The sequence below is a fragment of the Procambarus clarkii genome, chromosome 8 (assembly GCF_040958095.1).
Source record: "Procambarus clarkii isolate CNS0578487 chromosome 8, FALCON_Pclarkii_2.0, whole genome shotgun sequence".
NCBI classification, from domain to species: domain Eukaryota; kingdom Metazoa; phylum Arthropoda; class Malacostraca; order Decapoda; family Cambaridae; genus Procambarus; species Procambarus clarkii.
In genome coordinates this window covers 6,094,139-6,382,496 of record NC_091157.1, presented here as the reverse complement: position 1 = coordinate 6,382,496, position 288,358 = coordinate 6,094,139, and the positions used below count along the sequence as shown (strand labels likewise).

Sequence of the window (288,358 nt, the reverse complement as noted above, 5' to 3'; positions counted from 1 at the left end):
AATTGGCAGGTGTCCACGCATTAAGGCAGTGTGTGGGATGCTCTCGGACGCAGGTTCGAATCCTCGTCACGGCCCTTGTGGATTTGTGATGGCCTGAACACCACCTAGGTCATTACTCCCTGTATCTACACACACTACATAATGTGCTTTATCCTCACGTGGATTATGCTATAATAGTCAAATGAACAAATCCACAAGGGCCGTGATGAGGGTTCGAACCTACGTCCGAGAGGATCCCGGACGCGTCTTAATCGACTATACCACGCCGCAGGCATCACGCTATTGTGATTTCTGTATGGGAGGGGGGGCGGTGTGCAGGACAAACATATCAATTGTGACACTAGCTCTCCACATATGTCAGTTGCTTAATTTAGAAACTGTACTTTGAACTGGCCGACCCCTCACAGTGTTCAAGAGAGAACTGGATAAGCACCTCCAAAGGATACCTGATCAACCAGGCTGTGACTCATACGTCAGGCTGCGAGCAGCCGCGTCCAACAGCTTGGTTGATCAGTCCGGCAACCAGGAGGCCTGGTCGACGACCGGGCCGCGGGGACGCTAAGCCCCGGAAGCACCTCAAGGTAACCTCAAGGTAAGGTGGTCGATCTCGAACCCATTGTTGATGTGACGACTTATACGAAATTTCGTAACTAGCTCATCAAGATTGTAACATGCTTAGCTAAATGAATTGTGGGGTTCAGTCCCTGAGCCCATTATGTGCCTCTGTAACCCTTTCCACTACCACCCACAAGATGGGTATGGGGTGCATAATAAATGAACTAAACTAAAAAAAACTTTGTTCTATAATAGTCAATTCAATTGAACTTGAACACTCCTCGCACAATGTCCTATAACCGTGTGGAACTTGTTCCTGCCTGTCTCCATATATAAATATTGTTCATTCTTATTATTTATTATTATTATTTATGCATGTACAAGAATGTACATTGGGAATGTGAGGATACATAATATGGTAATTACAGTCTTGTAAAGCCACTAGTACGCGCAGCGTTTCGGGCAGGTATTCTGTTCCTGATTGAAGTATATTATCGTTCGTATATATTATCGTATATACCAGCGTTCTCTGTTCCTGATTGAAGTATATTATCGTTCGTATATATTATCGTATATACCAGCGTTCTCTGTTCCTGATTGAAGTAAATTATCTTCTAGAGGGAATAGACTCCTTCCGCTAAATTTTTGCTGATGTTGCAGAAATTATAATGAGGAGTATAGCGAGAAACTCCAAGAAGAAAGTATAGCAAGTATACTTGCTATATACTTGCTATATATGCTAGAAAGTATGTACAAGTATAGCAAGAAACTCCAAACTCTGGACAAACTGGAAGATAGGTCCAGCAAATTGCTACTAGAGTTTACCTTAAGTGCTAAGGAATGAAAGTAGATGTAGGCAACAGGAGGCCGGAGCACAAAATACTAAATGGGAGATAACATCCTCTAAGAATCAGGAAGAGATAAAGACCTAGAAGTTGATATCACACTGAACCCGTTTTCTGAAGCACAAGTCAAACAGATATCATCAGCAGCATATGACAACATTAGAGCTGCATTTTAAAATCCGAATAAGAAATCATTCAGGAACTTGTATATCATGTTAGACCAATCCTGGAACATGTGGCGCCTGAATGGAATCTTTACCTTAAACTAAGCAATCTTCACCTTAAACTAAGCAATCTTTACCTTAAACTAAGCAATCTTCACCTTAAACTAAGCAATCTTTACCTTAAACTAAGCAATCTTCACCTTAAACTAAGCAATCTTTACCTTAAACTAAGCAATCTTCACCTTAAACTAAGCAATCTTCACCTTAAACTAAGCAATCTTCACCTTAAACTAAGCAATCTTCACCTTAAACTAAGCAATCTTCACCTTAAACTAAGCAATCTTCACCTTAAACTAAGCAATCTTCACCTTAAACTAAGCAATCTTTACCTTAAACTAAGCAATCTTCACCTTAAACTAAGCAATCTTTACCTTAAACTAAGCAATCTTTACCTTAAACTAAGCAATCTTCACCTTAAACTAAGCAATCTTCACCTTAAACTAAGCAATCTTCACCTTAAACTAAGCAATCTTTACCTTAAACTAAGCAATCTTCACCTTAAACTAAGCAATCTTTACCTTAAACTAAGCAATCTTCACCTTAAACTAAGCAATCTTTACCTTAAACTAAGCAATCTTTACCTTAAACTAAGCAATCTTCACCTTAAACTAAGCAATCTTCACCTTAAACTAAGCAATCTTCACCTTAAACTAAGCAATCTTCACCTTAAACTAAGCAATCTTCACCTTAAACTAAGCAATCTTCACCTTAAACTAAGCAATCTTTACCTTAAACTAAGCAATCTTTACCTTAAGCTAAGCAATCTTCACCTTAAACTAAGCAATCTTTACCTTAAACTAAGCAATCTTTACCTTAAACTAAGCAATCTTCACCTTAAACTAAGCAATCTTCACCTTAAACTAAGCAATCTTCACCTTAAACTAAGCAATCTTCACCTTAAACTAAGCAATCTTTACCTTAAACTAAGCAATCTTTACCTTAAACTAAGCAATCTTTACCTTAAACTAAGCAATCTTTACCTTAAACTAAGGTGAAGAAAGTACTGATGTATAACACTAGGCTAGTCACAGAACTGAGAGGCCTGTGTTGTTGTTGTTGTTGTTGTGATTCAGCTACTCGGAACAAGAGTTCCAGGTAGCACGGGCTATGGTGACCCCGTAGTGGACGTTGGAGGCCTGTGTTGGAATGAAAGACTAATGAAACTAAACCTCACATGAACTGAAAGACAAAATGATTGCGGGAAACATCACTACATACAAAGTTCTCAGGGGAATGTGTATGGCAGAGGACAGATTATTTAGCATGACAAGACCACACACTAGAAGGTAAAGGGACGACGACGACGTTTCGGTCCGTCCTGGACCATTCTCAAGACAATCGACTTGAGAATGGTCCAGGACGGACCGAAACGTCGTCGTCCCTTCACCTTCTAGTGTGTGGTCTGGTCAAACTACTTCAGCCACGTTATTGTGACTCATCGCCTGCATTATTTAGCATGTGTGTGTGTGTGTGCTCCAACAAGGTGGTAACTAATCACTCAAATGAACCACATGCGCATTGTAAACATTTTGTTCAGTTTCATAGTAAGGAGATGGAATTAACTTAGAAGTGAAGCATTAAGTTTTAGTCTTTAGTGTTTTTCCTGCCCGAAACGCTTTGTGTAATAGTGGCTTTAGGCATTGTATGTACTAGCTCTATCTATAAATTCATCAATTTTTGTATCACCCCTTGTATGTATGTATTTTACCTAAATAAACATTTGAATTTGAAGTGGTTGGGGTTTACACCATACACAGTGTGAACTGTAAATGTAATACAACTCAATAGATTTGATTCTGTGTACAACAGTTGATCAGAGTTTAAAAAGCGGGACCAAAGAGCCAAAGCTCATACCCCGCAATCACAATTAGGTTAGTAAAGATAGGTAAATTGGTATTACCATATTCCATGGTGAAAAAAAGCCCTTATTCTATAAAATTACCCGATGGCAGCGGTGGGATTCGAACCCACGCCTCCTGAGAGACTGGAGCCTAAATCCAGCGCCTTAGACCACTCGGCCACGCTACCATATAATTCCCTGAATGTATACAATAACTACTTTGGAAAGTTGTTATATATTTACATCTATAGAAGGGAGGAACTATCAGCGGAAAGCGCCAAGCTATTACGACTAGATAGCCCTTGGAAGGGATCAGGATAAGGATTTGGGATGGGACGGGGGGGAAAAATTGGTGCCTAGCCACTTGAACGGTCAGGAATTGAACGCCGACCTGTAGAAAGCGAGACCGTCGCTCTACCGTCCAGCCCAAGTGGTTGGACTACATATATAGAAGAGAATGTTCAAGGTCCGAGGACAGGCATTTGGGGCTAGCCTCACCCAACTCTGCAGGGTGACTGGTGGTTATGCTGGAATGGTCATAGGCGGACCGGGATTGACCCCATCCCTCTATTTTATTCCTTGAAGTGGCAAATTATACCAACTATCAATCTCGCTATATAACAGATTCCTTCATAATAATGATATACTGGATGACTCCTGCAGAATAGTATTATTTACTTGAATTTACCTGAGGGCCATAAAGACTAGTGACCTCGTCGAGGACAGTAAGCCGACGGTTTGTTGACGGTTGTCCCCATTTGCCTTGATGACTTTTTCCAGTTATACTTTAAAATTTAACAGTTTTTTGGCATTTACGGCTTCGGCGGGTAGGCGGTTCCATAAATTTTTAACCCTGTGGGTGAAACAACCCTTCGAGCGGGTAGCTGATTCTATGAGTTTTATCTCCCATGAGTGAAACAAGATTTATTGTCTGGACTACATTGTGGGTTGAGGATTTCATTGTTTACCTGTGATGTGAGTTGCAGTGGAGCTTGTAAAGTGATCTGGAGTAGTGGTGTCTTGCTGTAGGCTCCCACTTTCGTCACCCACTTTTTCAACCAATGAGAGAGAGGTGTAATGGTGATGTGTCAACACCATCGTCACACAGTGTATTCACCTAGTTGTGCTTGCGGGGGTAGAGCTCTGCCCTTTCGGCCCGCCTCTCAACTATCAATCAACTGTTACTACTATATTTTTCCCACACCACACACACACACACCAGGAAGCAGCCCGTGACAGCTGACTAACTACCAGGTACCTACTTACTCCTAGGTAACAGGGGCATTAGGGTGAAAGAAACTCTGCCCATTGCTTCTCGCCGGCGCCCGGGATCGAACCCGGGACCACAGGATCACGTGTCCAGCGTGCTGTTCGCTGCCGGTGGCCCCCTTAGTGCACGACCACAGTGTAATTACCTAAGTGTAGTTACAGGATGAGAGCTACGCTCGTGGTGTCCCGTCTCCCCAGCACTCTTTGTCATATAACGCTTTGAAATTACTGAAGGTTTTGGCCCCCACCACCCTCTCACTTAAGTTGTTTGGTAGTGTAGTGGTGATGGCATCAACACCAGTGCACCTAACTGTAACTGGTTGCATACCACAGTGACCAACGTATTAGAAATAAGAACCAACCCGATTTCCCGTGCCATAATTGACTAATTTCCAAGCCAGCTGACCACGTTCGGCTTTATTTAACAATTACATGATTTCATTAAGAAGTTCCCTTGATACCGCTCTTCGTGTCTCTGGATTGAGGTTGTGACTGTTGGGAGCTCGAACACAGGACCTCACGTACACCCTCAGGTGGCAACGAGGGCGTGGGAAGGTTACTTCTTCACAATGGCGAGGCGTGGGCGGTGTGGGCGTGAGTCAGTCCGCGGCACGTCCTGACCCCTAGGGCGCCTCCGGCCCCTCCCTCCTCAATGATTCCTCGACCGCTTCCCTAGCAGCATGCTGGACGTGCCTGTGGTCATCTCGTCCACCTGAAGGAATCCGGAAGGTGGAACCACGTTCAGTATCTCAACCGGGATCCCATCACCAGCACCTAGTGATGTCCCATCACCAGCACCTGGTGATGTCCCATCACCAGGTGCTGGTGGTGGGACATCACCAGGTGCTGGTGGTGGGACATCACCAGCACCTGGTGATGTCCCATCACCAGCACCTGGTGATGTCCCATCACCAGCACCTGGTGATGTCCCATCATCAGCACCTGGTGATGTCCCATCACCAGCACCTGGTGATGTCCCATCACCAGCACCTGGTGATGTCCCACCACCAGCACCTGGTGATGTCCCACCACCAGCACCTGGTGATGTCCCACCACCAGCACCTGGTGATGTCCCACCACCAGCACCTGGTGATGTCCCACCACCAGCACCTGGTGATGTCCCACCACCAGCACCTGGTGATGTCCCACCACCAGCACCTGGTGATGTCCCACCACCAGCACCTGGTGATGTCCCATCACCAGCACCTGGTGATGTCCCACCACCAGCACCTGGTGATGTCCCACCACCAGCACCTGGTGATGTCCCACCGCCAGCACCTGGTGATGTCCCACCACCAGCACCTGGTGATGTCCCACCACCAGCACCTGGTGATGTCCCATCACCAGCACCTGGTGATGTCCCACCACCAGCACCTGGTGATGTCCCACCACCAGCACCTGGTGATGTCCCACCACCAGCACCTGGTGATGTCCCACCACCAGCGCCTGGTGATGTCCCACCGCCGGGGTTTGGTTGGTTATCAAGACCACAGTAACTGCAGCCAACACTACACAAACTGTCTCAACTGTGAAAATTCCTCTACATGAATGTCTTTTCAACGTGCCACAAGACGGGGTAAAAAGTCCTGATGGACAGCGGCCATGGTCCCTGCCAACTACAAGAGTTCGAAAATCACAGAGTCCTGAAGAACTCTGCTGACACTAAACGAAAGACACATTGAGAAACATGAATGTCGTCGATTGATTGATTGATGAAGATTAAGTCACCCAAGAGGTGGCACGGGCATGAATATCCCGTAAGTGGTGGCCCTTTTGAGCCATTACCAGTATCAAGAGCTGATACTGGAGATCTGTGGAGGTGCGACTGCACCCTGCGTGACGGGAGATGTCTCCCGTGAATGTGCGAATGTCGTCTGTGTGTCTACATAGATATAGTCTTCACTTGCCCACTTGGGAAGACTGGAGCTTAAGACCACTATATGCTGCCTTGCGGATGCCTGTATCACCTCGCCTTACTGCAAGTGTCGCTTGATCCCATTGACACTTCCAGGAAAAGGTTTAATATTTTCGTGGATACTGCTTTCGGGAGTATAATGACTTCACTATATTTGCAGACGAGGAGCCACAATAACTTTACGGGCTATTCATGTCCGTGCCACCTCTTGGGTGGCTTAATCTTTATCAATCAATCACAATAACGTGGCTGAAAAATGTTGACCAAATCACACACTAGAAAGTAAAGGGACGACGACGTTTCGGTCCGTCCTGGACCATTCTCATGTCGATTCACTATATTTCTTATGTTCGTTATTTGAGAAGGAAGTTAAAACAAAAATTAACTCCACAAATTTAATTTTACCATTTTTATGTTACCTGACGCTGAGATGCGCTTTGTTGAGTGTGTCAACATTTTCAAAGGCAGAGGTGAAGGTAAGGTAAGGTAATTATCAGGAGGAAAGCACTAGTAGTAGGCTTCCTGCAGGCTCGTGAGACTATGGGGGTTACGCTCTGGTTGTCGAGGCTGGCGTGTCCTCTCCAGGGCGCAAAGCCTGGGTAGGTCGATATGGAGGAGAAGCTGTTACCCATGCAGCAGGTCCCCCCCCCCTCTCCACGTTCCTAAAATTTTCCAATGGAAATGCAAACGCCAGTACGCATGGTTCCAGCGCCGTCGCAGGAGCTGCCAGAACGAGATTGAAGTCAACATCGAACTACCTTAGGGTTAGCATTGCTTTAGGGGGTTAGCATTGTCACTGTTAACGGCAATGGAGCTCCATCCTTGGACGCCCTCACGCGGCTGAAGAAAACTGCTGGGTTTATCCTTGGCCGCACCTCACCTGAATCTATTTACACATTCTTGCTAATTATATCCGCAACCCAGCCATATGAACCTCCGGTGTGTGGCAGTGTTTGTTCTCCCCGTGTACCATCCCCACTCCAGTTACTGGCCCAACTACACTCCTCCTCCAGATATATAGTCAGAAATTGAGTGTGTACAATGGGAGAAATAAAGTAGATGTTATTAGTGAGTTTGGATCTGTAGAATTGGCCAGGAAAATAAACACATTAATTGTTACATTTATAAATTAGTGGGAAATTTAGTAGTTGTCCATGGGTTAAGGCGCGTGTCTGAGGCGACCGGGGACGTTGGTTCTGTTCCCGTCCATATATACTGTACATGCCATTATTTTCATCCATATTAAAGATAAGGTGTAATACACTGGATTATAAAGTGTGAAACCGTCCATTGTATTGTCCAATTTGTAAAATATTTACGTTGATAAATTATCTGTTCAAAATTGTTGATTTTTAGTTTAAAGGAATCTTAAATTGTGATATTTTGACTGTTTTTAAATTAAGTTGAGGACAACTGTGGTATTAAATTGCTCATTTGAGGTTGCAAGAGCAACGGTGTACAGGAATTTATGAAAGCAACAGTAGTAGACAAATGGAATGCATTAGGAAGTGATGTGGTGGAGGCTGACTCCATACACAGCTTCAAGTGTAGATATGATAGAGCCCAGTAGGCTCGAGAACCTGTACATTAGTTGAGTTGGCGGTTGAGAGGCGGGACCAAAGAGCCAGAGCTCAACCCCCGCAAGCACAACTAGGAAAGTACACGACACAGTCCTCACAGACACACGACACAGTCCTCACAGACACACGGCACAGTCCTCACAGACACACGACACAGTCCTCACAGACACACGACACAGTCCTCACAGACACACGACAGTCCTCACAGACACACGACACAGTCCTCACAGACACACGACACAGTCCTCACAGACACACGACACAGTCCTCACAGACACACGACACAGTCCTCACAGACACACGACACAGTCCTCACAGACACACGACAGTCCTCACAGACACACGACACAGTCCTCACAGACAGAGCAGCAACAGTGAGTCACATACCAGCTCAGACCACACCGCCAGATTTAGCCACACTAAGCACCTTACAGACTGCTAATGGAGACACAAATGTGGTTGTGGTAACAAACACATACATCTTGTGAGTCAACTCCGGGAGACATCTCACCAGCCTTATCGGTGTGGCCATCTTGTGTATCTTGACTGCCTCCATGGATTCATTACTGACTCCATCATGGATTCATTACTGGCTCCGTGGATTCATTACTGACTCCATGGATTCATTACTGACTTCATGGATTCATTACTGGCTCCATGGATTCATTACTGACTCCATGGATTCATTACTGACTTCATGGATTCATTACTGGCTCCATGGATTCATTACCGACTCCATGGATTCATTACTGACTTCATGGATTCATTACTGGCTCCATGGATTCATTACTGGCTCCGTGGATTCATTACTGACTCCATGGATTCATTACTGACTCCATGGATTCATTACTGGCTCCATGGATTCATTACTGGCTCCATGGATTCATTACTGACTCCATGGATTCATTACTGGCTTCATGGATTCATTACTGGCTCCATGGATTCATTACTGGCTCCATGGATTCATTACTGACTTCATGGATTCATTACTGGCTCCATGGATTCATTACTGGCTCCATGGATTCATTACTGACTTCATGGATTCATTACTGGCTCCATGGATTCATTACTGACTTCATGGATTCATTACTGGCTCCATGGATTCATTACTGACTTCATGGATTCATTACTGGCTCCATGGATTCATTACTGACTTCATGGATTCATTACTGACTCCATGGATTCATTACTGGCTCCATGGATTCATAACTGACTCCATGGATTCATTACTGACTCCATGGATTCATAACTGACTCCATGGATTCATTACTGACTCCATGGATTCATTACTGGCTCCATGGATTCATTACTGGCTTCATGGATTCATTACTGGCTCCATGGATTCATTAAGGCCTTCAGTTTTTCTCTCATTTTGCTGCTCAAGGGAAGGCCGAAATGACTAACTTGGTCCTTGTTAATAGACCCAACAGATGTACTTTGCACTTTAATGTTCATGCTCTCTAGCAATCACAGTCGACACAGTACGTTAATAGTACAAATAGTACGCTTTGTACAACGCGTCCTCGGAGTATGTTCATTCCATCCAGAGGCCGACCCCATGAGACTCATTAATCAATTTCAACATGCTGTTCATTCAGGAATTTTCTCTAATATAAATTAGTAATATATATTCATATTGTGCATAATTAGGCGCAGGTTGTGTGGTTTAGGTTTTGTTGGCAATTATTTGTATTTCAACCTGTCTTCAGGCGAGGCTCGTTATAGCGGCGTCCAGGACACATTCATCAGTTATAACATACTTTATAATAAAATATGTGTTCTCATATGCAAGTTAATATTAGTATATATTAAAGTTCTAGGTGTAGTTAGGTATAAATTTTTAGGTTCTGTTGGCGATTATTTGTATTTGAAGTATAAGGGTTAAGCACTCATTGCAACCTGTCCTCGACGCAAGTTCATTCCATCCAGTGATCGACCCCACAGAAAATATATAAATTTTTACATGCTCTTCATTCAAAACAGGAATTGTCTCAAATATAAATTAATATTATATTATATTAGCATATTGTGCATATATACCCGGGCCCTTTCTGGGCCTGTACCCGGGCCCTTTCTGAGCCTGTACCCCGGCCCTTTCTGGGCCTGTACCCGGGCCCTTTCTGGGCCTGTACCCGGGCCCTTTCTGGGCCTGTACCCGGGCCCTTTCTGGGCCTGTACCCGCGCCCTTTCTCGGCCTGTACCCGGGCCCTTTCTGGGCCTGTACCCGGGCCCTTTCTGGGCCTGTACCCGGGCCCTTTCTGGGCCTGTACCCGGGCCCTTTCTGGGCCTGTACCCGGGCCCTTTCTGGGCCTGTACCCGGGCCCTTTCTGGGCCTGTACCCAGGCCATTTCCGGGCCTGTACCTGGGCCATTTCTGGGCCTGTACCCGGGCCCTTTCTGGGCCTGTACCCGGGCCCTTTCTGGGCCTGTACCCGGGCCCTTTCTGGGCATGTACCCGGGCCCTTTCTGGGCCTGTACCCGGGCCTTTTCTGGGCCTGTACCCGGGCCCTTTCTGGGCCTGTACCCGGGCCCTTTCTGGGCCTGTACCCTGGCCCTTTCTGGGCCTGTACCCTGGCCCTTTCTGGGCCTGTACCCGGGCCCTTTCTGGGCCTGTACCCTGGCCCTTTCTGGGCCTGTACCCGGGCCCTTTCTGGCCCTGTACCCGGGCCCTGCTAACATAGGCATAGGTTAGGTGTTTAGGTTCTGTTGGCGATTATTTGTATTTGTAGTACGTGGGTGACGCATTTATAGCATTGTGGTTCGAACAAAATTCGTCAGTCAAGCACTTGTTCCGGAAGTGTTCGAACGAAATCAGTTGTGAGTCGTGTGTAACCCGTTTTGAAATCATAAACAGGGGGTTTGGCGGGTGCATGGAATCACTTTTAGGTCTATGTTACCGAAGACGGGCTGTTACACACTACTCATAACTGACGTTCGAAAATTTCTCGAACAGTGCTTCGCTGACGACCTGTGTTCGAATAATATTTTTGCAAGTGCTTCACCCACGTAATACAAATACAAATAATTGCCAACAGACCCTAAACACCTAACCTAACTACTCTTAAAAATGCACAAAATCTTAATCTTTATATATATATATATGATAATAATAATAATAATAATAATAATAATTTTTATTTAGGTAAGGTACATACATAAAGAGATTTTACAAAGATTGTTGGCTTAATAGATAGAGCTAGTACATACAATGCCTAAAGCCACTATTACGCAAAGCGTTTCGGGCAGGAAAAACATTAATGACTAAAGCTTAAAACTATAATGGGTAAAAAGAGTAAAGTCCATAGATTTCTTCACTAGAAGCAATGAACGTGAATTCAATATTACATTTGCTGAGACAGATAGAAAGGGATAGGGGAGGAGTGGGAGGAAACAGGTGGAGAGGGGGGGGAGCGATAGGGAGAAGGGAGATTAGGAGAGAAGCGAGGAGAGGTGTGAGAGAGGGAGAAGAGGAATGTTGGGGAAGAGGGAAAGAGAAGAGGAGAGGGGGGAGCTTTGGAGAGAGGAGAAGATGGGGAAGACAGGAAAAGAGAGGAAACAGGAAAGCAAAGATAGGTGGAGATTGGGAGAGAGGGGAATGGGGGTGGGGGAGAGACATGGACACAACTGGGTATCCTCATACTTTATAAAATTTCCTTATATTTTAAAAAATCCAATTTGGAATGAATTGCATGCTAAAATTGACGATTGCGTCTTCGGGGTTGGCCGTTGGATGGAATTAATTAAAAGGGGTGAACGTACATGTTTGATAACTCCTTTTACGGATGGTGAACATTTTATTTTCGTGTAATTTAGATAGCATATTACTTTGTTTATAACAAAGTTTCATATTTTTCCGCTTGCAAATAGAGGTGAAATTCAGAAACAGAAATAATCATGGTTTAGACACGGTTCCATTAACGCACCATACCTATTTCGCTGGTAATTACTAGAATAGCCCCCCACATGTTTATATACATTTTTTATGATGGGGTAACTATGTTTCGTTTTCTATTATTATCACTGTGAAGTTGGAGTACTTACATATTCCTGTGGGTCACCATATTTATTAATTTTATTTATTTTATTCATGTATTTATATGCAAGAAGGTACATTAGGTTTGTGAGAGTACATAACATTAGTGTCTTACAATCTTGCAAAGCCACTAACACGCAAAACGTTTCGGGCAGACCTGAATTACTACAACTTCTTAATGATTATTAACCCATGGAACCGCCTACCCAACTGCCAAAACTGTGTTGAGTTTTAAAATATACCTGGAAAAGATCACCAAGGCAAATTGAAGTGACCTTCGACAAGCCGAAGCTTTCAGTCCTCGTCGAGGCCACTAGAGTTAGTGGCCCTCGGGTAAATCAGGTATATTTTATATTATGGTCTCTATTTTATAGAGAAGATTCAGAGGTATGCCACCAAACTAGTCCCAGAACTGAGAGGTATGAGTTACGAGGAAAGGCTACGAGAGCTAAACTTCACGTCTTTGGAAGACAGAGGAGTAAGGGAAGATATGGTCACCACCTACAAAATGCTCAGAGGAATTGACAGGGTGGACAAAGACAAACTATTTAGCATGAGTGGGACACGAACAAGGGGACACAGGTGGAAACTAAGTACCCAAATGAGCCACAGAAACAGAAATATTTTTTTTCGGTGTCAGAGTAGTTAGCACATAGAATGCATTAGGTAGTGATATGGTGGAGGCTGACTCCATACACAGTTTCAAATGTAGGTATGATAGAGCCCAATAGTTTTTAGTTTAGTTCATTTATTATGCACCCCATACCCATCTTGTGGGCGGTAGTGGAAAGGGTTACAGAGGCACATAATGGGCTCAGGGACTGAACCCCACAATTCATTTAGCTAAGCAAGTTACAATCTTGATGAGCTAGTTACAAAATTCAATATAAGTCGATATATGATCGGGAATTTGTACACTAGTTGATTGACAGTTGAGACGCGGAACCAAAGAACCAAAGCTCAACCCCCTCACGCACAACTAGGTGAGTATATGGTACTTATTAAAAACCATAGTTTTCTTGCAAATATCATATAACTGTGCAGACGATGTCACAATAACGTGGTTAAAGATACGTTGACCAAACCACAGTACATCAGAAAATGAAGAAACGACGACGTTTCGGTCCGTCCTGGACCATTATCCGAAGTACTGGAGAGGACAAGACGACCAGGACATGTAGTAGACACCAGCAGCATTGGAAGCATCCGAAGCAGGAGTTGTGTGAACCAAATTACTACGAAGTGTGTTAGTTTGTCGAAAGGTGAGTTTCAAGAGGACGTCATCCTCATCCTTGTTTGTCATCAAGAGGACGAAGGGGATTAGTGAGATATTTTAGTTCAGATATGAAGGGAAGGTAGAGCACGGTGGTATTTGTGTTGGAAACAGGTTTGGGATGAAAGAAATTTAGTTTAGTTTGAGAACAGGTACGGTTGATAAAATGTAAGGGATATCCAAGAAGAGAGAAAGACACCTGAATTTACCTGAGGACCACAAACATTCTAGTGGCCTCGATGAGGACAGGAAGCTGGCTGCTTGTCAAAGGTCTCCCCATTTACCCCTGATGATTTTTTCAAGCTGGATTTTAAAGTTCAGTAGAATTTTGGCATTTGCGGCTTCGGTGGGTAGGCGGTTCCATGGGTTTATGGAACCCATGGCAAACTGACTGCCATTTAGTTCAGATAGGATTAAAAAAAGACCCGTGTCCACTGAGGAAACCACTGTAGCCAATCACTGTTGAGTATCAACAACCAAATATAACAGCCACACACAAAGCTACAGAATTGTGGCCATAAAAAAGTTCAGGTCATACGAGATCACGTTGTACAATACTTTGGAAAATGCCCTGTAAACTGATTATGAGTGCCTGCTGACCATGTCCTGCAACATCCTAACCCATGCACACTACTAATGTGCACCTCATAAATGATCACAACTGCATGGTATATAGATGCTTTGGGTGAAAAAGCATCTCCTGTTTTCGTTTCAATATCAATTTACTGTTTTTGGTCCTACACTGTGGCTTGTTGAGCTTGAAACAGTTACTTCTTCTTTGCGTTAGGGCTGACGTTTTGAAGATGTTGTCCGGCTGAACATCCTCCAAATAGGTCAGCATTTTGAACGTTTCGATGAGATCAGCACTATCATATCTAGTTTGCAGTGTTGTTAGCCCTGTGGCCCTTCCTGGCATGAGAGTTGAATTAGTTCTGGAATTATTTTTAATTGGAAAATAATTATTTTTAATTAAATTAATTGAATTGAATAATTGAACTTTTTCCAATAAAGACGTGAATAAAAGATATTTCCATAATAAAGAAACATGAGAGTCACTGATGCGGGTCGGAAAAGAGAGACGAGAACATATGTCTTAACAGATAGGGGGATGGTAGAAAAAGAAGTGAAGAGTAATCGTCTCCTATTCTTACCCCTTTCCTTATTCTTACCTCTTCTGTTATTCTTACCTAGCTGCCTCCTATTCTTACCTTCATCCTATTCTTACCTTTTACACCTGGAAAGTAAAATACTGGACAACAAAACTCATTTCAGAACTAAGTCAACTCAGGACTGACAAGTAACAACACTGTTAAGCAGACATGACAGGGCGGATCTCATCGAAATTGAAATTGAAATAAGTTTGTTGAGGTAAAATACACACAAAGGGATGAGGTAGCTCAAGCTATTCTCACCCCGTTCAGTACAACGTGTTCATACATATATAGACACACATCACAAACAATAAACATATTGCCCAACAGTCTGAGAGATAAACATACATTGCCTCCTTTATACAAGGAGTATGGTATCAGACGTACACACAAATAGACTTAGGTATACTGTATAGACAATTTGCAAGAAACATGCAGATAATTTAACAAAAGATTACAGTCTTGATCTCATGGAAACTTTTAAAATACTGAACAATTTGGAGGATGTTGATCCAGACAACTTCTTCAAAAGGTGACAAACAAGGAGCAACGGGTTTAAGCTCAACAAACCACAATGTAGGACAGAAAACAGGAGATCCAGATGCTTTTCCACCTACTGGGTTAAAATCCATGAAACCGCCTACCCGCCGGAACGGAAAAGCCCAAATTCTGTTGAAATTCAACATTTAGTAGTTACTTTGCAAGAATGTAAGAACACCAATGTTATGTTCTTTCACAAAACCAATATGCCTTCAAATTCCTTCACATATATTAAAAATTATATAAATAAATAAATTTATATTTGATTGGTTGATTTATTAGGGCCTGCTCTTTTACTTGTTTTAATTAAGATTGTTAAAATATACAAAATAATCTCTACAGAGTTGTCTTTTGATTTTAACTGCTCTAAATCTTAAGAGATTAAAGCCAAACTCTCTATTAAAGAGTTAGAGGTTATTGATCCCAGGTGAGCGGGTGTGCAGCTTGGTCAAGTTGGGAGGTAGTCAGCTTGGCCACGTGCTGTTATGCTGTGCCAACACTTTCTGTGGGGGACAAGCAAGCTACTGCAACAAAGCCGCACAATCCAAGTGCTTGGTGTGGGATCATTAAGGGGAGTATTGGGAGAGTTAAGGAGCGGCCCGGAGAGATCTTGGAGGCGTGAGAGCAGCAGCACGAGCGCCTCTCTCGACCAGACCAGCGCCTTGCTCGACCAGACCAGCTCCTTCCTCGACCAGACCACTGCAGTCATGTCCACCGACGACGCCAGCAGACCTCACGGTGGACTTACCAATGGAGTCAACCCTAAGACGCCCTTCTTGATAGGCGTGGCTGGAGGCACAGCCTCCGGGAAGGTAAGAGAAGCGGAGAGTGCCATTATTGTCACCCCCGGGGGCGGGCACCAGCCCAGTCGTGAATTGATGACTTCACACTTCTCTCCTAGAATATATATGTGAAATATGTGATCTTCGTTAGGTTGGGAAGCATTACAAATAACAACAGAACATTAGGTCCAAGCAAGATTCATTATTAAGGTACAAGACATACATACAAGACGGCTCACACCTCAGATATTCTCTACCATATTGCTCACATGTTTCATATATGAATTATTGGTAAATTTTAAAACTTAATATAATGCTTTGAACAGTTAAAATCGTGTGCTTAGTACATGTATAGCTACTGATTAAAATGCAGGGCTATGATATAATCTGGGATTTGTAAGCTATGCACGCTAGTATAAACACATCATTTATTTATTTTTTATTTATCTATACAAGAGTTCTTACATTCTTGTACTGCCATTAGCATGCATTGTATTTTGGGCAAGACCTTAATCCCAATTTTCACACACATTCCCAGATAGCAGCTGTCTTAAATCCCAGGTACCTATTTACTGCTAGGTGATCAGGGGGCATCAGAGTGAAAGAAACTCTGCCTATTAGTTTCTGCCTCCGCCGTGTACTGAACTCAGACCCTTAGGACTACGAACCCTGAGTGTTGTCCACTCAGTCATCAGACCCCAAATGTCCACAAACTTGATCGAATGCATCGCCTGTATGTCCAGAGCAGGGAACGCTTGCTGTACATACACCCGGCTCTGACTTTGACAACACAGCAAGGGAAGGTGTAAGCAGCATACAACAGGTGACCGATTTGTGACCCACACTGTGCACCTGAAACATACCAGAACCTGAGCATATTCCATATATTTGAACCCCCCAAAGGGGAAAAAAAAGATTGGCAGACATTGGCAATGCCAGCAACAACTAAGGAAAGGACCCTAGACATATGTAGGTGAGGTAAATAATGACTCGACGTTCATGCAAAAAGGTAGGCTAGAAAAAACAAACTTGCAATGTGATACAAAAAACTGGAACAGATAAAAAGTACCTAATTTCATCCTCATAGTTTCCTACCTAGTGCATCAAACTTGCACTGTATCTTGTGCTACCCAATCCCCTAATATATGTGCCTAAGAAATGCAACTTCACCATTGTAATCACTGCTATCAACTTGTATCATGGTGTTGACCAATCCACACACTAGAAAATGAAGGGACAATGACGTTTCGGTCTGTCCTGGACCATTCTCAAGTCGATTGTGAATGATCTCAAGTCGATCTCAATCGACTTGAGAATGGTCCAGGATGGACCAAAACATCGTCGTCCCTTCATTTTCCAGTGTGTGGATTGATCAACATACTTCAGCCACGTTATTGTGACTCATCGCTTGTATCATAGTTGTAAGACGAATCGTAAGTCGAAGCGATTTTTCCCATAAGAAATCAAGGGAATTGAATTAATTTGTTTCCCACCCTTCAAAATATTAACTTACAAATACATTTTATACTGAATACAATTTGTTTCTCTAACTACAATACAGTACGTATGTTTATCTTACCTTTATGGAGGACTCATGATGGCGTATGGAAGATGGTGCTGAGGGGGGGGGGGGGGGGAGAGTGGTGGTGTTACTGTTTGGAAGTCCCCTTTCATTATAATATCAGGCAGTGATGACTTTTCTGGGATACACTCTCTGGCATGTTTTACCTGCATACCACTAGGACCTGCTTGTGGCTCACTGCTTGTTTGTCTTACTAAAAATCTGTCTAAAAACACTTGTTTTTCCCTACATTTTAACACTTGTCTATTGTAAGGCATCACATTGTCATTTAAAGGTCAATGCAGTGGGCTGCTACAGCTTTATCTGGGTGAGTTTTTTCAACAAAACTTTGCAATTCTTCCCATACTTCACCCCTTTTTTTAATGAGGAAAGTACATTCTCTACTGCCTCTACTCACAACTGTTTTCTTAGGTTGAACCTTACCACTGACTTTCTTGGGACCAATGGCATGATATATAATAATCAGTTTTATGTTCAAAAAGCAAAAAAAAAATCACCACAAAAACGGGATTTCTTATAGGTGTGAGCATCACTAAGCGGGCAGCTCTAGTAAACTGAGGCAGGTCGGCCCGCGTGACCGGGAACCACGCACTCGGTCGACCCAAACGTGTACCAACAAATGTCATTAGTCGACAACACTATCATAAATCGAGTCGCATTTTTCGATCAAATTTATATCGTAAGTCGAGGTGCCACTGTATAAACAAACCCCATTTGGATCTGGGGTTTGTTTATACAGTGGGTACTAAAACTATTCAGTAAACCCCCCTACAGTACAAGGAATGTTTAAAATTTGTCAAATTTTATTCCATAAGAACATAAAAATAAAGATAACTGCAGGGAACCAAATACAAGGGAAAGTACAATCAGATCTGTGGTGCCTATGTTGGACTGCACACACCAACTATCGCGTTGAATATGCTGTTAAACAGAAGTCTTGCCAGAGACTGCCTGCTGGCGGAACTACAAAAAATACCTTGCAAAATATTGGATAATGAGGTGCATATTTTTTATTCTTTAAAATATGAAAGAAACTATTTTAAAATTATTTTTATATTTCAGTCAACAGTATGTAAGAGAATTATGGAGAAGTTAGGTCAGGATGATATAGAACATTCTCAGCGTCGTGTGGTCTGCATTTCTCAGGATGCCTTTTACCGCCCTCTCAATGCAGAAGAAAGTTCAAGGGCTCTCAAGGTTAGTTCATGTTCAGTTAAAATTTGTATTTATTTTATTTAGGCTGCATTGGAAATTTGTTCTTTGTAGAAATCAGTTTTTATAGTTAAATTGTAGTGCAGTAATGTAGTTGTCTCAACACCCATGATCTAATTGACACCATATAATTTTGAGTTGGCAATCAATCTTCAGATATAAATTTATTGGTACTGTATATTTGCTAGTAATTGATATTTTAGTTATTCTTTCCTAGGTTAACATTATTAATGTTTTCTTCCAGGGTATCTTTAATTTTGATCATCCTGATGCTTTTGACAACGAACTTATTTTGAATACACTCCAGCAAATTCTGGATGGCAAAATCTGCAAAATTCCAAATTATGATTATGGTACAAACTCAAGGTATGCTAAAATTTAATGTATTTAGATACAGTACTATAATTTTGCTCTAATTGTGGTCTGTTTACCCTTTGTAAACAGAACAGAAGATGATCCTAAATCAATACAGTAAAAAAAAAAAAATTGTGTTAATATCCGTTATTGAGTCAACCACTGAATCAGTGTAAAAATGCATTTCCCAGTGCACATCCAGACCATGTAGATTTTTGTTAAGGATCTTATGAACAAAATGTTTCCCTCAAAGGCCAGAGTTTTATTACATAAATGTGAAAGGTGAAATTAAGTGTGGGAACAGAGACCATATACATTACCACCATATTTGCTGTAGCCTTTTAGCTGTTGCACCCTTTAGAACGTTTTGTTGGCACTGATAGTAAAACGGTAGAAAAGGTTTTGTTGTATTTGTTCATTTTTACTACATTTCTAGTATAAAGAAGACTTGGAGGCATTCTTGGCAGTTTTTAATTTACTGCACGGGATAATGTTTTGTCACAGATAGCTGCACCTTCCTCTCTCAAAGCCAGGTGTTAATGTGAACTTTACAGCATGAAAATTTGAGCAACTGAACACTCTTAGAAAATCACACCCATGACCCAAAAAAGTGGTCACCCATTCACGGGGCTGGATGGTTGAGCGACGGTCTCGCTTCATGCAGATCGGCATTCAATCCCTGAACGTCCAAGTGGTTGGGCACCATTCTTTCTCTCCGTCCCATCCCAAATCCTTATCCTGACCCCTACCAAGTTGCTGTATAGTCATAATGGCTTGGTGCTTTTATAATAATTCCCTTGATAATTCCCTTGTACATTATAATGTAGGACTTAAAATAGCTGCTCTGTTTAAGGTTTAACAGAGTGGACTGTCTCCTATTGTTTATTCTATTTCTTTGGATGGAACTTTATTACCGTTTTGGCTTCACCTTCAGTGTCATCTGGTTGCCTGCCACACTTGCTGCTTTAAATCTTACTAAGACATTTTTTCTAAGCTCTTCCTTCTATCTTTTCCCTTTTTTTCTTTGTCTCTGGTAATTCCCAGAGGGATCAAGTAATCAAGTAACATGTAGGGAAATTTAAAGTGTCATGATAAATATGACACTTTAGTTTCAACTTGGTAATGCAGAGTTAAGACATTTTGACAATGAAACATTAAGATTTTTAATGTATTATGTGCTTTAAAATGTTCTTTTCATATACTATTGTAGTGACACTCAAACTGGAAATAATCGCCTATTATTTTCAAAGCATTTTAATAATTTGTAATAGCAAATTTATCATCATACAGTATTAAGATTTAAATTAAAATTGATGGAGTCTGAGAATTACCCTAACATTAATGTCTTTCTCCAGATTGGAGAGCACAACCACTATATATCCTGCAGATGTGGTGCTGTTTGAAGGTATTCTCATGTTCTATCAACCTGAGATTCGAAAACTTTTTCACATGAAGCTCTTCGTTGACTCTGATGCCGATACAAGGCTGGCCAGAAGAGGTACGACTTTGAAGATTTTCTTTTGTCTTTTAAATTTTTGTTAATAATTATTTGTGCCACACATCTTGAAGTTAAGAATTTTTAACAATTTACATAACCTATACTAACACAACACTAAAATTAATACTTAAAATTACTGTACAGTTCATTAAGCAAAGTTAGTTTTGACTGCCAGCTGCTGAAGCCTCACTGGTTGAAGGCATTTGTGTTGCCTGTGTGGCCTCACTTGTTGAAGGCGCTTGGCTTGCCTGTGATGCCTCACTTGTTGAAGGCGCTTGGCTTGCCTGTGAAGCCTCACTTGTTGAAGGCATTTGGCTTGCCTGTGACGCCTTACTTGTTGAAGGCATTTGGCTGCCTGTGACGCCTCACGGGTTGAACAACACGTAACTTGTCTTTAATTGCTAGGACAACCTTCTTCTTCTTAACACCTCCAGAATGAATGATGCTGCTACCAGACATAGTCTTGGCCAAAAATGTTTGAAGTTACTATGAAAATTAAAAAGTTATTTAAAAAAAATATTTCACTAATGGTGCAGCACTGTGGTATAACACGAGGGACGGGAGCACATGGGTTGACCAGTGTTGGACGGGTCCACTTGGGGCAGCTATAGCACGTTAGGTAGGCCGCCAGGAGGAAAAAACTCACAATATTTTTGAAGGAAACTTAAGCCTGTGCACATTGCTTTTAGGAAACTTATTTATTTGTTATTACATAATTACTAATACTTATTTCATTTGTTTTTGGCTATGATTAATTGTTCTAAAATTAATGGTAATTCCTGTACCCAGGTGGTTCCTCCCGACGCTGCCCTCCCACCCTCCTGACACCACCCACCCACCCCACCCCCTCCTCCACCATGCGACTAGATCCACAGGCAGACAGGATTAATACGGTACAGCTGAATTTTTATCCGGCCAAACCAGCCTTTATCCGGTTTCTGTGGCCATTTTGGCCGGATATTGAGATAACTTTATCCGGTCACGATTTTGGCCGTATAAGGGCGTTTTCCAGATGTTTGAATCCCGGATAATCGCGGGGTTACAGTGTGTGTGTGTGTGTGTATAATTATTTATTTATTTATTTATTTTGGGGGAGGTTGACCAGACCACACACTAGAAGGTGAAGGGACGACGACGTTTCGGTCCGTCCTGGACCATTCTCAAGTCGATTGTGAATGGGGGTTGGGGGGTGGGTGTTTACATTTTCATTTCATTTTAAGGTATTATTTTGGTTTTACATGAATCTGTTATTCAGCTGAAATTTCAACTTTAAGATTTTAAGTTGTGAATAGAAAAGCCTTTGGGCAGGGGTGGTGAACCTTTTAGAGATCCTGTGTCTAACTTGTCAGCCTTCTAAAAAAAGTATATCGTGCCTATTAAAACAACGATAACTTCTGAATTGTTTTAAATAGGATGGTTTTAGGAATGTCATGCTATTGATCACTAGTAATTTATAAGATGTAAAAATGAATGAACTAGTACCAATAGTGATGGAATTTTGTAATGGTAGTAGTAGTCCTGTTGCTTATTTCTTATTTACATAGTAGTAATTAATTTGTTTGTACCTATAAAATATCGTATAAGCAACATAAGAAATGTAAATGTGAAGTAATAAAGCTTTGTTTGATGTCATAAAATATATAAAAATCATGGAAAGAAAAATAAGTATATCTTACTCCCATTGAGGCTTTTGTTGCAGCAACAACGATGACATATTTTGTATTAAGCTTCTATTTAGTCATTTTTGAGAGTTGTGCATGTGCTAGTTTCATCAGTAATTTTTAAATCTACTCCAGTAGACTTGACAAAGTTCATCACTGAACACACTGACTCTTGAAAATACTGTAAATACTTACATTGCAAGATTTTTCAGATAGTCAAAAGTTTAAGGAATGGAATTCCAGAGTTTCAGAGCCTTATATATATGTACTGCAAATTTCTACATTAATCCAGTCACTTACCAAACTCTTTCAATGTTTTCCAGTTCAGTTCTCAAGCTGGAAAATGTTTGCCCTTAAATTGTGCTGCTTTGTAAGTCAATCAATTACACCTAAAAATTATCTAAATCAATTAACTGCAATACTTCCAAATTCAGTTTTATTTAAAACTGAATTTAATTAATATAATAAGAATAATTACACATGGAGTTTACAATGTGTCTTCCATTTTCAGTAATGCGTGACACAAAGGAACGTCAAAGATCTCTGGAGCTAGTTCTTTCTCAGTACACAAAACTAGTCAAACCAGCATTTGAAGAGTTTTGTTTACCTGTAAGTATTAAGAGTATATTTTATGTGAAGAGGTACTTGTAGTTGGAAAAGTATTGCTCAAGTCTGTAAATTCAGTTATGGAAGCATTGCCATAGGAAGATTGATGTGGCCACCACCCTCTCATTGAGTCATGTCTGGCTACATTTTGCAGTACTATTACTTGAATTTGGTATTTTTACCTTTTGAATGAATTTATATTAATGTACACTTTTAACATGTACACACACCACTCATGACTTGCAGGCACGAGTTCAAGTATTTTTTCTTTATGTATATTAGCAAGCAAGTTCAAGCATAAGGTGTAGGAAATTTAAGTAATTCGCAACTCATCCTCCGAATTGACAGTACGGTTTAATACTAAGTGTAATAAGTACATTTCCTTACTGTCATACATAATACATAATTGCACTTATGGGGCTGTTACATTTACCTCCCCATTTATTCTCCTCGTTTTCTGTTAAGACACTCAGAATTTTAGGAGGATGTTTTCAAGTTCAATTTGCTATACACAAGTTTTAAATATCAGGAATTTCTTTTTCAGTTTTATTAAACAAAAGAGATTTTATACAAAATTTGAAAATATCCTGAGTTATTCTACAATTTATTGATATATTTTTGTTTTATTAGTTTTATAAAACTGTAATATCAATATAGCTATAAGATAAGTAGTAATTGTAAATAAGAAGCAATAAAATGCTTATCTTCAAACTCTAAGAAGGCTAGGTTAGGTTGTGGTTTTCTATTCAGCTTTTCAGGTAAACTCAAATATTCACAATATATTTGACAGTACAGTTTAATACTAAGTGAAAATAAGTACAATTCCCGACTGCTAGGAATAGTACATAATTACACATACTTGTGCTGTTACATTTACCTCCCCATTTTTGGAGGACGGGCTGGTAATTCCAGCTACTTAATTGTCAAGTAAAAGTACAAACACTTGTGAAAGACATAAAACTCAACCTTTTAACTACAACTCTCTTTTATCATATGAATATAAGTGATAATTTAGTTAAAACTAAAAAGAGGCTAAAGTGAATAGGCCAGATTCATAGTCAAATTAAGCCAATCATTTCAGTGAAACAAATAACAGAAGTAAAATGTTTCATTGTACTAAATTTTTTTTATCCTTTTGTAATTGCTTACTATTCAATGTTATGTACTAGGGCCTGTGGTTATTTGTCAAAGGAAGATTTGGTTTTCCCATGAATGCTTGAATCCATTTCCAGACACAATCCCAGCTAAGGAGTGGCTTACAAGATTCTTCCTTTTAGCTGTGCCAAGAACAGGTTTACCTGCAATTAGTATATATATTGTTGACCAACCACACACTAGAAAGTGAAGGGACGACGACATTGTGGTTCGTCATGGACCATTCTCAAGTCGATTGTGTCTCAACACACAATCGAGTTGAGAATGGTCCAGGACGGACCGCTATGTCATCGTCCCCTCACTTTCTAGTGTGTGGTTTGGTCAACATATTTCAGCCACGTTATTGTGACTCCTCGTCTGCATAGTATATATATATATATATATATGTCGTTCAGTATTTCATGCCTATATGTGGTACATAATTGCTGCCGTTATCAATCGTGTACATAAATCAAATTATTAAACAGAAATTACATTGTGTAAACATATAAGTGAAACAATAGATGTGTAAAACATCCAAGATGAAAATGAAAGTCCTTCCCCAAATCCTCCATCTACTGTCGGCAACACTTGCATCTGGCATCGAAAGTTGCAGTGACCTCCATCACCTGGTTTCCTTCCAGAACTTGCCAAACTAAAAAAAAAAAATATATTACATTTTTTTTAGCACATGTAAGGTGACACTTTTTATGATGTAACCATATTTTGAGGGTTAAAGTAGGAAATTATATTGCAAAATGGCCAGTTCATTTTGCTGTCTTCTTTTTTGCAGACCAAAAAGTTTGCTGATGTAATCATTCCACGAGGAGCAGAAAATACAGGTGAGTCCAGTTTAATGTGTCCAATGCATTCCAGTAGTTGACAAGGCTTAGATAAAATAGTGCTGAAACCCTAGCAACTGCTGGCTAGACTCCTTGCCCAACATACATGTTTGTGGTACCAATTTGATGGCAAAATTCCAGCAGGTTTGTGTTCAAATTAATTTTGTTTGCTACTCTAATTTCAAATCATCAAGTTTTGTGTTGTCTTGTGTGTGCAGTACATTTTCATTTTGTCAACTAGTGTGAAAATATGATAAGTGTATGAAATTTATGCAATCCTTGTAATTTGATTCATGATTTCTACAAAACTATGGATATTCATTCGGCATTTCTGAGAGGCCAACATGTGTGAAACCAGAAGATATTGCCTATTGTTTTCTCCTTTTTGTTTTTTAAATATTGTGTACAATTTTAATTATCATGGAAATATATACGTAGTATTGTACAGTGTATAATTCTAGACTCATTGCACAACATTACCTATCCAAAATCCTTGATGTTATTATAAAAACTATATGAAGATATACCTATCTTGGCCCATGACATCAATTAATTGTTGGGATAATCCACTTATAGAATTTGGAATCTGCATAAAACTGGGCTTACGATAGTACAGTGGAACCTCGAGTGACGAGCGGCTCCAGTTACGAGCATTTCGAGTAACGAGTAAGCCACTCGCAGAAAATATGTCGCGGCTGATGAACTTTTGCTCGATTAACGAGCGTTCCCGCTGGTTCTCGGACACCTCTGACGACAGTTTTGTTGTTTCACAAGACATGACGAGCTCGGTGCCGGAACAGATTAAACTCGTTAATCGAGGCGCCACTGTATTACACAACACAAACTTTACATCGGGTTTCTTATGGGGGCTATTTCCTTTATATATATATCTTAAATTAATGGTATTATGAACAACATTGAATTAAGGTGGACACGTGCCATGTAATGAAATGTGGAATAGGTAAAATCAGGCTACAAGTAGCCTAAAAGTTATGTGAAAAGATATTAAAGAACTCTGGCAAAGAAAGAGGCCTAGGGGTGGTTCTGGATAATAAACTGTCAATTGAGGACTATGTCAAAGGCATTGAGAAAGGAGGCTATGCTATACAGTACTTGCAATTTTCAAAATTACTTTTATTACCTGGATGTGGAAATACTAAAGTTATTCACAGCATTCTTGAGACCAGAATTGGATTATGCAACAATTGTATGGTGTACATACCTAAAAAAAAGAAAATTAGTAAAATAGGAAAGGTACAAACACATGCTGCCAAAGGTCTTCCAGACCCAAACAAAAAAGTGATCTGAGGATAGGCCTAGAGACATTAAACATTCCAAAAGCTAATACTGTAGATAGAAGAAAACAAGGTAATATGATCACACATACAAAATTGTGACAAAAATAAACATACTTGGCAAGGTTAGATGTTTAAAACCTGCATCTTAGGAAAACAAGAGGCCACAAACTTGTGTGAAGAAAACAAAGGTGCCAAAGAATGTTGGAACAATATTCCTTGCAAATCTTGCAAATAAAGTTGTGGATAATTGGAACAATTTAAATGAAAAAGTTGGGCATGCCAAAACCATTAGAAGTTTTAAAGCATTCCAAGACAAAGATTATATGGAAGAGGTAACACTAATAGCATATAGCTCTTATCCAGTGACTACACTTTGATAATTACACAGACAAAAACGGGCAGACAGCAAGCTGTCTCTACCATCCAGATACACAGAGCTGTCTCTGTCATCTACATACTCGGAGCTGTCCCTACAGTAATTTTTATTACTTAATTTTAATTACCTAAGTTTAGTTACAGAATGAGAACTGCACTCATGGTGTCCCATCTTCCCAGCACTCTGTCATAAAACGTTTTGAAACTACTGACGGTTTTGGCCTCCACTACTTTCTCACTTGTGGTCTATTTTTGTTCAATTCCATATTCCATAATGTGGCATTTATTCACATTGAATTCTATTTGTCAAATTATGCTCCAAGCCCTTATTTTATCTAGATCAATTTGAAGGTCATGACAGCCGTCTATGTCCTCCTATCTTCCCCAGTATCTTAGCGTCATCAGTAAACATGTTCATATAATTCTCTATTCCTTCTGGTAGATCATTTATATACATGACGAACATTACTGATGTACTCACCTAGTTGTGTTTGCGGGGGTTGAGCTCTGGCTCTTTGGTCCCGCCTGATGTGTCTGTGTGTGTGTGTGTTTGGTTAAATATGACTGCATTGCTGGCATTGTTGATCTTATAGTATAATCTTTATATTGCTTCTATTTTCATACTCTTGGGATTAAGAAGAGCAATCAAGTTACTGAAATTCATGGTAAAGAAACTTTAGTGATTATTGAAGGGTTTATTTTCTACAGTGTTTCATTTCATTCTAGAACATCTTCAGGTAAGGAATGAATACACAAGGTGCAATTTTATCTTAAATACACATGTGGAAGAGGTAAAGTTGTATGGGGTGAGGTGAAGGGTCGAAGAAATATTAGGGTAAACAAACGTAAGGAAGGAATAGGGGGGAATAGGAGAATAATGGGGAAAGGATGCCAGTCAAACATTAGGTAAGGCGGTGGGTTGGGAGAACTCGGTAGCGATGTCATCGCTATATGGTGCTGTTTTGGTGAGATTTGGATCTCGGTGGTTTGAATCCACTCTAGTGGATTCAGCTGAATCCCAATTGCATTGCTTTTGCCATGCCATGATAACGCCTCTGTTTGGTAAAGCCCTTATGATTCCCGGATTCCCCCCCTTTCCCTTTAGGTTTGTTGGTTAATCTGCTCCAGAACTGGCTGGCCAGGGGAGCCAGCTGTAGGCTGGGGTCAGGCCGCTTGGTGATGGTTGTCAGTACTAACGAGTTTCAAGCTGATTAGTGAATCCTGTGTTCAGTTTGAATCATTTGCAGAGTCATTTCTCTGTTTTGAGGCTTTGTTTTCTGACAACCCTCCAGTTGTCTAAAACTTTGCTGACTTCCTTGATGCTTTCACAGTGGAGTGGTGAATTGTCACTCTCCACCTTTGCCACTGTGAAGGGGTCAGGTTCTGACTGGTCCCCAGTAGGCCAAACAGAACTTCTGCAACTGATCTGATCTTTTAGTATGGAACAATCTTTTGGTAGCTTTAGGGAGCCACCAGGGCTTTACCTACCAGAAAGAGGAGTTTCATTACATTCAGCATTGGGTTTTAAGTGTCTGAATATAAATATGGGTACAGTACTTTGCGTTCCTTAGACTTGTTTGACATAAATCACCCAAATCATAGAGGATTAATTTTTAATTATTTTAAAACCTGTACATTAACAATATGTAGACATGCTATAAGTCTAGCCAGCATCCTGATGTACTAGATGACAGCCTCCTGTCCAAACTTGGGAAATGGTTGAACCCATATAATTTATTGAAAGGCTTTGCTGAGGGAGTGGAATGTAGTTGGAAAATAATCCTAGAAATTTAGAAGATTGTAGTTGTTGTGATGGGTCTTAAGTTAGCAGTGCTATTGGGCATGGCTAGTATATGTGGGGGTGGCACACATTACTATCAGTTTCTTAACTTTTCTTATTAGATATTATTTAAACCACAACTTTGGTTGAAATAATATTTAAAATAACAGCAGTATTATTTTGTTGTGAATTGTCTTAAATTGTCCTTCCACGGCAATTGTAAAGTAGTTTCAGTTGAAGAAATGCATTTAATCACGTCTAATAAGCAAGTGTAAGACAATGTCTTGAACCTTGTCTACTGTGTGTTAATACTGCTACAAAATGTACACGTTAAAGATTAAGCTGATGTATAATTTGCAAAATAACTAGTAAATATTTCAGTAATCCTGAAACAGTATATTACGCTGACAACAATTTTCTTTATGGCTTAAGTTAAAGCTACTGACTTTGTACTTAAGGTTTGACACAAAACAACATATATCTTGGTCCTCTAAAATCGACGTGCAGTATGTCAAACCAAGGAGATCAAATACTGTATTTGTTTTATTAGTTCATGATTCATTTCAAATAACTACTTTTTTTTATGTTATCAAGCTTGGAATTTGTGCTGTCTTTAGATGTGTTTATTTTAAATATTTGTGGACTAGAGGATTTGTGTGTATCTGAGGGAAACCATTGTCCAGTCTTTGTCAAAAATAATTGATTTAGTTAAAAGATTATAGATACTGTAATATGTTTGAAACCCTATATCTTCCCTATCAGTAGAGTTCATTGCTGGTGACTGGATGGTTGGTACCCCCCTCAGTGCGTACATACATATTTTTTTACCCCTCCAAAGAATGCCACTAATTAGCCTGCCATACTCTTTGCTTGCCTTGCAGTTGCCATTAACCTAATAGTGCAGCATATTCAAGAGATTGTCAACGAACGCTCCGGAAATGGCTCCGGAAATGGGACTCGCCAACGTTCTCGATCAAACTCTGACTCAAAAATCCGTTGAGATTTTATAATACAGACCAGCTATGCTAGGATCAATCATATATTTTTGTATCATTCAGAATGACCTTTGTCCACCAAATGTATTTAGTACACTTTTACAGTGTAAAGACAATATCTGTATGATTAGAAATGTTATGAAACGTTTGCTTTGTGTATTCACTAATTGTATTGAATACAATGGTTAATTTTAAGACTACGCCATATAACCAATATAGGAGCAAGCTAATGTGTTTTATGGAGTAATGAAAGGGCCTGTCAGCGTATATTTCCCAGTGTCGGTGGATTCTGCAACGTAAACAAGCATTCGTTGATGTGAAGAAATTCCTTAGTAAATTTGACTTCCAAAACTAACTGCAGCAGAAAAGTCAAAACTTATAAGGACAAGCAAATTCACACCAGTCAAAAATAAATGGAAGTTGGAAATGATATTGGATAAATGTTCTTTCTATTTGCAACCATTTTAGACATTCAAGTAACCTAGTACAGAATGTATTGGAAAACGGTAAATTCATATCTTGTAGTATATCATGTAGAGATTTGAAGAAAAATGACACCAAGACATGGACGGCTAGATGATAATTGTGTTATTTATTTTCTCATTTTATTTATATACAGTATGTGTATTTGCATTTGTGTGATGAAACAAAATTTGTTAGCCTTTCTGTGTATGTGCAATGCACAATTGCATGTTTTATGTATATGTGTGTGTGTGTGTAATTGTCTTCGTGCAGTTACAGGATGAAGGCTATGCTTGTGGAGATAGAATTCTTGGTGAATCAGATACTTTTGATATCGTTCGCCGTATGCTTTTCTGTTCTCATATTGGCAGCCTCAGTAATATTTAGCGCCCTCTGATTATTTCGCACATTTGATGGTGCTACTTAGCCTTCCTGGCTTGGTGCCTTCTTTGATAACTACTAGTTCTTACTTACTTATGCTTGTAAGTATAATGCTTGTTATGCTTGTTCCATCTTACCAGCACTCTGTCAACTACTTTGAAACTACTGATGGTTTTGGCCTCCACTTTCTCACTTACTCCAACTGTCTACCACTCTGTTTGCTAAGTGAATTTTCTTATATTTCTTCAGAAGCTTTGTTTAGTTAGCTTAAATCTTCTACCTTTTGTTCTTGAAGCTCCGGGTCTTGAGGATTCTTGCCTATCAATTTTGTCGATTCCCATTGTTATTCTGAACGTAGTGATCATATCCCATGTTTTTCCTTTTATCTTCAAGCTTTGGTATATTTAATGCCTCTAACCTGTTCTCAGAGCTCTTGTCTTTCAGTTCCGGAAGCCATTTAGTTACATGTCTTTGCGCCTTTTCCAGATGATGTGCTTCTTAAGATATAGGCATCATACAACCAAGGCATATTCCAACTTTGGTCTCACAAAGGTCTTGAACAATTTCTGTAGTATTTCACCATTCATGTATTTAAAAGTAATTTCGCAATTGGAAAGCATGGCATAAGCTCCTTACACAATGTTCTTTATATGGTGCTCGGGTAACATTTTTTCAATCTAGAACCACCCCCTGGATCTTTTCTTACCAGAATTTTTAAATCTTTTTCACATAATTTGTAGGTTGTTTGGTCTATTTTCTCCTATTCCATGTTTCATAACTTGGCATTTATTAACATTAAATTCTATTGTCATTCTTTAAATTCTTTGTCATATAACATTGTGAAATTACTGACCAGTTTTGGCCTTCACCACCTTCTCACATATCTTGTTCCAAATGTCTACTACACTGCAAAAGAAAAATTTCTAATTTTTGGGGCACCTTTGTTTCCTTAGCTTGAATCTGTGTTCTCTTGTTCATGAAGGTGCTGGTTTTAAGAATTAATCTTTGTCAATTTAGTCGATTCCTGTTATTGCTTTGTAAGTGGTGATAATATCAACATTTTCTTCTAGATTCTAATTTTGGCATAGTTAACGCCTCTAGCCTCTTTTCGTAACTCTTGTTTTTCAGTTTTGGAAGCCATTTTGTAGCATGTCGTTGCACCTTTTCCAGTTTATTGTTGTGCTTCTTGAGATATGGGCACCATTCAACTGCTGCATATTCCAATTTTGGTCTTACAAAAGTTATGAACTTTTCATGTTTCCATATTTCACCATCCATGTAGTTAAAGATGAGTCTGAAGTTGGAAAACGACACGTACGCTCCTCGCACAATGTTCTTTGTGTTCCTCTGGTGATGGTTTATTATCCAAAACCAGCCCCTAGATCTCGTTCTGTATTAGAGTTCTTTAATTCCTTTCCACGTAATTTATAAGTTGTGTGTGGTCTATTTTCTGCAATTCCACATTTGTGTGTGGGTGTGTGGAAAGTTTGGGATTATAAACACTTTGTGTGACATTCAGTTAATGAAATTTATACATATTTTGATTTTTTGGTGAAAGCAGCCTTTGCTAAAGCACAAGTGAGGTGTGTTAAATGTTTTGTGTACTTGTAGTTTTTTGTTTTTTTATCAAAAGGGAAAGTGGATTGCGTGCATTAACAAAAAGCCTCCGTGTTTCTATCGAGTCAGAAATTTTTAAGTGGTTTGACCAACGATGCATCTTCAGTATGTTAAAAAAAAATATAAAAAAAGGGCTAATGAAGGAAGTGATAGTTTATTTAATTGTATTCATCAAATATAAACACAGTTCTTTTTAAAAGAACTATATATTACCGAACAATGAAAACTTGAGAATGACAACACACTAAAACAGATTTTAAAATACTGTATGTTAAATGGACTAGTATATAATGCTTATGTAAGATGTAACTATATAAAGATATATAAAAATGTACAATAAAAATGTTTGCTGAAAGTTTCCAATAGTCATTTTGTTTAGTTGAGGTTTAAATGAAAATTATAATTTGAATGGGTTAGCCTATGAAAAAAAAAAAGCGTTGAATGTAACGAAGCACCTCTTTCTGGGTGAGCCCCGGTGGCTCCCTGTAGCCAAGATGGAACCAGCTATTGTTACATAGCTATATAATTTTGTTTGGCCTACAAGTGACCAGAGCCAGAACCTGACCTTACAGAGGTGCAGGAAGCAGGCAAAACACTGCCACCCCCACTTGGAAAGCATCCATAAAGTCAGGAAACTAATACAGACCACAGTTGGATTCATAGAAACTAGAGCCTCAAAACTGCCAAATGAACGCCCCAACTATGTAAACAAACGATTGCAAAACGAGTGCAAGCTTGTTAGCATTACCTCCTTCGGTGGTATGGTGGGGAGAGCAGAGATCTCTGTACCCTCTGGTCATCTTCTACAGTTTTAGAGCAGAAGTGTAAGGTAACATACCCAACCAATGACCTGGGAGGGAATGAAGGAGCCACCAGGACTCGCACAGAACGAGGGGTTTCATTACATTTAATGCTTGTTTTCTGGGGAAGTCCCTTGTGGCTTTCTAAAGCTAACTACGCACAGAGAAGAAAGGGAATCGCCAGGGAGGAGGAGGAGAAACTGCAAGCACTGAGAATGAAGATGAGACACCAGATCGAGAGACATAACCCAATGCAACACAGGTATGATGAGGCCTGGGAACATTAACTTAATACTGGGACACCAGAATCCTAAACTGCTAAAACCTCTGCCCCTGAATGTTTGCCAACACATGCCAGGGTGTGTTGGCAAAAGCCGCCGTGAGAATCTCTGAATTTCCAAACAAGAACACAAGGGGGTAGACTGCAGGCTGGCTGGACTTGATTACACTCTGGACAACCTGAGAAATGCAGCTCCTGGAACATTGAACCAAGGAAACGGGGTCAACCCATAGTGCATTCACTGTGGCACAAAGGTAGTGGCGAAGGGCTGCCACTGGGTGCAGTATATGATGCACACCTGGCCAAAGCATCATCAACCAAGGGAGCCTTCAGGAAGTTTGCAGCATCATTCCTCCCAAGAAAGGGTGTAGACAGCTGCAGATGAACATAATGACCACCAGGGCCAAACGAACAAAAGCCATGCCTCTGGAGAAGAGCATAAAGCTATCCAACCCAACAACAGGAGGCAAGAGCCAACATTAGAAAAGGGATCTTGAACCGAAGGGAACACCATAAACCATGGAGAAGAAAGCAAGTTGAGGACATAATCCAAAGAGGGTTCAGGTGGTGCATGAGCAGGCCAGTGGTGAAACAGTATGTTGGGCAGCTTCCAAAACAGCACTGAGGAAGTATCGAGGACGAATGCAAGTGATAGCAATTCTGCCAGTGCCACACGATAGAAGGTGACAGCATTCAGCATGAAATCCCGATAAAGAAACAACCAAGCAAGGAACACAGCCCAAAGAGCGATGGCAAAGGAAAAAGGAAGTACAGAGTCAAAGATGACCATGACTTCAATGTATCGGGTCAAAGGTTGGTGTCTGTCTGTCAGATGATAGAGGATGAGACCAATTTGGGTCTGGAAGGCTTGCTCACATGCAAGACATATGTGGGTGCAACCCGTTCTCACAAATTTAATAAGTCAATATTGACTTATTAAATATGTGCATAGGTGACATACTTAACATAATAGATACCCTTAAAAAGATTCATAGAAAATACCGACCTTACCTAACCTTGTTAGTATCTTAAGATAAGCATCTTATTGCTTCGTAATTACAATTATTACCTAACCTATAATAGGTATAGGTTAAGTAATAATTGTAATTACGAAGCAATAAGATGCTTATCTTAAGATACTAACAAGGTTAGGTAAGGTCGGTGTTTTCTATGAATCTTTTTAAGGGTATCTATTATGTTTAGTATATCACCTATGCACGTAGTTAATAAGTCAATATTGACTTTACGAATTTGCGAGAACGGGTTGCAGGGTGGGTGCTACTGTTAAGGTAGAGATTGCTCTAGCTTTGTGCGTTTCCTCTGGGCCTCTGTAGTCTGTCTATTCCCAGCTGCACAGGGACCCTGTGGTGACTGCTTTTCCAAGTTGGATGGTACTGAGCAAACAACTCCCAAGTGTTGGGGTTGATGTCCAGGTCTTTGAGGGTCATCTTAGGCAGTCCTTGAGTCATTTCTTCAACCCCCCCCCCCCCCCACCCCACCCCAACTGAATGCGTGCCCTGATATAATTCGCCATACAGCAGCTGTTTTGGCAATCAGCTGTCAGTCATTCTGACATGGCCTGCCCATCTAGCCTGAGCTTTCTGTAGGAGGGTGTAGACACTGTTCATCACTGTGTTCATCGCAGTGTGAAGAAACCTGATACTGCTGCCCAGAAGACAAACGCGGGTGGGACACCATCAATTCGGCTTTCTGCTTGTTATAGTGATGGCAGTAAAGACATGTCAGAAAGTCCAGACTTGTAAAGCAGAGAAGTTGAACCTGAGATACATCACTGGGCTGATCTAAAAGGGATAGAGTTGTAGAAAAACATCTGGGTTCGGGCACAGAGCAAGCAGTGCCTGACACCAGTGCTGAGCTGGCCACCATGGAACAAGGACTGCTTTCCTCAGGTAGGACTCTAACCAGGCAAGGACCTGGATCAACAGCTAGAGCAGGGAAAAAGGGGTACAGAAACCTTCACTTTGACCATCTCAGCCGAAAGGCATCCACTCTGAGGGCCACGCGATTGAGAAATTGAGCCATGCAGAGAGGAAGTCACGGATTCCAAACCGACTTGGAGAGATCCACGTCAAGGAATCTAAATGTCTCAAAGCCATTGGAAGGAGGCAGAGTCAACAATCCACTCAATGGCAATTGGGAAAGAATCAAGGCAGACAATCTGCAGTAGTGTTAGACACTCCAAACAAGAACAGTGCAAAGAACTAAAATGAGAGCAATACCAAGGAAATGGCCCACCCACAGAACAAAGTCCAAGGATGGCTAATATTTAGCTGAGAAGCAGTGGGACCTACACAGCTTACTGACGACCTAGGAACCTTGCAGCAAACATTCACACATGCCTGCAGCAGCAACAGAACTATAATAGTAGACCAGAGGACACTGGGACCTCTGACATCCTCTCACTCTGATGGGGGTATTGCTAATGAGCTCATGCTTTATACAAGAGATCTGATCATTTATTTACATTGTTGGGGGAGTTCATTTGGCAGTTTTGAGGCTCTAGTCTCTTTGAATCCAGCTGTGGTCTGTATTGATTCGATGACTTTCTAGATGCTTTTCTAGTTGGGGTGTCACCTGATCCCCATTCCTCTGTTAAGGGGTCTAGGCTCTGGTTCTGGTCCCCAGTGGGCCAAACAGAACTCCACAGCTAATGTGATCTAGTAGTTAGGTAGTTAGGAGCCATCTTGGCATCAGGGAGGCCACAAGGGACTTCCCCAAGAAATCTATATACAGTGCTCATACGTAGTGTATATTTGTATGATCTGTAGCACCTTAGATAATGAGGTGGAAGCTACAGTAAATGGCAGTTCTTCTTTGCTTAATACTGTACTGTATTTATAGGAATAGCATAGTGTCTTGACAATTAAGATAAATAGTATTGATATATATATTTTAGGCTTAAAGTTTGAATATCTATTTCATATATCAGTTTAATTTTGTATAGATTTAATGCTGTATAACTAATGCACTACATTTCTTGTTATATGTTGAATATTTTTATTATTACCCCGTCATATATTGTTGTGTAGATTAGGTTATGAGCATCTTTTAAGATGATGGCAGAAATTGCATTGTATGTAACCTAGAAATTATATTATTCATTGAATTCCTTAAAAGATGAGTTTCCAAATTAACTTTTTCTCAAGTGCTATCATAAAATGATCACCACTACATCTATTTTTTTTTTAATTAAAATTAATTAAGGACTAATTTCAGGTTTTCAAGGTTTTTGTAGCAGGTGATAACACTTATTGTACTTGAACCAAATTGTGATATTTTGTTATAAAATTGAAATGAATTTTCTTGTTCCAGTATTAATCTCATTGAAATAAATATAAAGAAATACAGTACCTTCAGCATTCCATCTAATAGAATTTATGTTTTCTATTCCTTGCACTTCATCTGCTGCTCTGCTAGGTAGTTAAAAATTATGTATATTAGTACTGTGATGTCTAAAAAAGAATTAAGTTTAACTCTTGAAGTGTAGTAAGTGTATTAATATATTCTCCTACAGGTTGTTTAAATATTCAAAATACAGTAGTTTATTTTAATTTTGGAAAATACAACTTTTGAATTTCCAGATTTGAAGAGATGAAATAAAACCGCAAGGTTGTTCATCTTTGTTCTCCGTTTTAGCCACAATGATGAAAACTTGAAATGAATTTATAATTGTAATATATAAAAGCAGACTTCATTCAACCTCATTACATTTAACATAGTCTTGTATGGTATGGAAATCAGCAATTTGACTGATAGTAGTTTTGAGAGTTTTTCTACTGTTCTCATCTTAGCCTGAAACCAGGCTTCCCTGGTACTTATCTGGTCAGATCAGGCATTGGTGCTTGTGACCCACAGGTCCATAAAGGCATCACAACTTGGCTCATCATACCCCTATGGGAATTTATCAAAAGAGAGTTAGACAAGTTCCTGCAGGATGTACCTAATTAACTAGGTTGTAATGCCTTGGTGTACCACAAGGAACAGTAATATTACTTATCAGGTGAAATCTGGGATATCCGAGGTGCAAAAGTAGAAAAATACATATTTGGTAATGGGGGTAATCACAATTGCAGATTTTACATTGCTCACTGTTCCAGTGCTGTATCACTGGCACAAATTATTTTGTAGTAGTTTTAATAATACAGTAATATATTTCATCGCTCATCTTGGATTTGATAGCAGGATTTAGCCTACTGGAGTCTAATTGTTATAGAAATTTGAATTGTAAAAAGACATGATTGTGTACTTTGAAGCATGATATGCCATGCATCCAACTTCTTTAAGAAACTTCTGAAACAATGTAACATAGTAAATATAGTAAGAAAAATGTCTCATAGGTGTCATCACTGTTTTAGTTTGTAACGTATAATTACGTTTATTTGGCTGATTATACTGACACACTGATTTTAGTCATTTTTTATATTTCTTTAGTATGTATAGTCTTGATTACTGCAGTCGGTTTGTTGGCAGTGTCGTAGAAGTTTAGAGAGAGCAGAGAGTTGAGTGAGGCCGGGGGTAGAGAGCTCGGATGCGGGATGAGAGTCGTAGATTGTGGCGCTCTGAATGTGGGTGGAGTTGAGGAGCTCGATGCGGCCAGGAGTCTGGCTGTCTGCTCTGTGTCGAGGCTGAAGCGTCTTATGAGGGGTAAAAACTGGAAACGTCGAATATTACATTCTTGTTTGTTAATGTTGAAGGTGTGTGGTATATCTCAAGCATGTGTACTGAAACACTCTTGAAATTGGACTGATGATGATTCACTTATCGATTACTTATATAATCGGACCACACCTCACCTCCCCATCCACTATTAGGTTAGAAAGTATAGCAATGTTAACTGTAATTAGGGAAGAGATGAATTTGTCATTAGTGGACTACATAGAATTAACAAGACCCATCTCATTATCTGGACAAAAGCTAATAAGAGAATGGACTAAGTATATGATTGACATAATATACTGCTACAAGTTAGTGATTGATTTCAAGTTTTAACACAAAAAATGCTCAAAGTGTTCTTTGTTATATTTTAATGTTATCTCCATTGTGTTCCTGGATTTTTCATGTACAGGAGTTTTATTTTATACCAGGTGACTCCTTTTTTTTATACCACAAATTAGGACGTAAATGTAGCATCTTTTTAGTAATTTTAAGCAAATATCTTAAGATTGTTAAATACCTCTGCATTTGAAGTGAGCAACAGAACAAAAACCTAACACATGATGGAAGCTCATCATTGTTTAATTATCAGTTGCCACTCAAAACTCTTGTGCCAATATAGAAGTACTATTATAATACCATCATTAAGCCACTGTTTTTGACAGCTTTCAAGCCCATATTCATATTGCCTGTTAATGTGAATACAAAATGTATTAAATTTGTCCATTTTTACTTAGCATGAATTAAAATACCTAATACAGGTAAATTAAAATATTGGCTTGAAATGAGTCAAAAAGAGCTTGGTGGTACACATTAACTGCTCTTTCCATCATTAATTTAAGAATTATGATCAATGCATAACATTACATTTTGTAAATATTTTGTAATGTTTTGGGAATTTAATCGGGAATTTGTTTCTTTGCTGAACAAGCTTTTGCATTTAATCTCTCCACAAATTTGATGAGTAAATAATGCCATAAATATTGTAAGATATATTTACTATTTTTGTATCTACATGTTTGGTATTAATAAATAGGGGCCATAATATGTTCACTGCCAGTTTTTTAATTTTTCTATTAGTTTTAATCTAAAAATTGTCTTGGTGAATTTTATGGTGTGATTTAAATTAATTTGAATACTTGCATCATTGAAGTTAAAGATAATGTTAGGTTCTTGAAGCTCTTGTGCCGACAGAGTACTGTACTGTATTGCACTAAGCACATTGATATTGATTCCTCAAAATATTGATTGTATGTTGTTAGTGCTGCACGCAAAAGTCTCGCCAAGAAACTGCAATCAATGTTTACACACAGAAATCACAATAGCGTGATGCATCAAATGAACAAATCCACAAGGGCCAAGTGAATTCAATAGAATTTCTGGTTGTAATTCTCATACCATGTCGTAGTTCAGTCGACTAAGGCAGCGTCTGGGATGCTCTCGGACGTAGGTTCAAATCCTCGTCACGGCCTTTATGGATTTGTTCATTTACAAGCAATGTTTAACAGTTGTATCAAGGTCTTAGTGTTAAAATTGAGGAAAACCATTTTCAGAGTGGTTTACACAGTACAGTAATTGTAACATCATGTCAGAATTTTTAATGCAGTGTTGTGTTGTTTTAATTGTTTGTTATGAGTGCAGCAAAATATAAATGTTCATATAACATAACACCCACACGTGTGGGGTCCGCTGTTCGATACCCATACAGCCCAGGTGAATGGAATATAAATTTTCATATTTATGGTTCAGCTTATTGTTTCCTAATCAGGTGACTGGAGCATCGTTTAGTCTCGTGTAGAACATTAACCCTCCTAAGCTAAATGTAATGTAATCTTTAACTTGTATGGTTCTCATGAGTGTGGATATATGGTGGCATAATGTATGAAATTAGGCAAGCAAACATAATGGCAACTGTCTAGTTGAGCTGTCAATAATGTTTGTAGTTATTACACTTGCAAAAAGTTTATGCTCGTGCAATATAGATAGCTTGCGTGACAGTTGATTTGCCAAGTGAAGTATTTAAAATTTTATGTAAGACCTGTCATGATCTTGGCAAAGAAATCTGCACCAACAATCGTAACACCATTAAATGTGTTAAGTCTGTGCTTTGTTATTCAGTACAGTATACAACTAATAGTGCACGTTTCACTTTCTTTTTATAATTTAACATCTTATTTTGTAATAATTTCATATAAAATATGCTGCTGTTTGATTAGTTTTGATGACATAAGTCTACATTAACCATCATTTAAAGATTCTCTTAACTCTTGTTAAACATTTCAACTGCAGTCATACAGGATATCAAAAGTACTGTATTGCTGCAGCTGCTATAGTGTCCTGGTGCTTGATTGTCTGTGATGCTATGTAGTGTGAATGATACAATGAATGGACATATGATTTGTTGTTACCCAATGATTTTCTATGTTCCATTGAAAATGGGTAATGATAAAAGTGAATATTTCTACAGTCTTAAATTCTACTAAAGTGAGCATCTTAAAGGAAATAGACTAAGGCATCCAAGATAATTTGATTGTTTTAATGTTTTCAAGCAAAAACCCTGTAAGAACCATCTCTATCACATTCATGCACGTTGTAGTAATAAATTTCCTCTATATTTTTGGCTCGCTACATACTGTACATTCCTTTTGTACAACTAAAAGTGAAAAAGTACCAATGGTGAAAATCAAATTCAAAACTTTAATACACGAATATTAGGAAGGAAACGTTACAGTATATCTTTTATCAACATGAGCATTTGCATCCTTTCACACATTTCAACATTGGCAATTCAACTTGTTAATAATCTCTCCAAACATTCTCATTACTGGCTGTTTTAATGACATTGTTATGAACACGTAATGTTCGTCGCTTCACTCTCCACAAAAAAAAAATATATGCACATTTTGGCTTGGCTATCCGAGTAGTAGAATACGTGCCACATATTTTAAATGATAAAAATAAGTATATCTCATAATAAAGATTACATAATCACTTTTACAAGAAGGGTAGTATGAAACAAACTTTTTAACTAATTTTTTTTTAAATTTTTGGAAAGCCAAGTTTGTGTGCGAGAGTTCATCAGAGTGAATGAGATAGAAAGTTCTTAAGCATAAGCTTATATCTTGGAAGTGCTTCCATGGGTGACTAAGAACTAACTTTACATTTCCAGAATAAGTTAGAAAATGAAACTATGAGTAAATTTGTTTTACATTGTCTAATGTAATGTACTCGACAATCTTAACCAGATAAGGATTTGTATTTTTTTGATTGATTTTAATTTTTAACTCACCACGCATATGCATGTGTAATATCAACACCAGACTTTAAAAAATTGAACACCCGACATTATGCATACAACAAGTCATGATAAAGTGGCCCAACACACGAATCTGAATATATAGGAATTGACGACATTTTGGTCAATCATAGACCATCAGACTTGATAATAATTTCAACACCAAACTTAACCATTTTTAACACCTCTCTCACCCCATTAAAAAAAAAAATCCTATGAGCTATTGTTATGCAAAATGCAGTTTATTAGAAAATATAAACTTGTTATTCAGTTGCCACATTACATCCTAACTATACCAGTTTCCTGACTTTATGTTCACATGGCTTGTATATATATTGGATGATGTATGTAATTCACTCCTCATAGTTGTATGTTGACCATTTATAAACATCTCAAGTCAGGGCACAACTCAGTGTAATCTAGATACAGTATATTATAAGAATGTGTACTAGCATATTTGCAGTGTAGATAACCCTGGTGGAAGTAAATAGTATTATAGAATGGTAGTTTCATTGGCCTCTAAGAAGTTTATCTTAGATGGTTACTACTGGTGGACAAAGGTGTCTTAATACAAATAATTTGTATTATTTCTCTTGTACATGGGTCAAAGTTTGAAAAGGGCAGATTTGGCTTATGATCAGGCTTTTTGGCTTACACATTATCTTTTTAAACAAAAAATTACTGAAAACAGAATAAGATTGGCAAGTCCAAAATGCACAGTAAAATGACGTAAAGTTTGAATGTAAAAATAGTCAAATTTCGGATGATGGCCTCTTGCCGTGCAACACAGTGTCACCTTGATATACTGTAGTTACTTGTTTTAACATTCTAGGGATCTTACTAATTTTAGTCTTTAGCTTTGTTGGAGTAATAGTAATAACACCTTTGTCTAAAATATAGTAGGTTGGTGGAAGGCAAGGCTATCCCACATAAAATTCAAATGTGATTATTAAATGTAGAAGTAAAGTAATTTTGATATCAATAAGTCGGCAAGAAGATTCACTGTAAAATAAATAATTATTGTGTAAATAAAATAATCAAGTCTCATGAAAAACTAAATTTAATGTTAAATATTTAAATCCAGTTTTCACGTGAAGAAATAGTAATTCAAAATGTGGGTAGAATGTGCAAGTGCCACCCTGCTTTATATGTGAGAGAAGGCGCACTTTAGATGCGTAAGTTTTGCCTCTTAAATTTAAGGAAATGCTAATGTGGGATTTTTGCTTTCTGTCAACTTATAATTTTTGTGGGCGCTTCGAAGCCTTCACAAACAGGTGAGTTGATTTTTTCAGTGCAATCTTCTTTCAGCTGATCTAATTTTAGTTCATCCATGTTCTGTATTTGATTGTTTGCCCCTTTCTATGAGAATTTTTAAGATTTCTTATTTACTAATTGATGATTTATGAAATTTTTTGATTGATATATTTAAAATATCTCAGCTGCTTGGATTATCATACAATACAAAAATATTTTTGCTCAAAAATCATGTAAACTACTGTATCTAGTTTGTTTTAGTATGGCTGTGAGCCTCATTAAGATACTGTGGGTTTATTTATGTGATATTAAATGCCTATCTCCATTTTTCAGTTGCCATTGACCTCATAGTTCAGCACATTAGAGATATTCTCCGCCCTGGACAGGCTATCGAGGGTCAACTGTTTCAGCGAACCCGACATAATTCTGACAATTTCTTCAAGCGGCCCCATTAAGAATCCCAAAGAATTTAGGAGGTTTTATTTTGGATTATTATGGGCAGTGGTATGTCTTGTGACTGTTCACTCCTATTTAAAAGTTTATTGACTTTTTGTGATAGAATGTGAGTGCTTTATGATCATACAAATTAAATATTTAAAGAAGTTGAATAGAAAATGTGACTGATGGTGTAAATATGTCAACACCTTCATAATGTTGACAAATTTGAAAGTCATGTTCTGTCTCGACTTTAAATTATAGTCATATCTTAAACATTTGAGTGAGATAATTTATTTCTTTTGTTCTAAGCATATATAATAAGTCAGTAACGTATTTTATTGGATAATGCATTTTAATAGGCTGTTGATGATGCGAAAATCATCAATAGTCTCTTGTGTGCAGTTACATATATATTTACAGAATGTCTGAAGGGTAACAGCACAATGTCTAAAGTAAAATATTGGACCAATTTTAGTGGAACTTTTCACAATCTCTGGTAACAAATTGAAGGTTTCAAATGGAACACTTGAATATATTTTAGCTATGCCAATTCAGGGTCATATCACCTGTGGTAAAAGTTTACACGAGAAGGCCAAAATTGGCATTGGTAAAGTTTTGTATATGCAGTTACGATTATTGGATACAATCTTTGAGACATGTTTTAATTATACAAATTAATTTACTCAAACCCATGCAAATACAATATTTGAATGTATACAGAGAAATGAACCTAGTAATAATATTTTAAAAGTTTGTTGTTATTTATACAATTTAATTATATTATGTGCCCTACCAATTGATCTTGAAGAGTAATATATAAATATAATAGCTGCAAGCATATCACATGATGCAGGTTGTGGTGATGGAAACAAAAGACATGTTGCAAGGAAAAAAAGGTTTTCATGGGCTTAGACTGTTTTGTAAAGAAATATTAGATTTTCTGAATCTTAAAAAGGGGTGCATTTCCATTTCACTATATGTAAAATAAATACTGTAAATGATTATGTATAATATACAGTACACACATTGCTTCCTTGAAAATCCAGGCCTTCATATACATTAATGGATCCATCTACACAACAGATCAGATCTGCCCACTGGATTTCTCTCCCAAATTTGTATTACTGTACTTTGAACAAAATCTGAATTCAGGAGGTACATGGTAAAATCTGGCTCAACAGTTCACGTATATTTTTCATTAAATCGTATCTTCTTTTTTTTTCCATATTTTTGCTAATCTTCCTGTTTTATTTGTAAATATTATTCCAAATAGTGCATTTATATTTTATAAATGTTTTACAAAGTTGTACTGTACTATAAATTTTTCAGATCAGTTTGAATGTTGTTGTTTCCAAGGCATCCAGACCTATAGTGAAGGCATGCATACCGACTATATATTTTCTTTGTGAGAGGTTGAAATTCTGACCTCATATTACTTCTAGTACAGGTACATCAGGCAAATGAAAGAGAAACTTTTTTCTCTCACTCCATGGATAAGTAGGCCTAGTTATTAGAGAAATGTGTTTATGACTGGAGAGACAGGCAGCTGGCAGAAACGTATAGCATTGGCTTAAGTATTGATTTCACCTTCCCCCAACCCCCCAAGAAAAAATGCAGATCATAGATTCTGTGAGTAAAATACTGCAGTGGTGGTAAGAGAAGATATGTAAAACACTGAAACCTCCAAAATATTAGTATTTGGATGATGATTATTAGTGGTTTATGCAGTATTGTATCCTTGGGCTGGCTGTTGGTGTTGGACAGTTAGTTTGTAGGTGAATGTAATGAACCATGGGCAACAGAACTTCAAGGCCTCTTAGTTATCAAGTCCAGCCTGTGCTACAATAAGGTAAGTGAGCTAATTTATTATTTGTATTTTTTTTTATTACTGTATTATTATTTCTGGAAGGGGCCCCCCTCAGTAACTTCCCAACCTAAGCATTAGTCCAGCCTTGCCTTTAGGAGATGCACCAAACATCTGAGAGCCAGGCGATGAGTCACAATAACGTGGCTGAAGTAGTTTGACCAGACCACACACTAGAAGGTGAAGGGACGATGACGTTTTGGTCCATCCTGGACCATTCTCAAGTCGATTGTCTTGTCTTGAGAATGACTTGAGTCAAGACAATCTACTTGAGAATGATCCAGGACGGACCGAAACGTCGTCGTCCCTTCACCTTCTAGTGTGTGGTCCTGGTCAAATTTGAGAGCCACCACTGCCTGACAAGTAACAGGACCATCTGGCCCTCTACAAAGCAACGTAAGCTTGGGGAATCAAAGGATCAACCCACCAGAAAGCATAAGCCCAGCAAGACAAACCACAGTTTGTAGAAACAATCATTGCTGAGATTTTATTTTGCCCCCCTAACCCACCCTTGCTTCTTGTGAGATTAGGATTGTTTGTTGTCTGTGCCACAGGGCAACATTCATTATCTCATCTTTGCTTGTGGGGGCCTTCACCTTGGGATAAGTTGAGTGTCTTGGGCTTCTGTCTTTCCCTAGCTTGGAGTGTCTTAGCTGGTGGCACACACACTGGTTGCTTCAGGAAGCCCATTGTGGGCTCCCTGACAATAACAAGCCTAGTTGGTATGAACACACACTAGCTGCCTGTCCCCAACACAATGAATTATAAATGTCATTGTTCCCTGTGCCTCTTGTGAGTGGGGCCAGGTTCTGACTGGTCCCTGGAAGGCTATAGCTTTCCACAACTGGTGGAACCTAGTAGTATGACACACTCAAATTTTGTAACAGTGATTTCTGTGCGAGCCACTGGAGTCTCACCCAGACATTGATGTTTCATTACATTCAGCACTGGCTTTTAAGTTTTTACACATAATCCATTAGCTTTATAAGTGTTAACAGTTTAATTAAACTTTGGTCATCTATAGATGGTAAAGGTAACACACTATAACCTGACTGCTCTGTGCTGCCCTCTACGAGATGAAACATAATATCATGATTTAAAAGCAACGAGCAAAAACAGTAATATATGTCCTGCTGTAAAGTAAGTTATTATTAAGAAAATCTGGGAAATAATCAATTGATAATAGTAAAAATTAGCTATGGAGTTACTGAATTAATTTGTGAATGTCTTGTGCATACAGATAATTAAAGTAAACATTCTTTTGCAGCAAGATATAATAACTTCAAAAAAATCTTGGTTTAGGCTGTATTATATTTAATTGCTGTCCATTGATTTATTTGATATATGGTGTTGCAACACCTGGATTGTTTATATATTTTGTTTTCAAAATATGCAATGATTTTCGTGATTTTTTAAAGGTGCATACATCATTCTCAATCACTAAAGGATTTCTTAAAAGTATTGTAAATAATATTTGAAATCTTCAAACATATTTAAAAATCAAAATGTCTATAAATTTTTATATATACCTGCTAATGTGTGAAGATTTTGTGACCATATGTAAATATGATATTTTTAGTGTGTGCTATTTATCATGTACTGTACAGGTATGTTACTTTAAGTGAAGTATCGTACCTTATATCACTTAATGCTATGGAGGTTCCTTGTCCCATGATTATGTCATATTTACTTATCAGTGTCAGTCACGAATGCTCATTCTCTATTATGCAATAATCATCAGTAAATATACTCCAGGAATATCTTTGTAACAGGGAAAATTATTTCATCATTGAAATGTGAAGTTTGGTTTTTATTGCTCCATGTTGTAAATTATAGGTGTTTATTTTATTTGTAATAAAGGTTTGACAAAAATGAACTTAGAGATTGTAGCCATGTTGATTAGTGATGGCTCTTGCAAAATCCTTGGTGTGGTGCTAGTTAGATTTATCTACAAAATCCTCAGTGCTTCATCTTATAACAAACCTATCGTATTTTTTTGTACTTGCATCCCTCGGTAGCTCCTTCTAGCTTCCCCTTCACTGTAATCACTACGTGTTTTAAGTGGTGATAATCACAGCATAATCCCCCTAATGGTATGGGAGGAGGGCTTATGGGGATCAAAGATCAACCTACTTTAGAGATGAACTGTCCAAATAATGGAAAATCACAAAGCTCTTGATCTTCTTGCAAAAATGTATTGAAAACGGCTTATTATTGAATTCGTTTTTGAACCTGTAATCTCTACAACTCTGCTGGTGTTGTGTTGTGACTATGGCACACTTTGGCCTGAGACCTATCATCTCTCATAGAGGTCCCCCACTTAACACTATCGGTGGTCTGGCGGGCGACCCGCCGGGCACTTCAAGGTAGTTCACGCGGTGCGCGTGAACTCACCACCACCCACAAATGTTTATACTCTTTTTCTGCTTTCTGACCTTAATTTTCATGATTGTGGTTCATTGGGAGTATAAAGCTCATCACTGTTTAACTCCCTAATTGTGCATCTTAACCACTGTACTGTGCAGAGGTCCCTAAGGCATTCTGAGAGTTGAGTTTTTTAATTAGGCTATATTTTAATGTCTGGACTAATTGGTACTTTTAGATGTCCTAATAACTAAAAATCCAAATAATCAAATAAAAGATAGCCAAAGTTATTATTTATTGCAATATTTTTATTTTGGTATATATTTTAACATGCATAATAAAAATAAATGTAATGTATTAATATGCAGTATTGGTTGGAAAACATTAAAATTTTTGCATTGGTACAAATAAATCTTGCCCGAGAATTAACTGATAATGGGGCAGGCAAACTGGAAATTCTTGTTTGGATAATTGGATGATATATAATATTATCCTGTCTGGATAACTTAATATGTAATATTATAAGAAAAATTAACAACTCATTCCACTAGTGAAACTCTTTGTATGTCAATACACCACAGAAAATATAAGAAACTTAATTAAGAAATAAAAAAAAAAGGAATAGGCAAGGATATTGGCATTTAGCACCCAACCCCTTCACTCCTTGGCACGTAAATGTGGTCAGCCAACAAAATCTTTAGCCTACTCATCCTCCATTAAAAATCACTTTGGTTTTTGTATACAATGTGCGCGAGTTCTTATTCTCTCCCCATATCAGGGGTACCATATCACCGGAAGATCTCACTTATTCTTTTGATGGCTTTTCTGTTGACCTGAGCTTTTGGATATTCTAGTGTCTTACTTTTTTCTTAACCATAACATGCAAACCTATGCTGAAACTACTTGAACTATCAGTAATTGAGTGACTGGAATTTCTACCAAGCTGATGAAATTTTAGTTTGTGGCTATAGTGTACTGTATAATATAGTTGTGTGAAGACAGGTGGGCTGTATAACTTTACTGATTTGCTAGTTTATTTTGATAATAATTACTTCTCATAAGCTCATGCTTTGTATACTTTATAGACACTTTTCTCATTATCTATATCTTATTTTCTCTTGAACCCTCAACTTTTTCATTTGAAGAAAAAGCATATGCAATCCTGTTTCTTCTGACTTGCCGAAATTTTATATTTTACTGGGGAAACCTTTTTTGTTATTTTTTATTTGATGGTGAGCCCTAAATTATTTTCCTGTAGCTGATTAGCAGAGGAGTGGTCATTCCTTTTCTCTCTCTGATTGTACAAGCAAAAAATTAATACTGTATATGAAATACATAAACTAATTTGAACCTTTCTTGTGAAATTGGTTTTAGATCTTTCTGGAAGAATTGAAAAACAGAGGTGCAACAAGTACTCTGAGAGAGAACTCTATCAACATCAGAGGTCCGAGACTGTTCAACACGCTTCCACTACACATAAGGGGCATAACTGGCCGACCCCTCACAGTGTTCAAGAGAGAACTGGATAAGCACCTCCAAAGGATACCTGATCAACCAGGCTGTGACTCATACGTCAGGCTGCGAGCAGCCGCGTCCAACAGCCTGGTTGATCAGTCCGGCAACCAGGAGGCCTGGTTGACGACCGGGCCGCGGGGACGCTAAGCCCCGGAAGCACCTCAAGGTAACCTCAAGGTAAGGTAAGGGTCTCCTAGATAGCTGCACATAGTTATAGCAGTGACACTGCCAAGTCTTTAGGAATCACACCAGGCTTCTGAGGACCCACCCTTGTCTACCAGTAGCCAGGTTAATCTGAATCCAAGGAAAAAATAGAAAGGTATAAGCACATCAGGACAGGCAACTACTTGAAAAAAAAAATGTAACTGAGGAAAACAAAGCAATCAGTTATTTATGCTGAGTAAACACACATTATCCATGATGCACCTGGTGCATCATGGTTAGGTGTATGGTACTCATATCTTTAGAAGCACATCAACAAACTGGAAAAAGTGCAAAGACATGCAACTAAATGGTTCCCAGAACTGAAGGACAAGAGCTGCGAGGAGAGGTTAGAGGCATTAAATATGCTAAAACTAGAAGAGAGAAGAAAAAGAGGTGATATGATCACTACAGTCAAAATAGTAACAGGAATCAATAAAATTAATAGGGAAGAATTGCTGAGACCTGGAACTTCAGGAACAAGAGGTCATAGTTTTAAACTAACTATACAAAGCTGTCGAAGAAATATAAGAAAATTCACCTTCACATACAGTGGTAGACGATTGGAACAAGTTAGGTGAGAAGGTGGTGGAGGCCAAAACCGTCAGTAATTTCAAAGTGTTATATGACAATGAGTATTGGCTCGGAAGATTGGACACCACAAGCATAGCTCTCATCCTGTAACTATACTTAGGTAATTACAGTACTTAGGAAATTACCTGACTGCCCCTAAACGACAGCCCAGACCACCTGGTGCCTCTGCCAGCCTGGTGCATCCTGGGTTGTTTGTCTCTACTGGATCCACATTGTGCTTCATGCTTTCAGTTAAGTGGTGTCAAGCATTCTTGAAATATTTCATTCTGTGTGGCATTGCTTTTTGTTCCATTTCCTGCTTCATGTTTATTTTTGCGCTACCCTTGTTGCCCATGCCCTGTATTTACATTTTGCTCCAGCTATGTGTCAGGGTTATCTTCCCTAGTAGCCAGCTTGCATCTCCATTGCCTCACTCTATTTATCTATTCTGATGGGCTAGGGTTTTCTCCTCTACAAGCTGTCCTCTCACTACCAGGTAGTGTATGGGTTTGCTGCACACTGTAAAACCTGCTGATTTTTTTTTTCAGGGATATTCCTGTGCGGGCCCTAAACCTCTGGCTGGCCCACTAAGTGTTGCTTGTTTCTGTTTTACTTGGGCGGAGTATAAGTTTTTATGACTCGTATGGTTGCTTCAGTAAGATTTTGCCATATGTTTAACAACTTCTGCACTGTTGAATCTAAGTTGAAATCTTAATGGGTTTGTAGCTGTGCACTGTGTTAGATAAAACCTGCTGATGGGGAGTGATTGTAGTTAATTGTGTGCTTGTGTGGCTTTTGTACCTGGCTCTGTCCCTTGTGCAGTCGAGTCCTATGCTTTAGCCAAAAGTGCTCTTATATCACATAAGTGATTGTTCTTGTCAATGACTGCATACTCATTCCCTCACTGAGGGAATGAGAAGATGGTGAAGGCCAAAACTGTTGGTAATTTCAAAGCGTTATATGACAAGTAATGTCCTGTATTCCCACTCTACACTCTTTGAGTGTAGCTCTCATCCTGTAGCTACACTTAGGTAATTACTGAGTTTTACAGGTTGGGAATTGTGTTTGATCAGTCGATATGCTTCCCCTGCGTCTGGCCTACCTGCAAGAAGTGCCATACCAACCAGATTGTAGTGGATGTGAGGGCCTGTTGGACCAAGTTATCACGTCAAACCTAGCCCTAGGCTGGGATGGAGAGTATAAAAACTCCCAAAATCCACTCCAGGTATATATATACTGTTATTTATGTCTTCTCACTTTTGGGTTTCTTCCTTGGGGAACTACTGAGGCAGCTCATCCAGAAATAAAGTATTGAATGTAATGAAATACCATTTTTTTGGTGGGCTCAACAGTAGCTTTCCATCTTATTTATTTATTTATTTTATTTATTTGTATACTGTATATACAAGAAGGTACATTGGGATTGTGAGGATACATAATACAGGCATACCTCAGTTTAAGAGTTTAATTGGTTCCTGGAGACGCCTCGTATTCCGAAAACTCGCATTCCGAAGCTAATTTCCCCATAAGAAATAAAGGGAAATGAATTAATCCGTTCCTGACTACCCCAAAAACCCCACATCAAACTAAATTTTTATACCTAATTCATCTAAATAAACCTACAAAACTATGTTCCATTTATTACTTACCTTGCTGTTGAATGCTGTAGGCGTATGGAAGATTGTGAGGAGGGGGGAGGAGGAGAGGAGTTACTGTTTGGAAGGGGAGTCCCCTTCTATTATCACATCAGGCAGTGAGGACCTTTCTGGTGTGCTCTCCCTGGGACGTTTTATCTGAGTGCCACTAGGTCCTGGTTGAGGCTCATTGCTCGATTTCCTCACCACAAATCTGTCCATGGAAGCTTGCTTTTCCCTTCTTCGCAAGCTCTCTCTGTAGTAAGGCATCACATTGTCATTGAAAAGATTAAGACAACTGGCCTACTACAGCTTTCTCTGGGTGAGTCTTTTCAACAATTGTTTGAATCTCTTCCCACATCTGACACACCTTAATTACTGCAGAAGGGACATTCGCTGCTGCTGCTGCCACCTCCTCCTCCACTGCAGAATCATCCGCTGCTGCGTTGGCTTGCTGTTCCTGTTGAAGGGCTAGGAGTTCTTCGGTGGTCAGTTCTTCGTTGTGTTCTTCCACCAACTCCTCCACATCATCACCATCCAATTCCAAGCCCATTTGCTGGCCTAGACTAACAATTTCCTCAACAATAGGCGCATCCAGCCAGAGATCAGGGTTCTTTGAGTCACTTCTTGCCAGGCTTTGTCAATGAGTTTTAAAGCACTACAAATGTTAAAATGCTGTTTCCAGAACTCTTTGAGGGTGAGGTTTGTGGCTTCAGTCACTTGAAAACATTTCCGGAAAAGTGCCCTTTCATAAAGTTTCTTAAAATTCGCTATGATTTTCTGGTCCATAGGCTGAATTAGAGGAGTGGTGTTAGGAGGAATGAATTTAACTGTGAGGAATTTATTGTATCTGGGCAACAAATCATCTTCCAAGCCTGGAGGATGAGCAGGAGCATTGTCGAGGAGAAGCACAGCTTTGAGTGGCAAATGTTTCTCCTGCAGATATTTTTCTATGGCAGGGCACAGCACTTCAATCACCCACTCCGAAAAAATAAGCCTAGTCACCCATGCTTTTTTATTAGACTTCCACGTCACACACAAATGGGATTTCTGCACTTTATACTGTTTGAAAACCCTTGGATTTTCAGAATGATACACTAGCAAGGGTTTAATTTTCAAATCGCCACTCGCATTTGAACACAGCACAAGCGTAAACCTATCTTTCATAGGCTTGTGTCCTGGCAAGGATTTTTCCTCCTTGGTAATGTATGTCCTCTTAGGCATTCTTTTCCAAAACAGTCCTGTTTCGTCACAATTAAACACTTGTTGCAGGTAGGTATCCCTCAGCCTCTGCAAACTCTTTAAATTTGTCAATAAATCGTCCAGCGGCTGGTTTGTCTGAGCTGGCTGCCTCCCCATGCCTTGTAACACTATGGATACCACTTCTCCTAAATTTTTCAAACCAGCCCCTGCTTGCCTTAAACTCTTTCGTATCTGCATCACTCGTTGCAGGGGTATTCTTTAGAAGGTCTTCGTGCAACACCCTGGCTTTCTCACAAATAATGGCCTCCGAAACACTATCACCCCTTAACTCCTTGTCGTGTATCCAAATTAATAACAACTTTTCCACTTCTTCAAGTATTTGTGGTCTTTGTTTCGTTATTGTTCTTACTCCTTTTGCCACTTTAGCACCCATAATCTCATTTTTCTTCTTAAGTATAGTGCATATTGTTGATGTGGCTTTGTTGTACTGCCTACAAAGTTCAACAACACGTGTACCGTTCTCATGCTTCCGAATGATCTCTTGTTTCTCCTCTATTGTCATCCTCACATGGGCTTTCTGGCCTTTATCCTTACCACTGGCTTTCTTGGGACCCATGGTGAGATATATAATAACAAATTGTATAGACAAATCACCAAAAATCCAACAAAACACTGAAAATGCGCGAGAAGAATTGATGTGGGGGTAGTCACTGAGCGCGAGACAATGATAAACTGAGGGGCGGAGGGGCGACGATCGCCGAACCACCACGCACTAGGTCGGCCTGTACACTTGCTCATTTTTTTCGAGTAGTTACTCGTTTTGATGAGCTTATAATTTCTGGTGGGTTTTTCTCAGCTTTGGGTTAATCTCTTACCCCAGGGTCGTCCTTGCCCCAAAGAGATAGCCAGATTCTGGTTCTGGCTACTGAGAGGCACAGTTGGATTATTATTGGCCTGGTGCAATTCCCTAAGATTTTGTAGCCTCAATGCTATAGCTCCGAGAAGCCACTGAGTGGCCCACCAGTTATTTCATTACTCGCAATTCTTGATTTTGACTTAACTTTCAACATATTAGATCATGAAGATTTGCAGGGACTAGAATATTAAGGGAAGATTTTTTATTTGTGTGAGTTCTTAAGTTAAAAATAAGGTAAATTACATGTGTAGGTAACCATTTAGTAGCAAATGGCCTATAGCTGTTGATTAGAAAGCATATGAGGGGTTATAAGTGTTTAATACAGTACTTTACTTGCACAATTACTGTTGTGGTGTAAAAATATTATAGTACAGTTAAAACAAATTTCTGTATTAGAAATAATTATATTTTTAAGTCATTTATCATAACAGTTGGCAACATGACTAATTTACTGTATATGAATAAAACCAAAGTCAGTTTTCTTTGTACTGTTATTTTCCAAGCAAAATTTAAACAAAATACCATTGCTACAGTACATGTACAACTTTTAGTAACTATAGTAGCACAACTTAACATGCTAAAATTCACTCATTATCATCACCCCATTTTTCACGTTCATGGAGTTGGGGCATCAATCAAATTAACAATGGGGATAATATACTGTAATTAAAGAAGGATATAGAGAGAAAAGTACACTCTTCATTATATTATACAAAGAGAAATTACAGATGAGCACAATTACCCTCTAGCAGTCATCCACAGCATCTTCCCCATTACTTCTTGAGACTATGTGTATTGTGCTCGACATGACTTAGAATGTGCGGAACAAATAAATTCACTTCAGCACAAGTTGCTTTCACCCAGCCCTATCTCTCATCACATCCTGTGTTTTGTTTACACTCAGTCCTGGCTTCCTCACAAACACCATGTCCACTCATCTTCCTGGCCTTACTCTCCTCATCCTACTGTCACAGTCACTCACATGCATTCTCCTCATCGGTTTAAAATTATCATTTGTTCATCATACCCAAACCATCTCTACTCTCCTCAATCTTGCAGAGTATCAGCTTTTGCAATCTGTGTCATCTTTCCATTAAATTTCAATTCCATACTCTACCTATTCACTTAACACATCTGCTTCTCAGACAATTCATTTCAACTGCTCTTTATTTTTCTTGGTTATACCATGCCATCATTGTGTATTCGAACATCAGGGTCAGCAATAGCACTACTTTATGCAGTCTTCTGGTCTTTAGGCTGTATCTATTTTTATTATTTTTCTAACCAGAGGCTTTCAATACAAACAAATGTCACCAGCCACTTTTCTCAGCATTGATTACACAAATTACTCTGTCAACCACACATCCCAGGTACAGTACTTGAGTGATCTGCTACTGATAGCATTTTACCAATCACATTTATTTTACAAAGCCATGGTGTCTGGAAAATGTATTGTGTGTAATATCATGCATGGGATAAGTAGAAAGAGTTGGAGAAATATGATAGTGGCTGGGAAAGCAAGCTGTTTTTCCAGAGGAATATGGCATTGGTAGTTACTTAAGTGTAGTTACAGGTTGAGAGCTGTGCTCGTAGTGTCCCCCTCTTCCCAGTACTCCATCATACGACACTTTGAAACTACTGATGGTTTTGGCATCCCACTGCCTTCTCACTTAACTTGTTTCAACTGTCTTGTCAACTTGTTCACCGATTGCAAAAGAGCACTTTCTTATATTTCTTTGGCACCTTTGTTTTCTTATATATGACCTCTTTTTCTTGAAGTTACAGGTTTCAGGAAATTGTTTCTATATTGTTGATTCTTGTTACTGTTTTGTATGTTATCATAAAGACATTTTTCCTCCCATCTTCTACCCTCTCCTCATGGCTTGTGTTCTTAAGTTCTGGGAGTCATTTAGTAGTATACCTTCGCACCTTTTTAAATTTGTTTCATGTGCCGCTTGAGATACAAGCACCACACCACTGCTTGCAGCAGTGGTCCAATTTTGGTTCCAAATAAACAGCTACTGTGCCTTAATATTTTTTCATCCATGTATTTAAATGCAGTTCTTGACAAAGCCCTCTTACAATATCTTTTATGTGGTGGTCCTCAGGTAACAACTTATTATCCAGAACCACTCCTAGATTTCTTTCCTTTGTCAGAGGTTTTTAATATCTTTTCACATAATTTGTAGGTTAAGTGTGGTCTGTTTTTACCTATTACACATTCCATTGTGTGACATTTGTTTATATTGAATTTCATCTGCCATGTCTGGCTGTACTAATATTGATTTTGTCTAGGTTATTTTCAAGGGCAATACAGTACAATCATCTAAGTCCCTGACTCTGTAACAATATTGTATTATCAGCAAACATAGCCATGTAACTATACTTTGATAGATCATTTATAATATATAGATAACAAACATTACCAGTGCAAGAATTGAACCTTGAGGTGCTCCACTAGTGACATTTCTCGAACCAGAATTATTTCCTCTGATCACTGGCTCACATGTATCTCAAAAATTTCTCGTGCAATTTAGAAGTTTGCCTGTCACTCAGCCAATATGTTTTAACTTTCACAAAGGTCTCTTATGTGAGACTCGTTTCAAAGGCTTTTCTTCAAGTCCAGGTATATGCAGTCGGCCCAACCTTTCCTTTATTGCAATGTTTCTATTGCTGTATTGTAGAAACTTAGATGATGTGATACGCACAACCTTCCTGATTGAAATCCAAACTGTCTGTCCATTATTGTTACTTTCCAGGTACTCTGTCCATTTGCTTTTAATAATTTTTTCTAGTACATTTAGTACCATCCTTGTCAGTGATATAGGTCTATAGTTTAGTGGGTCTTCCTTATTTCTGTTCATATAGATTGAAATTGTTTGCTATGTCATCCAGATTCTCTGTTTGTAAAGATGTTTAAAAAATAATATATAGTGGGACACTAATCTTGAATGCATTGAGCTGTTTTTCTATTGTGGCTAGTTTGTTGAAAATTTGATCTCGCACAAATACACTTCGGAACTTGGTTTAGTGTTTCACACATTTCCTTTTCAGTCTATACATCTCTACGAGTTTATCTTCCATTTGTAATCTTTGGATTTTGTCTTCCACTTGCATTTTGCTCTATAATTATTTATAGAACAAGCCAGGATCTATTTTGCATTTGTCTCCTATTCCCTTCTCAAAGTTTATTTGTCACTCTTCTCCCTTCTGTGTAGTTGGTTCTTACTTGTTTGTAGTACTAGTTTGTTTGTGGATTGGCCTCTTCCTATATGGATTCATTTTCTTGTCTTTTCTTGTCTGGCCCTTTATGCAATTTCTATTAAACCAGTCTTGTTTTCTGTACTATATTTGCTTTTCTGTTTTGGTACAGCATAAATGTTTAAGTGCCTTTGTAGTACATCTCGCAAAAGCTGGCATACATCTTGTTTATTTCCTTACCTAACAAAAAACGATTCCAGTTAATCCCAATAAAGACTTCTCTTAAACTCCCATATTGTCCTTTCTTAAAATGGAATTTTGTTGTTGTCTTTCTCCATTTTTTTGTTATATTGTGTATTTTACATCTTAGATTAGTTTTCTAACAAAAAAAACAAAGAATGCAAATTATATAGTTAGTAAAACGGAGAGAAGTGATGGAAAACAGTGAAACTTAAGCATGAGGATTTTGAAGTTGCATTTTACCAATGTTTTACACAACATTGTAGCCTATGGCTGGCTGTTGGTGGATCACATAGTCTGTAGCGGCAAGAATGACATTAACTGTGATTAATGAGGACTTTAATGACCAGTACAGGGTGACTGAAGACATTTAATAGACAGTACAATGCAGTACTATAACTGTATTTTGCTGCTGCTGAGTTATCAAGCCTGTGCTTCAAAAAGGTAAGTTACTTTATGTACATATTTATACTGTATATACAAAATTGTTAAATAATATTTGCGTATTTGATTTTGTATAAGTATGCATCATTTGTTTTAAGAAAAATTTTGAAAGTTTGGTGATAATAGCAAAAAAGGGGGCAGTTAGTCTGAAATCCAGGCCTAACCTGGACCAAGTTTTTTCGACGGTGCACTGTCTGCCTTAAACATTTCTTAATTACATTTAGTGAATTATTTGTTGTATTTCTGGGTTCTATATCATTATCATTCTCTCATTGTTGATGGTAAGGTTAACTGTTCTAAAATAAAAAAATTATCACATACTAACTATGCATGTGCCCCAATAGGGTAGTGATTTTTATGCAGTTTGTGGATATATCCTCTTATCAGGGATATATTACGATTATTGTTAGAGTACCTCCTGCAAGTTGGGACAGGCCTTATTGTGATAGTTACCAAAGATGCAAAAGCTCATGGAACCTCTAAATGTGCTTATATCTTTTTTTTTCCTTGAAAATATGGCACAAATAATGTTTGTACATGTGCAGCTCTAGTAAGAAAAAATACATTTGTGTGTGTATTGAAGTTGGATAAAAGGTACTGAAAAAATGCCACTTTAGAAGGGACAAATATTAGGGTATGAAATTATATTTTATGTTGTGAATAGCTATACACAGTAAGCCCTACACTAGTCAAGATGAAATTTTGAGTATTATAGAGAAATATAAATTTTCAACAAAATATGGTCAGTATTGTATTTATTGATTATTTGTAAAATAGTTACAAGTTTCTTGAGGTTATAAAACATATGTACTGTATTTTGAAGTTAAACGTTGGCAAGTTTTCCTTAGAAGTTAGTATTATGAAATTGATTTAATTCTGGATTTTCTGAAGTAGAATTGTAAGTGTATCTTTTTTGTGATAAATTGTAAATATGGTATTGTATTGTATTTAAAATTGGTTATAGGTAAATAGGTACTGTAATAATAATTTCCATTTGTACCAATTGTTTTACTCTATATCCTTAAAATATAAAGATGATTTATACACTGTATGCTACTATATTAGGAATACAGTACAAGCACTTGTTATACCGTGTGTGTGTGTATATATATATATATATAAATATATATATATTACAACAGTTTTTGAATGAGGTGAAAACAAACTTTCAATACAAGACAGAACACGAAACAATGGGTATAATATTTTGTAAGTTAAAGGGAAGAATGGAAGTAACTGCAAAGGGCCTATTGGCCCATATTTCTTGATGCTTCTATATTGGTGCGGAGTCTTGAAGTGGGTAGAATATAGTTGTGCATTAATTGGCTGTTGATTGCTGGTGTCGACTTCTTAATGTGTAGTGCCTCGCAGATATCAAGCCGCCTGCTATCACTGTATCTATCGATATATATATATATATATATATATATATATATATATATATATATATATATATATATATATATATATATATATATATATATATATATATATATACACACACACACACACACACACACACACATGCGAACAAGCCTGAATGGTCCCCAGGACTATATGCGACTGAAAACTCACACCCCAGAAGTGACTCGAACCCATACTCCCAGGAGCAACGCAACTGGTAACTATGCCCAAGATTACCATCCGAGTGCCGGCGGGGAAGTGGTTCAAATAGCTTTGGCTATCACTTCCTTATGTCCGGTCGTGATGGTCAAGCGGATTAAGGCGTCCTGTAGTTACCAGTTGCGTTGCTCCTGGGAGTATGGGTTCAAGTCACTTCTGGGGTGTGAGTTTTCAGTCATATATATACATATATATATATTTGTTTCCTGTCACCTCATCACCCAAAAACATTTGTATCCTATTACCTCACCCAAAAACAAATAAGCATGAAACGGAGTACATAATCAGTCTTTAAAAATGTGAGAAGTCTTACGAAACATTTCTAGGCGTCAGACCATAAATAATGTAAAAATGAACTTTGGAGAGTTAATTTTTCAATTACCCCCGACAGTGAAATAAAACTAAGAAATATTGAGAAGATGCGTATTAGAATTATTAATCTTACCCATTTGGTCATGTTCAACCACATATGTTTACAAGAAAGACTGCTACCAAAATATATATATATATATATATATATATATATATATATATATATATATATATATATATATATATATATTTATATTTATATATTTATTTTGCACTAGTTGGGATACCTTAACTGTCTCACCTCATCACTAACTATTTTCACAAAACTGTCTTCATTACTATAAACATTTACACCATACCTATTTCCATTTACCCATACCATGCCTACCAGCACCATTCCCGTCTCCACTCACACACATATACCAGTCATATCTCCCTATCATTGTAACAATTTTTCACAGCACACTGTTTTATGTCACTAATCAAAGGGTTCTGCCCAGAATGCAAGTCTGTCATCCTAACATTCATTTTGCATGTCAATGTCAATGCACTACGTAGTAATTAAATGCCAAACTCTATGGACTTTTGGTTGCACATTTCATACCCCTCTTTTTATTATTATTAACAAACTTAGGTATACATATACGCATCAGTGTGCTGCTACCCTATTATACTTGAAAGATTACACAGTGTAGATCTAAAACCAGCTATAAGTTCATTTAATATTCCCATCTCACAGGATGGTTTGTCATGCATGGAATCTGGAGAGAACATGAAATGCTAGGCTGATGTATTAGCTTCCAGTAGCAAATTCTTGGTGCAGCACAAGAATTTCTTCCAATATTCGTGAGTATATGAAGTAATTACTGTACTCAAAGTACCTCATACCATTTGATCTGAAATCACTGAAATCAGGATGATCACAGATAGTGTGGGAGAGTATGTCCTAGCTCTTGTTCACATAGTTTACAATGGGAATGTTCACCATTGGGAGATTCATTACTTGCAGTCACCTGCCGAAGATATCGCTATCCCGGCCTAATTCTGGCAATTATAATGTCATTGTTTAGTGGATATTTTATGCTGTACGTATATATATGTCTCGGTTCTAAACATACCGTAGCTTTTTATTCTCGTGCTTTATGGTCTTTAGTGTCTAACTTTTTCTGCCATTCCTAATCTCCTGAAATAGAGAGATGGGAATGTCCATATCTCACTCAATTTCAGGCATATCACATGCAGTTTTAGCTGCCTTGTCTGTGTCATCATACTGGACATACCTATGTGAGATGGTATTGTGACGTGAAAATGGTTGTTAGCGCAGTCTCTAAATGGCAAATGGAATTCCGGTCACATTAACTCCAGGGGCCGGATTCAGGAAGGTACTTACGAAGGTTTTTCCTCTTAGCTAAGAGCGTTTTCCGTCTTAGCGCCTTCGTGGCGGCTACGTCCATATTCAATTAACTACCCTAAGTGGAAAAACCTTAGTAAGTTCATTCCTGGATTTAAGTGTGGTTTCGACCACTCGTAGCTTTACGTAAACTGGATATAAGTCATTTTTTCTCAACTACATAACACTGAGATTGATTTATGATATTGGAACATGACCAAAATATTATAGCTGGTGAATCTAGTGAAGAGGAATCGTTCGTGTTAGTTATATATGCATTCTCTGCTTGAAACTTGAAGTAAATATGTGTTTGATGATAGTAGAATTATTTTTATAATAGCAAGATATTATACCAGTAGTTATTAAGTAAATAAACACTGGTGAACATGAAATATGAGAGAAGGTGATGAGCCCTGCCTGATGGGATCATTTACTATCACCAAATGCGCCTGTTCACCTAGTAGTAAGGGTGTACCTTAGCTATACATACCCATTTCTAATTTATTTAGTTTGGTTTTATTTTGAAATTAAATCTGGGTGAGACATAAAATAAAAATATGCTGCACAAATGATGTTAGGTAAGGAAAAGGGTAAAAATGTCACAAACTTTATTCATTAAATACTTAAAGCTATAATTACGACTATATAGATTATTAAAAAAGAGAGAGGGAAGTAAGGGTCCAAGACCTCTTCCTGTTATACAATTTGGGTGTGGAACAAGTAATTATCAAAAGAAGGCATCATGCCGGGAAGGCTATGTAGCAGTAAGGCAGTGAGGCGAGGCAGCTACTTATTTGAGAAATGCTTATTTTATTTACCTTATAAGCTGAGGCAACTTATTTTATTTGAGGAATACTCAGCTGATTCCTCTACATTTAGCATGGAACAAATTTGTGTCCAAGACCTCTTCCTGTTACTCAATTTGGCTGTGTGTAACCAAACTAGAAGTGCTCTACAAATCAAGGTACCCAGAATGTGGAATGACCTCCCGAATCATGTCAAAGGCTGTACCTCTCTCAACCAGTTTAAGAGTTAAACCAAGTACTGCCTAATTAACTCCATGTAACCTAACTTACCTTCTAAATGTCAACCCATGTCTTGCTATTTTTTAAACAACGCTGTTCACCAACATGTGCAATTGCTGATTTATGCTATGTTAACCCCCTTTTTGTATTTTTTATTCCTTCTTTCAACACAATTTATACCTAATCCCGATTACTATTAAGTTTTAGTCTGTGTTTTTTTCCCCCCCACACCTTGCCCGAAATGCTATGAGTATTAGTGGCTTTAGGTATTGTATGTACTAGCTCTGCCTATAAATCCAACATTATGTTTGTAAATCAACTGTATGTACTTTTCCTGAATAAAATGTATTTATTATTTATTTTTTAATCAGTAAGTATTAAAAGAAGGCACCAAGCTGGGAAGGCTATGTAGCACCATTGTGTGTAACAATAAACCAAATTTTTGTTAACAAATAATGCACCTGTATGGGAAAACAAATCCTGTCAGCTGTAAAAATATTGATGCAGTTATTTAAATGAAAAATATAATGAAAGAAATATTACTGGTTTATTTTTATCCTATCTTTTTGTACTGTACAGTATATCCAAGGAAGTGAAAAATTGAGACATAATGCACAATTTAATGAATGATTAGCATGGATTAGCAGTTCAAAAGAAATATGACTTGTATTACATATGAACATGACATCTTAATGATCCATGGTCAACATGATTTAATAAGGATAATACAGTACTGTATTTGTAATAATACAAACTATAATTTAAAGTCTTTATTACTGATTTTTTTTATTAAGAAGATTAGGTATACACAGCAATGTGCTGCTACCCTATTCTATATGGAATATTACACAGTGTAGATAAAAAACTAGCTATAAGTTTATCTAATACTCCCATCTCACAGGATGGTTAGACATACTGTACATGGAATCAATTTAGAAAATACCAGCCTCAATACAAAAAACAAATCAACTCTGACTAAACAACTCTTAAGCAATTTTCACAAGAGGTAAGCACTGAATCATGGAAACATTATATTATAATTACTCTTACCAGTTTCTACAAAACTCCTCTCAAACAATGTACAGTATTTTTAAACATGTTTAGGTATACACAGCAATGTGCTGCTTCCCTATTCTGTATAAAGGACCACACAGTGTAGATCAAAAACCAGCTACAAGCTCACCCAACATCCTCACCTCACAGGATGGCCAGTCATACATGGAATTAGGAGAGAACAAAATACTTAATGCTGATCTATTAGCCTCCACTGGCAAAATCTGGGTGCAGCACAAGAATATCTTCCAATATTCCTGAGTGTATGAAGTAATTACAGAGCTCAAAATACCTCATACCATTTGGTATGAAGTCACTGATAACAGGACAATCACAGATATAGTGTTGGAGAGTATGTTCTCTCAAGTAGGACTGAAAACAGATGTTTTTTTTCCACCAAGAGGGCTATAAACCCATGGAACCGCCTACCCGCTGAAGCCGTAAATGCCAAATTCCAGCTAAAAAATATCATTAAGACAATTGGCGGGCCCTTTAACAAGCCGCCGGCTTTCTGTCCTCTTCGAGGTCACTAGATAGTTAGTAGCCCTTGGGTAAATTCAGTAAATATATACAATAATTGTCAGCGCATCTTCCGAGCAACAAGGACAGCTACACAGTATCTCTTAGAATTACGTAGGTAAACAACAAATGTAACATATTTGTTTACTACAATGTCGGTGCTGGCTGTAGAAGTTGTAAAAACATTGTTTTACTTCGAAATATACTAATTTTATAAGAAAATTCGACGTAAATAGGAGGCAGTAGAGCTCCGATAAGCCAGCGCTAAATCTTCAATATGAAGAATGTTGCTGCTCTCTGATTGGCCAAACGAAACACAGTAGTGACCTCTATCGGCACGCAGGTGAACCAACAATTTTCTTCTTAAGTATACCTTATTGAATCGCACCTAAGCATCTTCTTAGGGCGCACTTAGGAACCTTCGTAGCAAACCCACTTACGAAGAAATACACAGAGCTACCTGAATCTAGGTCCTGGTCGACGACCGGGCCGCGGGGACGCTAAGCCCCGGAAGCACCTCAAGGTAACCTCAAGGTAAGGTCCTTTTATCCTACAATCTGCTGCAAGGTTGATGATGAATAATGAATTCTGTTAATTTGCTAGTTGTGACGTGGATTGTTATGCACCACATGCAAGGTCTTGCATTTATCGATATTAAAACGAATTTGCCGTTCTTATGACCATTTGTGGAGTTCATGTAGATCTCTTTGTAAAGTCTCAATCTCATTTTCACTTCCCACTTTACCATAAGTCTTAGTGTCATCTGCAAATTTGATTATGTGGTGAGTAATATTTTCTGTCATTGATGTATAATGACAAAAGTACCCCACTTACCACATTTCTCCAGTCAGATTTATTCTAATTTAGCACGACTCGGGTTTTCATTGTTTTAACCATTGTTTTATCCATTCCAGTATTCTCCCATTTATTGCAAGTGCCTGTAGTTTCCTTCCTAGTCTTTCATGTGGTACCTTGCCAAAAGTTTCAACAAAGTCCATGTGATTAGTCCATAATCATATACTAATCATTATATGATTACATGTTGTTATTATGATTTTATATTATGCAAAGATAAGGTACCTAGGTGCACCTAGGTTTTTCCTCTCAACTTTCAAATCCCCCTCTCCTTAACTCTCCACCCTCTTTTCTAATCTCCGTTCTCCACCTTTCTCCCCCTTCCCTCTATTCAAACATTTTTCGCCTCCCCCTCCCCCACTTTCTTTCTCGGAAAATGTAATATTTCGAACCACTGACACTGCTAAATATATCTACGGTAAACACAATCTCTATTTCAGATTTGACTTTATGAAAATTGCAGGGGGGGGGGGTTAAGGGGCGCTATAGATGCCGATTTGTAGCACTGGGGCCGCCCCCGTCTGGCCTGGGGGGCGACCAGACGGAGGCGGCCCATAACCCCCCGAAAATTTTCTGGCCAGACGGAAAATGCAGCACATGTAAGGTGCTGCATTTTCCATATCAAAAATCTTTGCCAGTCTTCCGACTATTTGAGAAGTTCATGTTCATCTCTTTGTAAAGTCTGGATATAATTTTCGCTTCTTACTTTATCAGAGATCTTTATCAGATTTATCAGATTTCTGGAGATCTTAGTGTCTTGTGCAAATTTGATGGTGTGGATTGCAATATTCCCATATATGTCATTGATGTTTGACAAAAATGGATTGGCCCCAAGATGGAAGCTTGCGGTACTCCACTCATCAAATTTCTCCAGTCAGATTCATTTCCATTTTGAACAACCATTTAACCTTTGCTTTGTCCATTCTAGTATTCTACCATTTCACAGGATGCAACTCACAATAGTTAACTAACTCCCAAGTACCTGTTTACTGTTAGGTATACAGAAGCATTAGATGAAAGGAAACATGCCGAGTCATTTCTACCCTGCACGAGATTCGAACCCAGGACTCCCGACTGAGTCGAGAAAGAACCCAACTGTACTACAGAGATCCTTTGATTACTGTTGCCCTTTTCTGATGTTGGCACAAGATCCTGAGTAATCTCATACAAGATCCCATACATGCAAGCTTCACTAAAATTGCAATTGCTTGTTGTATTAAAAGCTCCTTTGATGTACTTGTTTGTCATTAGCTAAATAATTATCTATACAGTTGTCAGTGCTATATATCCATTAACAAATCTATTAAGGGTATTGACTAATAATAATTGATTGTATATTAAAAAAAACATACAAAACATAGTACAGTTGTGGACTTTTACTTTACTTTAACTTTAATTACGTGCAATGGCAAGTTACCACGTCAAAGTGGTGACGTGCAATGTCACTACTTTGATGCTGATGGCTTAATAATTATCAGTTTGAGTTTAGCAATACAGGAACAATGTGTGCAAGCCCAGAGAGTACTTGGTCGAGTAAGGGTCCTTTTATTTATATTTATATACCAGAAGGTACATTGGGTTTTTGAGGATACATAGCATGGTAATTACATTCTTGTAAAGCCACTAGTACGCGCAGCATTTTGGGCAGGTCCTTAATCTAACAGATAATTTTAAGTAGGTAAATTCTAGAGGAATTAATAAAATGATAACAGATACATTGCAAGAAAAAAATGAGATGAGAGAGATTAGTAGGTATATTAAAGCACATCGGTAGCTCTGATTGATTGTATTGATAGCTTGATAGTAATTTAACAAAGATTAATAGGCACAAAACAGCATATTGATAGCACATATAAGAAGACAGCAATGATCATAATGGTAAAGTTGTTTGGATTAGGTACATAAAGATTGGGTAGCACTAGATACAGTGCAATTTTAAGGCACAAGGTAGGAAACTATGAAGATGAAATTAGGTAATTTTTAGTTTTTTTTTTTTTGAATGAGGCAAAAGTTGGACAGCTTTTCAATTCATTAGGGAGTGAGTTCCATAGACCAGGTCCCTTTATTTTTGGGGATTGACTCTGGGGATATCAAAGAGATATTTATTTCTGGTGTGGTGATAAAGGGTCCTATTACATGTGTCCAGGGAGAGTTTCAGAGCAGGGTTTGCATTTAAGAACAGGGTTTTGTAAATATAAGTGACACAAGAGAATGTGTGGAGTGAGTTTGTTTAGCATGTTGAGGGATTTAAACAAGGGGGCTGAGTGTTGTCTGAAAGCAGAGTTTGTTATTATTCTGACAGCAGATTTTTGCTGAGTGATGATGGATTTGAGGTGGTTTGCAGTGGTTGAACCCCATGCACAGATACCATAATTAAGATAGATATAGATTAGTGCATAATATAGTGAGATGAGAGCAGAGTTAGGTATATAATATCTGATTTTGGAGAGTATACGAACTGTTTTAGAGACTTTCTTAGTTATGTGTTGTATGTGGGTGCTGAAGTTGAGTCTCTTGTCTAGGAATAGGCCAAGAAACTGACCCTTCTGTTGGGTAATCCTTATTGACAGGCTTCACCTGATTCCAAATTACTTTGGTCGTGAGAATCACTCCAATGCAAGAAATGGGTCCTCACCAAAATTTGTATGGCTGAAGGTTTGAAGGCGTTTGGGCTTGGGGCTGTATGTGCCGAGGGCACTTTAGTTGGGTGGCATTATATAATAAGGTTTTACACAAACACCGTCATAAAACCTAATGTTTATTTACAGAACTTACTTACTAATATATAGGTTGCTTACATTATTCTATGATTGATGTTAGAAAAGCTAATATCACATTAGAGAGACATCGGGATGCCTTAATTGACCGATCACATGGTTCACTTGTAGCCAATCCTGTATTAACACTTTCTTAGACAGTAAATGACAAACGGCTTTCCTAACACTGCTGGTTTCAAGGGAAATACAAGAGTTCCTTCTGAATACTTAGAGAGTCAATATAATGGCATGCACAATCACCACAGTAATGACCTGTCAAGCTGACAGTCAACATAACATATACATATATCTAAATGTGTTGTGTGCATAACACACATTCACTGACAGGATGAACAATCATGAGTTTAGTTAATTTATTATATGCCCCATACCCATCCTGTGGGCAGTAGTGGAAAGGGTTACAGAGGCACATAATAATAATACAGTAATAATAATAATAATAATAATAATAATCTAAATGCAAGAAGGTACAATGTGTTGGTGAGATTACATAAGATTGGTATTTTTACATTCATGCAAAGCCACAAACACGCATAGTGTTTCGGGCAGATCCTTAATCAGTCCTTTTCGATCCAGGTCCTTATTAGGCAAGATGAAAAAAGGTACATTGTAGCATGGTTATATATATCAACAAATAAGTACAATATAAGTTGACAGCAATGATTACACTGGTAAGGATATATGTATTAAGTACTAATATTGGGGAAGTGGGTACTGTAGTACAAGATGAAGTTTGAGTTTGAAGCATGAGGTAGGAAACTATGAGGATGAAATTAGATACTCTTTGGTTTTACTTTTGAATAGGGAATAGGTTGGACAATTTTTTAATTCATCAGGGGGTGAGTTCCAAAGACTGGGTCCTTTTATTTCCATGGAGTGTTTGCAGATTTAGTTTGACTTTTGGGATATCAAAGATATATTTATTTCTGGTGTTGTGCTCATGGGTTCTATTACACCTGCCAAGGAAACGTTTCAGATAAAGATTAGCATTTAGGAACAAGGTTTTGTACATGTAAATAGCACATGAGAATGTGTGGAGTGAGTATGTTTAGCATGTTAAGGGGCCCAGTAATCAAAAAATATTAAAATTGTGAAAACTACTAATAAATGTTTAACAAAATTCCAACTTATTGGCTTCAGCATCATGAAAGTTTCATCCCAATATTGATTTTATTGATTTTAGACATGTTTTTAAAAAAGAACAGCTCCTATTAATTGGAACTGATGGATAATGCAGTAATAAAGAGATGCACCTATCCGACACTCAAAGAAGAAGATAGTAGTAAGAAGTGTTCACAAAGTGGATATGCAGTTGGTGCCTTTATAGCATTGCTGAGTAATACATAATAAAACAAATAATAATAAGTATGTTATTATGCTCTGTTTTGTTATATATATCATATAAATACAATGCCCTAATGTTAATATCTGTTATTTTCACCAGTGTCCACAAATGTTTTTTTTTTTATTTTTTTTTTTGTCTTCCTTTGTGTATTATCTGATTTTGTTGCAATTTTTACATCCTGTAGAGTGCATACCCGTCCTTAACTATGTCAAGATACTAGAATTTAATTGGTCAACAAATACATCAGCCACAACTGGCAAAACTTGGTACTTGGACTTTTATTTTGGGGGGGGGGGAGAGGTGATATTTCAGATTTCAAACCATTTTCTTTGTCTCTTTAGGGTTTTTTTGATAATTAGGGACCAGATTAGGGCTTTATCACTTATATAAAGTATACATACATCCCCTAAATCATTATAATTATCCCTATATCTGTTTTTCTTCATTTTTTCTTTACAGGCATACCTCAGTTTAAGAGTTTAATTGGTTCCTGGAGACGCCTCGTATTCCAAAAACTCGCATTCCGAAGCTAATTTCCCCATAAGAAATAAAGGGAAATGAATTAATCCGTTCCTGACTACCCCAAAAACCCCACATCAAACTAAATTTTTATACCTAATTCATCTAAATAAACCTACAAAACTATGTTCAAGTTATTACTTACCTTGCTGTTGAATGCTGTAGGCGTATGGAAGATGGTGAGGAGGTGGGAGGAAGAGAGGAGTTACTGTTTGGAAGGGGAGTCCCCTTCCATTATCACATCAGGCAGTGAGGACTTTACTGGTATAAACACTCTGGCACATTTTACCTGCATACCACTAGGACTTGCTTGTTTTACTAAGAATTTGTCTAATGACACTTGTTTTTCCCTACATTTTAACACTTGTCTGTAGTAAAACATCACATTATCATTTAAAAGGTCAATGCAACGGCCTGCTACAGCTTTATCTGGGTGAGTTTTTTCAACAAAACTTTGCAGTTCTTCCCATACTTCACACATTTTCTTAATCAAGAAGGGACATCCTCTACTGCCTCTACTCACAGCTATTTTCTTAGGTTGAACCTTACCAATGGCTTTCTTGAGACCTATGGCAAGATATATAATGACAACTTTTATGCTCAAATGGCCAAAAAAACCAATAAAAAACTGTAAATCCTTGTGAAGAATTCAGGTGGGATAGTCACTGGACACGAGACACTGGTAAACTGAGGCGCGATCGCCATGCCACCACGCGCCAGTCGGCCTGTACACGTATCAACAAACTCGCGTCCCGAGGTAACCCTCGCCTTCCGAGACATATTTTTGGAGTAAATCCTGCTCGTCTTCCGAAAAACTCGCATACAGGGACACTCGCATTCCGAGGTACCACTGTACTTCATTTCAACACATTGATCTACAACTCACATATTCAAGTACGAATAAAAAACCATGTTTATTAAAACATACAAGTAAATTAATGAATTAGAACTACCTTATTCATTGTCATTAACTTCAAATTCAATTATCTTTACAACTAGAGTTTCCACTTTGAGTCGGCATCAAAAATCCAGTTTGACCGATTCTCACCATTTTTACATAAAATGGGCACAGTCGTCTGTTCTACAATCCTATTTCATTGTTTTTTCATAAACCTTAAATGTCGAGTTATAAATTTTTTGGTATACAATTTGGCGCATATATCAAATGCCATATTTGACTTTTTTTTACAGTAAACTATACTGAATCCTATAATAATAACTAATAAGAATGAAGATTATATGCTCTTCTGAGAGCCTAGTAACACCAAATAAACAATTTGTGATATTTAATATTTGATGCTCATTTAAAAATCTTAAATTTTTAATACTGTACTTCTACAAATATTTTTCATTTTTTGTTTTTCCACGTTACGTTGGCGATTATTTACATAAAGTTGGAGCATGTGCCTAGTAGATTATGTACAAATAATTTGAAAGCGTTTGAGCAAGGTGCAAAATTTCATTTCCTGGCCCCCTTATGGGACTTAAACAATAGTGAAGCGTGTTGTCTGAAGAGTTATAGTTCCGATAGATTTTTGTAGAGTGATGATGGGCTCTAGATAATTTGCAGTGGTCGAATCCCATGCACAGATACCGTATGCAAGAGGTATAAATTACCCCAGTGCAATGCAAAGAGCAGAATGAGGGAACAATCTATGTTGGAAAATATACCAACCATTTAAGACTTTTGGCTGCGTTATGTGGGTGCTGAAGTTGAGTCGTGTCTATGTATAGGCTATGTATAACTTTTCCCCCTTATTTTTTTGACAATGTTAACATTGTCTACCTGAAGTTGGATTTCATTTGGCAATTTACTACCAAATAAAATATAGTACATTAGGCCTTATCTATGTTCAGCGAGTTTGTTGGTAGACATCCACGAGTGGATTAATTCATTATCGACAATATTTGGCAAGTTTGGGTCAGAATAGAGGAAAGGTAGTCTTGTCAGCAAATAGTATAGGTTTAAGAATGTTACAAACATTTAGCAAATCATTGATATAAGAAATAAAGGGCCCCAAGATGCTGCCCTGTGGCATTCCTACTGTCAATGGTAGATAGGGGGGGGGGGTCAAGTTATTGATGGCTACATAATGGTGCATCACCAAGAAAGGAACTAATAATCCAGAGCTAGGCCTCTGATACCATGGTAAAGTTTAAGAGGTAGTTATGATTTACAATATCAAAGGCTTTTCACAGGTCAATAAAGAGGCCAATTGGGAACTTTATTCTGACAAGGGCTTTATGGATTATATCGAGCAGCCTAATAATGGCATTGGCATCCATTCCCAAAAGAGTACCAAACTGGTAGGGATTTAATAATGTCAAGTTTTTCAAAGTAGAAATAGAGCAGTCAGTAAGCGATTTTTCAAATATTTTTGAAAATAAGTATCAAAAAGAAGGCACCAAACCAGGAAGGTTATGTAGCACCATCAAATGAAAATTTTTGAAAGCATCAGTAGACTTGATATTGGTCTGTAATTTAGGTCAGCTGTCTTGCCCCTTTTGAAATGGCCTCACTCTTGCTTTGAGGATATCAGTAAAAATAAGACAGATTTGTTGAATAGCAGCGCTATGGGTAAAGCAGGGAGAGGGCCCCCCCCCCCCCCAACACTCATACCAAAGACTATTTCACTAATATGTTCCCAGCTGTGGTTTGAATTAGTGATTGCGATTGATTGTGAATGATTGTGATTGAAATGATTGAATTACGAATGTCTGTCGGGCTGACTGGCAAGATGAGTAGTGATAGGATAGCTGCTGATGCGACTTGGTGACATCTGTCTGGGTCTTTAGTAATTTTCTGGCAAGGTCGACACCAATTTACAGAAAGCAGATATTGAATTCGGTTGCAAGTGTGTAACCATCTTTGGAGATTTTTATCCATTTGTAATAATTATTATCCAGGTATCCAAGGATAGATCACCTTCAGTGTTCACCTGACCCAATACAAGATTTCAGACTTGGGCAAAAATTTTGTCGAATTAATTCAGTCAAAATCTACACGTGTGCTGGGACTTCCAGGCTATGCACTAGGAGTAAGCACAGTCAGAACCTAAAGAAAAGTATTCTCTGCCACATGTGGGATAGTACGAGATGGAGCGAAGAATGGCATTGAGCAGGGCAAGTTTATAGCAGTAAAAGGACAAATTTAACATGAAAGCAAGAGAGACAGGTAGTAGCAAGTTTCCAGTAAGGTCTTAAAATGAAACTTGCCCCATTTTTTTCCCGATAAGGCAATTCTTGAAGTTTTAGAGGTAAAGGTCACCCTTTCCCCACCAACCCAGGTATATTAAAGTGCAGAAAGATCACCTTTTAGTATGGCAAGTGAATGCAAGTCAGTCTACCAGAATTTAACAACAAAAAATTGTGCACTTTGTGGATGCATTTGGTCCAAGGAGAATATGGAGGAGGAACTTAGAAGGACATGCCAGAAGAGTAGTCTTCTGGCCTATATGCAAGGAGAATTGGCCAATTCTGGGTGGATGATTGATGTACACACTTTAAATTCTGTATCCACTCTACAATTGTTAAATATTGGGCAGCAAGGAGAAGGGTGTACAGCAGCTGTGGCTACAAAATTACCAAGAAGTAGATGGCAGAATTTAAGAAAAAATTGCCTAGAGGGTCTTCCTAGTTTGGTAAGGAGGGAGAGATGGTGGCAGGGACAGGACAATGCATGGGACATGTAATGAGGAAGCGAGAGATTTTTAGTCCAGAGAAAGAATCTCTCCAATCTGTGGCAGTCATCAAAAGGTAGCACCAAGCTGGGAAGGCTAGCACCATCTGTCCATTATCTTTAATAATCTAAATATTAAAGACTATACTAAAGAATAGAAGAAGAATAAAGAATACTAAAATACTAAAGAATAAAGAAGACTATATTAAAGAATATTAAAGACTATACAAGAAAAAAAAGAGATGGTGTGCAGTTTGTTAGTTTTAACAAAGCCCACGACCTTGCCAACATTCACAGAACATGACTGGGCAGATTTCCAAACTAACTTTTTTTTAAGGGGGAGAGGGGACGTGTGAAACAGAACAAGTAAAATGGCCTTGGCTGCAAGTTTGACAACTCCAATGTGGTTGAGAATCTACCAAAATTTCATTGGGTGATGTCTGATAGAAATAAAGAAGCATTTTATTTCTGGCACATTTCAGATAATTTAATAGAGGTAGACAAGGCACAAGGGTTGGTTAAACGATTCGTCGCGGCAGGGGATCGTATTCCAGGGACCTGCCCGAAATGCTATGCGTACTAGTGGCTGTACAAGAATGTAACAACTCTTGTTATCTCAAAAAAAAAAAAAAAAAAAAAAAAAAAGGGCAGAACCAGAATACAGCACATTATTACTCGTGTGATCAGGATATTACACTCAGAATTTTTTTTTTCTTTGTAAACATTTTAATAGAATCGTTTCCCCTCAGCAAGGGCAAGTTTATAGTCAAAAGTTAAGAGTTAATTAATGAACTATGGCAACAAGCCAAGTCTATGATGCAACTGTCAATATTCTATTGATAAATGCCCAAACAGCAAGTTGTATACTAAACCACATTAGGTTGTAGCTGTGCATCTGGGAACCAGCTATAATCTGTGAATAATGTAGAGCAACAGCATCATTTGGATTGATGGCAGATTGGTTGAACTGTAGGTGCATACATGGTGTTGTCGGTTCAGCATATTTCCAAGCATTGTCCCACACCTAGAATGAAGAGTCAACTTTGTATAAAAATGCAGGTATTAAAGTACAGGTATATTTTAAACTTCACTAAAGGGAATGGTTTATGCAAGACTTTAGGAACTTTTATGAACTCATTTCTTGATTGAGAAAAAATGCACTTGTACAGTGGTAATTTTGAAGCACACCATATAACCTTACCAGGTACTGGGTGTGTCAGTGTTTAAGGAGAAGGCTGGAAAAAAAGTTGCATAGTTAAGCGTAAATAACTTTAGTAATAATTAAGCCAGTCTGGCAAGTCATATGGAAGGGATACCACCTTTACTGGGTATCAATAGACATGTACACAGGAGGCAGAGTCTTATAGCAGGTACTATTAAGAAAATAGCATCAAAATATTTTAACAATTAAAGTTGCCAAACTGAAATTTGGAAACAATCAAGCCACATCAATCTTTGTGATATTTGTAGATGTTCAGTAACCCCTTTCCCATCTTGGTAGGAAAAATATTAAGAGGGCAGTCTACTCTCTAGGCCTATGAATTTAAACCAACATTGAATAGCCAATTTTAGGGCATTTGGAAAATATAAAATTGGCAAGTCACATGGACAATAATACACTGAACTTTGAATCAAGAAAGGTGGGGAGGGAAGAAAAAAAAAAAAAAAAAGTTGTGTTCAACATACCTTTTCACAGAAGTTCCGGGCTGTCCGATAGATTTCTTTAAATGTTTGACAGGTAGAATTTACGGGGCAGTAATTTGTCAAGCAGCTTCCTTTTGTTGGGCAATCACCCGTCATATTCAACCACCTGAAATTGTTGGTCCAATTGTCTGTGCAAGTGACATCGTTGGCACACGCAGTAAACCAAAGCTCACAATCAATGGCACACAGAGGGACTCCCCAGTATCTTTCCCGCCGCCACGAGCGATTTTCCTGCAGGGAAAATTTATTTAACGTTGCAAAAGGAACTAGCAAGCCAAATCTCTTACATGTCTAGACAAATTTATTTTTTGGTAAAAAAAAAAAAAAAAAAAAGCCACTATGCCATTTAAATGCTTAGGGGAAGTCACTTTCAGAATACCAAAATAAAAACTTTATAAAATAGCCTTTTAAGTTTTGCACAATGTTAAATTTTTAATTAAAAATAATTGTTTAAACATGTTTAAGTTATTAAAACAATGCAGAAACCCTAGTTAAATAAAAGTCCTTTAAAATATAGAATTTAGACGTTCTGCAATACTTACCGACACGACCCATGGGCCAACATTGGGTGAACATTCGTAAAAGCAGTGATCGAGCATGAAATGCCGTTTACATTCCGAGGACATGGACTCTACTCGAGAACAGTGGTCATAATTGAAGTTGTAAGGACTAGACTCGTGAATAAGTCTAGTAGTATTCTCTGTACAGCAGGACCTATTCTTCCACTGATGACACTAAAAAAATCAAATATAAAAAGAGGTACTTTCTGTTAAGCAATTTATCATTTAGGTAGAAAGGATATCAAGTTTGACTACTGTCAAAAGCTCTTTACAGCTAAAAGCATATTTTTGAAGGCTTCAGATTTTTTTTTTTAATCTACCGTAGTGACAATATTGTACATTAAAAAGCAAGACGTTAAAAGAAATTATCCATACCGTAGTAAACAGACTGCCTTCTGGTCCTGGTGCACTTTAGTGATGTTTAGAATCTATACAAGTGTTTATTAGAGTATCCACATCTCTCAACTTCTGAGCCATGGTCATGGTCACGACCAACGTTAAGCAGAACATTCTAGGACAAAGATAAAATACTAGGTAAAAGTCATCTATTGAAGTTTCTGGACTAGCTTGTCAAGGACAAACTAGTATGTCTATAGACCTTACACAGTACACAAAATCAACCAAAATAAACTTTAGTATAGCAAATGACTAAGTACAGTACATGTCTCGCACTCTCCGGAGCACATTATTAAGGTTCGAGCACATGCCAAGGACTTTACTTTCAAGTAGACGACATACCAGATTTATGTAAATTCAAGTTGTCCTAACTAGTGTATATTCAAGACCTTTGTTTACACACTAAGTGCAAAAGTTCAATTAGTTTTAAGTTTTTTTTAACCTAGTAATAGTTATGGACTTCTAGGTAGTATAGCAAACTTTTACACTTTCAGGTTATAAAAAGGTAATTTTGCTTTCAAATTAAAGTAAACAAAATGTTATTTTCAACAGCAACAATCTAGGGTTTATACTTTACCATAGGACCATTTGTTAGTCAAAGTTACGAAATTCACATCAATTTTGAGACATTAAAGATTTTTTGGTAGAGAAATAGTTTAATCAATAGTTCACAGCATCAATATTTTGCTAGCATTCTCTGGGGAGGAATAAGACAACTTAATAAATAATGGCCAGTCGAGGTTTAGACCATAGATGCACAGATTCAAGAAGTGGATTAAAAGGTAGTCAACGATTAGGAACATTACGATTTAATTAACAATAGAACGCTTCACTCAATTTCTCATTGTACTTTATTTGAAGTCTGAAAATTATATGGGAAAGCTGTGGCAGTGTGAGGTGCAAAGTTTGATAGCAATACTTTGGCCATGTTTGAGAACAGATTTTCAAAGTCTGGAGAAAAAGAGTAACTCCAGACAAGCCGCCGGCTTCTGGGCCATGTCGAGACTACTAGAGATGGTGGCTCCCTTGGGGAAGTCCTTTCTACATCAATACCACAAAGTTTCCCCCAAACGAATATAAAACCCAATTGTATCGCCAAGACACCGCGGACACCATACAACGAATCTCAAGACATCAAGCAGTTTGAAACCACACCTCCCCGCCGCCTTTCATTACTTGACGAAGGTCAAGGGAGAGTGACGGAAAGCTGCCATCATTAACACCGGTAGTGTAGAGGGGACACCGGTGGTGTAGAGGTGGAGGGGAGAGTGATGGTGTGATCGTGGTGGGGAGCCCCTCGTCGCCTCGCTGTCTCGCTCACTCGAGCTTCGAACACACTATGGTCGGCCTCGAGGGGGACTGGTCAAGTCGTCTGAATTTTGTAACTAGCTCATCAAGATTGTAACTTGCTTAGCTAAATTAATTGTGGGGTTTAGTCCCTGAGTCCATTATGTGCCTCTGTAACCCTTTTCACTACCGCCCACAAGATGGGTATGGGGTGCATAATAAATGAACTAAACTAAACAAGTCGTCTACTGTAATTTCGGATACCGGGCTAGAAACAACTTCGTTCACTGAGAAATTTGTACTTCCAAACCAATTTGTTCGTATATGCGCTGGTTTGTGTTCGCTGCTGTTCTCGTCTGAATAAATACATAACACTTCATCATATAATTATTAGCGCTTCCATTAACAATGCTTAGCGCACTGTTTGTATTACTTTGTTTGTTAACAAAGCGCTCTCGTATCAGAGAAGGGAAGGGAAGAGAACTCTCAGGGGGGAAAGCGCTGTAACGTACGGTTATGTTACGTTGTTGGGTACATTAGATACAGTGTTTAGTTAGTTTCATATTTATTTAGTAGTCCTAGATACAGCAGTGTCGTAGACGTTGAGACGGGGCTTGGAGCAGAGCAGAGAGCTGAGTGTGGCCGGAGTCGCGGAGCTCCATGTGGGAGAGCGTTGTAGCTCGATGAGGTCGTAGTCTGCTGTCTGCTCTGTGTCGAGGCTGTAGCATCTTGGGTCGATTAGAACTGTACACGTCGAGTGCTACATTGTTGATTTGAAATTGTACTGCTTTGCTATTCGATTGATTGATTGATGATAAAGATTAAGCCACCCAAGAAGTGGCACGAGTATGAATAGCCTGTAAGTGGTGACCCTTTTGAGCCATTACCAGTATTAAGAGCTGATACTGGAGATCTGTGGAGGTGCGACTGCACCCTGCGTGACGGGAGATGTCTCCCGAGGTTTGCTATTCTCAAATCGCTTGCTTATATACGGTGACTACACCTCACAATAAGATAGGAGGGCAGAAACCGTTACCTGTAAATAGGGATAGGATTATAGCTTGTGTAGTTATTGCTAATTAGTTATGCCATTAAGATGATGAGATAATGGAGCAAGTATAAGGCTTACTCGCTACAGTGGTGAAGCCTCACTTTGATTATTGACTCCAAGCATTGAAACCTCATTATCATAAGATACCCCCTCGGTACCCCTACTCAAATCTCTGAATATGTTAGACATTAAGTCACTGCACATTCTCTCATGTGTATTATACATATATAAAACTCTAAACTATAATGCCAATCCCGATCTCAAAAGCTTCATAGAAGGATGTAACAGAACCCATGAGCACCACACCAGAAATAAATACAGTTTTGATATTCCTAGAGTACGACTTAATCAAACTAGAAATGCTCTACAAATCAAGGGGCCCAGAATGTGGAATGACCTTCCCAACCATGTTAAAGACTGTACCTCTCTCAACCAGTTTAAGTTAAAAACGAAGCTATACCTAATAAATTCCACACCCACCACTTGGTCCGGGAGACATCTCCCGTCACGCAGGGTGCAGTCGCGCCTCCACAGATCTCCAGTATCAGCTCTTGATACTGGTAATGGCTCAAAAGGGCCACCACTTACGAGCTATTCATGCCCGTGCCACCTTTTGGGTGGCTTCATCTTCATCTTAACACATTCACAAGGGAGACATCTCCCGTCATGCAGGGTGCATTCGCACCTCCACAGATCTCCAGTATCAGCTCTTGATACTGGTAATGGCTTAAAAGGGCCACCACTTACGGGCTATTCATGCCCGTGCCACCTTTTGGGTGGCTTAATCTTCATCAATCAATCAATCAGACATTTCACACACCACCATTTGGTCACCACTTGGTCCGGGAGACATCTCCCGTCACGCAGGGTGCAGTTGCGCCTCCACAGATCTCCAGTATCATCTTTTGATACTGGTAATGGCTCGAAAGGGCCACCACTTACGGGCTATTCATGCCCGTGCCACCTCTTGGGTGGCTTAATCTTCATCAATCAATCTAATAAATACCCTGTAACCTACCTTACCCTTCTATTGTCAACCAATGTCTGTTTTTTTTAAAGAGCGCTTGTCGACATAATTGTATTTGTGCGGCTTTTTCATCTATGTTTTCATTTCTTGTTTTCATTCTACTCATTATGCTCAATTAGTATTAAGCTTGTCATTTAAGTTTATCATGCCCGAAACGCTTTGCGTAATAGTGGCTTTAGGCATTGCATGTACTAGCTCTACCTATAAGTCAACCATTCTTTGTAAAAATTTATTGTATGTATGTACCTTACCTAAATAAACATTTTATTTTATTTTATTTTTTTATTTTTTATTTTAAGATATAGTTTCACCGAAGAAAGTTCAACACCGGCCGATATAAATATCCCAGAACTAAGTCAACTCTCATACCAAGAATGGTTAAGGGCCACAGAGCTAACCTTATTTACTTATTTATTTATATACAAGATGGTATAACCACACTGCAAACCACGCATGACAGAGCGGATTTCACCGAAACGTTTAAAACACTGAATAATTTGGAGGATGTTGAACCAGACAACTTCTTCAAGATGTCAGATGCAACACAAACAAGGAACAACGGTTTCAAGCTTAACAAACCTCAATGTAGGTCTGAAAACAGGAGCTGCTATTTAACCCACAGGGTTATAAACCCATGGAACTACCTACCCGCCGAAGCCGTAAATGTCAAAACACTGTTGAATTTTAAGATCTAGCGTGAAAAAAATCATCAAAATAAATGGGGGGACCTTTGACAGGCCGCCGGCTTCTAACAAGAAGCGGCTTCCTGTCTTCGTCGAGGCCACTAGTGTTAGTGAATCATAAGAACATAAGAACAAGGTAACTGCAGAAGACCTATTGGCCCATACGAGGCATCTATAACCACCCAATCCCACTCATATACATGTCCAACCCGCGCTTGAAACAATCGAGGGACCCCACCTCCACCACGTTACGCGGTAATTGGTTCCACAAATCAACAACCCTGTTACCGAACCAGTATTTACCCAAGTCTTTCCTAAATCTAAACTTATCCAATTTATACCCATTGTTTCGTGTTCTGTCTTGTGTTGATACTTTTTTAGTTAGTTAGTTTAGGTTCATTTATTATGCACCCCATACCCATCTTGTGGGTGGTAGTGGAAAGGGCATGTAATGGCTGTTATCCCCTTTGTTATGTCCTATTCATCCACTTGTAAACCTCTATCATGTCACCCCTAACTCTTCGCCCTTCCAGTGAATGCAACTTAAGCTTTGTTAATCTTTCTTCATATGAAAGATTTCTAATTTGGGGAATTAACTTAGTCATCCTACGCTGGACACGTTCAAGTGAATTTATATCCATTCTATAATACGGCGACCAAAACTGAACTGCATAATCTAAATGGGACCTAACCAGAGCAAGATATAACTGAAGAACAACACCAGGTGTCTTGTTACTAACGCTTCGATTAATAAATCCCAGTGTCCTATTTGCCTTATTACGAACATTCAGGCATTGATCATTTTGTTTTAAATTCTTACTAATCATATCTCCCAGATCCCTTTCGCAATCCGACTTCGCAATCTCAACACCATCAAGCTCGTATCTTGTAACTCTATCATCATTACCCAGCCTCAGAACTTTACATTTATCAGCATTAAACTGCAGACTCGGGTAAATTCAGGTAAAATATAAAAGTATATCTAACTCGTTTTCTTTGAAACGGTCTGAATAATTTGATTTCTGCAAATGAAATTTATCTGAGGGGTCACTGACATATATTGGTCTCGACGAAAGAAAGGATTAGTAGAAATTCTAAGAGAATCAAATAGTTTCCGACTTTCATATTATTTCACCTGTCAGCTAATGATAATAGGTGAACATGCTTGTGCTTTAATTTTATTTAGTAGCCCCTCATATATAATATGGTATTAGTAGTAGAAGTAGTACATTGTACTACCTAAGCTTTTAATCAAAACAAAATGCATAAATTCACTACACAATTGAAGTTCTAATTTGCGTCTTATTTCATTGTAAAAGGAGTTTATTTCCAAACAGGGTTGTATAAATAAATCTTATCTTATCTTTGCATTCAATTTTGTACGGTAATTTTTCAAACTTAAAATGTAAATAGCTATATATATATACCCCCTCTAAATGAAAAATGGCCTAATTTAACATATGTGCTAAAAATATTAACATAAATAATTCGTTTGTTAGATAACAAGATATTCATAGCAATAAGGTTTCTTGGAATGGCCTATAATGCACGCAAATACTAGTTTACGCACTTACAGGTAGTACGCCTGGAATTTCAAAATGGCGTTCAAACGGCGGTTGGTCGTTGAAAGCTCAGCAGGTCAGTATCGTCGGTGCCGCCAACGCGACAACATGTACCGCTGATTCCGACATCAGCAACATTGCTCCAGGTAAGAGTGATAATTCTTTTTGACATATTTATATCTTATATATACACAGTATATAGAATTATATAATATAATGGGGTTTCGCGTATGGAGTTAATTTGCTTCGAACAATGCCTATCAATGTTAGTTTAGTTCGTTTATTATGCACCCCATACCCATCTTGTGGGGCTACCTTGAGGTGCTTCCGGGGCTTAGTGTCCCCGCGGCCCGGTCGTCGACCAGGCCTCCTGGTTGCTGGACTGATCAACCAGGCTGTTGGACGCGGCTGCTCGCAGCCTGACGTATGCGTCACAGCCTCGTTGATCAGGTATCCTTTGGAGGTGCTTATCCAGTTCTCTCTTGAACACTGTGAGGGGTCGGCCAGTTATGCCCCTTAATTATGTGTAGTGGAAGCGTGTTGAACAGTCTCGGGCCTCTGATGTTGATAGTTCTCTCTGAGTACCTGTTGTACCTCTGCTGGGCGGTAGTGGAAAGGGTTACAGAGGCACATAATGGGCTCTGGGACTGAACCCCACAATTCATTTAGCTAAGCAAGTTACAATCTTGATGAGTTAGTTACAAAATTCAATATAAGTCGTCACATCAACAATGGGTTCGAGATCGACCTCAAGTACAGGTTCTAAATTAAGCACCTGACATATGTGGAGAGCTATTGTCACAATTTATGTTTGTCCTGCACACCGCCCCCCATCCAGTGGGCAGCGGTGGATAGGTTACAATCACTCGGTTACTACCTACAGTTAGCAGACTGGGGATATTTGGCTAAAATTTCTGGTAGCAGATCAGGTCCCCCATTTGTTCCGATTTTTTTTCAAATTGGATTTTACAATTCAAGTGTTATGTTATTTACTGCTTTAGCAGATAGGCGGTTCCATGGGTTTATAACCCTGTGGGTGAAAATATAGCTTATGTTTTCAGTCCTACACTGCGGCTTGTTGGACTTGAAACCGTTGTTCCTTGTTTGTGTTCCATCTGACCTTTTGAAGTTGTTCTCTGGATCCATATCTTCGAAACTGTTCAATATTTTAATAGGCAGGCGATGAGTCACAATAACGTGGCTGAAGTATGTTGACCAGACCACACACTAGAAGTTGAAGGGACGACGAGTTTCGGTCCGTCCTGGACCATTCTCAAGTCGATTCAAGTCGATATTTTAATAGTTTCGGTGAGATCCATCCTGGCATGCCTAGTTTGCAGTGTTGTTAGCCCTGTGACCCTCAACCGTTCATGGTATGAAACTAGACCTCATTCTGCAATTATTTTTGTCGCCTGGTGTTCAATTTTCTCCATGAAAGGTTGGGCGCGGGGTGGGTTCTCTGTCGGGCTCCAAGTGGGTTCTCTGTCGGGCTCCAAGTGGGTTCTCTGTCGGGCTCCAAGTGGGTTCTCTGTCGGGCTCCAAGTGGGTTCTCTGTCGGGCTCCAAGTGGGTTCTCTGTCGGGCCCCAAGTGGGTTCTCTGTCGGGCCCCAAGTGGGTTCTCTGTCGGGCCCCAAGTGGGTTCTCTGTCGGGCCCCAAGTGGGTTCTCTGTCGGGCCCCAAGTGGGTTCTCTGTCGGGCCCCAAGTGGGTTCTCTGTCGGGCCCCAAGTGGGTTCTCTGTCGGGCCCCAAGTGGGTTCTCTGTCGGGCCCCAAGTGGGTTCTCTGTCGGGGCTCCGGGGTGGGTTGTCGGTCGGGGCTCCGGGGTGGGTTGTCGGTCGGGGCTCCGGGGTGGGTTGTCGGTCGGGGCTCGGGGGTGGGTTGTCGGTCGGGGCTCGGGGGTGGGTTGTCGGTCGGGGCTCGGGGGTGGGTTGTCGGTCGGGGCTCGGGGGTGGGTTGTCGGTCGGGGCTCGGGGGTGGGTTGTCGGTCGGGGCTCGGGGGTGGGTTGTCGGTCGGGGCTCGGGGGTGGGTTGTCGGTCGGGGCTCGGGGGTGGGTTGTCGGTCGGGGCTCGGGGGTGGGTTGTCGGTCGGGGCTCGGGGGTGGGTTGTCGGTCGGGGCTCGGGGGTGGGTTGTCGGTCGGGGCTCGGGGGTGGGTTGTCGGTCGGGGCTCGGGGGTGGGTTGTCGGTCGGGGCTCGGGGGTGGGTTGTCGGTCGGGGCTCGGGGGTGGGTTGTCGGTCGGGGCTCGGGGGTGGGTTGTCGGTCGGGGCTCGGGGGTGGGTTGTCGGTCGGGGCTCGGGGGTGGGTTGTCGGTCGGGGCTCGGGGGTGGGTTGTCGGTCGGGGCTCGGGGGTGGGTTGTCGGTCGGGGCTCGGGGGTGGGTTGTCGGTCGGGGCTCGGGGGTGGGTTGTCGGTCGGGGCTCGGGGGTGGGTTGTCGGTCGGGGCTCCGGGCAGGCTTTATAGGTACTCAACTGGCGGGCTCTGGGTGGGTGACTGTTCGGGCTCCAGGTGGGTGTCTGTCCGGGCTCCAGGTGGGTGTCTGTCCGGCTTCGGGTGGGTTCTTGGTAGGGCTTGGGGGGTTGTGGGTTCTTGGTAGGGCTTGGGGGGTGTGGGTTCTTGGTAGGGCTTGGGGGGGGGGGGTATTTGGTAGGGCTTGGGGGGGTGTGGGTACTTGGTAGGGCTTGGGGGGGGTGTGGGTTCTTGGTAGGGCTTGGGGGGGTGTGGGTTCTTGGTAGGGCTTGGGGGGGTGTGGGTTCTTGGTAGGGCTTGGGGGGGTGTGGGTTCTTGGTAGGGCTCGGGGGGGGTGTGGGTTCTTGGTAGGGCTCGGGGAGGTGTGGGTTCTTGGTAGGGCTCGGGGGGGGGGGTGTGGGTTCTTGGTAGGGCTCGGGGGGGGGGTGTGGGTTCTTGGTAGGGCTCGGGGGGGGTTCTTGGTAGGGCTCGGGGGGGGGGGTTCTTGGTAGGGCTTGGGGGGGGGGTGTGGGTTCTTGGTAGGGCTCGGGGGGGTGTGGGTTCTTGGTAGGGCTCGGGGTGGGTTCTTGGTAGGGCTCGGGGTGGGTTCTCGGTAGGGCTTGGGGCGGGCTCCAGGTACTCAACTGACGGGTTCCAGTTCACTCAACTGGCGGGCTCCGGTTCACTCAACTGGCGGGCTCCGGTTTATTAAACTGGCGGGCTCCGGGTGTTTGACTGGTCGGGCTCCGGGTGGGTGACTGTTCGGGCTCCAGGTGGGTGTCTGTCCGGCTTCGGGTATGTTCTTGGTAGGGCTTCGGGGTGGGTTCTTGGTAGGACTTAGGGTTGGCTCCTGGTCAGGCTCAGGGTGGGCTCTTTCGGGTTCGGGATGGGCTCTCGGGCTTGGGGTACCTCTGTAGGGCTCGGGGTAGGTTCTTGGTCGGGCACAGGGTGGGTTCTCTGTAGGGCTCAGGGTGTTTTCATGGTAGGACTAGGTGTGGGTTCTCTGTAGGGATCAGGGTGGGTTCTCGGTAGGGCTCTGGGTGGGTTCTCGGTCGGGCTCGGGGCGGGCTCCAGGTACTCAACTGACGGGTTCCAGTTCACACAACTGGCGGGCTCCGGTTCACTCAACTGGCGGGCTCCGGTTTACTAAACTGGCGGGCTCCGGGTGTTTGACTGGTCGGGCTCCGGGTGGGTGACTGTTCGGGCTCCAGGTGCGTGTCTGTCCGGCTTCGGGTGGGTTCTCGGTAGGGCTTGGGGGTGGGTTCTCGGTCGGGCTTGGGGTGGGTTCTCGGTAGGGCTTGGGGGTGGGTTCTCGGTAGGGCTTGGGGCTGGGTTCTCGGTAGAGCTTGGGGCTGAGTTCTCGGTAGGGCTTGGGGCTGGGTTCTCGGTAGGGCTTGGGGCTGGGTTCTCGGTAGGGCTTGGGGCTGGGTTCTCGGTAGGGCTTGGGGGTGGGTTCTCGGTAGGGCTTGGGGGGGTGGGTTCTCGGTAGGGCTTGGGGGGTGGGTTCTCGGTAGGGCTCGGGGTGGCTCTTTCGGGATCGGGATAGGCTCTCGGGCTTGGGGAACCTCTGTAGGGCTCGGGGTAGGTTCTTGGTCGGGCTCAGGGTGGGTTCTCGGTAGGGCTCGGGGCGGGCTCCAGGTACTCAACTGACGGGTTACAGTTCACTCAACTGGCGGGCTCCGGTTCACTCAACTGGCGGGCTCCGGTTTACTAAACTGGCGGGCTCCGGGTGTTTGACTGGTCGGGCTCCGGGTGGGTGACTGTTCGGGCTCCAGGTGGGTGTCTGTCCAGCTTCGGGTGGGTTCTTGGTTGGGCTTGGGGTGGGTTCTTGGTAGGTATTAGGGCAGGGTTCTTGGTAGGGCTTGGGGGTGGGTTCTTGGTAGGGCTTGGGGGTGGGTTCTTGGTAGGGCTTGGGGGTGGGTTCTTGGTAGGGCTTGGGGGTGGGTTCTTGGTAGGGCTTGGGGGTGGGTTCTTGGTAGGGTTTGGGGTTGGCTCCCGGTCAGGCTCGGGGTGGGCTCTTTCGGGATCGGGATAGGCTCTCGGGCTTAGGGAACCTCTGTAGGGCTCGGGGTAGGTTCTTGGTCGGGCTCAGGGTGGGTTCTCGGTAGGGCTCGGGGCAGGCTCCAGGTACTCAACTGACGGGTTCCAGTTCACTCAACTGGCGGGCTCCGGTTCACTCAACTGGCGGGCTCCGGTTTACTAAACTGGCGGGCTCCGGGTGTTTGACTGGTCGGGCTCCGGGTGGGTGACTGTTCGGGCTCCAGGTGGGTGTCTGTCCGGCTTCGGGTGGGTTCTTGGTAGGGCTTGGGGGGTGTGGGTTCTTGGTAGGGCTTGGGGGGGGTGTGGGTACTTGGTAGGGCTTGGGGGGGTGTGGGTTCTTGGTAGGGCTTGGGGAGGTGTGGGTTCTTGGTAGGACTTGGGGGGGGGGTGTGGGTTCTTGGTAGGACTTGGGGGGAGTGTGTGGGTTCTTGGTAGGGCTTGGGGGGGTGTGGGTTCTTGGTAGGGCTTGGGGGGGGGGGGGGGTTCTTGGTAGGGCTTGGGGGGGGGTGTGGGTTCTTGGTAAGGCTTGGGGGGAGGGTGTGGGTATTTGGTAGGGCTTGGGGGGGTGTGGGTACTTGGTAGGGCTTGGGGGGGTGTGGGTACTTGGTAGGGCTTGGGGGGGTGTGGGTTCTTGGTAGGGCTTGGGGGGGTGTGGGTTCTTGGTAGGGCTTGGGGGGGTGTGGGTTCTTGGTAGGGCTTGGGGGGGTGTGGGTTCTTGGTAGGGCTTGGGGGGGTGTGGGTTCTTGGTAGGGCTCGGGGGGGTGTGGGTTCTTGGTAGGGCTCGGGGGGGGTGGGTTCTTGGTAGGGCTCGGGGGGGTGTGGGTTCTTGGTAGGGCTCGGGGAGATGTGGGTTCTTGGTAGGGCTCGGGGGGGTGTGGGTTCTTGGTAGGGCTCGGGGGGGTGTGGGTTCTTGGTAGGGCTCGGGGGGTGTGGGTTCTTGGTAGGGCTCGGGGGGGGTGTGGGTTCTTGGTAGGGCTCGGGGGGGGGGGGGTGTGGGTTCTTGGTAGGGCTCGGGGGGGGGTGTGGGTTCTTGGTAGGGCTCGGGGGGGGTGTGGGTTCTTGGTAGGGCTTGGGGGGGGGGGGGGTTCTTGGTAGGGCTCGGGGGGGTTGGGTTCTTGGTAGGGCTCGGGGGGGTTGGGTTCTCTGTAGGGCTCGGGGTGGGTTCTTGGTAGGGCTCGGGGTGGGTTCTCGGTAGGGCTTGGGGCGGGCTCCAGGTACTCAACTGACGGGTTCCAGTTCACTCAACTGGCGGGCTCCGGTTCACTCAACTGGCGGGCTCCGGTTTATTAAACTGGCGGGCTCCGGGTGTTTGACTGGTCGGGCTCCGGGTGGGTGACTGTTCGGGCTCCAGGTGGGTGTCTGTCCGGCTTCGGGTATGTTCTTGGTAGGGCTTCGGGGTGGGTTCTTGGTAGGACTTAGGGTTGGCTCCCGGTCAGGCTCAGGGTGGGCTCTTTCGGGTTCGGGAAGGGCTCTCGGGCTTGGGGTACCTCTGTAGGGCTCTGGGTAGGTTCTTGGTCGGGCCCAGGGTGGGTTCTCTGTAGGGCTCAGGGTGTTTTCATGGTAGGACTAGGGGTGGGTTCTCTGTAGGGATCAGGGTGGGTTCTCGGTAGGGCTCTGGGTGGGTTCTCGGTCGGGCTCGGGGCGGGCTCCAGGTACTCAACTGACGGGTTCCAGTTCACACAACTGGCGGGCTCCGGTTCACTCAACTGGCGGGCTCCGGTTTACTAAACTGGCGGGCTCCGGGTGTTTGACTGGTCGGGCTCCGGGTGGGTGACTGTTCGGGCTCCAGGTGGGTGTCTGTCCGGCTTCGGGTGGGTTCTCGGTAGGGCTTGGGGGTGGGTTCTCGGTAGGGCTTGGGGTGGGTTCTCGGTAGGGCTTGGGGTGGGTTCTCGGTAGGGCTTGGGGGTGGGTTCTCGGTAGGGCTTGGGGGTGGGTTCTCGGTAGGGCTTGGGGCTGGGTTCTCGGTAGGGCTTGGGGCTGGGTTCTCGGTAGGGCTTGGGGCTGGGTTCTCGGTAGGGCTTGGGGCTGGGTTCTCGGTAGGGCTTGGGGCTGGGTTCTCGGTAGGGCTTGGGGCTGGGTTCTCGGTAGGGCTTGGGGCTGGGTTCTCGGTAGGGCTTGGGGCTGGGTTCTCGGTAGGGCTTGGGGCTGGGTTCTCGGTAGGGCTTGGGGGGTGGGTTCTCGGTAGGGCTTGGGGGGTGGGTTCTCGGTAGGGCTTGGGGGGTGGGTTCTCGGTAGGGCTTGGGGGGTGGGTTCTCGGTAGGGCTTGGGGGGTGGGTTCTCGGTAGGGCTCGGGGTGGCTCTTTCGGGATCGGGATAGGCTCTCGGGCTTGGGGAACCTCTGTAGGGCTCGGGGTAGGTTCTTGGTCGGGCTCAGGGTGGGTTCTCGGTAGGGCTCGGGGCGGGCTCCAGGTACTCAACTGACGGGTTCCAGTTCACTCAACTGGCGGGCTCCGGTTCACTCAACTGGCGGGCTCCGGTTTACTAAACTGGCGGGCTCCGGGTGTTTGACTGGTCGGGCTCCGGGTGGGTGACTGTTCGGGCTCCAGGTGGGTGTCTGTCCAGCTTCGGGTGGGTTCTTGGTAGGGCTTGGGGTGGGTTCTTGGTAGGGCTTGGGGGTGGGTTCTTGGTAGGGCTTGGGGGTGGGTTCTTGGTAGGGTTTGGGGTTGGCTCCCGGTCAGGCTCGGGGTGGGCTCTTTCGGGATCGGGATAGGCTCTCGGGCTTGGGGAACCTCTGTAGGGCTTGGGGTAGGTTCTTGGTCGGGCTCAGGGTGGGTTCTCGGTAGGGCTCGGGGCAGGCTCCAGGTACTCAACTGACGGGTTCCAGTTCACTCAACTGGCGGGCTCCGGTTCACTCAACTGGCGGGCTCCGGTTTACTAAACTGGCGGGCTCCGGGTGGGTGACTGTTCGGGCTCCAGGTGGGTGTCTGTCCGGCTTCGGGTGGGTCCTTGGTAGGGCTTGGGGTGGGTTCTTGGTAGGTATTGGGGCTGGGTTCTCGGTAGGGCTTTGGGCTGGGTTCTCGGTAGGGCTTTGGGCTGGGTTCTCGGTAGGGTTTGGGGGGGTGGGTTCTCGGTAGGGCTTGGGGGGGTGGGTTCTCGGTAGGGCTTGGGGGAGTGGGTTCTCGGTAGGGCTTGGGGGGGGTGGGTTCTCGGTAGGGCTTGGGGGGGTGGGTTCTCGGTAGGGCTTGGGGGGGTGTTCTCGGTAGGGCTTGGGGGGGGGGGTTCTCGGTAGGGCTTGGGGGGGTGGGTTCTCGGTAGGGCTTGGGGGGGGGGTTCTCGGTAGGGCTTGAGGGGGTGGGTTCTCGGTAGGGCTTGGGGGGGTGGGTTCTCGGTAGGGCTTGGGGGGTGGGTTCTCGGTAGGGCTCGGGGTGGGCTCTTTCGGGATCGGGATAGGCTCTCGGGCTTGGGGAACCTCTGTAGGGCTTGGGGTAGGTTCTTGGTCGGGCTCAGGGTGGGTTCTCGGTAGGGCTCGGGGCAGGCTCCAGGTACTCAACTGACGGGTTCCAGTTCACTCAACTGGCGGGCTCCGGTTCACTCAACTGGCGGGCTCCGGTTTACAAAACTGGCGGGCTCCGGGTGTTTGACTGGTCGGGCTCCGGGTGGGTGACTGTTCGGGCTCCAGGTGGGTGTCTGTCCGGCTTCGGGTGGGTTCTCGGTAGGGCTTGGGGGTGGGTTCTCGGTAGGGCTTGGGGTGGGTTCTCGGTAGGGCTTGGGGGTGGGTTCTCGGTAGGGCTTGGGGGTGGGTTCTCGGTAGGGCTTGGGGCTGGGTTCTCGGTAGGGCTTGGGGCTGGGTTCTCGGTAGGGCTTGGGGGGTGGGTTCTCGGTAGGGCTTGGGGTGGGTTCTCGGTAGGGCTTGGGGGTGGGTTATCGGTAGGGCTTGGGGCTGGGTTCTCGGTAGGGCTTGGGGGTGGGTTCTCGGTAGGGCTTGGGGGTGGGTTCTCGGTAGGGCTTGGGGGTGGGTTCTCGGTAGGGCTTGGGGTGGGTTCTCGGTAGGGCTTGGGGGTGGGTTCTCGGTAGGGCTTGGGGCTGGGTTCTCGGTAGGGCTTGGGGCTGGGTTCTCGGTAGGGCTTGGGGCTGGGTTCTCGGTAGGGCTTGGGGCTGGGTTCTCGGTAGGGCTTGGGGCTGGGTTCTCGGTAGGGCTTGGGGCTGGGTTCTCGGTAGGGCTTGGGGCTGGGTTCTCGGTAGGGCTTGGGGCTGGGTTCTCGGTAGGGCTTGGGGGGTGGGTTCTCGGTAGGGCTTGGGGGGTGGGTTCTCGGTAGGGCTTGGGGGGTGGGTTCTCGGTAGGGCTTGGGGCTGGGTTCTCGGTAGGGCTTTGGGCTGGGTTCTCGGTAGGGCTTTGGGCTGGGTTCTCGGTAGGGCTTGGGGGTGGGTTCTCGGTAGGGCTTGGGGGGGTGGGTTCTCGGTAGGGCTTGGGGGGGTGGGTTCTCGGTAGGGCTTGGGGGATGGGTTCTCGGTAGGGCTTGGGGGATGGGTTCTCGGTAGGGCTTGGGGGGTGGGTTCTCGGTAGGGCTTGGGGGGTGGGTTCTCGGTAGGGCTTGGGGGGTGGGTTCTCGGTAGGGCTTGGGGGGGTGGGTTCTCGGTAGAGCTTGGGGGGTGGGTTCTCGGTAGGGCTTGGGGGGTGGGTTCTCGGTAGGGGTCAGGGTGGGCTCTTTCGGGATCGGGATAGGCTCTCGGGCTTGGGGAACCTCTGTAGGGCTCGGGATAGGTTCTTGGTCGGGCTCAGGGTGGGTTCTCGGTAGGGCTCGGGGCGGGCTCCAGGTACTCAACTGACGGGTTCCAGTTCACTCAACTGGCGGGCTCTGGTTCACTCAACTGGCGGGCTCCGGTTTACTAAACTGGCGGGCTCCGGGTGTTTGACTGGTCGGGCTCCGGGTGGGTGACTGTTCGGGCTCCAGGTGGGTGTCTGTCCGGCTTCGGGTGGGTTCTTGGTAGGGCTTGGGGTGGGTTCTTGGTAGGTATTAGGGCTGGGTTCTTGGTAGGGCTTGGGGGGTGGGTTTTGGTAGGGCTTGGGGGGTGGGTTCTCGGTAGGGCTTGGGGGGTGGGTTCTCGGTAGGGCTCGGGGTGGGCTCTTTCGGGATCGGGATAGGCTCTCGGGCTTGGGGAACCTCTGTAGGGCTCGGGGTAGGTTCTTGGTCGGGCTCAGGGTGGGTTCTCGGTAGGGCTCGGGGCGGGCTCCAGGTACTCAACTGACGGGTTCCAGTTCACTCAACTGGCGGGCTCCGGTTCACTCAACTGGCGGGCTCCGGTTTACAAAACTGGCGGGCTCCGGGTGTTTGACTGGTCGGGCTCCGGGTGGGTGACTGTTTGGGCTCCAGGTGGGTGTCTGTCCGGCTTCGGGTGGGTTCTCGGTAGGGCTTGGGGGTGGGTTCTTGGTAGGGCTTGGGGTGGGTTCTCGGTAGGGCTTGGGGGTGGGTTCTCGGTAGGGCTTGGGGGTGGGTTCTCGGTAGGGCTTGGGGCTGGGTTCTCGGTAGGGCTTGGGGCTGGGTTCTCGGTAGGGCTTGGGGGGTGGGTTCTCGGTAGGGCTTGGGGTGGGTTCTCGGTAGGGCTTGGGGGTGGGTTATCGGTAGGGCTTGGGGCTGGGTTCTCGGTAGGGCTTGGGGGTGGGTTCTCGGTAGGGCTTGGGGTGGGTTCTCGGTAGGGCTTGGGGGTGGGTTCTCGGTAGGGCTTGGGGCTGGGTTCTCGGTAGGGCTTGGGGCTGGGTTCTCGGTAGGGCTTGGGGCTGGGTTCTCGGTAGGGCTTGGGGCTGGGTTCTCGGTAGGGCTTGGGGCTGGGTTCTCGGTAGGGCTTGGGGCTGGGTTCTCGGTAGGGCTTGGGGCTGGGTTCTCGGTAGGGCTTGGGGCTGGGTTCTCGGTAGGGCTTGGGGCTGGGTTCTCGGTAGGGCTTGGAGCTGGGTTCTCGGTAGGGCTTGGGGGTGGGTACTCGGTAGGGCTTGGGGGGTGGGTTCTCGGTAGGGCTTGGGGGGTGGGTTCTCGGTAGGGCTTGGGGGGTAGGGTTCTCGGTAGGGCTTGGGGGGTGGGTTCTCGGTAGGGCTCGGGGTGGGCTCTTTCGGGATCGGGATAGGCTCTCGGGCTTGGGAAACCTCTGTAGGGCTCGGGGTAGGTTCTTGGTCGGGCTCAGGGTGGGTTCTCGGTAGGGCTCGGGGCAGGCTCCAGGTACTCAACTGACGGGTTCCAGTTCACTCAACTGGCGGGCTCCGGTTCACTCAACTGGCGGGCTCCGGTTTACTAAACTGGCGGGCTCCGGGTGTTTGACTGGTCGGGCTCCGGGTGGGTGACTGTTCGGGCTCCAGGTGGGTGTCTGTCCGGCTTCGGGTGGGTCCTTGGTAGGGCTTGGGGCTGGGTTCTCGGTAGGGCTTTGGGCTAGTTTCTCGGTAGGGCTTTGGGCTGGGTTCTCGGTAGGGCTTGGGGGGTGGGTTCTCGGTAGGGCTTGGGGGGTGGGTTCTCGGTAGGGCTTGGGGGGTGGGTTCTCGGTAGGGCTTGGGGGGGTGGGTTCTCGGTAGGGATTGGGGGGGGGTTCTCGGTAGGGCTTGGGGGGGGGGTTCTCGGTAGGGCTTGGGGGGTTCGGTAGGCTTGGGGGTGCGTTCTCGGTAGGGCTTGGGGGTGGTTCTCGGTAGGGCTTGGGGGGTGGGTTCTCGGTAGGGCTTGGGGGGGTGGGTTCTCGGTAGGGCTTGGGGGGTGGGTTCTCGGTAGGGCTTGGGGGGGTGGGTTCTCGGTAGGGGTCAGGGTGGGCTCTTTCGGGATCGGGATAGGCTCTCAGGCTTGGGGAACCTCCGTAGGGCTCGGGATAGGTTCTTGGTCGGGCTCAGGGTGGGTTCTCGGTAGGGCTCGGGGCGGGCTCCAGGTACTCAACTGGCGGGCTCAGGTTCACTCAACTGGCGGGCTCCGGTTTACTAAACTGGCGGGCTCTGGGTGTTTGACTGGTCGGGCTCCGGGTGGGTGACTGTTCGGGCTCCAGGTGGGTGTCTGTCTGGCTTCGGGTGGGTTCTTGGTAGGGCTTGGGGTGGGTTCTTGGTAGGGCTTGGGGTGGGTTCTTGGTAGGTATTAGGGCTGGGTTCTTGGTAGGGCTTGGGGGTGGGTTTTGGTAGGGCATGATCTTCAGCATGTGTGGTCTAATTCTAATGATGAGAGTAAGTTTTGGGTTTCTGGCATTATAGGGTCTGTTCTGAAGCCCACGGTATCATCCCTATTGTCTACCACTATCATCCCTATTCATCCTGGCACTAGCTTGCTCAGTTTTTTTTGTTTTCAACTCATATTTTATGAACTACTGTATATTGTATGTAAGTGATGTTGGCATTCATGGGAACATTTTCTGTGGGAGCCATGCTTTTTGTATTGTTTATATTCATGCTTCACTTGTCAGTTTAAGGCACCCATCTTGTGTGCCCTTAGCTGTTCATTCATTCTGATTGTTTCTCAACTCTCTGCCTTGTAGCTAGTTTGTATTACCCATTCCCACCAGTAATATTTTTCAAGATTCTGGGTGTTGTCCTAGTCAGGGCTTCTCCTTTTGAGTTGCCATTACATCAGTACTGCTTGGGACTCGGTCCACGTGGCCAGGCCTGTTGCTGGGTATTTTAGTGTGTGTTATGTCTGATTCTGACTCGTGTGCCATGTTGGTGCCTTGCATCATCTTCTGTGTGTACAGTTGGAGTCACACTAATAATACTTCAATACCTGTCACATAGGTCTGATCTTTCTAGTTTTTTAATTGATAGGAGGTTGGAGAACCGTCAACTCAACCCTTGTGACTAACATGGATGTCCATTATTCGGTAATTATTGTGCCGAAGATTGTAATTAAGTCAAAATACATTTTCACTTTACTGAAAAATTTATGGCATGAGCGTGAAGCGAGCCAAAAGTGTGATAAAGCAACAGCAGTCGGCTGAATGCTGGGCATGGGGGAAGAGGGAGGGAGGGTGTGAGACTATCCCTTCCTCATTTCCTCTCTCAAGCTTGGTGAAAAAGTTCTCTCCTTTTGAATGTTTGGTTTCAATAAAGTTGTGTGTGTGTGTACATCTATAATTTTAATACCAAATTATCCGTGATCAGTATCATATGCCATAATCAAGACGCATCATAAAAGAATTTTTTGCGAATAATTTATTAATAATAATAATTCATTGTGTTGGAGGACTGGCAGCCAGGTTATACATACAGTACATGTTAGGTTTGTATCCAGGTTCCCCCCCCCTCTTTCCCCCCTATCCCTAGGGTCTAATTACTGACCCTCCCCAGTATGCAACCCCACAATAAGCTGACTGACTTTTGGGTACCTATTTCCTGCTAGGTGAACAGGTACATTAGGTGATAGGATACACACCTGCCATTTCTATCTTGCCTGGGATTTGAACCCAGAATTCTAGATTGCGAGTCAAGAACGAACTCGACTATACTACCGGTACCCTCAATTTACTGGGATTTATGTCAAGAATGGTTGAGTTTGTGTAAATCCTGGTCATTATGTTATGTTGGGACCACCAATAATTGTCATATACTGTAATTATGATTTTTAAATGGAATTGTTTGCCAATGATTGCTCTATCATATGCCATTGTCAAAATGATAAGTACATACTGTAATAGATCATGTTGGACCACAAATTTTAGATCCATTTGGCATAGGGTCTCCATTTTTGTGCAACTCTGGAGCTCTTCTCAGTGTTACCTTGAGGTGCTTCCGGGGCTTAGCGTCCCCGCAGCCCGGTCATCGACCAGGCCTCCTGGTTGCCGGACTGATCAACCAGGCTGTTGGATGCGGCTGCTTGCAGCCTGACGTATGAGTCACAGCCTGGTTGATCAGGTGTAATTATGTTTAGAGCAGGGTTCTTCCCAGCTGGTTCCACCATTTGTGTTGTCTTCAAAGATTGCCTTGATAGCATTGCTCTAGTTGTTTGAGCTGCTGCTGTGGGATGTGGTTGCATATTTACACTATATGCGGCCTGTCGTGCTTTCCAGCGTGCAGTTCTAGATCATCAGGAATCTTCTTAGTTGTATTCCTTGCGGTTTGCCTCTCTTTTTACGCCCTTTCTACTTTCTGGAGGGAAAGGGAAGGGAAGAGAATTATTAGGAGAAATCACTAAGTCATTATAACTATATAGCATTTGGAAGGGATCAATATAAGGATTTTTGATGGGACATGGGGACGAAATTGTGCCCAACCACTTGGACAGTCGGGGATTGAAAACCGGCTTGCAAAAAAATGGGCCTTCGCTCTACTGTCTAGCCCAAGTGGTTGGGCGGGAAGGGAAGGTAGATCAATCTTTGATAGCTGGCAGTGCAGTATTTTAGCCTCAGTCTGCTTCAGTTGAGTTCTTCGGATCCAGCTTTGGGCCATGTGTAGATCCATATCTCCTGGTTCCTGGCTGGGGTAGCGGTTCTAGTGCATCGTTCGCTCTGGACAGTGCTCCTGTTCACCCTTCGTTTTTGAAGTGTTGACCTTTTAGGCAAGTTGATTGAAACCTCAGGTAATCCTCAGGGCTGTCATCTGGTGGAAGATGGGTAAATCAAGGGCCTACCAGAAAAAGATGTTTAATTATACAGTATTCAATGCTTAATTTTCACATATATATGTTTTATATATGGTACATGTTTCATATGGTACATGTTTTAAGTAAATAATATCAGACTTTATCTTGGATCATTTTCTTATTTAGGGTTTTAATCTTATAATACTTATATTGAGGAATGTGATTTCTACTCACTTTATGAATTTTAATCCTCCAAATACTGTATTATTAAAACTATGATTATAGAAATTTTAGACATTGTTGTTATAAATGATACTCTATAGTGAACTCATTATTTCTTACTTGCAGTTGAAGTGGTGTGCTTGGGTTGCGCTATACTGCTCCTGCATCAGCTTTGCCAACTCGAGAGTCAATGACGATACGAAACAAATGCTCAGCAGCTTCATGTAAGGTTTATCTTGTTTTCTTCTGAAATTTGTATATTACTAAACCCATAAAGGTACAACCTGTCCTCATAGCATGTCACATTTTAACATATACTTTACTTTACACAAGGCCAAAACCTGGTGTACTAAGGCAAATAAACATTGCGACGGGGTAAATACCCTAACTGTGCAACCTGTCCTCTTACAAATTACGTCTGAATTTGGTCGTTTGCCCATATGGCCGAAAATGGACGTAATTTAAAAATAAAAAAATTAAAATAAATTTTGGATTTTGTTTCAAAACAGTAAGTTAAGGGTCCTCTCGTAGGTTAGGAGGGCAGGAAATTGTCCTCAAGTTTCAAAAGCTATGAAAAACGTTAAATGAAAGTTTCCTCTCCTAACCTTTCCAAGTAAGCCAGAGGACTTAGAGAAAACGCGACAGTATGTCACTTTCGTGAGCCAATTTCATTTCAAATTACGTTCATTTTTGGATATAGCATGCATTCGAACGAAAAGCGACGTTATTTTCAAGAGGACAGGTTGAACCATGATGTGCCTGACCACCATCATATGGTGGGTCAGGTCACCTAAAGTCCCAGCTAGCCTGCCATCCCCGCTCGTTGAGCCTAAATGGAACCCCCAAATATTCTATAAGGAAGAGAACAGGACTGGGAGGTGAGCGATTGACTACATGCCTGAAAAGGGCATTTCATTACCTGGATCTGGATTTGTACCTGGATAAGGGGTTTCTGGGATTTCTTTTCTCCAAGCCTGGCCTGGGCCAGGCATGACGTGCAAGATCTTGGTCCAGTAGACTGTTGCTTGGAGTGGCCTGCAGGGCCATATTCCCACTTACAATCTAGTTAGTCCAGCACTTCTTGCAGGAAACTCTAATTTTTTCTTGAAGAAATACTTTTGTTCCAGCCATACTTATTTTATTTGCTGTGAGGATATTAAGGAGCCATGGTCCTTTGATATTCATACAGTGTTCTATGATTGTTCCTGTGGCACCTTTAATCTTCACTTGCGCTATTCTGCATTTCCTACCATATTGTTCGCTCCACTACCTTACCTTACCTTGAGGTTACCTTGAGGTGCTTCCGGGGCTTAGCGTCCCCGCGGCCCGGTCGTCGACCAAGCCTCTTGGTTGCTGAACTGATCAACCAGGCTGTTGGACGCGGCTGCTCGCAGCCTGACGTACGAGTCACAGCCTGGTTGATCAGGTATCCTTTGGAGGTGCTTATCCAGTTCTCTCTTGAACACTGTGAGGGGTCGGCCAGTTATGCCCCTTATGTGTAGCGGAAGCGTGTTGAACAGTCTCGGGCCTCTGATGTTGATAGAGTTCTCTCTCGGAGTACTTGTTGCACCTCCGCTTTTCAACGGGGGTATTCTGCACATCCTTCCATGTCTTCTGGTCTCATGTGATGTTATTTCTGTGTGCAGGTTTGAGACCAGCTCCTCTAATATTTTCCACGTGTAAATTATTATGTATCTCTCCCGCCTGCGCTCAAGGGAGTACAGATTTAGGCTCTTTAGTCGGTCCCAATAGTTTAGATGTTTTACTGAGTGGATTCTAGCAGTAAAGGATCTCTGCACACTCTCCAGGTCAGCAATTTCTCCAGCTTTGAAAGGGGCTGTCATTGTGCAGCAGTACTCCACTCTAGAGAGCACAAGTGTTTTGAAAAGTATCATCATCGATATAGCATCTGTTATAATATTGTGCAAATTTTGGACCTGGATATTCATACAGTGTTCTATGACTGTTTCTGTGGCACATTTTTTCTTCACTTGCGCTATTCTGCATTTCCTACCATATTGTTCACTCCACTATGTTATAATACTGTGCAAATTTTGGACCTGGAGTTCAGTCCATGTATACAGTACATGATACCTCTCTTGTCTCCTTTCCAGAGTACATTTTGGGAGCTTCAAATGGTCCCAATAATTTATGTACTTTATTGTGTTTGTGTGCTGAGTATGTCCTCTGTATTCCCTGTGTTTCAACAATCTCTCTTGCTCTGATTTGTTATTTTTGGGAGAGCCCTGTCAGTAGTTTTCTGAGCTTACTTGTCAGTCACTATAGCATTGACTTCATGATTTTCCTAAGGGTGACAACACTTGCATAATTGTCTTTTGTTATTGAATGTAATTTAAATTGCATTAATCCAACCCATTGTTACTGGCTAATAGTTCTGATTTTCAAAGTAAATTATCATAATTAAACAAATATACTTTTATTTGCTTGTCACAAATAATTTACTAATTATATTAACATTTCAGGTTGTCCATTTCTGCAGTTGTGATGTCCTACCTTCAAAACCCACAGCCAATGATGGTCCAATATATAAACAGTTCTATATTATCGATTGTTTTTGGTTGAATGGAAATGTATAATTGCCTCACCATACTTGTATTAAAATTGTACTGCTGAATGACAGTGACAATTTTAGTTTTAATAAACTAGCTAATGGTGCCAGGTTTGTATTATGATGTGCAATATGGAACAGTGCCAACATTTGATGATGTGCATGAGTTACAAAATGGCTTGGTTTGTTAATCTTTTAATTTGTGTAGCCTGCACTATATAATTCTTGTGTTATACTTCCCATCCAAAAGTTTCTTGTAAGCAGCTTGTCTTTTTTTTTCTTTAACAAATGGACAAATTTGTATTGTCCCATAACATTATCATGTCATTCATGCCAGTGTAAAAGGCAATAGCATGAAGGTCAAAGCTTGAAATATCCTGGAATATGAAGTACCATACGAGTTGATCCTCGAGTGACAACCACATTAGTACAGTAGATAGCCTCCATATTAGACATAAAAGGAAGACTTGATCACCACGTTAGAAATAGAAGAGTGAAAAGGAATTGGGAGTGGAATGGTAGGCAGTCAGTATGGGGGAAGGGAGACTTTTGGAGTACAGTACAGTACTGTCCATTCAGTAGAGCCAGGCTGTCACCTGATCGGATGACAGGCAAAGTTATCAGTCACTAGCACTGATTTTATAGTTTTCTTCGAGGTGACATCAACTGCCTAATATCTTTTTGATCATGAAATTACATTAACTCCAACCAGTTACTGCTGGCTAATAATTCTTAGACATAAAGGAAAGAGGACAAATCAGAAGAGCATGTTAAGATAGGGCTACCTGAATAGGTTTCAGTTGTGGTTACTCCATCAGAGGGGCGTTCATGGGGATAAAGACAGATTCTACAGTAAATTGTTAATTCCTCTTTTAGGACTGCCTCCTCTTCCATTTTGCTTAGTTATGCAAAGTTGTTGTTTTATGGTTACAAAGGAAACATATCATTCCTTAATTTCTTATTTTGACTGTATCAGAATTTAGAATTTCTAAAATATAGTTACAGGTTGTAAGTACAGTATGTATAACAGTTTATACAGTACTATACTTAGTGTATAAAATATATATTAATGCAGGCCATATGTATTATTGTTAAATATGTACTTTTGTATTTCATAGTAAACCTTTTACCATAATATATAATTATCTTCTCCTTTCAATAGTGCATTTGTCATGTTGAATTATATGGTATATCAGGATTTTATTGGTACTACCTTGTTGACTGCGTGTTCCTCCCGTTACTATACTGTATACAGTATCTCTCCTTCCCATTACAGTATTACGCTGAGATGTATCAGTAAGGTGGTTGGGCTCACTGGCTCAAGCAAAGAATATTCACTATACAATACTATATTGAATATAAATTCAGTGGATTTTGTACTACATGGGAACCTGGTCCAAGATAGGGATTTTAATCTAGTCAGTGACCTGTACAATGAATTTGGCATCTAGATAATGCAGAATTCCTCCAAGACTGATAATTTTAAATTAATATTACTAAAAAATTCAAACAGTGCTTTTTCCATGGGATTTCTGCATCAAATTATGCACAAATGTATGTCCTATCATGTGCACAAATAAAGGGTGAATGCTGTGGATCTTGTTGTCCATTAAAATCTGTACAATAAAGCTTTCAGTCACATGCCATCCCTAAGGTGTGGCGTTGTTTACAATTTCCCATTTAGAATCCTTTCATTAGAAAGTATTTACACCACAGTATTGTATGTCGAACATAAAAAATATTAAATGTATAAAGATATTGTACACAATGTGATAAATCAATGATATAATCTTTAGAGCAGGACAGCACGATCGAACCAATGTTGTGGATAACCACAGATGTGCACCTTAACCCATGGACTAGGATGTGCAAAAAGTTACACGACCTGGGGCCGGATTCAGGAAGGTACTTACGAAGGTTTTTCCTCTTAGCTAAGAGCGTTTTCCGTCTTAGCGCCTTCGTGGCGGCTACGTCCGTATTCAATTAACTACCCTAAGTGGAAAAACCTTCGTAAGTTCATTCCTGGATTTAAGTGTGGTTTCAACCACTCGTAGCTTTACGTAAACTGGATATAAGTAATTTTTTCTCTACTACATAACACTGGGATCGATTTATGATATTGGAACATGACCAAAATATTATAGCTGGTGAATCTAGTGAAGAGGAATCCTTCGTGTTAGTTATATATGCATTCTCTGCTTGAAACTTGAAGTAAATATGTGTTTGATGATAGTAGAATTAGTTTTATAATGGCAAGATATTATACCAGTAGTTATTAAGTAAATAAACACTGGTGAACATGAAATATGAGAGATGATGATGAGCCCTGCCTGATGGGATCATTTACTATCACCAAATGCGCCTGTTCACCTAGTAGTAAGGGTGTACCTTAGCTATACATACCCATTTCTAATTTATTTAGTTTGGTTTTATTTTGAAATTAAATCTGGGTGAGACATAAAATAAAAATATGCTGCACAAATGATGTTAGGTAAGGAAAAGGGTAAAAATGTCAAAAACTTTATTCATTGAATACTTAAAGCTATAATTATGACTATATAGATTATTAAAAAAGAGAGGGGGAAGTAGGGGTCCAAGACCTCTTCCTGTTATACAATTTGGGTGTGGAACAAGTAATTATCAAAAGAAGGCACCATGCCGGGAAGGCTATGTAGCAGTAAGGCAGTGAGGTGAGGCAGCTACTTATTTGAGAAATGCTTATTTTATTTACCTTATAAGCTGAGGCAACTTATTTTATTTGAGGAATACTCAGCTGATTCCTCTACATTTAGCATGGAACAAATTTGTGTCCAAGACCTCTTCCTGTTACTCAATTTGGCTGTGTGTAACCAAACTAGAAGTGCTCTACAAATCAAGGGACCCAGAATGTGGAATGACCTCCCGAATCATGTCAAAGGCTGTACCTCTCTCAACCAGTTTAAGAGTTAAACCAAGTACTGCCAAATTAACTCCATATAACCTAACTTGCCTCCTAAATGTCAACCCATGTCTTGCTATTTTTTAAACAACGCTGTTCACCAACATGTGCAATTGCTGATTTATGCTATGTTAACCCCCTTTTTGTATTTTTTATTCCTTCTTTCAACACAATTTATACCTAATCCCGATTACTATTAAGTTTTAGTCTGTTTTTTTTCCCCCCACACCTTGCCCGAAATGCTATGAGTATTAGTGGCTTTAGGTATTGTATGTACTAGCTCTGCCTATAAATCCATCATTGTTTGTAAATCAACTGTATGTACTTTTCCTGAATAAAATGTATTTATTATTTATTTTTTAATCAGTAAGTATTAAAAGAAGGTACCAAGCTGGGAAGGCTATGTAGCACCATTGTGTGTAACAATAAACCAAATTTTTTTTTTTTTAACAAATAATGCACCTGTATGGGAAAACAAATCCTGTCAGCTGTAAAAATATTGATGCAGTTATTTAAATGAAAAATATAATGAAAGAAATATTACTGGTTTATTTTTATCCTATCTTTTTGTACTGTACAGTATATCCAAGGAAGTGAAAAATTGAGACATAATGCACAATTTAATGAATGATTAGCAGTTCAAAAGAAATATGACTTGTAATACATATCAACATGAGATCTTAATGATCCATGGTCAACATGATTTAATAAGGATAATACAGTACTGTATTTGTAATACAAACTATAATTTAAAATCTTTATTACTGATTTTTTTTATTAAGAAGATTAGGTATACACAGCAATGTGCTGCTACCCTAGTCTATATGGAATATTACACAGTGTAGATAAAAAACTAGCTATAAATTTATCTAATACTCCCATCTCACAGGATGGTTAGACATACTGTACATGGAATCAATTTAGAAAATACCAGCCTCAATACAAAAAACAAATCAACTCTGACTAAACAACTCTAAGCAATTTTCACAAGAGGTAAGCACTGAATCATGGAAACATTATATTATAATTACTCTTACCAGTTTCTACAAAACTCCTCTCAAACAATGTATTTTTAAACATGTTTAGGTATACACAGCAATGTGCTGCTTCCCTATTCTGTATAAAGGACCACACAGTGTAGATCAAAAACCAGCTACAAGCTCACCCAACATCCTCACCTCACAGGATGGCCAGTCATACATGGAATTAGGAGAGAACAAAATACTTAATGCTGATCTATTAGCCTCCACTGGCAAAATCTGGGTGCAGCACAAGAATATCTTCCAATATTCCTGAGTGTGTGAAGTAATTACAGAGCTCAAAATACCTCATACCATTTGGTATGAAGTCACTGATAACAGGACAATCACAGATATAGTGTTGGAGAGTATGTTCTCTCAAGTAGGACTGAAAACAGATGTTTTTTTTTCCACCAAGAGGACTATAAACCCATGGAACCGCCTACCCGCTGAAGCCGTAAATGCCAAATTCCAGCTAAAAAATATCATTAAGACAATTGGCGGGCCCTTTAACAAGCCGCCGGCTTTCTGTCCTCTTCGAGGTCACTAGATAGTTAGTGGCCCTTGGGTAAATTCAGTAAATATATACAATAATTGTCAGCGCATCTTCCGAGCAACAAGGACAGCTACACAGTATCTCTTAGAATTACGTAGGTAAACAACAAATGTAACATATTTGTTTACTACAATGTCGGTGCTGGCTGTAGAAGTTGAAAAAACATTGTTTTACTTCGAAATATACTAATTTTATAAGAAAATTCGACGTAAATAGGAGGCAGTAGAGCTCCGATAAGCCAGCGCTAAATCTTTAATATGAAGAATGTTGCTGCTCTCTGATTGGCCAAACGAAACACAGTAGTGACCTCTATCGGCACGCAGGTGAACCAACAATTTTCTTCCTAAGTATACCTTATTGAATCGCACCTAAGCATCTTCTTAGGGCGCACTTAGGAACCTTCGTAGCAAACCCACTTACGAAGAAATACACAGAGCTTCCTGGACCTAGATTCAGGCATTAAGTATTTTGTTCTCTCCTAATTCCATGTATGACTGGCCATCCTGTGAGGTGAGGATGTTGGGTGAGCTGGTAGCTGGTTTTTTATCTACACTGTGTGGTCCTTTATACAGAATAGGAAAGCAGCACATTGCTATGTATACCTAAACATGTTTAAAAATACATTTTTTGAGAGGAGTTTTGTAGAAACTGGTAAGAGTAATTATAATATAATGTTTCCATGATTCAGTGCTTACCTCTTGTGAAAATTGCTTAGAGTTGTTTAGTCAGAGTTGATTTGTTTTTTGTATTGAGGCTGGTATTTTCTAAATTGATTCCATGTACAGTATGTCTAACCATCCTGTGAGATGGGAGTATTAGATAAACTTATAGCTAGTTTTTTATCTACACTGTGTAATATTCCATATAGAATAGGGTAGCAGCACATTGCTGTGTATACCTAATCTTCTTAATAAAAAAAATCAGTAATAAAGATTTTAAATTATAGTTTGTATTATTACAAATACAGTACTGTATTATCCTTATTAAATCATGTTGACCATGGATCATTAAGATCTCATGTTGATATGTAATACAAGTCATATTTCTTTTGAACTGCTAACCCATGCTAATCATTCATTAAATTGTGCATTATGTCTCAATTTTTCACTTCCTTGGATATACTGTACAGTACAAAAAGATAGGATAAAAATAAACCAGTAATATTTCTTTCATTATATTTTTCATTTAAATAACTGCATCAATATTTTTACAGCTGACAGGATTTGTTTTACCATACAGGTGCATTATTTGTTAAAAAAAAATTGGTTTATTGTTACACACAATGGTGCTACATAGCCTTCCCAGCTTGGTGCCTTCTTTTAATACTTACTGATTAAAAAATAAATAATAAATACATTTTATTCAGGAAAAGAACATACAGTTGATTTACAAACATAATGTTGGATTTATAGACAGAGCTAGTACATACAATACCTAAAGCCACTAATACTCATAGCATTTCGGGCAAGGTGTGGGGGAAAAAACACAGACTAAAACTTAGTAATCGGGATTAGGTATAAATTCAGATTCAGATTCAGATTCAGATGTTTATTCAGGTAAGGTATATACATACAAGTGATGTTACATTAATGGATTGATATATAGATAGAGCTAGTACATACAATGCCTAAAGCCACTATTACGCAATGCGTTTCGGGCAAGAAAACATTAATATCTAGAACTTAATATAAATTGTGTTGAAAGAAGGAATAAAAAATACAAAAAGGGGGGTTAGCATAGCATAACTCAGCAATTGCACATGTTGGTGAACAGCGTTGTTTAAAAAATAGCAAGACATGGGTTGACATTTAGGAGGCAAGTTAGGTTACATGGAGTTAATTAGGCAGTACTTGGTTTAACTCTTAAACTGGTTGAGAGAGGTACAGCCTTTGACATGATTCGGGAGGTCATTCCACATTCTGGGTCCCTTGATTTGTAGAGCACTTCTAGTTTGGTTACACACAGCCAAATTGAGTAACAGGAAGAGGTCTTGGACACAAATTTGTTCCATGCTAAATGTAGAGGAATCAGCTGAGTATTCCTCAAATAAAATAAGTTGCCTCAGCTTATAAGGTAAATAAAATAAGCATTTCTCAAATAAGTAGCTGCCTCACCTCACTGCCTTACTGCTACATAGCCTTCCCGGCATGGTGCCTTCTTTTGATAATTACTTGTTCCACACCCAAATTGTATAACAGGAAGAGGTTTTGGACCCCTACTTCCCTCTCTCTTTTTTAATAATCTACAGTATATAGTCATAATTATAGCTTTAAGTATTCAATGAATAAAGTTTGTGACATTTTTACCCTTCTCCTTACCTAACATCAATTGTGCAGCATATTTTTATTTTATGTCTCACCCAGATTTAATTTCAAAATAAAACCAAACTAAATAAATTAGAAATGGGTATGTATAGCTAAGGTACACCCTTACTACTAGGTGAACAGGGGCATTTGGTGATAGTAAATGATCCCATCAGGCAGGGCTCATCACCTTCTCTCATATTTCATGTTCACCAGTGTTTATTTACTTAATAACTACTGGTATAATATCTTGCTATTATAAAAATAATTCTACTATCATCAAACACATATTTACTTCAAGTTTCAAGCAGAGAATGCATATATAACTAACACGAAGGATTACTCTTCACTAGATTCACCAGCTATAATATTTTGGTCATGTTCCAATATCATAAATCGATCCCAGTGTTATGTAGTAGAGAAAAAATTACTTATATCCAGTTTACGTAAAGCTACGAGTGGTTGAAACCACACTTAAATCCAGGAATGAACTTACGAAGATTTTTCCACTTAGGGTAACTCTTTGAATACGGACCTAGCCGCCACGAAGGCGCTAAGAAGGAATTCGTTCTTAGCTAAGAGGAAAAACCTTCGTAAGTACCTTCCTGAATCCGGCCCCTGGACCTAGATTCAGGAAGCTCTCTGGCATTCTCTTTTATAGATATATATATGAGGTACTGTATCTAGCGTTACTCGGGTCTGTCTCTCATGTATTCTCATTCCCTACCTACAGTGAAGGATACAGTGCAGTGCACGCATACGTCAGCGAGCTCCTGGGAAAAATGGAGAATTCAACGGACTTAATTATTGTAGAATCGTGACTGTGTGGTGTCCCAGGAAACGGTAAATTAAAAAAATAACTGAGCCATAACAAATATGCAAAAGTGAGTGAAAAAAAATGTATCAGTTGCTAAATATCATAAGGAAATAATTATAAATTTGAGAAGCAGTAATGCAAACTTGAGTAGCAAGGTAACAACTCTGGAAGGTTAAATAAAGGAATTATGCAAGGATAAGGAACACTGGGAAGTTAAAAGGAAAAGTTCTGAAAGAGGAAGAAAAACTATTAAAAATACCCTTTAAAACGGTTAATCAGATACTGTATAGAAGTTTGTGAATACAATAAATTAGGCAAGGAAATTAAACAGGAAAGTGAGCGTTTGTCAGTAAATTGGGAAGAGGTTGCAAGGGAACAGAAAAGTGCAAGAGGCTTTTCAATATACGCACAAGCACTCTGTGGTAAGTTGCCGGCATAATAACTAATCAGTAACGACGGTCACCCGTCCAGTTAATGATCAGTATCCGACGCTAAACAATGATGCACAAATCATCTCCCCCACATCATAAATCATATTAGAGCTCTCTCAATAGTACACCATTAAGCTTATAACTTCCCTGTATAGTGTATATCACCAATAACATCTCCATCGCTGCTTGGGAATCCTTTGTTAGATAAATTAACAATATCACATAAAAATGAATATTTACTCGAGCTACGTGTTACAATCGGACAATGAATCAGAATTGCGACGTAATGATACCTTCATTCTGTCACCTGAGTTCATTCACAAAGCGGAGAGAGAGACGATAGGAAAATTACTAGGAGTGAGACGCACTACGCCGGCGGCGGCCTGAGCAGCGGCCACCAGTCACACCCTCGCCGGCCGCCCGTCACCACGCCGCACCTCCTCTCTCACCATGTCCCAAACTCTCGCCAATATGATCGCTGACAACAACAACACGCATTTTTTCGAAGGCGTGGAGAAGCTCATGGAAGTGTGGTTCACTCGGAAGGACGGAATGACTTTAAACTGTGATCTGAGAAGGATACCAAGGTAGGAGAAGTGTGAAGCGGTGGTTGCCGTGTTTGGTTCAGTGTCCCCGGAGTGTGTTGAACTGGCTTGTTTTGTGGGGCCAGGACAACCCTGTTAGGTGTCCACTTGAAGTATATATAGGTTAACACATGTGTGATAACCAGGTGTGTTGTGGTGACCGTGCAGGGGGTTATTAATGATATATGGCTGGGTATTGAACGACTGACCGGTGGGGGGAGGTGAAGGAGGCGGCCTGTCCCGCGCTCCCTCTCTTTTATACCCATTAATCCACTTCTCTTTAATTACTTTTGATTGAACTATTTACTCGTTTTAAACGTATACATCTGTTTTAGAACTATAGTTACATTGATTAATGATTGTTACCAGTAATAAAGTGGAAAGGCACATCACATTCCTTTACGAATACTGTATATATCGAATAAACTGGTTTTAATTTTGTTTAATGGGAACAAAAATTTCAGAGGTTATGTCCAAATTATTGACCAAAATAGCATCGGTGTTTTCACTATAAATAGGGCAAATACTGTCAAACAAATAAATATTATTACTGTAGGGAGTAAAGTCTTTCATACTTAATTTATGCCTGAAGTATTGTACCAGAAATCTTCGCCCACTGTCTTAAGTGTTTGTGTGTCAAGAGGTTGACCCCCCACAAGTGACCACAACCCTCTGTCCACAGGACGGGTATGGAGGGTATAAATACACTAATTAAACTAAAATGCCCCGGGGGTGTACATTTAGTGACAGTGTTTTAGGTTAGTGATGTACCACCGCCTTTCTCCTTCACATTCTCGTAATTTTGTTTGCATCAAACTTGTTTGTTGTGTTCGGATGTTGCCAGGCAACTGAGGCCCCTTGTAGGGAACAACCGCACTCTTGATTCCGATGTGGAATCTCGACATGGAGGGATGGAGATTATATATATATATATCTGGGCGTGTTATATTAATTTTTGCGATACTTTGAGAACTTTCTAATATTACTTTGAAGCTTGTATTAAAAATTTACATGTTGATAGAAATGAAAGTTTGTATTTAAAATGGGGAGTGTACTTAGTCTCTTCAAGGGACCGGTTTTTAGTGTAATTTTTTTTTAATACTGACCTAACATAATATATTCGTTCTTACTCTACAGTTTAGGCTTTAGAAGATGTTCACAATAAACTGAGGTGTAACCATGTTCAATTTGCGACGACCATTTTTCTTAATATTTTTAATGTCTAGAAAGGCGAACCAAATTGTTTCAAACGGTAAGATTAAGATTCTTATTCAGGTAAAGGTACATACATTGAAGACGAGTTACAAACATAATGTTGGATTTAAAGATAGAACTAGTACATACTAATAAAGCCACTAAAGCCTAAAGCCACTAATACACACAGCGTTTCGGGCAAAAAATATAGTCAATATATTAATTGTTTTCATATATAAAGCAATTCAAATGTTACGATTTTGACCTAAATAGTATTTAAACTTTGCAATTTCTCTGGATAATCTGTGCGCGATATTATATAATTATCATTAATTGCCGTTGTCAGGGACAGCACGCCTGTACTTGAGCTTCTAGAGTTCATCCCCAGGGCCTAGGCCAACTACTGACCATTCCCAAGATGCAACCAACAACAGTTGTCAAACTCCTGGGTGAACAGAGGCATCAGGTAACAGGAAACGTGCCCAATAGCTTTTGTTCTGCCTAGAGATTGAACCCAGGTCCCTCGTTTCAGCTGAAGTCGAAAACCACTGCGCTACAGGGCGCCATACTGAAATATCTTGATTAGTCATATGCAGGCGATGAGTCACAATAACGTGGCTAAAGTATGTTGATTGAACCAATCAACAACCTAGGAACGGTCAGTAGTTGGTCTAGGCCCTGGGGATGAATTCGAGATCTTGATTAGTGATGGAAGTTAAGTGTTGAGCTGTCGCCCTGTATGTGTTTCTGAAAACTAACCTTTGCACCACTCACTCCACACTCCACTATCCGCCGGTACGAACCTCTACAACCCCCCCCCCCCAGGCCCCCCCTCCCCACATCTCGAAATCTCCTTCCCCGCCTCTTGTGGTATTAAACCCCACCCTTCTGTTTAGATAGTACCTGTGGACCCTTGTATGTATGTTTCGCCCAGTTTTGCATGCCAGGGTCGAGCTCTGCTCTTTCGGTCCGTCTCTCAACTGTCTTTTTTTTTTTTTTTTTTTTTTTTTTTTTTTTTTTTTTTTTTTTTTTTACGCACGCCCCCAGGTAGCGTCTGGGGCGCTGGTGGCTGAATGGACAGCACGCTTTACACGTAATCTGTGGACCGGGGTTCGATTCCCGGCGTTGGCGAGAAACAAAATGGGCAGTTTTTCACCCTGATACCCCTGTTACCTACCAGTAAATAGGTACCTGGGAGTTAGACAGCTGTTACGGGCAGCTTCCTGTGTGTGTGTGTGTGTGGAAAAAATACATTATTAGTTAGAAACAGTTGATTGATTGACAGTTTAAAGGCAGACCGAAAGAACAGAGCTCAATCCCTGCAAGCACAATTAGGTGAATGCACACAGGTAAAAACTGAGTACCCAAATGAGTCACAGGGACGTTAGAAATAACTTTTTCAATGTCAGAGTAGTTAACAGATGAAATGCATTAGTCAGCGATGTGGTGGAGGCTGACTCCATACACAGTTTTAAATGTAGATAAGAGCCCAGTAAGCTCAGGAATCTGTACACCAGTTGATTGACCGTTGAGAGGCGGGACCAAAGAGCCAGAGCTCAACCCGCAAGCACAACTAGGTGAGTACACACGCACGGGGCGCTGGTGGCTGAGTGGACAGCATGCTGGCACCTAATCCTGTGGACCTAGGGTTCGATTCCCGGCGCCGGCGAGAAACAAAATGGACAGTTTCTTTCGCCCTGATGTCCCCTGTCACCTAACAGTAAATAGGTATCTGGGAGTTACAGCTGTTACGGGCTGCTTCCTGGGGGTAATGGGGGGGGGGAAGTAATAGCCCGTAAGTGGTGGCCCTTTGGAGCCATTACCAGTATCATTAGCTGATACTGGAGATCTGTGGAGGTTGACTGCACCCTACGTAGAGGTCGTGACCTCTCGCTGTGCTGGAGAGAGAAGATTAAGCCACCCAAAAGGTGGCTTGGGCATGAATAGCCCATAAGTGGTGGCCCTTTTGAGCCATTTCCAGTATCAATAGATGATAATGGAGATCTGTGGAGGTGCGACTGCACCCTGCGTGACGGGAGATGTCTCCCGTGTGGAGACATGACTATATAGCTGTGCGTGACTATATAGCTGTGCTGGACACAGGCAAGTCTTTATATACGGGCTGTGACGTCATACTGGCGCGAATTTGGATCTTGTAACAAGGAACAGGCAGGTAATTGTAGTTTGCTGATGGCGTCTGGGGAACCGGCGAGAACCCAGGTGCCCGGCTCTTGTGAAAGGTTGGGTGGAGGAAGGGAATTATCAGGAGAAAGCGCCAAGACATTGCGACTATATAGCACTTGGAAAGGGTCAGGATAAGGATTAGGGATGGGACGGGGGGGGGGGAGAAATGGTGCCCAACCACTTGGACGATCGGGGGATTGAACACCGACCTGCATGAAGTGGTTGGGAGTGACGGAACAATACGTTTTGGCAAGTCCTGTTGTTGATGTTTTACATTTAAAACATTACACTTACAGTACTTACATTTCTTGATGTTGAGTCTTTATGTTGGAGCATGTTTGCAGGAGATAATCGGAACTATATACTCTATTATATGTGTGTGTGTAAATCACGAAAAATAAACACGTGATTAAAAATGTGACAGTGTCAGACCACGGAGGAAAATGAAACGGGAATTTCCTTAAGTACTTTCGTATATTAATACATCTTCAGGAGTCTGACTCCTGAATACATTATTAAATGTATGAATTAAATGAATTATTAAATGTATTATTATCCTTTTGAAGATGTATTATTAAATACGAAAGCTATTTCGTATTAAGACTAAGGAGGAATCTGACTCCTGAAGATGTATTAATATACGAAAGTACTTAAGGAAATTCCTGTTTCATTTTCCTCCGTGTTCTGACACTGTCACTATTATATATGAGTGTCAGACCACGAAGGAAGAATTGAAACAGGAATTTCTTCAAGTAGTTTCGTATTTAATAATACATCTTCAAAAGGATAATAATACATTTAATAATGTATTTAATTTAAAAATATATCCTTCTGAATATGTATTATTAAATAGGAAAGTACTTAAGGAAATTCCTGTTTCAATTCTTCGTGGTCTGACACTCACATTTTTCTTATCAAAATAAGGCGGCGGCGGCTGAACGGGCAGAACACAAAACGCTGATCCTGTAGTCCCGGGTTCGATTCCGGGCGCCGGCAAGACACAATGGGCAGAGTTTCTTCCACCCTATGCCCCTGTTATCTAGCAGTAAATAGGTACCTGGGAGTTAGCTGTCACGGGCTGCTTCCTGGGGGGTGGAGGCCTGGTCGAGGACAGGGCCGCGGGGACAATAAAGCCCCGAAATCATCTCAAGATAACGTGTTAATTTTTTAATACACACACTTGACGTAATGGACAATTCTACTATTAAGTTTAGTCAAATCGGAAAAGGTTTTGTATTTGTTGCCAATAAAATTAACCTAACCATCCAAGGCCTAATGCGCGCTGAGGCCTAATATGATATATTTGTGCTATACTAGGCCTTGGAATATTTTACGTTTGGTTGTCAGCTTTTATTTTTTTCCGGACTATAAAGTGAATGGTACCAAATTCTATTTTGTAGTTGTCCAAAACTTTAATATATGTACGATGGTCCACATTGTTACAAAGAGTGCTATCTAAACAGGAGGATAAGTTGTGGTGTTCCACCCCGTCTCGCGGCATTTTCTCAGCTCATGAGTACTGGCGATGTTTGGGTACCCAAGGGTACTGGCGATGTTTGGGTACCCAGGGGTACTGGCGATGTTTGGGTACCCAGGGGTATTGGCGATGTTTGGGTACCCATGGGGTACCAACGTAGGGTTAGCCCGGCCTGGTTGACCTGACTTGGACCTCACTGGATTTTAACGCGTCTGTGTCAGGTCGGAAAGTGCTGATCTCGCCTAAGTTACCAGCGGTCCGTCTAATTACCACAAGCTTCAGAAAGCTTATGTTAGTAATGAATAAATATGATATATTTACTCATTATAATGTTGGTGCTGAATGTACAACACGAGAAAACATAATTTTAATCTGAATAAGTATATTTTTATTAAGAAATTAGACGAAAATAAAGAGCTGGTGACGCCAAATAAAGTCGACGATCCAAGCGTCGGTTAGGTTAGGTTTAGTTAGGTTTGGTTTGGTTAAGTTAGGTTAGGTTAGGTTAGTTTAGGTCAGCCTAACCTAACATATCATATTTATTCATTACTAACGTATTGCCAGGAAGCTTTCTGAAGCTTGTGTAGCTTGTGGTAATTAGACGGACCCGTTACCAGACCTTCAGTTACTGTCAAACAAAAGAAAACTCTCCACTAGCAGCCTTATCTGTAATAATATATGAACATTAGCCATGTTCACAACATCACAATACTAAAAGTTTAAATTTTTTACATTTTTCTTTAACAACTCAATTCAAGCGAGTTGTTATTAATCGAGGTGTTCATCTGGGACGGCTCTCGTTCATCTATTTATTAAGATCCAATTAGTCACGCTCCTTGGGGTATGGAAAGGGTTACGATGGGTGGCTTAATCTTCTTCATCAATCAATAAGTCTGGATCCAGATAGCAGCCTCATTAGACGTTGAGATGTAAGTCTCGTTCAAGTCACACACTCAGGCCTTGACAAAGCACTCAGAAGAGTGCGAAAGACTTTGTAAATTCCTTACATAAATTTCACAAATACACAAGTGTAGCTTTTATCCTATGTTATTATGAGTGTGGATTGTTACTACTATATCCCGGATGCTATGCTCTCTAAAACAATTTATATTATTTACTCAATTATATTTACAAACTTTAATGTCCAGTGTTCTCGCCAGTCTTCATTCATCTGACCCAAGGGATGGTTGGGGCTAATATTAATAGTGTGAGAATAAATGAGGCTTCTGTCTTCGGTGGGATTGGCCCCCACCCTCACCCCATCCTAGTATGTGGGGGGTATAGTATGGGGGTGAGACGGGTGACGGGACGCTGGGGTGTAGCGAGTAAGGCAGGCTTTGAGGTCTTGATTAGGGAGGGGTCTTGATTATGCTATCCGATCTTAGCCTAAGACAAACAATGAAAAAAAATACACGCCCGGCCCACAACCTAAGTACCGTATAGTAATTATCACAGCCTACATAATGTTTTAATTTATATTGTACCGGTAACAATTTAAATAATAAACAAATCAAGGTTTGATTTGTTTATTAACACATTTAGGTACCGCTGCATTTATGTATACCTGGAGAGGGTTTCGGAGAGTTAGTCCCGAGCCCGGCCCTGCTTGGTCCAACAGCCTGTTGCTTGGAGCGGCCCGCAGATGCTCTACAGTCTGGTTGGTCGGGCACTTCTTGCAAGAACTTGTCTAGGTGCCTCTTGAAGACATTCACCTTCGTTCCGGCAATATTTCTTACTCTTGCTGGGAGGGTGTTGAACAGCCATGAACCTCTGATGTTCAGACAGTGCTCTCTGATTGTGCCTATGGCACCTCTACTCATCACTACATTTTCTTCCGTATTTTTCATCACTACATTTTCTTTCGTATTTTTCGCTCCAGTATGTTGTTATTCTACTGTGCAAATTTGGGTCCTGGTCTTCCAGTATCTTTCATGTATATATTATTTGGTACCGTTCTCGTTTCCTTTCCATAGAGTACATTTTGAGAGCTTTGAGACGGTGCAGCTACCCTAGACAGTATGAAGGGGGGTACAAATATGAATTAAGAGCTAGCTACGTGATGCTAAAAATCCCCCTTATAAAGGATGGTTAGTCATACGTGGCTATGTTATCAATAGTCTGCACTAGCAAGCTTAAGATACATTAAGGAGATATCATCACGAGAGTAAGAGTAAGAACACGAGAGTTACCAAGGTGATTTACAAAGCTCCAGTTACATCATGCCGATAGGTCTCCAGGGTCTAATAACTGGGCTTTCAGTAGTATAATGTGAGAACATGACCCAGTTCCTGCTCACGGAGTTGGACATAGATAACTAAATATTTTCGCAGGCAAACGTCCTTTTAAATAAATATATAATGCATAGTAAATAGTTTTAATTTATGGCAGCTTAAAACCGTTTTTCTTTACCAACACAGTCACAATGGGTAGGAAAAACAGGCGTGTCCTCATTTGGCCTTGAACAGCCAGACACTCCCCAGGAGACTCAAGGTCACGGGTACACGTTACACCTGGCAACTACACCCTGCCGTCAGCCTCCCGGCATCTCGTGCCAATTGTCAATGTCTACATTTTAGAGCAGGTGTTCTTAACCTTCTTAGGATTACAGACCTCTAATGGATTACCCTGTATCTCTCTCTACCCCCTTAGCCAGACTTGAATTCATCACCACCACCACCGTCGGTCCTGTTCGGTACCTGTATGACTTCAAGGGATGTCAATGGTCTCGTTTTACTATGCATATGGATAGCAAGGAATAGAACGACTGAAAGGAAGTCATAAGGGTGTTATCATTTATCTATAGAAAAAAGCGGCCTCCAACGAAGGGAGTCGATCACTGAGCTGAGCTCATGCCATGAGCAAAGTTGCACCATGAACCTCCACCACAGTCTCTTTACATATTACATGGAAGACACAGCAACAACAAACATACCGAATACTGTACCAGGAAGTTAATGTTGGTACAGAATAATAAAGGAAACATTACACCGATGACTGGGCCCATCATGCATTATATTCCAGACGCCTCGTAATATGCAACCTGTTATCAGGCGCATACGTGCTTTTGCAGACAATTCAGAAACTAAGATTTGTAATTGGATTCCACGTCTTGGGGAACGTGCCGAGGAGAGAGTAGAAAGACAAGAGTGATAATGTGGACATTGAACAAGCCGTGATAGGATTATAAATTAATTCAAAACGGCAAAAGACCATTATAGATCTAAACTAGGCTGTTTGGGGAAGTTTATTGTGGTTATGACAATACTAATAGAAAAGAAGTACTTGTCTAGTAAATGTGTAAATGCATACATGGTATACATCATACCATGATGGGGGGTTGTCATACATCATACCAAGAAAGGGGGTAATCATACATTTCAAGTTAAAGTAAGTTTTTTAAATAATGAAAGGCATCCCAAAAGGGCAGAGTAGCTTAGGCTACCACCACCCTCCTGTCTTACAGGTATCTCAAGGGGGTTCTCAAATAATCTTAAGTTAATCTAGCATCAAAAATATGCCATTAAATTACATTAATTCATTACATGTTACGGAATATATTAAAATATTGTTATTACATGCTTGGTACCAAGTGATTTGAGACCTGAGAATTATCATACCATTTTCACACATCCATATACAGTACAGTAATTTGATATGGTATATTAGAGATTTCCTTTCTTCTATTTGAATCAATCAATTTATTAGTACATAGTGATCTAGCATGTAAGCACGCGCGCATACTACATATTTTGCATTCCTTTTTAGACATTGTATAACTGCTAGTAATGTTCATAGGCTAATCTGAATCTCGTGTACATTGAGCCCTTCCATGTAGACTTTGTCCTACTATATGTGATGGACGGGCTCTTGCTTATCTGTGTGTAGTGATTAAATGTATTACTGCCCATCATTATAGATCTCTTGACTACTACAATGCGGTCTTGGGTCAACTTAATCCTTGACTTAGTTCTCGTGTTATGACAACACATCGACAAAAGGTGTTTTTCAGAGTCCATCATTCCTATTATATGTACATTACGAGCCTCATTCAACACTTCCTACATGTGAAGAGATTCATATAAAATTTAGTTTACGCCTTTTATGTTTAATTTCCTGATGAGCTAACACTCCTCAGTAGTATACTGATGTCTTCTGCTGTTGAAGAAATCCAGTCCTTCCCTAATATCAATAAAATGCAGGCATCTTTACGCCTCATAACCAAATCCTTTAAACCCGCTAATAGAGCTTGAAATTCAGCCTGCATAGAAGATACATTGTCGGCTAAGGAACAAGATAACACTGAAGGGTTTTGACATTGTGAGAGCTGATTAGATGATTTCTGATTACGTGTAGAATGTATTCCAGACCCACAGCGAACTCTGGCGTAGGTCAATAGCCAGACAGAGAGCAGGCTCTTAATGACTTTGGGACGAATAGGGATGTAGTAAATTGTGACTGGCTGCATGGTTAACGATGTGAGTCAACGAGGTTTAACTTATTTCCACTTAATGAGGGGGAACTAAAAAGAAAGAGACAACTGCTAAAGGCCTGTTGGCCCATACAAGGCAACTCCTATTCACTTCCACTCGAACACATTCATCTATTAGTCAAAAAACTGTAATGTTATTAACACAATTTCTTAATTGTATAATTAAAGAGATGGTAATATGAGGAAATGATTAATGACGGAAAATGAATCTGCACTTTGTTCCAGGGCAACTTTTAGTTTCATCAAACATGGTTTGGCTTAGGAAGCAAACTTCCAGTGGTAATAAATACTCCGCTCACATTTTTCGTAAAATGGTAAATCGTCAAAAATGCCGAAACATCCGACGTTGTTTAATGTTAAACGGGATGTGATCAATCCATTAGAAAGACTAGAAAATAAGTACCATTAAAGACTGAGGTACGTTACAAATATAGTTTGTAACTATCATGAAGCAGACGAAGATACGTGGACGAGCGTGACAAGTGAGTTTTGAATACTAATCTAAAGATAATTTATTGATTAGGAGAGCGGCTGCCACACAGTTATAATTACAACGCTATAGGGGAATTAAATACCGAACTTAATCAAAGATACTGCAGATATGGCGTGTTAATGATAACATCCTCTTGACATATATGTTTAGAGGAGATAATGTAGCAATTTGATAATTATTCTGGGCTCTAAAAATTAGATTTTAAATTGACACAGGATGCTAAGGGTGATTAATATCCTGTGTCAATTTATACACCATGAATAGTGATTAGTTGTTTAATTTATGTTAGGCAAGTAGACGAAAGCTAAACATGCAGAGAATAAGCCACAATATCATGTCAGAAAAACAAATAAAACAACTCGAACATCATCTATGTGTATAAATTAGTGTCTGTCAGAGTTTGGAGGCCAGATGCTTGGGGCTAGCCTTGCCCAAGTTTTACTAGTAATGGCTGTTGGTTACGTGCCCATCATGGGTTGGCACCAATGAAATGTAATTTGACACGTTACTAATGGAATCCCAACGACGAATCTTGTAATAAATTAACTGAACAAGGAATTAATATATGTTCTTTTTTCTTACTATAGTGTCATTGTCAACTGATGCCTCCCGAGTGGGGTACTGATCGTGACTCGAACATGTGTACACTGTTGGGTGGGGAGAGAAGGGAGAGATTGGACTGAGACTGCTTACTTCCTTTCATACAACTCGGCCCCCCCCCCCTTCTTAGAGAGAGAGAGATACACTGAGACAAGAGACTGGGTCGACGTAGGTACCGCTGGGTACCTCATCTTGGTACCTGCTTGATGGGGTTCTGGGAGTTGTTCTACTCCCCAAGCCCTGCCCGAGGCCAGGCTTGACTTGTGAAAGTTTGGTCCAACAAGCTGCTTGGAACTTTTTGTTCCAAGTAGCTGAATCTAAAACAACAACTACCACCACCACAGTACAAATGAATAACTTTTGAGATGTACGTGGTGATGTTTGCTTACACCGCAGCGCGAGTGTGTGCTTTGTCATGGATTCCTTTGTCTTTAGCTAAAGTCGCTGTGGTCATTGTATATTCATTATTTAGCATGCACACAGTCCAGGAACATTTTATACACGGTTTTCCTAGGCATAAATAACTATTTTGTGGTCAAGGTTACTTTTGTGTTTGTCTAAGTGTCAGTTGCCCTGTGTACTCTTCTATTATAACTTGTATAAAGCATAGTCACGTGGCAGTGTACTGCCATGGACCATGTTGTGGCTTGCCAGTACCCTACAGTAACCTGGAATGGGCTTTGGAGGGTGGCTTGACAAAGTTTAGAGTAAGGCTGGCTTGAAGTATCAACTTTGTTCATATGTTAATACAACATTTCCATTGTTTTATGTGTACTTCACGGGTGATGTGTCCTCTGTTGCAGGTCCCAGCTTGAAAGGGTGATGCAAGTTGTGAAGTGTGAGATCATCTCTACCACCTCTACCGACGAGCTGGATGCCTACGTGCTCAGGTATGTACCGTGTGCAGGCGAGGAGTCACAATAACATGGCTGAAGAATGTTTGTTGACCAGACCACACATTAGGTGAAGGGACGACGATGTTTCGGTCCGTCCTGGACCATTCTCAAGTCGATTGTGTACAATCGACTTGAGAATGGATGTGGTCTGGTCAACATGTACGATGTGCATTTGCTGCTAATGATGGGAAGAGGTCCACTGATCCACCCCACATGTTTGATGTTTACACATTGGGGAGGAACAGCTGACATGCGATAAGTATCTACGGGCTCACCATAGCCCGTGCTACTTGGAACTTTGTTTCAGGTAGGGAATCTTTAACAACAACAGCTGACATGCGAGGGAGTGAGGTGTTTTTACCTATCAGAGACTACGGGGATGTGACGGCGACACTCTGAGATGACACGTACTGCTTTTGTTAATGACAGACCGAAGGGGGGACGAACCTAATCAAACCGGAAAGCGACATGACCAACTGCACGCAAGCTGCCATTTGCAGAGCATTTACCATATGCTGTATGCATGAAAATTGAGATTACAAAATTCAAACTACGAACTTCAATGAAAATTCAATTCAAAATTCAATGAATTCATTGTTACACAATGAGAATATTGCAGTGGGACTACCCATCGCATAGGTTCGAATTCTCATCACAGCTCCTAGGAATTTTCTCAATGGAAATAATGTGAGCAAGTGAGAACGGCAAATGTCAACAGACAGGAGCAGTATTAGCAGGGGAAAGCTCAAGCCATTACGACCATTTAGCACTTGGAAGGGGTCAGGATAAGGATTTGGGATGGGACAAGGGAAAGGAATAGTGCCCAACCACTTGGATGATCGGGGATTGAACACCGATATGCATGAAGGAAGACCGTCTCTCTAGCGGTAGCGTAAATGTCAACGGAGAAACATGAATTATTCTAAGAAACATGAATGACACCACAGATGCAGCATCATGATAGAGACGGAGGAGGGGGACATGCAGCAGAGTGACGGGTCACTGGCAGGAGGGAGACATGCAGCATGGTGACAGTGACGGGGGGGGGGACATGCAGCATAGTGACGGGTCACTGACGGGGGGGAGACATGTAGCATGGTGACGGGTCACTGACAGGGGGGAGACATGCAGCATGGTGACAGTGACGGGGGACTCCCTCTCACGTCACTGTGACTGGTTACTGTCAGGGGGGGGGGACATGCAGCATGGTGACAGTGACGGGGGGGGGGGGGAGACAGCTGTTGGAGACAGTGAGGCATAAACTGCTCGTCACCGGATCACGACGGATACATCGCTATGGCAAGAGAGTGTAGTGATTAATGCGTTGGTGATAATCTTCTACATAATGTATAATTGTGATGTGAAAGGCGAGAAGTGACCTGGATTATAGCCGTGAAGTAATGTGCCATAACCCCTCCCCTTCCCCCCTTCCCGCTCCCTGCCTCACCTAAAGGTAGCGAATAGTTTATTCAGCGCCACGCGTCCCTCAGTTGTCAGTGTTGGCCATGAACTCCACGAAGAAGTAACGATATGACTTGCTCTCTCTTTGATACTCGTGCTGATAAATATATATATCTTTCATTCTATTTTCTTTAGCAAGGTTTTTAAATAAATGGTTGTATTTAGCCAAGATTAATCAGTGCTGTCCAAGCACACTCCATAGCTGAGCGGACGTTGCGTGACGCGTTTTTATTTAACAAAACAAGGCGTTCATCAGCGGTTAATTGAAATATACAATGCGTTATGGGGTAAAAATATTCAATACAGCAGCATTAACTGTCGGACAATTTTCTTCGCAAATAGAGCATTATGTATGTCGATTGGTCTACCATGTCATGTAGCAGAAAAGAAATTTAAATTTAATGTTGCATTCCATGGGGTATTTTTTACTGTTTTGTAAGGGGGGGCACTCGCGTACTGGGTAATTATTAGGCTTTGTGTCCCCTAGAGCTGTTTATGAATAATATACATGCATTACTTAATTAATTAAAGGATTCATTGTGCAGTTCTGAATTAATATTTTGATTAGGATTATCGAGGACGGCTTGTCTGCCCATCCATTGTTATCCCCTTTCCTGCCTCTCCCAATACTGTTCCACCAGTAATAGAGAGAGAGAGAGAGAGAGAGAGAGAGAGAGAGAAATGAAGGGGAGGGCGGGGAATGGACAAGACTTTTTTTTTTTTTTTTTTTTTTTTTTTTTTTTTTTTTATATATATATATACAAGAGTTGTTACATTCTTGTACAGTCACTAGTACGCGTAGCGTTTCGGGCAGGTCCCTGGAATACGACCCCCACCGCGAAGAATCGTTGTTACAACCAAGTACCCATTTGACTGTTGAGTTAAACTGATTCCCTACAGTCCCTATTCCCTACAGTCCCCAGGCATGTTAAACATGCGGTCCCTTGCAAAACTAAGCTTATGGAAGTCTCAGTTAAGAACATAAGAACATAAGAACAAAGGTAACTGCAGAAGGCCTATTGGCCCATACGAGGCAGCTCCTATTCTATAACCACCCAATCCCACTCATATACTTGTCCAACCCGTGCTTGAAACAATCGAGGGACCCCACCTCCACAATGTTACGCGGCAATTGGTTCCACAAATCAACAACCCTGTTACTGAACCAGTATTTACCCAAGTCTTTCCTAAATCTAAACTTATCCAATTTATATCCATTGTTTCGTGTTCTGTCCTGTGTTGATACTTTTAATACCCTATTAATATCCCCCCGGTTATGTCCATTCATCCACTTGTAAACCTCAATCATGTCACCCCTAACTCTTCGCCTTTCCAGTGAATGCAACTTAAGCTTTGTTAATCTTTCTTCATATGAAAGATTTCTAATTTGGGGAATTAACTTAGTCATCCTACGCTGGACACGTTCAAGTGAATTTATATCCATTCTATAATATGGCGACCAAAACTGAACTGCATAATCTAAATGGGGCCTAACTAGAGCAAGATATAGCTTGAGAACCACACCAGGTGTCTTGTTACTAACGCTATTCAGTTGTCAAATGAATATTTAGTTCATTTCCTAAGTACAAAGAGCTGAAAAACACTGCCAATACTGACGTCACCTGGAATTGTTGTCATAGGAATTTCAGGAAAGATTTCGTGATTTATCACCTTTTGAACACCACTTTGCATTATTCTCAGCATCATTCACCTTTGATGTGGCCAAGGCAGAGGAAAGCCTGCAGATAGAACTATTAGAAATGCAGTCGGATTCAGAGCAAAGTATATTGAAGTGGGGATACCTGGTTTCTTTTCATACCTTCCTGAAAAGTTTAAAAACTTCAGAAAGTTTGCCACAAGGATTATGACAATATTCGGTTCTACCTATACTCACCTAGTTGTGTTTGGGGGGATTGAGCTCTGGCTCTTTGTTCCCGCCTCTCAACTGTCAATCAACACCTATATGTGTGAACATTTATTTTCCTTCATGGAACCCAACAAAAACGTCCCAGAACAAGGCTGGCTGATCAACACTTGCCATTTCTGATCAAAGTGGGAACTGCAGATATTTCAGCCAGACGTACCGAAAATTGTCATTAAAAAGAGGTGTCAAGCCTCTGGACAAAACACTAAAAATGATTGAATAGTCGTAAATAGGAAATGCAGCCAAAATTGCGGACCTAGGAAATGCAGTCGCCCAGACAGACACGCCGCAGGTCTATGGAGCCTGATAGCCGAGTGATTAGCGCTCTGCCCTCGTAATCCCAGAGTCCGGGTTCGATCCTCGGTGATGGCAGAAACAAAATGGGCAGAGTTTCTTTCATCTTGATGCCCCCGTTACCTAGCAGTAAATAGGTACCTTGGAGTTACAGATGTTACGGGCTGCTTCCTGGGTGTGTGCACGGGAGACATCTCCCGTCACGCAGGGTGCAGTCGCGCCTCCACAGATCTCCAGTATCAGCTCTTGATACTGGTAATGGCTCAAAAGGGCCACCACTTACGGGATATTCATGCCCGTGCCACCTCTTGGGTGACTTAATCTTTATCAATCAATCAATTGGGTGTGTGTGCGTGTGGAAAAAAATTAGTTAGTAACAGTTGATTGATTGACAGTTGAGAGGCGGGCTCAAAGATGATGCGTGGATCCCCCACCATTACCATCTCAACCAGCTCGACATTATATGAGCAGAAGACCTTATCTCAGGACTTAGACCCCACCCCGAAGGATCTAGATGGCCTGAAAACAGAAGCAACACCCAGATAAACGTTTCTTACCAACTCGGTCCCTCGACCACTCTCAAGAGAGGAACATGAATTAAGAAGCACCCCAGATTTTAAACGTAGCTTCAGCCATTTGTAAAACAAAGCAAAAATAGGAAAGAGAACTCAACCCAAATGCGACAATAACTATAGTCGCCAAGTCGATCCAATACCGCGACCTTACCGTCCTAAGACAAACTTACAGACCCAGTAGCGACACTGTCAAGACCGGATGAAGCAGCAGAAAGGAAAGATGACCACCTCCAGAGGAAAGATGGAAAGCTGAATATCTCCAGCAACAACGAGGACACCTCCAGAGGAAAGATGACCACCTCCAGAGGAAAGATGACCACCTCCAGAGGAAAGATGACCACCTCCAGAGGAAAGACGACCACCTCCAGAGGAAAGACGACCACCTCCAGAGGAAAGACGACCACCTCCAGAGGAAAGACGACCACCTCCAGAGGAAAGACGACCACCTCCAGAGGAAAGACGACCACCTCCAGAGGAAAGACGACCACCTCCAGAGAAGGAAACCCAAGAACGAAGACACGCTTTCCCCTCTTTAGGTGGAAATGAACCTAATTACCTCCTGTTTTTTCCATCTTGTCCGCCGACGAGCAGGTCACCCGGGAAGACTTATCCTCACTTTAATAAGACTTAATTGAAATCCTCAGATTAGGCAAAATTGTAATTAAATTTTGTCAGTAAAGATGGTTAATAATAATAATAATAATAATCGAGCAGGTAGACGAGACAGCAATGCACCCACCACGCCTCCCCGTGTAGCCTGCTTGGCATTAATTAAGTGATGTGCAAGCCTCGTCTTGTGTCGTGTAGTTGGGTCAAGCCCTGACGCACACTTCACCTCCAAACGCCTCCTCTCCCAAGACAACTCAGCTGTACCCACATCACCGCTCGCCCTGTGGGTATCTTTTTTTCTGTAAATGATTGAGTGATGCTGAGTAACGCATGTCCTTACCCCTCTGGTAAATCTCTCGAGCATCTTCGTAAATGACGTTGATGCAGCAATCCGTCCTCATAATAGAACGTCGCATTTTGACGTACACTTTACCTAAGGCCAAAAAATCGTCGTAGTAGAAAATGGTAGCGGCTCGCGGAATTTACATAGTCCCGTTTTTTCTTTTGAGTCCTCAGGTAGGTTAGAAGAGGGCACTTGTTAGTACGACAGTTTGTTGACGTTGGGAAACATTAGGAGGACGGGCTGGATACAGCTCGAGCATGTTTTTCCTGTTGGTTAATTAATTAGTTTAATTAAGTGCCTCTATGCATGACATGCTGCAGGGTTATTGCCGTGACTGATCAGGTTACAGCAACTAGCTTCTCAATGGGCCAACATAATTATGGTGATAGTTTGAATATTAATGTTCTCAACAAAATGGCACATCGGGTTTTGCTACTTGCAGTAAGTATCGTAACTCGAATAATTCAGCTTGTACTTTTTGTCCGGAGATCAATTATTTCTCAAATATTTAGAAATGGTTATTGTAGAGGTGAATGATGCGTGGAGTGGCGTGTCGCCAGAGAAATCCTATCACGGTCTTATCGTGTGTTATCTCCCATCGATAACTGTGTTATTAAGTACCCCTGGTAGGGATAGGCCTGCCTTATGGTTTTAACAAGAATAGTTCTTACTATATATTTGTGCTTTGCATATTGACTTTAAACACTGTGGTGATAAACTGCTTCGCTGAGCAAGCATACAATTGGCCAGTGTAGTTCCTTCGTGGCCGCTTTTATATACAAAATTTATATATACAATCGTTGCAGAAAGATGTTTCCAGTAGTGTCAGTTTAATGTGCTAGTCTAGAAAATTTAGCACAGCAGGCATTTTTGAGAAGTTCAAACAATCGACCGTGTTCTTAGCAGAGACGTGACTGTTAAGGATAGAGAATGTCTTCAGATTTTATGTATACTGTATGTATCACGGCAAATATTTATGGTCTTTGCAAAATTTATTCATTTGTTCAGTGGGTGTGTATGTGATATCTGGAGAATAATATCTTTACCGTCCTGCTGATGGGGCATGCAGCCTCTTCATGGCAGATTTTTAGACATTTTAATACACCGTCTTGAGATGGTGAGGGGGAAGGGAAGCCGCATTCCACGCTATAATCTTCGCCATTTTCAAAGTTCATTCCCCAAAGGTTATCCAAGGGGAGCCGGTGGCTGAGCGGACAGAACACTGGACGTGTGATCCTGTGGTCCCGGGTTCGCTCCCGGGCGCCGGCTAGAAACGATGGGCAGAGTTTCTTTAATCCTATGCCTCTGTTAGTAAATAGGTACCTGGGTGTTAGTCAACTGTCACGGGCTGCTTCCTGGGGGGTGGAGGCCTGATCGAGGACCGGGCCGCGGGGACACTAAAGCCCCGAAATCATCTCAAGATAACCACCATCCTAATCGCCGGCCCCATTATACTATACACAAGAACATATAAAAATAACTCGTAAAATCCTAGTGTCATCTGCCAATAATAATTCGGTACTAATCCAGGGGCGCCCAGAGAGGACGCTTGAACACGTGCGTCCGCTGTGGGCCTCCAGGCAAGGGTGGGGGTCCCCTCATTGTACACGATCCATTGTAATACAATGAAATCAATTTAATAAAAATCATTATCAAAAAGACGTTGTTAGTCTTTCCTTCAAGCTTTTCTCTCTCTCAGCATCCGCCATTGACGTTAGAACTCAACAGAGGAGAGGATGTTATTGCAGTCTGCAGACCCTGGGCGTCCACCATACATGGTTCTTGCATAATATTTCCAGGATTATGTAAACGTTATGTCTCCATGTGTTCTGTAATTTGTTTTGTGAGCACTCGTTCCAAAATGTATGATGTTAGTGCGTCAGGGATGACACCAGTATCTTGATACTGTCTCCTTGTAATGTTTAGGATCTGTGATAAGTTTTTTTGTCTTAAAATTGTTGATGACTATGGAATTCGAATGGTCTGGGCCTGGGGTGGAGTGCATGGACAAATTGTTATGGCTACACCCACCCACCCCATTAGTGTGTTAGTGCTCTTCCCCCCCCCCCCCCTCCCCCATGTGGGGTAATGGCACTCCCCCACCCCGTACTTATTGCCCGCCCCCCCTGGTGTTCATTGCATCACATTTCGTCTAGTGAGATACCAGGGATTCAATTTGTTCCTTTATCATGCGCCCCATACCCATCCCGTGGGCAGTGGTGTAAAGGATTACAGAGGCACATAATCGGTTCAGGAACTGAACCCTTTAGTTCGTTTAGCTAAGCAAATAACAATCTTTTGACGCTAGTTACACAATTGTTAATGTTTATATATATTCATATATTATATATATATTTATATATATATTATATATATATTATATATATATATATATTATATATATATATTATATATATTATATTATATATATAATATATATATATATATATTATATAGGGGGTACCACCTCTGGTGCATATATAATATATATATATATATATATATATATATATATAATATATATATTTATGTACATAGGGATGCCATTCACTATCAACACCCGTGGAGGAAGGGGAGGGAAGTATCAAGGAAAAGCGCCTAGCCATTATAACTATATAGCACCTGGAAGGGATCAGGATAAGGATTTGAGATGGGACGAGGGAAAGGAATGGTACCCAACCACTTGGACAGTCGGGGATTGAACGCCGACCTGTATTGAAGCGAGACCGTCGCTCTACCGTCCAGCCCAACATCCGTGGAGTTGATTGAAATAATAAAACGGACGCCTTCTTGAAAGAAGTTCTTGAACTTAAAGATGCCTCCGGTTCTTGGATAAGTTTAGATTTAGGACAGACTTGGGTAAATACTGGTTCAGTAACTGGGTTGTTGATTTGTGGAACCAATTGCCGCGTAACGTGGTGGATGTGGGGTCCCTCGATTGTTTCAAGCGCGGGTTGGACAAGTATATGAGTGGGATTGGGTGGTTATAGATAGGAGCTGCCTCGTATGGGCCAATAGACCTTCTGCAGTTACCTTTGTTCTTATGTTCTAATCGATTTGAAGACATTAGCAAATGTGCCGCCATGTCTGCCTTAATATTACCACATTCAAATGGTGATGAACTACATAAAACTCAAACTGAGAAATAAAATAAAATTAGAACTGCTAAATGCCATGTTGATGGCCAAATTCAGTTTATCAAGATTCGAGAAATGTTGCAACTCTTGCAAACTGAAAGTGCTGAATGCTGAATGATCCAAAGTGCTGAATGACGCCGGAACAATCGCTGCTTACAAACAAATCTTCAGGTACTTCTCAGCAGATCAGTCTAGTGTTAAAGATGAAGTTGAAGAAGATGAATATTTCTTTTGGTAATGTACATATGTAAAGGTAAGTAGCATTATTAGTTCATGAAATTTCAGTGTTATTTATATTATCGTAAACTATACTGGAGGATTAGTAATACGTAATATATTTTAGACTTTTTTAGATGCATATCAGGAACAAAAGTGATTTTTCATGTTTTTAATGTTTCTGGATGTAAAAGTGAGCATTGAGTTGGCAAGAGTGAGTGAGGCAGACACATGGTGCAACAACCCATCCAGCACCAGCTGGTTTAGACCAAGGATCGTTGTGTCGAACCATTCCTGAACTGTACACGTCTGCCCGAATTTTCCCCCTAGCGCACTGGCTCAAGCATGATGCAAGCAAACCAACACTAGCGACTACGTTGATGTGCATAAACGGATTAATAATGTTCAATCGAGCTTTTAATTTTATGGCCAAGTTTCTCATGACTAGGATATTGAAAACTTCAGCTGCAGGCTTATAATTAAATTATCCATAACAGTTTCTGATGGGTCCAATGATATGGTAATTAAGTCAACCATGTGTAGAGCGTACGTAATTTGCATAAAGAGTGCTGCAAATTTAGGGGGAACTTGCAATGGTGTTTTAGCATAGTGATGAGGGAGATGTTGGAATAGTGGGCATGGTGTTGATGTGTTGGTATGATGTTTGGGCATGGTGGTAATGTGTTGGTATGATGTTTGGGCATGGTGGTGATGTGTTGGTATGATGTTTGGGCATGGTGGTGATGTTGGTATAATGATTGGGCATGGTGATGATGTGTTGGTATGATGTTTGGGCATGGGGGTGATGTGTTGGTATGATGTTTGGGCATGGGGGTGATGTGTTGGTATAATGATTGGGCATGGTGATGATGTGTTGGTATGATGTTTGGGCATGGGGGTGATGTGTTGGTATGATGTTTGGGCATGGTGATGTGTTGGTATGATGTTTGGGCATGGTGAAGATGTGTTGGTATGATGATTGGGCATGGTGGTGATGTGTTGGTATGATTGGGCATGGTGGTGATGTTGGTATGATGATTGGGCATGGTGATGATGTGTTGGTATGATGTTTGGGCATGGTGATGTGTTGGTATGATGACTGGGCATGGTGGTGATGTGTTGGTATGATGTTTGGGCATGGTAATGATGTGTTGGTATGATGTTTGGGCATGGTGATGATGTGTTGGTATGATGTTTGGGTATGGTGGTGATGTTTTGGTATGATGTTTCAACCCGTCCTCGCACTTTTGTATAGTCAATATTGACTTATTAAATACGTGCATATGTGACATACTAATTTATTGTGAATATTTTAGTTTACCTTGAAAAGCTTCATAGAAAACACCGACCTTACCTAACCTTCTTAGTATGTTAAGATAAGCATCTTATTTTTATTGCTTCGTAATTACAATTATTACTTAACCTATTATAGGTATTGGTTAAGTAATAATTGTAACCTTCTTAGTATACTAAGAAGGTTAGGTGAGGTCGGTGTTTCCTATGAAGCTTTTAAAGGTAAACTAAAATATTCACAATAAATTAGTATGTCACATATGCACTTATTAAATAAATCAATACTGACTGTTAGAAAGTGCGAGAACGGGTTGGATGTTTGGGCATGATGGTGATGTGTTGCTATGATGTTTGGGCATGATGGTGATGTGTTGCTTTGATGTTTGGGCATGATGATGTGTTGCTATGATGTTTGGGCATGATGGTGATGTGTTGCTATGATGTTTGGGCATGGTGATGATGTGTTGGTATGAAGTTTGGGCATGGCGATGGTGTGTTGGTATGATGATGTTGGCATGAGTTTGGGCATAGTGATAAGCATGTGTTGGTGTGGTGTTTAGACAATAGTGATGCAAGCAGGGGTTTGTATATGATGGGGGGAGGGTATTGTATTATGTTGGTGTGTATAGTGATGAGAGAGGCAGGTGGAGTATGATGTTTGGAGTGAGGGGGATTGTCATTTAAGGCAGGTGAAGATATTTTGTTTGGAGGAAGGTAGGCATATCATTTGGGGTATAGTCACAAAGGAGGCAGAGCATTTCATATTTTGACTGATTATTTTATTTGACAAACTTTATTTTTTCTAGAAACTGCTGCCATATACCGTACATTGTATTGCAGGCAGTCATTTACTGTATTAGCAATGCTAGCTAATGTCAATGCAAATTATACTTTACAATTTTGATGTGCTAGTTTTAATTAAACAAACTTATACTGTGTATATTGCATAATATTCCCTACATGAATATTTACTGCTGTACATATATACATCGTGTTTGTGTGTTTATGGGTCATGGAATTTGTGTGCATATTTATTTACAGCAGTATTCTCTTTCAGCGAGTCGAGCATGTTCATCTCATCTCGGCGTTTCATTCTAAAAACTTGCGGAACGACTACCCCACTGTGTTGTCTACCCTTATTGATATCCTTGGTGCAGGAGTATGCTGGATATGACACTGTCCAGGTATGTTAAGATTTTTTACTTGGTTGTTCAATGTTCTAATTATTGTACAGTATTGTGGTATATTTTCTTAAAATCTATTTATATATTTAACAGTATTGTTCTTGATGGTTTATATGAATTGAGGTTCATGCCAGTTTTCTTACAGCTAATGGAAAAAATCTTGACAAATTTAGTGCCTTAGTTGTTACCACTAGACCTATGGATTGTTAAAAGCTCAAATGAGCACTGGTAGTTTCAGAATATTTGCTCAAGCTAATGCATTAATTTTTTAAATGTAAATGTTAATTTTGTCTTAAATTAAATCACAATTGGGATATAGTTTGTTTTCCTGTTACTAAATTTATTTTAGTATATTTCTTTATAAATTTATTTACTGTATTTCCTAATTAGAAATAATGGTTTGTGTATAACTCAAACTAGACAACAGTATTTGTCCATCATATTAATCAGGTGTATGAAATTTAAATACTGTATCATGTTCAGGTCTTTTGTGAACCTTCAGTCTAAACATATGTACTATACAAATATATTGAGACCTTAAAATAATTTGTCCTGTGAATGTTTGAGCCTGTGCAGACTTGCATGGTGACAGTACAGTACCTTACCTTGAGTTGACCTTGAGACGCTTTCAGGGTTTAGCGTCCCCGCGGCCCAGTCCCCGACCAGGCCTCCTCGTTGCTAGACTGGTCAACCAGGCTATTGGACGTGGCTGCTCGCAGCCTGATGTATGAGTCACAGCCTGGTTGATCAAGTATTCTTTGGAGGTGCTTATCAGGTTCTCTCTTGAACACTGTGAGGGGTCAGCCAGTAATGCCCCCTATGTGTAGTGGATAGTACAGTGCTAAACTGCATCAAACAGAAAGCCAACCATGTAATTTTGTTTAACTTTTACTTTTGACTTTTCTATGGACCCAACTGCCCCATAGTTTTGCAGACATCTTTACAAATCTTTATGAATGATGCACTGATGTTATTGAATAGAATATTGTTTGGTACTCGCATCCACCTTCAAGGCAGGCAAGATATCAAACTAGAAAATATACAGTGCAGTACTGGGATTGTCTCAAAGCACTCAGATTGTTCACCTTGGAATGTGTACACTAAATGTGTATACTCATTTCAGTTTTGTCACCTTAATTCTCGTGCTACGTCGTTCGTTTTGGTATCAATGTGTTCGCAATTAAATTCCCTGCAGGTGTATATACATATTTTGTCCAAAAGCCCAGCGGGACTCCCTTAGCAAAGCCTAAAGTTACCCGTGAACGAGAACCAATTATCACACCCGGAACCTAATGTGTGTACTCGTTCAGTTTGATACCCTCAATTTTCGTGTTACATTGCTCGTTTTGGTATCAAAATGTTTGCAATATAAAGGTGTGTATTTTCAAACTAGTCCTATAATAATAGAGCAATAACTGAAATTTTAACAAATATTTTAATTTTGGACGCTCATCATCACAAAATTATTTATATCTTTCTAGTGTTCTGACATAAAATTGTGTTACATCTTTAATTTTAGTATCAAATTGTTCGCAATGTAAAGGCGCACATTTTAAAACTAGTCTCATAATGGCACAATAAATAGAATTTTAACAAATATTTTAAAATTTTTACCAAGAACGTATTTATAATTTTTCAAGTGTTCTGACATCAAGTTTTGTGTTACATCTTTCATGTTGATATCAAATTGTGCGCATTCTAAAGGCACTCATTTTGAAACTATGCCAAAGTCGATCGGATAAAAAATGAATTTTATACAAATATTTTTTTGTATTGGACGCGAGCAGTGTCCAAAGCTAGGACACGAGAGAAAAAAGTGGACACGAGGTGTGTCCAAAGAGAGCGATAGTGTTAAGAATAAAGTATTTTCATACTACAGTAATTCCGACTTGCAAAAGCTTAGAAAACTGAATCTAAATAATTAAACCTGAATTACACTGATATTTAATAAACATGACTTTGTTCATAAATAAAATAGTTTTGCTTCTGAACAATTGCCAATATACTTGCACAGTACATTGCTGAAGATGTAATTTCTATGATTTGAATTTTGTGCATTTTTAATAAGGCACTTTTGGTTTCAATAATTCATTACTACTGTCTTTTATGCTTGCACATATATTGGGGATTATAGGTAAGATCATTCAGTGCTTGAGTAATTAATTTCAATGTTGATATTTTGTGAGGTACTACAACCTCTTATAAAAATATTGTTTGTAACTTTTATTTCAAAGTTCATTAGACTGAAACATAATTAGAAATTGGATAAATGCTCCGATAATAGTTTGGGCAACAGTTACTGAGTGGGTAATATGCAGCTTGTTAGCAAAACAAAAATTGGTTTATATCAGTGATGTATTATAAGCTTAATGTAGTTAGAATGTATTTTCTGAAAAAGTAGTGTATTTAAACCTGGTGTTTTCTAAGTGGATATTTTGAGAATTTGGAATTACAATATGTTGCACTTAGAATTACAGTAAAATAAATAAATTTTCAGCTGCATACATATGCATACATATTTTGTCACATAGGCTGCATTGCTGCAGTACACTTATAAACTCTCTATCACATGGTTGGTATCATTTAGCAGTCAGGTTATGTGGTGTTTTAGCTGCCTTAAAAAGATGAAGGATGCTCAAATATAGCAAGCTACTAAAATATTTAATTTGGCCTGAATGAAACAATAATAGTAAAATAGTACATAAAGGGATTCTAATACAGTACAAGAGAATATATTTGATTTGTAATATACAATAATGAGTGTAAAATAGAGTTAAGGCATACATACAAACTCACTTGGTTGCATGTGGTTGGTGGTAGCAGCAAAACTGGCTTTTAAGGACGACTGTGAATGTGCCATACAATTATGGCGAGGCTAATATTTTGAGAAGATTCCCTCTGTATCTCCTCAAGCTACCCACCCAGAAACCATAGGTATCACTCTAAGTTCTAACAAATTAGGCATGCCTACCAAAGACCAAGGACCAGAAGCTTGCCCTCTCGATAGAAGCATAGAGAAGTCTGAGGATATAAGATCACGGCACTAAAGAAAACACCACCAAAAAGTTAGAGCGCATAAAAAAAGTAACTGCTTGGACAACATTTGCAATCCTGATTTAAACTATGCTTGCACTCATTGTTTAGGCCTTACCTTTTTTTCAGGGATATTCCTGTGCAGGCTTTATGCCTTTGGCTGGCCCACTAATTGTTTCTTGTTTCTGTCTTAGGCGGAGTATAAGTATTTATGACTTGTATCTTTGCATCAGTAAGATTATGCCCAATGTATTTTTACCAGTGTGAGGGGTTGGACATTTTGGCTATGGTAAGCACCTAAGGTGGGCATGATGGAAGCTGTGCAGATTGTTTTCTCTCCTCCTGAGGTGGCAGGAATGGATTTCTACGAGGCTCGCTTAGAGGCCATAAGAGTGGCACTTCAGCAGGCAATACTCTTGTTTCTTCTTGAGTCTGCCTGGTCATTAGTTTTTGTTTTATGTATCCTTTACTCCTGGAAGCTGGGGGCTGTTGGCACTGCCTTCTTCCCTTGCCTTGAGCTTCCTTCCCAGCTGCAGTTTCTCTGGCACTGATTTGTTGGGTATTGCAGGCTTTTGGGCCTGTGTTGCTAGAGTCTTGAGTGATGATGCTACCTTTAGCATTGGCTTCCTCCTCCTCCTCCTGATGGGAATATTTGTATTCATATTTTTAAGTCACTCATCAGGGCTCTTCATGCAAGTCTTTCACAGCTCGCCCCTTTTCCAGTGGAGTGAAGGATTGGCTTTCCAGGTTTCCCCATTCCCTGGGTGCACAGGCCTTTTGTTAGGATGGACTTCAATGCTTCTGACTTGGCAGGTTTGGGCTCTGTGTCCTGCTTTGCTTACAAAGTGGAGATGCACAAAATGGCATAGGCCATGAAGTAGCACTGAAGTGTGAGTGTAGCCAAAGCAAAGGAGCATTCATTGGAAGAAATGGGTACCTCATTTTATTTGTCCATGGTAATGTTACCATGAGCAACTCGGGCCAATTTATCTAAGGCTTGGAATAATTAAGAGTGTCTTATAATACAAAAAAAGTAAAATTTAAAGTGTTTTACGTAACATACATTTAAGGGTTTAATACACGAAGATTGATTTCAGACAAAATTGATGCAAATGATAGAAAGCATAATCAACATTTCACTTGTATTCAAGTGATTTATGTCGTGTTACCATACCCTCTTCATTATATCTTTGTAAGGGATTGCATGACAGTGCACATACAGTATTGGCAAAGGTGATAATCTGATATTTAGGAACCATAAATTGGTTTGGTCCCTATTTACACTGCGAGATAAAAATTTTGCCTTAATTTTAATTTTATATTAATTACATTGACATTGGCCAATAGTTAAATATATGAAGTATAACATTATAAATGCAATTAAGGAATTATATAATGCAGGTAAGTGACTTGAATGACACTAATTGACTTGTCTTTGGCAAGGAAATCTTAGTTTGCTCGTCTGTTTCATTTGATTAAAATATGAAAATTATGAATATGGAACATTAGAGCCATATTGCTTGTCGATTATGTAAAATTTCCTAACAAAATTAATAATAATTATCATCACATGGATCTTAATGTAGAGCAGTGAAGAGCAAGCAGGCTTTCCTGTGCCACCTGGGTATTCCCCCTGTGCCCAGTACCCAGCACAGGTGATAGACGGTCACATACATACCACCAACCTTACTTGTTTGACTGCTTTCCCTAGTTTGACCACATATATTCTAACAGTCATATTTGACTACAGTTGTATCAAGCTCAATAAATTCATGAAAGGATGGTGGTGTGTGTTTATGGAGGGCGCCACACGGGTCAGCTTCCCGGGTACTATAGTACCGTAGCCCTTAATGACCGTTGATCTTCCTGTTTTTCTACAGCAACAAGGCCAGACACTGGCATCACCGCAGCAGGCCACTGGTGAACTCGTGAGCTGCTTCACATAATAGGGCGCATCGACCCAGGTCTCGGTATTATGCGGTCATCTACTTGTTCTTCTGCCCCACCATGAGTTCTCGCTCATTTGAGTGCTCAGTCAGCGCAGGGGACTGCCACAACCCATACTGCTTCTTGATAAAGTAGTCAGCAGCTCTATAATAGATCATTTGGATTATTAATTGGCATTTAATAGTTGCCAGTAGGATATCTAATTGATGGTAATGTTCACTTGTCTAATATTTCCATATCGGCTTTGTGTCCTAGTTTCTATATCTTGAAAGTTTAAATATCAGTTAGATATATAAATAATAGTCTTCCAGTACAGTAATAAATATACAGTACAATATAAAGAAAATATATTATGGGCTGCAGATAAAGTCTCTTACATCAAATTATGGATTTTAAGAATGCTGCCGTTATTTTTTAAAAGTACCGTATAAACCTTTTAAATTAATTAAGTTGAATGCTGTATGTTTAGTGATATATTAATTTATTATCCACTATACCAAGTGTGTGTGGAAAATATAAATTTTTTCTCACTGATGAATTATTTCTGGAAATGATTGCTCTCATTTTTATATGTATTTGATAATTAATGGATATAAAGTAAGGCTGGATCATAAGATACAGTACTGATTTCTTCTTTCTGTAGGAAAATGAAATTTGATTGTTTTGCATTAATGACTACACAATTTAAACGAAGGTGGTGATAAATTTGTGAACCAAAACATTGGGAGTAAATTTAAAATAAGAGAATTTGTGTATAGTATTTACAAGAATTTATGTGGCAGTTAAATTTTTAATTACCGATAGCTGGCATATAATAAGAAGAAAATGTTAGGCATTTAAAAATAATGCATGTTAATATATTTTCTTCAATAAATCTAAAAATTTTGCTGTGAAAACATTTCACAATATTTTGTGATTGCCAATAGGTATTCAACAATATTGAACTGATCTTGCTTATTGTGACGACTTATATTGGGTGATGCACAAACAGCTATATTAATGAAGGGGAAGGTCTGATAATGAAATACAATATCTCCTTAAAATTATTCTGCAGTTTAGTAGACCTTGTACAGGAAAATGCAAATGAAAAACTAAATAATTGAGATATGTAGAGAATGCCTTTGTGTATCATCTTGAAGCTTATACAGTATATGCCTATACAAGGAAGATCCCTGTTATTGGGCCATGTAGCCACTCCAGTGACAGATTTTAAAAGTTTCACAAGTTATTGGGGTAAAGGATGACCATGAGCAATACAGTATAATGAAAGCTAAATAATGCACCTACTCCAAAGTGTCGAAATACCTGTTCTGATACCAGGATAATTAAAGCATGATCCTTGTACTTCCTGTACGCCTTAAAATATTATCCTTATCCCGAGATATGCTAACCCTGGCATACCTCGTGCGATCAGTTAGTTTAGTTCATTTATTATTCACCCCATACCCATCTTGTGGGTGGTAAGCTACAGTAAAAAAACATATCAAGTTTCATTTTCGTTATTTAGACATTACTGTAATGAGAGAGAGGTTGCATTCCAGTATTTAATTACATTTGCAGCACAAAATTTATTCGTTTAGTACACATGCTTATTTCTGTTAAATATTTGGCATTTGGTGAATTGTGTTCTGCATGTAAAGGACCACAAATGAAAGTCTTTATATTGACAAGATTTATACACACTAAAAATGCATTAGCTCATGTATAGCTAGATTCTGTTTGATGTAAATAGTTCATGCCTGCTCTAGTCACTTCTTTTATACAGTATCAATATTCATATTATATACAACAAAAAATATTAACTGAATTGCCATGATGATAATAATTATGTAATTCAAAAGATATACGTGGCAAGTTCTTTCCCTTCCTTTTTTGTTAGCTACTTGAATGTACTCCAGTGTTTTAAAATCTGTAAGAAGAAAGAGGCCTTACAGGCAGCCATTAAATTCGTTGTTTTAGGTTGAGCTGGGTGAGTGTCAGTCCTGCTGCAGCCTGACCTCCAGGGGTGACAATTGTGGCTGGCCATATTGAGCCATAAAGTTCAACGCAGCGTGTGGCATGGTCCCACGCTCCCCTGGGGGGGGCACCAGGCTCCCGGGGCTGAAATCTGGCAGAAGTGCAGGCAATGCTCGGCGCACCGTGCATCATGCTGGATGTAAAGCTTTCTGGCGGGCTGCACATGCTTGGAGAAGTTTTTATTGCTTCACTTAATTATTGGAAATTTTTTACATTTCAAAATCATAATTTTGTTAACATTACAGTACATATTAATTCCACACAAAAATTTTAAGTTTCATTTATTTGCCATCAATTGTAATCTTCATGGTTAGGATATCTTTCAAGGGTGATTTCCAAGCCCACTTTGTATGTCAAGGTATTCTAATTATTAATCAATCTCCAGGCCTGTGTGATAGCGCTAGTGTCCGGATGTCACAACTCTGTGGGGAGGCCAGTACAGGACGGCCACTGTACCCTGTTTTGTGCCCCAAAGTATTGGTTGAATATTCTTTTACTCACAAAGCAGAGTTCATGGCCTATCCTGGGTTGGAATTCAACACCCCCTTAGTTGTTGACATCATTGTATTTTTCAGTGTTTAACTGTAGGTGTCACCGTTACAGGACCTGTACTATTCACGGAAGAACTTCAAGCGACCTGAACTTCAAGTGTCTCCTCATCGCACCTTTGAAGAAGAGGCCTCGATCTTAGACCAGTTTTTCCCAGGTAAAGAAAACTTAGAATAACTATTTACCATAATTTTTTTATTCAAGGTAAATGGTTTTCTTATTTACAGATAACAATTCGAGGGTTGTATTATTGAAATTGATAATAATTATGTATAAAATATTTTCTAGGTATGCCCCTTAGTATCTTCCATAACTTTAGGCACTAGCACCATTGGGACATGCAAGGCTAAGTCTGGTGACAATCTGCCCATTGCAAGCAAGTGCCATTTCACACTGACTAGTCCACTGCATGGCACAGAGAGTAAGTTGAGATATCAGATCAGTCTACCACTGAGATGAACCATTTCAAAATGGGTTGTCAGAAAACATCCAACTTCCTCAGAGAAAGTGTGGCAATTAACTTGCTACTAAATTAAGCTTTGAAAACAACTGCAATATCTTTGCCAGTAACTCATCTGCTCGACACTGGGTGGCAGGCTGAGTAATTCAAGGCTCCTGCTAGCTGACCTAATTGTCTTCCTTGGTACCATGACAGACTGGTCACTTGTGACTAAATATTTCTAAAGTTCACTCCTATGGGAGTCTTCTTTTGAAACTTTCTCTATCCTTGTTGAGGGAAGGCCGTATTTTGCACAATGAATTGACAACATACTGGAGCAGAAGGTGGGAAATGCAGTGTGGACCGAATGAAGAATAGCGGGGCTATAGACACAATCAAAGAATATTATATGACCATCACAGGCCCAGGGAGCTTCAGCTTCCTTCCACCAAATATATGAAATATGAAATATTGATGGAATAAAAGTGTAAATTTTTTAATGGTAATTGGACAAATTCCTGCAGGAAGGTCTGGATCAACCAGTTTGTAGTGGGTGTGTGAACAGCAGGCATGTGAGCAGTAGGGTTAACAATAAAATTATAACCAGACAAGCCTGATCTTCAGCAACATGAGTTTGAAGGGTGTTCGTTGGCATTGTTACATGCTGTTGTTTATTGTCTGTCATCTCCCATTCTGCCCCCCTGGGTCAGCGACACCATTGACCTCGAGTATTGCAATGTTTGCACTCATTGGGTGTCTATATTATCTGAGCTTGCATTAATACAAGATGCTTTTCAGGCAGCAGCTGCTGCTTTGTGGGCTCATTTTTCCAGCTTTCATGGTTTGTGGCATGGGGCCTGCTTGGTTGACCAGAGTTATCCCCAATGGTGTTTAGAGGGGTTGGTGAATTCCACCTATTCTAAGTTTGCCCTTCCTCGTTCTTCCTCTGCTGATGTGATGCACCCAGCATCTGGTCTTTTCCTCCATGGTTCATGCCAATGTGAGAGTTTCAGAGTCAGACCAAAGTTTAGCTATGGAGGTAACTCGTCTGTCTTTGGGGGGTTGTCCCTTCTACTTCAACGGCAGAGACTGTTGAGTTTGCTGACAATCCTCTCATTTCTTTGGGGGCTTGGCAAGGCTTCTGGATGCTTGAATGGCAGGAAGGGAGATCCATCTTTAGGTGGAGCCTCTTTTATACTGCTTGAGAATAGTTTGTTTGCTCTGGTGCTCTCAAAGCACGTAGCATGGGACAGTTCCATGTGCAGCTGCCCACACTCTTAAGCTCTTGTTCTGGAAAATCACAGGACTCATACTCACTTGGTAATAGTGTTGCATGTCTAGGAGGTTATTGGACTGTTCTCAGAACAGCTCTGTGATGACCTGGATGATGTGGCATCTCTCTTCAGTGTGGCTGCCTTGCTGCCAGCAGTTCCAGTCTCTGCTGCTCTGCTCAAGTTGCTCACCCCACTCTTTCAGAAGGCAGTGTCAACATTTTACTTGGCCCGTTCACGTGTTGGTACACTATGCTGGCCCAGTCCTGTAATTTGACCTGGTCTTTAACCTTTTTTATTCCTTCCCCCTTTTTGCCTTTCCTCTTTCTTGGGTAGGGCCTTGCCTACTGTCAGTTGGGGTAGGCCTCTGGTGCAATTAAGTAATTATGACTATGATAAGACTAAATACACACATGGTCTTCAGCCTGATTTTACCATATACATGTTGTTACTGTTTAGGCCTGTTTATTTCAGTTGTAGGTTGATCATAGATCCTCATGAGATCCCCAACTGCAAGAAGTAAACAAGTGATGGTGCATGTCCTCAGTGTACTGAATTGAGATTGTAAACTGTATTGTCACTGTCCTACACATCCCGGTAATGTAAGCTGATGAGGCCTGTCTAGGAGTAATCTAAAAAGGGGTATTGTATATCACTAAACACTTTATTTGGGTACAGAGATGTGACGGTCTGAGGATAGTTTCATTGTTGCATGTAATTATTCTTGCATGAATGATTTAAATGTAATAATATAATGTTTTAAAGATACTTTATTTACAACTGTTACAGGTGGTAAAGCATACTGCATGGGAAGTGTGAACCGTGCTGACTGTTGGTACCTATACACAGTGTCGCCAGGTCGTCCACGATACCGTCCCAATGCAGCCCGCCACAACCTTCCTCATAATCGGTTGGTTATAACAACACTTCAGATTTTTTATACCTTGCTCATCTCCTTTTCAAAGAGTACATTTTGAGAGCTTTGAGATGGTCCCAATAATTTAGATGTTTTGTCATTTCTGTGCATGCTGTATATGTTCTCTGTATTCTCTCTAATTCAGAGATCTCTCCTGCTCTGAAAGGGGAAGCGAGTACCGAGCAATACTTAAAATGGGACAGCACCAGTGATATAAATATAAATAGTATTAGCATTGCTGTGGGATCTCTGAATCTGAACGTTCTTATAATCCATCCAATTATTTAATGGCCGCCACTATATTTGCTAGGTTATATTCACTAAATGTCTGGTCGTCAAATATCGTAATTCCCAGATCTTTTGCACAAGTGTCCAGTTTTTCTTGAAGGATTCCACTTGTTCTGACAATATATGTTCATAGTGTTATCTGATTATGCCTATGGCACCTCTACTCTTCACTGGCTCTATTCTACATTTCACTCCATATTGCTCACTCTAGTATGTTGTTACTGTATTGTACTGTTTAAATTTGGGACCTGGCACCCAAGTATTTTCCATGTACCATGTATTTTGCTTTTATAACTTGTGCCAGTCCTAGTTTGAAATTATAGTATAATTATTTGAAATATTTATCTTTAAGGTAAAATGTAATAATTTCAAAGGGAAATGTTAATTAACTAATTAGTGAAACGTATAATAAACCATGAATTTGACAGAGTTGGCAAGACACACCGTGAACCAGATCAAACATTAGAGGTCCTGATGATGGACTTGGATCCTGATAAGATGAAGTGGTTCTGCAAAAATGTATGTCCAACTGCTGCTGAAGCCACCAAGGTTAGTAATCTTGCAAAGTTAATACATGCAAAAGTCCAATAAAACCCTAAATTTTACTGTGCCTGTGGGGAGCGAGATCTAGCTTTTGGGCTTGCCTCATAATTATAATTGTGCGCCCTGTCTTATCCTCATTTGGAAGATTCCAGCCTTTTCCTTGTCTATTTCCCCTCAGTAATTTGTTAAGTCTCCTTTGGGTTGTCTTCTCTTAGGTTGTTAGGTTGAGCCCCCCTTAACCTGTCTTGGCTTAATTTCTCAGTCACGGGACAGAATGCTTGTTAAGCTTATTGAGGGCCTTCTGGTCAACAACGGACCTTCCTTGAGATACAACCCAAAAAAGTTGCTAAACTCCATGGCACTTATTTATTTAACAGTGAATGTACAAATGAAGAAAACAAAATAGTGTTTAGAAAGCACAACAACTGATGCATAAAGAAATCACATTAACATGGTGTATCAATGAGAAAATCAGGAAGAGATGATTTTCTCATAGCTACTGATTAAAGAACTGGATCTCGCACCCCTGTAGAAACAATTAGATAGTAGAGCTATTTTGGATATTGACACATTTTGAAGTTTCAAAAATGTTTTTTGTGAGTTTCTGAACTATTTAATTTAAAATTTTTAATTCTCTACTGTATAAATAAAACGGTTTGTAAAAAGGCATGTGAAAGTTGGCAATTAATCTTTCAAGATAAAAATGTTCTAATTTTAATTTAATAAAGCTTGAAACCTGTTACATTGTAAATGGCTATTTGAAGGTAAGGTGGGCCTGTTATGAATTAGACTGAGTATACTGTAGTCTGCAGAATGTTTAGTTTATACTAGTATAATTACCTATATAGTATTTATAGTTATTTTTTTTTCTATAATTTTCTATAGAAATCTGGAATTGATCGGCTAATTCCTGATATGATCATCGATGACTTCCAGTTTGATCCCTGTGGATATTCTATGAATGGATTGATGCGCAGTGTGCCGGTAAGTATTTCATTGTAGCTTTTGAGAACCTTTTTAAAAAATATTTTGCTAACTAGTACAAGTAAATTTTAAGAATATTTGCTGTCTGCACGAGTAAATGTAATTGCTCAAATAGGTTTCTTGAGTAATGAATCACAGAAAATGTAGGAGAATGAAAGTGGAAAATGGAATTTTTCAGCTGATCCCTTAAGGATAGTTTCCAGAGGAGCAAAGCATTATCAGTAGACTAAAGCTAAAAAGTTGATAAGTACAGTTTATCTACTTTTGTCTTAACACACACATTTTGATAACACTTGTGCTAACATTAATTTTCACTTCACATTACAATGATAAGAATTTGTTATAAAACAAATTATGTTTGTTATGATTAAGGGAGCAATTTGACAAAAATTGCTCCCTTAATCATTCTTTTTATATTAGTGTAGTTTAGAATCATTTAATACAGCTTGCTATGGCTAGGCAAAGTCTGCAAGGTACAGTATCTGCACAAGTCACACTTGCTGTACATGTTCATAAATAAACACCTGCACACCCTACAATTGGCTTATTTTGATTTTTTATTGTAGTGATATTTTTGCACCTGAACTGTTTGTAATAGAGTATTGTACATTTGTGTATAATGAAGCAGAAAGGTAGACAATTGATTTGTGACAATGATTATATCAACATTCCTTATATATTAAAATATTTCTGGAGTCCCTGTAGCATAGTGTTAAGACACTCTGCTGGAGATTCGCGAGCTCTTTGGCCTGGGTTCGTATCCTGGCCAGGGGAGGATTTACTGAGTGCCAATCCTTAATTGTAGCCTCTGTTCACCCAACAGTAAAATGGGTACAGTACTTAGTTATTACACGATTTGGCAGGGATTGTATTCCGGAAAATATTAGGATTAAGGACTTGCCCGAAATGTTATGCGTGCTTGTGGCAGTACAAGAATGTAAGAACTCTTGTATATATAAATGAATAAAAATAAATAAAATTATACTGTTGAAATATTAAAAAAAAAAATTATTCTTGGTTGATGCAACACAAACCATTTTGTAAATACAAAACTTCTCTTTGATGGCTCCTCTCATTAGTTCCCAAGCTAAGTACTGATGCAGCAATGTCTTAGAAAGATGAACAAGGCCTCTTGAGACCCATCCTTGCTGGAAGTCAGAGATTAATAAAAAACTGGAGGAAGACCTCCACCAGAAAGCATACGCACAATAAAATCGGCAACTATTTGAGGAGAATTTGGTACCTGAGGTAAATTGCCACTGGGTAAATATCCTAACCATGGTGAATCTGACTGATGGTAGCCCTAGGTCATCTGGGGTTCGAACTTGCATGCCACTTGCCAAAATGTTCCTGCACTACCCATACCAGAGAAGTCACTGTTAGGCAAGGAGCAATGCAAATGAGAGCTTAGGATATAGCTACCCTAAACAAGTGCAGTTCAAAACGAAGCTTAGACTAAGTCCACACAACAAATATACACACTTGAGCAAATGGCTCCCATGGGTGGGGTCCCAAGAGCTAATGGTTCAATCCTGCAGACACAAATAGGTAAATACAGGGCAAAGTCCAAAGGATGTCCTACACATACTCTGAAAAGACGTGGAACTCACTATAGCCGGTGACTCTGCGAGGTCTGAATTTACAGACATCAGTGACAGGACTGGGGCAAAGATGGTTCCAAAGCCTTGAGGCCCCATGGTGCCTATTTGCAGTTAGTCTGACTGGGAGGGTTCGAGCTAGATTCAACTGAATATTTTGGATCCGAATATTGTTTTGCCTTTTCGGTGCTTTGTTCTCTAAACCTTGCAGATGTCTGTATTGCTTCACTTACTTTTTTGGAAATTTTCTCAGTGTGGGTAATCATAACAATCCCCAGCTCTCTGTGCTTCTTGAGGGAAGGACTAGGTTCTGACTTTGGTTCACAGTAGGCTGATACAGGACCTGAACCATACAGGACTCCTATTGCTGATGTGACTCAGTTCAGGGAGCCACCGTGAGACTTATCCAGTAAAAACATAGCTGCATTACTCTGTATGATGCAACTAATAATTATCCTTGGATATAGATAAAACACATTAAATCTTCCTTCAGCTAACTAGGCATATCTTTTATTCTGCAGGGTTACAGGAAAGGTTATGTAAGTACTGTGCTACTTAAATCATTTCCGTTTTAAGCATTGGTTGTATGTTCTCTGCTGTACCAAACCACAGTTAGCTTGGCATGGAATTATTTAGCCCTGCAACTCAAAAAATTAAACATGGTTTATTTTTTCTCCAGTAGTATAGTTCTTCCCTTAGTTTGTAATTAATAATATGCAAGTCTGTACTTGAATGAGAAGCTGATATCTTTCAATAAACACAGCCCATGTTTTAGTCAGGGCATGTTCAGTGTCAGAATACTTTGCCTCGTTCATAAACAATTCTGCATATACAAACTGTTTTGTGCAGTTTATAATATTCTTCTAATTACAGTATTTACTACCATGTGCAGTTCCCTTAGATAGTTCCCTTTTCTTTTACATTTCTATTATAATCTCTGCTAGAGCTATATTTGGCAACAATAGTACATGTAAGCTGTAACTGGTCTGTATTTTGTCATTTTCATTCTCATTATTAAATAATATACCTACTCAACTATACATTTCCCATACACAGAGTAATCATCACAGCTCCAGATTTTCTCATTGATGCATCATGTTAGTGTGATTACTCTGTGTATTGAAAGAGGAGCATAAGAGGTGGAACATTCCTAGATAACAGATGCCAGAGTGCATGGGGGAATTGTGTGAAACTCTGATCTGGCTTCAGTGGCAGCCTCAGGAATCCTCGTGTGTTCAGTAGAACTCCAGGTTGCAATCCTTTTGACCATATCGTGGCCTGATTGTCTGGGGTGTGTACCTGGACATACCTAATGCATAGGTTTGAATCCTTATCACAGCTCCTTTCGATTTTCTCATATTTACCATGCTTTACATTATATGCCAGTTATCTGTATTAGTAACAGCATCAAACTCTTCTGAAAACCACTACATTCCCTGGGCATGCTCACTTTTCTGAATATTTCATCCACCCTTTCCATCATTTCATGGAAGCCTTTCATCCATGTTCAGATTCATCCTCTTTGTTACCTGGTTTATTCCTAAATGCTCCTGCTGGTAGACATCTTTTCAACTAACAATTCAAAAATTATCCAAAGAAAAATGGGAGATACCAACAGATCCTTCCACATGCTCAAAGTTGGAAGAAAAAAAAAGCACATGACCTGGCCACATTCAGTTGAAATAGGGCTACGACCACCACATAGATATATATTCAAGTAAAGAAATACTCTGCAAGAGGAAATAACATTTGTATTTTATTAGTATTAACTGAAGGCAGGAGAATAAATAGCATTGTAAATTCTTTGAGAAATGTGAAATAAATAGTAATTCATTTAACTTTACAGGGAGGCTACATGACAATCCACATTACCCCTGAGCCAGAGTTCTCATATGTGTCCTTCGAGACCAACGTTCCTCAGAAGTCATACAAAGAACTTGTTGCTCGGGTTGTTTCTACCTTTGGACCCAAGCAGTTCGTCCTGACTTTCTTCACAAGTGTGGTATGTTTATAGTCCTGCATCATTGTACTCTCTCCTACAGCTTGGTACTTATGAATTAAATGATATAGGCAAGACACATTTTATCTTTCTTATAGCTAATACTCACAACTGCAAGAACTCTCAACTGCCACCGGTGAGCCCCGGTGGCTCCCTGAAACTAATTCCTCTGCGGGGAAAATAACCCAACGGGATACATAGACACTGGGATACAGGCACTCGTACAATTATGTAAGGACTGGCACTGGGCCAGTCTTCGTATAATTGTATGAGGAGATGCAAATACTAAGGAGCACACAAGGAAGAGAATGCTGAGCACATGCAGCTCCAAGTGCTCTTAACTCCACCAGTGTACAGGAACAGCCACAAAGGGGATAAAAAACCACTTAGTTGAAAAGCAGACACTGGAGTCAGAGCAGCAGCAAAGGTGACCCCAACACACCACCCCCATCAGAATACAACTGAAGGTGGAGCAGCCAATCTATGGCAGGCTACCTCCCTGTTCACCCTAAACAGGTCGGGGGAGGTGGGGCGAACGAACTGGCACTAGTTTCATGAATTTTCCAATAATTTGTTGCATAGTTTGGAGAGTTCTTTTAGTGGTTCTCAAGACTGCAGTCTCATTTGAAGCCAGCAGTGGTTGCTTTTGTTTCACTGACTTTCTGGGTGCCTTTCCCGATGGGTGGCATACATGAATAACAGGTACATAAATGCCACTGCTCTCTGCACGTCTTTTGAGGAGGCCAGGTAGCGGCTGTCTGGACTGTCTACCGTCTGGACCTCGGTAGGAATATAGAACTCTGACTAATGGGAACTAGTAGTATGACATTATCAGAGATGGTAGCTTCAGAGAACCACAAGGGACTCCCCCAGAAAATGCCTTTTTTCTCATCTTTTATCATGTACCTACTATTTCTCCTCCATCAACCAATTCTTTCTATCTTTAGTAATGTTTCTCTTCATTAATCATCCTTGTACTTCCTAATCAAGCAGCAGATTAAGAAACAAACTTCATATATTGTGTGTTTAAACCCATATTATTATGACTCAATTGTTTTCATTTATTGCTTTATTTAAAGCTTGTATTTAGTGTACAGTATAATGAAAATACTGTAATTTCAAAAGAAGACTGTCAGTCTATGAATTTATTCCTGGTTCTATATACTGTAATGTATGTTGTTTATCTTCATCTTTGCAGGAGAATGGTGCAAGTATTGGCATAGAAGATGACAACTGTAGCGTTCCACAGTATTCTGATTATGATGTTGATGATATTCAGATCTGCCGCCTTCAGGGGTATGACCTGACTTATGCTCTATACAATAGGTTCCCAAGTTAGGGAATCGTCCCCCATGGTGAGCAGATTGAGACCCTTTTGACATCAGGCACAAAATCAGACAGCCCTGCTGAATGCCTTGCTCTTTTAGATGGCTACATCCTTACAAAGTCTAGCAAGATATTCAAAGAGTGGAGGTGCTCAAAGGTGGGAAAAAATAAACAAAAGGGCCATTTATATGTAATGTCAAGAGGATGCCAACTGCTCCTGTATTTCATTAATTTTATCTTTCTTGGGATAGTTATCCCTACTCTAGGTAGACTAGCTTTAGTGCAAAAGTCAGCTGCAAATTCCAAGACAAATATGGCTTACAATATTATTATGTATAGACATATGCCACTTACCAATATATTCAGGAAAGTTTCTAACACAAGCTGGAGTCAGTTCCAAGCTCGTTTAGAGTGTGACTCTCATCCGCAATTGGGTTTTGAGTCACAGCCATCCTGCCACCTGAGTAGAATTTTCCTCTGGTGGCAGGATGTGTACTCCTGAGTTGGCCTTTTGCAGCAGTCTTCATGATCAGCTTATAACCACACTTGTGGCAGAAACAGCCACTTCCATCCCCAGGATGGTCATCTCACACAAGGCAATCAGTCCTGTTGTTTCCACATCTGCTGATGCATTGCAGACATCCAAATTTAGGATGAATTTCTATGAACATGTGGATATGACCAGGCTCTTTATGCAAGACCTGGCTCTGGCAACACTAGTGAGGCTCTGTCAACATTCTTGCAGCTAGAAGAAGGCAGTCAGGAGGACGGTGAAAATAGAATGATACAGTAGCCAGTGGGCATGACAATGGGAAATAAGCGTGTTAGCATACAACTATAGTTTTTTAATGTCTTCATCATGATTATTAGTAAATATTGTTATTCTTATTCTTAAAATCACTAAACAAATTGTAGCATCATTATTATTACTAGCCAATATTGCTCTGATGTGGCATTGTGGTGGTTCATAATACAGTACAGTATATTATTTTCATGGCCATTTTGAATATTTGTGAATTATAGGTAAGCAGCATTTCAGTAAAGTGGATCATACAAATTAAACCTTTGTCAATATTTAAAGAGCATTGAATGGTTCTAATTTCTATATTTGTATGTATTTGCATCTTTTAAAAGAAAACAAAAAACTTAATGGTGGAACCAAATTATCAGCATTTTATTTTAACGTATATAACCATTAATATGTAAATCCACTAACAGTTTTAGATATAACTCGTCCTTTGCTCGTCTAGATTGGAAATCTAAATTACAAGAGTACTCAAGTTTTGTGTCATTGAAGATAATTATTTAAGTGCTACAATTTGACAAACTATCAGTTTTTAAGTTTCTCAGTTTTTGTATACAAATAATTTTCTAATCATTTTAGTACAGAAATATCTCAGTTTTAAGGCATTTTGCTTTTAACTTAGAAAGCTTAAATGTGAAATTAATAAGTTTAAATTGCTTCACATGCTTTCAAGTTTTAAATGTTAGGTGTAATGGTTGATGTATCGGATGAAGTGTCAAGAATATTTGTGTTACAATTAAAATCTAATATTGTCGCAAAAACAATGTGCATACTGTATATCGTTACATCTAATATAGAAATTATACGCTCCATTTTGCGTATATATATTTTTTTATATGTAAACATACATGTACAGTATGTATACATTTATACATACATATGTGCGTATATGAATGCAACAATGAAGTTCAGCTCTAAAGGCATGAAAGGAAGCCGAAAGCATTTAGCAGTTATATTTTCAAATTTCTCTGGTCATTCTTCATGTATACATGTACATATACAGTATATATACATATGATATAATGTATATGTATATAAACATATGTATGATGTATGTTATATACGCCATATAATATCTATACAACATATATGTATACATGTATTGACTGACAGGAGGTTTTCATTTAGACATGTTTCATTGAATATAACTGCATATTCCATGTTGATTATTTCTTGTTTAGGCTTCTATTCTTCTGACTGGTGCTCTTGCATCTTGGTTTAATTGGGAGAGAATTTCTCCAAATGGCATATTTGTTTGAGGTTGACTTAAAGAATAACCTGTAGAATGTATCACACTTATTACAAATTTACACATTATTTCAAACCTACAAGATTCACTTTCAATTGAGAGACGTGAGAATATATGGATTTGTACTGCTGGGAGGTCAGAGACATTGAATTAGGGGAGGAGTAAGGAGTAAGAGTCTCTAGGTAAAGAGGCATGAGTATTGACCTATGCCTCTTGCCTCTACTCCTTACTCTTCACCTAACTGTGTGTACCTGTCCTCCCAGTTGTATAAATCTGGTATGTTCTCTCATGCTTCCTCACTTGAGAACAAGCCTAGTAGGCTTGAAATGTTTTGTAAATTTATAATAAGTGTTGCATTCTACAGTTTATTCTTAAACTTCGAGGTTGACTAAAAGAATGTATATGTACGTATATACATGCAAAAGAAATTATATACATGCAAAAGAAATTATATACATGCTCATATAATATACATATTAAAGCAAATGTATAAAATAAGTTAAGTTGCAAACATTTCATTGCAGTACTTATCTGCTTTATAGCTACAATAATAAGTTAAGGCAAGTTATATTTTTTCAATTATTAAATCTGAAATTTTTTATAATTTGGATTAACTTTAATTTCTTTTGTTTTTAGCACAGGCAAGCTTTATTTGTAAGAAATTTTTAAAAATCATTATAATTCTTATTGAACTGAACAAGTTCACAGCCATAAAATTATTTGGACAGAACAATTCATATACACAGTATTAACAGCGCATTTCACAAAATATGAATGAGGTCTTGCATATTAAATAAAATTATTTTAATTTGCATGACCTATGAATAACTAGAATGGGATTAATAAAGCTCTTATGTTAAATAGTGTAATCGGTTCACACAGCATTATCTGGAAATATTAATGACATTTTCAAGATTACGATGTATCTAAATTTGCCCCATAGTTGAATATCAAAATATAAACCCTTACAAAAAATTTGCCATAGTCTTTTTTTTGTGCATCCTCCAGATTAGTATAACTGAATCAAATTGTTTGATATATATGTTTTGAGTGTTTAAATGTTGAGGTGCTCCTGTGGAGGATAAGGAACGATAGACGTCGCCTGAAAAGATATTTTTTTCCTAGGGAAGCCATCTATGGCTTGCTGAAGCTACTGTCCCCAAATGATACCATCTCGCATCAGCTGTAGAGTTCTGTAGGCCTAGCAGGGACCAGCGCCAGAACCTGTCTTACTCGGGTACAGGGAGTAGTAACATTTATTTTTGCCACCTCACCAGGAAAGGCAACCAGAAACCAAAGTGTCAAAACAAACCTACTGCTGGCTTCAAGAGAGATTGATGCCTTAACACCCACAGGAAGAATTCCTCCCAAGTATCAAATTCTCTTGGAACCAGTGCAAGTGCATTTTCCCCACCTGTTTGGGGGAATGGGGAGGTGCCTTGCAGTCAGCTAGCATCTCGACCCCATTTTTAAAGCTGATGTAGTGAGTACCAGGTCACCTCTTGTATATGCTGGCTCTGGTGTTCTGCTTGTTCAACCAAATGGTGGTGGGTGGTTGCCAATAGTGGCATTTCCTGTACAGTGTAGTGTAGCAAAAGCCAAGTTCTGAGTGAGGTTGGAGCTGCATGTGTGCATGGTTATCTTCCCTGTGTGCTTCCTAGCGCTGCCCTTGCATTGCCATGATTATCTTTCCTGGAGTGTTTGGGAGCTGCTCCCTTAGCTTTGCTTCCTTGCTTTTGGTGGCCCTCACCTAGGGTGAGCTGGGGGTCTTGAGACTTTCCCATCTGGCCTTAGGTCGGGAGCAACTTTGGTGAGGTACACAGGTGGTTTGGGTGCTTGGATTTATCCTCCAGGCCTTTTTGGATGAAATTCCCTGTGGGTTTGGTGGTTCCATGGATATTCTCCCCAAACCTGCTCTCTCACTGCAGATTTGGAGGTTTACCATTCCATGCCACATGAACAATGTTCATTTCTTCTACCGCTACTATGGTTTGTTCTCCCCATATTCTTCTTTCTGGCCCTCCTGATGAGGTTCAAGGTTATCAGGCAGTGACAACTTTGTGTTACGTTTTCTCAGTTGGAGTGGTCTAGGTTGTGTGCCCAGCTGGATGCCCAGAAGCTTCACTGTTTGGTGTTTAGAGACCCTGAACTGAAGGTGTTGAACTTCACTTTGGCTCCATTTACACCTCTTCCTTCCCTACAGACATGATTTGCCATTCTTTTAATCCTTCTCTCCCATCCCTCCCACTGCTTGTAGCCCAGGAGCACCCAAGGTCAGGGCAGGGGAGCTGAGTGGATAGCATGCTGGACACGTAATCCTGTGGTCCCGGGTTCAATCCCGGGCGCCAGCAAGAAACGATGAGCAGAGTTTCTTTCACATTATGCCCCTCTTAGCCTAGCAGTAAATAGGTACCTGGGAGTTAGTCAGCTGTCACAGGCTGCTTCCTGGGGGTGGGAGGGACACTAAAGCCCTGAAATCAAATGAACAAATCTACAAGGGCCGTGACGAGGATTCGAACCTGCGTCCGAGAGCATCCCAGACACCATCGTAATGTATTGTAATGCAGTAAGGGCGAAAGCTCCTCGACTCTGCTCCATTCAGAGTGCCACGCTCTATGCACTCGTCCCACAATCCGAGCTGCTCTCTATCCCCGGCCTCACTCGGCTCTGTCCTGCTCCAGGCTTCATCTGAACTTCTACAACACTTCACTACACTGCCAACAAACCGACTGCTGTAACAGAGACTAAATATATATATAAAAAAAAACACATAACTCTGCATCTAATCAACCAAATACACGTAAACATATATTACACATGAATGAGCCGAAGGGTCGTAAGAAAGTACTCATACCCTGAATGGGTAGTTAACATGTGGAATGCTCTAAAAGAGGAAATTGTGAAAGACACCTCCATTCACAACTTCAGAGCCCGATTCGACAAATAATTTTAATGTCAGATTAGTTAGGCCGTAATGCAACAGGTACGAGGCTAGTAGGCAGGGCATAAATAGCTAGACCTCACTCTCACATAGACACTAATAGGTAAGTACTCCCCGAGGGAACATTAGGAGCCCACCAACTCCCTGGACTTCTCGGCCAAGTCGGCGCCGGACACCCCTCCCGAAGTAGCAGCCAGAAAACGTTAAAATAGCTATCAACTTTCCTGTGACCCCAGATGATAAGTGCACCACACTTCCACTCGTCAAGGTTGAGCCAGTGTCCCAGATCTCGAGGATGTAAATACAAATCTACACAGCTTGACTGACAGTTGAGAGGCGGGACCAAACAGTCAGAGCTCAATCTCAGCAAGTACGGGATTCTCGTGTTATGATGTTGATTTAGGGGCGACGACGATCGTGGGATCGGATGCGCCTCGGCGTACCCGTGATGGGTCAATCGCGAAGCCAGGAAAGGTGAAATGCCAAGCTTAATCGCAAAGAGAGTGACGCCAATCACTTGAAACTAATACGCCATGTGGCGAAAAAACGCAAACGGGCAGATGATTGGGGAGCCCCAGGAGTCCCTTAGGGTGACAAGCACCGGCCCCGCTCCACACACAGAACACCGAGTAGCAAAACCAAAACTCTGCCCCCAACTAAAACGCAAAGGTCATCAGGTTCCCTCTGGCAGAGCAGATGCCAACCACCCACCACAGCTGAGGGCACACCTACCAACTCCTGACACCTCTCGGCCAAGCCGGCGCCGGACACCGTCACCCCGCCGGGAGAACCAGCCAGAAAACGTTTGAAATCTATCAACTATACTGTGACCCCATGGCGATATGCGCGCCAGGTGTCGTACAAACCGGACCGTCTTCAAAGTTGAACCAGAAGTCTGTTATTGTATTGTTAGGGACAACTACAGCGACGTGCCCGTCAGCCGGGAAAAAGCACTGAAGCCGGAAGGCGAAACAGTACACTACCCGACGGTGGGGGTGGGGGGGGGATGCTGCAACCATTCTAATCATTATTATTCTTTGCAATACGTATAGTTTGCATGAAGTTTCATGTTGATTGAGGGGCGACGACGACCGAGGGATGATTTGCCTTTTCTTCTTCGCAATAGTGCAGTTTGCATGAAGGTGTATCCTCCCGATGACAGCAAGAGTGATAATGTAGAAAGATGCTTATGCTACAATGTACCGAGGCACATCAGTGGTCACGATGTAACAGGCGGGAAGATAACGACGCCGTCCATGTGGGTGAGCCGCATGAAAAAAAGCGAGGGATGTAGGCAAGAGCCGGAGGGGCGGGAGGCGAAGGATATGGAGGAAGCACTTGCGTAGCAGACATGAGAAAGCAATTGAGGTGCGAGCAGAGGAAGGTACACTGGTGAATGTGTAGGTGAGAGGAAGTCAGGACGGGACAGGGGCAAGGTACGTAGACGGAATCCGGAGCCTTACGGCTAGAGAGACGGGGAAGGCGCGAAAATGAATTCTGAAGGGCGTTGTCCAGCATCATTTCAAGCGCACTGGAGATAGCAGAGGCAGCTGTGGTAGGTTGGATGTCAACCATAGGAGAAGCGAAGGAGGGATGTATCGGGACAGCCTCAGGAACGGGGAGGACGGATTGTGGAAAGAATTTGGTGAGGAGTTGAACCAGCGCCTTCTCGAGGGCATCCACAATGCAAGTGACAATAATGTCAACAAGATCGGGACTCAGTTGTACGGTGGGTAAGAGAAGAGGTCTCAGGGGGGTGAGGAACGTCAGTGACAGCACCCCTCAGGCGGCCCCGCTGCTCGTCCCCTGACAGGTCAGGCAGAGTGGGAAGCAGTGGGTGATTAGGAACCTGGTCAAGACGAAGCAAAGCACGACTAGAAGGCAGGGTGACGGCGGGAAGAGCCTTAGTGGGCGCCACTACGTAGGAAGGACAGTACCTGAATGTGATGGCATGATCACCACCACAGTTGGGGCAGCTGAACATATCGGACACACAAGCACGAGTGAAATGAGAATCAGAGCATTTGCCACGTTTAACGTCGTTGGTGCAGCCTTGTGAGGTATGGTGAAAACCTTTACAACGAAAGCACTGAGTGGGACGGGGGACGTACACCTCCAATTTATGGAGGAAGTCATTAATCCAAACCCGATCAGGGGGGGAAAGAAGTGAAAAGTTATGAGGGCAGTGCCGGTATCACACAGTTCACCATTAGTCCTACGCATAAACTTCCTGACACCGAAGATAGGAAGGTCAGCATCCTGCACTGCGCCTTGATGTTGTTCACACAAATATCAACAACATGCCGGACCACATATCCTACCAAACGGTCACCCAGATATTTTTATTGATTTATATATACAAGTTTTTTTTTTACATTCATGTACAGCCACTAGTATGCATAGCGTTTCGGGCAAGCCCTTAATCCTGTGTTCCCCGGAATACGACCCCCGCGAAGAATCTTACCAACCATGTACCCATTTTTTGCCCTGCTATTTCCAAAAACACTCCAATCAACGGGCGTATCAGCATCAAAGGCAATGATGAACGTTTGTAGGCCAGAACTTGTCTTACCTTGAGTAGAGGGCGTGGACACGGAGGCTGACGGCATTTCGCCTCCAATCTATTAGCCTTACTGTGGTGTTTACTGTCCAGGAAAACACCCTCTGGATCCCCCTCCAAGACCGGGAGAACGACGTGACCGGAAAGCGTGCTAAGTAACAACGGGTCCTGAAAACCCTCAAAGGGATCGAGAATATCTATGGGAGAGACGCTGCGTGCACCACCATCCGTCGCCATGGTCGGACGGCAAGACGATGTTCCATCATCTGTGCGGGCTGGTCGCTTGTCTTCCGTCGGCTCCTCTGCAATTTTCTCTGATCGCCGTGTTATAAAAGGAAACTGGTCATTATATAACTTTTATTTATTTATTTATTTATATATATATATACACGCAGGTTCATTGGGGTGTGAGAGTTACATTCTTGCAAAGCCACTAACACGCAAAGTTTTTCTGGTAGTCCTTAATCTAACAAATCTTTATTTTTTTATTATGCACCCTATAATGTTCCTGGTTTGAGAGTTGACTTACTTCTGGGATGATTTTTGTTGCTCTGTATTGAACTTTCTCTAAAGTAGCTATGCATTTCTAAAGTTAAGGGTTTCATGCTTGGATAGTTAGTTTAATTTACTTATTATGCGCCCCATACCCACCCTGTAGGCGCTAGTGGAAAAAGTTACAGGGCACATAATGGGTTTAGGGACTGAACTCCAAAATTAAATTAGATAAGCAAATTACAGTCTTGATAAGCTAGTTACACGGTTTAATGCATATATTAGCATTATATCAACAATGGGTTCGAGGACGACCACAATCGACAGTCTCAGAGCTTAATAACTTACATATACGGTGATTTAGTTTCATATCTGATTTGCCTATTATTCATAGGCACGTACACCCACTATTAGTTTAGTTTAGTTCATATGTGGGCCAGCCAGAGGCTTAGGGCCCGCGCAGGAATATCCCTGCAAAAAAAAAAAAAATATATGCACCTTATACCCATCTTGTGGAGGGGTAGTGGAAAGGGTTACAGAGGCGCATAATGGGCTCAGGGACTGAATCCCACAATTCATTTAGCTAAACTAAATCTAAACTAAACATCTCACATGTGTTAGCTTACTTGTCGTTTAGTAATATGTTTACCCGTTATACCTATAACAAATTTTAGCTGAATTAGTCTACGTTTTGGCCGAAACGCTTTGCGTATTAATGGCTTTATTTAATATGCAACCCCTGTATTTTCAAATATACATCTGTATTATGTTCTTGTGTATGAATATGCTAAGAATAAAATATTATTATTATTATTATTATTATTATTTGTACACATTATTATGCTACTCTTAATATATTCATTAAACTGTTTTCGTTTATTAATAGGGAATACTCATTATATGACAATGAATACTTGCATCAGTTAAGAATGAATAAATAAATTGATTAATTGACTATATAATCGATTGATTGGTTAGCAAAACCGAATATAGTTATGGCTTAGTTCAATCGATGAATAGCTAGTTACTATTATTACAAATGCTATCATAATTTCTGACTATACTTGTGGTCGATCTCGAACCCATTGTTGATGTGACGACTTATACTGAATTTTGTAACTAGCTCATCAAGATTGTAACTTGCTTAGCTAAATGAATTGTGGGGTTCAGTCCCTGATCCCATTATGTGCCTCTGTAACCCTTTTCACTACCGCCCACAAGATGGGTATGGGGTGCATAATAAATGAACTAAACTAAAAAAAACTTCTGACGCGTTGCATCTTGGGATGAGGCGAGAACTGAAAATATTAAATTTTTGAGCAGCTAGGCTAATTAGGGCCTACTGTAAAGAAGTAAAATGCAAGTAGATATTAATTTTTCCATATTTTGAAGGTATTGTAATATATTGGTAGTCAAGTCTGGAGCCGCCGCTCATTTATTATACCTAGTGTAACAAGTTCAAGTATGTTTATTGAGATAAGAAAGATATACATCTCAAAGGGATATAGTAACTTAGGCTATTTCTACCCCCCTGTAGTGTAACAACTGATGATAAAGTTGTATGGTGGCGAAATACGCCAAGGCTTATGTAAATGAAACCTTATTGGTAATTGCAGAATTATAACAAAATGAGTTGAGACTGGCTGGTGGTGATAGAGGGACACTGCTATTGGTCGAGAGTCTTTTCTGACGAGTGATCAGACTGCGTCAGGGTCGCCGGCTCTAGTTCTCCTGAAGGTGGCGGAGGTGACGGTCAGCCCGGCATGACTCCTCTTTCAACTGTGAGTTTTTGTAATCTACACTTCTTCTAGTATTTTGAGGACCCATCGTTAGTGTGCTCATTTATCCGGTTCATACCTTGATATTCAGAAAAATTCATTAAGGCTTTTTTTTTTTTTACTACTAAGAACTTGCTCGGCTAGAATTGTTCCGTGGCTGTTAAATTCTCGGCTAGAATTGTTGGTCGGGAATTAATATATAGATAACAATGTTATGCAAAATGCCGCAAAGTTAGCGTATTAGTTTTGTGATATTTGTTCATACCATCTTGCTTGTCCACGGGTGGCAGCAGAGTTAAAAATTGGCGAGGTGTTGCCCCAATTCTTAAGTACCGTTTCGGTACACTGAATTGTGGTCCGGACACATTGTGGTGAATTTTGCCAGAGTCCTTTAAATGGGCCATTAGGAAGCAAGTTTAATAAACAAATAGGATGGGTTGTGAATGAGTTAGGTGAATAGGCAAACTCTATATTGCATTTTGTACCCGGGGTACACATTACACATGTGAATGGTACACATTACATGTGTAATGTACATGCACACATTACATGTGTACCCCGAGCATGTGTTGCCGAGTTAGGTCTCGAAACATTTGGCGACTTCGATTTTTATATATAGAAAGTATGTGCTAAATATTCCTTTGATTAAGCGGTACATTCTTGCTACGTCAGACAGGCAGTTTAGGCAAGTCCTAAAGCTAAGCTGGAATAGGAATATTCCATATTGGATGAAATAGAACCCCCATGAACATCACGCCAGAAATAAATACCTGCACTTAACATTTCCAGATTCTAAATTGATGCAAACACTATGCAAATGAAGGGACCAAATGTGTGTGGAACTATATCTTAATGAATTGAAAAATTCCACTACATGGTAGTGGTATTTATTTGCATCAATTTATTCAGACGCTGGAAATGTCAAATTATTTTTAAATTGCATTGATGTAGGAAGTTTCAAAATAAGACTAGAATTTAATAGGCTTTTGTACGTGTAAGTGGCGGTGAAGTGAATGTATTTTGAGGAATTTGAAGTGGCAGTGTGTTGTCATGGACAGAATTTATAGTTCTGATATCAGATATTTGTTGGGTGATGGGCTAGAGGTATTTTGCAGTGGTTGAACCTCGTGCTTTAATACCGTTAGACAGGGATTGTTTTAAGTGAAAGGGGGTGGGCATGTCTGATTTGAGCAAGCCAAAACAGGGTTAACTGTTGGTAATGTGTTGAATAAGAGTGCTGACGTTTACTCGTAGACAAGAATACTTGCTCCAGGAAAAAAATCATCATTTTTGCCGTTTTCTTATGTATCTTAGTGTCTAGATTTACAAATGTGTATATTTTTAAATTGATTGTTGGTTGACATCCATGAATACTTTTAACTAGTTATTTACAAAGTCCTTTGAGCTGAAGCACTGGGGCGCTCGACAAATAATCTTGTGTTGCGAAGTGTTGAAGCTCGTAAATTGTTTAACTGTAAACAGTCACCATGTTTAAGGCAAGTTCTACAGGGCAACAGAACTCTACAATCGTTTACATGATGTATCTTCTGTCTTTTGCGGATTTTAAATTTATTGAATACTGCAAACATAGAAACGTCATACAGTAAATATAAATAAACCCGCCGGAGTTCGACATCGGTTAAATGTTTCATGAATCAGTCTGTCCGCATGTTACACATAGCGTCGTCTAGTTTTAATAAATTTAATTATGATAAACAATGGAACTGCTAGTTCCTGTTTGCCGTTCTATACTACGAACTAGTTCTCGTTTACATTTTTATTTACTGCAAGCTTGGCAAAGGCACCAACTTTGTTCTTACAGGCTAGCTTGTAAAGGGAACCGTAAGTTTGACAAACATGTTGAAGTTAGATTGCAGGCGTACCTGAATTTGCCTGTCCAAGTTTCCGAAGCATGGCCTAATACGGTCAGGTTTCTCATGATCGTAATGTTAACCTACAGTATTTTTGTTAATCTTCTAACGCCTGCAACCCTACCTCCTAGGAGGGGGGTAGAAGTAGCCTAAGCTACTCTATCCCTGTGACATGTATTTTTTCTTCTCGATAAACATACTTGAACCTACCTCCTCACTCAGGTGTTGTGGCTCCTGCTATGGGCGGCGTGCGTCATGGCCAGACAACATGGCTTGCTCGACCAAGGGGTCGACCAAGAGGAGGAAGACTTGGAAAAAATTTCACCTCAAGCAAAGGCGAGTTGCAAGATTTTAAGCTTTCTACACAGTTCAACTGCTTTGAGCATAAGTATATTGATAAATCTGATTGAATTTTGTTAATTTTAATGTAAATAGGGGTTCATCACATGAAAAACCAGTTACCCTTTATTGAAATGGTATTGAAGGCACAAAGGCAGTATTGCAAGACTTGGCCCTTGCTTAAACTTCTATAAAGGTCCTCTATTATAGTTTCTGGTATGTTTACCAATTTAAATAGAAACGGGTTAATTGGGTGTACTACTGGGTTTAAGGGTTCAGTTAGTATGTACAGTTGGGTTAGTTCTCGACGCACAATAGAGAATTCCAGGTTAGAATCCCGAGCGGGACAAATGGTGGGCACACTTCCTTTCACCTAATGCCCCTGTTCACCTAGCACTAGGTAGTTACTTAGTTGTGGGGTTACATCCTGGGCGGGTCAGTAATTCGACCTTGGGAGGAGGGGGAAGGGACCTAGATACAAATCCACAAGGGCCGTGACGAGGATTCGAACCTGCGTCAGAGCATCCCAGACGCTGCCTTAATCGACTGAGCTACGACATGGAAAGAGTTGAAACCGAAGTTCTACTGAACTTACTGGATCCTGCAGCCTCTCGGAGGCATAAACCAGGGTTTTACACAAATCCCCCCATGCACTCGAGCTATGTCAATAGGCCGTTCTCCCTCTTCGCCCTTACTTCATTACACAGAAATCACAATTGCGTGATGCATCAAATCATTTGCATCAAATGATTGTGCTGCCAATCTGCTGTATGGTGTTTATTAATCTTGTTTATCTGTATCTGTTGCTACCCAGTCTCCCAATCTTTATGCACCCAATCTGAGCATCTTTACCATTGTGATCATTGCTGTCTTATATGTGCTGTCAATCTGCTGTATGGTGTCTATTATCTTGTTTAAATTACCAATCAAGCTGTCAATGTAATCAATCAGAGCTTTGTTATATTAAAGCACATTGTTATATTAATGTGCTTTAATATACTTACTAAGCTCTCGTCTCATTTTTCTCTTGCAATGTATTTATCATTTATCAATTCTGATAGAAATTACCTACTTAAAATTATCTGTTAGATTAAGGACCTGCCCGAAACGCTGCGCGTACTAGTGGCTTTACAAGATTGTAAATACTGTACTATTCAATGTATTCTCGCAAACCCAATGTACCTTGTATATATATAAATAAATAAATAAATCATTTGATGCATTACGCATCAAATCATTTGTTCATTTGATGCATCACGCAATTGTGATTTGTGTAACCTAGATATAGGCCTACGTGTATATATATACTATGGCTTCTTGTCCCCCGAAACAATGAATTAATAAATTTTATCTCCATGCCTTACAGATGGCGGTACACGCAGAAACTTATGAAGTGCTGTTGTCAGCGCAACGAGAAAATGCCGCCAAGTGGCTCAAGCGCTACGAAGTGGAAGGGGAACTGGATGACGATATGATAGACGAGTATTTCAAGGTCTTCCTAAAGACGGAAATTTCAGACATAATAGATATCATGCCAAGACCTCTGGCAAGATTTGGTTTTATACTAAAGTACGTACTATAGTTAGTTTTTAGTAATGTAATTTTTTTACTAGTCTAATGCAAGGTGAAGAGCGTATGGGTAGTGTTGAATTTTGCTTCTGACTGCAACTGCATGCAACATCCCTTTTGCAATGGCTGGCAGCTTTAACATATGCCAATTGTAGTGTAGCGAATAAAGAACAAGTATAAAGGTTCACGGTACACGTGTCGAGTAAGACGTCTTGTGTGTGGGGGTGGTCCATATGTCTCGCATTAACATTGCTGGTGTCAACTTCAATGCAACACGAGCACACACTTCTCAATAGGTTCCTATAAATATTAGATTAAAGGCTTTTTAAGGTAGTGGAACTTTTAAAGTGTTAGTGCTGAAGGCAGCTGTGAGTGGCAGTATTTAAAGGGTTTTACACAATTGCAAAATTTAACTTTCATTAACAACTTGCATGCTAATTTAAGCACCTGCTAGGGTGCTTTAATTATTTTAGATTAGTGTCGTTAAAGCTAGTATTACATCGGAGGGACATTGGGACGACTGACCAGTCACGTGGTTAATTCGTCATTCGTGGACAATCCTGTCCAATTACTGTTTTAGACAAGCAATCGCTAACACTTTTCTAAAACTGCTTACATTGCCTTCCCGATTTGGTGCCTTCTTTTGTTAATTACTTCTAATACTGCTGGTTGCAAGGGAAACGGTCGTTCCAAACTGGTTACTCGGGAAAACATTACGATGGCATGCTACATACAAATGACCTGTCATTAAAGCAAAGAAACGTGCATATATATCTTCCGTGTACGATGCACATTCACTGACAGGAGGAATAAACGCGATACCCCGACACAATCACTAGAGTTGGGTCTGTCTTTAACCTAACGCTAAACCTACTTTGGATGTGTAGCTAGATATGACTCCCTGATCGAAGGGAAGGATCGACGCACATGTAAATTTTTTTTAGTGATACTGGCCTGCTCGTACTGCCGAGACAACAGCAGAATGCCTGCATGTTATTGTTAGGTTATACCAAGAGACCGACGATTTTAAAGGCTGACCTTCAGTCTTCTGTCTCGTGGCTACACTAGAGCTGGCTCTCGACAATAGCCGCACGTGTTACACTTTTGCAGATCACTCGCGTAGCAACAAGCAGGCGCACATTTGAGAAACTGCGCTAAAATGGTGCGCGAACAGCGAAGTTTAGCCGGGCGGCCAGTGGGTCAGTCACAGCTGGCCTTGGTCAGATGCGGTTGAGGTTGACAAGTGGCAGCAATACAATGCGGTTAGAGCGAGAAAACGGTAGTGGCTAGTCTGTTCTAAGTTGTGTTAAAGGCACTTTACTTAGTTTCTGTGACGGCACTTAGGGTATACACAAGGTTCGCTGGGCACTTGTGTGTGTGGGGGACACTTGTGTATCTCGGTATCATTTTCACTTACTATTTTGCCGTAACATATTAGTCTTTTGCAAATTTGATATTTGTTAATAATACTAATTATAAACATCAAATGTGCAGACATTAAGATTTATGGTAAATTAAGAAGTGACAATGCGAGACAGATGTACATAAACTCGACAAATGATTGGAAGACTGGCAAATGCTTTTATCTTAAATTGAAGGACATTTCATGTGGGGCATAAATATGCACATCACAACTTCCAACCCAACATAATTACCTGGCAATATAGACCTTGGAATATGTATCAACCAGTCCGTTGCACAAGTGGGAGTGGCAGTAGTACAAGGCAACCAAACCTTGGGAATGGTTGAGTTAAATACCGGGTACGAAAATAACTCCATAACAGTCGTCTCTGATACCAGGAATGGGCCGAGGGCCACGGGGCTAATCACTGCAAAATAGGCATAATAGGGACGCATCACTGACTGTTGAACCTTATTTTCAGGCATCCGTGTGTTAAATGTGTGGTAGAGTACTTGAAGTGCAAGAGCTTTTGCCTTCAGTTGTTGGCAGAAAGCCTCGGCCACACTACAGATATGTTTGCTTGCCTGTCGGTCTGCTGGCAGAGGGTCGTCTCCTGCTGCGTCGCTTCCAGAAGGACCAAAGTGAAAGTAGCAATTAAGGAAGCTTAGGATATATCTACGTAAGCAGCTCAATTAAAATATTTTAGTTTGTCAATTGCATGTTATTGTCCCCCAAAATACGTATATATCACACTACGTAAAATCTTAATTGTTTAAAATCTAATGTTCATTTTCTAGCTTAAAGGTTTTAAATATTAGTGCCACCAACTGGGCATTAAAGTGGATGCATTTCATGGTTAATTTATCTGGACTATCCACCAGTCAAAAAACTTGTACAAATGGCCCCCCCCTCCTTCAGCGGACGGTTCCTTGACGTGCTTAAGGTCCCTGCTGCCTGATGTAGCAGTGCACAAGTAAAAAATAAGTCGCCATATGTTGTCCATGCATGCGCTAATGTTCCTTCATCTGAGAGTCGAGACTACCCAGCGGATGCGGCCGCCGTATTGAATACGGCCCGCCTGAACTAATGTTACTGTGATTTGCTTCGCCTGGTTTGACACCGGGTCAAGTGGGCTTAGAATTTTAGCTATTAAAAGTTTAAACACTTAAAACTTGTGTGAGTTTCATTAGAAACTTGCCTCCCCAGAAGCACACTCCTTCCAAGCTTAACGCTTGGAAGGAGTGTGCTTCTTACCGTATTGTTACCAATCTCCTCACTCTGCATACTGGTCATGTATACCACTTTACCTAGATCTTAAGTCGGCCTTCGACATTCCTAACCATGTTCTTGAGGTACCACTGTACCGCCATATTGTAGCTAGATTGGGTCGTCAATGTAGAGGCTTACACACAGAAATCACAATAGCGTGATAAAAAAAAAACACATTCACAAGGGCCGTGATAAAGGTTTGAACCTATGTCCGGGATATTCAAAGCTGCGCCTTAGTTAACCATGTCTTGGCACAGTTGACCAAGACGCAGCTGGGAACATCCCGTGCGTAGGATCGAACCCTCATCACGGCCCCTGTGGATTTGTTCATGGATATATCACGCTACTGTGATTTGTGTGTAGTGAGGTTGACATCTAGATGTTACCACTGCTAGGCTTAGGCTACAATTACTTTTAAGAGTTTGAATATGCTGATGTAGATTTGACAAAGCTGTCAGCACAACTATTCATACTTTGCATCATTATATAATGGGATGTGGAAAGAATGGCGGAATTCGGATAACCACTAAGTGTCAAAGAAATGTGTAAGTACTGCATTCATAATATACTGCCAAGGACCGTTGCGAAGTATTCAAAATTTGCTTACTGTAGGCGCAGCCTGCACAAGACTACAGCGGCCACCCAGTTGGGTGGGTGTGCAGCAAGGTTAGTGACTGAATCACCATAGATGTAAACTGCCTTGTATAGATTGTTGTGGGCCTTTTATTGAATCATTTGATACACGTATACAGTCTGTGTGTGTGTGTGTGTGTGTGTGTAATAAAAATTGTTACTAGCTTCGAAAAATTCACTTCCTTAAGAGGCATATAATGGGTTCAGGAACCGAACCCCCCCCCCCCCCCCTAGTTTTTATCTAACATTTTCCACCACTGCCCACGGGATGGGTATGGGGTGCAAAATAAATGGGAAAGTCCTTTGTTATGGTGTCTTAACAAGTTCAACGCCTTGTTCAGTGTGCAGAGTTGAAAAAGGTTGCAAATCTCTGCCGGAGAGACAGGACGCAAGTTTCAACATATGTAGCGAGTAATCCTAATACTCGCTCCATTATCTTCATTATCGTTACTAATTAGCACTAACTACACAAGCTATAATCCTATCCCAAATTAAAGGTAACGGTTCTCGCATCCTTTATCCTAGTAGAGAAAGGTGAGGGGTAGTCAACAAATATAAGGAAGCGATATGAGAATAGACAACAGTACATTTTCCAGTCAAGAATGTAGCACTCGGCATAGGCAGTTCTAATCGTCTCAAAGACGCTACAGCTTCGACACAGAACAGGCAGCAGACTAGGACAGCATCCAGCTACAACGCTCTCCCACATAGAGCTCCGCGACTCCGGCCACACTCAGCTCTCTGCTCTGTTCCAAACTCCGTCTCAACGTCTACGACACAGCTGTATCAAGGACTACTAAATAATATGAAACTCGCTAAACACTGTGTATCTAATCTACCCAACAACGTAACATAATCGTACGTTACACATGCAAGCTTATTTAGCGCCCTCTGATTATTTTGCGTATTTGATGGTGCTACATAGCCTTCCCGGTTTGATGCCTTCTTTTGATAATTACTTACTACTTACACATACAAGCTTTGAGTGGAAGAAGACTGAAAAACATCAGAACAGTGCCGTAACCCAGTACGGGCATCAAACTGACAGAAGGGTCGAAGGAGAGGCCACAGAATGTAAGGCAGTTTAGACAGAATAAGAGAAGTGTCAGGCTCCCAAGAAGTATGGGGAAAGACCAAGGCATTGGAGCATTCCACTCTGAGGTAAGCAACACGAGCTCCTGGGTGTCAAAGATAAACCCTAATAGTTTGGCAGCATCGCTATACATAAGAGGACTACCATAATGACAAGGGGACGAGGAATAGCTTCCGCAAAAGTCTGTCATAGCACAAGTCTCTGCCGTAGAGAACTTGAAGCTATGGTTGGTGGCCCAGGGTGACAAATTATCGATCACAAGCAGAAGCCGACATAGAGAGAAGAGACGTCACCACGAAAGCAGAGAATTTGATAAACATAAAGGACTGAGAAAATGCTAGGGACGGAGGGGGGAGGACCATTAAGGGTAACCGGACACAATTTTATACTACTTTGGAGAACACTTTTGAACTGCTGAAAAAGGTGGAGAATGCAGCACCACCTCTTGCCTGAAACAAACAACGAGAGGGGAAGCTTCGAAGTGGGAGATTCCCATAAAAGACCAAAAAAATGCAATTGGGCTAAAATACTATCTCCAGGTGGTGTCGCAAGTCTATCCAGGTTCAAACAGAACTGCAATGACGGAGAAATTCGTAGCAAAGGCAGTACGAATGTAGACATCAAAGCCCTCCAAAATATCCATCGTGCCGAGACACTGGGAGCAACAAAATTGGGAAAGAACGAGTTGGCAATGATCTAGGAACCACACGGAACTCTCATTAATCAGACATACACCACTTGTAAGGATAATGGGACGAAAATCCTTAAGGAAAGTCCCTAGAGTGCCAGGTTGTCTGATGGGAAGAACTGCCTTGAGTCAGTCACTTGAGACTAAAGTAAGTAATCAAAAGAAGGCACCAAGCCAGGGAGACGGTGTAATAACATAAGTGTCGCTGGATATTCACGAGAACAAAAACACAAGGCGAGCGATATCAAAGGCATCAGATTAAAAGATCATGTTCACAAATGACCTCCAGGATTTGTCCCTAGAGGTCAGGGACATTAGGAAAGCAGGACATACGATCGCCCTGAAAATTGGGACATTCCACGAGGGGCATGGCAAAGTGGGACAATGCAGTTTGGACAGTAAGGAGCAGGGCGGCGTTCCATTAAACGTCCACGAGTTAAGCATGTATGGCCAATACATGTGAGCTCATCACACTGCCGTCTGTTACGGTGGGAGGAGGAAGAAGGCAAAGGAAATAAGTTACGTTTAAGAGTGCGCAGTTTGTTACCTGTAACACCAGACCAACGACCCTGCCAGCGGTCTGAGGAATGAATGAATTGGTTAAAATATGATAAAGGAATGCCTTTTCTGGAAATAGGACAAGTGTGGACAGCATCCTTAACAGCAGTGTCCACACGTTCATTTAAGGTAATACCATTATGGCTGCGAACCCAGTAAAACTGAACCGTCTCAAATCTGCTAGTGATAAGAAATAGCAAATGTTGAATTTCGACCACCAAAGGATACATAGGGTTAAATGACTCCAAGGCCATGAAGGACTTGCGGAAGTCGACCACAACGACAAAGGAACACTGACGTCGGAAAAGCAGTTGAAGTGCATACAATATTGCATGAAGTTCAGCCGTGAAGATGCTAGTCTCCGGAGGCAGGCAAGACACTCGAAACGTCGTTCTCATCTTCTGGTGTGTGGTCTGGTCATCAAAGCATCAGTTCCGTGAGACAAATACAAAGTGAAAACTGAGAGATCAAAATTTGCAGCTCATTAAAAGTTACATAAAAAACATGGGTTAGGTTAGGTTAGGTTAGGTTCTGCCCGAAACGCTTTGCGTAATAGTGGCTTTAGGCATTGTATGTACTAGCTCTATCTATAAAGCCAACAAACTTTGTAAAATCTCTTTATGTATGTACCTTTGCCTAAATAAAAATTATTATTATTATTATAATTATTATTATTATTATTATTTTGGATATTCTATTGAAGTACAGCTATAACAAGAAATTAAAGATAAAAGGGCATAGAACTAGGACAGATCGGACTCAGGATCAGAGAAATCAGGGCAAAGTCAGCAGAAATGGTTGGGCTGAGCATAGGTGAATCGACAGGGACTAGCGAGGATTATATGTGGGATCCCAGATCTAGGCTCTGGTGAATGTTGAAATTCAACAGTCAGATGGCGGTCAAGGGAGTTGGGACAGGTCAAGGCCGAGTTGGGACAGAAACTAGACATGCTTGCTTGGTGTTTGCCTTTACTCAGAGGCACAAGCATTAGTGCACAAGCTTTTTCAGTGTCAGAGTAGTTAGTAAATGGAATGCGGTGGAGGAGGCTGACTCCATATACAGTTTCAAATGTAGATATGACAGAGCCCAGTAGGCTCAGGAATCTGTACATCAGTTGATTGACGGTTGAGAGGTGGGACCAAAGAGCCAGAGCTCAACCCCCGCAAACACAACTAGGTGAGTACAAGGGCGACGGGAACTCTGAAAGCAGTTAGATGGCTCCTCTATCAAGACAGGTGGAGGTGCTGGAACAAAAACAGAAGGGCGAGGTGAGGGGAATTAATGCCTTTTTAAATGCTGAGAAGGGAGGGACTAGGGACGATCCCTCCTCACAGAAATCCAACATATAAGAAAAGAAGCCCATAATCTACAGCTGTCAATCGCCCTAAATTGGATACCAAGTTACATTGACGTAGATGGTAATGAAAAGGCAGACTCGCTAGCAAAAGCTGCCACTGCACTACCTGTTGTACAGGTTAAAATACCTCCAAGTTTTTCACAGATTAAGTTGCAAATCTAGAAGAAAATACTCCCAACTATCAAAAGTCGCCACAGAGCCAAAGTAGCGGAAGGAAGATCCACTGCGATCTTATGGTACGAACAAGCCACTGGGTACTACTCTTTCAAGCCTGACATAAAAATATCCAGACACATTGCAGTAGCCATTCCAGGGAAACCGGTGGCCGAGTGGACAGCACGCTGGACACATGATCCTGTGGTCCCGGGTTCGATCCTGGGCACCGGCGAGAAATGATGGGCAGAGCTTCTTTCACCCTATGTCCGTTACCTAGCAGTAAATAGGTACCTGGGAGTTAGTCAGCTGTCATGGGCTGCTTCCTGGTGTGTGTGTAGTGTGGGGAAAAAAAAATAGTAGTAGTAGTAGAAACAGTTGAGAGGCGGGCCGAAAGAGCAGAGCTCAACCCCCACAAGCACAACAACTAGGTGAATACACAAACTCGGACTTGGTTACAAGTGCTGCTGGGATATAATAAACCCAATAGTTAGTGTCATATTTGACACTAACTATTAATACACTAAATACACTAGAGAAGCAGAGACGCCACTATTGCACTACTTACTGGAATGTGAAGCGACTGAAGCCCTACGCATCAAACTAAACATTAATCCAATGACAGCAGCTGCATTAGATGCAGATTCCACAGTCACTACATTAGATTAGAAAAGCTGTTAAAGAATGGGACTCACTAGTGAACATTCTGCACCTACATCCACCACAAAGATAATGTTATTAAAACACGACTAAAACAGAAGAAAAAATGAAACAGGCAAAAAGGAGGAAACCCCACCTCCATTTAAAATTTTTACCCAAGTATCAGAGTAACAAGGTTATCACGAATAACTGCGCTTATTGTGCTTCAGTATTATAATTACTTTAATTCCGTTTTATATTTTTCCTTTTGTATTTCAGATACAGCATGTAGTGAACTGAGTTTATTAAACTTGTATGTAGCAGTCAAGTCTTTAATTGCATCACATTATATATATCTTAAAGCTATTCCTTCAATTATTACTCTCACCATGAAACCCCTATCTTGCTGCGATTCACATTGTCAGGATGATTTTTACATCCTACACACCTTTCGAAGCATATCTATGCAGGCAAACCTTTCACCACAATGTTGACAGGGAAATAGTCTCGGTCTTATGAACAGAAATGCAATGTTCCTCCAAGTCTCTAGGATTCTGATTCCCTTCAACAACCCTCATTCTAACTATAAAAGGATATTCTTAACACTAAAACCAATACAGTGCAGTATCAACAAAAGATTTATTGATGTTTGGAATAAATTAAAGCTTATTTAAATAATTTTCAAATGTACATTTTTATACAATAACAATGTCAATTTGTATTTTTGTTTGCAATCTTCAAGTACATTCTCTATTATATCAGACATAACTGGTCGGTATACAAGCACTAATATACCGAGATGCCAAGAATTATGCTTAGTCTTGCAGAATAAACCCAGGATGGGCAGGAAGAAGGGCTGAAGAATCGTCTTCCTCCCCTGTTGTAGGGACACCCTCCACCAGCTGATACTGTGTCACACCACCAACTGTTTGTTGCAAGACCAATCTCCCATCAGCAGTTTGTAGAAGCACCTCAGAGCCATTCAGTAATGGGGTGTCAGCAGGTACATTGTCCTGACTACTGGTAGAAGAAGCACGAACTATTGTAGAGTGCTCCTCTTCACTGCCGCTTTCTGCAAACAGCTGCTTTAAAGGAGCTGTATCTTCAACAACAATCTGAATGTCTGGATGTGCTGGCTGCTGAAGCAGATGTTGAAAACTGTCATCCATGCTAACTAATACTTGCATACCTTCTTCCCCTTCCTGTACAGGCTGATCATCCTTACCACTATCATTTAATCTTTGTATGGATCCATCTTCTTCTTGCACGATGACATATTGCATTCCACCATCACTGCCCGTCAACTGTAAAACTGCTCCACTTCTTTCATCATCCATAAGCTGCTGTTCTTCGGTACTGCCATCATCATCCAAGTCATCGGCATTAGCTAGCCCACCAGCCAACTGTAGGATGACAGCTTCCTGACACTGTGGAGTTCCAACCAGATGGTCTCTCATATCATCTTCTGTCTGTGTTGCATGAAGACAGCCAGGGCACTGCCATACATCTGCTGCTACTGTTGATGTTTCCCCCTCACCAGTTCCTTCATCAGCCATAACATGAAGACGAAGTAATGGAGTAAGGTCTTGCCAACTTAAAGCAGAAACTTGGTCCAAGAAAGTAGTAGTAGCTGTAGTAGGATCCATTACACCAGATGGAATTGAAATGTCTGAAACTGAAGATGGTGATGAACGCGTTTTAACAGCATGACCCTGTGCCTGAACACCATTCGTGGAATGGTCCTTAAGGTGACGTAGCAAGGAACCTTGTACTACAAACATTTTGCCACATGCAGAACAACGCCAGCGATTAACCACAAGATGGGAAGCTGCATCATTAAGACCATGATCTCCTTGAATGTGACGTAGCAACTGGTGTCGAGTGGTTGATGTGTGCTGGCACACTCCACATTCATATGGCTTCTCCTGTGTGTGTGTTAGAAGGTGCCGTTCTAATTGTGCTTCACTTCGGAACGTGCGAGCACACTCATCACACGGTAAAGGCGCTACAGCTTGGTGTGTTAGCATATGACGAATTTGATCGGATTCTAAACTAAATTTGCGATCACATATAGGACATTCATACTGAAGTTCATGATGCCGTCGAGCTACATGGTTTCGCAGCAAAGCCTCTGTTCGGAACATCTTATGACAATTATCTGCATGACATATGTTGGGCGTGTTAGAACAATGAGTAATTAAATGTGATTTCAGATTGACCTGTTTAACAAAGGACTGACCACATATATGACAAGAATGATTTACTTCTGAATGGTGAACCATTACATGATTCATATGGGCTTCCTTGGATGTGTATACATGGCCACATGCTGTACAAGGAAATTCTTTACGATGCTTTCGTTTGTGCAAGTCCAGTTCTTGTTGTGTACGGAAAGTCTGACGGCAATAGTTACATACTGGCTGACCATCAGAATGTGCTCGTACCAAATGGTCATTCAAAGGTCTCTGGCGCTTAAATTGCTTCTGGCATATGTGACAAGTGAAAGCCTTTTCTGATGAGTGGGTTATCATATGGTCATCATAACGGTGGCGCTCAACAAATGACTTCTCACAAAGATTACACTGATATCTAATAACATTTTCACCACCATGTTCAGAACGTTGGTGCTTTCGATAATATTCCTGAGTGTCACACTCCAAACCACATTGTTCACACTTCCACCGTTTTTGACATCGAACTACATGTTCATTGAAATAACCAATTGATTTAAATTCCCTTTTACATACTGGGCATGGCTGAGCTTCTTTAAAAAAGTGACTTTTATAATGTTCTCGCAAATTGCTTTCCATGCCAAATTTAATTTTGCAATCTGTACATTCAAATGTTTTTTCATCCATGTGAAACCACAAATGTTCTTCTAAAGTATATATGCTGTCATAAATCTCTTGACAAAAATCACATCCAATTTTGTGTTTTTTAGGATTTTTGTTACCAAGTTTCAAAAATTCTTCATAATGCCGGTTCTTCATGTGCTTTCTAAGCAATGTTCCTTGAGCATATGCCTTATCACATACATGGCATTTATGTGGTAAATTACCTTTATGACTTAACATATGCGTCTTCAGAAACTTGGTGGTTAGAATTTTGTTGCAAACTGGACAGTTCATCTTTTTGGGAAGATCTTTTGCTCTTTGTCCCTTTAAGGGATCGAGCATGTCCATTTCTTCCAGTCCTCCTTCTCGAGTTTGTTGCAGATGAAGAGTGACATCCTCAGATGGAAGGGTAGGAATATTTACCCCTTTTCCTTCATCTCTAACCTGCACTGTGCCATCACTAGCAATAACTAACACCTTGGAACTAACAGCTGGAATGGAATCTTCCTTGCTTTTCTCAGCACAACCTTCATCTGACTGACTTAATTTTTTATATATACCTTCATTTTCTGACTGACTGGTGCTATCACTATTTTCAGTACTTCCAACAGGGTCACAAGTATGAATAGCTTTCAAGTGATCCTCTAGTGCTTCTTCCTTCATAAATCCCAAATGACACAACTTGCAAGAAAAAGCTGTATGACTTTTGCGATGAAAACGAAGCATATCCATGCAGGCAAACCTTTCACCACAATGTTGACAGGGAAATAGAGTCTCAGTCTTATGAACAGAGATGCAATGTTCCTCCAAGTCTCTAGGATCCTGATACCCTGCCATACACTTGAGGCAGTTGTACAACTTTAGGTTTAAAGCTTTGTGAACTCTTACCATGTGTCGGTGCATTGTACTAAGACAAGTACTCTTATATTTGCAATATTTACATGTGTATTCTTGCCCATTATGCATTTTTTTATGGTGATATCTAAGAGCCCTAGAACCATATATTTTTTGGTTGCAAAATGGACATTCAAACATTCTCATTTGTTTGACCTGTTCATGAGGTTTACTACCTGTGGGAACTTTTATTAACTTGTTTTTGCCAACATAAGGATGCATTATTTCCTTGTGATGCTCGAGGGAAGTTCCCATAACAAATTCTTCTTCACACATGTCACAGAAGAGTGTAGGATCTTTGTCATGATAAACACGTAGGTGACGCTCCATTGGACGAAAGCTATTGAAGCTTCGAAAGCAAACTGTACACTGGACTGGTTTGTGTTTCAGATGCATATGGAGGTGGTGTCTATCACGACCTCTTAACGTAGGAAATGATCTATCACAATCACTACATTTAAAGTTTCCTCCATTATGCTTGAAACTTTTTGTTGTATCAGCTTCTATGTGACTCTCTTGAGCATGTTTACGTGCAGCTTCTTTATTGAAAAATGTTTCGCTGCAAAGTTTACATCGATATTTCTTTTGACGTAAGACAGCACTTTTACCATTATCTTCTTGCTTTATTGCAGATACTAATGTGTCTCTTGAATCTTCTTGTACAATAGCACTCAAGACATCAAGGTTAATCACAGCTGCGTCATTAATCACAGCACGGAGAGTATTATCTTCACTCTGGGTGATGGTAACTTCAAGACTAGGCATACTAACTGCTAAATCTTCTTCAATTTCACTAACTTCAATGGAGGGGTTATTAAGATAATCTAAGCCTGGCTCACTTTTACACTTAATATTAGGCCAATTGTTATCTACTTCAATTTCTTCTTCCTTGATCTCCATTTTATTATTGGACAAATGAAATTTTCTCTTAAGGTTACCATTGTTTTTCCTCCTTTCTTTTGGCTGTGAATGCATTTCATCAATTACATTAATAAGATCTCCATCATGTTCAAATTTTACAATATCATGAATTAAGGCAGTTTCTACAGTGGCATCGAGTCCAAGTATTTCTTGTACAACATCATCCAAATCTACTCTATCCTTCTCAGCTATGTTTACCTCTCTTTCTTGTACATCCAAATCAGTGACTTGTATAATACACATTTTATCAATATTATCATCTCTAATTGTCTCTTTGACTGGTACAGTACATGGATTAGTTACTTTTTTCTTTCTGCCACCACCTCTTTTCTTCGTTTTTGGTTCTTCTTCATCTTCATCTTCTATATAGAAGTCTTTCTCACCCTTTAGAACTTCTAGGAAAGTATTAAACTTAGTTGAGCGTTTTCGTTTTTCTCGCTGGTTGACCATCAATGGTGGAGGCTCTGAAATAATACCTGTTGCCTTCTTCCTCTTCACGATATTTGGAGGTCTCCCTCTTCGCCTTTTCGGGGCACTCTTGGGTGGTTCCATTGTACCTCCTGTCACCATTACCAAAGATTTTGAATCTATAAGATCATTTTTTAAACATTTGTATTGTCTTTCTAGCTCTTCTTTGATGTTTTCATTAGTAAAAGACTCTCCAACAACAATAGATATAGTGCCATGGGTGTCAGTTACCTTCTTAGAAGAGTCTTTGATTTTGGTCATAATGTGACTGTCCATATCTGTTGTCATCTTTTGCAGCCTGTCTTTCTCATTAAATAGTTCAGAGCATTTTATACAGATAAAGTCTGTTGTTTTTAATTTCTGCTGAAGGGCAGATCCTACAACTTCCTTGAGTGGTGTGCTAGTATGTTGAGTGAAGCCCTTGAGGACAAGGATGCGTTGATCATCACACTGTAGACCAACACCACATACTACACACTCTTCAGACTCCATCCTTATATAGGTATAACACTGTCCTGAGAAAATATAGAAGTGAATGTAGTAATTCACATACAAACAGGAATCAAAATGGTTCTATAAAATTTGCTTTAAATTTAATTTATTACTGCTGAATAATTGTGACAAATATTGTAGGAATGGTTATATAGGTATAACATCCTTATATAGGTATAACACTGTCCTGAGAAAATATAGAAGTGAATGTAGTAATTCACATACAAACAGGAATCAAAATGGTTCTATAAAATTTGCTTTAAATTTAATGTATTACTGCTGAATAATTGTGACAAATATTTGTAGGAATGTGGAGAGTGCAAGACATAAATGCAAATGAGAATTACTTATTGAATTTTGCACAAATTTTTTAATTTAGATAAATTGATTCCTCAAAAACTAGTTAATATTATACATTAAAATGTACTGATATATCAGAATCATTAGTACTTATGAAAAAAATTTGCAATACTGTATCAGTATCAGTAAAATTTCAGTCAGTTCTTGAGGTTATCTCTCGATGATTTCGGGGCTTTGTGTTCCTGTGGCCCGGTCCTTGACCAGGCCTCCTTTTTTATCCTCCTCCAATACTTCATTAAAAAAAAATAGCATTGAATACATGTACAGTATAATGAAATACCTTTTTCTGATAGGGCCTCAGTGGCTTCCTGAAATTTTCTCACCGAGTTCTTTCCCCTAAATTAGTCACATCAGACTTAGGAATCTTGTATGGCATACTTGGGATCAGAGCCAGAACCTGCCCCTCCATCCTTTCCATCCTTTCACTGAGACACAAGGAGCAGTGAATTGTTGCCATCACCTACACAGAGAAAACATCCAGAAAGTAAGCGAATCAATACAGACAATTTTAAGGTTCATAGAAAGAAACAAACTGAAACAATTAACTCAGAAGATAGGTCAAATCCCCCCCCCCCCTCTAGTTATGGCAGGCTACCAACAGGTGGCAGCACCACTGGGAGCTCCCGGTTTCCATAAAGAAAAGTTGCTGGGATAGGAAACCCAACCCAGGGCAACACAAGCACAATGGGGAACCAGAGGCACTGCCCAAGTAGCACAATGACTGAACCCTGGTAAACCTCCTATTCCTCTGAGGCCGAATAACAGCCCATGACATGAAAACACAGAGGACAAAGCTGCAAACATGTGAACATCATGGGCCTGATGGTAGCCCACAGGCTGGCTAGACCTAATGACACCACAGACAACCTGGGGATAAATAAGCTATTGGAACAGGGAACCATAGAAACTGGATCAACAAACAGCATGTATACTGAAGCAGTGCAGATGGTGCTAAGGTAGTGATGAACTGCTGCAACTGGAACAGCAATCAAAGGACCTCTCCAAAAGTGAACCATCTCATTCTTCACCAGAAAAGAGGGAGAAGGCAACAAAGAAACTGCCTATCAAGGCTGGAAGATCAGAACCTATGCTCCCAAAGGAGAGTAAGAAGTTCCCCCATCTGACAGTTGGAAGTGAAGAGCAACTGAACCTGAAGAACCTGAAACCACAAAGCTGCTATTAGGACAATATCCAATTCTGGCCCCAGACATCACTCGGTACCCCTACTCAAATCTCTGAATATGTTAGACATTAAGTCACTGCACATTCTCTCATGTGTATTATACATATATAAAACGCTAAACTATAATGCCAATCCTGATCTCAAAAGCTTCATAGAAGGTTGTAACATAACCCATGAGCACCACACCAGAAATAAATACAGTTTTGATATTCCTAGAGTACGACTTAATCAAACCAGAAATGCTCTACAAATCAAGGGGCCCAGAATGTGGAATGACCTTCCCAACCATGTTAAAGACTGTACCTCTCTCAACCAGTTTAAGTTAAAAACGAAGCTATACCTAATAAATTCCCTGTAACCTACCTTACCCCTCTGTTGTCAACCCATGTATGTTTTTTTTGTTTTTTTTTTGTTTTTCAAATCAACGCTGTTTGAATGTAATTTTCTGTAATAATTTGTAATTGTATTTGTGCTGCTTTTTCAACAATGTTCCCCCCTCTTTTACCTCTATTTTTTTTTTGTTCTCAACACATTTTATTCTTTTTACCCATTAGTTTTAAGCTTTAGTCATTAATGTTTTTCCTGCCCGAAACGCTTTGCGTAATAGTGGCTTTAGGCATTGTATGTACTAGCTCTATCTATAAAGCCAACAAACTTTGTAAAATCTCTTTATGTATGTACCTTACCTAAATAAAAATTATTATTATTATTATTATTATAAGAAGGAAATAAACACCAAAACTGTATCAAGAGACCAAGACAGCTTGGGAGCATGAGGCTACCGGATGTGAAAGGCACGAGAAAACTCGTGAAATGGTACTGGCAGTGGTGGACCTACAATTTGTGGGACCCTGAAACTTGAATTGTTATGGGGGCCCCTTCACAAGGTCTGGATAATTACTATTATTTTCTTCAATGAAGTTGTTCCACGACAGATCACCGCAATTTTTTTTTTAATTAAACCATTATATCCAAGATTTTAAATGGGCCTGGTTTATTTACACCATTTTGGGGTCAGGGGCCTACCTTAAAAAATAAGATTCAATGAGCTGGATCCTTTTACTATGTCGTGGTGTAGTGGTCTAAGGCATTGTGAGTACCCAATACATAGGTTTGAAGCCTCATCATGGCTCCTACTGATTTTCTCATTAATTATTATTATTATTATTATTATTATTATTATTATTATTATTATTATTATTCTACAAGTAGTATTGTACTATACTCCTAATTTAAAACTCAAAACTGAAACTGTATTTATTTTAATGAACCCTAGGAATAAAGTAGTCAAATAACCCTTTGACTACTGCACAGCAGTCTCCGTGGTGTAGTGGTAAGACACTCGCCTGGCGTTCTGCGAGCGCTATGTCATGGGTTCGTATCCTGGCCGGGGAGGATTTACTGGGCGCAATTCCTTAACTGTAGCCTCTGTTTAACGCAACAGTAAAATGTGTACTTGGATGAAAAAACGATTCTTCGCGGCAGGGGATCGTATTCCAGGGACCTGCCCGAAACGCTACGCGTACTAGTGGCTGTACAAGAATGTAACAACTCTAGTATATATCTCAAAAAAAAAAAAAAAAAAAAAAAAAAAAAAAAAAAAAAAAAAAAAAAAAGACTAGGGAAAGAAAGTAGCTACTGTATTCAACGGTACAAATCTCTGGTGCACTCCCATTTGGACTACTGTATCTTAAGCATGGAGACATCTTCAGAAGGACATATTTGCTTTGGAGAAAGTTCAACACAGTGACAAAAATCATCCCAGAACTACGTCGACTCTCATATCAGGAACTGATGAGGACCATAGGACTAACAACACTGCAAACCAGATATGACAACACTGATTTTGTCAAAACCTTTAAAATACTGAAGAAATTGGAGGATATTAATCCAGACCACTTCCTTAAAATGTCCAATGCAACATGAACAATGGGCAACAGGTTCAGGCTCAACAAGCCACAATGTAGGATAGAATATCACCCACTGGGTTATAAATCTACAGAACCACCTATCTGCTGAAGCCATAAATGCCAAGACATTACAGTACTGTACTGCAGTTGAAAATCCAGTTCGAGAAAGTCCTCAGGAGACAAGGGGGACCTTTGGCAAGCTGTCAGCTTCCTGTCCCCATCAAAACCACTAGATGGATGGCAGCCTTCAGGTAACTAAGGGTATTGAAATAACCCATAAAATTACCTAAAAGGACTTAAATGACCTCCAATATACAAAGATAAAAAATTGAATGGAACAATCTGAGTGCTTCCCTATACAGATAATAGTGGCATAATTTTTTTTTAACTAATTTTAAAAAATATACACTATATTAAAGGAGTTGCACAAATCCTCCTTTGAGTAAGTCTAGCTAGAAAAAAAACCATAAGGACAAATCTTGAGGTTATCTTGAGATGATTTTGGGACTTGGCGTCCCCACGGCCCGGTCTTCAACCAGGCCTCCTTTTTGTTACACACACACACACACCCAGGAAGCAGCTCGTAACAGCTGTTTAACTCCCAGATACCTATTTACTGCTAGATGAACAGGGACATCAGGGTAAAAAAAACTGCCCATTTGTTTCCGCCTCCACCGGGGATCGAACCCGGAACCTCAGGACTACGAATCCGAAGCGCTGTCCACTCAGCTATCAAATCAAATGTTTATTCAGGTAAAAGTACTTACATACAAGATGAGTTATACAAATAATGTTGTATTTAAAGATAGAGCTAGTACATACTATGCCTAAAGCCACTGGTATGCACAGCATTTTGGGCAAAAACCCAACTATATATTTGGGCCTAAACCAAATATAGTTTATAGGTATAACAGTGGTGAAGAAATTGATTGTGAATTTTAAATCATTTTGTTGGGGCTTGGAAGTGTGTGTGTGTATAATTAATTATTTTTGTATAATTATCAGATAAGATTATCCAGATTAGATAGATAAAATTATATACACTGTATGAATATAATTGTACATAAAAACTATGTGTATATATACACTTAATATATATACTTTTAGGCTTAAATCGAGGTCCCCCAAGGTTGAACTACAGTACTGACCTTACCCAGGATGCAACCCCACACCTGTTGCCTAACTCCCAGGTACCTAGTTGACACTAGGTGAACAGATGCATTAGGTGATAGGAAACGTACCCCCCCCCCCCATCCATTTTTCTCTTTCGCCCAGAATCCCTAGTTAAGAGTCAGGAATGCATTTACCAATCTAAATGGCAGGTAAATACTACTCGTTTCCACTTAGGGAAATTTTTCATAGCTGGAAACTGGCAAAATTTCTAGTGAAAGTTTGTAATGAAGAGCTGGGCTTCCATAGGGGTTTGTGGCACAGAATATAACCTATTCTACTAACTTTTAGAGGATAAGAGCTGTCTATATAGCCCGAGGTGACGTTTATTAAACTCATCTCTTGATGAACTGCTTAACTACTCTGCCATCCAATTCATCAGTGCCCACGGGAGACATTTTTAGTTTTCTCATTAACTAGCTCCTCAACTCAAAGCTTGGTAATAATTTTGGCCATAGGAGTAACTGTGGGTAGTGTTATGGGCAGTTGGGGAAGAATAGGGAGGAAATATTGAGACAGGAAGAGAACTGTTGAGTTAGTCGAGGTGACAGGCGGAGTGGGGAGGCCTCTGCCTCTTATACCCCATCATTGACCTCCTGGCTGCCTCTAGCACATAACCACGCCTCGATATAACACCATAGTGTCATCAACAGTGGCAAGGATAGCATATATATATAGAGAGAAGCTCCCTGCAGGTGGGTAAATATCATGACTTTGGTGTGTAAACAAATGCTTGGGGGGAGGACATTGCATCAAGTACCTGGCTTTTCGGTTCTTGTGCAATTGATCCCACATGAGCACTATATACGGGAAGCTCGTGGAATAAAGTATACAACTCACCTGAATTTCAGAAGAAAAGATAAGTAGAGAGAAAGAATTGTGTAGCGTGGCATGAAGGAGTGTTGGTCTTCGCGGAAAGGAACCGTCCACTAGCCAAGATGGTGGCGCGCACAGACCCGCCAAATTCAAATTGCGCGCACGGCTTACCACATAATATTTTCTGTTTATATGAAGTATTTCACCTTGACACATTACGTGAAATTAATTTAACTTGTTTTTAAAATATCTGGTATTCGATGATACACTTTGCCAAGAGGTTACATCCCTAAAATGATATAAGTAAGCTTATTTTCTATTAAATACCTTGATTGTTAAAGATTAGTCAATGTAATTTTTATCAAATAAATACTGTACAGTACATGGATATATAGTCTGGGTATGTATATTCGGCTTTTAACTTTGTGCTCATTAATCTACATCAAATGTTAACTATGATGTAACAAGATACTGCATAAGTTTCTATTGAAATGAAATAAATTTGTATCATTTCTTTTTTTCAGGGGTGCTACTTGTCATAATGAACATTGATGTAGTAAGTACTATTGCTATCGAATTTTTAGTTTGAAAATTATGAAATATATATACTATGAAAAAACTTAGTACTGTTTATTGCTTTTAGTTATTATTATTAACTTTAATATTCCTTCAATAGTAACTCCACCAGTAGCACATAACAAGCATCCTAGTCTCAACCTGTCACAGCACCGTTGTACCATTTCTAACATCCAATTACTGTAACCAAACTATATTAAATGAATATCAAAATCCGTCAATCTCTTTGGATATTGTCACTCATAGGTATATACTGTATGTTAAATGTTAGCATAATAGTTAAATACAATTCACTACAGTGTATTACAGTGTATGATAAACAATTAACACAAGTGTATTATTTTTTCAGTCTGTTATTATACCAGTTCATAATGCTGCTCCATGGCTTGAGGAATGTTTGTCATCTGTGTTGGAGCAGCAGCACACACTCACTGTAGAAGTGTCCTTGTTCCTGGACTCGTGCTCGGACACTTCTGAGGACATTGTGCGAGACTGGTTTACTAAGTTTGAAGATCAAGGATATGTTATTACTCTTGGCAAGGAAAATAATGAAAAACCCAAGGGAGGTATGAATCATTATTTATTACTGAACAGTATATGAAATTTGATTATTATTTGACATAGAGTATTTAAAAATACATGTATAGCATTTACAGTATTTGGTAAACTCCATCCACATCAAAGAACTAACTGTTCATGTTCCTTTTTATATACACAGCATATCAAATACCTGAGGAAGTGGAAAAACAATCCACTCGGAAGATGATTTTCATAAGTTCAACCCCTGATTTTCTTATATTTTCATAGCAATGGATATCTTTCCTCTTTATAATTTCATTATAATAGACATGTTTCCTCTTTATTATTTCATATTAAATTTCAAACGTTTAATAAATATATAATTATCTTTTCCCATAGTTGGATATGCTAAGAATAAGGCTGTTCAACAAAGCCGTGGCAAGTTCCTCTGCTTTCTTGATTCGGTAAGACACTACTGATATTTTTAACACTGTAAAGTTTAGCAGAAAGCTTTTAGTCACTCATATTAAGTTATATACCCATCAGGATTTAAAAAAAAAAAAAAAAAAAAAGAGTTCTTACTGTTGTTAAGTCGGTCTTTTTTTTTTTACTTTTTGGATATCTTGGCGACTATTCACAATGCATAGGTGCTGACTGCACAACTAAGAGGCCATAATATGGCAGCAAGTTTAATTTCCCATTGATGGGGGGACAGAAAGCAGGTTCAACTTATGGCAGTCTCCCTGGGACAATGACTACCCTTCCCCAGGATACAATCCACAACAGTTGTCGCTAAGCGACTATAAGAAATATTGCCGGAACAACTGTGGACATCTTCAAGAGAAAACTGGACTGTTTTCTAAGATAAATTCCAGATCAGCCGGGCTGTGGTGGGTATGTGGGCCTGCGGGCCGCTCCAAGCAACAGCCTGGTGGACCAAACTCACAAGTCGAGCCTGGCCTCAGGCCAGGCTTGGGGAATAGAAGAACTCCTAGAACCCTATCAAGCAGGTATCACTAAATACTCACTTGTCACTGAGAGAGTCACTAGATACTGTACTTAACGAATTATCCGTTATGGAGAAGAGCTCTTCAATATTAATCACAAAGAGGGTAGTATTCCTAATAAATGGGGAAAAAGCTATGATCATCCCTAAAGCCAATGGAGAGTACAGACCTGTGTCTTTAACCTCATTTTTTTTTAAATTGATGGAGAGGATAATTTTAAATAAACTTTTATTCTTGATAGATGATCAGCTGTCCAGTAATTAGTTTGGATTCCTCAGAGGCAACTAATACCTCTGACTGTATTATTATATATCTATGTAATGATAACCATATACTTTGTATGTCTCCCTGTCTTGGTGTTACAGGGAGATTATCGCACTGGATAAAGGATTATTTGCTCTTGCAGGATGATGTTATGTTACCAACACGATTACAAAAGCAGTATGAGATTGCATTTCATAATCGTGATGCTGTGAGTACTGTAGTAGTCTTTTTTTAACTATATATATGATACAGTATATTGATGTTTTTATATTTTAATGCATAAAAATCAAATCACATTCTCATTTTCTTTGTAATTTTGTGAAAAAAATAAGTTGATCAAGTTTTATAAATTTATAATAATAATTATAATATGTGTTAATATTTAATTTATTAACAATACAGAGGATCAGGTTACAGTGGTTACTTAGTAGATAGAATGTTTGTATATTTTTTAAAACTGCTAATTACACAGTGTTTTCAGCATAACTAAAGATACTGAGTGTATTTAGTTTTAAATTGAATGGTAATAATTAATAATATTGTAGATGCAAGCTAACTTGTACATCAATATTTAAAGAAATTTAGGAAACTGTATACATTTTCTAAATTAAAACATTGATGAATTATATTGGCCACATATAGATTCTGTAGCTTTAGTGGTAACTATAATAAAAGTACACTTACAGTATTAATTTTTACAATAACGGCAAACACAAATTTTCTGAATTAGAATGAAGAAATGTGTGAGATTTACTGTACTGTACTGTACTCAGAAAGGCAGATACAATATATAAATGCCTCCATGATATTAATTAGGTATTTCATTGGTTCTCTATAATTGGGTTAAGAGAAATAGAGAATTCGATTGCATTTGTGAGGTCATTCCTTAATTTAAAACCCTTTAATTTGCATGGCATTTTTAATTTGGTGGTGTCATAATAATAGAGTAATAATAATAATCAACTGTGGTGCAGTGGTAAGACACTCGCCCAGGCGCACAATTGCTTCGCAAGCAATTTAGGCCTTGGTTTGTATTTTGGCCTGGGAGGATTGACTTGGCGCCAGTCCCTAACTGTATGCCTCTGTTCACTTAGCAGTGAACAAGTACCTAGTGGTTAAATGATTTGGCAGGTCGTATTCCAGGGAAAAATTAAGATTAAGGACCTGCCCGAAATGCTGTGCATGCTAGTAGCTTTACAAGAATGTAAGAACTCTTGTATATATATACAAATAAAATAATAATATTTGATTTATGCAAGAGTACATACATATGATCCATGAACAGTGGTGAACAGTGCTCCTATTTTTCTGGGAGTGTTTCCTCATCAATGGCAAGTATGATATTTACATTTAAAGTATTCATAGGCCATTGCTCCCTGCGCCTCTCTGAGGGGGCCAGGTTCTGGCTCTGGTCCACGATAGACAACAAGAACTCTGTGATTGATGACCCCAAAGAGGATAGCACTATATCAGTATGTTTATCAGTATGATATATCAGTATCAGTATGTAACTTCAGGACATTTCTGGGGCTCACTCAGAAACTGGCATTTCATTACATTCAACACTGTTTTTTTAGAACACAATCTAATCTTGCCTAAACTAGTTTTGTTTGATTCGAAAACTGTGCCTGTTCCAAGATCACATCATGTTTACTGTATTTGATAAATGAGGATATAGGTAAGGTAATGCAAGTAATTTTTAATTGCTATATTTATATTCAGTATATATAGTAATTGATGTTTGATCTTTAGATTGTTGGAAGCAGATTTAGACGCGAGCCTCCAGACTCAACTTCACGTTACACCAAGTGGGCAAATGGCTTGACTGCTGCACAGCTTACTCAACAAATATATACATCAAATGGCCCAACAGTTATCATGCCAACGTGGTTTATCCATCGCTCTGTATTTGACAGGTAGGAGTGGTAGAAATTGTTGAAATTCTTACTGTATGAGAGCCTCTCCCAATGATAAGAAAATAATAACACAGTTAAGCTCAATATATAGTTTGGAGCTTGGGTAGCCCAGATACTTAAAATAGCAATACATAGCAATATGTAGAGAGTTATTACTAGAGAGTATTACTAGTAATACTAGAGAGAGTATTACTTAAACAAAAATCTAATGTTGAAGGTAATAAAATATTTCTTTGTGGTGGGTCCTTGGGGCTCCTTGGTGTTAGTTACCTGGATAACTCCAACCAAAGCAATGCTTGAAAGGTCTTTGCAAGTCATTTTATGCATATCATGGACAAGAGGCCAAAACTTGGCCCCACCCCCTCTAAAGAGGTAGAAGGCATAGGGGCTCATAGATCACCCTAACCAAGAAAAGACCACTAGAGAGGTGGGTGAATCAAATCATAACATCAGCAAGGTAAACAAAGCATAGAAAACTAGACCATGAACTCCTGAAACTGATGAACCACCAAGCCGTGAAGTAGTTGTCTTATTATTTACGTCTGCACACCATCAGGGTACTGCACACCTTTTTCCTTAATTTCTTTTTCCTTTTTCCTCATCTTGGTCACACCAAATGTATGACACTTTATTCAAATTGAAATCTCGTATATATTTATGGATGCCACCTAATATTAGGGTGTCTTATTTTTTGCAATACTGTGTTAATAGATATAATGTAATGAGATATGGGAATTTGTTTTATATGCTTATTTATTTTCAGAGTTGAAGGATTTAGTGAAGCAGGAGCAGGAACTCCAGAAGATCTTATTTTCTTCTTTACCCATTTGCAAAAAGGAGGTCAAGTGATACGCCATGATGAAGAACTTCTTATATATAGATACCATCCTAAAGCAGTAACATTTTCAATTCACGAGTCAGTATTCACTGCATTATTCATATAATATTGCATGAATATATTTTATGATGAAATGATAACAAATGTTGAATATATGTGGTTATTAGTTGGTAACAAAGGGAAGAGAGGTGCTGCATAGTTCAATGAAAATATCACAGAAGCTATTTATTTATTTATTTATTTATTTATTTATTTATGCATATACAAGAATGTACATAAGGAATGTGAGGATACAAATATGGTAATTACAGTCTTGTAAAGCCACTAGCACGCGCAGCGTTTCGGGCAGGTCCTTAATCTAAGAAAATTTTAAGGCGGTAAATACTTGCAAAATTTATAGACAAAAAAATGATAACAGTTACATGAAATGAAAAAAAGAAGATGAGAGAAAATTGTAGGTACAGTATATTAAAGCACATAGGTAGCTAAGATTAAGATTAACTAAGATTAACTAAGATTATTAAGAAGTAAATAGATGCATGGAAAATATTACTACAGAATGAGCTGAGACAGAGAAGAAAAGGTAAAGTATGAGGTGTTTGGAAGAAATTTGAATAAGGATTTTGTACGAAAAATTAATTATTGGGGACACGAGGAGTTAACTGGAGTGAAAGATGAGAAGGAAGGGGGGAATTGCTGACAAATGTGCAGAGTGAATGTTTTAAGACTATAACAATTAGAAATGAAGAAACATTGGGGTATAGGGGTGAGACGAGACAATTATTGGTGTAGTGGTTATAGTATGATGTATATCAGGGGTGATCCTGAGTGGTGGGAGTTTGAATCCCCCTTCCCCTCCCCTCTCTCTCTCTCTCTCTCTCCCCCTCCTGGCTTTATAAAAAATTCAAATGTTTATTCAGGTAAAATACATACATACAAGGGGTGATACAAATATTGCTGAATTTATAGATAGAGCTAGTACATACAATGCCTAAAGCCACTATTACACAAAGCGTTTCGTGCAGGAAAAACACTAAAGACTAAAACATAACACTGATTGAGATTAAAGTATAAAATGTGTTGAGACAATATAAAAATAAAAGAGGGGGAATATGGCAGAAAAACAGCAAAAATACAATTTGGTCGACAAACAGCATTGTTTAAAAATAACAGACATGAGTTGACATTATAAGGGTAAGGTAGGTTACAGGGAGTTAATTAGGTAGTGCTATAATTATTCAAAGGGTGTATTCATTTTATTGGGACATCTTTATCTATATACAGTACAGTACTGTACAGTACTTGAAAAGCCTGAACGCCTGGGTTTGGACTTTGGACAAAAACTTCCACTCGTGTGATGCAAAGCTATGAGCTGTACCACCACACCACAAAAGCAAGGGAAAGTTTTTATCAACTCATTCAACCCCATGCCTGAATGCATTCAGGTTATGTGGTCAACTATTTCATCTAGTCCAGGATTAAGCCATGGAACATACAGTATGAAATGATAAGCCTGAATGATCCCCCCAGGCTGTATTGTTTAAATACTTGACAATTCCAAATGGCCTGGTCAATGAGCCTCGAAATCACCTCAAAGTAACCTAAAGGTAACTCTGGATGGGAATAGAACCAAGGTTTTATTATGAGTACTGTATATTTGTGTGTGTGCGTTTTTATTATTTGTGTCTGCAGAATCGAGCCATTAGCTCTTGGACCCCGCCTTTCAAAACAATTATTTTTACTTGATTATATCTACTAGCAGCTGTCTAACTCCCAGGTACCTATTTACTGCTGGGTGAACAGGGGCATCAGGGTAAAATAAACTCTTTCCATTTGTTTCTACCTCGGCCGAGAATCAAACTATGACTATGTAGGATAGGACTATGACCCCCGAGCTCAGTCCATTCAGCCACGAGGCCCCTCGTGCCATTTGTGTGTGTAATTACCTAAGTGTAATTACATGATAATTATGTGTGTGTGTATGTGTGTTTACCCCAGTGTAGTTACAGGATGAAAACTACACTCATAGTGTCCCCGTCTTTCCAGCACTCTGATATATAATGCTTTGAAACTACTGATGGTTTGGCCTCCACTTTCTCATTCAACTTGTTTCAGAAGTATTGGTATTTAATATTACCATTCTATATTACCAGTATTTCTGTAATAAGCTTTTAATACTATTGTGTTTCTGCTACATAATGCATGTTTATTTGTGTAACCTATGAGTAACAGCAACAAAACATTCTTGGGAAATGGTTTAGCAGAGGCACGAGACTGACATAGTAGGGCAGGGGAAGTGTACTGCCTTATTTTTTTTGGGGGGGGTCATATAATTTGGCAAATATAAGCCTAAACCTGAATTACAACTCAAAATTTTAAGGGTTGACCTATGTGCCGGATCGACTTGTATGCCAGCATATATGATACTACATAAGGATTGTACTCCTGTAGGCTGTAGCATGCCTTTGAGAATCATAATTATTGTATTACATTACAGGCAAACTATTTGGGATTTAAGAGTAAAAGAAATAGAAGAACGAGTGCTACGTTCCTGGCAATCTTTTACAATATGGAATGCTGGAAAGCAGGGACGCAAGTTCTATAGATCCCTCTTGACAGATAGTCAAAAAAAGGTGACTGCGTTTTGTGATGTGGATGTCAATAAGATAGGGTCATTTTACACATATGAAGAGTCTTGGCAAAAGTTGAAACCAAAAGTACCAATTATTCACTTCAAAGAAGCTAAACCACCATTAATAATCTGCATGAAAATGGTAAGTTTATTTTTGTTCCAGTACTGTTAACATACGGATGTCACATTTTCTTCATAGTTTTGTAAAATCTAATAATTATTTTCACCATGAATGCAGAAATTGATGTAAGGTTGCATCATTTAGCATCAGTTATCTCAGTCTAGATTAGAGGCTTGTTGCTGCTAAAAACAACATCATTGAATGTAACGAAATGCCTATTTCTGGAGGAGCTTTGATGGTTCTCTGAAACTATCTTGCTGAAATAGCTTCATACTAAAGGGTCATATCAGTTGAGAAAGATCTGTTTAGCCTACTGGGGATAAGATCCAGAGCCTGGCCCCCTCACAGAGGCACAGGAAGGTGATGAAAACCTGCCATTTCACCAGAAGGAGCCTCTAGGAAATCAGCAAAGCTTTACAGACAACTGGAAAGTTCATAGAAAACAAAGCCTCAGAACCTCCAGTGAGATACGTGGGGTGAGCTAGCTCACACTGCTTTCAAGAGATTCGATTGTTTTTTTACATAGTTGGGGGAGTTTAATAGGTAGATTTTGAGGCTTCAGTCTATTTTGAACCTAGCAGTGGTTTGTTTATGTTTAGACTCTGACTTTCTGAAAGCCTTCCCTGGTGAGGTAGGCAAAATGTCACTGCTTCCTATGCCTCTGTGAGGTGGCCAGAATCTGGCACTGATCCCCTGTAGGCCTAAGGAACTCCACGGCTGATGTGACCTGGTAGATGGGAACCATCTCGGTGCATAACTTCAGGGAGCCGCAAGATGCTTTCCCAGTAATTTAAGTGAAATAGCAGTATCTCTTTTTTAGATTTTGAAAACAAAATTTATTAGCAAAGAATTTAAAGAAATTTGATTATACAGTACTATATTATGTTCCAGATTTTTGGGGTGTCACTACTACTGTACAAAGTATTTATTTTATGATTATTTCACCAAATTTTGTGCATGAGATACAGTATACAGTACTGTGGTGGTGGGATGGATATATCACCCTCAATCATCAAAAATATGTACACTGGCCATAATCCATTTTTGAGTATAATATAATTTTCAGGAGCTGACAAATGGTGTGTTTGAGGAGAATCTGGCTTCACTGCAGCTCAGGGAGGGAACAGATTATTTCCATTTCAACTAACTACGTAATGGTATTACAAAATATAATAAAAGGTATTAACAACAGTATATATTTATTTTCCCATATGATGCAAAGTTTTTAATCTTAGTCACTCATTAATTTCACTAAATGATGAATAGATCTTGTATACATGTATCTTGTATCTATATAAGCAGTTCCATGATAGTAGAGTTTAGTTTGGTCTCTTATTGTTTATAATCAATGAGATTTTTTCAGATTTGTCAGTGTTTACGGTGAGTTATACTAAAAGTCTCCAGATACCACAGCTGTGCTGTTCCTATACATAACAGTATATTTTATATTTATCTCGCTCATATTTTTCCATTTGTTCTCTATCCCACTTTCTACTTCTCAACTTTTATTCCCACTTAAATATGCTTACCTAATCAGTTTTCTCCAGATGTCTACCAGAGCCATGTTTTTTTTTTTTTGAGCTTGTTGCAATTGTAATGACATGTTGTGATAGCTGATACGAGGATGCTTGTGCGAGGCTGATAGAAGAGAGTTTGAGCAGGGCCAGGTTTAGAGAGCTAGAAAGAGGGTGAGAGCATAGAGCGCGAATGCAGGATGAGAGCTGGTAGTTCAAGTATAACCGGAATCTGGCTGTCTGCTCTATGGTGAGGTTGTACTGTACCATTTTGTGAGAGTTAGAACTAGACTCGTCAAATGATACATCGTTGCTGATGAATGACGATGGTGTTGGAGAAGATCCACTGTATATTCAGTCCATTTGTCACTGAACTACTGTTGAAGTTAGATTGACGATGCTCTGTTCATGAGAGCTTATATTCCACTCTTCATCTGACTTGCCAAGTTGACCATCATCTTGCTTGTTACCTTTTAAGTGTCCTGAGTGATTCCTGGAACACTTGGGAGGAAGTATCAATTGTAATTAGTGTTCTTATGTTGTTACTATGTTCTTGATGGCTTATATTCCATGTGTCACCTGACTTGCCAAGTTGATCATCATTCTGCATGCAGGGAAAATTCATTGGTCACCTTTGGCTTTCCTAAGTGATTTGTGGATTGGATTTGTGCAATTTCTCCAGCTTTGAAAGGGGCTGTCATTGTGCAGCAGTACTCCACTCTAGAGAGCACAAGCGTTTTGAAAAGTATCATCAATGGTATAGCATCTCTAGTGTGAAAAGTTCTTGTTATCCAACCTGTCATTTTTCTTGCAGTTGTGATGGCTACTTTATGGTGATTAGTAGCTGACACATTAGAGTTAATTATTGTGGTATGCTACAAAGAAAATGTGTGATACTTTGACCTGATTGCCAGTTGCCAATGACAAAAAAAATCACACCTTATGAGTGAAATCCACACACACCTAAGTGATTTGTGGATTGTTGAGAACATGTATTAGTTGTAATTACAGATGTCATTAATAGTCAGTGAATATGATTGCAAATGTCATTAGCAATTATGGTGATTAGTAGCTGACACATTAGAGTTAATTAATGTGGTATGCTACAAAGAAAACGTGTGATACTTTGACCTGATAGCCAGTTGCCAATGACAAAAAAAATCACACCTTATGAATGAAATCCACACACAACAAAGACCCTAAATGTATTAGGACCAAGGTAATCCATCTCCTTATTGAGAGACCACGTGACCTCCATTGAGACAAAGTGATTAGCTACTGAAGAAAGTATTACTAAATTTATGTAAAGGACTAGAAGGCTCAAGATTAAATCCAAGTTCAGAGGCATTGTTAGAGCCACCAAAAAAGGACGATATAAAGAAGAAAAGGAATAGAAAGGAACCAGGACTCTTGAAGAGCTAGAAGCTGCTAGAACACCCATGAGGCCATACTGATGTTTAGACAAAACTCAAAGGTGTTAGAGAACAATAAACACCATCTTTCCATACAGGTGACAAATCCACCCTTAAAACACTAAATTCAAAGAGTAGTTGATGGACAGGGAAAGAAATTGGGTTGTGGTAACGGGAGAGCAGGGCCAGAAACCCGAGCTAAACTGAAGAGAATCCTACATCATGTGGTTCCCAAATAGTTTATGAATAGTTATTCAACTGTATAAATCTCTGGTGTGCCCCCAATTAGATTATTGAGTCCAAGCATGGAGACCTCGTCTTCAGAAAGACAATTTTTTTGGAGAAAGTTTAGCACCGTGCAACTAAAATTTCCAGAACTAAGTCAACTTTCATGCCAGGAAAGGTTGAGGGGCCTCAGGGCTAATAACACTGCAAACCGGACATGACAAGGCTGATTTCGTGGACAATTTTAAAATGCTGAATAATTTGGAGGATACTGATCCAGACAACAGTTTCAAAAGGTCAGATGCAACACAAACAAGGAGACAAGGAGCAACTGTTTCAAGCTCAACAAGTCACAATGTAGGACATAAACCAGGAGATGCTTCTTCACCCATAGGTTTATAAACCCAGGGAACTGCCTACCCGCATAAGCCATTAATTAATGCCAAAACTGTTGAATTTCAAGATCCAGTAAGATTCAATCATCAGGATGAATTGGGAACCATTAACAACCCCCCCTCTCCCTCTTCCCCCCCCCCCCCCTCTCTCTCTCTCTCTCTCTCTCTCTCTCTCTCTCTCTCTCTCTCTCTCTCTCTCTCTCTCTCTCTCTCTCTCTCTCTCTCTCTCTCTCTCTCTCTCTCTCTCTCTCTCTCCTCTCTCTCCTCTCTCTCTCTCCTCTCTCTCTCTCTCCTCTCTCTCCTCTCTCTCTCTCCTCTCTCTCTCTCTCCTCTCTCTCTCTCTCTCTCTCTCTCTCTCTCTCTCTCTCTCTCTCTCTCTCTCTCTCTCTCTCTCTCTCTCTCTCTCTCTCTCTCTCTCTCCTCTCTCTCCTCTCTCTCTCTCTCCTCTCTCTCCTCTCTCTCCTCTCTCTCTCTCCTCTCTCTCTCTCTCCTCTCTCTCTCTCTCTCTCTCTCTCTCTCTCTCTCTCTCTCTCTCTCTCTCTCTCTCTCTCTCTCTCTCTCTCTCTCTCTCTCTCTCTCTCTCTCTCTCCTCTCTCTCCTCTCTCTCTCTCCTCTCTCTCTCTCTCCTCTCTCTCTCTCCTCTCTCTCTCTCCTCTCTCTCTCTCTCCTCTCTCTCTCTCCTCTCTCTCTCTCTCTCTCTCTCTCTCTCTCTCTCTCTCTCTCTCTCTCTCTCTCTCTCTCCTCTCTCTCTCTCTCTCTCTCTCTCTCTCTCTCTCTCTCTCTCTCTCTCTCTCTCTCTCTCTCTCCTCTCTCTCTCTCTCCTCTCTCTCTCTCTCTCTCTCTCTCTCTCTCTCTCTCTCTCTCTCTCTCTCTCTCTCTCTCTCTCTCTCTCTCTCTCTCTCTCTCTCTCTCTCTCTCTCTCTCTCTCTCTCTCTCTCTCTCTCTCTCTCTCTCTCTCTCTCTCTCTCTCTCTCTCTCTCTCTCTCTCTCCTCTCTCTCTCTCTCTCTCTCTCTCTCTCTCTCTCTCTCCTCTCTCTCTCTCTCTCTCTCTCTCTCTCTCTCTCTCTCTCTCTCTCTCTCTCTCTCTCTCTCTCTCTCTCTCTCTCTCTCTCTCCTCTCTCTCTCTCTCTCTCTCTCTCTCTCTCTCTCTCTCTCTCTCTCTCTCTCTCTCTCTCTCTCTCTCTCTCTTATATATATATATATATATATATATATATATATATATATATATATATATATATATATATATATATAATATATATATATATATATAATATATATATATATATATATAAATATATAATATAGTATAAATATTTTATATATATATTAGTATTATATACTGTATATATTGTGCACAGAGGAAGCAATAAATTCAATACACAGAGTACTTGATATTCAAACACGACCTATATTCATGCCACGTAAGTCTTGCATAAATTTAAAACGATAAAAAAAAAGGAGGAGGAATCCTGGGGGTAGGATTCTGCCCGCGAAGGTCATTCATATGTTCTGAGCATTATGGAATGCACATAGACCAATCGCCTTATATATGCATTGTTTAGCCGTACAGCGCTTTGGTAATATTTTATTCAACACAAATAAGTTTGGTTTATATGCTTGTTGTGTATTATTGACAGGTGTTCAATCCTCAAGGCTATATTATTACTATTTCTTACGTTATTTTATATATAATAACAGGTGTCGGGTTCTTATTTTAGTTATCTGTTGATTCGGTTTTTGTAAAACACATTAAAGCACAATGATAGATGTTTTGCTGTGTGTTGTATATTTAATGTAGACAAATAAAGAGTATCTAGTTAAAATATTAGCATTCCTTTCATATGCCAATATTGGGCATTACAAAAAATAATGCCCAATACGCGGAGAAATCCGAATTGACGTTAATAACTGCAAACATTCTTGCAAACTATTCCGATAAAAAGGCCAATTAGAATATATAATAGCGCAATGAACGGTAAATATATTAAAAGCTGCTGGAGCAGGGGGTAAAAAATGTGATAGAGAAGGGCGCAGGGATGGCGGGTAAATCGGAGCGTCCCACATGTCAGCTGAGATGATGAATGCGCTGCAGTGACAGACGACAAATGTAAACAAGTGGTGCCGCCGGTGATGGGTAAGTCACTGCCATTCCCTTCACTGTCCCCATACTAAACCCTTAGAGGTAGTGGGTGTGGTGCCGGTGGTGCCAGGAGCCCACACGCACCAGAGGTTGTTATTACGGTGTTAGGAAGCCAGCAGCAGGAGGAACAAAGAGCAAGAGTTGGGAGGAAAGCTTCCCCAAGCAGTGTGGAGATGTTATCCCACCTTCAGCATCTCTCCCTCCCTGCTGCTGGCTGATGCGAGGTACACACTCACTCTTCTTTGTTCTTGACTCTTGTCAAGGCAGGAATCATTCATATATAAGCTGTGTCTGGAGTGTATAACTAGATTATAATTTATAGCCTTATTAGTGATGTTGTTCATTCATTATTTGAGGACAAAATATTTTAGTTTGTGTGCAGTGACATATGATTGTTGTTAGTAAAAGTATTTCAGATCTTTAATACAATATCAATTTGGTAGTTGAAAATTTATACACATTTGTGGACTGGCAGTATAATGATTTATAATCAACACAGTTTAAAGCATACTAGAGTATGTCCTTCTACCCAAACCAAAAACCACTGTTTAAAAAAAGATGGAAATATTTGAATTTTGACAAAGGCTGTCTCACTTCTGTACAAAGAAATTTAAGTAAATGACATAATCTTGGTGAGCATAGCCTGTACAGGTATTACTTGAGGCAGTCTCTCGAGCAGTGGTACCCATATGGTGATTCAGTCAAGTTTCAGCAATCCAAAGAACACATTATGTTCAGTGTGTGTGTGGCAATGGCTTGCAAGTTTTTTGAGTATTAAAAAATATGGCTGTAAATCCAAAAAGCTTGGGAATCACTGATTCTAGAGTAGTCACATTCCTTGTGCTTGACAAGGAATGGACTCATGCTGGGGCCGCATACTCTTGGATTGGTCTTACATATATAGTATACAAGGTTCTGAATGATTCCTTGCACAAGTTTCTAAAGGCAGTTCTGATGTTAGCCAGCCTTGCATACAGGCTTATGATGTGGGCTTCAGGAGACAGGTTCAGCCTGATATTAACTCATAGTTTTCTCTTTCTGTCCGATTCATGGAGGACTTTCTCCCCCATTCGGTATCCAGTGTCTGGCCTCCTGTTCCTTCTGCCAAGTTTCATTACCTTACATTTACATGGGTTGAACTTTAGTAGTCATTTGTTAGACCATTCCTTCAGTTTGTCTAGGTTATCTTGTAATGTCGACTGTCTGTCTCTGCCTATTTGTGTCTGTATTTTTCTCTCCCTCTTAAAAAAAATATAATTGTCTGCCATCAGTGTTTGGGTGGTTGCTGGTGAGAGGGGCTTTGCTGTGTGAAATGCAAAAAAAAAAAAAAAAAAAAAAAAAAATATATATATAGAATAGTAACCCCATTTACCTTGAGAAAGGTAAAGGCTTGAGAAACCTTTAAGGCTGTTAGAGGATCTTGTGTGTTTTGTGACTACAGGCAAATTATGAATATCAGGAAATTTATGTTAATTTTCCCATGATCAGTGAATAATGGTGAATATTACTATAAGATTTTTTCTTAATGTTTCCAAAATTAGCTGTGTAGCCAGTGGGCAGTCCAAAATCATCATGGGGGGGGGTGGATCTAAATGTGACCTCGACACACTATTCTCTTTTGAGTTCTGGCAACCTTGACCAGCCTATGCTCATCCCGTAGGATACCTAACCTATCTTAACCTAATCTAACATAACTTCGTCAATAATTTATGTTCCTAATATAATATAATAATAATAATTTAAATAAACCAATTGGAAACAATTTGTTGTAAATAAAGCAAATCACTCGGCCTATTAGGCAAATCGGGCCTTGCATAGTAGGCCGAGTGTTCTGGCTACTAGGTACGACATATATATATATATATAATATATAATAATAATATAATACACCGGATATATAATTCATTTTAATTTGATGCATCTGCAGCTGGGTAAGGCAACATGGTATGTGGTGGGTGGTGCTGCACCTGGGACGGGGAACAACACCAGTTGCAGGAGAGAAATGGCACGGACAAATGCTCAGCTTCATCCAAACCTGGACACAGTTCTCCAAAGTCATGGGATCAAGACATTCCTGCACCAGGTATAATTGTGCATGATTTAGAGAGTTATGGTCTTACTGAAATGGTAAAAAAGAAATTGTATGAAATTAATTCATTGCATTATTGTTGAATGTCAATGCAACGTACTGTATTGCATTGACGTTCGTACATTGACTAGATCAACTTTCTTAATTTGCTCTTGCTATCAAACTTCTTGCAATTTTCTGCAATTTTTTTCATATATGGCAAAGAACACTGCATATTCATTCAAACATGTCACTAACGGATATTTATCCCAATTAAAGTCCTCTTTCACTCCCGCTGCAGGTGGTCTTGCCTTTATACCTCCCTACACTTATTTACGCTCTTGCTTTTTTTCCTGGTTTTATAGTGTCTAACAGATAACTCTGTTTTAATTTCTTTAATGGTTTGGTTGTGACAAATTTTCCTCCTAGTTTAGAACTGGGCTTTGCTGCTTCTACCTTTCCTGGATGCATTTGTGTTTTTGGATACCAAGGGGTCATTCCTTGAACCCCTGTCACTCCAACTTTAGGTTCATGAGCTCTTCACCCTTAGGTGAGCTTTTCATTGCTCAACCTCCATAATGGCTCTTTTACCACTTGAGGCAGCTGCCTGTCTCTGGCACGGTCCAGTTTCCTAGGCAGTGTTGTCCATGTGAAAGCAGCTGTAGGTCTTTGCTGTTGTACTAACCCTTTTCCCTATTTTGTTTTTGGATGGGTCAGGTTCCATGTTTTTTCCTCTTTGAGCTACTGTGTATTATGTAATTAACTCGTTATTGGAAGTCCAGACTTTTTTTAGTTGAACTTTAATTATATAATTTAAATAGCTGATAAATTAAAATATGACTTTGTTAGATAACATTTATGTAATGAATATATTACTATATCTGCAAGTACCAGTATAGTGAATGGACAGATATTTGTGTTTGTGTATAAACTTCTTTCCCAGTATTGCTCTTGTTTTTCAGAGCTGGTGCCTTCCCATCCTATCAGTAACTTATTGCTTTTATGTGTTGCAGAACTTCCGTACCCAGCTGCAGCTTTTCTGGTGGGCACATGTGCTTGTATCTGTTTTGTCAACTCTCTGTCCGGAGAATTTGTATTTGACGATTCTGAAGCAATTGTCAATAACAATGATATACGAGGTGACACTCCCCTTGGCAATGTTTTTCACAATGATTTCTGGGGAACCCGTCTCACTCATCCTTCAAGTCACAAATCCTACAGGCCATTGACAGTGCTTTCATTCAGGTATGTTTATAATTTCTTATGCATTTGCTGAGAGAAGGTAAGTTTGTGATATCGAGTAGAATAAATACAGAAGCTGATTTAAAGTATGAATTAAGAGGATTAAATTAAATTAAATTTTTTATTCAGGAAAAGTACATACATAGTTGATTTACAAACATAATGTTGGATTTATAGATAGAGCTAGTACATACAATACCTAAAGCCACTAATACGCATAGAAGGTTCGGGCAAGATGGTTTCAGAAACATTCTATATCTTTAATGCATATATAAGTGGTAACTTTGAATCACTTGTTAAAAAAAATAGAATACGATATTCGAATCTTTGACTTTCATAATTGATAATATATAATTAATATTAATAGCAGATAGAACTACAGTTAGCTAATTATCTTATTACCTTCAGTGTTTTTAAATTGAATGATGGTAGTTTGTTTTTTATCATTTAGTAATTTATTTGTTTATTAGTTTATATGATACTGTAATAACAATCTGTGGATCATACACTGTCTTATTGAGGCAGTTTAGAACCATCTGAACCTGAAAGGCCTGTTTAGTATTGCCCTTGTATAATGATTGAGTTTTGAATTGATTTCAGTCCTGTGTCTAAAAAGACAGGACTGAAATGAGCCAAGGACCATGGTAACAGATGGGTGGAATTACCAAAGGTGAATTTTGATTAAAATGCTGCACTATTGGCAGAATGTCAATGATTTTACTACATATTACTACATCACTACTTGCCCGAAATGCTATGCATACTAGTGGCTTTAGGTATTGTATGTACTAGTTCTTTCTTTAAATCCAACATTATGTTTGTAACTCATCTGCAATGTACAGTACCTTTACCTGAATAAAGAATCTGAATCTGAATCAGATATAGTACCCAAGGGGTCTGTTAAGAAGCTGTTTATAAAGTCAAATGTTACAGAGCTCCAATGATACTTACAATTGTAACCACTAGTGGGAACTGTAAGTCACCCTGTGAGGTAGTCTGACTGACAACTGGGTGAACAGCACTTCGGATTCGTAGTCCTGAGGTACCGGGTTCGATCCCCGTTGCAGGTGGAGACAAAAGGGCAAAATGTTTTTTTCACCCTGATGTCCCTGTTACTTAGCAGTAAAAAGATACCTGGGAGTTAGACAGCTGCTACGAGCTGCTTCCTGGGGGTGTGTAACAAAAAGGAGGCCTGGTCGAGGACCGGGCCGTGTGGACGCTAAGTCCCGAAATCATCTCAAGATAACCTCAAGATAATCAAACCATACCTGCTGCACTCCACCACCAGGTGTAGCGCCTCTCATGACTTAAGGTTCACCATCCCAACTTCCTCTTCCTTTTGATGGTTTATCAAGTTAAATTAAGTTGGCATTGTTACACAAGTTCTGGTGGTTATTTTGGTTTACCAGGTAATCATCAGCTTATTAACTGTGGTCAGTGTCCTAGCTAGTACAGGATATGGGTTAGTTTGAGTATCTCCCAGTTGGTTTCTTGGTTGTCTCCTGAGTACTGATGTCAGAAAGTGATATCAGTGAGAGACTACAGTTAGAGGATATCACCAGAAACAACATTGAAATTGCCAAATCTGAATAAATAAAAGATCTGGAAGTCATGATTAGTAGGGGATTTTCAACAGTAAGACATCTGACTATATTCTGCTCCTTTATTTTGTTAATCTTGTTTTACACATGCATATATTGTTTTAATAATTTGTACATTTTGGGGATTTAATTATAGTTGTTGAGCCTACTAGATAATCTAGAATTTGCTACATTATACCTAGATTATTATTTATATTCACATTCTTATTTTTCCTGTTAATATCTTGTGATAATTTATGTATTTAATTTTCTCCACAGATTAAACTATTCATGGGGAGCACTGGATCCATTCAGTTACCATGCAGTTAATATTGTACTTCATTGTCTTGTGAGCATTATGAGTCTTCGGGTCTTCTATGTAGTATTTGGAAGTGGGGCACCCCGAGCTGCTCTTCTCTCTGCAATTCTGTTTGCTACGCATCCAGTACATACTGAAGCTGTAAGTAAGCCATGTAAACACTATAACAAAATTAATTTCAGTGAGTTTAGCATTATGTGCATATTTTCTGTGGAGAGCCCCTCTGGCTTCCCGAAGCTATACTAGGCTGATATGCATATTTTAGACTTTGGCATCAGTCAATTCGATTAGAGTTCTTAGCCTACCGGGGACCACAAGCCAGAACCTGGCCTCCTCAGAGAGGCACGAGGAGCAATGGCCAATAGAAACTCCCGTGTGGTTGGAAGCATTCTATATATGCATCTGCTGGGTTAGGTACCCAGAAAGATAGGCGTCCCAAAACAAACTACGACTGGTTAAAATTTGCGACCGAATGCCGAACTAGCAAGCAGAACTTCCCATACCAAAAACAAGCAAACAGGCATGACGTCACCATCGCCGCCATGCCGCTGTCTGCGCAACTACCTCCTCCCCGGGAGGGAGGAAGGAGGAGCTCCTGCACTAGCTATCCAACCCCAGTTCAGAGGCTGAATGTCAAACCCGCGAAAACCGTCTACCGGAGGGAGGGTGGGTTGCCGGGGAGCCACCGGGACTCTCCCATAAAATGGGATTTCATTACAATCAATGCTGGATTTTTTATGTCAGTAACCCAATTTTAGCAGTCATTTATTATCAGTCTTTTTTTTATTTTTTATTTTGTTTCTTTATTATTGTTCATCAGCCATTGTCGTCTCCATCATCACTAACGTCATCATTTATCTCCTGCAAGTGTATCTTACCCCTTGTCCTTTTTTTTATTGCATTTCTGTTTTTTCCTCCTCTCAAGCCCAAATCCCTATCAGGAGTGTGAAGAACAGTTTCAAAACTTATGTGAATAATGAGGATGAATAATTTTGTTAAGGGTCATTGCACTCTATGAGAAAATAGTCTTCCTGCCACTATGTTGGTTGTTTTTGGCTAAAGCTATTTTCAAAATCATTTAATAAATTATTTATCTGAACCAAAAATTTGAACATTGGTGTTAATGTTCTTTTCATTTTGACTTAGGCCATACCTAAATATTAAAATAAATATTCTCATCGTCAAATTTACGTAAATCATGGATTGATAATTTTTTTTTTTTTTTTTAGGTTTCAGGGATCGTAGGGAGAGCTGACCTGCTTTGTGCTCTCTTTGTATTTGTGGCTCTGTTGAGCTATGTTAGAGCTGTTAAGGGAATGTCTGAAGATATTTCCAACAAGGCACAGAACTGTTATCGGTACGTACAATGTGAATGTGTACTTTCATTTTACGTTAAGGCATTGATACATAGGTAAGGAAAGTATTTACTAATATTGTAGAATTGTACTGGTGGTTTCCCGTTGCTTTCAGTCTAGTTAGACTGAATTATTGTTTGTAACATATTTTTCCTTACTTGTAATGATAAATGTATTGTAGGACTGTTTAGGTATATTGGCTAAAGATTTTAGTTTACAACCTTACTTTGCATGTGGGAAATATTGTATCAGTCAAGTATATAATTTTGTCCCTCGTGTTCCTGTTGATAAATTAAAAAAACTATATATTTTCAAAATTCAATGCAAGCAAGTGTAAAAAATAAAGGTGGTCTTGTCTTTAAACAGCAATGTTAAGTGTGGGCACAGTGTATTGTACCTGCTTATCACTGCTGCATCTTCTGCCACAGCCATGTTATGTAAGGAGGTTGGCATCACTGCATTGGTAAGTATTTTAGTTTTAGTTCTGATAAATAGCTATACTATAATGTTTTCTGAGATTATATAGCAGACCTGATATATATGTTTTTCTATGCAGACGAGGAGTCACAATAACATGCCTGAAATATGTTGACCTAACCACACACTAGAAAGTGAAGGGACGACGACATTTCGACTTGAGAATGGTCCAGGACGGACCGAAACGTCGTCTTCCCTTCACTTTCTAGTGTGTGGTTTGGTCAATATGTTTTTCTATCATATGTATTAAGTGCTTACAGTCTTAACCACTGCACTGCACATAGTGCCTTAACCCCTGGGCAGCGCTTGTGATTATAGCCAGCAACACCGTCAGGCGATAGAAAGAAAAAAATTAAAACAAAATTTGTTTTCTTCAAAGATTGTTAAAATGTGTTTTCTGATCATGGGAAAAATAATAAAAAAATCGTGGATGAAATATTTTGGCCGCAATAGGGCTAGGAAGTCTGGCAAAATTGAGGTGCTGACAGAGTAAGTGTCCCGCGCTGGTCTCCTCCACCCACGCTGTCAGGCGGGAGTTGCCGCAAAGATATTATTACCTAATTATTTCAATGTCTGATTTTTTTTTTTTTTTGCAGTGATATTATTCAATAGTGTGTAGTGTGATATATTTATATAATAAAATGTGTGAACCATCGCTATATTCATGTTCATATTAGTGATGCAATTATTATATTTATAAAACAATAAACAAATAGTTATGCTGTTGTTACACTATATACACACACATCATATATACTGCACAAGTATCTGCATGGTTTGTTCACCATAGCAAACCACTAAGTTGGTATGGTGAGTCCAAACAACAAGAGTGGCTGCCACACCCAGCCAGCAGATGCGTGTGGCAGCCAGCCCTCCCTCCTTCAACACCTTACTCACCAACATTCCTCCTCCTGCAATACAGTTTGTGCTTTTATTACACTATATACACACATGCTATATATATAAGTATCTACATGTTTTATTCACCATAACTGTACAACTAAGCTGGTATGGTGTCCAAACAGCATAGTGGCCACCATAGTGTGGCATGACAAGTCACATACCAGCCAGCAGACGACAGCCTCACTCACTCCCTCACAAACACCTCCCTCACCAAAATGGCTCCTCCCAATATACTCCTTTTGCTGTTATTACACTACTGTACTTGAGTAACTGCTTCGTGAATTTGGCCCCAGATTTTGACCTTACATTCATGATAACTATATATTTATTTCATAATAAACACAATTTTTGGACGATGGCTTGCACATTTCTCACCTCTATATATATTTTTCCAGGGAGTCTGCAGTGCATATGATGTGTTGTTAGCTCATGAAGGCTTGATAGGCCGCACCATTATATCGCTAATCATTGGCTCACAATCATCGGGCATTGACTATTTGGAGAAATCTTCCAGGTATTGTTTTTATTTTTTATTTCATCTATAATGGTAAGAGAAGGAAAGTTTTCTTGAGTCTTGAGTCTTACGTTAATCTTTTCTCTAAATTTTCATTGTCCAGCACTCCATTTGATGTTATATTCATTTAAATGTCTAATGTCTTTTGACATGCCCATCTTCTTTTATGATTTCCAAGCCATGTTAAATTTCTCTGATAACCCATGAGACTGGCCAAATGTCTTGTCTTTTTCTTAAAACAACACCCACATCTTCATTCCAGGATTTTCTTCTCGGTTCTGAATGTTCCCATTAATTAATAGTGTTTGCATCCTACATCCTATAGTTGTATGCTTTAAAATCTTCTTTAGTGAATTCCTGCAGATATTTTGCACTATTGCATTACTGATAAGGATTAAGGATTGACTTCATTCTCACAATTGACTTGAGAATGGTCCAGGACGGACCGAAACGTCGTCGTCCCTTCACCTTCTAGTGTGTGGTCTGGTCAACATACTTTAGCCACGTTATTGTGACTCATCGCCTGCATGCTCTTACCAGCTTGCCACTAAATATTGTTGTCTAGATTCAAATTCGGATTTGAGTGAATATAACATGCTCCTCTCTGAGCAGGGCACTCTCGAGTCTCCCCCAAGACTTGCTCCTTTCTAGTCTCTCAAGAACATGATCTTGTCAGTCAGGGTTATCTTCTTGAGGGTATCTTGAAATGATTTCGGGGCTTAGAGTCCCTGCGACCCGATCTTCGACCAGGCCTCCATTTTGTTATACACCCCTCAGGAAGCAGCCCATACCAGCTGTCTAACTCCCAGGTACTAGTATTTACTGCTAGGCGAACAGAGGCATTAGGGTGAAAAGAACTCTGCCCATTTGTTACCGCCTCCACCTGGGATCGAACCCGGAACTTCAGGACTACGAATCCGAAGTGCCAGATGACATTCTTCACTTGTACTGCAGAGATCAATTCCTGAATGAATTGTTTGCAGCTTGGTGTCATCATGGATGCCTGCAGGCAGTTTTAAAAGTAATTCAGGTATCATGTTCTTAAATTCATTATCTGACTGTTAACACTGAAGTTTAGAAGAATGTGCATTACCTGCTGGTACACTTTTAAACCCTTGTTTAATGTATGTACATATCTTTTGTGTGTGTGTGTGTGTGACTTTGAAAGCATCATGATCATGTTCATTAACATTTAATGCTCTAATAGCAGACACATTATTTGACAGTGCACCAATAAAGCCATTTTAATTAATATGTTTTATATACAGTTCATATGAATTCTCACTAGCATTGATATCAGTTAATTACAAAATTAGTTGTGTATATTATGTGCTATATAAACTAAAATACAGTACAGTACTGTACTGTATTGTAAAAGTATTAAAGAATGGTAATGTAAAAAAAGATTGAAATGATGTATAGTACTGTATATATATAAACATTTGACTTAAATACTCCATTCTTCTACTTTGTTGGTGTAAAGAGGTTGTTTAGTAAAGTTACGAATTTTGTTGTTGTTTTAGATGGTGTGGTTCGTGGTCTCGTCTGGCGTCACATGATATTAGCAGTAACGGGTATTGCGCTGCTGGTGGGTCGTTGGATTGTTATGGGTTCTACTGTGCCAAGGTTCATGAAAGTGGACAATCCTGCTTCATTTTTAGATAGTATTTTCTTTAGAGTGAGTATTTAATGTAACTCCATTTGTAAATATGTTTGCTAATATTATCTGTGTACTGTACAGTAGTTTTCATTTAAATTTAAGATATAGGTGATTATTATTGCACTTTATTTATAATTAAATTTGTAGATGCACTTTTCTTCATTTCACTTGTCTTTATTGGTGAGGTTAAAATAAAATGTTAAATAAATTCTCAGTTAACACTCTCCTCAGAACAATATGTATGTTTCATGAAATCAATTGTAATATACAGTACTGTATATTATTTACTTTTACATTTATTAATATACAGTACTGTATTTTGTTAATTGGTTAATCTTTATATCCAAGATATTTATAAGTCGTGTAACAATTTGTGATTTTAAATATAAAGTTACATGGAAACGTTTATATGCTATTTAATTGCTAGTGTAACTGTGAGGGAAATCTTCAGTTTATCCTAAATAAATGTTTTCTTTTTTACAAGTTTGTTCCTATTTTTTTTTTTTTTTTTTTTTTTTTTTTTTTTTTTTTTTTTTTGCCCCCACCATGTTACATTCATAATGCACGCTCCCTTAAATGTATCTGTATTTACAAACATGAATGGTATTTTGGTATTTACAAAATAAAAATGGTATTTACAAACAGAATGGTACAGGCAAAGCATTCTCTACTGCAGTTTTCATTTACTATATTGTTTTATCAGTTGTAAATATCGGAACTCCTTTGTTATTAAATATTTTCCCATCTACTCTGCACTTTTTCATCTCTTTCATTTCTATTCATAATATTAAAATGTGGGTGAATTACTTCTACTTCATTAACTCCTCCGTCTTCAGTCTGCCCATGTGAACATTTTTTCCATCTTGCACTATCATTATAACAATGCATCCTCATGTTGCTACATTCATGTAAAGGAGTAATTTGAGCAATGCTATCCCATGGACACACTTATTGTTTTGTAACACAGGTGGGTACAGGAACAAATGACTGCTGACTCCTGTTAGCAGTCTTAGAGCTTTCCCCATCCTATAGCTCATGGTAAGCCTTACCCACTAGTTTATGGTAAGCCTTACCCACTAGTTCATGGTAAGCCTTACCCACTAGTTCATGGTAAGCCTTACCCACTAGTTCATGGTAAGCCTTACCCACTAGTTCATCGTAAGCCTTACCCACTAGTTCATCGTAAGCCTTACCCACTAGTTCATCGTAAGCCTTACCCACTAGTTCATCGTAAGCCTTACCCACTAGTTCATTGTAAGCCTTACCCACTAGTTCATGGTAAGCCTTACCCACTAGTTCATGGTAAGCCTTACCCACTAGTTCATCGTAAGCCTTACCCACTAGTTCATCGTAAGCCTTACCCACTAGTTTTCCCAGAACATGACCCATCAATCATTTAACAACCAGTACCCAATCACTGCTGAGTAAATGGAGGCATACAGTTAAGGATTAGTGTCTAGTCAATCCTTCCCTAGCCAGGATGTGAACCTAGGAAAAATCACACATGAAAGTGCTGGGGAGAGTGTGTTACCACTGTGCCACCACTACTTATCAGGTGCATGTTCTTTATCTTCCTTGATTGTCTTTAGTGTACCAGCAGTTTGCCTTCATGTCAGAATTTGTGTAGCTGCAATATCTATTACAGTACTGTACTTGGATTGTACTAAAAATACTCTGTAGTGGACATGTTTATTTTAACCATATTTTAATGTGTTTACTTGAAAGCACTTTTTCAGTGCCTGCCATGCTGATTATTATATCTTGAGGTTATCTTGAGATGATTTCGGGGTTTAGTGTCCCCGCGGCCCGGTCCTTGACCAGGCCTCCACCCCCAGGAAGCAGCCCGTAGCAGCTGTCTAACTCCCAGGTACCTATTTACTGCTAGGTAAGAGGGGCATCAGGGTGAAAGAAACATTTTGCCCATTTGTCTCCGCCTCCACCGGGGATTGAATTCGGAACCTCGGGACTACGAATTCAAAGCGCTGTCCACCCAGCTGTCAGGCGCCCTTATGAGAAAATGTAATTCATATCAGACTAACTAACCAAGATAATAGGTTTTAAGCAAACACAGTTATTTTGAGATCTAAATCAAACTATTAATTGATTGAAGTTGGTTATGTATTGATATAAACAACTTTGTATTCACTGCATTCCAATGACTTTTATTCAATTAATATGATTGTTTGAGGTTTTATTGGCAAAAATAAAAAATTGCAATAATAGTTGGCAACTGCAGTATTGCAAATATTTTGAGATGAGAGTAATTAAAAACTAATAATAATTAGATGATTGATTCCTTTCAAATAAAGCTTAAAATGTAGCTAAAAAGATAGATTTTGTGATATGAAATTGCGTTATGAAATGTAATTCTGTATTGCTCAGTAATTCAGATCATATGGAGTCCAGCCTCATCTGAATTAGCCAAATTTTTTTTACCTGGAAAGTCCAAAAATTTGCATTTATAATTTATACCATGACCATCGTATGGTATGTATCTTGGTGACTTGTCTTCATCTCTAAGGTGTTTGGGTTGTGGCCTACATCAACAACTGGCTGGTATGGGCTCCCAGCCAATCCATGTGTCTGCTAGCCAGCGATCTGGTTCTTTCCCAGTTTGCTGGGTTTGGATTCCTGGTGAATTAACAGAAGTTCCAATTGGTTCTAGTCCAGGTTCAGACTTAGTTGGGCCTCATTTTGGATTCTCGGTCAATGGCGCTTTCTCTGCCTCCAGCGGTCTTGTCTCGGCTGCAGTGCTACTGTTAGTTGATGTGGAGTCGGCCCCGGGTGACTCGGCAGTTGCTCAGGCAGCTATGTGGGAGTCTCAACTTTGCACTCCGTGTGCATCCCTTGGACTGGGTTTGGCTTCAGAGGATGTTCTGGAGTCTCCCATGCAGTCCCTTTTGCCACTGCTGCAGCTGCTGGGTGCGGTCTCTGTTAGCCCTACATCAGCTGCTGTGTCACTGGCTGCTGCTTCAACCTTTTTGAGGTTTGGCTCCCTAGCGCCTTCCTCCACTCTCCTCCGCCCGTGCTCGACTACCCACCACATGAAGAGTGAAATAAGATAACGATAATGCATATACAGTATGTACTACTGTCCTTTTTGTTTACAATACTGTACTGCTCATTTATCCTCCAGGCTGATGTTTTCTCATCCGTGGAAGTGGGGAAATTAGGTAGTACAGTACAGTAGTTGAGGATCTTAATGATTTAAGTATTTTTTCATCATAAATGATTTTTAATGTACCTGAAATTATATACTGGCTACATAATATATTTATTGTGGTATGCCAGCTTTCTATTTGAATTGGCAGTATCCATGTTATGTTGCATTTTGCCCAGTGTAGTTTCTATAATACCTAATCAAGGTGCAATGCATTTTTTAAAAGCTAAATGTTAAATTTTATTAGATTTAAATAGTGTTAATATATCATGTGATGTACGCGTTCAACAAGTGTTCACTTCAGGGTTTGCATGTTGAGCGTGCATGTTGCATAATGCATTTGCTGTTTCTGTTATGTCTGTTTATAAGTAATGATATATAAATTGCATATTTTACATATCTGAATGTACTTAAAACAGTATATATTTTCTCCACAGAGTTTGAATTATCAGTATACATACAGCATGAATGCTCTTCTACTGGTTCTTCCAATTTGGTTGTGTTTTGACTGGTCTATGGGCTGTGTGCCAGTCATTGTAAGCTTCAACGACCCAAGACTGCTGACTCTCCCAGTTCTGTGGGTTTCATTCATTATGTTGCTGAGGCGGGGAATGACCCAAGGCAAAGGGAGTCAGACCTCTAGGTACGGGGTCTTTTATTTCTGCTAATAGTGTGGTACTGTGGCATTCTTATGCAATAATGATTTATCTAGAATGTTAAAATAGGCTTTCAAAATTTGTTTAGTTACCCTCAGTGTGACTTGTCATTTTTGTCAATAAAGCATGTAACAAAAAATAACTATATTCTTCATATATTGGAGATAAATTTATTTAAATGTTTGGTTGAATAGAAGTCCACAGCTTAATTAACAAATTGTCGTGTAATTATTTTTCCTACTGTCTGGAACTGTATAGGCTATGCTACTTATTGATGAAAGGAGCATTTAAATTCTAACAAATGTATTTTTTATTTAAATATGTGTAGGTATTGTATTGCTTTATTTGCATGTTTGCATGCTTTTGTGAATGAATTTGCCTGAAATGTGGGCTGAATGTATTTGGTGACACTACCAGCTATGAAACAATATTTTGCTGCACGTAAATGCAAGAGATCAGAGATAATGATGTGGCTTTGGAACTTAGAGGTGTGAACTGAAGAAATTGCGCAGATCATCCAGTTGGATGTCATGTAAATAACACTCGACAAAGCTGTGCTCTGGGCTGGTCGTTTTTGTCTTGCCACGAATTAGACTTGTTAGGCTAATTTCCATGTTGCTGGTTGTCATTCCCCCTAACTTCCCTCACAGTGGAAACTTCATAATTTATATTGTCTATTAATAGCAAATTTGCAAGATAATATGAAAATAGAGCAGGAAATAATTCTCGATATCTAATCATTTTATTGACTACTTTCAGATGTGTATTAATGGCTTTGGCTATGGGAATAGTGCCATTTTTACCAGCTACCAATGTCTTCTTTCGGGTGGGATTTGTGATAGCTGAGCGTGTATTGTACCTTCCTGCCGCTGGGTTCTGTATTCTTGTTGTGACGGGTATGAGGGAGCTCGGCACAACTACCTTCATCAATAAGGTGAGATGCCCCAATTAAATGTGTGTAGTATTTATTAATTTATTTAAGATTAGTTTTAAAGTACTATTGAGCCTGATGTCAAATTATGATCCATGAAAAGAACATTCAAAGTTCATGTTAGGAAGTTGTTTCATAAGGTACTGTTATACAGGTAACATTGATTATCAAGAATTTGGTTACCCAAATTTTACAGTATGTCTCCAGTTGGCTCATTATTTTGGTAATGAAATCTTACTTGATTTGTAAAATCTAAATTCTGCTCTATTAATGATGGTTTGATGCTTAGTTCAAGTCTATGTTTGCATTTTTCTATACTATATTCTGAAATGTTCATTTGTGTTCACTTTTGTCACCAGTTTGCTGGATAGTTATAGGCAGTAATTACCCAGTGTGTACACAGTATTACATTGGTGTTGAGGGTTTTGCTTCGCCATTTGATTTTCTAAGCAGTTCACCTCAGTTTTGGGTTGATCTTTGTCCCCATGTTCCTCCTTCACCTCTTTGATGGGGGTCAGATGTCATTCCTGGCTGAGAAAGTCTTCAGAACTTGATATTTGAGGACACTGGGTATTTTGTGCCTTAAGCCAAGATGAGCTACTAAGGTGTCGCACAGAGTAATTACTTAAGTGTCGTTAAAGGATGAGAGCTATGCTCGTAGTATCCCATCTTCGCATTACCCTTTGTCATGTGACACTTCGAAACTTTTAATGATTTTGGCTACCACCATCTTCTCACTTAACTTGGTTTAACCGTCAATTGTTCTGTTTGCAAAAGTGAACCTTTGTTTCTTTAGTTTAAACCTTCATCTTGTTCTTGAAGTTGCTGTTTTTAAACATTCTTCTTTGTCAATTTCGTTGATTCATCTTACTATTTTGTACATAGTGCTCATATCACCTCTTTTTCTTCTATCTTCTAGCTTTGGTATGTTTAGCACCTCTAACCTCTCCTTATATCTCTTATTCTTTGGTTCCAGAAGTCATTTAGTTGCATGTTTTTACACCTTTTCCAATTTACTGATGTGCTTCTTGAGATATAGGCACTATACAACCACTGCATATTTCAATTTTGGTCTCACAAAGGTCAAGAACAATTTCTTTCATATTTCTTCATTCTTGTACAGTATTTAAAAGCAATTCTAAAGTTAAAAAGCATAGCATACACTTCTAACACACTGTTCTTTATGTGGTCCTCGGGTGACATTTTTTTTTTCCAGAACGACCCGTAGATCTCTTTCCTTATAAGAATTCTTTAAAGATTTTTCACATAATTAGTAGGTTGTTTGTAACCTGTCATCTATTCTACATTCCATAAAGTTGCATTTTTTCACATTAAATTCTATTTGCCAAGTGTTATTGCATACACTTTTGTCCAGGTTTTCTTGTAGGGCATAATAATCGTCTTAAGTTTCTTACCTACCCGAGTAGCTCGGCATTATCAGCAAACGTGTTCATATAATTCTCTATTCCTTTTGGCAGATCATTTATATAGACAATGAACATTATTAGTGCTAGAACTGAATCCTGTGGTACTCCACTAATATCATTTCTCCAGTTTGATACATTGCCTCTGATTACTACCCTCATTTTTCTGTCAGAAAACTTCCATCTATGTCAGAAGTCTCCCTGTCACCCCCCTAGTATGTTGACGTTTCCAGAACAGCTTCTTTCGTGTAACTTCAATAGGCTTGTTTTAAAAGTCCAGATAAATGCAGTCAACTCAACATATCTTGCAGTCAGTAAGAAACACCAGTATTAACCACTGCACTGCACAAATTGCCTTCAGGCACTCTGAAAGTTGTGCTTTTTTTTTTAATTAGGCTATGTTTTAATGTTTTTTAATATTTTTGTTACTCTCTGTATTTTGAAATGGAAATAGAGTTTGAAAACATTTTGACATTAACTTTACCTGAATATTTATAAAAACAAAAATATGGCCTTGACAATTGCACTAAGAAGTTTTTGCCGAAATCAGGTGCGCAGTGCAGTGGTTAAGGAAATCTTCCCCGCTACAAATTGTTATAGATTTGAACTATGTTTGCCTTTTTCCATATGTCTGCCAAGACTCCTGTATGCAAAGATGACTGAAAAATCAGTTTGTGTGGAGTGCTGAGCTCAGAGGCACATTCTCTCAGAACACAACGTGAAACGACATCTTGGCTCACTGCCTTGTTTCTACCTAGCTCCTTGGCCATTTTTTCCTACTTCGTCTCGAGACACCTCGATATACTCTGAAATTTGTATTGTGCCTGGTTCTCTGAAGACTGGATTGATGCAAGTTGAGCGAGAAGGCGGTGGATGCCAAAACCGTTCGTAGTTTCAAAGCATCACATGACAGAATATTGGGAAGACAAGACACCACTAGCATAGCTCTCATCCTGTAACTACACTTCGATACTTAAACTTATGTAATTGCAAAAAGTGACATTTCATTATACTCCATACTCTATTTTTATTTGGATTATCACATAGACTAAATGCCTTCTTGTTACAGCCAATTCACATATGTAAGTTGTACTGGAGCACTAATTGACCTGAAATAAGTGCAGAATGTTTGAAATTTAATCTGTTGCCTCTTACATTTTACTTGAATTATTTTTATTTTTTTTTTATTTTCAGAGAGTGCTTCAGATAGGGTACGTCTTCTTGGTGCTTGTGTTCATGCTACGTTGCCAGCAAAGAAGTCATGACTGGCTCACAGAGAAGCAGCTGTTTAGCTCTGGCCTTGATGTGTGTCCTTTAAATGCCAAGGTTAATGACACTAATTCATGTTTATGGGTGAATATAGTGGATTAATAGAAGGTTGGATAGTTATATAGTCTAAGTGGCAGTGGTGCTCTGAGAAATGTGTGTATGGAGTGTGTTTACCAGTACCGTACAGCATAACAAATTTGTTCTCATTTACCAAATGTAGTTCATTACAGAGTTTTGATGAAAGTTCAGTAATATGTGATAGATTTTTGGCAGCATTTTGACAAGAAAGTGCCAGTATTAGTTTATACAATTTACTCATTGTACTTTTAGGTTCATTACAACATGGGTAAAGTTGCAGCCGACACAGGAGATGTAGTAGAAGCTGTGAGACGTTACCGGGAAGCTCTACGATTGAACCCAGACTATGACCAAGCCATGAACAACCTAGCCAATATTCTTAAGGCAAGTGGAAGAGGCAGGAAAGGACCTTTATGATTCGTATTTAAACTTTTCATTTTGAGTAGGAGTTCACAACAATTTATTGCATTCTGTGCTGCTTTCAGGTTATATTAAGATGAGTTCATAGACAAGTAAAATAATATACATTTTGTTAAAATCTATGGATGCACAGGAGGAAAATATAACATTACACAATGTGATGATATAAATATCATGCTATAAATAGAAAAATGACAAACCGACAAAGAGACAGAGATAGGCATGGACAAAAACAGTGACTTATATCACAGGAAAAAAAGATAAAATAAATACTTGATATGACTTGATGTAACTAAAGCAGCAGAATTAGACCAGATTTTGTCATGAGTACTAAAAGAGGCTGCAGAGATATTATGTGACCCATTAACTTGTCTATAGTTTCTTGTAAGAAAAGGAAAACTCCCAGAAACCTGGAAAACTGTTAACACAGAACCTCTATTAAACAAAGGAGACAGACACTAATCATTAAACTAGAAATCAGTATCGCTGATGTCAATCTTGAGTAAAATCTTGAGAGAACTAACTTTGCAACAGAAGCAGCATGGGAGTAGAGGAGCAAAGCATGAATGGGGACCTGATTGAATTCTATGACAGTCACCAAGTCATAACAAAAGAGAAGAGTGGATGGATTGCATATATTTTATTGTGGAAAATCTATTGATACTGGCCCCATAAAATGTTAATTCACAGGCTAGAAAAGTAGGCTGCCCCAAAACCTATATAACTTATGTAAGTAACCTATGCTTGAAACAATCCAGTGATCAAACATGTATTTTAAGGGTCTCGTAGTACAGTTCGCTTTGTTTTCGACCCACAATTGGGGATCCTGGGTTTGATTCCTGGGTGGGACAGAAATGGGTGGGCTTGTTTCCTTTCACCTAATGCCTATTCTTCATCAAACAGTAAATAGTTACCTGTGAGTTAGACAACTGTTGGGGGTTGCATCCTGGGTCAGTTGTTCAACAGGTCTCCTGTCCTCAACAAAAATTAAAAAAATTATTATGTTGCCCAGTAATTTGTTTCATTACATTGTTTCATTCCAGTAATTACCATTTTCAGGTTTTTCGTGAATATAAACATATCCAATTTTTATCCAATTTGAGTTTCTATTTTTTGTTGACATACCAGTACATATTCCAAACCATATTTATATCCCCCTTTGTTATATCTTTTCAGCCATTCATAATATTGTTCATGTCACCTGTTTCTTTTCATAATTTTATATTAATTTATATTGACAGGATCAGGGTCATCTTGATGAGGCATTGCACTTGCTGCAGCAAGCCACTACCTTAAGACCAGATTTTGCTGCAGCGTGGATGAACTTGGGCATTGTTCAGGCATCACTGGGTGACCACACATCTGCTGAAAATAGTTACCTCACTGCTCTCACCCACAGATCTGTACGTTATAATAACATTTACAATTTTTTTTTTTAATCGTTCGTGTTTTACCCTTCTCTGACAATTTCAATGGTGTGACTAACAAAAACAGAATCATTATTATTCCAGTTAAAAGCAGCTGTTTTTGCTAGATGCCTAGAAAACGTGTTTCCACATCTTGTAATGTTTGTTCAAACATCTGGCCTACAAAATAAGAGTTTGGAGTACATGCTGCTGTTTAGCAGTACTGTAGCAGGAAAAGTGGCAACCCCCCCATGCTGTAGCTTAAAACAGCCACCTTGACCATTCAAGACACATTGGGATTTATTGTGTAAGTGCGAGTTGTATCCTGGGAGAGGTCAGTTCGTCGAGGGGGAAATTTTGAAAAGCCTAACTAGCTTCCTGTTCGCAACATTGTAAAATAATTAGCGGAGTCAGAAGTTTGTTAAAAGTTATGCTTTTGTCAATTTGTGTGTGAAAATGTTTCCTTGTTCTTTTTCACTACTCGGTTACTATTATAAGCGCTATAATGGTTAATGACACATGGAAAGAGCATTATTTCTGGGAGGCTCGATGAGCTACCCACCTGGTTAGCTCCAAGCTTAACTTATCCTACCAGGCTTCTATGAGTCATCAGTGCCTACCGGAGACCAGAAACAGAATCTGATCAATCAGTAGAGGCAAAGGGAATCTAGAGATGCGGATGCTAAATCAACCCAAATCAAGAGGAAAAATCATCAGAAAGGTAGAGCTCCCCAAAATGAGCAACTGTGTGGAGAAATGTTGGCAACCTTGACAACTATGTTCACACATGTTCACCAGTTCCAATTACTAGATTGCAGATTGCAATCAACCCTGGCAACCAGGACTCCTGCCAGCTGACCACTACAGTCATTCACCTCCCAAAGCTGGTCACTGAATACCCCTGAAGGAAGGGCAAGGACAGGGACTCACCAAGGGAACCCACCTAAGTGAGGCATTTCATTACATCTAATGCTGGCCTTTTGGGAGGACTCCTCGGTGGCTTCCCAAGCTATCTCAACATGGGAACACAAAGAAAAACAGGACAGTCTAGGGCTTGATTGTTTTGGCAAGACTGCTGGATCCTTCTGTTTGACCAGTCGGCGGGTTTCCTTCTGGCTGCTGTTGCTCAGGTGTTTGTGGCTTTGTCTACTGGATTTTTGTTTTTTTCCTGCCGTCTGCTTTCCTTTGCCTCTTCCGTGTTCCCCTTTTGTTTTTCTTCTCGGTGGTGAGATTGCAATAGGAAGCCAACATGAAGCCCACTCAAAAAACTAACATTGAATGTAATGAAATCTTCCTTTCTGGTGGCTCCTTAGTGGACCCACCAAGGGTCCACTAAGTTTTTTTAAACTACAATATACATGACAATTGCATAAATTAATTTGTGATAAGTGTTTGCAGGTGTGTGAATTAATTAATGACTATTGCATAAATAAATTTGTGATAAGTGTTTGCAGGTGTGTGAATTAATTAATTCTGCACTTATTTATATGTTGATTATAAATTGTTTATATAGTACTGTACTTTCAGGTGTATCCGGACTGTCTGTACAATTTAGGTAACCTTTATTTAGAAAAAGGTGACCACAATGGTGCTCTTGCTACCTGGACCAATGCCACCTCCCTCAAGCCCTCCCTCGCCGTGGCTTGGACAAACATGCTGATCCTCCTGGACTCCCAAGGATTGTATCAACCTGCCATTGAAGTTGCAGATAAAGCATTAAGGTTGTATTTGCAGTATATTGGTTTTGACATTAATAATTTGAGTAATTTTTCTTTACTGCATGCATTATCTTTCTGCGAGTGACCCCTCGATGGCTCTCTGCAGCTAGCTGCCCGGATAAGCCTACATAAATCGTGTCACACTAGGCCCTTGCGAGTCATAAAATGAATACCAAAGACCAGAAACAGAAAAGTCAAAGGCACAGGAAGTTGGGATACTAGATCGATCCCAGACCAAGAAAAATGCCACCAGAAAGGTAGAACACTCCAAAACAAGGGAAACATAATCAAGACTGACAACTAGGATTACAGTAGTTAGGTTGTTGTCTGTGCTAGTTACAACCCACCCTTTCTCCAACCACCACCAGGTGGGGGGACAGGTAGCTTGGAGTCCATCTGGTGACAACTAATCAGGCGTGCACTTGGCGAGATCTCACATCATGTCACCACCACCACTTTTTTTTTTTTTTTTTTTTTTTTTTTTTTTTTTTTTTGGGGGGGGGGGGGCCTTTTGGCATAGCTCTATTTTTGTGTGCAAGTGTATTTACCATCTTAGCTAATTATAGTTGTGCGTGTTAAGTTAAGCATACATTGAACATGACTCTTCTCTTGTGTTAACCCATCCTTTTATGTTCCTAGTTTCATGACTTTTGTATTGTATTTGTTTATATTGTTCGGGGGAGTTGTTTTGGCAATTTTTAAGGCATCAGTCTTATAACCAGCAGTGGTCTTTCATTTTGCCGACTTTGTATGTGCTTTTTTTGGTGGTGGCATGATTATACTTCACAGATATTTTCATCATAGTGGCATTGTTCCCAGCACCTCTCTAGAGGGGTCAGGTTTTGGCTCTAGTCCCCGGTAGGCTGAAAAGAACTCTATGACTGATGGCACCAAGTAGTTTGGCATATATATCAGTATCGTAGCTTCAGGGAGCCATTGGGGTTCACCCAGGAATTGGTATTTCATTATACTCAACACTGGTGTGTTGAGTATAATGAAATACAATTATATTCAACAAAAGGCGCCTGATAGCTGAATGGACAGGGCTTCGGATTCGAAGTGCTGAGGTTCCAGCTTCAATCCCCAGAGGAGGTGGAGACAAATAAGCAAAATGTTAGTGTCACCCTGTTACTTAGCAGTAAATAGGTATCTGGGAGTTAGACAGCTGCTACGGGCTGCTTCCTGGGGGTATGTAACAAAAAGGAGGCCTGGTCGAGGACTGGGCCACGGGGACGCTGAGCCCCGAAATCATCTCAAGAGAAGATAACATTGAATTGGCTTTGTCCCAATAGTTTGTGTGAGCTGGAGTTCATACTACACCTACTTATGTATAATGATTAATAGTCAAGAAGAGTGGTGAATAGTCAGATTTCTAACAAATCAGTGAAAGTAAATTAAACTTTTAATTATTGTGTATTGGATTTGTAAGTGAAAAATTTTTTTTTCTGTTGCTTTGCAGTGTCACACTTTCAAATTAAATCATGTTCATTATATATTTAATAATGCCATTGTTAGTAGAACAAGCAAAAGTAAGAATATACTACACTGTTTTATTACTTTAAAGGCAATGAATTATGTTCTCTTTTTTACAATCAGACACCTTCCAAATGAACCTGCACTTCACTTCAACTTAGCCAACACTCTTGGAAAGCTCAACCGTTACGAGGAATCTGAATCTCATTTTCTTCAGGCCACAAAGCTTGACCCAAGCAATGCCAACTACTGGGCCAATCTTGGTGTCCTGTATCACCGTTGGCGTAAGTATGAACGGGCTGAGAAATCCTATGTACATGCACTGAGGCTAAACCCGACCCTGAAGAGTGCACAAGATAATCTGAGCATGCTTCTTAAAGCCACAGGAAGGATATCTAGATAACACAAGATGAATGTAAGTGACAGGTGAACTATATGACCTACAAAATTGTCTGGCATCAGGAACAAGACAGAATTGTTCAATTATCATTTAGTCTACAATCCTTTTATACTGTTATTGTAGTGAAACCCATGCTGCAGCAAGAGAACATGTGCTCTTGGTAGGTTAGTGCTGTATTGAAGAGAATTATTGTTTTTCTTTTTCAGGATTTTGAATTTGCTCACATATTGTTGTTAATTTGCTGATTAAAGTTATGGTATATGATAACACATACAAATGGTAGAGTTATGTATTATGTTGATCCATTTTGTTTGCCCCAGTTTTCTTGTAATAGTTATTTCAAGATACTAGTGATCAACCAGATGGTAAATGTACCCCATACTGTTGATCAATCCACACGCTAGAAAATGAAGGGACGACGACGTTTCGGTCCGTCCTGGACCATTCTCAAGTCGATTGTGTTCCTCACACTGTTTTTGCCCACAGAACTAGGAATATTCCACTCTATACAGTACACGTACAGTACTTATAACCCAGTACAGTATATAGAATGAATATTAGTTGTTAAAAGACTTTATTAAAGTTTTTCTTAAGATTAGATGGCTTTGGTTGGCTTTGGTCACATAAAAGTTTAAAATAAAAGATGGATCTGGTTATAGACTAAATAAATTATTTTTTTACTCTTTGTATTTTTGTTTTGTTTTTGTCGTAAATTCATACTTTTACCATTCCAGCTAATGCAGTGAAATTGTTATTTATAAATTAGCCATTTTTTAAGTATCTATTCATTGCTGTGGCATTTATGAAAGGGCTCAAAGTTTGAGTTTTTTTCTGTTTAGTAACTGAAATAATTAAATTTTAAAATAATGCAAATTTTTTCCAAATTACTTGCTCTGTATTCTTAAATGCTATTTTCCTTTATCTTCATTGACAGTTTGTCATTCAGTATCTGTCTTCATTCAAACTTATAAAATACTATACACAAATTCTTTCTCAGTTCATATGTTACAATAAGTGCCATTATTTCAAAAGCTAAAAATGGTGTGAAAAATGTAATAAAATTGTAAAATCATCATCATCATAACTTGCCAACTCGCATTAGGATTTCCTCTAGCATTCATTAATGTGTACGAGGGAGTTCCAATATGCAACAAAACTGATGAAATTAGGAATATATAAAAATAGTTATTTTGTGGCTAAGTGCAGTCCAAGAAGCTGTAGAATATTCTACATTAACATTGACTAATGCCAATTAATAGAAGATCCACAGCAGCAGCACCTCACCACTTCTACAACTAGGTGTAAGATGCTTCCCATGAGCTGTTACTTGAAGTCACAATTGCAAGTACAGTGACACCTCAGCTTGCGAATGCCCCTATTTACAAACCTTTCGGCTTATGAGCCGTCTCTGGAACAGATTAATTCGTAAGCTATGGTACCACTGTATAGTACAGTATAGCCTTTTTTCCCACCAATTTGTCTACACTTTACAAACACTAACTCACTGTGTCTATTCAGCTTCTTGGTATTCCTTTCATAAATCTTTTAAATTTGCTCAAATTCTTTTGATAATTACTTATTTGCTCAAATGCTTTCTTCACTAGCATTAGGAATATTAAATTTGCACTTTTTTGGTATTGTATGGTGCAACCCACATTATCCAGATCAATAAGTACCTTTAGGCATCTGGATAACTTAAATTTTGGAAAAGCCTGTTTATAATCGTTGGTTCAGCAGTAACCAACACACGGCTATATTTATTAATATGGTACAGATTTTTATTTATTGCTTCTGGCATCAGTAAATTATTTATGATATTTCTTACTTTATTTATGAGAAATGGATGGTTGGATATAACAAAGTAAGGGAGTCAGCACTGAGTGAGAGGGCCAACAGTCTGGTTGGCAGACCTCTGGGCTCAGGCAACCACCTCCACTATTCCTACTAACTCCTTATTGCCGAGGATTGTATATACAGTAACACTTAACACTTGTATGTGATTTGCAATTCTTATATTAATAAGCATCCTATTTAGACCATCTTTCATATTATTTAGGATGGCATAGCACTAATATGGGAAGTTATTTTGAGAGCATTTATTATATTAGAGCATGACAGCTGAGTGATGGGGGCCTGACAGCTTGAGCGGACAACACTTGGGATTCGTAGTCCTGAGGTTCCGGGTTCGATCCCCAGTGGAGGCGGAAACAAATGAGGCAGAGTTCCTTTCACCCTGATGCCACTGTTCACTTAGCAGTAAATAGGTAGCTGGGAGTTAGACAGCTGCTATGGGCTGCTTCCTGGGGATGTGTAACAAAAAGGAGGCCTGGTTGAGGATCGGGCTGTGGGGACGCTAAGCCCCGAAATCATCTCAAGATAACCTCAAGGTGAAGGTCCGTTGATATAGGAGGAAAAGAGGGCTGCCTGCTAACAGGAGTTTGAGGTCATATTCTGTAATCACCTGTTGATAATTCCAAGGGTCGATGCCCCCACGGCACGGTCTCTGACCAACCCTCGTAGTTGGTTGTCTTGTATACCAGGCTCTTCAATGCAGCTGCTTTAAGCCTGTTGTACGAGTCACAGCCTGGTTGATCAGGTAATGGGGTGTCATTTTGGGTATGGTTTGATGATCTCTTGTTACAACTTGCTATCATACGTAAACTTAACTGTATGGATGCACACATTAATTTCTTCTATCAAGTGCTATATAGTCATAATAGCTTAGTGCTTTCTCCTAATAACTAACCATCTATTGTTTTGCTATATTTACCGAGCTGGCTTGGGTAATCTTAACTGTTTACATTACGTAAAGATAAGCTTTGTTATTTTTTGGCTATGGCAGCATGGAACGTCTCATTTATTAACGTTGGCTCCCCATTTATTGGAAGTACTCGAGTACATGAGGATGGGGAACGGGATATGATCTCTTTGATTAACTCAAGAGTCCATAAATAGGTGATCTGGATATTGTGGGTCCCAATGTATTGAGCTTTACTTTATTAAATTTGTAATAAAAAATGACAATACATCGCATTTGCAGTGTTACAATGGTAAAAGTTGAGTTTTTGCAATTAAAGCATGATACTTAATGTAACTGGTTTGCAATCTTGGATTCTCAGAGATGAAAAGGAATCTCTTTTACTAACTTTGTACTTATATATATTCTGAATATATTAAGTGCTAAGATAAAAATTATATTTATATAGTGTTATGCTTGAAATGACTGATTTCAGGTAGCAAGTTAATAAAAATGTCAGTTACAAGGTAAGTTTAAGTAATTTGTTTATTTTGAACACTTATGTTTTAATACTTGTTAAAAAATAAACTGTGTACAGTGGCACCTCGATTAACGAGCGACTCTATCTATGAGCATTTCGAGCAACGAGCGAGCCACTCGCACGACATTTGTCTCTACTAACGAGCTTTTCCTCGATTAACGAGCGTTTCCGCAGGTTCTCGGACACCTTTTACGACAATTTTGTTGTTGTTTCGCAAGACGAGTTTTCCACATGACGAGCTCGGTATCGGAACGGATTAAACTCGTTAATCGAGGTGCCACTGTAATTTAATGAATTTGAAAATTTGTAAACATTGAGATAGTTTTGTCATAAGTACAGTGAGATAGTATAGCCTTAACTACATGTAAATGAAGAGTAACTGACAAGATCATAAAATGTGTGTTACAATTATTTAAGTTCAAGAAAAAGAAACATTAAATATAAAAAAGATGAATTACTGAAATATTTAAAATATTCTGCTTTTAGATTTTGACTGAAAGATTACTGGAATAACAAAGAAAACTTGAAATATTGATTGCAGGAACCTGTTTGTTGGTTTTCTCACATTTCAGTACTAGGAATTAGATTCATAAAGGTGAATTTTGATTACAAGCTATATGTCATATTTTGGCATTATACTCCAACTTAATTTTGCCTTTGTGCCTCTTTATTTTACATTGTACTTAAAATCAAGGATAACTAAAATGCTCATAATTAGTACACAATTATTCTCACATTATAACATCTCTACCTTTCCCGAATTATTGTGTTCTTTTGTAAATGTGCCAAGTAACCTGTTTTCAGTTAACCTCGGGTATATATTGAGAAGCAGGTAATAAATGGTAGTGTGTGTGTGTGTGTGTGTGTGTGGAAAATGAGAGTATTGTATATATATATATATATATGCTGACATACCACTATTTTTTTCTGTGAATTGATATAGAATTATAATTGATGAAAGTCTGTTCTTTTATTTAGTTCTCTTTATTGAGATGCATTCAAATGAGGTTACTGTGAGCCTTAACTTTTATGGTAGTAGCTTGATAAGATTTTATAGTTACTTACATTATGTGAAAGTAGGTGCAACATTTAGGCCAAACTAACATATATTTTGCGTGAGAGTGGATGCTACTTCTTAAGTTAAGCCCAAGTGCCAAAATAGTTAGAGTAAAGGCACTCCCGTGAGTATGCAGGTAGCTCAAACTACAGAGTTTGGCATGTCCTCCTAGTAATCCAGAGGATTAACCTCAGAATAAAAGTTTCTTAGAATTAGACAAATGATTGGATCTTTTAGCTTATTATGAGGCATCAAACTTTGGTGGTTGTTAAGCTTGAGTGTTTAGAGTGGAAAGTCCAAAGCAGACCCAGTGTTTCTTAATTTAGTCATTATGATTATGCTGTGCAAATATGATTTACAAAAATGTCATATATATACAGAGTCATCATTTTACAAATGCTTTTGCTCTAGTCTTAAATATCTTTAAACATATGGAAATAGTGATGTTGAAGCGTACACAATTTAATGACTGACAGTACTGCACTGTACAGGTAAAAAATACTCTTATTTTATATTTCACATATGAGAAAATTTTCAGGTGCTAGTATTTTACATATATTCTGTATTTTCCATATGAACATATTTTCCAAGACTCATTATTGTCTTAATTTTTAGTTTAATAATTTTATAAAACTCTCCACTTTTTATTTAAGAATTATTTAAAGTTACGGTAAGTATTATAGATACAAATAGTTTCTTTGGGCTTAGGTTCTATTTGGATTTTGGTGCAATGAAGCGAGCTATTTTATGTTGTATTTTGTTAAGTAACCTCCCAAATTTTTTACTTTTACATTTTTTACAGTTATGAACTGTAATAAGTGTGCTAAACATGATATGAGTACTGTATATAGAAATATTTATGGGGTTAGATGCAATCATATTATTTTAGAAGCTGACTTATCGTTTTTTTTTTTTTTGTTTGTTTTTTAAATAACTGAAAGTCAGTATCAGTGCAACACATTTCTTTAGTAATAAGTATGTAACGCTTTGTGTTTTGCTTGCTAATAATTTCATATGCCAACCTTGTACCATGCTCAGCCAGCCTTTTAACCTGTTAGATTATTTGCTAATTTATGTAGGTGTTTAAGCTAAATGTGTAGCTTTTGTCATATGTCAGTTGTTTATTATGGCTTTCCAGATCGATGCTGACTGGCAGACCATTTCTTGTGACTCCCACAAATCCCTCTCTTTATCCCTTTAGAAATTGGTTTACATACACATAATATGGTTTATAAAGTTGGACTCGACATTCATATCCTTCCACGCAGTAATACTCGGTGACTAAAAGATATATATCAGTTTCAGGAAGCAAATGTTGAGTTTCCAAGGTGCTATAATTTACATAATTATTAGATACTGACTATACCCCTCCAGTAAATGATAGAGGAGAAAAGGAATTTTTTGGGAGATGTCAAGAGGGGCATCATTACCTGATGTAAGTTTAGTGAGAGAATGTCAAAGGGTACAGTTAGAAATTATATTCCTAAGTATCAAGTGTATGAGCAAATGAGAACTCGTCTATGGTGAAAAGTCAATAAGGTAGTTTCAAAGCCAGCAATGTAGCTCATTAAATGTAAACCACTTGTAGTAAGCACCAAAAAACCCTGGTACAAGATCTAAACAGGCACACATCATGATGATAAAGGGCAAGAGTTCTGTTTATCGCATTTGAAATGATTAACTAGTAAGTCTGACTAGTAACGCACAGATATTAGGCCAGGGGTAGCCTCATTTAGTTCATGGGCATTACTTATCATGACTTTAGTGGTCAGAGGTGACCTGTTAGCTGAGGGGGTGACAGACATGACTGTTGGAGACAGATGGTCTACAGGTAATGGAGCACATCCAGCTCTACAACATTACCAGATACAGAAAGGAAGTCAGGATAACTATACTAAATTTACAATGAAATCACAATGGCATGATGTATCTAAGAATATCTTTAGAGCAAGGTTGTGGAATTGAACCCATTTCCTTCCTAGGTCACATGCACTACTCATTGGTTCACAGTGTGCTTAAAAGAAATATTAACTAATGTCTACCTGAACTTAGAAGGAATTTGGAGTCACTGTGTCTTTGGATAACCTAGAACAAGGGTTCAATTGCATCTGCTCCTAAAGATTTTTTAAGACGACATTATTCCTCGATGGAGGACACCAAGGAACTCTAGTTAAGTACTTCAATTAGTGTTTGGAGTAGGATATTCTCAAAATGTTGCCAGGATATCTCTAGGTTGTAAGTTAACTCAGTGGATAGTGATCAAAGTGGACAACGTATATAGTAAATAGTCAAAATACTTGGTGAACAGCATTCATGGTGAATAATTAGTGAGTTGATAAGATACTCGAAGGACAGAGCTTATGATGACCATTAGCAACATGAAGCAGTGTGGCTGATATCAGATGACTACCTGCCAAACACACACCGAAACTACGACGTTGGTACAACGTTCGAACAAGTTTTAACACCACCTAACCAGGTATAACAACCAATATAGCAAGTTGTAACAACGTTTTAATGTCATAAACACGTTAAGTCAAGATGTAACAAGCGGAAAATAGAGACAGTTTCGGTTTGTGTTTCCAGGGTAAAATCTTTTCCCAACTAGAAGTAATTTGATAGAGTATCATCTTGTGTTGGGATGGACTAGGGTGTATTAAGACGCTAAGTAGCCCCTCAGCTATTTGTAGGGAAAAGCAATTACAAGAATTCTAAGGCAGTGTTTTTAATGAGCAGTTTTTAGTTTCCAAATGACACAGTACCATATGTAGTCTCACTACCATATTAATTAGGATGCAAGTTGTCATACACATGAGGATAATTATGTTCTCATGCTAAAGGGAGTTTTTGTATTTGAGTGACATGTTGTGATTGTTGGTATATACAATTATCTTTGCCATTTTAATAATAATGGTAGACATCTTGCAGATGTGAGGTGATAAGTGAATCACTCATCAGGTGGTTGATTCTTTATCTTTCAATTTTTCTATAGTGGTGAATATTGGTGTTTTTTTTCTATAGTGGTGATTATGCTGTGTGAAGAGTTAGCCCGAGTGTTAAAGTAGATGCAGGCGATGAGTCACAGTAACGTGGCTAAAGTATGATGACCAGACCACACACTAGAAGGTGAAGGGACGACAACGTTTCGGTCCGTCCTGGACCATTCTCAAGTCGATTGTGTATTTGAGTGATCGACTTGAGAATGGTCCAGGACAGACCGAAACGTCGTCGTCCCTTCACCTTCTAGTGTGTGGTCTGGTCATCGTTAAAGTAGATGTGAGGAACCTTATATAAACCACTGCCCTGTTACTGTGAGCTGATAGTTAAGTGGAACAGGAGACAAGTGGAGTCATCATTTCTTCTGCTGTGTCAAGAATTATTACAGAACATGTTATTTAATATTTTGAATAATTACATTTTGGATATGATACCATGATACACAATGAATGGTGTATAACTTAAGTTTAGATTATATAACAAAAAATAATTACTGTAGTTCTATTAATTTCCCTATTTGACTTTTTTTCTCTCATATTAAACAACAAACATTTTAAAATGGGCCTTCTTGATCTTTGTTAGTAAGAGTGATTTCAAGTATTTGTTAAAATAATTTAAAAATGGTTGTCTTACTACTTGTTCACATTAAAAAAATATCTCTTTAAAATATTTGGTTTGTCTCTTACCAATCTATGCATATCCCCAGCTATTAAAACCACCTTAATTCTGTTATGTTTGACTGAGCTTTTCATAGCACTTTATCATTAGTTATGCTGGAATCTTCATCTGCTATGACATAAAAGTCGGGACAAAGCAGCACCACTAGAATTTTTGTTTTTATTGCTTTCTCTTTTTTTTTTTTTTTTCTTGTAGCCAATGGTCCATGTTGAGGTTGCATTTACTAGACAGTGTGACCAACAATAACAGAAGATGAATTAGACAATGCTACCCTATTTCTTGGAATTACAACAAAAAACAATAATAAGCTATTTTAAACAGTAGTTTTTGTGGTCGTGAGATGCATTTTGATTACACTGTGGATTCGCGTGTCTAATTATGGCCACTATATTTTATGACTATAATTTATTTATACCACAAATAACCTGGGAAATATGAGCCCTGGAACGGGGGACAAAGGACCGACCAATAAGGCACCCATCAAAGCAGAATGGGTCCGACGGAAGCTGCAGAGCCATCACCAGACACAACACATGTGGTGCAACCCATATATGTAGTTGAGACAATGAATCGTGGGAAAGAGTCCAAATGGAGCCAGAGCACAGAGCTTCCAGGAACAAGAACCTCAAGAATATATAAGGTCTGAAATAGGCCAACAGGCTACAGGTGCTGATGAGAGGAACTGTGCCACCACCTCCCTGGGAAAGTCGGCCAAGACCCATGCCGAAACAAGGATTGGGCCAACACACCCTGTCTACACGTGAGTTGGGCACCGAAGAACATGGCCATCACATCCCGGAACACAATAGTGTTCCGGGATGGGAGAACACTGCGGAATTAGCTGCGTTTGGGAAGAGCAGCTAATACTGCTACAGCAGAGTCCAAGACCCCCACAAACGGCGGTCTCTTCCTCTCCCCCTCCCATCAAGCGCCACAATGGCCATCTGGAGGGAGTCCAAAAGAAACCCCAGGAGATTTAAGAAGCACACGACAGAACCCAAATGCAGATGGGGATGAAGGACATCCGCCACAAGCGCTGCTGACTGCTGACAAGAAGGGAATCTGAGCATGGAGCTGCTCGAGGCCTTCGCCTTGAGAAAGAACGGGAACGAACAAGCAGTCATTGAGGGTTGCAAAAGATGCCTCAGAAACACCTGTAGCAGTCAACACCACATGCGACAAGCAACTAGTGAGAAGAAAATATTGTCTGCCAGCCAGGAAGACTCCAGAACTTTGCCACACATCCAAATAGGAGAAGATCCAAATAGGGTCCATCTGCAAGGCGAAATCTGGGTCTTGCAGAAAGTACACAAACTGCCATAGGAGGTACCCAAGAGGTATTGAACCTCCGAAAGAACGAACCCGACGAGTCTAAGGGCGTGTAGAAATGAACCAGGGAGGGAGCCACACGTAAATCATAACCATTCAGGGAGGAGATATACAAAAACCCCTCTGCCTCCTGCAATGGGCGATCCACCTTGGATGGAATAAGAAACCACATAGTCGAACATGGACCCAGAGGCCCATATCCGACTTTCCTACCAAGCCCCAGAAGCTGCAGTCGAGGGCCCCTGGGCAGAGTCGACGTCCGCACACACCACTAAGAATATAAAAGGCGAGTCCAAGGGAGAGGCTTTTTTTTTTTTTTTTAACCCAAATATCAGTGCCAAGGTTATCGCGGATAACCGAAGTCAATTACATGCTCACTATATCGCATGCTACATGGACATTTCGTTCTGAGTAGCTAAATCTAAGTCAATTACATGCTCACAGGAGAGGTTTCACACAGCCTCACTCCTGTGCCAGTTAAGTCCACTAGGGGCTCACCATAGCCCGTGCTACTTGCAACTTTTTGTTCAAGTAGCTGAATCTAAAACAACAAAGGCTTCAAGGTTGAAAGGGCTGGCTGATAGGAAAATCCCGACGTCCTCGACAAAACTAACAGGATCAACTGCCTCCGTGCCCGATATGAGTCAGCAAGGGAACATTGACGAGCATCAGCCCCAAGCATCAGCTCCTGGAATCATGCACAAAGCGGCGAAATCTGAATGATAGAAATACTAATTTTAATCAAATCTGAAAGGTCATTCCACAATTTGGAACCCTTAATAATTTGCATTACATTTATGCTTTGAGTTGCACTCTAGGACGGAATTTAATTCAAAATCGTAAAGGAACTGGCAGATGAACTAAACCTACCACTGAAATTCCATTTTCTGAGGTTGGAAGAAAACGTGCTCAGATTGGGGACTTGTTTATTTTATAATGGTAAATAATAAATTGATATATAATAAATTAATATATAATAAATTAATTTATTATATAAATTAATAAATAATAAATTAATAATTAATAAAATTATTAGTATATAATAAATAATAATAAATAGTATAATGATAAGCAATTATTTTTAATGTAATCAAATAGCTAATTAGGATGAATGATAAATAATTATTGACTAGTGCATAACAATAAAGTATTAAGGAATAATTATAATGAATAATCCTTAATGATAAAGGAGAGATCAATTACAATTAATAACTACATCCATAGGTAGTAAATGAAAGTTGCATTAATTAGACTAATTACAATTCATGGGAATATTTCTTAGCTATCTGCAGGCTTATCACTTTGGGGGTTCCGGCGGAGCACCCCCAATCCTGCGATGGCCCCAATCCTGCGATGGCTCAGCTGTTATATAAGAGCAGCTGCTGTCTTGTGAAAGGGGCCCACGCCGTCTCCGTCCCGGTTTATATAACCTCGGGTCAATGCGCGCGCAGCTTGGGCGCGGATAAAGTCAGCTTCCAGACATACGTTTTCTTCCACTCAGAAAACCCACCGTTTTTGGGAAACAGTGTTCTTTTTCAGAAAATCTATGGACCAAGGGATAGTAGCCCCTAGATTGGAAGTATGGAAATGTTACCCCTATTTTCAAAAAGGGGGCAGAAAGAGCAACCCAGAAAACTACCCTCCGAGCAGCATGACGCCTCATATTTTTTATGTTTTGTATTTATGTATGTATATATACAAGAGTTCTTAAATTCTTGTAAAACCACTAGCACACAATAGCTTTTCGGGTAGGCCCTTAATTCAAATTTTCCCTGGAATATAACTCCAGAAGATATGTACATTTATCGTTAATGACATAATTTCTACCCAAAAATATAATTTAGTACAGAAACTCAATTTTCAAAAGATATACTAACTAGATAAATATTTATATGCGTGTCACCTACTGCAATTTTAATGAGTTTTTTTCGAAACGGAGAAGTTGCATAAAAAGTATTATAAACACATTTGTAAAAACCAAGATTAAATATAAGAGGTACCAGGCTGATGGCCACACCAGCAGCAGCGCCGCTCGGGTCAACAGTGTGGATGGACGTCCATCTAAATTTAAATTTGTGCTTGAACTAGTGTCAGACACGATATCATAACACGAAACCGTAAAATAAAACAAACCGAGACACCAACAGAACGTTGTAAGATGCAAATAAAGTGATTGTGTAAGGTGTGAGTAGAGTGTTTTGAAGCTGGTGTTGAGGCCTCTTGCCTGCTGACTCCTGAAGACAACAACACTAAATGGTAAGTGTTCCACTGCTTCTCTCTAGTTACCTAACTGCATGTATTTATATATTTGGTGTTGAAGTAACAGGGATATACGTCACTGGTTGCCTAGTGACAATACGAATGGGGTTTTGTTGCATGCAAGTGTCTCGTCACCATGACCATTGACTGCCACTTTGGCCCAAAGCTCAGCAAGATGTAAACATTGCCACCTAACATGAAACTCTATGCGTACTAGTGGCTTTAAATAAATAAATAATAAATGTTTATTGAGGTAAAGTATATACATACAAGAGGTTTTACAAAAATTGATAGATTTATAGATAGAGCTAGTACATGCAATGCCTAAAGCCACTATTACGCAAAGCGTTCCGGGCAGTATTTAGGTATTGTATGTACTAGCTCTATCTATAAATCAATCAGAATGTTTGTAACTCTGTATGTACTTTTCCTAAATAAAATATTATTATAACACATCACCCAGCCTGCCAGGAGGCGTGATATAGTGGCTAGTGGCTTTACAAGAACGTTAAAATCATCATTGCTATGTACTCTCTTAACCCCTCAAAATATCTTCTTATATATAAATAAATATAACCGTAAACCAGGGGTTCGCTCAGCCCACAACACACGCTTCTAATTGAACATGTGAACGCTAATGCTCATCTGGCCATATATTTATATAAAAGAAAATTCTTGTTCGAGGTCAGAGGTCAGAGGGTTGCAGTTAGCACCACACAACCTTCCATGGCGTGTCTTAGGGGGGGGGGGGGGTCAGGGTCGATGGCAGTGCCATCTCTGAACGGGAATTGACCTCCTGTATCCCCCCATTCACAGTCAGTGGATATGAAATGGGGAGGGTGTGGGTATGTGGAGATGGGTAGACTGTGAAGAGGTTTACAGCTGTGAAAGACAGTTTGTTGTGAAAATAGTTACAGTGATGAGGGGAAGCGGCAAAGGTGTGTGAAGGGGGAGGGGGTGACAGGGAGGGATATTTGTGTGGGGTTGGAGACTCTGGAAGGGAGTATGTGGTTGGAGACTCTGGGAGGGAGCATGTGGTTGGAGGCTCTGGGAGGGAGTATGTGGTTGGAGACTCTGGGAGGGAGCATGTGGTTGGAGGCTCTGGGAGGGAGTATGTGGTTGGAGAGACTGGGAGGGAGTATGTGGTTGGAGACTCTGGGAGGGAGTATGTGGTTGGAGACTCTGGGAGGGAGCATGTGGTTGGAGGCTCTGGGAGGGAGTATGTGGTGGACTCTGGAGGGAGTGGGAGGGAGTATGTGGTTGGAGACTCTGGGAGGGAGTATGTGGTTGGAGACTCTGGGAGGGAGTATGTGGTTGGAGACTCTGGGAGGGAGTATGTGGTTGGAGACTCTGGGAGGGAGTATGTGGTTGGAGACTGGGAAGGAGCAGGTCTCATCTGGGGATGACGAGATGGGGAGGGTGTGTGTAGGGGTTATTTGATTGGGGGGGGCGTGTTTGGGGAGGATGAAAGGGAGAGGGCTTGTGTGGGGGAGGTGGGGAGGGTTTGTGTTGGGGGGAGGGTGTTCGTGGTAGTCATTAACCCCATCAAGGCTTACCTGCTTGATGAGATTCTGGGAGTTAGTTCTTCTACTCCCCAAGCCCGGCGCAAGGCCAGGCTTGAGAGGGCACCTCATCTTGTGTGATATAATAGTGCTTGGCTTCCACCATACATTTCATAATCGTTGCCCAGTGATGGCCATTGTTTACTATCAAATAATGAGCAATGTGTGTAGCAGGTTCACACTGCTAGGAGTACCTCATGCTGGGTAATTGAGATCATTAAGGAATTACTGTTACAAAGAGATAGCTTGTTTACAAGCAATTTAAGTTTGATTCTTTAACGTGAGCTGTACGTTCAAAGCGACCGTTAATCTGAAGATGTAGAACTCATATTTGTGTCTTATAATTCAATTTTCTATGCAGTTCCTTGTAATTTATATTAGGCTTTGATTACTTATAACACGAATTTTATATGATTCATAATGTAATTATTTTCTTTAAAAAATTATTTTGTTTAGAGATATGTCACAGTTTAATTTGTAAAAGAGGATATTCGTTTTCAATTTGTCTTAAAATTGAAGTAAAATTTTTATGGATACATGCTGCTTCAGTACACCTGAATTGTAACTGCTTATATATAAATGTTTTACGATTAAAGCTTCTGAATCCGAGTCCTAACACATACCTTGCGAAGAACAGTGACGTAGCATGTAGCATTCCTGGGAGAGTGGAAGTCAAGGTCGTGTGTGTGTGTGTGTGTGTGTGTGTGTGGTATTCTATTTTGCCATAAAATCCGGCATGGCCGTAAGTCCTGCAAAACGGTGCCATATTTCAGGGTTTGTGTAATTACGTCTCTTTGTCAGGCGAATGAACACCACAGTCGCTTGACTAAATTTCCACCCGTTTCCAGAACTATTGAAAAGCGAATAGGTTGTTCGCAGAAGATGGCTTGGGCAGCGACTTGGTGAACTCTGGTTAGGCTGTACACTTATGGGGCCGAGGTACACATGTTTACCTTCTTTTGATAATTACTTAACAACCGTTATGGTTGTTAATATATATGGATGGGCTTGGCAGTATATCTAGTATAGCAGATGATGAGTCACAATAACGTGGCTGAAATATGTTGACCAGACCACACACTAGAAAATGAAGGGACGACGACGTTTCGGTCCGTCCTGGACCATTCTCAAGTCGACCATTCTCACAATCGACTTGAGAATGGTCCAGGACGGACCGAAACGTCGTCGTCCCTTCATTTTCTAGTATCTATTATTCAATTTTTATATAATTTCTAGTCAGATTTGTAGGGCTGAGGATGATTTAGAGAGTTGTAGCTGTACACCCAGCGTCATGATAGAAGTAATGGGGAAACAACAATGCCGTAGTGCTTGAATGAAGGTGAAGGAAAGACACAATATATGTACAAGTGTATTAAAAAACAAATTTTCTGATATAACCTACATCCTTTCTCAAGATACTGTATACAATATTTTGAACGTATATATTAGCATTAAGAAAAAATGTAGGCTACATCTGAAAATTAGTTTTTTAATACGCATATATATATTGGGTCTTTCCATCACCTTCATAAAAATAATACAAAAGCTATGTTTAGAAGCGCTAAAATGCGTGAAATGGTTATGTATTTCCTTTATTAATTGTTTTCACGTATTAAATGATAGTCTTTTATTGTATTATCGTCTTTCCAATTAAATTTTGGGAGTGTCATTCCTGGAGTGAGTTCAGGGAGTGCTGTACTCCACAAGCCTAGCTTGGGGCCTGACTTCTCTTGTTATTTAAATTTAATAACAAAATGTAAAATGTATATTATAAAAGACAATTGATTTTACTATTTTGACATTTATTTTGAAGAAAACTGATAGTTTTTAACACTTTTAACCAACTTAAAAATATATTTTTATTTCTGCCCCATGATTGTAGGGAGAGAAAGGGTGGGGGGGATTGACGGGTAGGGTGGGAGGGGGGGAGGGGGAGTGATTGTGGTATTAACATGATTATGGGTTATAAAATCCAGAGGCCACAATAAGTAACTCTTGTTGAATATGTTTGGATTATGCATGGCACTGCAAATTACCATGCAGCTGAGATGGTGGTCCCGCGTCGATATAATGAGCTTGTAACCTTGACCTTTCGAGTCAGACATTCTTGTGAGGTTATGGTGTGTAGGAAGAACACTGTCGACACCTTGGCGTGCTGCTAAGAATGGTAACCACAGATTACAGTACCTGGCCGCCCCCGGCTGAATGACACTAGTGTTGATTTAACTATATATACCAGAGTTCGATGTGATAAATCCCCCGCCTAGTACACACAGAAATCACAATAGCGTGATGCATCAAATGAAGAAATCCACAAGGGCCGTGATGAGGGTTCGAACTTAGGCCCCGGGATGATTCCAGACGCTGCCTTAGTCGACTAGGCCACTACTGATCATCCCCGCCGTAAGTTCGAACCCTCATCACGGCCCGTGTGGATTTGTCCCCGCCTAGTATTCATTAAGTTAATTGTTAAACTAAGTTTGATATGATGTAAACCCGGCCTAGTACTCATTAAGATTAGTGTTAAATTAAGCTCGCGTTGACATAAATCCCGCCTAGTTTCATTAAGCTTAATGTTAATATAAGCTCTAAATTATTAACTTTATGGAACAGCCGTGCTGCCTGGATGAACAGTAGGCAAACAACGACAGGTACTTAACGGTAATTGACCATGAATTAGTGCCTCTACACTTTGGTGTTTGGCTTAAGGCCTATTAGCGGGAGGAGTTATTAAGGCAGCCACGGTAGCCTACTGACCAACCAGTAAGTATGATCGAGATTGTTTGTACGAGATTGAAATTGAAATAAGTTTATTGAGGTAAAATACACACAAAGGGATGAGGTAGCTCAAGCTATTCTCACCCCGTTCAGTACATCGTGTTAATACATACATATAAACACATCACAAACAATAAACATTACCAAGCACTCTGAGAGATAAACATCTACATTTTCTAATTTATACGAGATTATTGTTTGTTGTTTTAGATTTAGCTACTCAGAACGAAATGTCCATGTTGACCAAACCACACACTAGAAGGTGAAGGGACGACGACATTTCGATCCGTCCAGGACCATTCTCAAGTCGATTGTGGAATCGACTCGAGAATTCGGTCCAGGACGGACCGAAACGTCGTCGTCCCTTCACTTTGTAGTGTGTGGTCTGCTCAACATATTTCAGCCACGTTATTGTGACTCCTCGTCCGAAATGTCCTTGTAGCACGGGCTATGGTGAGCCCGTAAACGAGATTACTAAAGTAATATACACAGAGACGCAATGTACACCTCTCTGTGACTATTTCTGCCTTTACACCTTTATAAATCATTACACTATTCCACTTTACTTCCCACGAAGAAAACAAATTATTGGGGGGAAAATGACAAAATTTTGTATTAATTCTAGTTATCAGAGAGAGGAAGCTTGTAAATATATATATACTTGTATATATATATTATATATATATATATATATATATATATATATATATATATATATATATATATATATATATATATATATATATATATATATATGTCGTACCTAGTAGCCAGAACTCACTTCTCAGCCTACTATGCGAGGCCCGATTTGCCTAATAAGCCAAGTTTTACTGAATTAATATATTTTCTCTAATTTTTTTCTTATGAAATGATAAAGCTACCCATTTCATTATGTATGAGGTCAATTTTTTTTATTGGAGTTAAAATTAACGTAGATATATGACCGAACCTAACCAACCCTACCTAACCTAACCTAACCTATCTTTATAGGTTAGGTTAGGTTAGGTAGCCGAAAACGTTAGGTTAGGTTAGGTTAGGTAGGTTAGGTTGTCGAAAAAACATTAATTCATGAAAACTAGGCTTATTAGGCAAATCGGGCCATGCATAGTAGGCTGAGAAGTGAGTTCTGGCTACTAGGTACGACATATATATATATATATATATATATATATATATATATATATATATATATATATATATATATATATATATATATGTCGTACCTAGTAGCCAGAACGCACTTCTATGCCTACTATTCAAGGCCCGATTTGCCTAATAAGCCAAGTTTTCATGAATTAATTGTTTTTCGACTACCTAACCTATCTAACCTAACCTAACCTAACGTTTTCGGCTACCTAACCTAACTGATAAAGATAGGTTAGGTTAGGTTAGGTAGGGTTGGTTAGGTTCGGTCATATATCTACATTAATTTTAACTCCAATAAAAAAAAATTGACGTCATACGTAATGAAATGGGTAGCTTTATAATTTCATAAGAAAAAAATTAGAGAAAATATACTAATTCATGAAAACTTGGCTTATTAGGCAAATCGGGCCTTGAATAGTAGGCATAGAAGTGCGTTCTGGCTATTAGGTACGACATATATATATATATATATATATATATATATATATATATATATATATATATATATATATATATATATATATATATATATATCGAGTACTCCAAGATCGAACTAATGGCCTTCTCAAGGATGCAGCCCCACGGCAGTTGCTTAACTCCCGGGTACCAATTTACCGCTAGGTGAATAGGGGCATTAGGTGAAAGGGATCATGTCTGTCCCGCTGGGAAATCGAACACGCGATCCCCGATAGCGAGTCGAGGGCGTAGCTACAGTACTTTTTACATAACACAACAAGTGAGGGTAAATAAATAAAAGGAGAACATCTGGGAGAGCTATTGGCACTGTACTTGTGGTCTCTGGCACTATATTTGTGGTCTCTGGCACTGTACTTGTGGTCTCTGACACTGTACTTGTGGTCTCTGGCACTGTACATGTGGTCTCTGGCACTGTATTTATGGTCTCTGGCACTGTATATGTGGTCTCTGGCACTGTATATGTGGTCTCTGGCACTGTATTTGTGGTCTCTGGCACTGTACTGGTGATCTCTGGCACTGTACTGGTGATCTCTGGCACTATATTTGTGGTCTCTGGCACTGCACTTGTGGTCTCTGGCACTGTACTGGTGATCTCTGGCACTGTACTTGTGGTCTCTGGCACTGCACTTGTGATCTCTGGTACTGTACTTGTGGTCTCTGACACTGTATTTGTGGTCTCTGGCACTGCACTTGTGGTCTCTGGCACTGTACTTGGGGTCTCTGGCACTGTTTGTACTCGAGATCTCTGGCACTGTTATATACAAAAAATCAGAATTAATAAATATATAAACTACGTATCTCGACTGCAGTTTAGTGAAGTTGTATAATAATAAAAATTAGTAATTATTTATTTTGTAACAACCTAGGGATAATATATAATATTTTTGTCACTCGTGTATAATGTTAATTATACATTATAATTATACCCACGAAGGTTATAACTCCCAGGTGCCTCTTTACTGCTAGGTGAATAGAGGCTCTGGCGCAAGGAAATCTACCGAGGCGTTTCGTCCTACCCGGGAATCGAACCGGGGGCCAGTAAGTTGTGAGGCGACTGTGGTGAGCAGAGGTTGCGTGGGGGAGGATATTCTGGGAAGGATATCGACCAGTGTGAGTCATGTCACGTAGTCACGTCACGTAGTCACGTCCTTGACTTCTCCCCCACACCCGGTGCTGTGAGTCGGGTGGCGGCGGGTAGGCATGAGACAGCGGGTGGTGGCGGGTGGCAGAGGCGGCGGCGGCGGGTAGCGGCGGGGGATACGGTGGGTGGTGTGTAGGTGGAGCCAGCAAGGGGAAGTGGCCTGTTGTTGTTATAGATTCAGCTACTCGGAACAAGTTCCAAGTAGCACGGGCTATGGTGAAGCCCGTAGCTTACCTGACAAATGAGCGGGACAAGTAGCACGGGCTATGGTGAGTCCGTAGCTTACCTGACAAAGGAGCGGGGCAAGTAGCACGGGCTATGGTGAGCCCGTAGTGGACTGACCTGGCACAGGAGCGTTGCTGTTTTGGGACGTGGCCGTGGGGGACAGGTTTTGAAGCTGTCAACGAGGAGAGTGGGGTGGGGTGGGGGGATAGGACTAGGCAAGGCTTATCAGGAAGAGAGGTGGGGGGGGGGGAGGCAGGATACTTCTTATCAGCGAAGGAAGGCGGTGGCGGAAGCACACAACACAGATTAAAAGATAAATATCTTAAAATAAGTAGTTATTGATCGTTAAAGTAGCTTATACTTGAGTTTGCCATTAAAATCTGGCGGGACGGTTTTGGGAAGTCAGTTTAATGCGTCAGTCACGCTGCCTCCTCAGGGTGGAGGCAGACTCCATACACAGCTTCAAATGGGCTCCGGAATCTGTACATCAGATTCATGAACCTGCGCTGCGATTCTAGGGAAGATAAGAAACTTGAACGATTGTCATGCCCTTCAAGAAGACCTGGCCAAAATAAGTGTAAGGAGCACCACTTGCCAAATTAAATTTAATGTGAACAAATGTCATTACAGAGGAATCACAATAGCGTGATGCATGTTGACCAGACCACACACTTAGAAGGTGAAGGGACGACGACGTTTCGGTCCGTTCTGGATCATTCTCAAGTACATCAACAAACTGGACAATCGACTTGAGAATGGTCCAGGACGGACCGAAACGTCGTCGTCCCTTCACCTTCTAGTGTGTGATCTGGTCAACATACTTCAGCCACGTTATTGTGACTCATCGCCTGCAGCGTGATGCATCATATGATAGGCCCTTGTGGATTTGTTCAACATGCCATGTTACGGAATGTGGAATAGGAAAAAAATGGATCACACACAACCTACAAGTTGTGATGAAAAAGCTATACTAAATTCTGATACCGAAAGAGATCTAGAACATGGTTATCAATTCTGATAACGAAAGAGATCTAGAACATGGTTATCAATTCTGATAACGAAAGAGATCTAGAACATGGTTACCTGAGGTCCACATAAAGATCATTGTGAGGAGCTTATGGTACACTTTCCAATTTGGGAATTGCTTATATATACATGGTGAAATACTGAAGAAGTAGTTCACAACCTTTGTGAGACCGGAGTTGGAATATTGAAGAGGTTGTATGGTGCCCTTATCTCGAGAAGTATATCAACAAACTGGAAAAATGTGTAAAGACATGCAAATAAATTGCTTCCGGAAATGAAAGACAAGAGCTACTGGGAGTGGTAAAGAGGCATTAAATATGCCAAAACTAGAAGATAGAAGAAAATGAGGTGATATGATTACCACATACAAAATAGTAATGGAAACCGACAAAAACAATAAGGAACAATTCCCGAGACCTGGAACTTCAAGAAGAGGTCCTAGATTTAAGTTAGCTAAACAAGGCTATCGAAGAAATATACGAAAATTCACTTTCGCAGAGTGGTAGACGGTTGAAACAAGTTAAGTGAGAAGGTGGCGGAGGCCTAATCCTGTCAGTAGTTTCAAAGCGTTATATGACAAAGAGTGCTGGGAAGACGGGACACCACGAGCGTAGCTCTCATCCCGTAACTACACATAATTACCAGTTGATTGACGGTTGAGAGGCGGAACCAAAGAGCCGAAGCTCAACCCCCGCAAGCACAATTAGGTGAGCACACATGCAATATACATCACAATATACATCTATTTCAGCATGCATACTGAGTATATACACACAAGCAACTTGCATCAGTCACACGACCTCCTCAACATGTATACACATTCAACACAGCTTCTCATGAAACACTCTCTTTTCCGTTGAGTTCCATTTGTACCATTGAGTGCCGAGTCTGCCACAAAGGGCCGAGTGACTCGCTCGTGGAGTGGCAGACACCGTGACTAAAGTGCCGGGCCGCGTGTGGGAAGTGGAGAGCCCCGGTCCTTCCTTGTTAAAAATGGATGAAGTGGAAAGCCTTCCTCCCGAGGCTCTGTTGGTAATATGGGGAGCATCTCCTGACCAAACCAACTCTATCTCAGCCTATTTTCACATGTGTCGGATTACATATATACATATGTAATCCGTATATATTACATATATATATATTCAGTTGCATATAGTCCTGGGGACCATTCAGGCTTGTTCGCATATAAAATATATATATACGTGGTCCAGGGGGGAAATGCGTGCTGTATTTTGGGCAAGCACCCAACCTCCGAAGAGCTGGACGAGGTCTTCGAACACTGATTGTTATATATGTGTGTGTGTGTGTGTGTGTGTTCTCTCTGAACTGTAGCAATGTAATAAAATAAAGTCAAATAAAATGAATAAAAAATAATGGGGAGGGGGGTAGAAGAAAAGATTAAAGTGTTCAGTGAGAACCCACAAGATCTTCTCTGAATACTTTTTATTTTCTTCTTCGAGGCTATGGGTCCCCACAATTGCACCAGAGGTGGTAGGTACCCCCCTATTCTCTCTCTCTCTCTCTCTCTCTCTCTCTCTCTCTCTCTCTCTCTCTCTCTCTCTCTCTCTCTCTCTCTCTCTCTCTCTCTCTCTCTCTCTCTCTCTCTCTCTCTCTCTCTCAATAATATAAATAATATGAACAATTTTAGTTGGATATAAAATGAAGCTGCCTCGCATGGGACAATAGGCTTTCTGCACTTTATTTATATATTCTTATTGTGGTAAGTCGTTGACATATATTAGGGAGACGATGGGTCCCAGTACGACCCTTGTACCCGCTCATTGTCACATCCCCCCCCCCCTCATATCGTGAGCGTGTGTACTCACCTAGTTGTGCTTGCGGGGGTTGAGCTCCGGTTCTTTGGTCTCCCTTCTCAAGATGCAATCGACTGGTGTACAGGGTCTTGAGTCTATTAGGCTCTATCATATCTACATTTGAAATTGTGTATGAAGTCTGCTCCACCACCTCGCTTCTTAATTCATGCTACTGCTTAACTCTAACACAGTGTTAACAGCTTTAAGTGTAGATATGATAGAGAACAGTAGGCTCAGGAACCTGTACATTAGTTGATTGACAGTTGAGAGGCGGGACCAAATAGTTAGAGCTCAACCCCCGCAAGCACTACTAGGTGAGTACAGAAACAAATAGTTGTAAAGTCTCTGTAACTCATTTGGGTATTTAGTTTGCTCCTGTTTTTTATTGTGCGAGTATCACCAGTGCTAAACAATGTTACTATCTTTCCTGTCAATTCCCCTGAGAATTTTGTATGTGGTAGTCATGTCTCCACCACCACCTCATTCTTCCAGCGACGTGATGTTTAATTTGTGTAGCTTTTCCTGGTAACTCATACGTCTCAGTTCTGGGACTAGTCTGTTGGCATACCTCTGAACCTTTGTCTTAACTTCGTCTTGTGCTTGACTAGTTATGGACTCTACGCTGGAGCTGCATACTTCAGGATTTGTCTTACATATGTGGTATATAAGATTCTAAATGATTCCTTACACAAATTTCTAAAAGACATTTCTTATGCTGGACAACCTGGTATATGCTACTGATGATATCCTTTTGACGTGTGCTTCAGGTGACATGTTTGGTTTGATCCTCAGATCTTTTCATCTACTTGATTATTGAAAGATTTCATCTCCCATTTGGTCTCCTATTACTTTGCGAGGTTAAAACTTTACAAATATTACTTTGCACTTGCTTCGGTTAGAACTCAAATAACCACTTGTTGGACCATTCCTTCAGTTTGTCCAGGTCATCTTGTAGCTTTTTGATATCTTGCTGTGTGTGTGTGTGGACTCGCCTAGTTGTACTCAGCTAGTTGCGCTTGCGGGGGGGGGGGGGGGTTGAGCATTGGCTCTTAGGTCCCGCCTCTCAACTGTGCGTGCGCGCGCGCTTACGTGTTTACTCCTCGAATCGTCTGCTATTTAGATTTTTCAAGACATTGTTTAAAGTGGTGCAGCAGATGTAAAGTGTTGTGTAGACGTCCAGCAGCTGCCGTGCCCAGCTGCTGTCCCCAGCTGCTGTCCCCAGCTGCCGTGCCCAGCTGCTGTCCCCAGCTGCTGTCCCCAGCTGCTGTCCCCAGCTGCTGTCCCCAGCTGCTGTCCCCAGCTGCAGGTGGAAGCCAGCGGTGGCACAGCCCTCGCCAAACGGTTGCTCTCTTTAACACTAGACGGAAGATAATGTTTGGCCATGTTTCTCATTAGCAAAAAACGTATCTTGTTTCTCTTGTCAGTAACGGAAGCTGCTTTGGTTCGCCGTGCCTGGGTGCGCCTATTCAAGTGCTCCCTGAATGGGTAATTGTGACAGGTCGTCTGCTAGCAGTTGTTGTTATAGATTCAGCTACTCGGAAGATTCAGTAGCACGGGCTATGGTGAGCCCGTAGTGGACTTACCTGGCACAGGAGCGGGGCAAGTAGCACGGGCTATGGTGAGCCCGTAGTGGACTTACCTGGCACTTGAGCGGGGCAAGTAGCACGGGCTATGGTGAGCCCGTAGTGGACTTACCTGGCACATGAGCGGGGCAAGTAGCACGGGCTATGGTGAGCCCGTAGTGGACTTACCTGGCACATGAGCGGGGCAAGTAGCACGGGCTATGGTGAGCCGGTAGTGGACTTACCTGGCACAGGAGCGGGGCAAGTAGCACGGGCTATGGTGAGCCCGTAGTGGACTTACCTGGCACAGGAGCGGTGCCGTTGTGTCCGTCTGCTAGCAGTTTCACTGGTAAACACGAAGTCTTTAAGGGGGTAGAAACAGCCTAAGCTACTCTATCCCTTTGAGATGTATTTTTTCTTGTTTCAATAAACTTACTTGAACGAAGTCGTTTGTTTCCCAAGACTAACGACGAGATATCTAGTTCTTTCCTTGTTTTACGCTGTGTTATTAGTCTATAACGTTATTGTTTACATTATTGGGAAAACATCAGTTGCATATATAGATGGAGTTTCCCTACATATCATCCCATCCACATGTCGTCACTTACTCACCCTTACACATCTTCCTTTTCCACTACTCTCTCATCATCCCTAAGCTTAGCTACCCTCTGCTCCCACTGTCCCCTCCCACGTTCCTCATCTCCCAGCATTCTCAAATGGATGTGGTGTTGTCAGTGTGGTGTGGAGTCACTGGGTGTGGTGCCACTAGGTGTGGAGCTACTGGGTGTGGAGCCACTAGGTGTGGTGCCACTGGGTGTGGTGCCACTAGGTGTGGAGCTACTGGGTGTGGTGCCACTGGGTGTGGTGCCACTAGGTGTGGTGCCACTGGGTGTGGTGCCACTAGGTGTGGAGCTACTGGGTGTGGTGCCACTAGGTGTGGAGCCACTAGGTGTGGTGCCACTGGGTGTGGTGCCACTAGGTGTGGAGCTACTGGGTGTGGTGCCACTGGGTGTGGTGCCACTGGGTGTGGTGTAGTGTATCTATTACCCTTTGACAGTTTCTTGATATATAAATGGACAGGTTAGAATTTCTTATTTCTTTTCTGTGAGTTAACAAACAAACCACAATAACGTTGGTAATACCATTTTATTCTCTTAGACCATCGAAGTCTCCAAGACGAGGAAACAAACAAGATCGTCATTCTAATGCTTTTCGTCCATTTGAAAACTTAAATCAAATTCTAAGTGTTAAGTCAAAGGTTCAAACTTCACTCAAATCGCCACACATTCTAAGACTCTTGAGAAAGTGTATCGTCAGTGGACCCGATATATCATGGTAAGAAAGATTAATGATGCAAGGGGGGATTGACTTGGCCATCCTGGTGTGCGTGCTTTAGGAGAATTTATGTCCATTCTGCAGTAATACTATTAGAACTGCACCGGTAGAATCCACGGGAGTTGGGGCGAGAGCACGTCCCTTCCGGACATCTTGCCGGGTCCGGTTCCCCGTCGGTAAGTTACTGCTGCTTCAGGTGTCCCGGTCTGCTGGTCATTAGTTCCTCGGGCCCGGCCGCTTCTTGGGTCTTCTTCCACCTGATGCTGAGGCGTTGTCTCTACTGTTTGGTCCTTCGCACTCTGCTCTTTGGGCTACATTCTTGTGCTGTTGGGTCCACGTCTTCGTGCTGTTGGGTCCACGTCTTCGTGCTGTTGGGTCCACGTCTTCGTGCTGTTGGGTCCACGTCTTCGTGCTGTTGGGTCCACGTCTTCGTGCTGTTGGGTCCACGTCTTCGTGCTGTTGGGTCCACGTCTTCGTGCTGTTGGGTCCACGTCTTCGTGCTGTTGGGTCCACGTCTTCGTGCTGTTGGGTCCACGTCTTCGTGCTGTTGGGTCCACGTCTTCGTGCTGTTGGGTCCACGTCTTCGTGCTGTTGAATACGGTATGACGTAAATAATAGAAAGTTAAGACATAAGAACATAAGAACAAGGTAACTGCAGAAGGCCTATTGGCCCATACGAGGCAGCTCCTGTCTATAACACTGGACAGCGAACAGTAACGTGATGTTTCAGAGGTAGTCATTTCTTCCAGCTTAATATCACTTAACACAGGTTAGTTCTGGAAAATATCACTGATACAGACTACCCACTACCCACTCAAGTGGGTAGTGGGAAGCTGGGTAACCTGACCCACTCAAGTGGGTAGTGGAGCCAATGAAACGCTGAGTAATTTATAGCAGGCAAAATTCGACCACGTCCATCAGAGGAACTAACCCGTCCTCTTCACTAGTACGTCTTATTTTGTATGTAATGTTCCCAACTGACCAACCATTTGGGCTGGACGGTAGAGCGACGGTCTCACTTCGTACATTTCGGCGTTCAATCCCCGATGGTCCACAAGTGGTTGGGCACCATTCCTTTCCCCCGTCCCATCCCAAACCCTTATTCTGACCCCTTCCCGGTGCTATATAGTCGTAATGGTTTAGCGCTTTGCACACACACACACACACACACACACACACACACACACACACACACACACACACACACACACACACACAGAGCCCGGCTCCTGTGCCAGGTAAGTCCACTACGGGCTCACCATAGCCCGTGCTACTTGGAACTTGTTCCGAGTAGCTGATTCTATAACAACAAACGGCTAAGAAATGCACAGAGACCTGAAAGCTGCAGTATTAAAAGTTATGACAAGTTCTGTAATAATAGGTATTTGTATGGTCAGCACAGTAATCGGACCAGGCAATGTGATGTAGTAATTGCGCGAATTCGCCATGGCTATAGACACATCTGGCAGGTTAGTGAGGCTGAGCCACTACCAGAATATTCAGATTGTAAACTCTGTGATAAACCTTTAATGCATTCACTAGAACACTATATTGATGAATGTGAAACCGTAAAGGAATTTAGACCTCCTGGCCTATTGTACCACCAACTGTGTAACTATTTTATTGACTCAGGTGTTCTGGACGACATCCTAACAATTTACCCAAAATTTGCTTGTCCATTTTAAAGAATGAAGAACAATTTTTATTTATATTCTAAGCTGTATCACTTATGAACCCATCCCTGCCCTTGTGTGGCAGTGCACAATAGAAAGTTGTTTTCACATATCCACACATTAAAACATTGATTGTAACCGTGATATATATGTACTTCAGCCTACAGTTTAGACCTATTGTCTTATGTATGACCCTCTGTCCTGCGTGACAGTGAATACTAGCATTAACCTCAATTTAATAAGACTATCAAAATCCTCAGATTAGGCAAAATTGTAATTAATTTTGTCAATAAAGATGTTAACAATAATAACAAACGGCGCTTTCCCTGATAATTCCCTCCCTTCCAACGGACCAATTATAACGTTCTACGAGAAGTAGCGTCTCACAAATACCCACGTTTTTCATACATCGGTTGGTTTGGTTAGGTGGGTTGCTTGGGTGTGTGCTTTTCTAGTTAGGTTACTACTTTGTATTTTGTACGTTGCGGCAGGTCAAGAGGCTGACCCATTACCCATTTTAAGACCGCATTTCTTGATGAGAAAATTGAGTAAAGCAAATATGAAATTTGTCAACAGACGTCAAGAAAAATAAAATAAATAAGGAAGGGCCAAATATTATTTCCATTATATGATAGAAGATCCAATTTACAAAATAGTTTAGAAATGTTTTAAAAGATGGGAATTAGAATTAGAGACAAAATAGTGAAGCTTGGTATTGAAGCCTATTTGGAATTCCTTCTTTCCCCATCTTTCCACATTTATGGGAATTGTTTTTTCTTGGCAGACAGCATCGGGAGCCTTACCGAGAAGCCGGGGCCAAGCAAACATGTTTTGGGAATTCTCATTGTTCTTGTAAACACCCAACACACACACTCAAGGCTCCCACTGGGGGTGGGCTCTTGTCTGTGTTTGCTGTTTGTATCTGCAGAGTCGAGCTCTTAGCTCTTGGACCCCGCCTTTCTAACCAGTTTATTTTGCCTCTATGTCTACTACATAATACTCTCTACTCTATTACTACTATCTCTCTCTCTCTCTCTCTCTCTCTCTCTCTCTCTCTCTCTCTCTCTCTCTCTCTCTCTCTCTCTCTCTCTCTCTCTCCCCTTCCCACAGTTCGGCATTACTTTGCAATATTTTTTTTACAATAGCGTAGCCTATTATTATTTTCTGTGACTGAAAAAGAGAAAAGGCGACGCATTCAAAAAATCCTAAAGGGTTTTGGGCGTTTTTTTCATCGGCCTCTCACACCTGAATGATCCTTGCAAGCCCATTCTCTCTGGGCACGGGTATCGTTCACGTGCCTGGCCTCACGTGGCACGGGTAACATTCACGTGCCTGGCCTCACGTGGCACGGGTAACATTCACGTGCCTGGCCAACATTCACGTTGTGAAGAGGCAAAATGTACAAGGCCAATCATCTGAGATTTTCTGTGCCTGTCTGTGTGTGGGAACAGTGCTCTGTGGTGTGGTGTTTGTTCTGCACGCTGGCTGGTCTGTGTGTGGTGTTTGTCCAACACGCTGCTGGTCTGTGTGTGTGGTGTTTGTCCTGCACGCTGCTGGTCTGTGTGTGTGGTGTTTGTCCTGCACGCTGCTGGTCTGTGTGTGTGGTGTTTGTCCTGCACGCTGCTGGTCTGTGTGTGGTGTTTGTCCAACACGCTGCTGGTCTGTGTGTGGTGTTTGTCCAACACGCTGCTGGTCTGTGTGTGGTGTTTGTCCAACACGCTGCTGGTCTGTGTGTGGTGTTTGTCCAACACGCTGCTGGTCTGTGTGTGGTGTTTGTCCAACACGCTGCTGGTCTGTGTGTGGTGTTTGTCCAACACGCTGCTGGTCTGTGTGTGTGGTGTTTGTCCAACACTCTGCTGGTCTGTGTGTGGTGTTTGTCCAACACGCTGCTGGTCTGTGTGTGTGGTGTTTGTCCAACACGCTGCTGGTCTGTGTGTGTGGTGTTTGTCCAACACGCTGCTGGTCTGTGTGTGGTGTTAAGACCTTCGAGTGAGTGGATCACAATGAGGTGATTACTAAGCGCCTCACGCTTCTCTGCTGTTTACTGCTCTCCTGTTTTGATAGACTCATTTCCCGCCACCAGCAAGATTGGATTATGAAATTCCCAATTAACCTCAGAATAGGTTGCTGTTTGAAGGTTAATTAAATGAAGGGAAAACCACGCGCGAGAGAGAGAGAGGACAATATCAGACCAGGATAGATACGCCGGTATAATTACCTCATGAATATAACCACCATCGCCGGTCGGTCGAGCGGACAGCACGCTGGACTTGTGATCCTGTGGTCCTGGGTTCGATCCCAGGCGCCGGCGAGAAACAATGGGCAGAGTTTCTTTCACCCTATGCCCCTGTTACCTAGCAGTAAAATAGGTACCTGGGTGTTAGTCAGCTGTCACGGGCTGCTTCCTGGGGGTGGAGGCCTGGTCGAGGACCGGGCCGCGGGGACACTTAAAAAGTCCCGAAATCATCTCAAGATATAACCATGAGGGTGGCTATCCACGGCCCTGGTGGGGTTTAGACATGTATCCGCAGCTGTTATGTTGTTTACACATTTCCATATGACACGTGTAAATACCTTAAACAAGTGTTTAAAGACGATTGTATTATTGTTGTAGAGTTAGCTGAAGGTATTAAGCCTGTAAACCAACACAGTTGCTATCTGTTGCATTTGCAGGGATTTAGATAACGAGTTGACGAACGCTGTGTAGAACAGCCTGAACAAAGAAATGTTGGCTAAAGATATCCAACGGCTGTTGAAAATGATGTGATAATTTAATGTGGAAGGATCCGTGTACTGGCATAGGTACTTTCATCTTACGTTAGGGTCAAATATGCTTCCTCCCAGTGAAGACGTTAGTGTATATCATGACTTCAGAACCACGAGAGGCGGGTGTACTGTGGGGCCATCGTCTCTCTCTCTCTCCCTCTCTCTCTCTCTCTCTCTCTCTCTCTCTCTCTCTCTCTCTCTCTCTCTCTCTCTCTCTCTCTCTCTCTCTCTCTCTCTCTCTCTCTCTCTCTCTCTCTCTCTCTCTCTCTCTCTCTCTCGCAGCGAAACAATAAATTCTGTTTACAGCGTCAACTGCAGGAACAATAATCAGAGACCGTCACACTCTCCTCTCAGCTCCCATTCCTGACTGACATACCTCATTCCATGTCACTCATCCTCAACCGGTTCCCAGACAACCTTCACTCATCCCCCCTCATCTCTCTCTCTCTCTCTCTCCTTCTTCTGACTCTCGGTATCCACTCACACTGTCCTGCCTGTCACTCTTGACCGTTTCGTGCACTCACAGCTCCTCTTAACGTGTGGTTACATATGACAAAAATATTGCTTTTAGGACTTCGTTACTCTTGAACAAATCCACAAGGGCCGTGACGAGGATTCGAACCTACGTCCGACAGCATCCCAGACGCTGCGTTAATCGACTAAGCTACAGTCGATTAAGGTTTCATTTGATATATCACGCTACTGTGATTTGTGTGTGTTCGTTACTCTTCAATTTTACGCATTTTTTTCCTTACCTTTCAGTCCAACTCTTTCTTCCTGTTCTATGAACTCTGCGTCATTTCGTAATTTCCTCGGTTTCTCCCATTTTCTTATGGTTCTCATACTGTTTCTTCTCCTTTCCTACACTCTCCTATTCTTCCACCTTCTCTTTCCTCTTTAGGGTTCCTTCGCTGCCCCTTCACCAGGCTCCATCTTGCTGGTGCTCAAGGTGTGAGTGGTTGAGGTGTGTTGCACGTCCTCCCAGGTGGCGGCGCTGCAACGTTGCCACTCAACATACACCTGCTGCAGCCTCGAGATAACACTGGTTAATAACACCAAATAATTTATCTGCCAGTGGCCGCTGGGGCCTCAGAGCCGCCCGGGCAGGACTTGCCAAGGAGTAACAGCCAGGATTAACCACTGGAGCCGACCAGCACGGAATTGATAGTTATTTGGGACTTGTTTTTTATCGTTTGAAAATGTTTTCCGCTGCGCCTGACACAATGTCGGTTGGTGCACTAATTACCGATAATAACAGGGCCTTATAACCCCTAACAGACTATCGTGGGGTCTCCCGTTCCCGACCTTACTGGGAGCCGGTCGGCCGAGCGGACAGCACACTGGACTTGTGATCCTGTGGTTCTGGGTTCGATCCCAGGCGCCGGCGAGAAACAATGGGCTGAGTTTCTTTCACCCTATGCCCCTGTTACCTAGCAGTAAAATGGGTATCTGAGTGTTAGTCAGCTGTCACGGGCTGCTTCCTGGGGGTGGAGGCCTGGTCGAGGACCGGGCCGCGGGGACACTAAAGCCCCGAAATCATCTCAAGATAACCTCAAGATAACCTCAAGATAAGCTTACCTGAAACAAAACAGGATTTAAGCACTATACTCCCTCAATAGACACCGCTAGAATATGAGTACTCATGAGGCGTGTGATAAAAACTTCAATTTCTTTCAACTGATTTGATCATTATACTTTATTGGGTGTTTATTGATTAATGCAGATGAATCTTTATGTATATATAGCGATGGATAGCTATCGTATAGGACTGATACCTGCTCCAACAGTTGACTTGCCATGATATCTGGTGCGTAAAGAAATATGAAACTTGGTTTTTGTTGCATATGTTGTCCAATAATTATATATTCTACATTTCTCAAGTGAATGGCGTAAGTTTTGAAAAGGTGAATCTTATACGCTGGTTCCAGTCTGATTAGGCCACAGTCATTAACATAAAAGCTTGTGTTTAACATGAATTGAAAACTTGCCATTTACAATTGCCCTTAATTGGTAGCACAAATATAATTTTAAGAAGTATTTTAGCTAGGTTATAATAGACGTAAAAGGAGAATAAAAATCAAATTAACGAGGAGATTATACGTGGGATAACAAGATGAGAATGTGGCCCGGTGATATATTTCTGTTGCTTCGTAGCCTAGTGTCAGGGCGCGCCCAGGCGGACTTACGTTATCTTGAGGTTATCTTGAGATGATTTCGGGGCTTTAGTGTCCCCGCGGCCCGGTCTTCGACCAGGCCTCCCCCCCAGGAAGCAGCCCGTGACAGCTGACTAACACCCAGGTACCTATTTTACTGCTAGGTAACAGGGGTATAGGGTGAAAGAAACTCTGCCCATTGTTTCTCGCCGGCGCCTGGGATCGAACCCAGGACTACAGGATCACAAGTCCAGTGTGCTGTCCGCTCGGCCGACCGGCTCCCATACGTACCAAAACATAAATATCTAAACCATTTTTTTTTTTTTTTTTTTTTTTTTTTTTTTTTTTTTTTTTTTTTTTTTTTTTTTTTTTTTTTTTTTCTACCATTGACAGTCATACGTGACCATTTACACAATATATCATGTGATTATATTTCTATCTGATGAAACGAAATATTGCAAAGCAAGTAAATACGAAATAATAAATTTTCGTTGGGGAGAGAGGCAACGCGACCCGCTTGACGTAATACTTTTCAGCTGACTCCACCTTCACGGATTGTTTGAGGTCAGAACATCATCATTCCCTGGCTTGTCACCCAACTATTGCAAGACAGAGACACGTGGCATCTGTTGACGCGCACATCGCTGCATACTACTTTCACTTATTTATATACAGGAAGGTACATTGGGTTCATGAGAGTATAGAGGCTTGTAAGTTTTACATTCTTGTGAAGCCACTAGTACGCATAGCGTTTCAAGAAGAGCCTTAATCTAACATATAATTTTAAGAAGGTAATTTCTAGCAAAATTAACAAAACAATGTTTACAGGTACATTGTAAGGAAGAATAAAAATATATTGTAAGAAGATATAAAAATGTTTAGTGCAATAGGCTTTAATTGATATATATATAGTCAAACATGTGGGATTTATTTGATACCCATTAAGATATTTAAAGTGGAAATGACGTCGTGTGGTTTATAAAACTACCATTAGTGATTGAGAACTACCATTAGTGATTGAGAACTACCATTAGTGATTGAAAACTACCATTAGTGATTGAAAACTACCATTAGTGATTGAAAACTACCATTAGTGATTGAAAACTACCATTAGTGATTGAAAACTACCATTAGTGATTGAAAACTACCATTAGTGATTGAAAACTACCATTAGTGATTGAAAACTACCATTAGTGATTGAAAACTACCATTAGTGATTGAAAACTACCATTAGTGATTGAAAACTACCATTAGTGATTGAGTACTACCATTAGTGATTGAAAACTACCAATAGTGATTGAGTACTACCATTAGTGATTGAGAACTACCATTAGTGATTGAGAGAAACATTCACCTGACCCAACCCAACACAAAATCTTACGGATGCAGGAAATAAAACAAATTTCATGAACACATTTAGGTACATCTGCACATTTGTACAGCTAAACCAACTTGGAAAATGACGCCAGGAAAGGTATTGCAGTTCCAAAACTATAGTTTTCTCTACACTAAATCTACTGTAAAGTGTTAAATAACAAGAACTATATTATTGTGTCTTCAAAAAAAAAATGGCTTATTGCACATGACCTTTAAATACTAAGTGAGAGTGAGTATGACAGTTTCTTGTCGTTGGGAACACGAGTGAGTGTAATATATATATATATATATATATATATATATATATATATATATATATATATATATATATATATATATATATATATATATATATATATATATATAATTAGTATCATTAAATATTTAAACCTCATATTAAAGCTTTAATTAGTAGATATTTAAACCTCATATTAAACCTTTAATTAGTAGATATTTAAACCCTCATAGTGACAATGTTAGAATACGAAGGAAGGAAGGATTAAAACAGGAAATTACCTACGTATTTTCGTATTTAATAATAAATCTTCAGAAGGATGTGAATCACGTGTTAATTTCTTCGTGATTTACACACACAAACCTCACAATGTACGTCGTAATTTCAGTAAAAATACATTTATTAATAATACATTTTTCTTCGGTGTTGTGTAACTTTATTCAGTCTTATAATGTTTGCCTTTTTGGTTATTTTAAGTTAAGAGGAGAATGAAGGCTTAGTCTAAACATCTGTTAAGATGAACAGATGCATAATGTTGTTGAAAACTGGTTGAATAATTGCCCACACAGAGGGACTCTCTACACCTCCCTCCCTGCCCACACATGTACCCTTGCCCTGTCTCTTCCAACCCTGAACACATGCCCTTCCCCCCCCCCCCCCCACCTATCTTTCTCTCCCTGCCCACACCTGCTCGTCTCTCGTGAACATAACCAAAACGTTTCCCCCCACAATGCTCATCTAAACATACATCTTGAACAGCAATATCTTAATTCATTATTTACAAACTGGTGCTATAATCTATATAGCCTCGGAACGTAACATTTCACATTCACTGACTTCCTGGAGGGGCATTGAGCCGTGCCCCCCTTCACGGGGGGCAATGGGGCGACTAAAACCCCCAATGACACTGCCGATAAAATGATCGTCAATACTGTAAAGTTTAATGAGACTAGTTTCCAGGGTTTCCCCCGCCATCCTCGCTCAGATAGACATTCTCCTTCGAAGCTTATTACTTCAAACAGCCGATTTACACAGACGTTATCCTCGAATAACTGAGAAGGAGCCAGTCGCAGGAAGCTTAGCAGGAATCCAATTTTAGACTCAAAACTAACGATCAGTGGTTCCCTGGTTTCGTAAATGTTGTGGAGTTCGTGATCGTAAGGGTGCGTGAACGTGTAGGGCGTTAGTGCGCATGCGTGTGGTATTGTGTACTTAAGTTTCGGTTGACCAAACCATACACTAGAAAGTGAAGGGACGACGACGTTTCGGTCCATCTTGGACCATTCTCAAGTCGATTGTGAGAATGGTCCAGGACGGACCGAAACGTCGTCGTCCCTTCACTTTCTAGTGTGTGGTTTGGTCAACATATTTCAGCCACGTTATTGTGCCTCCTCGTCTGCTTAAGTATCGGTATTTACCACTCGGAGTCTACAGGGAATTGAGGTCTTGTTCTTCATGCCCGCGCCTCTACTAGCTTTGTTCTCCATGTTGCGTTATAATTGAATAATTCTCACGTTCGAATTTTTTGTCGAATCTAGCCTTAAATTTGTAGACGGAGGTGGCTTCCACAGCCTCTTCTTGCAGCGTAGTTCCCTTGTTGACTTCCCGTACGTGTGTGTGTGTGTGCGTGTGTGTGTATGTGTGCGTGTGTGGGGTGGTGGAGGGGGGATGGTGGGGTTAGACCAGTTAGGGGGGAGCACAGGTTTCTTCCTAGGCTGGTGGAGTGGTTTCTTATCTTGAGATTATCTTGAGATGATTTCGTGGCTTTAGTGTCCCCGCGGCCCGGTCCTCGACCAGGCCTCCACCCCCAGGAAGCAGCCCGTGACAGCTGACTAACACCCCAGGTACCTGTTATACGGCTAGGTAACAGTTGAAGGATGGTTGAAGGATGCGCTGGTCCAAGAGGTTATCTTGAGATGACTTCGGGGCTTAGTGTCCCCTCGGCCCGGTCCTCGACCAGGCCTCCTTCCCCCCCCCCCGAGAAGCAGCTCGCAGCAGCTGTCTAACTCCCTGGTACCTATTTACTGCTAGAAAGTTCTTTGTAGATCAAATTTACCGTCAACATATTTACTCCTACAGGTGTCTTTTTGAACTTTTTTTTTATTATGACGTAAATTGAGTCCGAAAATTGACTTTAGCCTTCATGAATAGATTTGAAAAAGCATTAGAAATGTAAATTCAGAATGAAGGAGATGCGAGAGACAGCGAGCAATTCCCCCGGGTGATGCATAGACCGCCAGCCGTCTTATTCCTGACCTAAATCATAGAGGGAATTCTCGCTGACGCCTTAATAACCCCTGGAGGGAACACCCCTGGAGGGTACACCCCTGGAGGTAACACCCCTGGAGGGTACACCCCTGTAGGGAACACCCCTGTAGGGAACACCCCTGGAGGGTACACCCCTGGAGGGTACACCCCTGTAGGGAACACCCCTGGAGGGAACACCCCTGGAGGGAACACCCCTGGAGGGAACACCCCTGGAGGGTACACCCCTGGAGGTAACACCCCTGGAGGGTACACCCCTGGAGGGAACACCCCTGTAGGGAACACCCCTGGAGGGTACACCCCTGTAGGGAACACCCCTGGAGGGTACACCCCTGGAGGGTACACCCCTGGAGGGAACACCCCTGTAGGGAACACCCCTGTAGGGAACACCCCTGGAGGGAACACCCCTGGAGGGTACACCCCTGTAGGGAACACCCCTGGAGGGTACACCCCTGGAGGGTACACCCCTGGAGGGAACACCCCTGTAGGGAACACCCCTGTAGGGAACACCCCTGGAGGGAACACCCCTGTAGGGAACACCCCTGGAGGGAACACCCCTGGAGGGAACACCCCTGTAGGGAACACCCCTGGAGGGAACACCCCTGGAGGGAACACCCCTGGAGGGAACACCCCTGGAGGGAACACCCCTGGAGGGAACACCCCTGTAGGGAACACCCCTGGAGGGTACACCCCTGTAGGGAACACCCCTGGAGGGTACACCCCTGGAGGGAACACCCCTGTAGGGAACACCCCTGTAGGGAACACCCCTGGAGGGAACACCCCTGTAGGGAACACCCCTGGAGGGAACACCCCTGTAGGGAACACCCCTGGAGGGAACACCCCTGGAGGGAACACCCCTGGAGGGAACACCCCTGTAGGGAACACCCCTGGAGGGTACACCCCTGTAGGGAACACCCCTGGAGGGTACACCCCTGGAGGGAACACCCCTGTAGGGAACACCCCTGTAGGGAACACCCCTGGAGGGAACACCCCTGGAGGGAACACCCCTGGAGGGAACACCCCTGGAGGGAACACCCCTGGAGGTAACACCCCTGGAGGGTACACCCCTGGAGGTAACACCCCTGGAGGGAACACCCCTGGAGGGAACACCCCTGGAGGGAACACCCCTGGAGGGAACACCCCTGGAGGGAACACCCCTGGAGGGAACACCCCTGGAGGTAACACCCCTGGAGGGTACACCCCTGGAAGTGTCTCTTTTAAACTGTATTCCCCCACAGTAAGCAAATTTGGGATACTTCGCCAAGATTCCTGGCAGCACATCATTATGAATGAAGTACTTACACATTTCTTGGACACCACTGATAGTGTTATCTCTAAATTGGGCGATTTTGTTCACATTCCATGATATAATGACGCAAAGTATGCGAATAGTTCTGCTGACAGAGTTTACATTTAGTCAGATCTACATCAGCAGATGTTACATACTCCCAGAGGTACTTGTAGCCGAGCCTAAGCCTGGTAGCGGTAACATCTAGAAGGTACTCGAGCCTTTTGGTACAGTTTATTTTTCTTTATTAAACTATATACAATATAAATATCATATTTACTTACATATTTACAAAGGAAAATATTTCATTTGTATATTGTTGATATAATTCTCTGTGAACCAATTTTTCAGATCACCGAGCATGAGCTGTAAACCCTAAATGGTATACTTGATCCTGTCTTGTAAGAACTTCAATATTCTGTCTACTGAGTGTACCCTCCTGCCTGCCTATCCACTCACAGTAACCCTCCTGCCTGCCTATCCACTCACAGTAACCCTCCTGCCTGCCTATCCACTCACAGTAACCCTCCTGCCTGCCTATCCACACACAAAATGTAATCAGAAAGTAGCATAGTTATTGTATTCTTAATTTTCTTACATTTAATGTCAATATGAAACATTAAAAATCTCTTAAATCCACGCTAATGCTGGTTGGTAGAGTGGCGGACTCGCTGCTTGCAGATCAGGGCTCGATCCCCGATGGTTAGGCTCCTTCCCTCCGCCCTGTCCCTGAGTCGTATAGTCGTTCTGGATTAGCGCTTTCTCCTTATCATTTATATTATTTTATGTTATTATGTGATATAAACCATTCTATTATCATATTATGTATTCTAAACGGGTTAATGGTATACTGTATGGTTAATCTAGTTAATCTATTAGGATTGGCACCGAAAAACAACATTAATTTAATAATTGTTATTTTCAAATATTATTATATTATATTTTATATATAATATAAATATATTATATATATATATTTTATATATATATTTTATATATATATTATATTATTATATTATAAATATATTGTTTTGGTATTGTGGAGTTGGCATAGGTGTGTGGGGGATTAGCATGGTTCTACATAGGCATGACTTTAACGACCAGGCAAGAGAATACAGTCGCAGTGATTAATACAGTCGTTTAATTGTATTGTGCGATACATCATCTGCAGGATAACAATCTACGCTGCTCACTCCAGCATCAAGAGATGACTCGACTCCTGGGGGACCAGATTCACGAAGCAGTTACGCAGGTACTTACGAGCCTGTACATCTTTTCTCAATCTTTGGCGGCTTTGTTTACAATTATTAAACAGTTAATGAGCTCCGAAGCACCAGGAGGCTGTTTATAACAATAACAACAGTTGATTGGCAAGTTTTCATGCTTGTAAACTGTTTAATAAATGTAACCAAAGCCGTCAAAGATTGAGGAAAGATGTACACGTTCGTAAGTACTTGCGTAACTGCTTCGTGAATCTGGCCCCGGGTCTAGAAAGAGATCATTCCTGCTTTTCAGTCATCACCGTTCGGGAAAATTGCTTAAAATTTAGCAACATCTTCCATCCAGAGAGAACTGCCCCTCCGCCACAATTCAAAGAGATTCAATCTTTGCCATTCCCTTCCCTCCCGGGGAGAAGCACATCACGCTTCGAGGCGGGCTCACCATAGCCCGTGCTACTTGGAACTTTTTGTTCGGGGTAGCGAATCTTAAACAACAACAAGCTTCCTGGAGCGGCCCCGGCCAGATGTGTGAATATTCCTGCCATAGAGATGAAGGTGAAAAGTTTTTGATATACTGGTATTACTGTTGGGAGAGTGATGCAGTAGACGCCAGAGTTGGTGTGGGGCTCCACACTGGAGGGAGTGAGAGTGGAGCCGCTTTGGTTGGCCACAAGCTCTCACCATGTTACAGATTTTGCAAGAATGTATAATTTATTTACTAAAATTTGTGTTTACCCAATCCATTGTACCATATATATATACATAGAAGAGGGTGGTAGGTAGAAAATAACATAGAAGCTGTTTGGAGGGAACCTAAACATCCCGTCTAATGCGTTGTGTGTGCTTTTCTCCGAGGCTAAGGGGTCCCCTTCTTCCAGCCAGAGGTGGTACTCCCTTATAAGTAGCAGCTTGATAAATTGTGGCTCATGAGTCCTAATTGAGAATTAACCGGGATGTTGAAGCATGAGTTATTCTTGGTGTCACGTGGGAGGTATACAAAGAATGTTTGGTTAGCAATGGTGTGTTGATGTGTGATGTTGACCGCGAAGGAGAATGGGCGGGAGAAGCGGCAAGAAAAAGGGATACACCCAGTTGACACATAAGGGTGTGTCACGAAAACTGAAGGAGAAAGATATTAATAAACAGACAAGACAACTTTGGCAGGAACCATTGGAGTTAATAGAGAGCTGACTAGAAAATTGTGTCCAATTTGTCCGATAACAAGATGCTATTTTGAATGCTGGAAGTGTAATAGGGAGATAGGTGGAACAGGCAATATTAATGGCTTGTAAGAGATTGATATTGAGATAAGAGATATTGAGGTAAGAGATATTGAAATTAAAAATTGGAGAGAATTCTCTGAAATTCTGATAGATGGAATTAATAGAAATATTACACGTGTGAACGTGATTGGTTTGGCTGATGTGAGAAGGCTGCGAGGCGAGAGAAGGGCGCAGCCTCATGCAACTTTGCAGGGGGACGGGTCTTGCTTTCGGGACGGACATAGGTTGGTCGACGTCGTCAGAATTTCTTGGGAAACAGCTTGCCAGGGTCACATTCTGACCCCGAAGACGATTTGTGGCACTACCCGCTAGCTACACCAAGATGAATAATTTGATTTTTTTCTTATATACACCATTATTCACTGATCTTAGGAAAATGGAAATTTTTTGTGCATGACTTTTTTTCGATTTTTCGAAAAAAAAATCGATTTATTTTTACAATAGGGGGTTCCATGCCGGGGCAGCACACTCAAACATAGGTCTCTCCTAGGTTGTTATCGGTCTGCGTTCCCGATTCGCAATCAATGATATCGAGTTCGAACCCTGGCCATAACAGAAAGAGTTGGGGACGTTTATTTTCTCCTAATGCCTCTGTTCACCCAGCGGAAAATAAGTACCCGGGAGTTAAACAACTGTTGTGGGGTTGCATTTTGGGGAAGGTCAGTAGTTTGACCTTGGGGGGGGGGACCTCGATATAAAAGCCTGAAATGTGTATATATATATATATATATATATATATATATATATATATATATGTATGTATATATATATATATATATATATATATATATATATATATATATATATATATATATATATATATACACACACATATATACACACTATATATGTATATATATATACATATGTGTGTATATATATATATATATATATATATATATATATATATATATATATATATATATATATATATATATATATATATATATATATATTATACTCCTTCTAGGTTTTAATATATATATATATATATATATATATATATATATATATATATATATATATATATATATATATATATATATATATATATATGCTTCCTGTCCCCGACAATGGCAATTATCTTCACATGTACTGAATGCATGAATTGGCTTTACGTATTTTTGCATGTTTTATTTCAATATACATTTTTGTGCTTTAGCATTTTTATTTCAATTGAATTTTTAAGTTTTTTGTATTTTATATAAATTCTTGTATTTCATTTTTTTCATGTAGAGTTGCTGTATTGTTTTGTTGTGCGTACGTTCCTGCATGGTTATGGTGTCATGTGTCATGGTGGTGTGTCATGTGTCATGGTGGTGTGTCATGTGTCATGGTGGTGGTGGTGTGTCATGGTGGTGGTGTGTCATGGTGGTGCTGTGTCATGTGTCATGGTGGTGGTGTGTCATGTGTCATGGTGGTGTGTCATGTGTCATGGTGGTGGTGGTGTGTCATGGTGGTGGTGTGTCATGTGTCATGGTGGTGTGTCATGTGTCATGGTGGTGTGTCATGTGTCATGGTGGTGGTGTGTCATGTGTCATGGTGGTGGTGTGTCATGGTGGTGCTGTGTCATGTGTCATGGTGGTGGTGTGTCATGTGTCATGGTGGTGTGTCATGTGTCATGGAGGTGGTGTGTCATGTGTCATGGTGGTGTGTCATGTGTCATGGAGGTGGTGTGTCATGTGTCATGGTGGTGGTGTGTCATGTGTCATGGTGGTGTGTCATGTGTCATGGTGGTGGTGTGTCATGTGTCATGGTGGTGTGTCATGTGTCATGGTGGTGGTGGTGTGTCATGGTGGTGGTGTGTCATGTGTCATGGTGGTGTGTCATGTGTCATGGAGGTGGTGTGTCATGTGTCATGGTGGTGTGTCATGTGTCATGGAGGTGGTGTGTCATGTGTCATGGTGGTGGTGTGTCATGTGTCATGGTGGTGGTGTGTCATGTGTCATGGTGGTGGTGTGTCATGTGTCATGGTGGTGGTGTGTCATGTGTCATGGTGGTGGTGTGTCATGTGTCATGGTGGTGTGTCATGTGTCATGGTGGTGGTGGTGTGTCATGTGTCATGGTGGTGTGTCATGTGTCATGGAGGTGGTGTGTCATGGTGGTGGTGGTGTGTCATGTGTCATGGTGGTGTATCATGTGTCATGGTGGTGGTGGTGTGTCATGTGTCATGGTGGTGTGTCATGTGTCATGGAGGTGGTGTGTCATGGTGGCGTGTCATGTGTCATGGAGGTGGTGTGTCATGTGTCATGGTGGTGGTGTGTCATGTGTCATGGTGGTGGTGTGTCATGTGTCATGGTGGTGGTGTGTCATGTGTCATGGAGGTGGTGTGTCATGGTGGTGTGTCATGTGTCATGGTGGTGGTGTGTCATGTGTCATGGTGGTGGTGTGTCATGTGTCATGGTGGTGGTGTGTCATGTGTCATGGTGGTGGTGTGTCATGTGTCATGGAGGTGGTGTGTCATGGTGGTGTGTCATGTGTCATGGTGGTGGTGTGTCATGTGTCATGGTGGTGTGTCATGTGTCATGTGTCATGGTGGTGGTGTGTCATGTGTCATGGTGGTGGTGTGTCATGTGTCATGGAGGTGGTGTGTCATGGTGGTGGTGTGTCATGTGTCATGGTGGTGGTGTGTCATGTATCATGGTGGTGGTGTGTCATATCTCATGGTGATGCTGTGTCATGTATCATGGTGGTGCTGTGTCATGTATCATGGTGGTGCTGTGTCATGTGTCATGGTGCTGTGTCATGTATCATGGTGGTGCTGTGTCATGTATCATGGTGGTGCTGTGTCATGTATCATGGTGGTGCTGTGTCATGTATCATGGTGGTGCTGTGTCATGTATCATGGTGGTGCTGTGTCATGTATCATGGTGGTGCTGTGTCATGTATCATGGTGGTGCTGTGTCATGTATCATGGTGGTGCTGTGTCATGTATCATGGTGGTGGTGTGTCATGTGTCATGGTGGTGGTGTGTCATGTGTCATGGAGGTGGTGTGTCATGGTGGTGTGTCATGTGTCATGGTGGTGGTGTGTCATGTGTCATGGTGGTGGTGTGTCATGTATCATGGTGGTGCTGTGTCATGTATCATGGTGGTGCTGTGTCATGTATCATGGTGGTGCTGTGTCATGTATCATGGTGGTGGTGTGTCATGTGTCATGGTGGTGCTGTGTCATGTGTCATGGTGGTGTGTCATGTGTCATGTGTCATGGTGGTGGTGTGTCATGTGTCATGGTGGTGGTGTGTCATGTGTCATGGAGGTGGTGTGTCATGTATCATGGTGGTGCTGTGTCATGTATCATGGTGGTGCTGTGTCATGTATCATGGTGGTGGTGTGTCATGGAGGTGGTGTGTCATGGTGGTGTGTCATGTGTCATGGTGGTGGTGTGTCATGTGTCATGGTGGTGGTGTGTCATGTATCATGGTGGTGCTGTGTCATGTATCATGGTAATGCTGTGTCATGTATCATGGTGGTGCTGTGTCATGTATCATGGTGGTGGTGTGTCATGTATCATGGTAATGCTGTGTCATGTATCATGGTGGTGCTGTGTCATGTATCATGGTAATGCTGTGTCATGTATCATGGTGGTGCTGTGTCATGTATCATGGTAATGCTGTGTCATGTATCATGGTGGTGCTGTGTCATGTATCATGGTAATGCTGTGTCATGTATCATGGTGGTGCTGTGTCATGTATCATGGTAGTGCTGTGTCATGTATCATGGTGGTGCTGTGTCATGTATCATGGTGATGCTGTGTCATGTATCATGGTGGTGCTGTGTCATGTATCATGGTAATGCTGTGTCATGTATCATGGTGGTGCTGTGTCATGTATCATGGTAGTGCTGTGTCATGTATCATGGTGGTGCTGTGTCATGTATCATGGTAATGCTGTGTCATGTATCATGGTGGTGCTGTGTCATGTATCATGGTGGTGCTGTGTCATGTATCATGGTGGTGCTGTGTCATGTATCATGGTGGTGCTGTGTCATGTATCATGGTGGTGCTGTGTCATGTATCATGGTGGTGCTGTGTCATGTATCATGGTGGTGCTGTGTCATGTATCATGGTGGTGCTGTGTCATGTATCATGGTGGTGCTGTGTCATGTATCATGGTGGTGCTGTGTCATGTATCATGGTGGTGCTGTGTCATGTATCATGGTGGTGCTGTGTCATGTATCATGGTAATGCTGTCTCTGGACGGCATACGTTCATCAGGTGGGAGATGATGACGTCATAAATGACACCTGTGGCAGATCATGGCACTACCTAATCCAGAAAGTAATTACAGGAGCGGACAAAAAAGAGGCAGCATCAATTAGGGCCGGTTAAGTGGGAGGGGTAAGTGGGAGGGCTACGTGGGAGGGGTAAGTGGGAGGGCTACGTGGGAGGGGTAAGTGGGAGGGCTACGTGGGAGGGGTAAGTGGGAGGGGATGCCAGGTTGGACCAGGTAATTACTCCCACCCAAAACTCCCACGTCACTTACAGTGGTCGCATCGTGCGCGTTATTAAGAGCCAATTAACGTACGTGAACTTTCAGCCTCTAGGAATTTTTTAACCTCCAGGGAGTTTTTCAGGGTAGAGGTGATGACCTCTGTGTGGAGGGTGACCTTTGTGTGGAGGTGATGACCTCTGTGTGGAGGGTGACCTTTGTGTGGAGGTGATGACCTCTGTGTGGAGGGTGACCTCTGTGTGGAGGTGATGACCTCTGTGTGGAGGGTGACCTCTGTGTGGAGGTGATGACCTCTGTGTGGAGGGTGACCTCTGTGTGGAGGGTGACCTTTGTGTGGAGGTGATGACCTCTGTGTGGAGGGTGACCTTTGTGTGGAGGTGATGACCTCTGTGTGGAGGGTGACCTTTGTGTGGAGGTGATGACCTCTGTGTGGAGGGTGACCTCTGTGTGGAGGTGATGACCTCTGTGTGGAGGGTGACCTTTGTGTGGAGGTGATGACCTCTGTGTGGAGGGTGACCTCTGTGTGGAGGGTGACCTTTGTGTGGAGGTGATGACCTCTGTGTGGAGGGTGACCTTTGTGTGGAGGTGATGACCTCTGTGTGGAGGGTGACCTCTGTGTGGAGGTGATGACCTCTGTGTGGAGGGTGACCTCTGTGTGGAGGTGATGACCTCTGTGTGGAGGGTGACCTCTGTGTGGAGGGTGACCTTTGTGTGGAGGTGATGACCTCTGTGTGGAGGGTGACCTTTGTGTGGAGGTGATGACCTCTGTGTGGAGGGTGACCTTTGTGTGGAGGTGATGATCTCTGTGTGGAGGGTGACCTCTGTGTGGAGGTGATGACCTCTGTGTGGAGGGTGACCTTTGTGTGGAGGTGATGACCTCTGTGTGGAGGGTGACCTCTGTGTGGAGGGTGACCTTTGTGTGGAGGTGATGACCTCTGTGTGGAGGGTGACCTTTGTGTGGAGGTGATGACCTCTGTGTGGAGGGTGACCTTTGTGTGGAGGTGATGACCTCTGTGTGGAGGGTGACCTTTGTGTGGAGGTGATGACCTCTGTGTGGAGGGTGACCTTTGTGTGGAGGTGATGACCTCTGTGTGGAGGGTGACCTTTGTGTGGAGGTGATGACCTCTGTGTGGAGGGTGACCTTTGTGTGGAGGTGATGACCTCTGTGTGGAGGGTGACCTCTGTGTGGAGGTGATGACCTCTGTGTAGAGGGTGACCTCTGTGTGGAGGGTGACCTTTGTGTGGAGGTGATGACCTCTGTGTGGAGGGTGACCTTTGTGTGGAGGTGATGACCTCTGTGAGGAGGTGATGACCTCTGTGTGGAGGGTGACCTTTGTGTGGAGGTGATGACCTCTGTGTGGAGGGTGACCTCTGTGTGGAGGGTGACCTTTGTGTGGAGGTGATGACCTCTGTATGGAGGTGATGACCTCTGTGTGGAGGGTGACCTTTGTGTGGAGGTGATGACCTCTGTGTGGAGGGTGACCTTTGTGTGGAGGTGATGACCTCTGTGTGGAGGTCACGACCTCCTGCATGGAGACCACGACCCCATCATGGAGGCCACGACCTCCAACATGGAGGCCACGACCTCCAACATGGATGCCACGACCCCAGCATGGAGACCACGACCCCAGCATGGAGGCCACGACCTCCAACATGGAGGCCACGACCTCCAACATGGAGACCACGACCTCCTGCATGGAGACCAGCGTAGTTTTGTGCAATTTTATATTGACTAATCCCTCTCTTTTAGTGTAAACGGTCAATTTATATATGTTTCTGTTAAATCCTCTTAATCCTCTTGTTTACTCTTTGTGTCGCGGCTTGTGAATTGTTTACTTATATCACGCCTTGTTTGCCCTTGTTCAGTTACAAAACATCAAACAGCAGTAATTTGATCGGTGAGTTAGTTTCAACAGCCCCCGTCAATCTTATATGAGAGTTTGAATAGAATTATGTGCCAGAAATAGCACTCGTTATCATTTATATAGTCCAATTTATTGCAGGAATTATGATGTGTTGTTTTTTGCGTTATTTCTGTTGTTCAGGAAATTGGTTAAAGCGCAGGTGTAGGAACTGGTGCAGGTGTAGCTACAGGTGTAGGAACTGGTGCAGGTGTAGCTACAGGTGTAGGAACTGGTGCAGGTGTAGCTACAGGTGTAGGAACTGGCGCAGGTGTAGGAACTGGTGCAGGTGTAGCTGCAGGTGTAGGAACTGGCGCAGGTGTAGCTGCAGGTGTAGGAACTGGTGCAGGTGTAGGAACTGGCGCAGGTGTAGCTGCAGGTGTAGGAACTGGTGCAGGTGTAGCTACTGGTGTAGGAACTGGCGCAGGTGTAGCTGCAGGTGTAGGAACTGGTGCAGGTGTAGCTACAGGTGTAGGAACTGGCGCAGGTGTAGCTACAGATGTTAGGTGTAATGTACAGGTGTAAAATACAGGTGCAAGGTACAGACGTGAGGTACAGGCGTGAGGTACAGGTGTAAGGTACAGGTGCAAGGTACAGGTGCAAGGTACAGGTGCAAGGTACAGGCGTGAGGTACAGGTGTAAGGTACAGTGTAAGTTGCAGGTGTAAGGTACAGGTGCAAGGTACAGGTGTAAGGTACAGGTGTAAGGTACAAGTGCATTTGTGGGTGTTGCTTGTATAATCATAACTATACACGGTTCAAACAGGTGTGTGACTTGTATAATCAGGACTAGGTCAAGTTATACACAATAACGACATAACTGTAGAGGTTCACTCGCTTTTAAATGAATCACTCTCAGGTGATAAATATCGTGAACCCTTGACTTGATGTTGGTGTATACAGAATGGTGACCAATGGTGAGCGCCTGACAGCTGGGTGGACAGCGGTTCGGATTCGTAGTCCTGAGGTTCCGGGTTCGATCCCCGGTGGAGGCGGAGACAAATGGGCAAAATGTTTCTTTCATCCTAATGCCCATGTTACCTAGCAGTAAATAGGTACCTGGGAGTTAGACAGCTGCTACGGGCTGCTTCCTTACCACAGGACCTTACCTTGAAGTTACCTTGAAAGTGTTTCCGGGGCTTAGCGTCCCCGCGGCCCGGTCGCCGACCAGGATAAGTGCAGAAACCAGGTGTAAACCCACATTAATCTGCTACTTTGGGGAATAATAACACTTCAAGGACATCATGCCTGAAAAAACCACTTCATTTCACAAAAATATATTACAACAAATATGTATTAATTTTCATTGTCCAGGTGAGAAGATCGGGTTGGATTCTTTGCCAAACCCGAGCAAGTGAATTTAACAGGGACAGGAACTGTAATATAGGGAATATTAGCTTCATATTCACTGGTACTCATTTTGTGCACGATATAGACCTTGAATGGCGTTATCTGCAGTAGCCACTCCCTACTCACCTAATTGTGCTTGCGGGGGTTGAGCTTTGTCTCTTTGGTCCCGCCTCTCAACTGTCAATCAACAGGTGTACAGATTCCTGAGCCTACTGGGCTCTATCATATCTACATTTGAAACTGTGTATGGAGTCAGCCTCCACCACATCACTTCCTAGTGCATTACATTTATTAACTACTCTGACACTGAAAAAAATTCTTTCCCTGGGTTATGTCAAGTGACGTCATAGAACCATCTTGCTTTTAGAGAGTCTTACAATGTGAATCACTTGCTATCTTTTTTTGTAATGTGATAAAGCCGACTTGGCTTATGATAACCCTTGCACTGCTGCGTGCCTTACCTTGGGATCCACTTGGGCTTGTGGCGTCACACTTCAGTGGGACTAAATTATTACCACTTTTATATATATTTGAAGATACTGGGACTTGATAGTAAACCTTGTCCAGTCTCCGGATGTCACTCTAATCACTCTTGCGTAAACCAGATGTAAACCTTTTCCTCACTGGTCTAATTGAATTTCTGGTGTCTGGTCCGATTCTCCACTTCCATCAGATTTTTTCCATTTTCTAGGCAACCCAATATCTGTATCCTAGCACCTGTTAGCAGTTTCAGATCTGATTGGTCAAGTTAATCCTTGGCGACCTGTGATTGGTTAAGCTCAACAAATTTACTCGTGATATTGTTGCTGTCTAAAACCTTCTAGAATCTCTCGTTTGTCACACATATTCCTTAATTGGCGGACTGTCGGTGATGTATCACGTATGTACGTTGATACATAGAAGATTCATATGATATATATATATATATATATATATATATATATATATATATATATATATATATATTAGTATATTTTGGTAGCAGTCTTTCCGGTAGACATATATTATTAAATATGACCGAAAAAGTGAGATTAATAATTCTAACACGAATTTTCTCGATCTTTCTTATGTTTCTTTCACTGTTGATGGTAATTCAAAGATCAATTCTCCAAAATTCATTTTTATTTCTAGTCTGACGCGACACTTGAGCGCGTTTCGTAAAACTTATTACATTTTCAAAGACTTTAGTTTACACACACACAACTATAACTGAATAGAGCTTAAACATCTTCGATTTGTTATACCTGCATTTGGGTGAGGTGATATGTTACAACAGTTTTGGATGAGGTGAAAACAAACTTTCAACACAAGCCAGAACACGAAACAATGGGTATTCAAGGTAAGAATGGAAGTAATTGTAGAAAGCCTATTGGCCCATATTTCTTGATGCTTCTATATTGGAGCGGAGTCTTGAAGTGGGTAGAATATAGTTGTGCATTAATTGGCTGTTGATTGCTGGTGTTGACTTCTTGATGTGTAGTGCCTCGCAGATGTCAAGCCGCTTGCTATCGCTGTATCTATCGATGATTTCTGTGTTGTTTGCTAAGATTTCTCTGGTGATGGTTTGGTTGTGGGAAGAGATTATATGTTCCTTAATGGAGCCCTGTTGCTTATGCATCGTTAAACGCCTGGAAAGAGATGTTGTTGTCTTGCCTATATACTGAGTTTTTTTAGGCTTACAGTCCCCAAGAGGGCCTTTGAAGGCATAGACGACGTTGGTCTCTTTTAAAGCGTTCTGCTTTGTTTCTGGAGAGTTTCTCATGAGTAGGCTGGCCGTTTTCTTGGTTTTATAGTAAATCGTCAGTTGTATCTTCTGATTTTTGTCTGTAGGGATAACGTTTCTATTAACAATATCTTTCAAGACCTTTTCCTCCGTTTTATGAGGTATGGAAAAGAAGTTCCTGCAAAATAGTCTAATAGGGGGTACAGGTGTTGTGTTAGTTGTCTCTTCAGAGGTTGCATGGCGTTTCACTTTCCTTCTTATGATGTCTTCGACGAAACCATTGGAGAAGCCGTTGTTGACTAGGACCTGCCTTACCCTACAGAGTTCTTCGTCGACTTGCTTCCATTCTGAGCTGTGGCTGAGAGCACGGTCGACATATGCGTTAACGACACTCCTCTTGTACCTGTCAGGGCAGTCGCTGTTGGCATTGAGGCACATTCCTATGTTTGTTTCCTTAGTGTAGACTGCAGTGTGGAAACCTCCGCTCCTTTCCATGACTGTTACATCTAGAAAGGGCAGCTTCCCATCCTTGTGTCGCGTCAGACTAGAAATAAAAATAAATTTTGGAGAATTGATTTTTCAATTACCATCAACAGTGAAAAGAAACATAAGAAAGATCGAGAAAATTCGTGTTAGAATTATTAATCTCACTTTTTCGGTCATATTTAATAATATATAATATATATATATATATATATATATATATATATATATATATATATATATATATATATATATATATATATATATATATATATAATTTGTGTGTGTATGTGCGCGCGCGTCTACACGTGCTTGAGGTTATGAGCCTCAAACATATTAAAGCCTCCAATAACCAGGACGAAGCTTGGTAATAAATGGTGAATATATAATAAATGATTATGATAATTTTCAACAAAGTCAGCAGTCAGGGTCCAAAGTCGGCGACCAAGTTCACCCCTGGACGCTAACTTGGACTTTGATCAACTTTCTGATTTTTGTTTTACATTTTTTTTATATGAAACAGGGGCTTCGTGACCCTAAAAAGCTTGGGTGATATAATTTTTTTGGTATATGTCTGTATGAACGTTGATGAATAGTGAAAACGTTGACGGCGTGAACGTTGTGTGGTGTGTGGAGCCCACACACTAACACATGTACAAGTACAGTACATACATGTACTGTACTTGTAAGTGCAGCACTTACCAGTTGATTGACAGTTGAGAGGCGGGACCAAAGAGACAAAGCTCAACCCCCGCAAGCACAATTAGGTGAGTACATGTACAGCACTGCAAATATATTAAGATGAGTACATATATTCGTACTCACACACATAGAGAGAGAGAGAGAGAGAGAGAGAGAGAGAGAGAGAGAGAGAGAGAGAGAGAGAGAGAGAGAGAGAGAGAGAGAGAGAGAGAGAGATTGAGATTTTGAGCAGAATAAGTCACTGGGAAAGTTTCCTTTTCTTTATGGCTTTGGTGAGGGGGTGGGATGATTGCCCTCTCACGCCTTTGTCTGTGGCTATAAATCTCCCACAGCCACTACCACGCCGACCAAAGGGGTGGCTAAGGGGAGACACCGCTTCTCATCTCCCTTAACATATTAACACCCGTTTACATTTTTCCTGCAAGGGGGACCCTCATCCCCTCGTCATATCCATTATTACTTGCTTCCGCAGGGTTATTGGTAAAGGATAAATTCAGATTTCTGAATTTCTACACTTTATGGGTCACTAGAAAACCGGACCGGAGGAAGGTCTTCTTTGTCTCTTGTTTGGAGGCTTCTGATTGTGTAAATAATTTACTGTAATTCTGTGTAAACCAACATGTATGAATTTGAATTGATGTTTGGTTTGGTATTTTATTTTGCGGTTCTTGTAGGTGGTATGACTTGTTGGTTGATCTGGGGTTCTTGTGGGTGGTATGACTTGTTGGTTGATCTGGGGTTCTTGTGGATGGTATGACTTGTTGGTTGATCTGGGGTTCTTGTGGATGGTATGACTTGTTGGTTGATCTGGGGTTCTTGTGGATGGTATGACTTGTTGGTTGATCTGGGGTTCTTGTGGATGGTATGACTTGTTGGTTGATCTGGGGTTCTTGTGGATGGTATGACGTTTTGGTGTGGTTCTGTTCTTGCAGTTAGAATGATATGTTAGTGACTGGTTCTGTGTTTTCACTGTTGTAAGTCAGTGACAACCTGTATGACATTATTATCGCCCCGTAAGTCACTCGCGACCTCTTTCCATTAGAACTGATATACCATGTTTTATATAGCTTAGGTTGTAATTACTTTTGTCATGTGTAAACTGTTTTCTGCGTAGGAATGTTTCTGAGTATAGGAACGAGTATAAGTTTCCGAGTATAGAAGCGACGGCACACAATGGGACTTTAATCACTTCCGTCGCTACATAAAGCTGCGTTTTAAACCAGTGGTGACGGGAAATGTGGCGAGGCATAATTGGTCGAGAGGGGACAGAATCAACTAATCAGCATGAAGCTAGATGACGAAATACAAGAACCAATGCGCCTGATTGGTTCTCAAGAGTTCACTTGGCGTCCAACCAACAGTTAAGGAGGCCACGCTCAGTCAACTCTTGTCGAAAACCTCTGCTCACAATACACTGTTACACACAGAGATCACACTAACGTGATGCATCAAATGAACAAATCCACAAGGGCAATCGACTGTCATAGCTCAGTCGATTAAGGCAGTGTCTGGGATGCTCCCGGACGCAGGTTTGAATCCTCGTCACGGCCCTTGTGGATTTGTTCATTTAATACACTGTTGTTTGTCTCCCAGTATTTGAAGATAATAAAGGGACGATCATGTGAAGTTACAGGCCCGCTCCTGTGCCAGGTAAGTCCACTACGGGCTCACCATAGCCCGTGCTGCTCTGAACTTACGTTTCGAGCAGCTGAATCTAAAACAACAACAACAGACGATCACGTAGAAGAGCACGAGGCATCGCAGAAGACAGTTCGCTCTTGGGAAGGGACATTTGTCCTCGGTGTATCAAGAGCATTATTTCGACAGGCAGCAAGTATATAAGCCTAAGTAGACAGGTGGTCACATTGCCAAAAAAGTGAGGCGCTAAGACCGCAAGTAAAAGATGTCGTGTGAAAGTATAGAAGCATTGTGGCAGCTTCGAATAATAAGGAGACTAGAGGAGCCTTTCCCGGAAGTTCAGTGAAGATTATTCCCAGAATATTTGCATTGTTGCCCCGAGGGCGCAGCTGCGTGCATGCATCCTGACGCGATGCATTCATCTTCAAATGCAAGGCGAATCTAGCCTGGTCGACTTCTGTATTAACATCGCAAACGAGAACGGTCAATACCAAGTTATGGCCCCGCCAAACACAGCGAAACTACGACGTTGCTACAACGTTCGAACAAGATTTAACACCTAACAAGTTGTAACAACCAATATAGCAAGTTGTAACAACGTTCTAATACGTCAAAAACACGTTAAACCAAGATGTAACAACTTTATTGCAAGTTGTAACAAGCGGAAAATAGGATCAGTTACGGTTTGTGTTTCCAGGGGGGTCTTCATGCAGGTCGGCGTTCAATCTCCGGCCGTCCAAGTGGTTGGGCACCATTCCTTTCCCCCCGTCCCATCCCTAATCCTTATCCTTGTATTCATTCCAAGTACTATATAATCGCAATTGCTTACTGCTTTCTATGAGGAGGCTCACCATAGCCCGTGCTTCTTGCCCCGCTCCTGTGCCAGGTACGGGCTCACCATAGCCCGTGCTACTTGGAACTTGTTCCGAGTAGCTGAAACTATAACAACAACAACAACAGCTGCTTTCTTCCAATTATTATCTTATCTGGGACACCACCCGAGGTGACAGGCTTGTGTACTCCACACACTGATGAATCTGTCCCTTCCTCTTCTTGATTTACTTCACTGAATCCATTTATATATTTCTTTCTTTCTAATTACACTGTATGAATCATTTTGATATTCTCTTATCTGTGCTCTCTACGAAATATAGCGAAACTTCCTAACCGTACGTGAAAATCTATGGATGACAAAACATTACTTTCAAGCTACGATACTTTTTGAAAAATATCCCTGTACGAAACATTAAGATTTTCCATTTCAACTTTGTTATCTTGCAACATTCCCGCTTTCTGTGCTTTGCAACGTTGCAACATCCCCCCTGCCCTTGCTTGACAATTGCTCTGCACCATTGCAACCAGAATGGAGGGGGATGGTTATAGTCCTAATTTATCCTACTCGTACACAGGACCTGACCAACTATACACAGGACTTGGCTGCGAGCGTACACAGGACCTGTATGTGAGTGAACACAGAACCTGGCTGCGAGTGCACACAGGACTTCACTGTTAGCATACACAGGATCTGACTGTGAGTGAATACAACCTGGCTGTGAATGTACACAGGACATGGCTAAATACCGCTAATTTCCCGAGCCACGTGGCGAACATTGCTATGGATAGCATTTATCCATTATCCAATTAATGCGTTGTAACTGACACATTAATTTCATTTTGGGAGACTGTTCCCAAATGAAAACAACCATTGTGAGGAGAGCTGGTTTTACATTATGTCAGTACAGGTGGCTAAATTTGGTTGTGTGGTAAACCAAGTGGCAACCATGTGGTAACCTAAGGGGTAACCATGTGGTAACCTAACGGGCAACCATGTGGTAACCTAAGGGGTAACCATGTGGTAACCTAAGGGGTAACCAGTGTGTGTTGGCAGGAGACTGTGAAGGATATGTTATTTACAAATAACTGGTAAGTGAGAGGGTTTGAGTATTTAGGGGAAAGACTGCCATGTTCACAGTGTCTTGGGAGAATTTTCTCAACCTTAAAAACGATAATATGATTTAGCCTGGAATAATATCATTTCTTTGTGTTTAAGAATGTTGTTTTTTACTCGACGGAGATAACGTAGCGTTAGGTAATTAAGAGTACGAAGTTCTGTACGACAGGAAGATAATAGTGTCGAGAGTACACTGGTTTGTAGCTATCAACCGCTGAATGACCGTATCTTTTGTGGACAGGAACTACATCTGTCCTCTTCCACAGGGAAGACCAAAGGCCTCTGGGCTAGGTAGAGCTGAAAGAGGCGTGTGAGAGGCGAAGTTAGCAGGTGGACACAACTGCCTGTCTTGGGATGACCTTGTTCCGCCCCACTGCCTTACTATGTCGAGTGATATAAGGAGATGGGAGACTTCGTTGAACTTGTTGAATCTCTTTTGGATAACTTTTACATAGTGTTTGGATCAAGATGTGGAGGTTATGGTTAAGGATCAAGAACCCGAATCTTGGCAGCAAAATAGTTTGCCAGTAGGTCAACTTTTTACTAATTGCTGGTAGCAACAGTCCCAGCTTGGCTGAGTGGGGGAATTGTGTCCTCAGATGAACATCCCTGCCGTTCTTTAACCATAGACTACCAGACTTTGGATCTAACTCTTCTAAGTACAAGTTTATTTCTTGTTCCTGGTTTCCTAGCTGGATACAACCCACATTTGAACTTATTTGGCGACAAGCTTGCCTGTTGATGCTCTTCTTGTAAGCCGAAGGAAGGTTTTTATATCTCCAGGCCTAGTTTTAGACCTGAGCTGCGACCTGGCGTCGATAGCCAAACCATAGCAGATGAGAAGGCTTGATCGAATACTATTGGTGAAGGATAAATTTGTCCTGGAGATCTAGTATGCGACTGGTGAAGACATTTGCTCGGCTTTTCACACCACCCTGGAGCAAGGCATTCCATTCAGTTGCTCCTAGCTCAAAATGGAGGGCTTACCTGTTTTGTCTAAAAGACAGGTGGGGTGAATTAATTTTTCGCCCCAATATGTCGGGATAGCCAATGTACTGAAGACAACCTAGTGGTCTAATGTGTCAACATATCCCAAGGGTCAGCAATTAACTATCTTTGCAGGTAGGTCAGTTATGACACGATCTAGGGAAGAACCCGAGATATGGGTTCGGAAGGTCACAAAATTATCCCGGTCGAAAATTGCTAAGAAGTCGTTAAAATCCCTCTGTATGAGATGCTGGTTGAGATCCCGGACAGTTGTAATCTACTGACAGTTAAAGTGCATTGGTAGGGATTCAATGTCATCCATAAGGAAGCTAATAGGGGAAACACCCTGCCATTGAGGTTTTTACTTTGCCTATACCAGAAGGGATGTCTTGGGATTTATGCATATCTTGAAAAACATAATTTCTATATGAACAAGGAAAATTACCTCTGTTTCTCTCTCTCTCTCTCTCTCTCTCTCTCTCTCTCTCTCTCTCTCTCTCTCTCTCTCTCTCTCTCTCTCTCTCTCTCTCTCTCTCTCTCTCTCTCTCTCCTTCAACCTTATAATAAACGAGAATGCTACTTTAATTAAGTCACTTCCTTTCCAGGAAGAGAGCGTTTCTGTGGGCCCCGTCACCTGGCACGGTGCCTCATCCTCTCATGCAGCACACCGCCGGTAAGTACCCTGAAGGCTCGCCTCCTGTTCTCCCACGGTGACGCCATGCATCTCCTTGTGTCTTAACCCCGTGGCCACAATATCCAACACCAACGCCGAATCAACGTCCTCAACGTTGAACCAACGCTGCTCTTGGATATTGTTCCCACTGAGGATACTGTGCCTCTCGTCACGAGCTGTGCATCTTAGGAGAGTTATGACCCCAGGTTGCCTGGAGAAACCAGTCTACCAGATGAGTTATTCTGTTTACCTGACCAGAAATTTAAAGGTTAGAGGAAGAAAAAATATATAATAAACATCAGTGAGTGATTTAAGAGTAAAGGCAGAGGATGAGCATCTTGCAAATGTTAGTGGGAATAGGATGTCGACAGTTTGTGACATTATGTGATGCTAGTGGGCATCGTAACGCCACTTGAGTTACTGATGAAGAATGGATGCATGCCGTCGTCCCAGGAAGAAGGAAGAATATAATCCCTGGTTTAGTGAGTGAGTGAAGGTTACTTGGCATTAAGTGTGAGGAAGCTTTAAGGGACATCGTATGCCATTTCTCTGTGATATGAAGATATTAGAGGTGACCTGAGGCCAAGAGGGTGGTCGCTCCTGTGTGGAACTCTAATATTGTGTACTCCTTCAAGTGGAGGGAAGTATGCAGGTATTTCTGTGTGAAGCCTGCCTGGCGACTTTGTGAGCTCAAGTCAGGACTGGAAGGAGCTTTGTGAAGCAGTCCTAAGGTGATTTTGTGGGTGACCTGAGTGATAACTGGCCGACCCCTCACAGTGTTCAAGAGAGAACTGGATAAGCACCTCCAAAGGATACCTGATCAACCAGGCTGTGACTCATACGTCAGGCTGCGAGCAGCCGCGTCCAACAGCCTGGTTGATCAGTCCGGCAACCAGGAGGCCTGGTCGACGACCGGGCCGCGGGGACGCTAAGCCCCGGAAGCACCTCAAGGTAACCTCAAGGTAGGTAAGGTAAGCGCCATAGAGCAGGCGCCCCCACCTCGACATTCCTGTGATAAGATCTTATTAGAATGTACTACAGTGTTTATTATTAATTGATCATGTGCCCAGTGATCATGGCGAGTGTATATATGCATGTAGGATAGATATTTTATTGAGACAATAAGCATATTGAGACATTTTATTGAGCTAAAATAAGCAGTTAGAGATAAGAGGACATGCAGGAGGTGGGAGCAGTGCGCCCTTGCTCTCCCAGGGTCAGTGAGCATCTGAGGGGGCGAAGCCCTGAAACACTCTGAAGATTATGACTTAAAGATTCTTGAGTCTATGCTTTACAAGCTTACAGTTGTTACGTGATAACATCAGCTAAATATTGTTGTGCAGACAAGTTCCATTCCTTGTCTTATAGTTTACTCTTGAATGGAAGGTGGCAGTACATTCTACCTCTTTCCATCCCCCTTCCATTTTCTCTCCTTCTAAAACTTTTCCTTTTCTCCTGACCACTCTTCCTCACTCCTCCCTTCCACCTCTCCATCTCCCTCTCTCTGAGTTTTCTGCCTTTATTTTTTTTTTTCCAATTTCCGAACCATTACAGCGTGTGGGGCATGAGAAAGCTACTCCCATTGCGTCTCGAGTGTCCTCGGTCTCGTTATAAAGTTGTGAGGTTCTTGCTTCACCGGCTTGAGCAGGTACATTGTGTTGTCAACCCCGATAGCCTCGACGTGATTTAAATCCTTCCTAGGATGAGAGTTATTTCCCATCCAGGCATGATGACCAAAACCATATATCATGGTGTAGTGTGTGAGAAAGAAGAGTCGCATGTTTTGGGGCTTGTGTGTGTGTGTGTCATTGAGTCACATGTTAGGTGGAGGGAAAGATGGCCATGATGTGGGATTTTCCCCAAGGAGGGAGTTCGATGATGTTATCATTGACCAATGAGGGAGGAGCAAGGCCGTGACGCGTCACGAGCAGAGGCTTTGTGATTGGTGAAGACGGCTCTTGAGAGTATGTGTGTGGTCAAAGGAGTCACACACTAATGTTTCTAGAGGGCATGTGGAAGCTGGTCAGAATTGCATTTCACCTTTGTAAATGCACATTAATGACGATATGTGAAAAATACCTCGAACACTGTTTATGTAGGACAGACGTAAATCTGTGTATTTTACGTTTGTAGATTAGATTAGTATTTTAAAAGCATTACAATCACCTTCCGTAGTTGATTGTTCAATAAATCCCGGAATATGTTTACCAGATCTCTAATCCTGTCCATGAAGGACAGAAGAAAATATATATATGGTGGTTAGCATTGTAAATGTGTGGCCACAACACAGAAATCACAATTGCTTGATGCATCAAATGAACAAATCTACAAGAGCCGTGACGAGGATTCGAACCTGCGTCCGAGAGCATCCCATTAAGGCAGCGTCTGGGATGCTCTGGGACGCAGGTTCGAATCCTCGTCACGGCCTTTATGGATTTGTGTGGCCACGTTTGTGGTAGAAACCCTCCCCCCTCCTCACTTTCCACATCTACCCCTCCTCACCACTCCCCCATGTCCCCCATATCTCCCTCTCCTCCATTCTTCCTATCCACCTCTTTCCCTCCATCCACCACCTCCCAGCTTGAACACATCGCGCGCAACTCAGCTCCCAATTTCCCAGTGAAGACTTTTGTGCGCGTTTTATTTCCTTGCACCGCCAGCCTGCAGGAAACTCGGTCATGCCGACCCGGCCCTCGGCCAGCTTCGTCGTAGCTCAGTCGATTAAGGCAGCGTCTGGGACGCTCTCGGACGCAGGTTCGAATCCTCGTCATGGCCCTTGTGGATTTGTTCAGCTTCGTTAAGCTTTATCAAGCATATTTTCCCAGGTTCAACGTGGTTATGAAAGTTTATTAAGCTTTATTAAGCTGTGTTAGTCTTATGTCCCAGGTCAAGTGTGGATGTAGAAAACGTACTTTTTTTGCGAGAGATTACCTTGCGATGATTTCGGGGCTTAGCGTCCCCGCGGCCCGGTCCTCGAGGGCCGCTTCTCTAGTGTGGAAATTACGTGCATTACGGGCTATTCATGCCCGTGCCACCTCTTGGGTGGCTTCCAATCAATCAGCGTAGAAAACGGAGAGCGTGTAGAATCAATATTTTATTTCGTGACGGTGTTCCAACCGTTATCTTCAGGTTATCTTGAGATGATTTCGGGGCTTTAGTGTCCCCGCGGCCCGGTCCTCGACCAGGCCTCCACCCCCAGGAAGCAGCCCGTGACAGCTGACTAACACCCAGGTACCTATTTTACTGCTAGGTAACAGGGGCATAGGGTGAAAGAAACTCTGCCCATTGTTTCTCGCCGGCGCCTGGGATCGAACCGGTTATTCGGTTTAGCTTTTTGCTAACCGAATATAGTCATTATATAGTTCTTGTAACTATAGGCAGGGTAAAGTGAAGGTATCAGACCACCACCCTTGGAATCTGTAGAAGAAATATTTCACTTGTGAATGATCGTTTGTCGTGGGGAGGGGGGGGGGGAGATGAGGGCTACACACACACACACACACACACACACACACACACACACACACACACACACACACACACACACACACACGCACGCACGCGCGCGCGCACACACACTCCGGGTCGGATCTGTCTCCTGCACCACTCCCTGACAATAACTAGCCATTTCCACCGCCGTAATGACACGTCCCCCACACTCCTGGCTGCAACCCCCGCCCCCATCCCCGCCCCCCACCACCTACCCCCTCCCTCATCCCGCCCCCACCACCTTCACCACCTCTCACTCCCCATCACCCCGTGGCCCCGCGAGGTAGAAAGAAATGTGTGTTTATATTTCAGTGTGGGGGCCGAGGCGTGGGGCTGTTTCAGTGTGTGGGGGCCGAGGCGTGGGGGTGTTTCAGTGTGTGGGGGCCGAGGCGTGTGGCTGTTTCCGTGTGTGGGGGCCGAGGCGTGGGGCTGTTTTAGTGTGTGGGGGAGCCGAGGCGTGGAACATGAACTAATAAAGGGGGAATGCACAGAGACATTAGCATATAGACACGTTGTAAGAGGAGGTCCCCCCCATCACCCCCTTCCTTAGCCTCCACTCCCACTGTGGGTTGTGGGAGTTGCTGTGTTCACGATGACACACATTCGTGCACACGTTCACATGTGCACTCTTTAAATGTACACACACATACACTTAAACGAATATCATAATTGAGAAAGTTGTAGCGAACTACATGCAAATTTCGTTATTTTTTGTTTGTATAAGAAGAAAATAAAGAATGTACAAAGAGATATATCTATGAGTGGAAAATATATTCAGAATTAATAATTCTGAATAAAATCGAGAATTATAGAAGAATTTGGTACATTAGAGGAGGTGGTGTGTATCCTGTAGGTGAGAGAAGCGACGCAGGTTATCTCAGGGCTTGGAGAGGGTTGGTGCTGGGAGAGGCAGCAGAGACCAAGCTTGGGATCAATACACTACCAATACAGTAACCTACAACATATCAGAAGATTAAACGAGTTAGAAATGAACACACTAAGATCAGCGGGGAATGAGTGATTTTGAGAACAAGAAATAGATAAGGCAGAATTCAACATGCTTGACAAATTTACGTCAACGAACGAAAAATATAAAATGCAGAGTATACATTTCATCAAAAGTACTACGGGCTCACCATAGCCCGTGCTACTTGGGACTTTTTGTTCCAGGTAGCGAATCTTTAACAACAACATCAAAAGTATACAATTCTCTCTCTCTCTCTCTCTCTCTCTCTCTCTCTCTCTCTCTCTCTCTCTCTCTCTCTCTCTCTCTCTCTCTCTCTCTCTCTCTCTCTCTCTCTCTCTCTCTCTCTCTCTCTCCCGATGGAGAACAGCAAGGGGAATCCAGCCTATCATTATACATGATACAGAACCATTGATCTGCCCGAGTATCTAATCTGTGTTTCAAGAGTTGCTTTACAAAGGACTGTGATGGAAGTAGATATATATATGGTTAGGTGTTTGGAGGCGAGAGGTGGGTGGTGTGTTGTGGTGGAGATGGGCCACAAGCCCCTGCGATTTACGCTGGTTGAGATGAGTGGATCGCGTCTCAACAATAACACACTGGGCTGGTTGGTGATGCAATGGTGTACGGAATGTGTGGTGTACGTGTGTGTGTGTGTGGATGTGTGTACGTGTGGGTGTGTTGGTGGGGGCTTTTCACAATCACAAAACGTACTGTATGCTTGTTTTTGCAACGTACTCAATCCCGACCTCGCTACGGACGATAATCTTCGCTACGGACGATAATCTTCACCATACAAGCGTGTGTGACTATTCTCACCATTCAGGATCCTCATCTGGGTTAGGCTGTGGTGAGAAGCTTCACTAAACACAATCTTTAATACTATTCATTGCCTGGGTGCCTCAAGATCCCAAATTTTGTGGAATATGAGGTTCTTGTGGCTCATCTGTGGCCCTATATGGCCCTCTGGCTCCGGTGGGCCTTTGGCATCTGTGGCCTTCTGGCTCTTGTTGCTCTGTGGCCCTGTGGTTATTTAACCCATGGTCCTTCTGGTCCCTTGGCCCCTCTGGTCCTATGTGGGCCCCTCTGGCCTTCTGGATTATGTGGCTCTTTGGCGCCCGTGGTTTCCCGAAAATAGCTTTTTGTATTTTGAAGACTTACCGCAATCTTCACTAAAGATGGTCACTGTATAGGATGTTAATCATACATAGTCTTCACACAGTCATCATTATATATGTCTGGAAGAGGATATTCCCTATAAGCTTTGTTGTATATGATTTTTTGCTACACAATCTTCACTTCATGCAACCTTCCCTATGGAAGCTCACGTGAAGACTTATTTTGGGAGTGGAGGTTGGGGGGGAGTAAAGAGGAAGTAGAGGCATAAGTGAAGGGAAGTTTCGTAGTGGGAAATACAGTGAGAGGTATGAAAGCAGGCGGGCTGTCCGCCTTGCTGACCCGCGTGAAGAGTCTGTAAACGATCTTTAACTGGGTACCCCAGGGTCTCCCCAGATCCCGTCTTACGCGTTCCTCATGAGATTGTTACCTTCTCCTCCCCGTCTCAAGCTGGGGGACCAGGGACCAGATTCACGAAGCAGTTACGCAAGCACTTACGAACCTGTACATCTTTTCTCAATCTTTGGTGGCTTTGTTTACAATTATTAAACAGTTAATGAGCTCCGAAGCACCAGGAGGCTGTTTATAACAATAACAACAGTTGATTGGCAAGTTTTTATGCTTGTAAACTGTTTAATAAATGTTACCAAAGCCGTCAAAGATTGAGGAAAGATGTACACGTTCGTAAGTACTTGCGTAAGTACTTCGTGAATCTGCCCCTGACACTTGAGCGGTGGGTGGCTGGCCCTGGAGCGCGCCAGTGGAACACAAGTATAGGACACGTTTAATTAACGGGTTAATATGCCAAGCGTGATGAATAGAGTCGTAGAAGTCGTCTACGTAGAGTCCTCTACGTAGAGTCGTACGCCGTCGTAGAGTCGTACGACTTCTACGACCGTCGTAGAAGTCGTAGTGTTATACGACTTTAATGGAGAGTTGATTACCGGTTTAAGGGATTCACTTTAGTCAGCATTGGGTCGGCGCACTCATATGTTTTTTTTTGGCCTAGTTATGTACTAGGCTTTTGTCAGAGTCCAGACAAAATTATAGTAAAAGTAAACCTAAAATATCTTAGGCCTCGTATAGCACACACATTGACTATCTTACGCGTAAGATAGTGTGTATTAGGCCTTAGTTTGCTAGGAGAGGTTAGGTTAAGCTCTATATTTAGGTTGTGGTTATAAAAATGTTTCCCATCTGCCACATTCAATAATACAAGGGTCAACTTTCTGGCTGTCCATCACTATACATTGGTACTTTTTTGGAGGTCCATCACTATACATTGGTACTTTTTTGGAGGTCCATCACTATACATTGGTACTTTTTTGGAGGTCCATCACTACTCATTGGTACTTTTTGGAGGTCCATCACTATACATTGGTACTTTTTGGAGGTCCATCACTATACATTGGTACTTTTTGGAGGTCCATCACTACACATTGGTACTTTTTGGAGGCCCATCACTACACATTGGTACTTGCCACCAAATAATTACTATAACTATTTTAATCTTAGGAAGATGGGCTGTGTTTTTTTTCATGTACAATTTCTACGTTGTATTTCCATGTTGTATTTCCATGTCTCCTCCGCCTGCCTGCCCTCGGTCACACCCAAGACTTAAAAATTGAGATGAAACACCCTCAAACAATTTAAACTTTAGTGACGTAAATCCGCCACCTCGTCAAGCCTCGACGTGGTGGACCAAGGGAACGGCGTGGTGGACCAAGGGAACGGCGTGGTGGACCAAATGGACGGTATGGTGGACCAAGGGAACGGCGTGGTGGACCAAGGGAACGGCGTGGTGGACCAAGGGAACGGCGTGGTGGACCAAGGGGACGGCGTGGTGGACCAAGGGGACGGCGTGGTGGACCAAGGGAACGGCGTGGTGGACCAAGGGGACGGCGTGGTGGACCAAGGGAACGGCGTGGTGGACCAAGGGAACGGTATGGTGGACCAAGGGAACGGCGTGGTGGACCAAGGGAACGGCGTGGTGGACCAAGGGAACGGCGTGGTGGACCAAGGGAACGGCGTGGTGGACCAAGGGGACGGCGTGGTGGACCAAGGGAACGGCGTGGTGGACCAAGGGGACGGCGTGGTGGACCAAATGGACGGTATGGTGGACCAAGGGAACGGCGTGGTGGACCAAGGGAACGGCGTGGTGGACCAAGGGAACGGCGTGGTGGACCAAGGGAACGGCATGGTGGACCAAGGGGACGGCGTGGTGGACCAAATGGACGGTATGGTGGACCAAGGGAACGGCGTGGTGGACCAAGGGAACGGCGTGGTGGACCAAGGGAACGGCGTGGTGGACCAAGGGGACGGCGTGGTGGACCAAATGGACGGTATGGTGGACCAAGGGAACGGCGTGGTGGACCAAGGGAACGGCGTGGTGGACCAAGGGAACGGCGTGGTGGACCAAGGGAACGGCGTGGTGGACCAAGGGAACGGCGTGGTGGACCAAGGGGACGGCGTGGTGGACCAAGGGAACGGCGTGGTGGACCAAGGGAACGGCGTGGTGGACCAAGGGAACGGCGTGGTGGACCAAGGGAACGGCGTGGTGGACCAAGGGAACGGCGTGGTGGACCAAGGGAACGGCATGGTGGACCAAGGGAACGGCATGGTGGACCAAGGGAACGGCGTGGTGGACCAAGGGAACGGCATGGTGGACCAAGGGAACGGCGTGGTGGACCAAGGGGACGGCGTGGTGGACCAAGGGAACGGCGTGGTGGACCAAGGGGACGGCGTGGTGGACCAAGGGAACGGCGTGGTGGACCAAGGGAACGGCGTGGTGGACCAAGGGAACGGCGTGGTGGACCAAGGGGACGGCGTTGTGGACCAAGGGAACGGCGTGGTGGACCAAGGGAACGGCGTGGTGGACCAAGGGGACGGTATGGTGGACCAAGGGAACGGCGTGGTGGACCAAGGGGACGGCGTGGTGGACCAAGGGAACGGCATGGTGGACCAAGGGAACGGCGTGGTGGACCAAGGGGACGGTATGGTGGACCAAGGGAACGGCGTGGTGGACCAAGGGAACGGCGTGGTGGACCAAGGGAACGGCATGGTGGACCAAGGGAACGGCATGGTGGACCAAGGGAACGGCGTGGTGGACCAAGGGAACGGCGTGGTGGACCAAGGGAACGGCATGGTGGACCAAGGGAACGGCATGGTGGACCAAGGGAACGGCGTGGTGGACCAAGGGAACGGCATGGTGGACCAAGGGAACGGCGTGGTGGACCAAATGGACAGTATGGTGGACCAAGGGAACGGCATGGTGGACCAAGGGAACGGCGTGGTGGACCAAATGGACGGTATGGTGGACCAAGGGAACGGCGTGGTGGACCAAATGGACGGTATGGTGGACCAAGGGACGTCATCAGAAAATTAGATTTAAGCCAGCATTGAGAAATCTTGTGAGATAAAACAGTAATGGCATCAGATTTCTGTAAGGCAAATTCTGAAGGATTGAGGACGCAACATTAATTCAAAACTATCTAGATAGGCTTTTGAAATGACTTTTGAAATATATGTAAGCGATTTAGATAGGAGACTGAACAGCAATATTCGCAAGTTTGCAGATGTCAACAAAACCAGGGAAGGAAATAAATTTAGAAGAAAACTCAAAATTTCTTCAAGACGTCCGGATAGGCTTTATGAAATGGGCAGAAGATTGGCAGATGCAGTTTAATGCTGAGAAGTGTAAGATTCTGAGGCTTGATAATAATGATATCCAGCTGATATCTGGTAACTATATGACTATGGTCTGGGAGTCGCGATAAATCTATAAATCCCTCAAATCAATGAATGAATGTCCGGTATAAGGCAGATAGCATACTTGGATATATTTCCAGCAGCGTTAGCAGTAAAACATCTAGTGTTATCCTTCAACGATATCTTGCTCTTGGCAGCCCCTATTTTGAATTATGCAGTTCAGTTTTGGTCGCTATATTATAAAATGGACATAAATTCCCTTGAAGGCGTTCAGAGGAGGACGACGAACTTAATCCCAAGAGTTAGAAACCTGGCTCAGTTAACCTAAGGCGCATCTGGGAACATCCCGGACGTAGGTTCGAACCCTCATCACAGCCCTTGTGGATTTGTTCATTAGAAACCTTTCATATGGAAAGAGATTAAAAAAAGCTTAATTTACACAGTCTAGAAAGGCGAAGAATTTGGTGGGTGACACGATTGAATCATACAAATGGATTAAAGGGTATAATAGAGGAGATATTATGAGGTGTTAATTATTTTAGCACAAAATGGAACAAGCAACATTGTATATATATATATATATATATATATATATATATATATATATATATATATATATATATATATATATATATATATATATATATATTACATTAGTTTAGATTCAGGACACACATGGGAAAATGCTGGTTTGGAAGATATATAGAGAGGAGCTGCCTCGTTTGGGTCAATAGGCCTTCTGCAGTTTCCTTAATTCTCATGTAACATTGTAAGTTGGGATATTGACGAACAGCCGAAAAACAATTGAAAAATGTCATAAAAAGTAAAAGTCCATTTCAGATTTTGTTCAACTCACTTGGATTTAGAATATAAGCTGGTTCTTCTTAAAGGGCACTAAGGCCGACCTTTGATCAGCCTATGGCAGTCCCATACCACCCATGTGTCATCGTGAAAAGTTGGGCGAGACTAGCCGCAAGCGTCTGACCTACCCCAATTGCGGGTTTGCCTTCCATGGTGACTCCCATGAAAGTCAGGGGAGATGCAATGGCGGCCACCTACTTCCATATTGCTCTATCATTTCAAGCAACCTTGAGATGAACAGGTTAAACGCCTCGTCAGCCTGGTCGACGTCATACTTGTGTACTTAAACTGAAAGTTACATCCTTCGTGGAGGCAGGTGTACATGTGTTCCGCGTTTGACTGCTGTAAAGGGTTCTCCGTCGACTTCAGCCTGGTTTCTTATGAGGAGGTCGGTAGTCTTCTTCGTTTTATAGTATATGATTAGATTTTATAGTATATGAATATTTCTTTTAGTTTACCACGAACAAAGATAACCTTTGGAGAAATCCTGTTCCAATTAACCAAGATAGCTAGAGCACTAGACAGAGGGATTGGAGGCCCTTAACAATAGTCAATACAGAATGTGCAGTCGTATTAAATGAAACATGTTAAATGAAAACCTCCTGCCAGTAAACACCAATATATATATATATATATATATATATATATATATATATATATATATATATATATATATATATATATATATATATATATATATATATATATGTCGTACCTAGTAGCCAGAACGCACTTCTCAGCCTACTATGCAAGGCCCGATTTGCCTAATAAGCCAAGTTTTCATGAATTAATTGTTTTTCGACTACCTAACCTACCTAACCTAACCTAACCTAACTTTTTCTGCTACCTAACCTAACCTAACCTATAAAGATAGGATAGGTTAGGTTAGGTAGGGTTGGTTAGGTTCGGTCATATATCTACGTTAATTTTAACTCCAATAAAAAAAAATTGACCTCATACATAATGAAATGGGTAGCTTTATCATTTCATAAGAAAAAAATAAGAGAAAATATATTATTTCAAGAAAACTTGGCTTATTAGGCAAATCGGGCCTTGCATAGTAGGCCGAGAAGTGCGTTCTGGCTATTAGGTACGACATATATATATATATATATATATATATATATATATATATATATATATATATATATATATATATATATATATATATATATATATACGTATATATATATTGTATTATATTTTATTTAAGAGTTTTTATTTATTAGTAACCTGACCGGACGCACCAAAATTACTTTGCATCGATTTCCGATATTAGGCATTTAATTCTTGTTAGAGCCACCGAAAGCGGAGATTGGAGCAGGGAAATTCTTTCAAGAATATCTGAGTGACGGAGGAGGGTGAGTCCCAGCACTCTGTGTTGTAGCTGTCACTAGCAGCAGCTTACCTTGTGTTGGTGATGGGGGGGGGGGTGGGGGGCTCAGACAAGGGGGATTTGTCCTGGGGCCAGATTCACGAAGCAGTTACGCAAGTACTTACGAACGTGAACATCTTTCCTCAGGCTTTGACGGCTTTGTTTACATTTATTAAACAGTTTACAAGCATGAAAACTTGCCAATCAACTGTTGTTATTGTTATAAACAGCCTCCTGGTGCTTCGGAGCTCATTAATTGTTTAATAATTGGAAACAAAGCCGCCAAAGATTGAGAAAAGATGTACAGGTTCGTAAGTGCTTGCGTAACTGCTTCGTGGATCTGGCCCCTGATCTGCTTCCCTTTTCAGTGGGCCGAGGTCTCCAAATGTGTGTTCGATATGTCTGGAAGGAGCCTTTTGGGCCTGTCTTCGCCTGCCCTGCTACACGTATTTACTAATTTCTTTTAGCTGCTGTTTATCAGTTTAACAGGTCTTGTTCTAAGTTGGATTTTTTCTTACTAGATAGACTTCTTCATCGTTGATTAGTTTGTATGTTGCCTTCTTCTTTCCGATAAGGTTCTTTGATCACCATAGTTGTCCAGTTTTTGGTCATTTGTATTCAGCGTTATCAGTTTATATGGGGCTTAACTGGGCTACGTAACTGGGCTTTATTGAGAGTGCTTTTTTAGGAAGTATTTATCAATTAACTCTAACAAAGAACTGCTTTAGCAGTCCTTGTTTAGGCCTAGAAGTTCTAGAAGTCTAGATAATTCGTCCCATATAAGCTGTTCTTGTACTCTGTCGACGTTCGGCGGCTTATATATAACTCCTGTTTATTATATAAGTGAAGTAGATGTTCATTCTACGTTGCTCTGATGAAGGCGAATTAGCCGAAAACGCGTTAAGCATTCTCTATTTGTCACATGTGGTTTTTCTGCATAACTCCTGTTATTTGGCTGTCATTATTTTATTTTAATTGTATCCAAATAGCTTTGTGTGTAATGACCAGACTACACACTAGAAGGTGAAGGGACGACGACGTTTCGGTCCGTCCTGGACCATTCTCAAGTCGATTGTGAGAATGGTCCAGGACGGACCGAAACGTCGTCGTCCCTTTCTAGTGTGTGGTCTGGTCAACATATTTCAGCCACGTTATTGTGACTCCTCGTCTGCTCACTATGTATTGTGTGTAGTCTTACACATTATCTCATCTAATGGGTCTGCGGAAGCTTCCTGCACCTTAGGAGGAAAAGGAACCGGTCGGCCGAGCGGACAGCACGCTGGACTTGTGATCCTGTGGTCCCGGATTCGATCCCGGGCGCTGGAGAGAAACAATGGGCAGAGTTTCTTTCACCCTATGCCCCTGTTACCCAGCAGTAAATAGGTACCTGGGTGTTAGTCAGCTGTCACGGGCTGCTTCCTGGGGGTGGAGGCCTGGTCGAGGACCGGGCCGCAGGGACGCTAAGCCCCGATATCATCTCAAGATAAGTTCTCAAGAAAAGATCCTTCACATACCATAGAACTACTGGAGCTAAGACTCTCTCACACAGCTGGCCTCCCCTAACGCTCCCCTCCTCACGCCCCCCCCCCTCACGCCCCCCCCCCCCCCCTCACGCCCCCCCTCCGCTCCCCCCCCCTCACATACGTACACAAGCAGGGGCAATAAAACTGAATTCAAGGCAGTAAGAATCGTCAACGAAGTGTGTTGACCAAGAAGCTTTCAAGAAAATTGGAGGCGGATAACACGGTGGTTGAGGAGGCACTACACTAAAGTCCTTGACTCACAGCACTATGTATAGTCTCAGCTCTATAACCCTCGTCTCTCAGCTCTATAACCCTCGTCTCTCAGCTCTGTATTTCTTGTGTGACAGCACTAATATTCTGTGGCGCGGCTCTTCTAGCAGTGCCACAGGATATTAGTGGCACTGCTTTCCCCCCTCTCCACTGCTTTCAGCGCCGTGGAGAGGGGGGACCCTGCTGCCTGGGTAACAGCTTCTCCCTCGTATCAACCTACCCTGGCTTTGCGCCCTGGAGAGGCCACGCCAGTCCGACAACCAGAGCGCAACTCCATAGTCTCCTGAGACTGGTGGATGCCTACTACTACTACTACTACTACTACTACTACTACTACTACTACTACTATCAGCGAGAGCCTTCGCTCTGTGGGGTGTGGAGCAAAGCCAATATGGTCTCCTGGACCGAGGTCTCTTCCCCGACCGTTAGTGCCCAGGGTTCCTAGCCACCACAAAGAAAAAGACTATCTGTTGACCAAACCACACACACTGGAAGGTGAAGGGACGACGACGTTGAGGTCCCTCCTTGGTCCAGGACGGACCGAAACGTCGTCGTGCCCTTCACTTTCTAGTGTGTGGTTTGGTCGACATGTTTCAGCCACGTTATTGTGACTCCTCGTCTTCAAAAGACTATCTCTTTCAAGGTCGCCGCGACCAGGTAAACTTCACTATAATGGGACTTGCTGGGTCCCAGCTCATATAGTAGCTCTCATGCGCAGATCACTAACTCAGGTAAACGGTTTACATAGGGCAAATGTTAACCCAAACACAGCATTAAGAGCATCTTGCGATGATTTCATAGCTCAACACTGCCCAAGTTGCTCTCTACTACACATGAATACTTCTAGCACCACATGGAATGTCTTCACTTTGACTACACTGATGATACACTAAATCACATTATTGGATACTAGTAGGTAAACTTTAGCACAAGAAATTCTTAATGAACCTAACGCTACATTACACACAGAAATCACAATTGCGTGATGCATCAAATGAACAAATCCACAAGGGCCAGTGACGAGGATTCGAACCTGCGTCCGAGAGCATCCCAGACGCTGCCTGGGATGCTCAGTCGTAGCTCAGTCGATTAAGGCAGCGTCTGGGATGCTCTCGGACGCAGGTTCGAATCCTCGTCACGGCCCTTGTGGACTTGTTCTAACATTACATTGCTTTCTATAATAACTGGTTGCCATGACCTCTTGTATTACATCAAATATACAGCAAATATAAACACTTGAGTATATCTGTGAGTATGTTATATATTAGTATACTCCCCCACGAATGATCATTAAACTCCTTAATCACTGGAGTAAGACCACTTAAGGCTAGCACAAGGAGTATGTTGAGGGAGGAGGGGGATTATTGATCTACCTCTACATACGATCTACATACGACAGGAGGCCTGGTCGACGACCGGGCCGCGGGGACGCTAAGCCCCGGAAGCACCTCAAGGTAAGGTAACCACAGATGGGCTGTAATTTCAGTTGTATTGCGGGTTGCTGAATGGTTCCCGGTGGAGGCGGGAACAAATGGGCAAATTTTCCTTCATACTAATGCGCCTGTTCACCTAGCGGTAAATAGGTACCTGGTAGTTAGACAGCTGCTACGGGCTGCTTCCTGGGGGTGTGTAACAAAAAGGAGGTCTGGTCGAGGACCGGGCCGCGGGGACGCTAAGCCCCGAAATCATCTCAAGATAACCTCAAGAAGAAGGACGTCCTCTTGATGTCGGCTGATCGTCTTCAGTCGTCCTCGTTGAATCAGTGTTAGGGTCGTTAGATCCCTGACGATTCTCACTCCTAGGGGTTTACTGGTGCAGTTCCTGCAGTGCATACTCGACCAGGTTCCCTCGTAGTCGTCGACCAGAACCACCTCCGTTACCTACCTTGAGGCTACCTTGAGGTGCTTCCGGGGCTTAGTGTCCCCGCGGCCCGGTCGTCGACCAGGCCTCCTGGTTGCTGGACTGATCAACCGTTTGTCTCAGGTCGTTCCAAACTTCTCCAGGAGCAGCTCAAAGGTCACTCAGTTGGCGTTTCCAGCTCTCCCTCCTGGTAGACAGGTAGACTAATGCACCTGGAAGGCCCACTTCTCGCGTTTTGGGCACTCCCAAATCCTTCTTGGGCAGTTGCTCGGCGTCTCCACTGCGCTCGAACTTGATTTCCACCAGCTGGCGTCCACCTCCACGGACTAGACTGCTTCTTGCTGGAAAAACAAATGGTGCTTCCGCCCAAGGCGATCACTAGGAGGGCAGTGATGCCGACTGAGTCTCCCGCTCAAAACACGGGCGGTGACGTCACATCTCACGTTAGCATGTTCTATTTGGCCGCGCTCCCGGCGGCCAGCCAATCATAATTCCAACTTTCCAGGCGACCCAGCATTCCCGCTTCCGGCTTGCTTTTGGCGGGAAATGCTCCCTCCTGCCTGGGTGTGTCAGCCATCTTGCCTCCCAGGTTAGGCTTCCTACCCACTCTCCCCCCAACTGGTTACTAACATAACATGACATTCTGGGTTCATTCTCTTCCTTAAACGTAACTAAATAAAGCTATTGGGTTTCTAGACTGTTTACAGGGAGTAATATGACTTTATAGGCGGGAGGGGATTTTGCTAGTACACGTAGCAGTCCCTTGTCCTACAGCACTATTTATCTTTGTCTCACATGAGAATATTCCTCGTCTCTCAGTGCTATAATCTTTCTTTCACAGCACAATATTCCTTGACTCACAGCACTGAATATCTTCTTTGATAGACCACGAGACAAAAATTCGAAGTTTATATCAATATATATATATATATATATATATATATATATATATATATATATATATATATATATATATATATATATATATATATATATATGTTTATATCAATTATACTGTATATGTTATTATACTCCAGTTATCACAGAGGTGACACGCTACACAGTGAATACTCACCCCTAACTGTACCTAAGTTGAGGTACTCACTAACTCAAGTTAGAGTGAATATTATATATAAAAGGATATCGCTCTGATGAAGTTGGGGAATCAAGTCAGGAGCAATATGACGGCATTTTTTTGAGTGCAATTTAATTACAAAAAACCAGCAGGCTTGTGGAATTTGTGAAGACGAATATGTCGCTCTGGAAATTAGAATTTCTGAACAAATTCTCATGATGTAAAAACAGGTTTAAAAACTATATTCACGCGGATCCGCATTCACGCTGGAGCCACACTCACGCTGGAGCCACACTCACGCTGGAGCCACACTCACGCTGGAGCCACACTCACGCTGGAGCCACACTCACGCTGGAGCCACACTCACGCTGGAGCCACACTCACGCTGGAGCCACACTCACGCTGGAGCCACACTCACGCTGGAGCCACACTCACGCTGGAGCCACACTCACGCTGGAGCCACACTCACGCTGGAGCCACACTCACGCTGGAGCCACATTCCGGCTACAAAGTTTAACTCCATTCATATTCTCATTCAACATTTACTAAAATCTGTAATTAAATGTCTGCAGTTCACAATGTGATGATTCACCTGACGGTAATTTTGAAATTCATTACGTGGAATTTTTGTGCTACAAAAGAGTTTAATGCCCTCATCAGTCTCTATTGGTACTCAGGTGTGGTGTTGGCCAAGGGTGGTGTTAGGCAGGTGTGGTGTTGGCCAAGGGTGGTGTTGGCCAGGTGGTATATATATATATATATATATATATATATATATATATATATATATATATATATATATATATATATATATATATATATACATATATATATATATATATATATATATATATATATATATATATATATATATATATATCACATTATATTTGTCATTTAATTTGTATAGTTTAGGTGTTCTTCCCCCTTATTCTTCGCCTTTCTAAATACTGTAAATTAAGATTGATTCCTCTTCATAAAGAAGATTTTCTAATTACTGGCATTAACTTTGTTAAACTTTTCTGTAAAAGTTTTAAGTGAATTTAAGACCACTCTGTAGTACGGAGACCAAACATGAACAGGATGTTCTACATAATATTCTACATATATTCTACATATTCTGGCCTCGTAAGGGCAAGGGGCCAGATTCACAAAGCAGTTACATAAGTAGTTACGAACGTGTACATCTTTCCTCAATCTTTGGCAGCTTTTGTTACATTTATTAAACAGTTTGCAAGTACGAAAACTTCCCAATCAACTGTTGTTATTGTTATAAACAGCCTCCTGGTGCTTCGGGGCTCATTAACTGTTTAATAATTGTAAACAAATCCGCCAAAGAGTGAGAAAAGATGTACAGGTTCGTAAGTGCTTGCGTAACTGCTTCGTGAATTTGGCCCAAGGTTAGGTAGATATCATGAAAGAGCGCTAAGCCATTACGACTATATTGCATAGCACCTGGAAAGGATTTGGGATATGACAGAGGGAAGCAATGGCGCCCAACCACTTGCACGGTCGTGGATTGCATCTACGTGGTCTAGGATTGAACGGTCGACCGTCAATTTAAAGCTCGACCGTCGCTCTACCGTCCAGCCCAAGTGGTTATCTTGAGGTTATCTTGAGATGATTTCGGGGTTTTAGTGTCCCCGCGGCCCGGTCCTCGACCAGGCCTCCACCCCCAGGAAGCAGCCCGTGACAGCTGACTAACTCCCAGGTACCTATTTACTGCTAGATAAAGTAGATACTAGGTAGATAAAGTTGAAGAATAATATTATAGGTTGTTATTGCTAACACTTCTAAAATATCTATATCTAGATATCCGCTGCGCCTTACTCCACACATTGATTTGTTGGTTTGATCTTGATTAGCTCCCTTCTAATGATGACTCCAAGACCCCTTTCGTACGTTGATTTCACAATGTCAAGATTGTCCAGAAGGTACCTGGGTACTGTATTATTATTATCCTAACTCAGAACCCTACATTTGTCCCTATTAAACCACATCTGCCAATCTCTTCTCTATTTTTAACGTCCCTACAACGTCGATCAGCGATTTTGAGTCTTCTGCCTTTTTTTCCCGCCCTTTTCTGTCATGTCTTCAAATTTGCAATTGCTGGTTCCCACCTGAACTTAACACTTGTAATGGCTCCAAGTTGGACTTAAGTATATTCCTTCCTATAATAACATGTCTCTCTACTTTCTCCCACGACTCTCTCGTGAGGCACACTGCCAAAGGCTTTGCCAGAGTGTACAGAATGTCACAGTCCTTCCCGCTGAAAGAAAATGAATCACAGGAAAAGAAAGAGGTGGGGGAGGAGGGTGGGAAATTTAAGGGCGACTCAAACGGGCAGCAGTCTAGTGTGAAGGGTGCGCATTCAACATAAAATGAAACTGCCAGAAGAAAATGAGATATTTACCAGCGAAAATAAGATGATTGCCATCTAAAATGAGATGGCGACAAAAGCCAGGAGAGATGCCGACGTGGCGATGCTTGTCTCAGTTTGTCATCAACGGGCTAGCTAGCTCTCTCTGTCTCTCTCTCTCTGTCTCTCTCTCTGTCTGTCTGTCTCTGTCTGTGTGTCTCTCTCTCTGTGTCATCAACGGGCTAGCTAGCTCTCTCTGTCTCTCTCTCTCTCTCTCTCTGTCTCTCTCTGTCTCTGTCTGTCTGTCTCTGTCTGTCTCTGTCTGTGTGTCTCTCTCTCTGTGTCATCAATGGGCTAGCTAGCTCTCTCTGTCTCTCTCTCTCTCTCTCTCTCTCTCTCTCTCTCTCTCTCTCTCTCTCTCTCTCTCTCTCTCTCTCTCTCTCTCTCTCTCTCTCTCTCTCTCTCTCTCTCTCTCTGTCTCTCTCTCTGTCTGTCTGTCTCTGTCTGTGTCTCTCTCTCTGTGTCATCAACGGGCTATCTCTCTCTCTCTCTCTCTAAATAAATAAATAAATAAATATAATAAATGCATCTTACATTCAGAGTTGGAAGAACGAAAGACCGTTTTCAAAGATATAACTATTTAGTTTTAGCCTTTGAAAACCCCTCAAATAAGTTTGATAACTTACACGGCATGGCATCTAAGGCAAATTGTTCATGCGTTGTTCACCTGTTCCAATTTTGTTCACGCATTGTTTTCTATATGGTCATGCATTGATGAACATCGTTAAATAATACTAACAAAGAAATTCTTTATCATATAGTAGCACATCCTCCGGTTTTGGCAGTACTCATATTAACGCTGAGAAACATAGTACATATACCGAGGTACAACCGAATTTGAAAGTACAAATCTTGAGGTTATCTTGAGGTTATCTTGAGGTTATCTTGAGGTTATCTTGAGGTTATCTTGAGGTTATCTTGAGGTTATCTTGAGGTTATCTTGAGATGATTTCGAGGCTTTAGTGTCCCCGCGGCCCGGTCCTCGACACCCCCAGGAAGCAGCCCGTGACAGCTGACTAACACCCAGGTACCTATTTTACTGCTAGGTAACAGGGGCATAGGGTGAAAGAAACTCTGCCCAATGTTTCTCGCCGGCGCCTGGGATCGAACCCAGGACCACAGG

The 288,358-nt window shown here is 41.1% G+C and overlaps 9 protein-coding genes, 2 long non-coding RNA genes, 1 other non-coding gene and 1 pseudogene across 18 annotated transcripts in view; 8 read left to right on the top strand and 5 right to left on the bottom strand.

The window, feature by feature from the left end:
* The window catches only part of LOC138359489 (selection and upkeep of intraepithelial T-cells protein 6-like), a 2,784-nt gene extending 165 nt beyond the window's left edge, over nt 1-2,619 (top strand). Inside the window, exon 2 of the mRNA XM_069318781.1 lies at nt 1,600-2,619. Coding sequence (XP_069174882.1) covers nt 1,600-2,619 — 1,020 coding nt within the window. The remainder of the gene's footprint in view (nt 1-1,599) is intronic.
* A 951-nt stretch (nt 2,620-3,570) lies between these two features.
* TRNAL-UAG (transfer RNA leucine (anticodon UAG)) lies at nt 3,571-3,652 on the bottom strand. Its single transcript has one exon. It is a non-coding gene; the product is annotated as a tRNA-Leu (tRNA).
* An 11,973-nt stretch (nt 3,653-15,625) lies between these two features.
* Uck (Uridine-cytidine kinase) lies at nt 15,626-46,284 on the top strand. 2 transcript variants are annotated; one of them, XM_045744709.2, is made up of 7 exons: nt 15,626-16,036; nt 18,651-18,785; nt 19,045-19,166; nt 20,510-20,652; nt 22,825-22,922; nt 24,847-24,895; nt 42,440-46,284. In XM_045744709.2, exons 1-7 carry the CDS (start codon nt 15,710-15,712, stop codon nt 42,559-42,561), a joined length of 996 nt encoding a protein of 331 aa, XP_045600665.1. In that variant the 5' UTR covers nt 15,626-15,709; the 3' UTR covers nt 42,562-46,284. The 2 variants fall into 2 exon arrangements, with proteins under 2 accessions (XP_045600665.1, XP_045600666.1); XM_045744710.2 differs by lacking the exon at nt 42,440-46,284 and adding an exon at nt 29,230-32,166 and having other exon boundaries at nt 15,629-16,036.
* A 19,937-nt stretch (nt 46,285-66,221) lies between these two features.
* Nucleotides 66,222-74,558, bottom strand: LOC123759596 (folate receptor beta-like; annotated as a pseudogene).
* A 5,307-nt stretch (nt 74,559-79,865) lies between these two features.
* On the top strand, nt 79,866-98,465 carry LOC123759597 (uncharacterized). 2 transcript variants are annotated; one of them, XR_011225492.1, is made up of 3 exons: nt 79,866-80,212; nt 94,366-94,463; nt 96,723-98,465. It is a non-coding gene; the product is annotated as an uncharacterized lncRNA (long non-coding RNA). The 2 variants fall into 2 exon arrangements; XR_006773059.1 differs by lacking the exon at nt 79,866-80,212 and adding an exon at nt 91,661-91,673.
* On the bottom strand, nt 94,024-99,152 carry LOC123759598 (uncharacterized). The gene is made up of 3 exons (XR_011225493.1): nt 98,722-99,152; nt 94,360-94,485; nt 94,024-94,061 (listed from the first exon to the last, which is right to left on the bottom strand). It is a non-coding gene; the product is annotated as an uncharacterized lncRNA (long non-coding RNA).
* Nucleotides 99,153-105,198: 6,046 nt separating this feature from the next.
* Nucleotides 105,199-147,768, top strand: SamDC (S-adenosylmethionine decarboxylase). 2 transcript variants are annotated; one of them, XM_069316649.1, is made up of 10 exons: nt 105,199-105,459; nt 116,697-116,783; nt 127,699-127,825; nt 135,425-135,527; nt 137,870-137,990; nt 138,713-138,833; nt 139,713-139,811; nt 141,931-141,948; nt 143,256-143,411; nt 144,607-147,768. In XM_069316649.1, the coding sequence occupies exons 1-10, from the start codon at nt 105,323-105,325 to the stop codon at nt 144,745-144,747; spliced, it is 1,110 nt and encodes a 369-aa protein (XP_069172750.1). In that variant the 5' UTR covers nt 105,199-105,322; the 3' UTR covers nt 144,748-147,768. The 2 variants fall into 2 exon arrangements, with proteins under 2 accessions (XP_069172750.1, XP_045600670.2); XM_045744714.2 differs by lacking the exon at nt 141,931-141,948 and having other exon boundaries at nt 105,204-105,459.
* Nucleotides 147,769-154,408: 6,640 nt separating this feature from the next.
* LOC123759602 (uncharacterized) lies at nt 154,409-160,911 on the top strand. 2 transcript variants are annotated; one of them, XM_069316618.1, is made up of 5 exons: nt 154,409-154,562; nt 156,653-156,766; nt 158,136-158,338; nt 160,222-160,419; nt 160,659-160,911. In XM_069316618.1, the coding sequence occupies exons 1-4, from the start codon at nt 154,545-154,547 to the stop codon at nt 160,406-160,408; spliced, it is 522 nt and encodes a 173-aa protein (XP_069172719.1). In that variant the 5' UTR covers nt 154,409-154,544; the 3' UTR covers nt 160,409-160,419; nt 160,659-160,911. The 2 variants fall into 2 exon arrangements, with proteins under 2 accessions (XP_069172719.1, XP_045600675.1); XM_045744719.2 differs by lacking the exon at nt 160,659-160,911 and having other exon boundaries at nt 160,222-160,454.
* Nucleotides 160,912-166,751: 5,840 nt separating this feature from the next.
* On the bottom strand, nt 166,752-177,410 carry LOC123759599 (zinc finger protein 91). Of its 3 annotated transcripts, XM_069316633.1 has the most exons (3): nt 177,204-177,294; nt 172,381-172,560; nt 166,752-171,763 (listed from the first exon to the last, which is right to left on the bottom strand). In XM_069316633.1, exon 3 carries the CDS (start codon nt 171,738-171,740, stop codon nt 166,947-166,949), a length of 4,794 nt encoding a protein of 1,597 aa, XP_069172734.1. In that variant the 5' UTR covers nt 171,741-171,763; nt 172,381-172,560; nt 177,204-177,294; the 3' UTR covers nt 166,752-166,946. The 3 variants fall into 3 exon arrangements, with proteins under 3 accessions (XP_069172734.1, XP_069172730.1, XP_045600667.2); XM_069316629.1 differs by lacking the exon at nt 172,381-172,560 and having other exon boundaries at nt 166,752-171,758; nt 177,204-177,410; XM_045744711.2 differs by lacking the exon at nt 172,381-172,560 and having other exon boundaries at nt 177,204-177,315.
* LOC123759601 (queuosine-tRNA galactosyltransferase) lies at nt 176,595-186,243 on the top strand. The gene is made up of 9 exons (XM_045744716.2): nt 176,595-177,058; nt 177,704-177,735; nt 178,105-178,321; nt 178,674-178,738; nt 179,688-179,753; nt 181,298-181,461; nt 182,225-182,377; nt 184,797-185,073; nt 186,119-186,243. The coding sequence occupies exons 2-9, from the start codon at nt 177,721-177,723 to the stop codon at nt 186,197-186,199; spliced, it is 1,038 nt and encodes a 345-aa protein (XP_045600672.2). The 5' UTR covers nt 176,595-177,058; nt 177,704-177,720; the 3' UTR covers nt 186,200-186,243.
* A 4,369-nt stretch (nt 186,244-190,612) lies between these two features.
* Nucleotides 190,613-214,481, top strand: LOC123759603 (protein O-mannosyl-transferase TMTC4). The gene is given in 16 exon segments (XM_045744722.2): nt 190,613-190,735; nt 192,669-192,824; nt 193,823-194,054; nt 195,911-196,091; nt 197,180-197,307; nt 197,672-197,768; nt 199,081-199,158; nt 199,160-199,199; nt 200,723-200,877; nt 204,457-204,662; nt 205,435-205,609; nt 208,225-208,356; nt 208,630-208,761; nt 210,039-210,200; nt 211,731-211,924; nt 213,518-214,481. Coding segments are annotated over 15 exon segments (2,334 nt in total). The 5' UTR covers nt 190,613-190,735; nt 192,669-192,682; the 3' UTR covers nt 213,798-214,481.
* Nucleotides 214,482-218,514: 4,033 nt separating this feature from the next.
* LOC138359488 (mucin-7-like) lies at nt 218,515-258,865 on the bottom strand. The gene is made up of 4 exons (XM_069318780.1): nt 258,310-258,865; nt 238,757-239,046; nt 231,668-232,106; nt 218,515-218,612 (listed from the first exon to the last, which is right to left on the bottom strand). Exons 1-4 carry the CDS (start codon nt 258,863-258,865, stop codon nt 218,515-218,517), a joined length of 1,383 nt encoding a protein of 460 aa, XP_069174881.1.
* Nucleotides 258,866-275,900: 17,035 nt separating this feature from the next.
* On the top strand, nt 275,901-277,529 carry LOC138359486 (SUMO-interacting motif-containing protein 1-like). The gene has a single exon (XM_069318778.1). The coding sequence runs from the start codon at nt 275,901-275,903 to the stop codon at nt 277,527-277,529; it is 1,629 nt and encodes a 542-aa protein (XP_069174879.1).
* Nucleotides 277,530-288,358: the final 10,829 nt, after the last annotated feature.

Bases quoted from the DNA above. Each gene is read 5' to 3' on its own strand.
- Uck (XM_045744709.2), top strand. From the start codon at position 15,710: ATGCTGTGCCAACACTTTCTGTGGGGGACAAGCAAGCTACTGCAACAA. The intron at 20,653-22,824 runs GTACGACTTTGA...TTCCATTTTCAG, and splicing joins TACAAGGCTGGCCAGAAGAG to TAATGCGTGACACAAAGGAA. The intron at 22,923-24,846 runs GTAAGTATTAAG...TCTTTTTTGCAG, and splicing joins TTGAAGAGTTTTGTTTACCT to ACCAAAAAGTTTGCTGATGT.
- LOC123759602 (XM_069316618.1), top strand. The intron at 156,767-158,135 runs GCGAGTTGCAAG...CATGCCTTACAG, and splicing joins AAATTTCACCTCAAGCAAAG to ATGGCGGTACACGCAGAAAC. The intron at 158,339-160,221 runs GTACGTACTATA...CCTTATTTTCAG, and splicing joins AGATTTGGTTTTATACTAAA to GCATCCGTGTGTTAAATGTG.
- LOC123759601 (XM_045744716.2), top strand. The intron at 182,378-184,796 runs GTCAGTATTCAC...ATTACATTACAG, and splicing joins GTAACATTTTCAATTCACGA to GCAAACTATTTGGGATTTAA. The intron at 185,074-186,118 runs GTAAGTTTATTT...TATAATTTTCAG, and splicing joins TAATAATCTGCATGAAAATG to GAGCTGACAAATGGTGTGTT.
- LOC123759599 (XM_069316629.1), bottom strand. From the start codon at position 177,395: ATGTGTCAAGGTGAAATACTTCATATAAACAGAAAATATTATGTGGTA. The intron at 171,759-177,203 runs GTGAGTTGTATA...TTCTCAGGACAG, and splicing joins TCTTTTCTTCTGAAATTCAG to TGTTATACCTATATAAGGAT.
- LOC138359486 (XM_069318778.1), top strand. From the start codon at position 275,901: ATGGTGGACCAAGGGAACGGCGTGGTGGACCAAGGGAACGGCGTGGTG.
- LOC138359488 (XM_069318780.1), bottom strand. From the start codon at position 258,865: ATGCAGGAGGTCGTGGTCTCCATGTTGGAGGTCGTGGCCTCCATGTTG. The intron at 239,047-258,309 runs GTCACCCTCCAC...CGTATTCAACAG, and splicing joins GTCATCACCTCCACACAAAG to CACGAAGACGTGGACCCAAC. The intron at 232,107-238,756 runs GTGCGAAGGACC...TGTATATAACAG, and splicing joins AATGTAGCCCAAAGAGCAGA to TGCCAGAGATCTCGAGTACA.
- SamDC (XM_069316649.1), top strand. From the start codon at position 105,323: ATGTCCCAAACTCTCGCCAATATGATCGCTGACAACAACAACACGCAT. The intron at 138,834-139,712 runs GTTAGTAATCTT...AATTTTCTATAG, and splicing joins CTGCTGCTGAAGCCACCAAG to AAATCTGGAATTGATCGGCT. The intron at 143,412-144,606 runs GTATGTTTATAG...TCATCTTTGCAG, and splicing joins TGACTTTCTTCACAAGTGTG to GAGAATGGTGCAAGTATTGG.